General features: G+C 32.2%; 5 protein-coding genes across 6 annotated transcripts; 2 read left to right on the top strand and 3 right to left on the bottom strand.

Moving 5' to 3' along the window:
• Window positions 1-3,680: 3,680 nt before the first annotated feature.
• On the bottom strand, window positions 3,681-13,221 carry LOC143069080 (uncharacterized). Its single transcript, XM_076243569.1, has 7 exons — window positions 13,092-13,221; window positions 12,376-12,441; window positions 10,685-10,993; window positions 8,725-8,919; window positions 7,501-7,560; window positions 6,659-6,743; window positions 3,681-4,175 (listed from the first exon to the last, which is right to left on the bottom strand). Exons 1-7 carry the CDS (start codon window positions 13,150-13,152, stop codon window positions 3,758-3,760), a joined length of 1,194 nt encoding a protein of 397 aa, XP_076099684.1. The 5' UTR covers window positions 13,153-13,221; the 3' UTR covers window positions 3,681-3,757.
• Window positions 13,222-18,220: 4,999 nt separating this feature from the next.
• On the top strand, window positions 18,221-22,421 carry LOC143064704 (uncharacterized). Its single transcript, XM_076237740.1, has 5 exons — window positions 18,221-18,334; window positions 18,891-19,397; window positions 20,481-20,939; window positions 21,472-21,547; window positions 21,891-22,421. The coding sequence occupies exons 1-5, from the start codon at window positions 18,268-18,270 to the stop codon at window positions 22,393-22,395; spliced, it is 1,614 nt and encodes a 537-aa protein (XP_076093855.1). The 5' UTR covers window positions 18,221-18,267; the 3' UTR covers window positions 22,396-22,421.
• A 1,075-nt stretch (window positions 22,422-23,496) lies between these two features.
• On the bottom strand, window positions 23,497-56,399 carry LOC143064696 (phospholipase A-2-activating protein-like). The gene is made up of 12 exons (XM_076237729.1): window positions 56,242-56,399; window positions 52,235-52,428; window positions 51,587-51,688; window positions 51,175-51,294; window positions 50,254-50,557; window positions 47,422-47,582; window positions 46,952-47,112; window positions 45,646-45,865; window positions 44,336-44,476; window positions 30,657-30,770; window positions 24,614-24,754; window positions 23,497-24,137 (listed from the first exon to the last, which is right to left on the bottom strand). The coding sequence occupies exons 1-12, from the start codon at window positions 56,379-56,381 to the stop codon at window positions 23,584-23,586; spliced, it is 2,352 nt and encodes a 783-aa protein (XP_076093844.1). The 5' UTR covers window positions 56,382-56,399; the 3' UTR covers window positions 23,497-23,583.
• A 4,539-nt stretch (window positions 56,400-60,938) lies between these two features.
• LOC143064714 (uncharacterized) lies at window positions 60,939-74,964 on the top strand. Its single transcript, XM_076237750.1, has 10 exons — window positions 60,939-61,079; window positions 63,960-64,360; window positions 64,531-65,362; window positions 66,800-67,000; window positions 67,426-67,463; window positions 67,900-67,987; window positions 71,252-71,316; window positions 72,900-73,124; window positions 73,746-73,838; window positions 74,733-74,964. Exons 1-10 carry the CDS (start codon window positions 61,046-61,048, stop codon window positions 74,898-74,900), a joined length of 2,145 nt encoding a protein of 714 aa, XP_076093865.1. The 5' UTR covers window positions 60,939-61,045; the 3' UTR covers window positions 74,901-74,964.
• A 2,134-nt stretch (window positions 74,965-77,098) lies between these two features.
• LOC143064719 (receptor-type tyrosine-protein phosphatase epsilon-like) lies at window positions 77,099-224,435 on the bottom strand. Of its 2 annotated transcripts, XM_076237766.1 has the most exons (21): window positions 224,375-224,435; window positions 215,133-215,214; window positions 180,861-180,982; window positions 168,405-168,522; window positions 154,277-154,341; window positions 124,321-124,433; window positions 118,620-118,710; window positions 116,223-116,299; window positions 109,700-109,736; window positions 105,054-105,151; window positions 102,244-102,375; window positions 101,154-101,302; window positions 97,579-97,714; window positions 96,468-96,617; window positions 95,775-95,874; window positions 95,064-95,143; window positions 94,229-94,360; window positions 93,777-93,899; window positions 89,293-89,486; window positions 86,387-86,522; window positions 77,099-86,068 (listed from the first exon to the last, which is right to left on the bottom strand). In XM_076237766.1, exons 3-21 carry the CDS (start codon window positions 180,931-180,933, stop codon window positions 85,367-85,369), a joined length of 2,706 nt encoding a protein of 901 aa, XP_076093881.1. In that variant the 5' UTR covers window positions 180,934-180,982; window positions 215,133-215,214; window positions 224,375-224,435; the 3' UTR covers window positions 77,099-85,366. The 2 variants fall into 2 exon arrangements, with proteins under 2 accessions (XP_076093881.1, XP_076093890.1); XM_076237775.1 differs by lacking the exons at window positions 215,133-215,214; window positions 224,375-224,435 and adding an exon at window positions 212,839-212,989.
• Window positions 224,436-229,337: the final 4,902 nt, after the last annotated feature.

Consider the following 229,337-nt stretch of genomic DNA (forward strand, 5'->3'; position numbering starts at 1 on the left):
AGGTTAAAAAATTAAGACGTGCATATATCCCAAATTACTATATTGTTAACCCTTCAGAATATAAAATGAAAGGTTTGATGTCTTTATGTAATGTACAAGTCTTAAATAACTTGTCTATTTTTATCAAAAAACTTATGAAATATCTATAATTCTAATATATTATCACTTACATGTAATCGACTGGCGATCTCAGATCCCATTATTATAGCTTTGAATAATTATCACGTGTTATGTATGTGTATAGAATGAAATTCAAAACAGTGTGGCTGTGGCCATTGATTGACACATTAAATTCATCCATTGACTGGGACAATTTAGGTGAACGTTTGTATGTAACGACCACTGCTCACTATGTACTTTTTAAAGACACTTAAACTATGGGGTCACCAAAGGTTCTCAACACCTTAATAAAGTAATTCAAAAATTAATGAGAAATAACACGATGTTTTGATTTATATCAATTATATAAATCAAAACATAAAGGTTATTCCTGATTAATTTTTCGAATTATTTTATAATTAAAGGCGTTAAGAAACCTTTGGTGACCCCACAGTTTAAATGTCCATCGTAGGTACGTCGTGAACAGTGGTCGTTACAGACAAACGTTCACGTAAATTGTCCCAGTCAATGGATGAATTTAATGTGTCAATCAATGTCCACAGCCACACTGTTTTGAATTTCATTCTATTTGTGTACAGAGAATTAGGTATAATGAACTATGTAATATGTATATTTCTTTCTATCTTGTTCACCATTGTAAATTATTACTTGTATTATTTGTCTGCCTCTTGTTACAGTGTAAACTGTCTAGAGTGTTAATAAAAGTTGAAAGTTGAAGTTTATGCTTTAAATTTTCTTTTGATATTTGTTGGATCTCCAAACTTGTGGTCTCGAGCATATATTATGAGGGTTTTTTTTAGCAATTGCTTGCACACGCGGACACCACACATTACTTTCTTCTCTTTCAACTTTGTTTTACACCTCTTTATCTCGTTTAGCTCTATATGTCTGACAAATATTTTGTTAAAAAGGAGGAAACAATATTATATCAGATAAAAATGAAAAAAGGTATTCGGTTTTGCTTAAAAGTTTTCTTCTTTTACTAAACAGCAGCATTAACTGCTTACCCTTCCGAAGCACCTGCGATCACCCTCAGATTTTGGTGAAGTTTGTGTTGTTCAGTCTTAAGTTTTGTGTTTTGTTGTGTTTTGTGTACCATTGTTTGTCTGTATTTTTTAGCAATGGCGTTGTCAGTTAATTTTTGACTTATGAGTTTGAATGTCCCCCTGATATCGTTCGCCTCTCTTTTATCGGACAGCATAAAATCATAAGGAAACATACCGATTCAGCGCAACTTCATCTTCTTCTTTTTGTATTATTCTTTAAATCTGATTTATTGTAAAATAATGATATTTGTTATCTGTAGAATCGATGTTTAACGACTTAACTTTACTTTTATGGACAAACTAAGAATGTAAAGTAGCTTTATGCTATTTATAATAACATAGGATTTAGTATATGACGCATCTACAAATATGATATTATTTTTTTTATTTCATATTTATATTCAAATTAAATTTTGTTTACACATACAAAAACTAATTTCAAGGATAAACTTATTGTATTCAATGAGCTTCAATGGCGTCAGTTGACCTGTGAAAATATATGTGTTACTGAGAGTTTTAAAAGTTTAACCGACGAGCTGTATTAAATGCATGATAATTTGAAGTGTTAAAATGAATATATTCTAGGGAACCTCTTCTGTCAAAATTTAGATTTGATGGCAATTCCAACTAAGAAAAAACATGTCCATTATATAGTCTATAATTGTCATCCTTAAATCCACCAATCTGGTCTATCTCTTTGTTAATGCTTTAATGTTATTTTTTCTTCATAAAACAACTGTCAAAATTTTACTGTGGGAATAAATTCTCCACAAAACAACCTCGATTGTTTTTTATGTTTTAGTTCTCGTAACAAGAGATACAAAACCTATTTTCCGACTCCTTCTGGACTTTATTTATGTATTTATCATGCACGTGTATTGTTTTTCGAAATCCAAACATATTTTCTAAATGCAAGCACAATGTGTTTAAAATTACGCTTTACTCTCGCTTGCTCCGTTGTAGCCATAAAAACACAAATATAACTTTGATATGGTTTACCTGAATATTTCCACATTTATTGATCATAAATAGCGCTCTGCATCATATATATATGCCGTTGATTTATGTTGTAAAAAAAGCACGACTGCATAAAAGATTTGATATGCATCATATATATATATTACGTTGATTTATGTTGTAAAAAAAGCACGACTGCATAAAAGATTTGATAAATGACAAAGTATCATTTGTATGAAAAAGAATGGGGCATTGCGTGTTCTCCACACTGATGTCCCACGTCTGACCACAAACCAACACCGATAGTAACTGTTTGCAGTCAAGACACGTCTCATGTGATGAATTGTAATGTACCTATGTAAATTTTGTTAGATTGATGCTGTGCAAATGATAGGTCTTCACCATCTTCTTGTATCTAAAGCCTCGGTCACACCTTACCGGATAGCACGAACGGACGCCTAACGGATGAAAATAAAAGTTGTCCGTTGACAAAATTGTTATCCGTTGGGAGTCCGTTGATGTAATGACCGAATAAAACGGACGTGTAACGGATGCATAACGGACACACACCGGATATGCAACGTACGAGAAACGGACACGTACCGGACAGAACGGATGTCGAACGTACATCCAACGGACGAGTACCGCATAAAACGGACACCTAACGGAAGCGTACCGGATAAAACGGATGAACAAGATATACGAAAAAATCAAAGGCGACAATAATAATACATGTAAATCGCATATATATTCAAAATGTTTCTGTGTAACTGGTTTTGGTTTATTCTTCAAAATTCCACCAAAGGGCAGTGTCTGGCCTGAATAAGAACTGCTTGATTGTGAAGACGTGCCTATACTCTAAGATCGATTATGAATAATAAGAATTCATGAACCTGAAGAAATCTGACATACCAATAATTGGCATTTCTGAAGCGAAATTTTCAATTTGCATTTATCCGTTTCAGATCCGTTCATCATCCGTTTTATCCGTTAACTTATACGTCCGGTAGAAGTCTGTTTCTCACCCGTTCAACACCCGTTTTATCCGTTAAACGTCCGGTAGAAGTCCGTTGGTGAATTTATCTTCCAGACCTCCAACGGATGTATAACGGACACGTAACGGATACAAAACGGAAACGAAACGGACGAGTACCGTACAAAACGGACGCCTAACGGACGTTCAACGGACATTTTATCCGTTGGACGTCCGTTCAAAGTTTTGAACATGCTCAAAATTTTCCACCGGACAGAACGGACGCCGACGGATAAAACGTACGCTTAACGGACATGCAACGGATATGGACGGACGTCTAACGGACATGAACGGATTGAAAAAAAGATATCCGTTTGGCGTCCGTTCGAGCTATCCGGTAAGGTGTGACCGAGGCTTAAAACTGAAAAAGTTTATAAAAGCTGACAGTTTAGGAATAAAAAGATACAAATATACAAGGAAACCTTATAACAACAGATATATAACTAATGACAATCATTGAAAAGGTTCGCTTATTAGTAAATTATTAACAAAACTATTCTCTGTAAAACTAAACCAAAATGAGGACAGGAAAATAACTTTTTATAGCCTTGTATATATAAACACACAATATTCACATTTGTCAATATAATGATATTAGTCTTCAATGTCTTTTGTACTGGAAATAGTCTGTATCTGATTGTTGTGAGTTGTATCTCGAATTTCTATTGGAAACATAACTGCTAGCTTTGCTTGGTTGAGGCGCTGGATATTTTTTGAATCCGGACAGTCCAGCATATTTAGAGTCCTGGTTTACTCTGTTCGGACTATGTCTAGGAGTAGAACTGCTTCCAAAAGTGGACTCTCCGTAAGTCTTGTTGTTAAACCTTTGGTCTTCTACTTCCATTATTTCATCGGTAGTAGAATCCGACACCTTCCGAATCTTGATAAAATCTTGAGTAGCTATCGATGAAGGTACATCATTAATAAAACCCGTGCTAAGCATGAAATCATCGCTACAGAACACAGTAGAAATAGCATCTGAAGATAGATCAACGTTCTTCCGGCTCTTATATAGAACCCTAAACAAAAACAAAAAAAGGAAAAATATGTGAAGCGAAATATATTTTTAACGTTTTATAATTTTATAGATGACCATAAGATCTTTTCCGCTTAACTTTAATAGTTGTTTAATTTCTGAATTGAATTCGTTACTCTTGTTCCAAAAATGTCTTTACATTTATTAAAAGATATTGTTAATATGGGGACGAAGTCCCCAATTACGGTAGAAAAATCAATAAAAAAAAAAAAAAAAAAAAAAAAATCGGGAAAAATTTCCCGAATTTTTCATTCTACTAATGAACTCAAAATCGTTAACTTTTTTTTTCAGATCTAGTTCCTGTTCCGGTTTTCCCCGCATTTGCGCAGAAATCTGTCTTGTTTGCATGAGACTTTGAAAAGAAAATTATATGTATCAGTCAAGTAAAATATAAGATTGGAACTCAATACAATTTCATTTTTAATAATTGTTTGATTTGAAAAAAACGTTACCTGATGGAAGCGTTTCTTTTGTTTACATTGAATATGACGTCATAACTTAAACAACGTCACAGCTAAATCCCTAACCACAGAACCGAAATCGGGAACGTTACGGTATTTCCGTTTCCTTTATTAACATGTTTGAGGTAAGAAAATAATACATACAGACTTCGTCCCCATTCACAGGTTATGCCTGCCTCATATTATGGGGACGAAGTCCCCAATAACAGTAGAAAATTCAATAAAAAAAAAAAATTCGGGAAAATTTCCCGAATTTTTCATTGTATACTAATGAACTCAAAATCGTTCAAATTTTTTTTGTCGTGTTTTGAAATCCCGGACCTGCGCAGAAATGTACAATGTACTTCCTTTTTCCGGTCTCGTTTGTATGAAACTTTGAGTAAAATATATATTTATCAGTCTAGTATAAAATAGGAAGGAACGTGCAATACCAATTTCATTTTTAATAATTCCTTGATATGAAAAAACGTTACCTGATGATAGCGTTTCTTTGTTTACATTGCATATGACGTCATAATTTAAATAACGTCACAACTAAAATCCTTAACAACAGAACCAAAATCGGAAACGTTACGGTATTTCCGTGTCTTTTTTTTTGACAAATAATTAAGTTACAAAAAAATAATTCATACAGACTTCGTCCCCATTTACAGGTAATGCCTGCCTCATATTACTAAAACTGCAGAGTTGTGTATCTACTGTGAATTTCTCAATCATGTTATAGTGGGTTTAGATCTTATATTAATAGTATAAAAAGTTTCATAAAAAATTTTGTTATTCGAGAACAAATGCATGTTGTTGGCATGACACGGGTTATGTTCTTCTCATATATGTTATGATGGTATGATACTAAACCCCTAACGGGAGGGATTGTGCATGATGTTCATATGATGAAATCATAATCTTTCAGTCAGTTTAATTGAAGTCTGGAGCTGGAATGTCAGTTAACTGCTAGTAGTCTGTTGTTATTTATGTATTATTGTCATTTTGTTTATTTTCTTTGGCTACATCTTCTGACATCAGACTCGGACTTCTCTTGGACTGAATTTTAATGTGCGTATTGTTATGCGTTTACTTTTCTACATTGGCTAGAGGTATAGGGGGAGGGTTGAGATCTCACAAACATGTTTAACCTCGCCGCATTTTTGCGCCTGTCCCAAGTCAGGAGCCTCTGGCCTTTGTTAGTCTTGTGTTATTTTAATTTTAGTTTCTTGTGTACAATTTGGAAATTAGTATGGCGTTCATTATCACTGAACTAGTACATATTTGTTTAGGGGCCAGCTGAAGGACGCCTCCGGGTGCGGGAATTTCTCGCTACATTGAAGACCTGTTGGTGACCTTCTGCTGTTGTTTTTTTCAATGGTCGGGTTGTTGTCTCTTTGACACATTCCCCATTTCCATTCTCAATTTTATGGACAGTACTAATAGAGTAAAACATGATACCTAGATTTTGTTTTTGCCTAAAATTCATTTTACTTAAGATATTCAGTTTTTATTTCAATATATTTTTTTTTTTAATAATTTATTATTCATCAAGAAAAACTCTGTCCAATTCTATATGGAATGATTAAATACATATTAGCAGACCTACAATCAAATAAAATTGAGAATGGAAATGGGGAATGTGTCAAAGCGACAACAACCCGACCATAGAGCACAGGGGCGGATCCAGAAAATTTCATAAGTGGGGGCCCACTGACTGCCTAAGAGGGGGCCCGCTCCAGTCACGCTTCAGTGATTCTCTATATAAGCAACCAGATTTTTCCCCAAAAAGGGGGGTCCCCTGCCCCCCTAAATCCGCCTCTGGAGCAGGGGGGGGGGCCTTGACTGTGTAATTTGCATAGAAAGTATCAAGGGATTTAGAGTTGAAGATGGAATATAGTTTGGAAAGAATAATCAGAGATTGCCTGTCCTCATTTTCGTATTTTAAAATCATATTACTGTATACAATTCGTCAAATCATATTACTGTATACAATTCGTCAATACTATTGTTTTCTCATTACCTGATAATCATCAGAGCAATGATGATAACCGCCACAGCAAATAGAGAAATTGTTATTCCAAGGGCTATCGTCGAATTTGGATTATCTGAAAAAAAAATCGAAAATAAACGTCTGATTCAACCAATTTTATGAACAATAAAAAGAGTGCGAGGTTGCATAATCACATGACTCCACTGTTGTTGTACAATTTCAAAATTTCTTGCACAATTTACTAATAAAACTAAATTCAACCATAATCATCTCTGGCGGCTAATTGATTCTAGCTAATCCTGGAGAAAACGGATAATTATTCATTAGATTTGAAAATTGAAATGAAAGAGGATACTGACGTACTTCTAGGTAAATAGACACATATATTTATGTGGTTCATGAGTGTTTCTCGTTTTTTTTTTATAGATTAGACCGTTGGTTTTTCCGTTTAAATGGCTTTACACTAGTAATTTTGGGGGCCATTTATAGCTTGCTGTTCGGTGTCAGCTAGTCAGAGTTTACTCTGACGTCCAACGGCTGTTTTGCCAGACAAGCTGGGGCGACAAAACAGCCGTTGGACGTCAGAGTAATCTCGGACTAGGTGTGAGCCAAGACTCAGTGGTGAAGGCCTGACTTGACCTATAATTGTTTACTTTTACAAATTGTTACTTGGATGGAGAGTTGTCTCATTGACACTCATACCATATCTTCCTATATCTACATATGTTGCTTTTTTAATCACTTTCAGAAGTTTGCCCCGCTTTTTTAATCACTTTCAGAAGTTTTCCCCACATCCCCACTATTCAGTCTATTACAACTGCTTATTATAATAGCTAAGGCTAGCTGCAATATATAATGATAACAGAATATACCTTTGTTTGTGTTTTTAAGCTTTACCTCAACAGTTGGTGCTGTTGACAAATCTTTGCTATCTGTAAACAAAGACAATTATACAAAATGTGATAATACAAAGGATTTGTATACCATTTCGTTTTTTAAGTTTTGGAAATTGGGACTAAAAAAACTATGAACATTTTTATGAAGATTATATACATAAAATATTCATATGATGACAATAGAACTCTGGGATAACAAAAACCGTTCTAGGGTGTATCAAAGTTATAAATGATTAGTTTTATTCTTCTTTCTAATAAAAAGAAAATACCTACAACACTATATGATCATAAATATTGCTCTAATATATGATTAATAACATTAGGTATGCAAGAATTTGCTCGGATATTTGCCGGACTCTTTTTCTTAAATTTAATATCTTTGTATTTCAAATTGAAAACAAAAATATGTGTGTTTTTCTTTATGTCACGTTGACCAGAGAGTAGCCAACCATTTAAAACCCTGTCAGATTCTTTATGTGCTAATCCTTAGTCAGGAGCATGCAGTTCAGTGGTTGTCGATGGTACATGTCAGCCATATTGTTGTTTTTTCGCAAATAGTTTTTTTTTATAAATAATTTTGTTTGTCTTTTCGTATTTGTTCGTCTCGTCATGGTGTTGTCTGTCTTCTTCAAAATATTTTTTTTGTCGTCTTATTTATCAACTGAAACTACAATACTGTAGCCTCGGTGTAGATCTAGTAACTGAAACTACAATACTGTAGCCTCGATGTAGATCTAGGAACTGAAACTACAATACTGTAGCCTCGGTGTAGATCTAGGAACTGAAACTACAATACTGTAGCCTCGATGTAGATCTAGGAACTGAAACTACAATACTGTAGCCTCGATGTAAACTACAATACTGTAGCCTCGATGTAGATCTAGGTCACTTGACGACTTAAAACCGAAACTTAAAGTTTAGACAAGTATGTACCTGGAAACTCTGACGCGTTTGCTTTAAACGTTGTTAAACTGTCTGCTATGGTATAGTGAACTTTACTTGGAATTATCGAAATCACTTTTAAGATTTTAGTAGTGAAATTCGAGAAATTTAGTGGCAATGTACTTCGAAGAGCTGATGTTGAAGATGAGAACTCCATATTAGTTGTGATAAGATTTGGTTCTTGGCTGCTGAACAAAATTTGATTATTTGAAGAAACAGATCCAGGCGAGGAACCAGTTGTATAGAAATTAAGATTACCAGTTGTTTGAAGGTCAATTTTGTTCGATATAACACCTCCTGATACATTTAACAGCGTCCGGGTATAGTTGGTGAACGGTGTAGTTTCTGTTGTAGACGGTTCTAAATTTGTAAGATAGTTATTTGTCTTGGTTGAGGATTTCTGTGTTGTTGACCTTCCCAATTCGGCTGTTGTAGATGCTGTCGTAACACTATCTAAACATAAACAAAAACAAGTTGCGTGCATATATCCCGACGAAGTTTAAAAAAGGATAACTTACAAAGTATTCGTAAGTTATTCTTATTCTATACTTGTCATTTATAAGAATTAATATGACCAAGTGTAATTAACTTTAAGGTATTTCTATTTAAAAAACAATCTTACACAAGTTGACTGTTATTTGTAATTTTGTGTTTCAGATTCATTCTTTGGTCAAATATATTTAGAATAACATTTCGAAGTCCTACAAGTTTGGTAGGCACATAGTAAATTTTTCGAGAAATAAAAAAAACATGAAATTTGGAGCAGATGTGTATAGTATTGTTTAGATGCTATCGTTTTAACTATGTTCTCAAACAAACCTGTGTGTTTGTGGGTTAATCATTTGTCTTGAATATTTTGATACTTGATAATCACACCAAGTGATGGTGTACCTTGACTAACGCTTCTTATACTACATTAATTATAACATCATTATTTATTTATGGCACCCTCAACGGAGTTGTTATTGTTTGTTTCTTTTTTTCTTATATTTATTCTTCCACACTTTTTTGTCCATGCTATTTCTCAGAATTAGCTTGAACAGTATTGGTGGAACTATACGATAATGTAGACCACTATATGAAATTGTGCAATCGGGGTATGACATCACCAAGATGGCTGCCGTTGCCATGGCAACTGATAAAATGTGAAAATGCAAATTATAAATCTTTCATTATAAGACGTAGCTGGATGAAACTTTATGGTAATGTTCCTTGGTATGCCTAGATGTTATGACAATATTCGGAAATTCCAAAATGGCCGCCATTGTCATGGAAACAGAGCGAAAGTTTAACATTGGCCCTATGGGAAAACACATTGAAGCTGCATTTCCTGTAAGAATATTAGATCAAACCTTCTACAACTTAATGGAAATGTAACATGACATGTCCCAAAGTGGCACCTGTCTTTGCAATTTTAGAAATGGTACCTGTTACCATGGAAATAGCAAAATTGTCCAAAAATCTAAAAATGCTCCAAAAATAATGAAACTCATTATAAATGGTAAATGGTAAGTACAGATAAGACTTTGGACTTTGGAATTTCCGCCGTTGCCATGGAAACTTCCAAAAAAGGAAAAGTTGAAAATGCCCCAAACTTCAAGATTTACAGACGGATGCGTAGTGATGTAGAATCATATTCAAAACAGTGTAGCTGTGGCCATTGATTGACAACCTTAAATTATCCCATTGACTGGGACAGATTAGTTGAACGTGTGTCTGTAACGACAACTGCTCACTACTTACTTATTATAGAATTTAAACTGTGGGGTCACCAAAGGTTCTTAACGCCTTTAATATTAAAATAGTTCGAAAAATTAATCAGGGATAACTTTATGTTTTGATTTATATTATTAATATAAATCAAAACATCGTGTTATTCCTGATTAGTTTTTCTAATTTCTTTATTTAGGTGTTGAGAACCTTTTGTGACCCCACAGTTTAAGTGCCTTTAACAAGTACATAGTGAGCAGCGGTTGTTACAGACAAACGTTCACATAATCTGCCCCAGTCAATGGGATAATTTAAGGTTGTCAATCAATGGCCATAGCTACACTGTTTTGAATATGATTCTATTTTTATGCATCGACTGTTCAAAATTCTCAAACTGGTTGAAGTTTAGTGGCAATGTGGGATGGGTGCCATCCACTATTGCTTGCAATGGCAAATCTAGTTATCATTATTTTTGTGTTGTGGTGTCTAACATATTAAGTTGTTGTACCTTTTCTCTCCAGAACAATGAAAGTTGTGTTACTGCACGAGTCGTTCCTCGCAAAACTAAGTATATACGTGTTTCCTAGATGCATAGCTGTTTTAGTGACATTCAGACGAAACAATGCCTTTTTACGACTAGTTGTGAGATTGTAAATTAGTCCGGAATTACAGTCTTGAAGCCATAAAGAAGGGCTGCACTCTAATGGTAAAACAACTATGGTAATGGAATACAATGAAGATGCATTTTGAAATGCAATGTTTTGAGTTTCCTTGCTGCTGATCTTAAACTGTCTGTGTGTTGAATTATATATCTGATCTGTTGAAAAAATATATTTAGTATGATTCATATTGAAACTACGTTAACTTGCATATAAAATAGCTTAGTTTATATAAACATTAATTTGTCAATTCATCAGATAAAAGAACTGCCCCCTCTTATAACACAACATGTGCATGCTATTTGTATAACGATAAGGATATAGTTCTGTCCTTTATAACACCGACTACCAGTGATATTGTTGGCTTTTTTCAAAACTACATCCACCCTTTTTTAGTGGGAAAATATGTGTCATTTTTATCAAATTGGGAAATTAATAATAAACCATGAGTATGACTGGAACTTCAATTTGCAGACCCCCTCTCAAGAGGTAAACCCTCATTTGAAATAAGACCCCTTATTGTCAGTGAAGATACATAATAATAGACCATCAAATCTGCACATATAGTCATTTTATGCATAAAAAAATGTTTAAATGAGTGTTTTTCAGTTTGCATTCACGCACAATTACTCCTGAGACTGCACTGTAAGGGAAAAAAGTTGTCTTTTGGGGAATAATTTTAAGCCATTTTTTTCCAAATTTGGATTCTTCTCCAGGGGAAAAAGCCTTTATTCTCCAGTAATTTAGGGCAAACAATATCACTGACTACTAACATTTACCGTAGAAATTTAGTAGATGTGAATTCGAAAAGTATCTTCGCATATTACCAAATGAAAAAAGTAGGCCCAATATGGTATACATATACTGTATTTTGTATTATTGTTCTTCTTATCATCTTCCAGCAATGAACGGACTGGTTCCTCATGACAGAAGCATGGTAACAATGTTTATGCATATTCATTCGTGGTTCATGTTAACCTTGAATATGGTATATTATATTAAGTTTGTTGTAATAAAATTGAGAATGGAAAAGGGGAATGTGCCAAAGAGACAACAACCCGACCATAGAAAAAAACAACAGCAGAAGGTCACCAACAGGTCTTCAATGTAGCGAGAAATTCCCGTACCCGGAGGCGTCCTTCAGCTGGCCCCTAAACAAATATATACTAGTGCAGTGATAATGAACGCCATACTAATTTCCAAATTGTACACAAGAAACTAAAATTAAAATAATACAAGACTAACAAAGGCCAGAGGCTCCTGACTTGGGACAGGCGCAAAAATGCGGCGGGGTTAAACATGTAAGCTTGTTCTGAGTTTGATTCGTTCGATTGTTTTGTAAAGACATTTTATAATCTTATCACATGGTGCATCGCACATAAATTAATAAATTACTGCAAGCAAACTAAGCCTAATTCATGACATCTATTTCAACCATGTACAAATATTTTAAGTTTGGAAAAAATTACGAGAGAGAACTTTTATTTCTTTCTCTGTAAACATATTAATTTAATAGTTTATTATATTTATCTTATCTCACCACTGTGACACGAATGCTTGGTACCATCAGTTACACGTTTGGTATTAATACTATTTACTGTAGTGCCTGGAAAAAATACATCGGTATTAGAAGGTTTTATACCAAAATCGATTCAATATCACGTGTCTATGTATAGACGGACAGATATGTCGAACGATTAAACTGAGCTAAAAATTGATGCGTCTACTAGGCGAAGTAAGAAATGAACCCGGACCTTTCTCACGAGCCCTTCGGCTATAGTACAATGTATTTGTATATCTCTAAAGTCGCCATATAAAAAAACATACATTAGCATATCGCAAAAAATGTGATAAGCAAGCTCCATATAGACTTGAATGAGTTGATTTACAAACTAACAATTACAAAAATTAAACCATTATATTCCTTATTTGAGACAAAATAAAAAGACACAAACGTTGTATTCTTCTTTTTTTGTACTATCATCAATATGAGATTCTTTGAAATTACAACAGACATGTCTCGTTATTTCGCAAAATGTTGTTTTCTTCGTTCTCCTTCAAATCCCCCAAATTTATCGTGTCAATGAATATACACAAAAATGGAGATATTCCAAATAATAGAATAGTATCGTTCGTTTATTTTATTTTTTATATTGATCATTTATATAATCATGCTAATATTTTACTTATAACGTTTAGATCAAATTAGCGAAAAAATAAACGACCTTGTAGATACGATAGAAATTTAAAAAATACCTTTGAATCCTAATATCACCAATTGTAACCAGCAAGCAGGAATCAACAATTTAGACTCCATATCCGTTCCATGTAACAAGTATCTTTGACTTAGACAACAAAGGAGACAGGTGGAACGTGATCGTATCAATAGCCTTTATCTCTACTAAATTTACTTCTTTATCTTCTAGTATCAAACTTTTTGTTTAAGAAAATGAATGATACATGTGTACCCCGGCCGTTCAATTTTTTTTTTGAAATTTTTAACGAATGATAAAAGTGCCTCTATTTTTCGTTTTATTTTAATTTTGTTTGAGCTTCAGTCTCCTTCCACTTTTTATGTTTAGGATTAATTATCAGACCCCTCCCCTCCCCCTTCCCCGCAAAAAAACACACACAAATTTCACTCATATTTGCACAAAATAAACTAAAGTTGATTGAGTACCCGTAGGCCAACTTAAACTGGGGTAAAACAGATGCAGGTGCTTGGGGAAAGGTCTACAGTTCAAGCTTCACTAGTGACACCCGCCTTTTTTTCAAATCATTTGATGAGTAATATCATAATCGCTGATAGGCAACATGCAAAAACAGATTAGCATATGTCTCTCTCTTTCGTCAAAGCCATTACTTTACAGAAAACATAAGTGTTTCCTCTCAAAAAAGTGTTTCATGACACATGCAGGCACACACTCGTTTCCCGCATTTCGGTGCTACATATGCAATAGGCTACACGGATAACAATCAGCAGTGCATTATTATATCTTAATCATAGATGGCATTATTATATCTTAATCATAGATGGCATTACTATATCTGAATCATAGATGGCATTAGTATAGCTTAATCATAGATGGCATTACTATATCATAATCATAGATGGCATTATTATATCTTAATCATAGATGGCATTACTATATCTAAATCATAGATGGCATTATTATATTTAAATCATAGATGGCATTACTATATCTTAATCATAGATGGCATTACTATATCTTAATCATAGATGGCATTAGTATAGCTTAATCATAGATGGCATTACTATATCTTAATCATAGATGGCATTATTATATCTTAATCATAGATGACATTAGTATATTTAAATCATAGATGGCATTATTATATTTAAATCATAAATGGCATTACTATATCTAAATCATAGATGGCATTATTATATCTAAATCATAGATGGCATTATTATATTTAAATCATAGATGGCATTATTATATTTAAATCATAGATGGCATTATTATATCTTAATCATAGATGGCATTACTATATCTTAATCATAGATGGCATTACTATATCTTAATCATAGATGGCATTACTATATCTTAATCATAGATGGCATTATTATATCTAAATCATAGATGGCATTATTATATTTAAATCATAGATGGCATTATCATATTTAAATCATAGATGACATTACTATATCTAAATCATTGATGGCATTAGTATAGCTTAATCATAGATGGCATTATTATATCTTAATCATAGATGGCATTACTATATCTTAATCATAGATGGCATTATTATATCTAAATCATAGATGGCATTATTATATCTAAATCATAGATGGCATTATTATATCTTAATCATAGATGGCATTACTATAGCTTAATCATAGATGGCAGATGGCATTACTATATCTTAATCATAGATGGCATTATTATATCTAAATCATAGATGGCATTATTATATTTAAATCATAGATGGCATTATTATATTTAAATCATAGATGGCATTAGTATAGCTTAATCATAGATGGCATTATTATATCTTAATCATAGATGGCATTACTATATCTTAATCATAGATGGCATTATTATATCTAAATCATAGATGGCATTATTATATCTAAATCATAGATGGCATTATTATATTTAAATCATAGATGGCATTATTATATCTTAATCATAGATGGCATTAGTATAGCTTAATCATAGATGGCATTAGTATAGCTTAATCATAGATGGCATAACTATATCTAAATCATAGATGGCATTATTATATCTAAATTATAGATGGCATTATTATATCTAAATCATAAATGGCATTATTATATCTTAATCATAGATGGCATAACTATATCTAAATCATAGATGGCATTATTATATTTAAATCATAGATGGCATTATTATATCTAAATCATAGATGTCATTACTATATCTTAATCATAGATGGCATTACTATATCTAAATCATAGATGGCATTATTATATCTAAATCATAGATGGCATTATTAAATCTAAATCATAGATGGCATTATTATATTTAAATCATAGATGGCATTACTATTTCTTAATCATAGATGGCATTATTATATCTTAATCATAGATGGCATTACTATATCTTAATCATAGATGGCATTACTATATCTTAATCATAGATGGCATTACTATAGCTTAATCATAGATGGCATTACTATATCTAAATCATAGATGGCATTACTATATCTTAATCATAGATGACATTACTATATCTAAATCATAGATGGCATTACTATATCTTAATCATAGATGGCATTACTATATCTTAATCATAGATGGCATTACTATATCTAAATCATAGATGGCATAATAATAGCTTAATCATAGATGGCATTACTATATCTTAATCATAGATGGCATTATTATATCTTAATCATAGATGGCAGATGGCATTATTATATCTTAATCATAGATGGCATTAGTATATCTTAATCATAGATGGCATTACTATAGCTTAATCATAGATGGCATTACTATATCTTAATCATAGATGGCATTACTATATCTTAATCATAGATGGCATTACTATATCTAAATCACAGATGGCATTACTATATCTTAATCATAGATGGCATTACTATATCTTAATCATAGATGACATTACTATATCTTAATCATAGATGGCATTACTATATCTAAATCACAGATGGCATTACTATATCTTAATCATAGATGGCATTACTATATCTTAATCATAGATGACATTACTATATCTTAATCATAGATGGCATTACTATATCTTAATCATAGATGGCATTACTATATCTAAATCATAGATGGCATTACTATATCTTAATCATAGATTACTATAGCTTAATCATAGATGGCATTACTATATCTAAATCATAGATGGCATTACTATATCTTAATCATAGATGGCATAACTATATTTTAATCATAGATGGCATTACTATAGCTTAATCATAGATGGCATTACTATAGCTTAATCATAGATGGCATTACTGTAGCTTAATCATAGATGGCATTACTATATCTTAATCATAGATGGCATTATTATATCTAAATCATAGATGGCATTATTATATCTAAATCATAGATGGCATTATTATATTTAAATCATAGATGGCATTACTATATCTTAATCATAGATGGCATTACTATATCTAAATCATAGATGGCATAACTATATCTAAATCATAGATGGCATTATTATATCTTAATCATAGATGGCATTAGTATATCTAAATCATATATGACATTACTATATCTAAATCATTGATGGTATTAGTATAGCTTAATCATAGATGGCATTACTATATCTTAATCATAGATGGCATTAGTATATCTTAATCATAGATGGCATTAGTATAGCTTAATCATAGATGGCATTACTATATCTTAATCATAGATGGCATAACTATATCTTAATCATAGATGGCATTACTATATCTAAATCATAGATGACATTACTATATTTAAATCATAGATGGCATTATTATATCTTAATCATAGATGGCATTATTATATCTTAATCATAGATGGCATTAGTATAGCTTAATCATAGATGGCATTACTATATCTTAATCATAGATGGCATTAGTATAGCTTAATCATAGATGGCATTAGTATAGCTTAATCATAGATGGCATTACTATAGCTTAATCATAGATGGCATTACTATATCTAAATCATAGATGGCATTACTATATCTAAATCATAGATGGCATTACTATATCTTAATCATAGATGGCATTACTATATCTTAATCATAGATGGCATTATTATATCTTAATCATAGATGGCATTACACAAATATCTAAATCATAGATGGCATTACTATATCTAAATCATAGATGGCATTACTATATCTAAATCATAGATGGCATTACTATATCTTAATCATAGATGGCATTACTATATCTTAATCATAGATGGCATTTCTATAGCTTAATCATAGATGGCATTACTATAGCTTAATCATAGATGGCATTACTATATCTTAATCATAGATGGCATTATTATATCTTAATCATAGATGGCATTACACAAATATCTAAATCATAGATGGCATTACTATATCTAAATCATAGATGGCATTATTATATCTTAATCATAGATGGCAGATGGCATTATTATATCTTAATCATAGATGGCATTATTATATCTTAATCATAGATTGCATTACTATATCTTAATCATAGATGGCATTACATAGGGAACACGTATCATAATGTATCTGATATAATACCACTGTCTCGTCTCTGAAGATCTTTGATATAATACCACTGTCTCGTCTCTGAAGATCTCTAAATATACTTTTAGTTTAGTAGCTTAGCAACAGACAACTATCTTAGAAACCATGACATAAAACGCGGTATAAGCTTTTGAATTTCGTATCAACGTTGGAAATACATACTCTTCATATGTTATAAAGATTTCACATTTCCATTTTAGACGAATCGTATTTTTTATGAACAGAAATGATTCTGACAGCCTAAAAAAATATATTCCAAAAAATTTGGCCTAAACAATTGTGGTGGTTATTGTAATACTATATGTTTGAAAGAAATTTTGACCGCCTTCCCCAAGTTGTTCTTTAGACCGAAAATTCAAATTTGTAAAAAAAAATGTCAAAACTATCAATTTCAGTTTATAGTTCATTTCAATCTCAACTTGTTTATTTATATTCAGAATATAGAAGCAATTACCATGTGTGTGGTAAAGAGTTTTGTTATTTGTAAAACAACGAGAAATTTATGGAAATATTTGTGAAAATAGGGGTGACTATCAATTATTTTATAATTTTCACTACAACAAAGTATCGATCCTTTAGCTGATAATGTTTCATTTTGCATATATCTAAAATACCTTCAAGGAATAAACATATTAGATAAGATATTCAACAGGTGTAAGATAATATACAAACAGACAAATAGTAAACAAATGTGACCAGAATGACAGAAGATGATCTATGTTGACATTGTTATATCTGTGACTATTTTGCAGTTTGTCGAGGCTACACTGAAAGATGGTAAGTGCATGTATTTGACGGTGAAGGGCATACCTTTGATAGTCTCTATTTTAATAGATATGACAAATTATCACTGTATTTGCTTTGCTTGTTAAGTAAAAGTCCTAAACGATACTTGCTATTAGATGCAACATACCAATCTTTCAATTTCGGTATAATATGAGTGGCTAAGGCCTGGGCTCTTAACAAATATTACCAAAACATTGGTGTAAAATGGACATTTGAGGACAAATATGTCAATTTCAACAAGTTATTAGTTAAGTCTGAAATTGAGTGTACAGATTAATTTACCTTATTCATCAATCAGAAGAACTAATATTATTTTGATACATTTGAGAAGCCAAATAATACCTCGTTTGCCAAAGTCAATCCTAATTCAACTCGAATAGTATTTATTTGTCGTGTACAGATTGTTTCTTATTCAATGTCCATTGGCAGCCATTTAATGCATATTCAGGACGAGAATTAATAAACTATTTATGCAATAGGAAGGCTTTTAAAGATGGGACGGGCAGTATCAAAACTTAAAAACCAGTTTATTTTTTGTATGTTGTAGGTTGGTGCGAAAAATATTCCAAGAGATCTTTTAAATTACAAGAAGACATTTCTATCAGAGAATCATCACATACTCGATATCCAAACTGTCAATGGCAAATTCAATTTGAAAATGCTACGAAATTATTAATTGAAGTTAAGATTGACCAAATGCCTTTCAATAATATCATCGAATATGGTGGGTTTCAAGGACAAAAACATACAGTCAAGTATGATATGCTAACAATTGTAGAAGGCGATTGTAACCATGGGAACGCAACACTATCTTTTTCGGAAACGGTTCAAACTACAACTAGATCTATAAACGCTGGTTCCCTATGCTTCCAGTATAAATCTGAAAGTGATAGTTATACGGACAACAGGCTTCAATTACGTGTTCGTCTCACTGTTAAAGAAGTGAAATGCAGAATCGATCAAATTCATACAAATTCTACCATGTGGTGTAGAACAGTTTGCTTTCCTGGTAATAGATCAAGAGAGAACTGTCAAATGCCCACAACAAAATCTAGTAAGTATTGGTTATCAAGCTAAACAAGATGGTAAGTAAGTAAGTAAGTAAGTAATTTTTATTGGTTTGAAATCCAAAATTACAGGATTAATACCAAGACAATTCAAAACATACAAACATATATATCATACCAAATTCATAAACATTGTATATTTATATAAGGAGGTGGTACCACAAAGTTATTTAGTACTTGATAAAGCATTTCTAGAAATGTACATGTCGCTTATAAATTTAACAATTCTGATTATATCAGTCTCACCACACGTATACAAAAATTTAAATCTTGCTTCATTAGTCATATTTAAAAGAGATGGAACTATTTCACTAATTTTGGAAAACAATTGGTCTCTAATCATATTTAGTTTTGTACATTTTAAAGTGAAATAAATGGTAGTTGTTTAGAAAACACCAATCGAACTTGAGTAAAATATGGAAAAGTAGAGGTGTTTAGTGCCTGTTTTTTTTTTTTTTATTCTTGTATGTTCTTAAGTTTGTAAATATATTTTGAAATACGTCTTTAGGTAGGTGGTGCATAGTATTAAATCCAAGCAAACTTTTTTTCTAAGTTGTTGCAAGTGTTGTGCATTTGAAAAAGACCGTCATACTATTTCTGAACGAATAGAAATTTTGCACTCGCATGGAACAGCAAATAAATGGACAGTTTTGTGTCTCAAGTACTTTTTTCTATTCATTTGATTTCATGTTGAAATTTCAATGACCATTGACAACGTCCTCATCAATTTGGTGTCTATTTTTGTTCCTGTCCATTGTCAATTTTTTTTTTTATTGCAATTGAAAATACTACTTTGGTCAATAGCATATTCAAAGAAGCGTGCACATCACTTATAGGTTTGGGAGTATATAATTTACTGTAGTTTCATAACAATAAAATGTTTCTTTTTCAATATTAAGCCCTTTTCCATTGAGACTTCTAACTTCTTTAAAACAGATTGGACTACTGACGTAAAATCTGGCTAGACCAAGTTCTGTCAAAAATATTTTGTGGTAAAAAAAGGTGTGCGACCAAATTTAAGTGCAAGTTGTAAGCAACATTGTACTATTAATCATATGAATTTGCTTTAGATACAAATCAATTGTCTACAGCAAAGGAACTTCAACAAACAGGAAAGACGTCCTCTTTTAAATCAACATCTAGACCTGCAACAACAAACTCAGCAAATAAAAAGATGACCGAATTACCAGAGACTTCGACTCAAGCATCATTTACAACCAGTGTTAACAACTTAGCACCAATTACAACCAGTGTAAACAACTTAGCACCAATTACAACCAGTGTAAACAACTTCTCACAGAAACATACTACCGGTGATATCTTAACAACGCATTACAGAAACAATGTTCATTTGTCATCTAAGACAACAATAGAATCAACCACTCATACAAACATTGTTGTATTAATTAGAAGTAATACTAACATCGTATCTAACAGGAACAATAGCCCAAAGCCAACTCTACCACCAGATTTATCCAAGAATCATTCCTGTTCAAACCAGTATGATAAATCTTCTATGACAAAAGAAGGCAAGATATTTATTGTATATATATGCATCTAATGTGTTACCATGAAGATAGAACACTAATAGTTCAAACTGCAAAAAAAATACTTTTCTTATTTTGTTCAAAAAAGAATGGAAATGTGAAATATTCACATGTTAAGATAGTCGGTAAGATAAATTTGTTACATAGTGTGCTAGTGACGTAATACGGCATAAATGGGGTCAGTAAATTCCATATGGGGACTCGAGCTTCGCTCTCACCCCATATCGAATTTACTGACCCCATATATACCTTATTAGGTCACTAGCACACTATGTAACTAATAATATTACATGTTCTCAGGAAAAGTATTCTTTAATAATCCTGTATTATCGTCCATTGGCAAAGATTCACTTTTGATATGATAAACAAAAGAGTCAATTTTTTTTTTACAGTATGCCTTTTTATTTACATACATTGTAATCATTTGCACCACCAATTACTAAATTTAACAACATCAATAATGCCTTACTTTACAACCTGAATGTTTTGTATATTGATTCCCCTTTTTTAACAGACTTACAGACAGGACTATACATCTCCAGTACCATAGCTGGGGTATTTACTGTTACTATCATTTTCTTGTTAATTTGGTAAGTTGTTTATCACGTTTAATTAATATCCTTTTGACAAAATATAGTCAGCTATAAACATCAATTTGTTTGTTCTCAAATTCTTTGATTAACTGATTTCTTTAAATATGGTGCATGTCTTGTTGTTATTGCATATATCTTGAATCTTCCTCCAACACTTTGGAAATGAATTTTTTCAATTTCGATAAAACGAATCAAGAGATCATTAATTTTACATTTGTAACTCCTGAATATCTCTTTTCACAATAAGTCCACATTCTTGTTATATCTTTTGTTAAAAAGCTACCAGATACTGACTGAATGTTCAAACTCCGTTTTACAATCAATATTTTCTTTCTTTCAGTTGTGTGAAGAAAACAAAAGATGTGGAGAAACTAACAACAATTATGGTCCATCTATCTAGATCTAAAGCCAAGGTGGATCATAATAAACTTCACAGAATAGAGATGAGTGGATGGTCATCTGTAACCTCTAGCTTGCGACCTTCATTGCCTCCACGACCTCTTGACCTTCCTAGTATTGGTGATACAAAATCTCATTCTGAAATAAGTCCTTATCGCCACAGTGATGAAGTATATGATAACATAGGAAATATTCGTAGACATGAAAAGTCTAGTGGTCATGAAAGTTCAACACTTAATCTATTAAAACAGCTTTCAGGAAATACACATACACAATGTCAGGGGATAGATAATGACCAGTTATCAACTAGTAGTGGTAGAAACCACAAAGACCAGTCTGATGACCAAAGGAGTATTGGTAACCAGAGTCATAGTAGTGGTGTTTATATTGATAATACATCTATCAAATCTAATACATACAGACAAGTACACAAATTTAGAAATTAAAATAAATGTTTCATAATCCATCATAATACATGTTTCAATAGTGATGTACTTGTATGTTTGGAACTGTCAGTTATTTGCCTATAATCTCTTAGAACTCTACATGTTTAATTGATTAATGTCTGTCCACAGTCCAGTAGCAAATATCACATTCAAATGTATAAATAATATTCAGATATATTAATGCATATGGCATACATATATTTGCTACTTTGTATTACACCTGGAGGCCTAGTCAGACTTTCTAAATGGGAAGAGGCTACATTAGTTTTGATTTTATCTCTGTCCATAAAAAAATTATGAGGTACCAACAAAAAACAATTATTTCTTAAAGTATATGGTTTATCTCAGCTTGGATTTGATCCTTTCAGCTCCCACAAATGAAGCAACATACTATTTACGCAATCAAAGAGCTGATTCTGAGGTTTGGTTTCTATCATGAAGTGACATATGACATGAAAATATCATGTTACAATCAAATCAATCCTATCAACAATACAACAACATGTACAAACAAAGAAAATGCCTCAATAATTTCACAGATCAAATGAGAATTAAACCATTCAACTTCAGTATATATCCTGATGAAACAGGTCTTCATTGACTTCAAGGTATTCTAATATTACATTAACAAGAATGTGTCCATAGTACACGGATGCCCCACTCGCACTATCATTTTCTATGTTCAGTGGACCGTGAAAATTGGGGTTAAACCTTTAATTTGGAATTAAAATTAGAAAAATCATATCATAGGGAACATGTGTACTAAGTTTCAAGTTGATGTAACTTTAACTTCATCAAAAACTACCTTGACCAAAAACTTTAACCTGAACTTCGCACTATCATTTTCTATGTTCAGCGGACCACGAAATTGGGGTCAAAACTATAATTTGGCATTAAAATTAGAAAGATCATATCATGGGGAACATGTGTACTAAGTTTCAAGTTGATTGGACTTCAACTTCTTCAAAAACTACCTTGACCAAAAACTTTAACCTGAAGCGAACGGACGCACAGACAGACGGACGAACGAACGAACGGAGGCACAGACCAGAAAACATAATGCCCCTCTACTATCGTAGGTGGGGCATAAAAAGAAGAGAAGTGGATAAATTAATTTAATGAACTTAAATGACAAAAATAAATTTGTTTGGATGGAGCTCTTGTGAATATTCCTACAACTAAATGATGTCAAAGAACATTAAACACAAATGTGGCACAGTCAATGAGTTTTTGTGGCTCAGCTCTCTTCTTTAATGGAAATATTACGGTCTTGGCATTTATTGAACGAGCTAATTCTTTCATATTTGGGTCACTGTCTATTAATGTCCCAATACATACTAACAGTCTAAATCCTGCTTCAGAATCAATGTTTGTATTCTCCAACACATTTCCAGCAGCAATTAAACACTGCGATTTAGCTTCAGGATCTAACTTGTCTTGTAAATGTACAGAATAGTTCATCAGAAGTGTGGCTAAAGCTATTACTATATTTTTATTTGTTGATGCTTTGCAGTTGAGTGCAGAGGTCAAGATAAAATCTCTATGTTTAACACACATCTTTTCCCCAGTTTGACCTTTAAACATATTACACAATGTCCTCAATGCAAGCATTTGAGTTGGGGCTACATTGGAAGATATGAAGTTCACAAGTTTATCCACAAGTCCATCTTTCTCGCATACAATCTTATTGAGAGAAGTTAGAATACACATTCTCAAAACATCTAAAGCTGGAAACACCATATCTGAAATTAAATAAGTGTTTTGTTACTTAATAATTATATAATTGTTGTTAACAGATTTACAGCAAGACCCAAAAGCCCAAAACAGGCCAATTTCAGATTTTTTTCAATTTTCAGGTGATCATCTATTTGAAGCAAATTACCAGCATTCTTGTATATCTAAAAAAAACCAAAAATATTTCATGAATAGACAAATTCAACATTACTACCATCACAACAGATAAATTGATGTTTAAATAGTCAGGTAAATGATGCATGTTATGCAACAACTGTTAACCAAAGCTTAAGTGTTCATATAGATTGTTAACAGGAAGTTTAATTATATCAATTCAGCCTTCAGCTGTTTTCTGCTCTTTTGTAGAGTTGTTGTCTCTATGACGCATTCCCCACTTTCAATTCTCAATTTTAATTCTGCAAAAAGACCTAAAACCTTTTTTTGTAAAATTTAAACATGAAGGATCTACAAAAACATCTTTTACCATTTGGCCATGATAACATTTTCTCCAATGTATTCAAAGTGTCTGTACTTGTCCCATCCATCAATGACGGCAGTTTTTCTAAATCACTTTCTTCAACTTGCATAGACTGGTCAATCTTTACGTTAAATTCTTTCAGTTTACCTAAAACAATGAAGCAGTGTTTATATTTGTTGTTCTAAGCTCATTAAGTTGACCATGTGTAACAGTATATTATATACAATTTTTCAATCTTTCAAGAACCATAACTTCTGAACAGAAAAAGTGAAAATCGCCATTATGTCCTTGACCTCAATTTTGTCATCAGTATTACAACATATTGAAATTTGAAAGCTTTGGTTGAACAGTTCATGAGTAAATACACGGACACAACTGGAAACATAATTTTCAGAGGTCGAACCCTGAACAGTTGGGGCAAGTATGGACAAAACATTCAAGCGTGATACAGCTCTGAATTTGGATTGTGATCAAATTTTTGACATTACATGGGTTTTTTTTACACAAAACAAATGTCAAGATTTTACAAATCAATTAAAGATTTCTTCTTCAAACTTTTTAAATCTAAAATTAAATAGTTGATCATGACACAGCATAGGTTTCTGACACAGAACGAATGTGGTCTAATGAACTTAAAAGTTTTTTTTTGCCTTTGAGCAATTCACTATGCTGTTGAATATTAATTCTCTCAAAAAATGTTTGAAGAAATTTTCTTTTTATTTATGAAATCTGAAATGAGAAAAATTTAAACCCCCCCCCCCTTTTTTTTTCACATCCCCGTTTCCCTTTTTCCAAAACTGATATCAATTCAAATTTCTAATGGAGTTTGCAACAATAACTACTCTTTTAAATACATCATAAAATATTAAAATGTAAAATAAAGTGCTTGTTATCACTGAATGGTAAAGATTGGTTGGTAGTAAAAGTGAATATACATTGTTTATTGTATAAAACAATAAAAAAAACTTCATCAGCAACATTTTATATTGGCAAATTTCCAATGAAGTTATTTACATAAAGTTATTGGCAAATAAAAATAGAAAATGACATCATAGTCATGTCTGGCAAATGTCCAACATACATTATCTAAAAACATTTTAGATAAGATAAGGAAAAAAAGCTTCATCAGCAACATTTTATATTGGCAAATTTCCAATGAAGTTATTTACATAAAGTTATTGGCAAATAAAAATAGAAAATGACATTATAGTCATGTCTGGCAAATTTCCAACATATATTATCAACTACTATTCTATACAAAGAAAGATAACTCCAATTGAAAATTAATTGCTATTGCACAATATTGTGCAATTAGATATTTCTTGCTATTGTGCAATACTGTGCAATTGAAAATTTCTTGCTATTGCACAATACTTGATATGGAATCCTGATTTGGACCAACTTGAAAACTGGGCCCATAATCAAAAATCAAAGTACATATTTAGATAAAGCAAATCAAATAAGCCCAAGAATTTAATTTTTGTTAAAATCAAACTTAGTTTAATTTTGGACCCTTTGGACCTTAATGTAGACCAATTTGAAAACTGGACCAAAAATTAAGAATCTACATACACAGTTAGATTTGGCATATCAAAGAACCCATTTATTCAATTTTTGATGAAATCAAACAAAGTTTAATTTTGGACCCCCATTTGGACCAACTTGAAAACTAGGCCAATAATTAAAAATCTAAGTACATTTTTAAATTCAGCATATCAAAGAACCCCAAGGATTCAATTTTTGTTAAAATCAAACTAAGTTTAATTTTGAACCCTTTGGACTTTAATGTAGACCAATTTGAAAACGGGACCAAAAATTAAGAATCTACATACATAGTTAGATTCGGCATATCAAAGAACCCCAATTATTCAATTTTTGATGAAATCACACAAAGTTCAATTTTGGACCCTTTGGGCCCCTTATTCCTAAACTGTTGGGACCAAAACTCCCAAAATCAAACCCAACCTTCCTTTTATGGTCATAAACCTTGTGTTTAAATTTCATAGATTTCTATTTACTTATACTAAAGTTATGGTGCAAAAACCAAAAATAATGCTTATTTGGGCCCCTTTTTGGCCCCTAATTCATAAACTGTTGTGACCTCAACTCCAAAAATCAATCCCAACCTTCCTTTTGTGGTCATAAACCTTGTGTTAAAATTTCATTGATTTCTATTTACTTATACTAAAGTTATTGTGCGAAAACCAAGAATAATGCTTATTTTGGCCCTTTTTTGGCCCTTATTTCCTAAACTGTTGGAACCAAAACTCCCAAAATCAATCCCAACCTTCCTTTTGTGGTCATAAACCTTGTGTCAAAATTTCATAGATTTCTATTCACTTAAACTAAAGTTATAGTGCGAAAACCAAGAAAATGCTTATTTGGGCCCTTTTTGGCCCCTAATTCCTAAAATGTTGGGACCAAAACTCCCAAAATCAATCCCAACCTTTCTTTTGTGGTCATAAACCTTGTGTTAAAATTTCATTGATTTCTATTCACTTTTACTAAAGTTAGAGTGCGAAAACTAAAAGTATTCGGACGACGACGACGACGAGGACGCAGACGACGACGACGCCGCCAACGTGATAGCAATATACGACCAAAAAATTAAAATTTTTGCGGTCGTATAAAAATCTTCATGAAAATTTTGATGATGGTAGGACGAGAAGAGTAAATGGGAAATAATATGAACACTGTCTCTGTTTTGTACTAGACTGACATGCTGAGTGAGATTTTTACATACTAGTTCACAAAGTAACAGTCCACAGGAGGACATATCACCCTTACCTAGACATATCATTCTGATGTCAAAACCAAAAAGGTTTTCCTCCTACTCCTGAATACTGGGCAGAGAACCAGCAAAATGCCATTGTGAAAGTTTTTCATATTACCTGACCTTGGATCAAATCAACAACCTTGCAAACTCAAAAGTCTAGCATTAAATTTCCTCAAGACCACCAAGATGGATATAGTTTTGTTCTTTCACTTTAAAACAGTTTATCTTCATACATGTCCATGACCTAACAAGATGTTGATATCGATGATGTCGACACGATATCAAATCGATATCGACAAACTAATACACTGTGACAAAACTCACTGTCGATATCGACAATTTCAGTACAATATCGAATCGATATCAACAAATGAAGATAGCATGAAAATACTATTACATACTGTCGATATCGACAATAACAACATGATATTGAAAATTTCAGAATTAAAATGTGTATGAACAAACAAGATGTCAATATCGTCGATATCGACAACAGCTATACGATATCGTTTCGATATCAACATAGAAAATTTTAAACCTCTCCACGATGATATAGGGAGAAGTGACTTCTCTTTTTGAAACTGATAGGGAGAAGTGGTGAGATTTGAAAGAGAAGTGCTCATTCGCGCGGTGCGCTACAATGTTTGGATTTTACAATAGTATAAAGGGCAATATGTAAATAATGTTCTTTTTATATTGTTCAATTCATATCTGAGTAAAAAAATTACAATTAAAATAACATTTGAAATTAAAAGTTGTTTAAGTTGTACAAAGGTTCTTGTGAGAAACTACCAACTAAATATCTAGCACTAAAAAAAAAAAAAAATTATTTTAAAAAATGTAAAGAAATTATAATATATCAATTACAATTTAATTTAAAATTATCTTGTGTATGAAATTCCGTGTTTCTCATAAAAAAAATATAAAAGTTATTAAGCTGGGCCATAATATATTGATATTAGTATAATAGTCTCAGAGTTAAAGCAACTTTAATCAATAGTTTGAAACAATCCATAAAAAATATAGGGTATTATATACACCAATCAATTAGATGTAACCAAAAGTCTCTTAATGCGTGTGGAATGCGTAATGTTTCCCTTTGGGGTCAACATTCTTCTGTCAGCTGTTCAATCCGTGCGTCCGTAGTAATTATTGTAAAAGTACGGATTTCGGTCATAGCTGGTCCGGTTCAAATCCGTAGTTTAGAAATCGGTCAATGGCGGTCGAATGCAAGAAAATTTACAAAAATAAACGATGTTTGACAAGTTATTTGGAAAGGAACATGACGTTTTTAATGCAATAAATGGATTAAACATTTACTGGAGGCAACTTTTATCACGTTTAAATGAAGTAACAAACTTATTTTGCCGCCGAAATTTAGGTTGATGTACGTTTTCGAGTAACAAGCACCGGAACTTGCAGAAATGCACGAAGTGATAAAAAGTTGTATTTTTATCAAATAACCTGCTACACACTGCGAAGACAATGCTTCAACCTCTTTTCTAAAGATAATAAATCGTTTATGTCTGAATTTCTTTAATTATCAATAAAAAAATTGATGTTTCATCAACTTGGTAAAAATTGAAAATGTCCGATGACGGAAGCGACTGAAAGCGAGTATCGTCATGGACAGGGCGACTTGTTTTCGCTTTTGGGGGTCGGGAAGGCGACTTCTTCGCCCAAGTCACCTGGTAGCGTGAGCCCTGCCATCATGGTATATGGATATACAGAAAAGGAGAATAAACATAATCTTAAAAGAAGTGTTGACAACCCAGGACTACCTAAGAAGAAGGGCAAACAGAGGACAAAAGACATACAAGGTCAAACAACAACATTTGACATTGAAACTAACAACAAATGAAAAACGCAGACCCGAAATACTTGGGCGACTATACCATAAATTCTTATTGCGTTAACATCTATGTAAGGATGAATGTCAAGTTAAGATATTTTACATGATCTCTTAAATGCATTGCTAATATAGACAAAAATCGTATGTAAACTGGATTTAAAAAGAAAATTTACTGATTAACTTCAACCAGAGGAAAAAAAATATATAAACGCACATAGTTCCCCTTTCGAATGATACAATCAATAATCAAATTACCCTCATGCGTTGTCAAATGAAGATCTTCATAGTGTTAAATATCTTATACAATGTAGTTTTATTTAAGAGATAACTGTATTGTATTTGAAGCTTTAAGGACGTCCATCAGTAGTTTTACTGTCGTAAATTTAGTTTACCTGGCGACGCGGAGAGGAGTAGGTAAACGGGTATTTGCGACAGTAAAACTACTGATGGACGTCCGCAATTAAATTAAATTTCAATCATTTTTTTAGTGATAAATCTTCATTGAAGAAAATATGTTATCTTCTTTGGTCCCTACACTAGGTGACGTCATAGGTATGCTTCCAGAGTCAAACATAAACACCGGGCTTTTGCTGGCTTTTGTGCCACTTCAGATGTAATAAAATTTGATAAAAAGAAGATTTTTAGCTACAACAAGTGAGTTTTTTGGCTTATTATTGTAGAAATTACATGTCAATATACATTCAGCAATTCAAAATGTCGGCTTCCTTAGTTACAGACAAGGAGATAGAGAATTTTACGCTAACTGTCATCAAATCAGAACCATTGATACAAAATAATTGCATTAGAATACTTAATAATCAACATAGAAATCATAGAAATTTACATAAAACAACATCATAGACAAAATGTCAATTGTGTCAACTTGTCAATTCATTTTAAAATATTTCAAATTTATTTTGCTCGTTTAGCGTTTTTCACCATTTTATCTTCATTGTATATATCACATATTGCTATATTCACAATAATCTACAACCAAGACAGAGGTTTCAGGCCATTGTTCAAGCTATGGGATGTTTGACGATATCAATTCGTCGATATCGACAACCAAGACAGAGGTTTAAGGCCGTTGTTCCAGTTATGGAATGTTTGTCGATATCTATTCAATATCAACTTTCAAGACAGAGGATTCAGGACATGTGGACATAACAACATACATACAAAAAGTCTTGTATAGATATAGAATCAACATTGTGTCTTGGACATACCTCTTTATCTTAGGGGTAAGATGAAAAGATAAATTCTTGTGTATGATTCCCAAATTAATCTTCTGCTTTGGAATTTTATTATTTTAAAGCAGACCTTAATTCTGCTACGTAATTTTTTTAGAATAATTTTTTTTCGAAAATATATATAGAAATTTTAAAACACTAAGAATTTGAGAGATCAGTATCAAAACCTACCTATAATTTGCTGAGGGTTAGCAGTCTCAAATGTTACAAATGTCTTTAGAGGGAAGTATGAATTGTCTTTTGATGATGTCGTACCAGTCCCTTTGGTGTGGTAACTGCTGGCACCTATCAAAATAGAAACAAATAATACAGCATGTATACAGATTTTATAACATGAAAAACAAAGTAAACATGGACCTGGCAATGATAGGATTTAAATAAAATTTAATAATTCATCATTCTCTATAAGATTTTTTATTTTTTCCATTTATTCAATCAAAACATAAAAATGCTTAAATAATTTGATAAACATGAACAATAAAGGGCTGCGCTTTAGCGCATGATACGCCCGTTGCTCTTTTAACTTGTCTTTTATGCTTTAAATGAATTTATATGATCAACTAGAAATATATATACAAATCAAAAGGGATGTTACATTAATATATTCACCAAAGTTTCATAAAATCCCCCTTTTTTAAGTATAAAAATTCATTACTTAAGAAAACGTAAAATCTAAAATTGATAAAAATGGAAAGGGAGCTTATGTCAATAGATATAAATAATTTATCAAAGTTGCATAAAATTTTGTGAAAGTGTTAGTTATTGTCCCAAAATTAGAAAATCCCCCCTTTTTTAAGCATAAAAATTCATAACACAGAAATGTAAAATCTGAAATTTATAAAAATTGAAAGGGAGCTTACATCAATAGATATAAACAATTCACCAAAGTTTCATGGACATTGGTGAAAGCCTTTTTGAGTTATTGTCCGAAGTGTTGAAAATCCCCCTTTTTTTTTATGAATAAAGCCCCATAAATCCAAAACTTAAAATCTGAAATTTATAAAAATTGAAAGGGAGCTTACATCAATAGATATAAACAATTCACCAAAGTTTCATGGACATTGGTGAAAGCCTTTTTGAGTTATTGTCCGAAGTGTTGAAATTCCCTTTTTTTTATGAATAAAGCCCCATAAATCCAAAACTTAAAATCTGAAATTTATAAAAATTGAAAGGGAGCTTACATCAATAGATATATACAATTCACCAAAGTTTCATGGACATTGGTGAAAGCCTTTTTGAGTTATTGTCCGAAGTGTTGAAAATCCCCCTTTTTTTATGAATACACTAGAAAAACCAAAGAGCTATCAAGCCCGCTTACTGCCTATGATGCCTGTTAACAGCTATTATTATTGACTAGATCGATTTTATAGACGTTCTACATTCTAAATAGCTGTCGTATTTCAAAATTGCTGTCAATCAGTTATTTTTGCCGTCTGCAGTTAAAATCGTCTTTCCGCTCGGCAGATTTGACCTTTACCTTTTAATCCCTCTGATACCATCAGATAACGACGGCCCTTTAACAGACGTCCGTTTAATTAATTAGAAGAAGTTAAATCTCGCGATCGATATCGTGAACGTTAACGTTGTTAAAGTTATTACAATAACTATATAAGTAATGTTTATATGTGGTATATCTTTCAAATTAATAACATTATCATGAATGCAAATTTTAATATTTAAGATTTAAAATTAACCGCTCAAAAGAATTGAAAAAGTCACATGTTCTTTATATACTTAATTACCACAAGTAAACATCGTCCAAAGCTTATGAGTTGTTTTCAAAAGCAGACCTACCCGAGTTTAATTCACATCAAAGGAAACCACCTTAATTAGTAGGAGCGGCTATTTGTCAATTTCAATGACAGTGTAATAAAAAAAAGTTGTATAATGAAGGAATGTTGAAATAGTTAATTGATTTATATAAATTAACATTATTGAAAGGATTCATATTGCTGAAATCGTACATTTAATCATACGTTTAATATAAAGATATTCAATTGAAAGACTTAGTATCATTATTAACAATTTTTTTTTCTGTTGCTTTAGGTACACATATAGGTATGTGCGCATTTAACAGGCACGCGATTTTTTTTTTTATGAAAGTGTTTTTTAACATTTCATAATTCTTTTAAAGGGATTCAAACATCAGATTTGAGTGAGTTATATAGACCGAATAACCTAAATATTGCAATAAATCACGTGCCTGTTATTTTCTTGTTTTACAATTGTTTGATTTTTTAATTTGAAATTGTTTACGTTGACTAACAGTATCGTTTTATGATAGAACAGAGCAGACTTGTCTTTATTTGACCAAGGATTTGTATAGTTAGATCTAACTATACAAATCCTTGATTTGACTAACATTAATTTATTCTGTTTAGATTAGAATGCATGTATATGTAGCGTATATTCAAAAGTATTACCGAATATAATACGGAGATGTTCATGTGAATGAATAATTAGTTAGTGTATTTTCCTAGGAAAACATCTTCAATCAGATGTAATCAAATAAAGTTAATATATTACATGCTTTCTTTTCCCTAATTGGTTATTAGAAGCCGAGATGTTAATTTATCAAATTTTATGTCAGAGGCTCACAGTTTACAGACATAAAAAATTGAGAATGGAAATCGTGAGAAATATAAATATTTTAAACTCTATGATTTCTACAAAGAAGTCTACACGAGAAACCTATTTTATACTGAAATATTACAGAAATCTTTTCAAACTCCTTCATACACGTGGGAAATATATGCTTTCTATAGTTCTACTATCATAGTATGCACGTTGTATTACTTGCTTTAATAATTATTTACTTGAATATCTGTACATGTACTTGCCGGAAAACTCTATTGTTAAAATCTATTCATCGCCTCTTTGGTCAAGACGAATATAATATCCATGAAGAGAAGTACACGAAATAAACAGAAACTGTTTATATTACTTAATTGATTGTGAAAAAGGTTTTAAACGTAATGCGACATTCCCGGTATTTGTTTTAATATATAACCCCCCCCCCCCCCCCAAAAAAAAAAAAAAAACATGCCCCACCTACACCCACATTTGATTGGTTCGTGTAACAATATATACTATTATTGCTTATTTCTAATTGGATCGATTTGATGTGAAGGTGTGAACGATAGACTATACAATACACACTTTCAATTAACAAAACCGACAGCGTAAAAGGTGTCTAGCCGTTAAAAACTTCAGTCTTCATCACTTCCGAAAAGAAAGATAGAATTTAGTCATTCCTCAGAATGCGATTATAACATAATGCTTATCAAACACTAACTGCAAAGAATAATAGTCCAACAACTTTATGTATAAAGGAAAAGTACCAATTAATAGAGAAAATGGACTAAAAATTAAAGTTTCCAGAAAGACGGGCCTACAATAAATGTTAAATAAGTATGCAATTGTGTGTCATGTAGTCAAGCATAAATCGATGGCCTGTATTTTTTTACTATGCACATATTGTTTTATTTTTCAACCCAAACCGACTTGTGTATTGCTGTTAAATAAACTTTCGTCACCTCAGAATGTATTTTGCATTCTCACACCATTCACGTATATTCTTCAATCATGTTACAATAATCAGTGAAGTTTATGTTCAGTTACCAAGCGTAAACAAATCAAATGTGATTATGATCCAGAGTATTTGGATCGTATGCGTATAATCGTACGGTCCGACCATACGCGTACGGTCTAGTACGAGCTGATCATACATGTTGTTGGATCATATGGGTTAAATTTAAACAAACCTTATCACAATCTTTATTTTTAGTTTTACAAATTGATATTATTTGTATTATTGTTCCGAATCCTAGTTTGGTACTCTCGCCTACAGTGACACTTGCTACCACAAGTAACGTAATTTCGGAGTTTCTCACTACATTGGTGACCTTCTGCTGTTGTTTTTTCTATGGTTGTGTTGTTGTCTCTTTGACACATTCCCCATTTCCATTCTCAATTTTATTAATATTTTTTTTTAACATTTACATGTTTGCAGATCATGCATGTTCCTTTGAATTTGCATCTTTTTTGTAAAGTTGCTAAATATTAAAAAAAAATGTCCTCCTACATTGTGTTTACTTCCGAAATCTTCATAATTCAATTAATGTATTACTGATCGACATGCTAAATACAAGAGATTAACATATTTAATTAGCGTGACTTTTTTGAATAGTTAAAATGTACAGTTTTTATTTCAATTACATTATTGCACTTTTTTAGTTTAATTTGAGAGTTTAGTTATGTTATACGCATTTGTATCTAATAAACTTGACTAATTTCTTAATTTTAGTCAGACACATTCCCCATTTCCATAATACAATACAATCCTACATAAACGTACATTGAAGGAAAGAAGGAGAAAACAAACAAGATAGAGACGGCAGAAAAGAAAAAAACTTGACACGGTCTGAGCGTATGAGTATTTTCAAAAAGTATGCATACGGTCCACATTGTACGCGTACAGTCCAAAAACTCATACTGTCTGGAACAATTATACTGTGATGCCTTTTTAACGTTTAATGGATAGAGGAAATATAAGTCAAAAAAAAGTTAACATAAACTTTTGTCAGGCGGTTTATGTCGGACAATGTTTGGTTTCTACTTCTATCTAGTTGCTGTGGAAATCAGTTGTCGTGGTAAAATAAAGACTTGTAACCTTGAGCGATGAACTCAGGGAGGATTTACCGATGGGCCCAGTTCATGTCACACAAAAAAATATAATATGATTTTATTGCTTCTGTATCTTCTCATCTAGAGCAGAAATTAACCACTCTTTAACTGGCAGTTAATTAATACCAGCGTCCACATGATCTATGTAAACTCACCAGAGGGTGTGTAAATATGGACACCTGTGTGTAATGTCTCTTTGCAAAAGCTTTGGTGTAAAATACATGTACATGTTGATTTGAACAGTACGAATTTGTATTTGTTTATAATACAATACAGATAAAGATCGACTACCAAGTGAAACTTCTGATCTGTGTTTTAATGAATAGGTACAAATATATGTGTAATGTCGAACGTCGTATTTCTCTTATTTTCGAGAACAATTTTCAATTTATTTTACAACTGTCTCCCCTCTTAATTCCTCCCGGTCCAGTAAAAATAAATTGACATTTCCTCATAAATAATCATTAATAAAATGTATTTTATTTTCAGAAGATCTACTTTGTAACACAATCTTGGACTTATACATTTCTCTTAAAGCCCAAGCATACAGTTATATTTTATGTTTCTAAATTACGTATACGTAAGCGTAAGGGTCGACATCAAAAATTCTATGTAGGATAAAAAAAAATAATATTGGATTTCAATTGTGTATCCTTGGTTAATTTTTTTTTATGTCGTCCATAACAATAGACGGAAAAAAATCAAAACGTTGGGTTGGTTGATTGATTGTTGGTTGCGTCCCTAGTGGAAACTATTTCATGCATGTCGAAGACGATAGAAAACAATAGAGTCATGTCCAGTAAAAGAGGCCGTCCGAAAATAAAGATGGGTATCAATTTCGAGAGTATTTTGGATAAAAATATAAAAATATAAAAACAAAATTTAATAATGCAAGACGTAACAACAACTACTTTTTACATAGTCCAGCTTGCTGTACAAATCTTTGTTTTTACATAAACAACAAGAAAATGTGATAGTACACGGATGCCCCATCCGCACTATCATTTTCTATGTTCAGTACCAGTAGACCGTGAAGATGGGAGTAAAAAACTTTAAATTGGCATTGAAATTAAAAGATCATATCACAGGGAACATGTGTACTCAGTTTCAAGTTGATTTTGGGTTGACATTAAAACAACAAAAACAACCACGACCAAAGTTTTTAAGTTAAGCGGGGAAGACGGAGGGAAAAAGAAACGAATGAACGGACAGACCGTAACGGACCTCCAGACCAGAATACACAATGCCCATAAAATGGGCTTAAAATGAGGCATGGAAAGTGAAGATGATTGCAGCGCTTGTAATAAATATCCATAGTTGAAATAAATATTCTATCAGCAAAGGCCCAGCCCCATTTTTGGCGAGCCTACGATGAAAACGCGAAACATAGCAATCCTCCATTCAGTCTGCTTCGTCCGCAAATATTCACTCTGTGGTTAAAGTTTTTAAAATTCTGATAAAAAACTATCTTTGATTTCCACCAAACTTTAAAAAAAAAAAGATGTGGTATGATTACCAATGAGACAACTATCCACAAAAGACCAAAATGACACAAACATTAACAATTATAGGTCACCGTACGGCCTTCAACAATGAGCAAAGCCTTTAGCCACATTATTTATGTATGTGTCTGTACCAAGTCCGGCGCCTGTAATTCAGGGGTTGTCGTTTGTGTATGTGATACAATTTTTTTTTTCGTTAATTTTTCTATAAATTAGGCTGTTAGTTTTCTCGTTTGAATTGTTTTACATTGTCATATTGGGGCCTTTTATAGCCGACTATGCGGTATGGGCTTTGCTAATTGTTGAAGGCCGTACGTTGACCTATAGTTGTTAATGTCTGTGTTATTTTGGTTTTTTGTGGACAGAGGTCTCATTGGCAATCATACCACATTTTTTTTTTATATTTTACAGAAGCTTCTGACAATCAAAAGATAGTATCGAGAGGAATTTTTTTATTGATTTTTTTTTCGTCATTTTTGTTAACAGCAAAAGTAGGCGAGACACTGGGTTCCGCATCTTTGTTAGCCGTAAGGGTTACGATCCATTCCCGTTCTCTCCACGGTGCCGACGTGGCGAAAACGGGAGTGGATCGTAATCCTTGGCAAGCGAAGATGTGGGTTACGCAGAACCCTTACAAATTTTCAACCCTGAAATTCGACTTCAATTTAATTATGTTGTTTTTGTCATATACATCTGAAAACAGTTATTCCTATGTCAATATTTGTTCTTAGTTAAATAAGTTCATGCATAACTATATCATACCTAAAAAAAAAAAACATATGTAAATTATATGGTTTTAAAATGTTTAATTTATACTTGAGATAATATTTATTAGCACAAAAAAAAAATCACAAGTCTCTTGCTATACACATCATTATTTTGTGAATCCGAATAATTCGGTCCCTCCCCGAAATGGTCCTCTCCTACTTGCGAGGTTATCGTAGATCAGCGTAATATAAACGACTGAATTATTCGGATTAGTTAAAGTCATTGTAATTTGTAACACCCCAAAACCAGTCTTCCTTGACATTTCCGGCTATTTGAATTTAGTGCGAGTTTTCCTCGACATTTTCGAATTACCGACAGCTACATGTATATTACCTGTAATAGGTTAGGTGTCGCAACAAGTTTTCTATGTGCGCTAATTTGTGTTGTGTATAATGCCACATTGATAGTATCTCAAGATTTCTGCGACTTTAATTTTTCAATAAAATTGATTCCAGATCAACGTTTAAATAATAAAGTTAAACTTATTGTTTGTATAGCATACTACTTTAATGTATAATTTTAGAACGTGAACAGTTTGTCCGCAAGTGAGACTGACTAGCTGACAGCAAGGATTTGTAAAGGATTTGTATACAAATCCTTGCTGACAGTATGTAGACGAATAAGACCATGGAAGTAATATATTAAGTCAATATTGGTATCAAATAAAATATATACGAAAAACATTTAAAGGAACTTATTTTGCGTGCCGAGATGAAAATTCACTTGTTGCGGGGAATCGAGTTGAGAAAAACAAAAGTTATGATGCGAGTTACGAAAGTCGGGTTGAGAGTTACGCCAAAAGCTAGGTGTGCGTGAAAATAAGTAAAACCATTAAAACAAATGGTGTATCTCTAAAAATTTATGATGCTTGCTTATAGAATGATTTACTATATTGTTGATTCTTTTTTGTCTGGACTTCATCCTAGTTTCGTAAAAAAAGAGGTGCTTACATAACCACTACGCAAAGTATGGTTATTTTGTAAAGAAACAAATAGCCTTTTGAAATTATTACAGCTAATTTCCAAATGCATGTAAAGCAATATTTTGGTTAGCTTGCTTGCTTTGTTTTTATATTGTACAATTGTAATTAGAATATATAAAATAGTTGAATTGCCTATAAATTGTTTGAAGATGTCAATTTTAAATGTTAAGCTCGAATTTACGTTTATACAAACAAAGCAAGCAAGCCTTCCAAAGTACTCTACAAGGTTTAGGAAACTAGCTGTAATTATTATTAAATTCCATAGCTTGCAGCGTCATAGTTAACGGAAAAGGGGGTAGTAACTAAACTATTTTACATATATGTAAAATACCCCTTCTGCAGATTTCGTTAAGAGAGGCCTCTTTGGGGCAAAAATCAAATAATTTTATTGGTGAAAAATTCAAATATAGGGTTATTACGAAGACAACAATAAGAAGTATAGTGTACAACATATAAAATTCGTATTCTTTAAGACTATATTTAGATGTTTTGGATGAGGTGTTTGTTTCATTTGCAAATTTTAGACAGTTGCAGAAATAATATATTTTATGGACCCCTGAACATTTGTTATTTGACCGTGACATTCAACATTGTTGGTGTTCAAAAATGAAATGACTAAAGGTGAAAAGGTTCGGTTGAGCGCCCATAAAATCTGTTTAATCCAGTCGCATTTGCGTCCGTCCAAAGTCAAGAACGCTGAAAGGCTTTGTTGGTCTTGTATGCTTTTTTTTTTTTTGGGGGGGGGGGGGGGGGTCATCTAAATGTTTCTGAGAATTGCGTCCATATTTTCGATACGCTGTGTTTCGGGGCCTGATCGGGGCAGCCTCTGGTGTGGACTTTCTTGCTGTGTTGTGCATGTGCATTGGTGTCCTTGGGTTGACTTGTTTATATGTTTGTTGGGTTGTTGTCTCTTTGACATTTTCCCTGTTTCCATTCATTATTCTATAAATGTAGTAGACTAGTCAACTATACTTTTGTAAAAGATACAGAAGACGCCGTTATGGACTATGTATCCTCTTGTTAAAAAATAATACAAAAATATACAATACCCAGCTGATATCTGATATTTGATAACCCAAATATGCATACAATTCACAGATTTCTCCTCAATTAATTAATCTACCGTAGATTGCCAATCTTAGTTACCAGTATTTATCACTTATGTGGTCATATTTGTAGTTTCTATTTCATAATGCACAAGAATGGCGTTAACCACATTCATTCCTTGATTTGAATAGTTCTCATTAACAACTCTGAATTTTCTTTAATAGAAGAAACACAATCCCTATATCTTCGATGGGTTACTTCCTTTGATATTCAATCCTATAAGGGTATAATATTGTCACGAGATTGGGTAACGTGTTTATCGCCATTAATCAAAATACCAGGATTGACCCCGTAAAAGTACATAGCCACGGTGGATCCCGCCCCCCTTTTTTAGTGAGAAAAGTTTGTTTGATTATATAGGGAATCACTGAAGCATGACTAAAGCGACACCTTCCTTTATAAAAAGTTCTGCACCCGCAACCTATGCATATATTACGTTATGTTCTCTTTTCCGAATTATGTCCTACTAAAACTTAGCGACACCTTCCTTTATAAAAAGTTCTGCACCCGCAACTTATGCATATATTACGTTATGTTCTCTTTTCCGAATTATGTCCTACTAGAACTTATTTAAAATGTTTTGTCGTACGTCCATTTCTCATAGTCTGTCAAATCCAAGAACACCAGAAATGTCTCCCGCTCTTGTTAGCTTTTCTTATCACTTGGCGTCCGTCGTCTGTCCCACATTAGCTTTTATAAAAATCTTCTCCCCTTCAAACTATTGGGCCAAGTATAACCTCTGAAACAACTGGTTCGAGACCACAATTATTTCGTATTTCTTTTAGAACATAAATGAAAATAAAAAAAATCCCACCTGCGCTTTCTCAAAGAAACTTTTAGTGTGTTGTACTACTTTTGGGTCAAATTATATTTAATTTATAGAAAACTTCATCGGCTCTAACTCAAAATATGGACAATGCTATGTTTAGGTCGTCTTGAAATCTTTTGACAGCTTCCGAAGGGCTAATTTTAAACCTTTTTTCAGCTGGACCAAATCACTACTTTCCTTTAAACTTCTGGACCAAATTTTTTTTCAGTGTAATTTCAACCCCTACTTGCAATTTGAGGCAATAATCATGGAGAAATAAATTTAGAAGGGGTATAAAAATTAATGGCAAGTAACCCACTGTCAACACTAGGGACTATATTTGTAAAAGGGACGTCAATTGTGGTCTCGGACCAACTGTAATGTGCATAAACGAAAGAAATACACCAAACCATGAGACGTCTGGAGTGGTCCTGCTTTTTATATGCATAATATGTATGTAGACTTGTCCACAATGACATGTGCGTAAAATTTAACAAGCTCATGATCAATACCATTTACTGCAACATACGTTGATATAAGTAATTTGCAAATTATCACAAACTCTAAAAAATATAAAATATAAAAAAAAGGGTAATTGCAGTTCATTTCAACATAACTGCATTTTCAATAAACTAATCTTAATTATTTGTTCTTTGAATCGAAAAATTGAAGTAATAGGAGATTGACTAGGCGTGTTTAGTTCTGCTTATATTTATTCGATATAACGTTTGAATTCAGAGGCGGATTTACCGGGGGAACCCCCCACCCCACCCCCGCAATTCAGGCAGGAACATATATAGATATACTGTTCCCAGGTTCAGGTTTTTTCGAACAAGATTTTATTGCTATTGAATCTGCTTCTATAGAGAAAAGTTAATCACAGCTTGATTTGACTTTTTAAACTGGCCGTTTATTGATACTGGTCAGCGTCCACACACGTGATTTATGACAACTTATTGGTCGGTGTGTAAATTTATACATGTGTTGACACCTGTGTGTAATGTCTCTTCGTAATTGTAGCTTTCATGTAAAAGACATTATTTACATGTTGATTGCAATGGTACAGTTGTATTAGTTTATACAACTTAAGATTAATTGGCAGGTGAAATCTACTGAGCTGTTTTTGTAAATAGGTACAAATATATGTTTAATGTTGATAATGTTGGTATACATCTTTAATTGGGATATCTGAACGTGGAGTGGCAAATATGGAAATGTTGCATCCGTATTTTACGCATGAATGGACTTTTTTCGGCATGCTGTGGGTAAAGTATTAATAATTTTTAAGGCGCTTGCCCTGCATTACATGTAATAGTATTCGTCCATACCAATTTTAAGCAAATTAAGTCGTCTTGCAGGCCTGCAGATTTTTTTGAAAATTTAGTGTTCACCCTAAGAACCGGTTTGGCCACAACATAACAATTTCAAGTTTATTTACAATTTACACAGTGTGTATATGTAAAGTATGTGTAAATGAACATATGTTCTCATAGTTTATGACTTTATTCATTATAGGTTGAAAAATACAGGCAAAGTTTGGATGTTTATAAAGTGTCCTATATTTTGACTTTAGTGGAACCTTAATTATAAGCAATGTTTAATAGTCAGATTAAAAGTTAGCAATTTACGTGAAGAACTAGCAGTCTAAGATACTGATATATAAAGTTATGTTATATATATTTCAAATAATGATTAAATGTAAAAACAAGGAAGTTATATGACCTCCTTGGTAAAAATGAATCTTTTTCATTAAGAAAGGTGAATAATGCAGGATTCAAAGAAGTACATTTTGAAATTTATTAAAATTTTAGAACACGAACTAATACTTTAAAATAAACTAATATATGATACCAAGGAGGTTATATGAGACCAACTCATATAATCTCCTTGGTCATACTGACAACCCCGAAAAACGATACAGAACATAGCATGCGTATATGAATAGTAAAACAACAACTTTGTCCAATTACCGTACTTTTTCAAATACAATAGGTTGTTTCTTTTAAGAAAACCGCAATCAAAATTGGGGATTACTGAAGGAATACACATATTCTGTGAATTAACTTTACTCACAATGCGTATGCTTATAAACATGAGATAAACCTTACTTAATACTGGTAAATCAACTTTGTTAAAGGAAATTTCATTCACCCCGAAATTATAAAAAACATGTGTTAGATCTGGGAATATATATGTTCCTGGTTAGATAAGGAAATTTTAGCGAACATGAACAAAACTATTAACATGCAAATAGACAGGTATCACTATGTGAATAAAAATCTTGAACAAAATCAAATGCCACAAGGCATTTTATTCTTCTGTCAAAATTTGGACAGAGACATTTTATTGCAGAATAATATGTCGGATAATAATTAGATATCTGACAAAATTTCACGTGCCTGTTTATTGTTCACATACCATTCAATAGACACCTAAAATCAAGAAAAGACGATGATCAGTAAATACGGCAACGGAATTTGTATTTATATTCTAATTGATTATTACGCTATTTAAAACGAATCTATGGTAAATTTTAACAGTCGGACAACTCTCAATTATGAAATTTAAAAGTGGAAATAATTTAAAAATCCACTTTTCTGTTTGATAAAGAAAACAAATTATGCGCTATCATGGTTCCTGACTGGTAAACATTGCGTATTCCATAATTAACAATTTATAATTTGAAATTCATTTAAAACATTTCAATACTAATATCATTACGAAACTAGAACATTTAATTATTATCAAAAAAAAGGATCGCCGCTATCAAAGAACTTTTTTCACCTGGATTAAGCAATTAACTCTCCTACTTGTCGAATGACAATCTCCTTTGATGTGAACTCAATTCACAAGGTTGATTGTATATGCCTGGGGGAAACAATTTAACATAATCGTCAAGGTACTAAAATTATGAATTTAAAAATGGTGTTAAAACTTTAGGATGATTTTACCGATTTCGAATATTTTTCAAAGTCTTCCGAACCATATATATAATAACTTGTATTAATTTGAAAGATACCACATAAACATCATGAACATTATATATATATAATTGCAAAAACTTTAAATTAAAAACAACGTTCACGATACCGATCGCGAGATTTAACTTCTCAATTAAACGGACGTCTGTTAAAGGACCGTCGTTATCTGATGGTATTAGAGGGATTAAAAGGTAAAGGTCAAATCTGCCGAGCGGAAAGACGATTTTAACTGCAGACGGCAAAAATAACTGATTGACAGCAACTTTGAAATACGACAGCTATTTTGAATGTAGAATGTCTATAAAATCGATCTAGTCAATAATAATAGCTGTTGACAGGCATCATAGGCAGTAAGCGGGCTTGATAGCTCTTTGGTTTTTCTAGTGATAAAGCCCCATAAATCCAAAACTTAAAATCTGAAATTTATAAAAATTGAAAGGGAGCTTACATCAATAGATATAAACAATTCACCAAAGTTTCATGGACATTGGTGAAAGCCTTTTTGAGTTATTGTCCGAAGTGTTGAAAATCCCCCCTTTTTTATGATAAACAATTCACTTAAGTTTCATGGAAATTGGTGAAAGAGTTTTTGAGTTATTGTCCGAAGTGTGGACGACGGACGGACGGACAACGGTATACCATAATACGTCCCGTCTAAAAGACGACGGGCGTATAAAAAAGTATAAGAGACAGCACCTAATTCAACAAAACACAATTCCACTCCCCACTTTCACTAAAATTTAAAAAAAAAGGTAGGGCAATTTATTGAAATGAAAAATGATTTTGTCTTTTTTCCCTGTTTTCAAATTTTTATTCCGTTTTTATTGGCAAGTGTCCAATACCTTTTCTTCAGTATTTTTTCATACATTCAGTTAATAAACAACCAATAAAGGAAAAGTTTTTCCATCCCAGGAAAATCCACCATTCAGATAGTGATCATTACATCTTACCTATAAAAGGATCTACTCCATTGCTAGAGGGAATTCAGCATTCAGTTAGTGATCATTACATCTTACCTGTGAAAGGATCTACTCCATTGCTAGCGGGACCCTTTGTATTGGTTTGGCCTGGAACATATCGTCCTGACCCTGTCAAAGGATCTGCCCCTCCTGTTGTACCTGTGCCTGCAGCTCCTTGTGGAACATATCTCCCACCACCTGTTAAAAACAAACACTTTTAATTTTAAAATGTATATTTGTGTTGAGAAATGTCCATTTGAAGCAAAATTTCAATACAGAATTACAGTGAAACTTCTCCAAACCGGTCCCTCTTAATACCGGTTCTCCCTTCATACCGGCCAAAATAACAAGTCCCGGCCGGCGTGTATGTAAATAATCGGTCAGGTAACCTTATAAAACCGGCCACCCCTTTAAACCGGATACCGGCCGATATTTGTGTATTTGTGTAATCAAAATCAATAAAATATCACCTCATAAAACCGGCCTTGTCATTTGTAATCATTAGTCCATATATAATACATTTGTACTGTTATATAAACAAACAAGTTAATCCGGTCAATTAGACACCTTCATGGCCACTGAGTAGTGTTTACCTGTCAATGTCAAATCAATACCCGAATAAATTATCGGTTGAGAGATTATGATCTTCACCCACGCTAATCAATGATGATAATTAATTTTCATTAAATGTTTTAGCTTGGCTACTTTATTTACTCATTTTAAAAAAATAATTTTAAGGCATATTACAGATATTAATCACTTTGATCTTTGAACTTTCAAAACAAATCATACTTAGATATCGTCATTAAGTATTTATCATCATGTGAAATGCTGTGATGTTGGTGTACTGCTTATTAAGTATTATCATCGTATGGTACCGATAATGAATGTTTGTCAACTAAGTTCAATAACATAATATATTGATATTAAAACTGTTTTGTTATATAGTTGCATTTTATTTGTTATTCCTGCAAAATAAAAAATAATAAAGATACAAATGATGTTTTAATATTTATTTCATAATCAATTTAAAAAACAAAGCTAAATTTACACAACAAAACAAACTTTATGACTGAGGTACAATACATGGTAAAAAAACAAATGCACAAATATTGAAGGGAAGTAACTCTTGTTAATTTCAAATTCAACAAACCGGCCACCCCTGAAAACCGGCCGAATCCCGTGGTCCGACGGGCGGCCGGTTTTGAGAAGTTTCACTGTACTTTTAAAATCAGAATATTGTCAAGTATTAAATATGGCTTGCTTTTTTTTATTTTGCCAAATTTTCTGTTTACGTTTTTCAGCTTAAACTAATATGTTCCATACAACAGAAATAAAAATTATGCATGTGAATCAAAATTACTAACCTGTGAAAGGGTCACTGACTTGAGGTGGGCCCTGGCCCAGAGTGACACCCTTTGTATTATCAATGATAAAGTTAGCTACTTGGTCCAGGAATAGAGGACTGAGTTCATTGTTTTGTAGAAATCTTTGAGCAGCAAACCAAGGATCCTCTTTGATGTCATAAGGTAACTTGAGTGGTGGTTTCCCTTCCTCTATATCTACACTGAACACATAGTCATATTCCTGCAAATATTTAGAAAAACTTATTTTTCATACTTTTTAAACATATTTTATTGATTAACATGTGAAACATTATACATGTACCTAAGTTAATAAGGATTTACTGACTCATTTGCCAGGGAATTACAAGCATGAGAAAATAAACTTTATCCATTAATAACACAATCTTTAAACATATGCTTAGTACTTCTGATAATAATTATTTATCTTCATATTTTATTTTTCACTCCTTTATTATGCATCTGGTCAAGGTACTATACATTTGATGCAAATTTTTCAAACAATGTGTTGACCGGACTTTTAAAATACATGACATTGTGTTCAAATTTCATAGGTGTGATCAAGTGGTACTGAAATAATCACCTGAAAACAAAATAAATATGGAATGGACGATTCCCCTGCTTGCATATAACATTATAAAGGGACATAACTTAACAGAGGTAAAAGTGATGCTACCCAAATTCTTACTTGATGTCTGTTTTGTGGTAATAAGCATTGTATATAATTTTCATAACATTTGGTTAAGGCAAACTTAAATGATAGAACAAATATGAAAAATTCAGCAATTTTTCCATTTGTAAAGGGGAATAACTCTAGTGTATCTCTATATACCCCCTTCCTTGAGGCAGAGGTATAAAAATGGAAATGTATCTTTCCATAATGAAGAGCTTTGCCGGAGGTTGCCTGACTCCCCCCACTGGAGCCCAAAACATCACCTTAAACAATGTACCTTTCCATCATGAAGAGCTTTGCCAGAGGTTGCCTGACTCCTCCCCCCCCCCATCATGAAGAGCTTTGCACGATGTTGTCTTCCTCCCCCCCCCCATCATGAAGAGCTTTGCACGATGTTGTCTTACTCCCCCCACTGGAGCCTACAACATCACCTTAAACAATGTACCTTTCCATCATGAAGAGCTTTGCCCGAGGTTGCCTGACTCCCCCAACTGGAGCCTACATCACCTTAAACAAACAATGTACCTTTCCATCATGAAGAGCTTTGCCAGAGGTTGCCTGACTCCTCCCCCCCCCCCCCCCCCCCCCCCCCCCCCCACTGGAGCACAACAAATTCACCTTAAACAAACAATGTACCTTTCCATCATGAAGAGCTTTGCCCGATGTTGCCTGACTCCCCCCACTGGAGCCTACAACATCACCAATCTTTTTCCATTGTGTAGCAGAAGCTTCCCAATGATACAACTCCACTTTACCTTCATCTGTTTTCACCATTTTTGTCTGACCATCTTTCTTTCCTAACAACAGAACATGTATGTATGTATTTATTCTATTTGATGAAATTACTGAAGAAATATAATTATGATGGCATACTAATTTTTCTCATATTTTTTTAGGACATAAAATTTAAAATTATATGTTTTGCCTGTATACCAGTCTGAAAATGTTGAAATCAAAAAGGCAATACATATAAAACTGAGTAAACCATTCAAAGTCAACAAAACCATGACAGGGCAAAATAATCTCCAGGGAAATGAGATAAGCCTATTGTAATACAAATTAAATCAAATATTTTTCTATTCTGTAACCCTTTCAGAAGAACCTACCAGGGTTTAACAATGCCTCAGGGCCAGGTAAATCTGACATCTTTATATCTCCTACTTGTGTAGGGACCTCTGCAGTAGCTACTGCTGTATCAAAAGCTGTTAAATCCTCTGTATTAGCCACTCGACTCCCTTCTGTTGTAAACACTCTTATAGCACCATCACTGTTGTTATAATAAAAAAAAAAGGATTTGTTTATAGGCATTCAACTAAAAACTACACATATCTCATGTAACAAAACTTAATCAAATTATGATTCAAATAAATAAAATTTTGTCAATTTTTGTATCCAAAAGTGATCCAACAAAATACTGATTATAAGATTACAGACATGTCATTTTAGGCATTTTCTTGTTATATAGATTAGACCGTTGGTTTTCCCGTTTGAATGGTTTTACACTAGTAATTTTGGGGCCCTTTATAGCTTGCTGTTCGCTGTGAGCCAAGGCTCTATGTTGAAGGCCGTACATTGACCTATAATGGTTTACTTTTATAAATTGTGACTTAGCTGGCGAGTTGTCTCATTGGCACTCACACCACATCTTCCTATATCTATATATTAATTATCTTTCTGACCTATTTTTTCATCAACATATTAATATTAATGACTGATATGAGAACAACTGCAGATTCATTATTATTTGTGGGATACCAATTTCATGGATTTTGTGGCTATATAGAAACCACATGTCTAAATGTTTAAAGAAGTATCAATCATTTTGTATGCAGACTTTGACAAAAACACAAAATGAAATAACGTTGAAATTACAAGTTTTCCTCAATCTATGAACCAGATGCTCCGCAGGGCGTAGCTTTATACGACCGCAGAGGTTGAACCCTGAACGGTTGGGGCAAGTATGGACACAACATTCAAGCTGGATTCAGCTCTAAATTTGGATTGTGATTAAATAGTTGACACAGTATAGGTTTCTGACACAGAATGAATGTGTTCTAATGAACTTAAAATTTTTGTTTTCTCTTAGAGCAATTCACTATGCTGTTGAATATTAATCCTCTCAAAAAAATGTTTGAAGAAATTTTCTTTTTTATTTATGAAATTTCAAATGAGAAAAATTGAACCCAATTTTTTTAATCACATCCCCCTTTCCCTTATTCCAAAACTAATCTCAATTAAAATTTCTAATGGGGTTTGCAACAATAACTACTCATTTAAATACATCATAAAATATTAAGATGTAAAAAAACTGCTTGTTATCACTGAATGGTAAAGATTATTTTAATTTATCAGTTGGTAGTAAAAAGTGAATATACATTGTATATTGTATATAACAAAGATTTAAGTTGATTCTGGACAAAGAAAGATAACTCCAATTAAAAAAAAATCTTGCTATTGCACAATATTTTGCAATTAGATATTTCTTGCTTACTATTCTGGACAAAGAAAGATAACTCTAATTAAAAAAAAATTTGCTATTTCACAATATTGTGCAATTAGATATTTCTTGCCATTGCGCAATACTGTGCAATTGAAAAGACTTGCTATTGCACAATACTTAATATAATAATTTTAGATCCTGATTTGGACCAACTTGAAAACTGGGCCCATAATAAAAAATCTAAGTACATTTTTGGATTCAGCATATCAAAGAACCCCAAGATTTCAATTTTTGTTAAAATCAGACTAAGTTTAATTTTGGACCCTTTGGACTTTAGTGTAGACTAATTTGAAAACAGGACCAAAAAAGAAGAATCTACATACACAGTTAGATTTGGTATATCAAAGAACCCCATTTATTCAATTTTTGATGAAATCAAACAAAGTTTAATTTTGGACCCCGATTTGGACCAACTTGAAAACTGGGCCAATAATCAAGAATCTAAGTACATTTTTAGATTCAGCATATCAAAGAACCTAACTGATTCATTTTTTGTCAAAATCAAACTAAGTTTAATTTTGGACCCTTTGGACCTTAATGTAGACCAATTTGAAAACGGGACCAAAAGTTAAGAATCTACATACACAGTCATGACAGTTAGATTCGGCATATCAAAGAACCCCAATTATTCAATTTTGATGAAATCAAACAAAGTTTAATTTTGGACCCTTTGGGCCCCTTATTCTGTTGGGACCAAAACTCCCAAAATCAATACCAACCTTCCTTTTATGGTCATAAACCTTGTGTTTAAATTTCATAGATTTCTATTTACTTATACTAACGTTATGGTGCGAAAACCAAGAAAAATGCTTATTTGGGTCCCTTTTTGGCCCCTAATTCCTAAACTGTTGGGACCTAAACTCCCAAAATCAATACCAACCTTCCTTTTGTAGTCATTAACATTGTGTTTAAATTTCATTGATTTCTATTTACTTAAACTAAAGTTATTGTGCGAAAACCAAGAATAATGCTTATTTGGGCCCTTTTTTGGCCCCTAATTCCTAAACTGTTGAAACCAAAACTCCCAAAATCAATCCCAACCGTTCTTTTGTGGTCATAAACCTTGTGTCAAAATTTCATAGATTTCTATTAACTTAAACTAAAGTTATAGTGCGAAAACCAAGAAAATGCTTATTTGGGCCCTTTTTGGCCCCTAATTCCTAAAATGTTGGGACCAAAACTCCCAAAATCAATACCAACCTTCCTTTTGTGGTCATAAACCTTGTGTTAAAATTTCATAGATTTCCATTCACTTTTACTAAAGTTAGAGTGCGAAAACTAAAAGTATTCGGACGACGACGACGACGCAGACGACGACGCCAATGTGATAGCAATATACGACGAAAAATTTTTCAAATTTTGCGGTCGTATAAAAACTGGTACCATAGAAAATAAATAAATACACACTATTATCATGAGATTGTTGATTTGTCTATACCTTGCCCCACTAGCAATGTCTCCATTTCCTAGAACACAGACCGTCCACACAGACATTGTAGGATGGGGAATAGTCTGTACACAGGTGCCGTCCCTCCATACCCTCACTGTTCTGTCTTCACTACTACTAACGAAGTCCTGACCATTGGGTAGTATAGATATACTGTAAACAAAGTTCTCATGGCCGTAATAAATTTGTAAGCAATCACCAGTTATTGCCCATCGTCTGATTGTTGAATCATTGGAGCATGACAGAAATTCTCCAGATCCAAGAACTGCAATTCCTCTAACACAATCTTCATGTCCTAACAACAGAAACTTCTTTAAACTAGCCTATTTTTTTCATAGACCCTTTTAACATTATCTGACAAACATGCTATGTTTTACACTTTAATATTAATTCTACTTGTATTGAAATTGGTTCCCACATTTCACAACTCTATGATCATATTCAAGTTCTGACTAGCACAAATCATTAAATCACACAAGTTGTGGTTATAGAGTTCATGAAACGCTAGTTCAGTCATGACTGGAAATTACAAAATTCTAAACAGCAATCTTTCAGTCTTGAAAATTTTCTTTATTTTTTTTTTTTTTTTTTCTATTGCTTTCGTTTACTGAAAAAATAATAATTGAATTTTATTAGTCAGGGGTTCAAGCAAATTTTATTAATTGGTACCGTACAGTTACCTTTTATAAGGTGAATTATCCCCCATATTCATCCAGATTTTAAGAAAACAAGAATGGTGAGGGGAGATAATTCAAACACAGAAAAGCAAAGTTAGACAAGCTGAGACTTGTAAATACATGTATTAATTACTTTCATCTTCAAGTATACCAAAAAATTCTTGTATAAACTCTAATTACAAATTCAAGAAAAACTTAAAAGAGAAAAGGAAACAGACAGACAGACATCTAGTACCTGTGAATGTTTTTTCACATCTTCCTGCCTTCCAAAGTTTAATGGTCCTGTCTGCAGAACCTGTTAACATATATCCATGTTCTGGCATGATGCCAACACCCCACACAGCTGCTTGATGTCCTAAGTTAGAAAACAATGTACAGAATGTATGTATAGATATAAACAATGTACAGAATGTATGTATAGATATAAACAAAAGGATTTGGAAAAAAGCTGAAATCCTTAAATTTTCGTTTAAAGGTTTTAATAGTGGATTTTTTTCAATCACAATCATTGATACACTTGTATATGTTCATCTATAATTATTTAAGTTTTCCAGGTATGCTCACTATGCTGTAAAATTAAGAGAAGAGGCACATGTGTAAGTGAGAAAAACAAACCAGACATCTTTGCCTTCTCTACTGTAACATACCTTCTAATTTCATTACACATTTTTGCTTTAGCCAGACTCTAGCTGTTTTATCCCAGGATCCACTCAGTAATGTACCAAACTTGCCAGCTGTCAGTGCACAAACTGTAAAGGTAAAAAAAAAGCTTTGTAACAACAGTAAATGTAATGGTCTCATGCTTTGAGATTGTCTGTTATTATCTTTGTCTCTGTACAAGCATTACCCTGAAGTTAACTCCAGCAGGATAAAACAATGTTTCAGTCTTCTTATTAAAACATTTTTGTAAAACATAATATGCATTTGTTATATCTTAAATCCTCAAATCCAAGAACTTGTAGACTTCTAAATTTGTTTTCTAGTTCTTTATATTAAAAAAAAAGTCCATAATAAAAGTGCATTCAACCCAAGTAGATTGTGCTTCATCTATAGAATTCTCAAGAGTACTTTTAACTAGCTTGATTTCAGTACACTGTATATCATCTATATTGTAATATTATCAGTCAGACACAAACAAAGGAATTATAAGAGCATCATAGTTTAATAAATTATTATTTTCACTAATTTGAAAATAAATGCCTACAAATCAATTTATTATTATTTTCACTAATTTGTAAATAAATGCCTACAAATCAATCTACATGTAATTAAAATTAGTTAATTAAATGCTTTACCATTTTCAGTATGTCCTTCAAGTTTATAGATTGGTGCAGGAGAATTTAATGTAAAAGCTAATATGGTTGAATCATTGCTTCCTGTCAGAATGATGCCTTGTGGGTAAGTTTCATCTGGTGGCATATAACAAACAGAAGATATAAAGTTGCTGTGGCCTGACATAACATGACCTTCATGGAATCCATTATCTGACCTATTAAAATACAAATAAATTAGTATCTGTGATGTCAGTGGTAAAAGTTCACAATTGTGTCACATGTGGAGCAGCTGCAGGATAGATCTGCTTACCCTTCCATAGTACTTGAGAAAAAACCCTGTTTTTGGTGGGGTTTGAGTTGCTCACTCTTCAGTTTTCTATGTTGAGTTTTGTAAACTGCTGTTTGTCTTTAGCAGTGTAAATTTCAGTTCAATTCAACTGAATAGTGAATATGAGTTTCATTTTTAGTTATTTGAACAGTAAAACTTGGTTGAAGCGATATACCAGTCTACATTTTTGGCATTAGCTGTATAATTTTAAAACACACCCAGGGGTCAAATTTAAGTTTTTTTGTGAACTGGCCAGCCGAACCAGTGCACTGAAAAATCTACTGGTCCGGCTGAAAATCAACTGGTCCTGCAAAAATGACATTCATTTGACTAACACTAATATAAATGATAGATGTTTACTTTTATTTTCATGCTTTCTTTTACATATATATTAGAAAAGAAAGAGAGTGAGCCTTGAACTTTTACATACATTTGTATGTTAGACAAGAAAGAGAGAGAGTAAGCCTTGGTCTTTTACATATGTTAGACAAGAAAGAGAGTGAGCCTTTGTTCTTTTACATATATGTTAGACAAGAAAGAGAGAGAGTCTTGATCTTTTACATATGTTAGACAAGAAAGAGAGAGAGTCTTGATCCTGATTTTGATAAAGGCTTTGATAATCTCAATGATTTTCTCTATCAAAATCAGGATGAAGGACAGACAAAATGTCAACATTGTCCATGTTGTCCTCCACATCATCCCAATCCTCCTGATGACCATAGGGTGTCTGACTGTGTCGTCTGGAGTGCTGCCCAGAAATGTTCCACATTACAATAGCTGGGACAAATTTTTAGCATGTTATATAATTCACTACATTGCGATCAACTATATTATTTAACAATTCACGATTTTCCCCCCAGGATTTTTGATATATACGTTTCCTTTTGTCAATTTCATAAACTTTATTCCGCCCTTCCTCTCAATGACACTTATTTATTTTTTTGTCCGGCAGTCACCAGAGATATTGATTAACTTTTTCAGTTGTAGTACTAAGTACTCCCAGTACCATGTAATTGATTTCGCAGGTAAATTTGTTTGCAAACAAACTGTTATTGCGATGCAATCAGTGAGTTTTATCGACAAATTTCTACTGGTCAGCTGGACCACCAGCTGACAAAATCTACTTGTACGACGCAATCTATCAGATTGTGAACAACACCTAGGGTAACCCCTCAATGTAAGGACATTAAAACCCAATTTTTTTACGTACAAATCAGCACATATTCATACTATTTGAAGAAATCTTTCCCCAAAGAACATCCTATGATGATTATGATCTATCTGGTATTATATGGTCAACACATGTAAAAGAATTTTGAAGTGTTCTTGGACTTAAACTTATTTATTTTTCTAAATTTTCAAAAAATGGACCCCTCATTAGAAAAGTTGTTCCAAATATAAATCATAATGAATTTTTCCATTTTCAAGTTAAAAAGTCTAAAATTTTTTATTTTATTTTTTACAATAGTAAAATGACCCCTTTTCATGTATGCTATTACTTAGGGATATCCCTCATGTGGGGGGGTTGTTCCAAACCTGTTTGTTTGGTCCTTATGAAAAATAAAGAATAGTACATTGTACTTTAAATGATTTTGTAATTTAATTGAATACATAAATAACAAATGTTACAGCAAGTGTAATGTCAATACATTTAAGGAATGACTGTAATATTTTTTCTGTCTATGAAGAAATAACATACAAAAATTGGTGCACACTGAATAACACGTGTAGCGGGTTATTTAACAGTGTGCACCACATTTTTTATGTTATTTCGAATAGACAGAAAAAATATTACAGTCATTTCTTATAATTTAATTCTAAATTCCATTTGAAACCGTAGAAAACCATGAAAAAACGTTGATGACGTCACGGTCACATGACTAAATTATGTCTATGGGCTCATAACAATATAACGTCAGCCAATCAGAAGACGCGTTACATCCAAAATTAAATTATTAGTGAATAAACTACTATTTATTATCTTTATGGTAGTACTGCATCATTGAATTTTGTAAATCAGCCATGCTTTAATTTTTAATCTGTGTAAGAACCTCATTGAAGGTGAAAAATCACCTGCCATGTTCATGATTTTACAATTCTGACTAACACATAGATGTATACAACACAAGTTCAAAATCTAGCATGTTAGAATAATCTTGAGAAAACGTTTTTGATTGGCTCATTAATTTCATCACGAGAAACACAGAATTTGATTGGCTGAACATGATTGTCTTCCCTTGGACACAGTTCAAAAATCGGGAACAATCAAATTTTTCGTGTAGATTTTCACAAAATTGTTTTAGATTTTTTTTCAAGATCATGATCGTGCAATCGTGACAAAGGGTCAAAATCGTGTAGTACACACCTAAATCATGAAAGTTGGCAGGTATGCGCAATGGGCCATGCATTGGGTTTTAATTATTTCTATTGCGTGATCACGCAAATATGCAACTTATCTGGAGCTCTGAGTCAGATTGGAGTCAAGTGAACCCACACACGCGGGGTTTGAACTCACAACCTCAGTGTGCTAGTGAGAACAGTAGAGCTACATAGATCACTTGGCCACTGAGGCCACTTTTGATATGGGGAAGAAGTCCCCGATTATCATGATTATGGTAGATAAATCAAGAAAAAAAAAAAAAAAATCATTCTACTAATGAACTCAAAATCGTTAACTTTTTTTTTCAGATCTATTTCCTGTTCCGGTTTTCCTGGCATTCGCGCAGAAATCTACTTCCTTTTCCAGTCTTGTTTGCATGAGACTTTGAATAAAATATATATTTATCAGTCTAGTAAAATATAAGATTGGAACTCAATACAAATTCATGTTTAATAATTGTTTGATATGAAAAAATGTTACCTGATGAAAGCATTTCTATTGTTTACATTGAATACGACTAATATGAGGTCATAACCTAAAGGACGTCACAGCTAAATCCTTAACAACAGAACCAAAATCTGGAACGTAACGGTATTTCCGTTTCTTTTAACAACATGTTTGAATTTAAAAAAAAAAACAAATACATAAAGACTTCGTCCCCAATTTCACAGGTTATGTCTGCCTTATTATACCTTATACCTTTATACCTTTATCTTCGGGTCGTTACATAAGCCAAAGGCTTCTACTGACCCCTCATCTTGGATTGTCGTATATGATTTCTCATCTCATTATAATATATTTATATATAATATATTAAACTTATCAAAAAATACTTATTTAGGTGTGCGCAGCTGAAACACTTAACACGAACATATGAATTTGTATAGGTTCCAATTTTCGCCATTTAATGCAGACTTAAAATTATTCAGAGTCTTTGCCGTCACCGTTAAATCTGACAGGTTATTCCACTGATCCACTACTCTAATTGAAAAAGTATTTAGTCTATGTGTGGTCTTACACTGTTTTTTTAAAAAGTTTTAATGAGTGACCTCTAGATAGTATTATTAGATGGTGCTAAAGTAAATAGGCTCATCATGTATTAGATGACACGAAATTGGTCATTGAAAATCATATAAAATCTGAATTAGCTAACCATAAAGAGTACTAAAAATATCAAAGTAAGGACAATTTTAACATGTATAATCAAATAATATAGTACAAAGCAAGGTAAAAATAAACAATGGACAAAATTATACTGTCATTTATGGAAATGCATAAAACTATAAACTTAAAATACTGCTTTTTGATCGTTATACGTACTCATTTGGTACCCAAACTTTAGCTGTTACATCCCTTGATCCGGACAAAAAGGAGTCATCGGGAATCGCTAAAGCTGTAAGCGCACGAACATCTTTTTCATGTCCAGTGACACAGCAACGAAGTTTATAGTAAGTCGCCATTTTGACAAATACCGGAACTTATGTTGGTTGGTTAAAAATCGATTTTACATGATGAATATCAACAATGTCAGAAAAAATACATTATATAAGATATGTGTAAAAGCTTGAGAGAATTTTCAAACGTATAGTAATTAAATTCGTTTTCATTTCCTAAAGCTTTGATATTTTTATTTTCGATATACAACGTACTTATTTTTGCTGCTGATTAAATCGGACCTACAACAACAAACTCGGCCCATTACAAACTCGGGCTATGACAAACTCTGCATACCATTATTTATAAACGAATAAAAGCATAGTTGTTTACTTTTTCTATTTTTTTTTCAGTAGTTTGAATTTATGTTTTGTATTTTATTTAACCTTTAGTGTTCATAATTGGCATACTAATGAAAGAGAAATTTTATTGATATTGGTTTGGCAATCATATTTCATTAAGTTGTTATCCCGATTGATTATTGAATATAGATAAGAAGATGTGGTATGAGTTGCAATGAGATAACACTCCATTTAAGTCACAATGTATAAAAAGTAAATAATTACAGGTCAAAGTACGTCCTTCAACAATGAGGCTTGACTCACCGCCACCATCAGGTATCATGTACAGTGACAAAAACTATATATAAAACGAAAAACGAAAACCACGTATAAACCTCACCAATAAACGACAACCACTAAAAACAGACTTCTGACTTAGGTCAGGAGCATACAAATGCAGCGAAGTTAAACGTTTACATCAGTATATTTTTTAGCAAAATAACAATGCAAATCAACACAAAATGGTATTCATCTTCAATATTATAAAAAGTCCATTACTAAACAATGGATTTCTGATATTATTCATATCAAACATGTTAAAATAGTCATACTTTTGATCTGAACTATTTGAAGTATCATTCCAGTCAGCTTAGATGTATGTTAAAAAAAAATCTGTGTTGCCATTATGTTTGTGTATGTGTTTCTTCGTTTGAATGTAATATATTGTACCTTGTTTTTGTAGAGAGACCGCTTACATATGCTATACCTGTTGCCCAATCCAACTTCGAATACGACTGCTACAAGGACTAGATTGTCAAAGTGACCGGTTTCTAATTTTAATTTCGCTTAAAACATTTATCGATTGACAGTTTTTCATAAGCATCAATATTAGCATACCAGCTTTGATAATATTGATCCTTACGATATTTATTAGTCATATGATACATTTATGTCATCTTATAATTCAAATTTAAACTTAACAAATCGTCTCTTTCAATGGATCCCAAATTTGATTTGCCATTAAAATCATCCGAATACTTAAATTTTATATACGGCATCGTAAATAATATTCGGTTATATATTTAAATGCAACTAACATTTGACTAACGTGATGTTTTAAGCGTAAAGTGTAACTCTTGCTTTTAAAACATACCCCATAATGACGCCTAATTCGGCTTTCGCCTATGTTTTGGAACTGTAGATACAATTTTTGCCCTCATTTCTGTGTCTACTTGTGTATGCATGTGTTGATATATATATTTTTAGCGTTTCGCAGTATAGCGGAAAAATACTGTCTTAAAGTTTCTATAATATTTTGTATGGTCAATGATGTATGACCGATAGGTCAGGTGCTGAATGTTAAAACAATGTTTGTGTACTACTAAAACACCTTCTGCTATTCTGTTACATAGTTTGTGTTTATGTAAGTATTATATGTATCATTGATGTTGATGTAATTCAAATGTATACCTATAGTTTCTATAGACTTTGGTAATAAAGATATATATATGTGATGAAGTTTGGACATAACTCCGTATTTGGTTAATTGTAAAAATGAACTATCCTAACAAAGTATCCATTGGTTGTCCCAATATTTATTCATATAAAGATCATATACAGTTTTTCAGAATACAAGTTGCACGGGTTTTGCATTTATTACTATTTGCTACTTATTCCTCAGTAGCATGTACATGTATAAATGTGACAATTTTCACTACTATGAATTTTAAACCATGATTTAAGCCGGCATCTAAAAACGCCCATATAACAATGGAAATCTTCCTAATTCATAATATACCATTTATGACATCAGCAGTCGACCTCTTGACTCTAGTAATATTGTTTTACAATAGTCCAAATGAACTTTTTCTGCATTTTTTAAATGCTCTATGAACACACTTTCTTCACAACCATACATTAAAATATTTCATATATTTTTTAGAAGTAGCAGTGTTCAGATATAGGGATGACATATTTTTCATCATACTAAAAATAGCTTTCGTGCATTGTAAAGCAGTGTTTTGAGTAATATATAAAATTTACAATTATAACGAAATAACACACCAGATCAAAAACGATCTACAAAACTGACTAATATTACCATTGTAAATCCATGTCTCCTTAGGTCTGATTTCTGACCTTTACGGAAAACTGCTATCTTTTTTTTTATGTTAACTGAGAAAAAAAAAACATTTCTCAGTATAAAGTATCAAATATATTTTGCAAGCCTTGGATTGGTTCTGACGTCAATATATCTGCCTGTGGGATGTCTGGTGGTAAGGCGTTCCAGTCCCTTATAGTCTGTGGTAAGTATATGATGTCTTGTGTGCATCAATACGTGAGTGCGGTACTTGGTATGCCTAAGGGTGTATATTTCCAGTGGCGGATCCAGGGGGGGGTTCCGGGGGTGCGCACCCCCCTTTATTTTTGCCGATCAATGCATTTGTATCGGGACATATGTTTTGCACCCCCTGCACCCCCCCCCCCCTTTGCCCTGGGTTAGCACCCCCCCTTTCGAAAATTCCTGCATCCGCCCCTGATTTCTCCCTTTTCGTACTGGTGGTGTGAGTCGTCCTTCTTTCTCTATTGCTACCATACTGTTCTCTATTTTATTTTTCCATTTTAGGTAGTCTATCATTTCTGTGACACTAGCAGTTGATTTATACTTATTTGTCAAGTATCTTGCAGCTCTTCTTTGTATCTGTTCTATTTTGTAGATCGATTCTTTTGTCGCTGGGTCCCAAACAGTTGCTGCATATTCTAATTGTGGTCTTACTAGTCCAATATAAGCTTGGCTCTTTACTTTTGTTGATGATATTCTGATGTTTCTCCTCAAGAATCCGAGTGTTTTATTTGCTTTGTCAGTTATCTGTTATATGTTGATCCCATTTCAGGTTGTTTTGAATTGTGAGACCTAAATATTTGGCTGCCTAATTTTTCATTTCTGATTAAATGAAGGCACTGGCTACGGTTACATGGAAATGTAACAATAATAAAAATATTATTGTTACATTGGAGACTAAATGCCGGAATGCATGGTTGGGTAAGGACCTGTTTAATTACGAATGTAACAATAATTATTGAGGCTACGGTTACATTGCGTTATTGTTACATGAAAAAAAGCAATGTACGATGGGACAAGTAATATGTACTTAATAATAAAAGTTGAGGACATTTATTCAAAAATTCATAACATACAATTTATTTACTGTAATTTTTTATTTACAATGACAATTTCTACAAATCCAGTAAGTTGTTTTTAAAGTCCGACACATTTTTGATGAACGAAATTACGTCCTCCACGGATACGTGTACATACAGAAATTTTTTAGTATTTAAGTTACAGTTAGCAAACTTTGCTTTTGATTATCAATTTGCGTCAAGTTATAAAGCTGTATGAAATGTATGTCTTGATATTGTTTCAGTTTCGTTTAAAACGCATCCCAAGTTTTATTTTTTTCACCATAAACAAAATTGGTCCAAAGTATAATGACACTTAATAAGAGTAGGTGTGCAGTTAAATACTTTAAAAAAGTGAAACCATTGAACTATATTTTTCGCCTTTGACAGTCACACTCCTAATCTTGAGTAGTATCTTTAAGAACATCAAAACCATTAATACGTAGTAAAACTATCAAGTTGTACACCATTTGTTGAATAATAATATTTTATTATTTATCAGTATTAAATTACAAGTATTCTTTAATTAGTACATATGAAAGAATGAAGCAATACAACTATAGAAGATTTCAGTTTAATCAATCTAGCGTACGTTGCTGTTTTTCATGTAACAATAACGTAATGTAACCGTAGCCTCAGTAATTATTGTTACATTTGTAATTAATCGGTTCCTCACCCAACTTTGCATTCCGGCAATTAGTCTCCAATGTAACAATAATATTTTTATTATTGTTACATTTCCATGTAACCGTAGCCAGTGCCTTAAATGAAATTGGCCTCAGTGCCCTAACTTTTCTTTCAAAACTAATTGTTAACGTAATTGATATTTCGTGCTTGCAAAATTATTATAACTCATAAATAATCCGAAATAAAAATTGATAAGTAATTGAAAATAAAGAAAATAACTTGTAATTTCCTCTAGTAGTCCGGGTTTGTGAGGCCGAGTTTGTTATAGTCCGAGTTTGATGGGCCGAGACATCAGCCTCCCCTTTTTCTTATTTTTTTTCAATGAAACGGCTCTGACTCAATCAACGTGTTACCCTCCAATTCATGTTATTTATACAAAACTCAAAAATGTACATTTGATATATGTTATTAATCTACATTTTGAATTTCATATAAAATATTTTTACATAATCATCACGATCATATCAGTAACCGGAAGTCAAGTTGTTTACATTTGGCCGCGAAGACAGCTTGCATCTAAACAGAGATTTGTCCAGCTTAGAATGTCAGGAAAGCGTAAAAGAGAAGAAGATGACGGTAATTCCCCCTATCAATAAAATTTGTTAAAAATAGAAAAAATAAGAAAGCATCTGTTTTCTTGGTACTTTGAACACATGTACTACTGTAGTTTCATCCCTTAGTCCTTCTATCTTAAAAGTAAGAGGGAGGGGATCTTTACAATCAAGTGATTGTAAAGTGATTGTGGTAACTGCGTATTTACTCAGTACAAGACTCTGGTTCTGTACACAGACACTTGTCTTTATCAAAAGAATGGTGAAAGATACCAGAGCCAGATCTAGAGGGACAGTCCAACTCATAGATTGAAAATAAACGTACAACTCCGTGGCTAAAAAAGAAAATGACAAACAGACAAACTATAGTACACAAGACTAAGCAAGATGAAACACACCAAAAACTAGGGGTGATCTCAGGTCCTCTGAAAGGGTAAGCAGATCCTGCTCTACATGTGGCCAGTGATATTGTTTGCCTCAAATTACAGCCGAAATTCGGCCTTTTCCCCTAGAGAAAATTCCCAATTACTTAAAAAAATGGCTTAAAATTCCTCCCATAAAGTTTAACATTTTCCCCAAACAGTGATGGCATTGGAAGTAATGTTTGTAAATATTGTATTCATGTTATTATTTTGATATTAGAAAGCACTTTTGAGATCCGGTTTTCTGCTCAGAATCATCATGGTGTTTGTAACACATGTAGTTTTCAATGCATTAAGTGCCATCATTGCTTCTGTTTCTTTCCCTCTCCGAAAAGTACGTTTCAGATTGAAAATGTCTGACAACCAAAATATACATAAAAAAACAGTGCAAAAAAGACAGCAAAGCCATCAAATAATCAGTGATGGGTTTAGAATAAAATATACAAATTTCCCAATTTCAATACAATTTATGCATTTTCCCCAATAAAAAACGGTAGAGGTAGTTTTGAAAAAAAACAACAATATCACTGGTGTCACCTGTCGTGTTGCTCATGTAATTACAAACTTGGTCAATAGTCTAACTTGGTAGGTCACAGTCATGAAAAGAGAAAAGGATTCGAGTTACAAATTTTATAAGGAACATATTGTTACGGGACGGGGGTGTCCCATAAGTAAAGGTATTTATATAAGGTTAACACCCTAGTTACTGTACTCTTGGTAAATTCTAATATAGAACTGTCAACTCTGGTGTGGAGTTACAAACTAAGTTATACTGGTAGCGTAGCTGGCAAAATGGTTAATACTATGGTAGCGTAGCAGGCAAAACAGTTAAGGCACTGGTCTAAATATGGTAGCACAGAAACTCATTAACATTGACTTACTAATTACATGTACAACAGATAACAAGATTAATAAAGCTTCACAATTTATTATATACAAAACATTCAATACTATTCCAAGTATAAATCACATGAAAACCCAACAGAACACTTAATAAAATATACAGAGACCACCCTTTTCGGTACGTTAATCGTTTGTCAACATCGTAGTTAACGTAGCAAAACATCTAGGTCAATTATGGTTTGGTCCATTTATTCAATGGGGAAGCATACAATAGCAAGATACATGCATTGCATCGACTGCAGCACTTTTGATTTGCCTTGGTAAGTTCCTTGGTATCACAAGTGACTGCCCTAGTAGCGGGCCGCAGTCTAACTGAAGACTGTTGTGCCCCTATGGAGATGGTGGGCAGATTACGTTATGCTGATTAGATGCTGATCTCAGGTCATTTGGTCACTGACGTCAATAAACATAGTGATGCAAATATTATGGCGGCGATCGGAATGTTTACATCCTGTAGAGTCAGGAAATGGACAAACGGGACTTATCTAAGCTTACTCTTAGCATGTGTGGGCCCCTGTTACAATATATATGCCTAACGCTAATAAAATAACAAGGTAATAAAGCGGGAACATGTGAAATAAGGGTAAACAGAAGGTGGGAACAGTCGTTCAGTCAGGGGACCCCCCGTGGTCAAACAGTGAAGATAAACTCTATAGTACTATTCCCAGAGACTTGACTAACAATATTTATATACAATAACAATAAAAGTATATACAATGTTCATCAAATGTCTTGTATACGTGTTGGCTAACAGTAAACGACGAACGCGAAAATAGAAATGAGTGTATACTGAGTAGCCCGATAGAGTCGTATGTACAAACCTACAGCTTATCCCCTAAACTGTAACAATATCCAATATCATCTGAAATGGTTAATTCCATAATGCTCAACCAACTCTTGATGGCGTCTGTAAAATTTACGAAGGGATGATTTCAATATCATCATTTAGAACTCTTGGTTTAATAGCTTCCTTGTGAGCAGCAATCCTCATTCAAGGAAATCATGATAGGAAATACAAGCCTGGGACTTTCGTATCGATTGAGCATGTTGAGAGATAAAAACTCTGTATGCAGGCGCAAATTAACGTTCAGGATAAAATTCAAATATCACGGCCCAGGCCATGTGTAAATTTCCAACAAATCTATATGGGTTCCATGAATTATTTCTTAAATTTAATAACTGCTGTGATAATAACACAATGTTTTACTTTGAAGTTGTGAAAATAATAATGTTCTCAAAGTGGGCTACATGCACAGTCCCAAACTGAGTACAAGTTCAGTTGTTCTGAAAGTTTTTGGACCTCAGTTGTCTTTTGGTCCAGTGATTGATTAAGCATTACTGATTCATTCAGTGTTTTAGCAGTCTTTTACATTAACATGATTAAGAGTATTACAAAATTCTTATATCTTTGCTGATCATTTGGTCCAGTAATTGGTGACATTTTGCTGATTGAGGTACCTGTAACCAGTATAAGTATTTAAATCAGATTGAAATGATTAAGTTATTTTGTGCAATAGGTTTTATATGTATCTCTTACTTGTGTACAGAGTTCTAATTTTAAAGTCTACTTTTAACTTCAGTGACAAGATCCGGTAGAGCCAGGAAGAAACCAGCTCGATTTCTGGAAAAAGATGTTGACATGTCATCTGATGATTCTGATGAAGAAACACCTCAAACCACCAAGTCTGGTATCAAAACTCCACCTATCAAATCACCACCTCCCCCATCAAAACTCTTAATGCAGACCCTTCAGGCAGCACCAAAACCAATTATAATACAACCAGTTCAACAGCAAATTAAGATACAGGTACCAGCACCTCAGCTTCTACAAACAGGTCCACAGATCACACCAGTTATCACCCCTAAGATACCACTAAAGGTTATCACACAGATGGCGCCACAGCAGCAAGTTGTACAACAGTTAGTGCCCCTGTCACCAACAACACCTACAGATAATTCAGAGGCTGGCAAAAGAGGAAGGGTAAGATAAGATAACTTAATTTGTCAAGATACTACTATAAAACTATATAGTTTTAGATATATAGATATATACTGAGTAACACATGCCAAATATTACATGCAAATAAATTAGGAGTAAGAACAGATAACCAATATTGTTTATTTGAAGCAGATAAACTTTTTCAATTCTAGGTGCGTAAAAAGTCAGCTAAAGTAATAGAAATGGAAGAATTTGAAGAAGCAGAAAAAACTAAAACTAAAAAGCCTGGTGGAAAAAGTCCAGTTGTTATGTCTCCTCCCGTTCAACAGTCCCCAACAAAACAACTCCCTCCTACTGGTATTACTATCGTCAGAAATGAACAAGGTCAGAGCGTAGTGTTATCAGTAGCAGGGGGTTTGCCTGGTATGGTTAAGGCTGAACCATCGCCTCCATCAGCCAAAAAACCAAAATCCAGAGTCAAAATAAAAGAACCAACAGAAGGATCTGAACTTTCTCAAAACTTGTTAGTAAAGGAAGAACCTAGTGACTTGTCATCTGTGGCAGAACTATCGGCAAATATCATGGCACAGGCACAAGGACTTCACACCGGCACACAGAAACAAAAACCGATTAAATCAGAACCTGTTACACCTAAAAAACAAGAATCTCCACCTTCTCCTTCAAAGAAAGGTAAAAGTGTCATCAAAATGTTACTCAATACTCCAACACAGTTCTCTACACCTACCGTGTCTACTACAGCAATAAGTTCTGATAAACCTAAAGAACTAGACAAAAGTTCGGACTCTCTCAAATCGGAACCTAATGTTGTAGCAGCCGAAAGAATTGTTAAAAAAACTATTATTATGTCACCCAGTGATTTAGACGATGGCCATCAATCATACGATGATGATGAGGACGATGAAGATTTTGATGATGAATTAGATGAGGATGATGAAGGTGACGATGAGGATGATATGGAATGGCAGTTTGAATCTCAAGACGGGACTTTGCTGGAGCAGGAGGAATTGGCCAGAAAGGCTAAAGGTAAATATCTAGGTTTAAGTCTCAGGACTGGACTTTACTAGAGCAGGAGGAATTGGCCAGAAAGGCAAAAGGTAAATATATCTAGGTTTGAATCTCAGAAAGGGACTTTGCTGGAGCAGAAAGAATTGGCCAGAAAGGCAAAAAGGTAAATATCTAGGTTTAAATTTCAAGACGGGACTTTGCTGGAGCAGGAGGAATTGGCCAGAAAGGCAAAAGGTAAATATCTAGGTTTAAATCTCAGGACAGGACTTTGCTGGAGCAGGGGGAATTGGCTAGAAAGGCTAAAGGTAAATATCTAGGTTTAAATTTCAAGACGGGACTTTGCTGGAGCAGGAGGAGTTGGCTAGAAAGGCTAAAGCCTAAAGGTAAATATCTAGGTTTAAATCTCAGGACAGGACTTTGCTGGAGCAGGGAAAATTGGCCAGAAAGGCCAAAGGTAAGTATATAGGTTTAAATCTCAGGACGGGACTTTGCTGGAGCAGGAAGAATTGGCCAGAAAGGCAAAAGGTAAGTATCTAGGTTTAAATCTCAGGACAGGACTTTGCTGGAGCAGGAGGAATTGGCTAGAAAGGCGAAAGGTAATTTATCTAGGTTTAAATCTGTTCATTTGATCGTATGATATATATATAAAAAAATAAACTAAAAATAATAGGTTATAATAGGTTAAATATTTTTAAGAGTCACAATAGCCAAAAAATGGCCAGCTTAAGAGTAAATTTGAAAAAAGGAATGCAGTACCATCATGTTTGACCATACAGCAATTACTGCAGAAACATTGATTTACAAATGTATGACAGGTTTGTGTAATATTCATGGTTTTGTCCTTAAAATTAATTTCATTGGAATAACATATTTCAAGATAAGGATAGTAATGATCCTTATTGGTTCATTTTTCACTTAAGAGTTTAATTTTTGCATGATATACACGTATATCCTTGAATATAAAGGACCTTACAACCCCAACCAAATGTTTACTTTTGAAGTTAAACAAATGTAGTAAATGTTTTCAAGTGATTATCATTATATATTTACACAAGACCTTGTCTGATCTGTAGCTTGACATGAGATGTGACATGCAAGCGCTTTTCCGATTTGCCAGACATCTACAAATGTACTGTTGTTGGCAATTTAAAAAAAAATTTGTTAGGTCAGTTTAATTCGAATCGCTGTAAGCTAGTACATTTCTTTTCCTTGATTATTTTACTGAGTCCCCTTTGTTTTTGTATAGTTTACATTTTATGGTTTGTGATAAGATCAGTTTGAGAACCGTTAATGGTAAGTTATATTTGGTATGTATTTGTAATATTACCGGTAGCATAAGCATATCTCATTTCCATGGATATTATTTATATGGTTCACTGACCTTGTAAAAGTTGCATATTTTACATGTTAAACTTATTGACATTTAGATTAATTTTAATGTAAGATATTTAATAGATTTGACAGATGTGTCTCCAGTTGATCACAAAAAAGGAAAGAAGAAGACAAGTAAAAAGAAATCATCACTTGAAGAAGATGATTTTGATGACGATGATTTTGGAGATGATGATGACGATGATGAGGAAGGAAATCTAGTTATAGCAGATGAAGTTAACAAGAAGAAGAAAACTACAAAGAAGGCACCATCTAAGAAGAAAGGTTGAGTGTTCTGTAATCTGTACAAGCTGCCATTTTCTAGATGAAAAAATGCAAAAACAAAATTCACAGAGTTTTTAAGTTATAAATATAGTTGATAGCTTCTTGAATTCTGTTGACAATATTTTAATTTGTTATCATACAAGTTCATAGAGAATCTAATTCATATGGTGAAAGGGAGGTAATTTATAATTTTGGAGTAAAGTATATAGGTTTTTGATTTGGAAGAACTAATAAAATGTCTGTATCCATTAGTACCAGTATGAGTAATCATTATATTGTGTTGTGTCTTATTTATAAGAATTTGATAAAAATAAAACTTAGTAAAGATTGTTATAATTTAATGAGTGTAATGACCCTATCAAGACATTATTCCATAAAATGATATAATATTACTATCAGCTGAATATGCTACAATTTATTTGCAGGTGATACAAAGGCTGGCGGTAAACCAGAAAAACCTGCTGTAAGTTAATTTAAGTCAATTGTTCAAATCAATATTGCTGGAAAAAATGGTTCAAGAATCTTCATTTTTGATTTAAACCAAAGAAATAGATTAACGAATTTATGGTTTATACTTTAAAATCTAAAATTACTATATGAAACTGCTTGTCTTGATTTTAACAGGAACAACTCTATGCAAAATCTTCCAGTCCTTTTCCTTTTTTTATTTAAACAAAGAGAAAATTATTTTTCATTTCCCTGAAGTGTTTCCTTATGTAAAAGGGTATTCTAGGAGAATTAGTAGGATTTTTTTACTACTGTAAATTCAGAAATTATTGCGAGGTTTTTATTATTGCAAAAAATGTAACAATTGTAAACGCAATAATTTCTGAATTTACAGTATTCAATTGACCCAATTTTAATTTACAATTCAGGATTTCTCTTCATTTTTATTACAGAAAGAAAAGAAGAAGAAAAGGTTAACTGCATATACCATGTGGTGTAATTCTATGAGGAACAAAGTCTTGACAGAAAGTCCAGGAATTGGTAATTTATAAATTTTATCAATACCATCATATAATTATCATAACATTAAAGCATAATTATTATACAAAGAAAAACTAGTGCACAGAAATTGTAGAGTGGATTTACATAGGTCATTGATAATGTTAATTACTGCAAATTCAGAAATTATTGTATGCATTTATTATTGCTTATTTTAAAGAATGGACTAAAATGTTGGATAAATTATTGCGATTTCAGAATTTTAGTTCTTATTATTGCAATAATCACCAGGTCTCTGTTTTGGCATTAACAAAACGCTGCAATAATTTTGTCCTTAAAGTAGTGTGATACTTGTAGGTAAACCTCCATATTACAGACTTTCAATGTAAATTCAATCATTGAAATTGACAAAACCACAAATACATATAGCAAGAATAATACTATTTAGAGTCAATGAGTCTTGGACTCATGAAAATCTGTCTAGACTCATCATTTTTAAAACTTTGGAGTCCACATATTCATCAAGATTGTAAAATGTTGTATTAACTGAACACAAATATCATTATTTAATGATAAAAAAAATAAAATAATATGAACTTAATGTCAATTCAGTGTTCTATTTTGTCATGAGGACTGAACTAATTAACCATATAAGGCCACACCAATTTGATTCCTTGTTCGACGGACCCGCCCGCACCTATTTTTTTCAAAACAGATTTTTTTTATTTTTTATACGCCCGGGACGGGACGTATTATGGTATACCGTTGTCCGTCCGTCCGTCTGTCCGTCCGTCCGTCCGTCGTCCACACTTCGGACAATAACTCAAAAACACCTTCATCAATTTCCATGAAACTTAAGTGAATTGTTTATATCTATTGACGTAAGCTCCCTTTCGGTTTTTTTTAATTTCAGATTTTAAGTTTTGGATCTATGGGGCTTTATTCATAAAAAAGGGGGGATTTTCAACACTTCGGACAATTACTCAAAAAGGCTTTCACCAATGTCCATGAAACTTTGGTGAATTGTTTATATCTATTGATGTAAGCTCCCTTTCGTTTTTTTTAATTTCAGATTTTAAGTTTTGGATTTATGGGGCTTTATACATAAATAAAGGGGGATTTTTAACACTTCGGACAATTACTCAAAAAGGCTTTCACCAATGTCCATGAAACTTTGGTGAATTGTTTATATCTATTGATGTAAGCTCCCTTTCAATTTTTATAAATTTCAGATTTTAAGTTTTGGATTTATGGGGCTTTATTCATAAAAAAAGGGTGATTTTTAACACTTAGGACAATAACCCAAAAAGGCTTTCACCAATGTCCATGAAACTTTGGTGAATTGTTTATATCTATTGATGTAAGCTCCCTTTCAATTTTTATAAATTTCAGATTTTAAGTTTTGGATTTATGGGGCTTTATTCATAAAAAAAAAGGGTGATTTTTAACACTTCGGACAATAACTCAAAAAGGCTTTCACCAATGTCCATGAAACTTTGGTGAATTGTTTATATCTATTATTGTAAGCTCCCTTTCAATTTTTATAAATTTCAGATTTTACATTTCCGTGTTATGAATTTTTATGCTTAAAAAAGGGGATTTTTCCAATTTTGGGACTACATGTATAACTAACACTTTCACAAAATTTTATATATGGATGAAAAATTAAGAAAACAAACTCAGTTAAATTTGAGGTAGCCTTAATAGTGCCAATTTTTTTGTGCATTTTTATTTATTATTTGTATTTGACAGGGCTCACACTATTTCTAGTTGATCATATAAATTCATTTAAAGCATAAAAGACAAGTTAAAAAAGCAACGGGCGTATCATGCGCCTAAGCGCAGCCCTTTATTTTATATTCCCGCTTCCCGCATCCGGAAATGTAATCATGTCCATTTCCCGCACTGTTTTTGTTTTGTTAATATCATAAAAAGATATCAACATTTGTTTTTAAAATCACAGTCTAACCTGTATATAACGATTTTAAACATAAAAGCACCCCACCACACTGTGTAAATATCTATGAGAATATTTGTTTCAGCATGAAACCTATGTATCCAAAGTGGGGGTGTCCGATATAAATTTATAACAGCGGAAATACCTGTAAAGAACAAAAAAATGGTTTCTTTCCACCTTACTTATGTTCCCTAGCAAAAAATGTTCGTTGTTAGAATAAAGTACAAAAGATTTGCCTTCAACTGCAATTATATTGTATGCTGGCGAATCAAAACTATCCATAGCCGCTGCATGTTTATGCACCTGTCCTGATTGATCCAGGGGCCTGTCGTTCAGCAGTTAACGTTTGTTGATGATGTTCATTGGTATTTTCCCGTTTGGATATATAAATAAGATCGTTGGTTTTCCTGTTCGAATTGTATACGCTAATAATTTTTGGGTCCTTTATAGCTTGCTGTTTGGTCTGTATCAAAGCCCTGTGTAAAAGGCCGTGTTTGTTATTATCAGGTTGAGAACAACCTTCCCTCAGACAACAGGACAAGGGGTCGGCATTTTACTGATGTAGAAAAGAAAATAGAAATACCAAGGATTTGTATAGTTCTTCTATACAAAACCTTTGAAAACTTAGAATTTTGTACTCAAAGAGAGGAGAGTTACATCATATTTTAAACAAATTTTTCTAAAAGAGGGGTCCACTTACATGACTTATTTTAAATAATATTAAACTGTTAAGGTAAATGTGTTAATTTCACATTGGTAAAGTCAAGGAATATTACAAAATTCTTGGACATGTTTTGACCATTTAATACCAAATAGATATATAGTTCTTTGAGAAAATATGAGCCCTTTTGTACAAACAAATATATTATAACTTATATTTATCCCTCATAAAACATGTAAAAGGGATATTTATAACATTAAGGGGTTGCCCCCAAACTGATTATGACTTGGATGGAGAATTGTCTCATTGTCAGTCACACATACATAGACCAGATTTAATTATTTCTTGGTGAACAGGGAAAAAATACTTCAGAAATTAAAGAAATGTCAAAGTACAAGTGATAAATCAAGTTTTGATATTAACCTACTATTTTATGTTTACAAAAAAAAATTATAATCGCTCGCCATTACTTTTCAAGCTTCGCCTCAAAACTTTGCAAATAAAATATTTTTTTATTAAAATTTTCAAATCGCTCGCTCTTCCCACATTTTTTAGTCCAAAAATCCGTAGAACAAGAAATTAAATTGGTGTGGCCTAACAATAACCTTTCATCTTTTCACTTTTTGGACTCTCCTTCAACAATCCTTAGTGAGATACCTACATGTTCACAATTTTGACATGTTTTCAGATTTTGCACAACTGAGTAGAAGATTAGGAGAGATATGGCAAGGACTTCCATCAAGAGATAAAATGGTGGGTAATTTTTAATGCCCCTGCAACTAAAAGTTGGGGGGCATATATTGTTTTACCTGTGTCAGTCCATCCGTCTGTCCTATTATGGGTATATATAGGTATTACGCATAACTTCTCCTACAGTTTGAATCCTAGGAAGTTTTGCTGTCTGTTTGTACATATATTGAAGATGTGCATGTGGTCAGGGTTTTGATTTTATTAAAATTTACTCTTTTGGGAGATAGTTGAACTTAGTCGTTTAAGCTTTTGGGGTATAAACTGTTAAATTGAACCTTTGTCTACGTGCTCTCATAATAAACTTTGTGTATTTAAAAATAACACTTTTCATTTGCCGGGCCATCAATTGCGTCTCCTAGACACAATAATATCTCAAAGAAAGTCCTACATTTACTATATTATAATACAGTTACTTCAGAGTGGAGCGCAGGGGCATCACTTTGTCTATTTTTTTTTTTAATTATCTATATCAAATATTAAATGCACTCTGTAGAGTCTGTATCACTGAAATAATTTTTTACCAATTTGTCACACAGAATACATTTATGTATAAACAATATGTTGATAATGTTTTTGAATATCAGCTGTATTTGTACGAGGTTAAGATACCTTAATAGCTCTCAATGTATGTTTTTATTTTATTTTTTAGTTTGTTGAACACTACATAAAGATGAAATGTTGAAATCAAAATAGCAATACTTTAACATCTTACACAAGTTATGCAAATATTCAAAGTCAATGAACCATGACTGAGTTACATGGCTAAACAATCTCCATGTAAATGAGATGTGCCAATGCTAATACAACTGCATACCAAATACCATTGACTTATTATAAGTCATTCCCAAACCTAAATACAAACATTAACTTGTAAACTGTAAAAGTTTCAAAGTCAATGAACCATAGAGAGGGGGTGGGGCTATATAATCTCCATGGAAATGAGATGTGCCAATGCTTATACAACTGCATACCAAATATGATTGACCTACCACTTGTGGTTCACCATAAACTAGACCTAATCACAAACTAATACATTGTTGTCGTCGCCGCCGCTGCCGCCGGAAACAGCATACCTATGTCTCGCTTTTTGACACTGTCAAGGCGAGTCAAAAATCATGGCTAATATGGTCAATAGACACTAAATAGCGGATATTGCCCTTAAAGAAGATTTTGACCAATTTTAAGAGTTTTACAAATTATTTTGAATTAGATAATATATCCCCTAGAATTCCCTTAAAGAAGATTTTGACCAATTTTAAGAGTTTTACAAATTATTTTGAATGAGATAATATATCCCCTAGAATTCCCTTAAAGAAGATTTTGACCAATTTTAAGAGTTTTACAAATTATTTTGAATGAGATAATATATCCCCTAGAATTATAAACAGCAAAAAGCATCGGGAACACAAGATTCACAAATGAGTCAATATGATTGACATAGTTGACTTGCTACAGTAGTTGTTGCCCCTGATTCTCAAACTATGATATTTTTTTAGTCAGATATTTGTGTCAAGTAAATCATTGGGACAAGATTTTGGCCCACAGAAATTCCTTTCAACACAAATATTTTTTTTTTTTTAATATAGTCATGGAAAAGAAAGGCAAAGAAAGAAGCTAGAAAACTAATGGGTAAAGGACAATTAATCAGTACTGGTAAAGTTGCAACATCAACCCCTGCAGCATTGGCTACTGTCCAGCAGAAGATATCACATGCACCCAAATCTGTGCCAGCAATCCACCATCCTACAGCTTCACAACAGAAGGCACTAATTGCTGCAGCCAAACAAGATGATCATGCTATTCAATTGAGGGTAGGTTCAAATAATTATAACGTGGATTCATCTTGTTTTATGGTTTCCAATCTTTGTAGATTGGCAGGGTATTTACTTGGATCATTGACGTCAGTGTTTTGACATACCAGCCTTTAGAAAACTTGTACTTTAAACATTTGTAGTTAACAAAACAAATCCAAATTGGTATCCCAGAAATAATAATGAATTCACAGAAGTTGAAAATAAGAATTTATGGTTTAGCCAATTTAGACCAATTTTTTTAATCTTTTGTTACAATATGCTGTAAAATTAACCCAATAGTTTACAAATGTGCAACTTTACTAAATAAAAATATTTATGGATTTGGATCAAATGAATTATGAAAACAACACAAGAAAGGGAGATAACTTGCTTATGATCAGTCTGAATTATTCTTTCTGTTATTATATCATATTGTAAGGTAATTTATTTTTAGAACTAGAAACTGCCTTATATTTTACAATATATATATATATATATGTGTGTGAACTTAATTTTACTAAACATGGTTTAAGTTCCACCTACTAATTGTGAAAAGTTCCAGTTTGAATCAATGAAACGAACATTATATTTCTACCGTGTAATCTGTTTATATTTCTACCGTGTAATCTGTTTTTGTAGGGTTCTGGAATAGAGCCTATAGATGTTGCAGCATATATTAAACTGGTTGGTGAATCTCTTAGTATCATTGGTATGAGATTACAGGAACACAGGGTAAGGTGGTTAGTTGTATTGATAAGGATACTGATTCGTTTTCTGTCTCTCTTAGAGATGTCAATTAAAAAGTAAAATCACAAAAATACTGAACTTAGAGGAAAATCAATTCTGAAAGTCCATAATCACATGGCAAAATCAAATAACAAAAAGCATCAAAAACGAATGGACAAGAACTGTCATATTCCTGAGTTGGTACAGGCATTTTCAAATGTAGAAAATGGTGGATTAAACCTGGTTTTATAGTGTTAACCCTCTCACTTTGATGACAGTCTCATCAAATTCCATTATATTTACATTGATGCGTAAACTAAACAGACACAATAAATAAAATAGTCAAAATATGGGTACATCAGTCATCATCGTATAACAATTTTAAAAGGAACAATTTAACAGAACACAAAAACATCTATCAACAAACACATTCATTGATTTGTGTGTCTGACGTCAGAAAATGTTATACGTCACATAGATTCGGACATATTTCGTTGTTTAAAACTAACAATGAGTGGACTTGCTTTGAAATATTATTTTCTTCCTGTCCAATCAAACATACTGGTTTGTCACTTTCATGCACATAAAACATGTGTTAGTTTTCTGGAAAGGTCGTGCCATAAAAATAGATGGTCTAACCATGTTTTTTTTTATCTGAATCAAATGAAAAATATGACAGTCAGTAACACTTATATTCTAGACAGTAATTGTAATAAAAATAAAACTAGTCTGGATAATTTAAATGCCTTGAAAACTCTGCAAAGAATTATAATTTATGGTGCTCTTTGAAATTTTTGTCCAAAAACTTTGTATATAGTCAAGTATTGCCACCATGATAACATACTGTGAGCCAGTTCATTTCATATGCTTTTTGTAATGTATACATTTTTCTTCTTTCAGGGACTTATTGCTGTTCAAGGAAGTTTGTCTGTGTTATTAGACTCATTATTATGTGCATTAGGGCCACTTATGTGCTTAACAACACAAATTCCAGAATTGCATGGCTGTCCAGCAGAGACACATAGTAGAACATTAGACAATTTAGCCTATTTTATGCCAGGATTATAATTTTTGTGTTTTATCCATGTTGTAAAGAAAAAAATCAATAATAAAAAATCATAAAAGGTGATAACTTTTTGTTGAGCCTGCGACTTCTGTGTCAGAAAGTTCCACAAAGGGATAGTTATTCAGTGGCAGAGGTGGTGTCAGCGTCAACTCACTTCTTAAAAACTTTTTATTTTTGAAGCTGGAAGACCTGGATGCTTTATACTTTGTATATAGATGCTTAATGTTATGAAGTTTTTTGTCTGTCTGTCATGTCATTTGTCTTTGACCTCATTTTGATGGTTCAGTGACTACATGAAAAAAGTACAGATTTTTTGTTGAGTTTATTTCAAATTTGGAATAATAGAATAACTATTTTATCTGAATACCTGGCCGAGAGCTGACCTCGACCTCATTTCATGGATCAGTGAACAAGGTTAATTATTCATGGTCAAGTCCATATCGCCGATACTATAAGCAAAATGTCTACTATATTTAGTGTATGGAATGATGGTAAGGTGTACATGTCCTACTGGCAGGTTTTCATCTGACCTTGGCCTCATTTTCATGGTTTGAAGATAAGTTTTGGTATTTTGGTTCTAATACTATATGCAATGAGTCAACTATTTTTGGTGTATCATATGGAAATATTTTACAATATATATGTCAGTCTGGCAGGTTTTATTAGACCTTCACCTTATTTGCATGATTCATTAAGTTTTCCTGGTTAAGTTTGTTTATACATGTATATGTAGAAACTATTTCACTATATTTAGGGTAATGACTGATTTAAAGGTGTACATGTATTTCTAGTTTGGTTTACCTGACCTCGAGTCCTTGACCTCATTTTTTTTTTATTATTTTAAGTTTATGTGATACTTGTAGTAAAGCTTTATATTTTGGACTATCAATATAAAATCAATAGTCAGTAATGCAGGCAAGACATTTCAGCATGTGGATAAATATGAGGGATTACAAATGACATACAGAGAAACATGAAATAAATTTCCAGTGCTGGGATTATATTCTGGGTAACCTTTTTGGACCAATTTGAAAACAACATTATATCTTTTTTGTTAGTAGAGGATAAGTTTTTACAGTAAGATGAAAACAAAAGCTATGAGTGCTTGGTATAGTAGAGTAGTCCAACCCCATACATTTTCCCTAAAAGACTAGACAATTATAATAACAAAAATCCAAACATATCCATTATATACAAAACACACAAGGATCTAAAATCAAGGGTGCTCCAAAAAGGGTTTGCAAGTTTCCCTAATGGCACCTGTTATTGACTGATTCATACAGTTGTTACCAATCACCAGTTGTCTGTTGAAAAGAATGTCAACTACAAAAAGTCATGTATGTTTTTGAATAGATTTGAATCATCACAAATATGTATTTCTCCAGTATAACATCTCATGATATTATTTGCCACTGGAAATCATATACAATTTACTCGCAATACTGGAGAAAGATGACTCATATTGTGTAAGTATTATTCATAAATGCAAAGTGAGAGTGGTCTCATTGGAACTCATACCACATCTAGATCTTCTTATATCTATAGTGAGAGTTGTCTCATGGGAACTCATACCACATCTAGATCTTCTTATATCTATAGTGAGAGTTGTCGCATTGGAACTCATACCACATCAAGATCTTCTTGTATCTATAGTGAGAGTTGTCTCATTGGAACTCGTACCACATCTAGATCTTCTTGTATCTATAGTGAGAGTTGTCTCATTGGAACTCATACCACATCTAGATCTTCTTGTATCTATAGTGAGAGTTGTCTCATGGGAACTCATACCACATCTAGATCTTCTTGTATCTATAGTGAGAGTTGTCTCATGGGAACTCATACCACATCTAGATCTTCTTGTATCTATAGTGAGAGTTGTCTCATGGGAACTCGTACCACATCTAGATTTTCTTATATCTATAGTGAGAGTTGTCTCATGGGAACTCATACCACATCTAGATCTTCTTATATCTATAGTGAGTTGTCTCATGGGAACTCGTACCACATCTAGATCTTCTTATATCTATAGTGAGAGTTGTCTCATGGGAACTCATACCACATCTAGATCTTCTTATATCTATAGTGAGAGTTGTCTCATGGGAACTCATACCACATCTAGATCTACTTATATCTATATTGTGTTCCTTCAACAGGTCATCTAGTTACTACATATGTAAAATGAAAGTAATTTTCAAATCTATCATTGTAAAAATTTATTGATAAAAATGTAACAAACTGGTTATGAACTATAAATATGAATGTGAAAAAAAATATTCTTTAACAATTTCTTAATAGGAATGCAAGAATATTTATATGTACAAATATGAAAATGTTTCTTTCACTTATTTGTCATAATGGAATGCAATGTAGAAAGGAATGCAATTTGTACAAATTTAACAAGATTAAATACACAATATAATCTAATAAAAAAGAAAAACACAGCTCATTACAAGAAAATGTCAATGAAAATGCTTCCCCCTTGCCTTTGAAATCTAACATTTTCCCTTCAAACAGACTACAACTTACATACAGAGTTTTTTTGTGGTATGAAGGATCAATGTTAAATAATCATTAATCTTGTATGTCATTTATTCGGAACAAAATCTAGAAAAACCTTTCAAATTATGTACATAAAACGGGTTATTTATATTTATTAATGGATAGAAACATTGTTTTATTTTTGGCTCTAGTGAAATCTTCATTCTATAGGACAGGAATCATCAAACTCAATAATACTAGAATAATATTTGGTGGTCCAAAACATGAAAGATTTGCTTTGAAGTGAACTTTGAACAGGGTAACTAACTCTTATGCAGGTCAGGCCAATTTAAATAAGAATATATGCACATGCACATTACAATATAACTACTGGCATGAATTCTCATCAAACTATCCCTGAAATCTTCCAACTTTACAAATATATTCAGTGGAATGAAAAGAGCAATATATTTTCATCTTGCAGTAAAAAAATATAAAAAGTACAATTTTATTCTGAAATAAATGAGAAAACTTAAATTTCATTCTATATTACATCCACATTTACAAGCATTTAATAATATAGGTAAATTATACTCACCAATACAGACTTCTAAGGGTTTCAAAAATACAATACTTATGCTTTAAAAGAGATGTAGATTATAAGTCAATAAGAGAGCATCCTAACAACACACACAAAAACAAAATGTCTAGAGGTTAAAATATGGTCATAATAAATTGGTTATTCATAAAAACATAATTGATAGCACCCTGTGATCAGTTTCATCAGAAATCTTATGACTAAAGTTGATTGTAAGTCCTGAATAATTTGGTATACTTACAATCAACTTAAGTACCAAGATTTTTTTATAAGCCAATGAAACATCACAAGACGCTGTTAATCATGAGTTTTGAAAATTCTTTGTCATGGTTAATTTTGTTCTACTAAAACACATAATAAATATAGCTTCAACAAATGAAAGTTCAATTGGAGTTATCATGTCACAACACTTCTTCCCATTACTCAGCAGTCAACATATGGTTTTCAACAACAGACTAGTGTTGATGCCTTATAACAATAACTTTCTCCCAAAGCTGTATAACCAACATAAACTATGAGACTATTCAACAACTAAAGGAATAAAACATTAAGATAATACCTTAAAACCGCAATTTTTCCATTTGTAAAGGGGCAAGTGACACCACCAACATTCAAACTTGATCTGTATTATGTGGTATTAAGCATGGTGTATAAGTTTCATAACATTTGGTTGAGGGAAACTTAAGTTAGAGAATGGAAACCAACTTTGGGACGTACGTACAGACAAGGGTAAAAATTAATGGCCCCTCTGCCATGGCAGGGACATTAAAACTAATCAAATCAAAATCTTGGTATAGTATACGGCAATAACTGCACATAATGAAAAACATTTCTACCAAGTTTGTCAAACCGTCTCAGAGGAGTTACATTCACCAATTTTTTTTCTCTTTAAGTTCTGACTATGGGATTTAGCAGAGGAAGCAGATTTGAGAGTGTACTGAAGATCTATTGAATTGTGCAGATATATATAAAAACAGGACTAACTCTTCACTAGAGAATGCTCTGCATTGCCAAATGAAAGCTCTAAGAACACACATTTCCGTTTTAGTTTTAAGAAAACCACTTTATACTATTCTGTTGGTGGGAATTAATAACAGATTTTGATTCTGTGTGTTCTGCTTTGTATGAATTAGTTATTACATATAAATTGTAAATTGTGTATATATTCAACAACTATTATTATATAGTCAAAACAACTTCTTCAATTTACAGAAACATTATACAACTATATATTCAAACAATCAATTTGCATAAAAAAAATACATGTATATAAATATTATACTTATTAAATAAGATTAAATTCAAGTTTGAAAAGAGAAAATGTCATACAACTTGTCAATTGAACAAAAGCCCAAATTACCATGGATGTTGTAAGAACTCTGATAAATTTACGGTAAAATTCACTAAATCAAAGCTGTTCTTTTCTACATATTTTCTATGTATTTTTATTCCCTTTCTGTGTATCTATTTTTACAAAATTTATTCAAGAATTTTTTCCCAAACTTACTCAGGTATGCTTGATCATCATATCAATGAGTTTTTCCTATGAATATGCAAAGGGCCATAATCACATATTAGTGTGTGATCTGAATGCACAAAAGTAGGCGGACGAAATATCATCAAAGACTATTTATGACATTTCAACAGATCTTAACAATATAATAAATCAAATGTAAAGTCAGAAGTGTTTACACAAACAGTAACTACATATGACAATCAGCCTCATTATGAGCAACAAATTTATGGAATTTGTATGAAAACAAATTTCACAACCAACATGAGTTTTAACAACCTATAAACATGAATATTTTTATTTCAATAATTACAAGTCATTTAACATTCAACAGATAAAAATAAAACATCAAACTTTAACATAAAATCTTACTGGTCCCTAGTTAACAAACATCTAACAGGAACCTAGTCAGCCTAATCTATAAAATCATTGCATTTTCTTTATATATAAACATTACCATACATACACAGCATAATCTAATATTTCAAAATCCCTTGAAACAATTAAAATATGAATATCATCATAAATAACTACATTTGAAAATTATCAAAAGTCCATAACTCACTTTTATTCATTCAATCATTCTATTAATAAGATAACAATAAATCCATTAAAAAAATTAAAGGAAATTTTATCCACAAAATGGGGAAAAGACAAAATCTGTGAATCTAAAAAATAATTAGTATTTTTTTTTAGATATTTGCACTTGTGTAGTTATTAACATACACTATTTTCAAGTGACCTGTTAGCAAAAGTTCACAATAATCTTTACCTAATATTCTACAATATTTGTTGTTGTGAATATAACAGGAATGTGTCCCCAGTACATGGGTGCCCCACTCGCACTATCATTTGTTCAGTGGACAATAAAATTCGGGTAAAAACTCTAATTTGATATTAAAATTAGAAAGATCATATCATAGGGAACATGTGTACTAAGTTTCAAGTTGATTGGACTTCAACTTCATCAAAAACTACCTTGACCAAAAACCTTAACCAAAACTTTAACTTGAAGCGGGTTGGACAGATGGACAAACGAACGGACGAACACACAGACCAGATAACATAATGCCCATCTACTATTGTAGGTGGGGCATAAAAATGTATTTGAATAGCACTAATAACATTTTAAAGCTGCATGTACATGTATAACATTATTAGTGTATACACAAACATTTAACACTTAAAAAAAACCCACAGAAAGTGACAAACTCTTCACATATACATTAAAACATTTTATACATTTATGTATTACAAAATTACACATGCATAGCACCATGATTTCATAAAGAGTATTGGTTTAAAGAAAATGTTCAGACAATCAGCATTATATTCACAAAATCGAACTACACAGCAATAAATTATTCACTCACTCCGAGTGGCACAGAAGTTTAAAATTTGTTATAAACCTAAAGCTTTTATAAGCAAAATATTTTTACCTTTTCAATTGTATGGTAAATGGATCAAAATTGATGATACAGACAGTCTTGCTGTAATTAATCAATAAGTTCTTAATTAAGTTCAATACGCAATTTTATTTGGATATGTAAGAAGGAGGGTTTAACTATAATTTTAAAATGGCTTTGTTTGGTTCAACACTTACTTCCTCAATAAGAGTTGGGTTGTAATTTCATTTGGTTTTATAGACAGGGTTTGACAATTATCTAATGTGGCTTTGAAGCAGGGTTTGACAATTATCTAATGTGGCTTTGAAGCAGGGTTTGACAATTATCTAATGTGGCTTTGAAGCAGGGTTTAACAATTATCTAATGTGGCTTTGAAGCAGGGTTTGACAATTATCTAATGTGGCTTTGAAGCAGGATTTGACAATTATCTAATGTGACTTTGAAGCAGGGTTTGACAATTATCTAATGTGGCTTTGAAGCAGGGTTTGACAATTATCTAATGTGGCTTTGAAGCAGGGTTTGACAATTATCTAATGTGGCTTTGAAGCAGGGTTTGACAATTATCTAATGTGGCTTTGGAGCAGGGTTTAACAATTATCTAATGTGGCTTTGAAGCAGGGTTTAACAAATATTTAATGTGGCTTTGAAGCAGGGTTTGACAATTATCTAATGTGGCTTTGAAGCAGGGTTTAACAAATATTTTCTGCAGTTATAAGGCAGGGTTTAATAAATATTTCCAATGGTTTTCTAGTTGGGGTTTAACAGTAGTGGTTTTGTAGAAAGGGTCTGACAGTATTTTCCTGTGGTTTTGTAGAAAGGGTCTGACAGTATTTTCCTGTGGTTTTGTAGAAAGGGTCTGACAGTATTTTCCTGTGGTTTTGTAGAAAGGGTCTGAAAGTATTTTCCTGTGGTTTTGTAGAAAGGGTCTGACAGTATTTTCCTGTGGTTTTGTAGAAAGGGTCTGACAGTATTTTCCTGTGGTTTTGTAGAAAGGGTCTTACAGTACTTTCCTGTGGTTTTGTATGTGGCGTTTAACAGTAATTTCATTTTATTTCAGGTTTTGATAAGTTCTGCACATAAGTCTATAATAAATTTGTATTTTGTTCAATAACTCAATTAATGCTTAACTTTTACCCTTGAAATCCATGAATATTAGTATTACTGGTACCATCTTTTAATCAAAGCGCTGTAAGCGCTGAAGGCAGTTAACCAAAAACCAAGGCAACCCGTTTCCCTGGAAAGAAAACTGAGTTTGTGTTCTATAGTACAAAAGTTATGAAACACGAATCAGACAAATGTTCACTACAACAGGGATCAAAGGTGAGGTCTGACTGACCTGCCCATAGTAAATGTAAATGATTTGTTGTTTTGTCCCATACATATGAATTTAAGGGTGGGGATCTCAACGGTTTTCAAGTTCTCAAACAGGTAGGGGTAGGCAGAGGATTTAGGGGGCAGGGGGCCCCCTTTTCGGGAAAAAAATTGGTTGCTTATATAGGGAATCACTGAAGCGTGACTGGAGCAGGCCCCTTTTATGTCAGTCAGTGGGCCCCACTTATGAAAATTTCTGGATCCGCCACTGGGGGTAGGGTGACCCTAGGGACTTCCCCTTCATTTCATTTTATTTGTTATATTGTCCCATACATGAATATATATGGTTTAGGGGTGGGGATCTCATTGGTTTCCAAGTTCTCAAACAGGAGGGGTAGGGGTGACTCCAGGGACTCCCCCTATATTTCATTTAATTAGTTATATTGGCTCATACATGAATATATATTGTTTTGGTATGGGGATCACGACCGTTTCCAAGTTCTCAAACAGGAGGGTTGGGGTGACCACAGGGACTTCCCCTATATTTCATTTGTTATATTGTCCCGTACATGAGTTATATGGTTTAGGGGTAAGGATCTTAACCATTTCCAAGTTCTCAAACAGGAGGGTGAACAGTGACCACAGGGACTCCCCCTATCTTTCATTTGAATTGTTATATTGTCCCGTACATGAATATATATGGTTAAAGGGTGGCAATCTCAACGGGTTTCAAATTCTCAAACAGGAGGGGGTGGGGTGACCCAAGGGACTCCCCCTATATTTCATCTGATTTGTTATAATATTATTGTCCCATACATGAATATATATGGTTTAATGGTGGGGATCTCGACCATTTTTAAATTCTAAAACAGGAGGGGTGGGGTGACCCCAGCGACTCATCCTATATTTCATTTGATTTTTCATATTGTCACAAACATGAATATATATGGTTAAGGGGTGTGGATCTCGACCGCTTCCAAGTTCTCAAACAGGAGGGGGTGGGGTAACTCCAGGGACTCCCCCCTATATTTCATTTTTTATTTATTATATTGTCCTATACTTGAATATATGCAGGGGCGGATTCAGACGGGGGAGGGTTGCGGGCTTGCACCCCCTTAAATTTGCAAAGCATGGGTTATTCTCAGCTTAATAAAGAATATTCCGATAATTTTACCTCAAATTTATTTTAGCTTCATTCTGCTCGGCGAAAATTTAAGTTTGCGCCCCTCTTAACCTAAAATCCTGGATCTGCCCCTCATATGGTTTAGGGGTGGGGAACTCGACCGTTTCCAAGTTATCAAACAGGAGGGGGTAGAGTGGCCCAAAGAATGACACCTATATATCATATGATTTACTTACATTAAGGTATATATAATATAGTTGCATTATTTGTGAAAATAAAGAAAGAAACTTTCAGCTACTTTAATTGACCCTTCAAAATTGAGAAAAACAAATAACCCTTCGAAATTGTAGTAATATGTTTACACTTTAAAAGCATCTCACATGCATTATAATCATTTATCATTTATAAAGAAAATTTAGACTGTGACCATGAACATGTATATTGTTAGATATACTGTTCCCAGCTGTCACGTTGTATTGGATTTTTAAATTAAAATTTGTCAAAAAGTAATTTTGAGTTTCTGAATAAAATATTTTTCTGCTTTTTCTTTCTTTTTTACCATGCATAGATGTATTTTTTCACCTGCATGGATTTATTTTGTAAATGATCGCCAAACCCGGAATTACCCTTATCCGCTTCCGGAATCGGGTCCGATATTGTCTTCACGGCCGCCATTGTTATGTTTTACAATGTTGTTTTTGTCTATCAGATACGACTTTACTCGAATTTATACAATATTTGTCGGCGATTTTCTGTATAAAGCTAGCGGTTGGACAAAATGAACATCGCTGTCATGAATAATAATGATAAAAATAAGCTCGTTTAATTGGAGACTTTGGTGAACACAGGTGAAAAGGTTTGCAAAGTAATTTCTTATTCTCTTTCAAGTGGAAGATGACTACGTCGGATGTAGCTAAAAAACCCACTATCCTAGTCGAAATTCCGCTTGCAAAAGTGGAAGGTCGCGGACCTCGGACCACCGCTAATTTGCACACCTGCTTCCAAATTGAAAAGCTACGAAAATTTCTTTTTCTAATTTGAAATTGCCGCCAACAGCATGAACAGTTGAACTTATTATATAATAGACTACTGACGTAGTTGTACTACGTATTGATGACAAACAATATTCCTACGACTTTTGTCATTTGGGAAATCTAAACTACTTGTCTTAAGAGATTTTCGGCGATTAAATATTTCATACAGTTGTTCTTTGACATCTTAGCTAAAAGCACAAGTCATAATGAACTACACAAAGATTCTGAATAAGCACTACTTCCTATGTGTAACTTTAAAACTTTTGGATAAATCGACGATCATTTAAGGTTTTTCTGGTCATATTTTTTGTTATCCAGAATAAAAAGTATTAAAAAAGTGTTCAATTAGTTATATATAACATAGTAGCGAGCTAGATAATAACAATGGCAAGTCTTTCAGCATTTATTGGGTAGAACACAAATCTAGGGTGCTCGCATAATGCAGCTTAACTGCATAAAAATACTAATGAATCGACAGCATTTGAATAATCTGTAGCATTGCATTCCAGGAAGATGAACACATTTGGCAAAAATGACTCAATAATATCAAACATGAGATAATATCATATGTCAGATAATATCATATGTGAGATAATATCATACATGAGATAATATCTGACATGAGATAATACCGTACATGAGATAATATCATACATGAGATAATGTCATACATGAGATAATATCATATGTGAGATAACATCCTAAACACGATATTATCTTACATGAGAAAATATCCTACATGAGATAATATCATGAATGAGATAACATCCAACATGAGATAATATCCTACATGAGATAATATCATACATGAGATAATACCATACATGAGATAATATCCTACATGAGATAATATCATACATGAGATAATACCGTACATGAGATAATATCCTACATGAGATAATGTCATATCTGAGATAATATCAAACATGAGATAATATCCTACACAAGATATTATCTTACATGAGATAATATCATATCTGAGATAATATCAAACATGAGATAATATCATACATGAGATAAATTTGATGAAAGACAAACATGATTTTGATTTTCAATGTCTATACTAATCATTTCTAGTTCGTCGGTTGCATCTTGTCTTTTTAAGGCAGGTTTTGGTCGTCTAGTTTTACTACTAGATATTGACGGCACCTTGTGGGGAGTGTAGTATTCCATACTCTGAGCTGAAGGACTCCTACATACTGAAGGTTTAGTCCGTCTATCAACTTGTACTAATTTTGAGCTAACACTGCCATTACCCATACTAATGTTTGGTGAACCATTCATTTTACCATTGGTCTTTTTCCTCGAATCTTTCAACCGCACTGAATTTTGTCGAGATGAGTTATTTGACATTGCATTCTCGTAGTTACTGTCTGATGAAGAATTACTGGAAATGTCTGTGTGAGGAATTTGCAGCTGCGTTACTGGGCGTTTACACGTAGCAATGTGTCCTCTTGCTGCCAGACAAATACCGTCCATTGAAGGTGTCTGGTCGCCAGCAGTATAAAAACTTAACTGTGATGACCTACTTATTTCGTCTAATTGATCCTCTAACAACATGTGGCTATTCTGTGTTTCTAACAGTCCGTATCCACGATTAATTTGACCTTCCTTAGCAGCGGGCCCGGTTATTACAATTTTAGGTTTGTTCTCTTGCATCATTGCCAGAAAAGACACTAACAAGGAATAAGAAAAAATATATTCCATCTGAAATTAAAGACAAATTCATTATTTGTTATGAGTTAATCATTCTTATGATCAATTGTAGTCATACATAATCATATTTATGAAAAAATAAATCCTCCCATTGATGAAACCACTTTTAGTTCAAAGCTCTTATACATTTCATAAGTGTTGCTACAATGGTTTTGATGAGTATATATGCACTTAAATGCCATTATAACTCCTTTGAATGCCAATTTTGATATTTTTTTCTATAAAATGGAAGATTGCCAATAACTCTCAAGGTTATCCCAACCCCAGTTACATAAGAAATTTTAAATTATTTGAATTTTTTTTACTTACTACATTTGGTATTAATGCAGGCCTATTTTTCTTCACTACTCGTACTGCACCAAACACATCCACTTCACCCTCAGCCTTTAATTGATCACAGCAAATGTTGGCTACACAATAAACTCCACATCGACTCATTCCATCTCTTCAAATATCAAAAACTTTGTTACTAATATATATATCTAATAATTCTTACATATTAGCATCAGTTTTGTTTTCAAGTGCTTTACATAGATGTGTGTTGTTTTCCTGTAGAAATCATTTCAGCGCAAAACTACCATGTTATTGGTTTCATAGATAATCAGGTCAATTAACAACAAGAATGTGTCAACAGTACATGGATGCCCCACTCACACTTTAATTTTCTATGTTCAGTGGACAGTGAGATTGGCGTAAATACTCTAATTTGGAATAAAAATTAGAAAGATCATATTATAGGGAACATGTGTACTCAGTTTCAAGTTGATTGGACAACAATTCATCAAAAACTACTTTGACAAAAAACTTTAACCTGAAGAAGTACAATACAATCAAACAGATGAGAGACTGAAAAAAATAATGCCCTAAGTGGGGCATAAAAATGGTAACATTAACTAAATGATATACATTATATGTTGTCAGCTAAAGCTTAGTATTTTGTCATGGATCTTTATTTGTCACACACTTATAAAAGTAAAGTAACACGATTTTATTTATAATTTTACCTACTTTGACATGAGATTTAATGGCTTATTTCACTTACTTTGACATGACAAACACAGGATGATAAAATGGATTATTTCAATTACTTTGACTTGACACACAGAAGATTAGATGACTTATTCTGACATGACACACAGGATTTAAAGGCTTATTTCACTTACTCTGACATGACACACACAGGATTAAATGGCTTATTTGACTTACTTTGACATGACAAACACAAGATTTAATGGCTTATTGACTTACTTTGCCATGACAAATTAGGATTTAAAGTCATATGAAACAAGTGACTGGTGAAAAATAATGTTTATCCAATTCTTGAACCAATGCATGTATATATCATAAACTAAGTCCTCTAATATATCGTATAATTGTCAATTTTTTTTCTCTCTGTTTGTTATGATTTAACAAATATGGCTGCTCATTAAATGCTGTGTTTTGAGGCCGAAGTTTACCAATTGTCACCTTATAGTAAATAATTAACAAATAGCATGGGTATTGAGCATGTATTTAACATGTACAATCAGATAATTGTTTATTTTAATGACAAATCCATGCGTATTGCGATCACCAGATTTTTACGAGGAGGGTCACGCTGAGGTCACTATGCATACGGAAAATATGTAAACAAATTACTTCCTGGAAGTAAGCAACTAAAAATAAGTAAACTTCTTCTAAATGTGAACAAATTAAAGAATTTTCCTCAGAAAAAAGTATATGTACATAAGTTTTATAATGAAAACTTTCCATTTAGTTATAAAAAACATATGCATACTTTTTTTCATATGAGGTTTCATATGACTTTAATGACTTACTTCAACATGCCACACACAGTGTTTAATGACATGTCACACACAAAATAATGTAATGGATTGTTTCACCCACTTTGACTTGACACACACAGGATTTAATTACCTACTTTGAAATGACACACACGTGATTTAATGACTTACTTTGACATGACACACAGTATTAAATGACTTACTTTGAAATGACACACACATGATTTGATGACCTTCTTTGACATGACACACACACAGACGATTTAATGGAATATTTGACTTACTTAGAGATGACACATACAGAATTTAAACTTACCTCACTTACTCTGACATGACACACACATGATTTAATGACTGACTTTGAAATGACACACACATGAATTAATGACTTACTTTGACATGACACATGCAGGATTTAATTACTTACTTTGACATGACACACACACAGGATTTAATTACTTACTGAAATGACACACACATGATTTAATGACTTACTTTGACACGACACACACATATGATTTTATGGAATGTTTGACTTACTTTGAGATGACATATACAGAATTTAAAGGCTTACTTCACTTTCTTTGACATGACATGCACAGGATTTAATGACTTACTTTGACATGACACAGGAGTTAATGAAATATTTATCTTACTTTGAGATGACACACACACACAGAATTTAATGGATTATTTGACTTACTTTTACATGACACACAGGAGTTTATAACTTACTTTGACATGACACACAGGAGTCACACTTACTTAGAGATGACACACAGAGAATTTAATGGATTATTTGACTTACTTTGACATGACAAACACAGGATTTAAAGGCTTAAATGACTTACTCTGACATGACAAACACAAGATTTCATGGTTTATTTACTTACTTTTACATGACAAACACCAGATTTAATTACTTACTTCAAAATGACACACACAAAATTTAATGGATTATTTCACTTACTTTGAGATGAGACACACAGGATTTAATGACTTACTTTGACATGACACATACAGGATTTAAAGACTTATTTCACTTACTCTGACATGACACCCACATGATTTGATGGATTATTTGACTTACTTTGACATGACACACACAGGATTTAATGACTAACTTTGACATGACACACAGGAATTAAAGAAATATTTAACTTACTTTTGCATGACGGACACAGAGGATTTAATGGATTATTTGATTACTTTGACACGACACACACAGGACTTAATGGCTTATTTGACTTACTTTGACATGACACACAGAAGTAAATGACTTACTTGACATGACAAACATGAGTTAATGACTTACTTCAACATGAAACACCAAGGATTTAATGGCTTATTTGACTTACTTTGAAATGACACATGATTTAATGACTTATTTTGAGATGACACAAACAGGATTTAATGGATTATATGACTTACTTTGACATGACACACACAGGATTTAGTGGATTATTCCTATGCTGCCATTGTTCTACCAGCTCCATGAGGTAGATAAGAGATTTTGAATTCATTGAGTCTTTCTCTCTTCCTAACCAACATGTTAAATGAAACATTCTTACGGTCACCAATTCCTGGGAAAGTTCTGTCTGAAGCATTGGCATGCAGCTCAAATTCTAAAAAAATAATAGCATATCTATACTATACATTAAAACTATATACAATATTTTTTTTTCTGAAAATGTAAAAACAAATGACTGCCAACTGGACAACACAATTGTCATCATACTGTGCAACCTGCACCCTTAATCATGCTACCTAAAGCACTACAAGGTATGCCTGGTCAACTGATTAGGAATAAACTTTTGGTTGAAAAGTCCAAGATCAGGCCAACAGGTATCACAAAAAACTAGAGGCTCTCAAGAGCCTGTGTCGCTCACCTTGGTCTTTGTGCATATTAACAATAAACACAGATAAATTCATGACAAAATTGAGTTTTGGTGATGGTGATGTGTTTGTAGGTCTTTCTTTACTGAATATTCTTGTTGCTACAATTATCTCTATCTATAATGAACTTGGCCCAGTAATTACAGTGGAAAATATTTCCTAAAAATTTACAAAAATTAACAAAAATTTATGAAAATTGTTAACAATTGACTATAAACAGCAATAACTCCTTAAGGGTCAATTGACAATTTTGGTCTTGTTGACTTATTTGTAGATCTTATTTTGCTGAACATTATTGCTGTTTACAGTTTATCTCTATCTATAATAATATTCAAGATAATAACCAAAATCTGCAAAATTTCCTTAAAATTACTAATTCGGGGGCAGCAACCCAACGACAGGTTGTCCGATTTGTCTGAAAATTTCAGGGCAGATAGATCTTGACCTGATAATTAATTTTATCCCTTTCAGATTTGCTCTAAATGCTTTGGTTTTTGAGTTATAAGCCAAAAACTGCATTTTACCCCTATGTTCTATTTTTAGCCATGGCAGCCATCTTGGTTGGTTGGCCGGGTCACGCCACACATTTTTTAAACTATATACCCCAATGATGATTGTGGCCAAGTTTTGTTTAATTTGGCCCAGTAGTTTCAGAGGAGAAGATTTTTGTAAAAGATTACAAAAATTTACGAAAAAATGGTCAAAATTGACTATAAAGGGCAATAACTCCTTAAGGGGTCAACTGACCATTTTAGTCATATTAACTTATTTGTAGATCTTACTTTGCTGAACATTATTGCTGATTACATTTTATCTCTTTCTATAATAATATTCAAGATAATAACCAAAATCTGCAAAATTTCCTTCAAATTACTTATTTCGGGGCAGCAACCCAACAACCTGTTGTCCGATTCATTTGAAAGTTTCAGGGCAGATAGATTTTCACTTGATGAACGATTTTACTCCATGTCAGATTTGCTCTAAATGCTTTGGTTTCAGAGATATAAGTCAAAATCTACATTTCACCTCTATGTTCTATTTTTAGCCATGGCAGCCATCTTAGTTGGTTGGCCGGGTCACGCCACATATTTTTTAAACTACATACCCCAAAGATGATTGTGGCCAAGTTTGGATTAATTTGGCCCAGTAGTTTCAGAGGAGAAGATTTTTGTAATAGATTACTAAGATTTACGAAAAATGGTTAAAAATTGACTATAAAGGGCAATAACTCCTAAAGGACCATTTCGGTCATGTTGACTTATTTGTAAATCCTACTTTTTTTAACATTATTGCTGTTTACAGTTAATCTCTATCTGTAATAATATTCAAGATAATAACCAAAAACAGCAAAATTTCCTTAAAATTACCAATTCAGGGGCAGCAACCCAACAACCGGTTGTCCAATTCCTCTGAAAATTTCAGGGCAGAGAGATCTTCACCTGATAAACAATTTAACCCCTGTCAGATTTGCTCTAAATGCTTTGGTTTTTGAGTTATAAGCCAAAAACTGCATTTTACCCCTATGTTCTATTTTTAGCCATGGCAGCCATCTTGGTTAGTTGGCGGGGTCAGGCCACACATTTTTTAAACTAGATACCCCAATGATGATTGTGGCCAAGTTTGGTTAAATTTGGCCCAGTAGTTTCAGAGGAGAAGATTTTTGTAAAAGTTAACGACGACGACGACGGACGCCAAGTGACGGGAAAAGCTCACTTGGCCCTGTGGGCCAGGTGAGCTAAAAAATGATATCAACAATCCATCTTTTTTTCTCATGTTGTGCTGTAGGCTAGGTAGGTTGAGTGTTCACAGACATAACCTTATAAATGTTGTATATTTTTAATAGAAAATATTTAGTGTCTGCAAGAACAAACCAATTATCTATAAGAAGGATATAGTACATGTATAGACAGAAGTACTCCTAGTAAGTTATTTCTTTGCTTCTTATTTGCAAAAAAAAAAAAATTTGAATAAGTTTGACAATTCAAAATATGTAAAAGGTTTGCTTTCTATGACACTATACAATAATGAATACTGGAGGATATGGAGGAACCAGTTTTGTCTTCTTCTTCAAATAGCATAACAGTTATCTCAACTTTCAACTAGAGAAAAGTACAATTTTTAAACAAAATGCAGAAATTTAAGTGCAAATTAGGCCAAGTAAGACTTTTATCCCATCTTCTCACACTGTGCAACATTGAAATTAATGTCCTTATGCTACCGTTTAGAATTGTTTTTGTGCATTTATTTTCTAAATAAATGGAAACTGGAGATCTTTTATCTAATATATAAAAAATCATGCTTGTAGTTCAAATACTGTTAAATGTGAAATTCATGCAATATGCAATTAAGTAATATAAATTTATATCCTTGGTGTAAGGAGATCCATATGAAGATTTGATCCACAAAGAAAATTCTTATTTTCTGAGGGGACTGAAGGTCAATAAATCTTCCTAATCTACCTAAGTTAAGGGAAATGAATGTTGTATTCCACTGTGCAAACCTTTTTCACTTCCTGAACATTGAATAGTCATGTACATATGTTTTTCCATATCTGCTTGTTTTTAAATCTGTACATGACAATCCGAAAAATTATTCGTTGATATGTTTGTAAGAGTATTAAATTTGATTATTCAATGTCATGTAGGTTAGTCTCAACCAATCAAATGTCGACTAAGCTATCAATATTTGCATACAGTGGAATAATAAGTGGTATATCATGTAAAACTTATTAATGTGTAAGATTTCAGAAAACCATACAAATTTTCAAAATGCAAGAGTGAAAATCTGAATTAAATCCATGCAGTTTTGTAAAGTATCTGTATATCAAGATCAATCCATATCAAAAGTGGTACAATAAAGTGTTAATAAAATAACAATCATACTTAAAAAGAAATTAGGTTTTATAATATTTCATCTTAATTTTTTAAACAAACAAATTCATGCCAAAAATTAAGAATCCTAAACAAATAAAAAATTGTGATGCTGTAGAAAGTTTAAATAAACAAAGGGCCATAACCCTAACTTTTTCATACCAATGCACCACATCCAAGCTTCAGTAACGAATCATATTGAGTTTTTGGTAGCTAAAATATAAACCATGTCCCATCATATAAAATATATATGCAAAACAGAACAGACTTTAAAAATTATGGCTTATGATTTTTAGTCAATCTTTCAAATTATGATAATCTATTATGGTCATTTTAACCTAGTATTTTATTTGAAATGAAATTTTCTACAAAAAAAAGTATTTGTAATACATTGTATCTGCAAAATATAACATACATTGAAATGCAAATTCCTTGATTAAATACAGTTGCTAGTAATATACTATAAACCCTCTAATTTTAACAGTTGCCAGTAATGTAAACCCTCTAATTTTAACAGTTGCCAGTAATATACGGTAAACCCTCTAATTTTAACAGTTGCCAGTAATGTAAACCCTCTAATTTTAACAGTTGCCAGTAATGTAAACCCTCTAATTTTAACAGTTGCCAGTAATATACGGTAAACCCTCTAATTTTCACTAGGGTTTTATTGAACCTTCCTTTTATTAGTAAGGAAATAACCAGAATATAAATCAGAACAAAAATGTCAAACTATAATATGACTACATCAACAAGTTATAAAACTAGGAAAATCAAGTTCCTGCAGAGTCAACAAAAAAAAAAAAACATTGGCAAAAAAATATTCATGAAAAAAAGTTGGTTAACAGTATAGAAAATGGATGATTTAAATATAACCAAGGTTAACTTCAAGGAGAATTTTTTTTTTAAATCTAGCAAAATATGGATTGAAAATGAAAACCTTTCAACAACCCATTTTCAAATTTTTAAATGTTTAAATCATGAAGGGTTAAAATGATATGAAATATATATGCTTGAGTTATATGTGAGTATGTCAGCTATTGTTAATGAAGAAAAGTTTATTCAAATTTCAAAAGATGATTTTCAATATTCCTAACACCATTGTGTAATTCTATAATAAATGACAGCTATATGTAATATATAAACTAATACCTTTCTTATAGAGAATGCTCTGACTGTAATATTGTTGAGCTTCTGACTGGCTAGGAATCTGACAGCTATTGGACCAAACTTCTGTTCATCTTCTGTCCATGACGGCCAGAAACAGGGATACTTCTACAAAAGTATTAACAGCTTAATAATGCCCCTTCTATCAATTTCAAGTTTGCAAAAGTAATAATGCATTTAAAATGATTAAAATCATTATGCTTTTCCAGGAAAGTTTTATTAATAAAAAGCAATTGTCTTGAGAAAAATAGTTCTTAACTCAATGCCTTTAATGTTTGTAAAAATAACACAAAAACAAAAAACTTCTTGTAAAATAAAACATAACTATGTTTACCATCAGAAATCTGTTAGAGATGAAAAAAAGGTCTACAAGAGTAGCACTTACCAAACAAAAAATAAAATCTAGGCTGCCAGTAAAAAAATTCTGTCATATTTACCCTTGAAAACTTTTGTTCATTGAGCACAACAAGGGAAGTAATCTTGTAATCGTAGATCAATCTCCATACATCATTAACTGTGTGTTGCATAGGCCACTGGGTTACCAAAAAGTTGTTCTCTTGGTAATAACCCTGTAAGATTATAGACAATTATTACGATACAATTCAGGAAAAATTATGTACTTGGTACACATGAAGGCTATAATTATGTACTTGGTACACATGAAGGCTATAATTATGTACTTGGTACACATGAAGGCTATAATTATGTACTTGGTACACATGAAGGCTATAATTATGTACTTGGTACACATGAAGGCTATAATTATACAAAGTTTGGTCATTATAGTAAATCCTTCAACACAGAGTTCAATAGAATTGCATATCAATAAAAGAGGAACGAAAGATACCAAAGGGACAGTCAAACTCATAAATCTAAAACAAACTGACAACGCCATGGCTAAAAATGAAAAAGACAAACAAACAACAGCACACACGACACAACATAGAAAACTAAAGAATAAACAACACGAACCCCACCAAAAAACTAGGGGTGATCTAAGTTATCTCACAACTTTTATGTACTTGGCCAATGAAATTATTAGCATTGTTTCTCAACTTTTTAAAATAAGATTAAATAAAAGAAACCAAAGTGTCATAAGATATATATTAGAAAGTCCATAAAACAGCAGTACAGTTGACACTTATAGGAAAGTAATGATTGTTTCTATGTTTCTATTCAGTGCTGCACCAGGAACTGTCTCTCTTGTTTACCTCACAAGTCCTTATAAATTTCTTGGTAAAAAGCTAGTGGAATGACTATATGACAACTTACATCTACAAAGACTGCATTGATAAAGTCTGTACCATTGTCACCAGATTCTGCTGTTAAAAGATATGGTCTCGCCCTCTCAGCTACAAAATAAACTCATTATATAGATTCTGATGTTAAAAGATATGGTCTCTCCCTCTCCGCTACAAAATAAACACATTATAAAATGTATTTTCCTCAGACACGATGGCTGAAACCAATCACTCATTATTTCCCACCCAAACTTAATCACCAAAAAGGTTCACATTGTGGCTTGTGTTTGATATTTTGAGATATCAATGTGTAGAAATGTGAAGAAATCCCAATAATATATACATATAGTTGGGTGCAAAGTCAACAAATTTTATGGATTTGGGTTAATGAAATAACACACGGCTGTATTTGATATCATTGAAGAGAAGCCTCATTGAAATATTAATGTTGTCTACAGTGATCACATATATTCAAATACATTCAAAGGATTACAACTTTAGTTTCTATATTTAGGACTAATTTGAGGGGCAATCACTAACTTTCATATCTGCAGGTCATGTTTCTCTGATTATATAAAAATATCATAAATAATCTGGCTGACAGATGAAAATATCATGAAACTGTATTTATGTTTATTCAAAGACTGAAATTAATATAAAGCTCTTACTAATTTCAACATTGATGAAGGTCTGTGTTATTTACTTTAATGCTATAAAAATATTATGAATAATTGATATTTACGTGGAAGAAGCATGATGTCTCGACTTTTGTTTCTGTTTTCTGACCTGTGACCTCCAGCACAATCACCAATGCTTAACTTTGGCACTAATGTACGAATTGTCTAAAAAATATGAAAAAAAATGCTAGCAATAAAAATAAAGGAGGTTGGGTATGTTTGCCAATGATATAAGAAATTACTAAGATGTCAACAATTTCTGGTTACTTTATAGCCTTCAAAAAGATAATTTTCATTCTCACAGAATTATTTTTCAATGCATCTTTGAGTAAGATTTAAAAACAAATAATAACAAATCTTTTCAATATTCTGAAAAATTCCTTAACTAAGTAATGAACTACAGACTGATTAATTATTTATATTAGTTTTTGTTAAATAACATTTTTGTATTTCCAAAGTTCAGAGTGATATATAAACTGTAAGTTATTTAAACACCGGCAGTTGTCTTCTTTTCTTACATCTTTGACATTTATTGAAGGAAATTTAATAATATCATGCAATGTACTTTTCTGAAAGATTGCAATTCTTTTAAATAATTTAGTCATGTGTATATGAGTGCTATGAAAATGACAACTGCATATGTATGTTAAGGCCATCTTATTTAAATATTCTACCCCCACATTGATAATAGGTATGAACAACTCTATTCATATTTTAACTATTTCCTTTACTCCTGGATTCTTTTAATGAAAACTCACCTGAAATTCTTTCTCAAACCCGGACATTTTCGATTTAGGATTTTCTTTGGACAGATATTGAGCTATGATTGGTACCTCTGCCTCTGTCATCACAGTGGCACCACACTGTATGTGCATAGATACAGATTCATATATAAGGCGATACTGGAACTGGAATAAAATTTAAAAGAAAGGATATAGAGTATCCACCAAGAAGACAGAATGCAGTACATGCACAACAAAAAACATAAAACACAAGAAACAGTGCTTGAAATGATGTTCTTCATTTCAAAGTCACAATGAGGCTTTCAAGATGGAGCTAAAACAAGAATGTGTTCCAAGTACACAGATGCCCATCCACATTATCATTTTCTATGTTCAGTGGGCCATGCAAATGGGGTAAAACTCTAATATGACATTAAAATTAGAGAGATCATATCATAAGGAACATTTATACTAAGTTTAAAGTTGATTGGACTTCAACTTCATCAAAAACTACCTCGACCAAAAACTTTAACCTGAAGCAGGACGAATGGACGAACAGACAATCCAGCGAACGAACGGATGGACGAACAGACGCACAGACCAGAAAACATAACCAACTTTCACCTCAGTGCAAGTTTAAGATTGACCCTAGCACCAGTTTATGCAGATTTCTTAGCAGACCGCCAACGATGTTAGGGCCTTTTATAGTCAACGATACTGTATGGTTTTTTTTCATTGTTGCTACACATTCAAAATGATGTTAATTTATTGATAAATAAAAAATAGGATTAAGTCTTGAGTGCAGCTAAGTCATTTGTTATACATATATAGCATTGATGTCATACACATGTCTTAATTGTTTTATGAGACAAAGTAATAAAATATTTAACATATAACTCTAAGTTAAAAGTTTAAGTATATACAACAGCTTAAATAAAACAATGTTTCAATTATATAAAATCTTTGTGTAAGACATGTTTTGGTTAAACATATGGTGTCATGTTATTAATATATATGTATATATTAGGAAATGGGCCCAATAAAGTACTTGTATGCTCTATATAAATGACAGCTAAACTTGAAACATGTTGACTTACTGGGGTAAATAACTTTTTTTCATCATGAAAATCACCAGCATTATACTCACCAAAGAGCGCACCATATTTTTTCTAAATTTGCGTAGATGTAAAACTGTACTATATATATCAACACTGGCATCTGATTGTAGCTGTTTTAAACAATAGTCTATGGCAATAAATACAGCTGTTTTACCACCACCACACCTGAAACATAACTCTTCAAATATTACAAGGATAATAAGTATATTATCTCCTTTCATATCATATCTAATGGATACATTGATGTATTGGTAGTCAATGTACTTTTGATGTCTCTGTATCAAAAAAAATATTTAATGATTGAAAATCATGTTTCTCCATTTCTAAAACCAGATGATGCTAAATGTAGAGATATGATCTGAATCCATCATCAGATTTCTTTTCTGTCATTCCTTGCTTTAGAGGATAGTAAGTCCAAGAATGGTGAAAGCTTCCAAAGATTCATTTTGGTTTACAAAACAAAAACTGTATTTTACTTTTTTCTAATGTCCATTTTTTGGGTGTAAATTTCTTTCATTGTTACAGTTATGGATGTGCAATTTTCATTATATAATAACCTTAATGATGAAGTAAGGTCTGTAAACTTTGCCATTCTTAGTTTTAATTTTTTCTGGATATAACTCCACTTAAAATACTGTTCAAAATGAAGTTTGGAAAAAAAGTTGTGCCGATTTACAGGCCATTAAAATCATTAGCTTATATATACTCTTACGTTAATCATGGTACATATTGTCATGAACTTTATTTAACAGATTGTGTTGTATAATAACATGTTTTGATATAAAGAAAACAGTTTGTACTTATTAGATATAAGAAGATGTGGTATTGTTCATATTTACTCAACCTCTTTATCTCAAATTACACATTGGAAATGAAGAAATTAACACAGAACAAAAACAAAAGCTGTAATAAAATCACTGGCTGTCGATTCTATCATCATGACTTTCATCAATAAAATAGAAATAAAAAAGATTTTAATCAAAAGATGAATTCATCGAGTCTGGCAATACGACCCTCTAGAGAAGGTATCATCATTAATAATAGAAAACATCATTGATTATGGCTTGCTTTGTTCTACGGAAGTTATTCTTAGCTAGGCTCACCTTAATTAAGATAAAGTCTCTTTTTATTGTTGTGTTGGACTTATACGTAGAAAGAGTAAAAATAGACTCATACGTGAAGAGTTTTGAGCATAATGTACAAATTGACTCAAATGTGAAGAGTAAATATTGAATCTTATGTGAATCTTATGTGAAGAGTAATATTGAATCTTATGTGAAGAGTAAATATTGATTCTACCATTATATAAAACTTAAAATTTGACTCAAATGTGAAGGGTTAATATTGATTCTACGGTTCTGTAAAAAATAAAATTTGACTCAAATGTGATGAGTAAATATTGAATCTTATGTGAATCTTATGTGAAGAGTATTATTGAATCTTATGTGAAGAGTAAATATTGATTCTACGGTCAAATAAAGTGTAAAAATTGTCTAAAATGTGAAGAGTAAAAATTGACTCGATTGTGCAGAGTTCTTTGAAATGCTTTTTACATCTGACAGAGAGCTTGACATTCTGTGTCAGCACCTGCCTATTGGTTCTATGTTGATCTCTAGATGTTTCTGACTGTTTAGGGGTTGTTGGATTGCTGTCGCATTCAGATATACCATACATCTGTTATTTGCTGTCAAATACGTTGAATTAACCATTCCAAAGTTAGACCTATTTATACTGTAATTTTTCTTAAATAAATTACATGAACATGTAGTATGAAAACTGTTGTTGAAACAAATTGAATCGATATCACAAATTTGTGACAGGATTGAGGCAGATCTAGATAAAACTCATTAACTATACATCTTCAATTCATTATTTTACAACTATCTTCTTGTATCAGTTTGTCGACAATTTAGGTATTGATTTTTTAATTTATGCAACCATCATTCTCCGCTCAAAGTTGTCGGTACAAAGGACTGAACTTGGAAGTCAATGTCAATGTTTTGAAATCAAGGTACAAGCATGTTATTGTGAATTAGAATAAACAAAAAAAGATTATTTTTCAAGATCATAGATGTATCGAAAACAAATTTCATATGTGATGATGCAAGAAACTAAAATTATAGATATTTGCCACATATTCAAGGTGACCAGCGGAATTTTAAAGAGTCAAAATCATGCATGTCCTGTATCTTGTATGCATACAATACAATAAATACATGTACATGTATCAATAAAATTGAGTCGTAATGTACTCAACAAAAACCTTAATTTAGTTTTTTTCAATAATTCAGGAACAAAAGGGAAAAATTTTCAACTTTAATTTCAAACTGTGTCTCCCATTTTAAGGATGAAAAGAACTTGTAATTTCATTAATCTAACTCGATGGTATTAAATTTCACGCCCACCGCTCAGAATGTCAAACAATGAGTACTAGACAGGTGAAAATAGATTTGCTGTTGTAATCAAATATAAAATTTTATACTGAGTGTTTTTGATCGATTACAAAAGTAAAATCATTTGCTTTTTTGTTCCTGAACTGTACAGTGTCTAATTTATTTATAATTCTATGACAGGACTATCAATCGTGATGACAAGAGACGAAATTTTTGTTATCAAAGCTGGAAAATTAGGAAAACAATATTATCTATAGACCTTATTAGTACCATTATATGAGGTTTCAATGAATTACTTTATGTGGCCACAGATGACATTTTTTTTTTTAATTTCATAAAGAACCAAATTATCTCCCCTTGTATGCCTCAATTGAAAAATTTGAACAAAATCTTACATATGCCAATGGGCTTTACCTGCACTACTATCTTCATGTAAAAAACCCTTACACATGATATATTAGAAGATGATATTGTGCTAAGATCAATTCTATCTCCTTACTTGTAAGTGTTTAAAATATAATACAGTACATTGTAGTAGGAACCCTAATTTTTCTAAAGTAGACAACTGTTAGCTCTTGCTTAAGTTACCCGTTCTGGAAGTATTCTGTAATCAAGGAAATTGAAAAGCAATGCATTTGAAACCATGTCACACACTATAGCATGCCAACATGGATGTTGATATCAAATTTCAGGGTAAAACCATGTCACACACTATAGCATGCCAACATGGATGTTGATATCAAATTTCAGGGTAAAACAATGTCACACACTATAGCATGCCAACATTTTTCAAATTTCAGGGTGTTCTGATTTGTTCTGGAGAAAAATGCAATGAACATTTCATACATGGCCATTTTGTGTAAGAATATGCATGTCTTAGGTAAACAGGAAGTAAATGAGCGATGAATGTGAAAAAGCATCATACAATATATCATGCTCACATGAAAATCTGATACCTATAATTTCATGAAGTCCTAATTAGGAGTTCCTTAGAAAAACATGATTGAAATTAAATGGGAGAGACAGACAGGGGTAGACAGTAAATCCTCCACTGTAGGGGAACAAGTCAACATCAACATACATGTATGGTACTTATAAAAACAAATCCTTCCAAATGAATTGATATCTTATAATAAATCTTTTTTGTTTGGCTTAATTTGCCTACAAGAATGCTCAGATCTAATATCTATCCCTGTTATTTACTACTATACCTGCAATGTACAAGTATTGGTCCAGCAGTGGCCTTCACATGGTTGTTGACACGACGACAGACATCTAAAATAAAGCCAGGATCTGTAGCCTCATCATTAAAACCAACCATTTCAAAATGTTTAACTTTACGTTCTATAGAAGATCCTTCCTAGGAAAAAAATAATACAACTTGACATATTTATAACTAATATTATTGTTAAAGCAGCACATTTAAGTGGCATTAGATATGAATTTTTTAAGAATATTGACATTAAAGAAAGTGAAATAAAGAGCCAATTTGATTAATTTTGTCAAAATACAATGCAAATAAAATTTGTTGATGATTTATTCACTTCCAAGTGAATAATTCAACTTCATTGAATCAGTATTCATATGACCTTCAATTCAACCCTTTACCTAGAGATTTATTACCGGTACACACATCTATTAGTAGTGTTCACTGTTCAGATATTGAAAGGACAAGAAAGTCAACATTGAAAGTGAAACACCATTTTGTTGACTGATTCCATTCACAAAAAAAACAACATTCTTATACAGGTAGTAACGATGATTAACTTATTTTTTTAACCTATAACATGAAATCAAACAGATCTAAAAAAGTCAAATTGCATGAGGTTGTTATCTATTTATATATATGTTTATGATTATATCAGGTTATGTAGCTGTCAGCAGTCTTCAGAGGTCATCTCAATGGTTAATTAGATTGTGTCTAGAGTCAAATACACACGAAAAGCTGATATATATTTTTGATCTTTGCATTGTTAACTATTTATTTCAGAGTTATTGTAAATTTGGTATAGGTTTTAGTATGTTATTAATCAAATATGACATAAATTTGACAGCTCATGCCCCTTTAATCAATGAATAAACCTAGAAATAGGTAATAAATCCCTATTGTTACAGAGGGTCAGAATAAATAATATTCTTAAAGCTTATGATCAATTCTGCTAATATGATGAGGCCTCAATAAGTGAGACATTGAAAAATCACTCTTCTTGGTGTTGAGTGAATCTTTGCATTACAGAGTGATTGCTAGTGACTTGGAGTAATGTTTTGAAGTGTTCTATATAATATTTCAAATAGAATTACATGTTGTATTCTGAATGAGCGAACTGTGAGCTGTGCCATTTCCATTGTTGCGTCTAACCAGATGTGTATATCACCATGACGAACATATCTTTGAGCACTGAACACATCTCCCCAATATTTGTCACACTGTTGCTGTAAATAAACACAAATTATAATTTTATCTGCGACAAGATTCAAGATACTTTATTTCTTAAACAAGAGTGCACACGCTGAAATGTCTCGCCTTCTATACTAATCATTGATATTATGTTGATAGTCCTAAGTATAAAGCTAAGCTTTAATACAACTGTCACATAAACTTAACATTAACCAAGATAACTAAACAAATACCAATGAACCTTGAAAATGAGGTCAAGGTCAGATGAACCATGCCAGGCAGACATGTACAGCTAACAATGCTTCTATACAACATCTATAATTGACCTATTACTTATAGTTTAAGAAAAATAGACCAAAACACAAAAACTTAACACTGTGCAATGAACTGTGAAAATGAGGTCAAGGTCAAATAAAACCTGTGCGACTGACATAAAGATCATAAAATATTTCCATACATCAAATATAGATGACCTATGGCATATAGTATTAGATAAAAAGACCAAAACTCAAAAACTTAACTTTGACCACTGAACCATGAAAATGAGGTCAAGGTCACATGACATCTGCCCGCTAGATAGGTACACCTTACAATCATTCCATACAACAAATATAGTAGACCTATTGCATATAGTATGAGAAAAACAGACCAAAACACAAAAATTTAACTATAACTAGCATATTAATCTATTGCAATAAAAAATCATAATATCTAATAAATTTTGTAGATTTAGCTAACAAAGTCCTTATATTTGTATAAAGTAACATTCGTTTATAGTGGAAAATTGTTTTAACGTTGAATAAGCTACAATTAAAAATTGCTTGCTGGTCCCTCTCTGTGATTACCATTATATTACGCTGGTTCATTTCCCAATCAATCTGTCACCAAGGGAAGATAAATAAATCGATTTTCGTTCATAGTCTGTTTTAAAAATGATGAACGGTTCTTTATATTGGTATGTAATCATTTTAAACGTTTCAAATATAGTAGACCTATTGCATATAGTATGAGAAAAACAGACCAAAACACAAAAATTTAACTATAACTAGCATATTAATCTATTGCAATAAAAAATCATAATATCTAATAAATTTTGTAGATTTAGCTAACAAAGTCCTTATATTTGTATAAAGTAACATTCGTTTATAGTGGAAAATTGTTTTAACGTTGAATAAGCTACAATTAAAAATTGCTTGCTGGTCCCTCTCTGTGATTACCATTATATTACGCTGGTTCATTTCCCAATCAATCTGTCACCAAGGGAAGATAAATAAATCGATTTTCGTTCATAGTCTGTTTTAAAAATGATGAACGGTTCTTTATATTGGTATGTAATCATTTTAAACGTTTCAAATTTATGAAATTATATTCGTACATCAATGTTTTTGATACACCAATAACAAAAACTGAAATATATTGAATTGATACATTTTGTAATTATTCAAAATTATATCAGAAACCTAAACTTAATTATAAAATAATGAACCTGTTAAGGGGAGAGAATACTCGCATAACTTTTTCGAATTGGCACATAATACAACGAAATGTCACTCTTGCATACAAATGGCATCAATATAATTAATTATCTGCGAAATCGTCCCCCACCTTCAATGATGATTCTAAATTATAAATATAACCAAAAGTTGTTAATCTATAGATAGTTAAGACTAATGAAAGCTAACCCAATGTAAAAATATTTCTTTGCAATTTTTTAAAACTTCCTCAGAAAAATACTCGAGCCACTTGACTTTCATAGCTCAAAATTAACGTTTTTACACAATATTTGAATAACGTAGTTGAAGATTATTCGCTTCTCAAAGTGTAAGACGCAATAAAAATCGTATGCTTGCACCATCCTACCGAAATACGGATTTAATTAAGTCCTGAACATTTCGACATTTCTTCGTATATTTTGAACAAAACCGGTTTTAACCAAATCACAAGTACGTGTTAAGATCCGACTAAATACCTATTTTCCTATATGGTCAGGTAAAGTTGCTACTATAACCACTGAACCATGAAAATGAGGTCAAGGTCAGATGACACCTGCCAGTTGGACATGTTCACCTTACAGTCCTTCCATACACCGAATATACTAGCCCTATTGCTTGTAGTATCTGAGATATGGACTTGACCACCAAAACTTAACCTTGTTCACTGATCCATGAAATGAGGTCGAGGTCAAGTGAAAACTGTCTGACAGACATGAGGACCTTTCAAGGTATGCACATATCAAATATAGTTATCCTATTACTTATAATAAGAGAGAATTCAACATTACAAAAAATCTGAACTTTTTTTTTCAAGTGGTCACTGAACCATGAAAATGAGGTCAAGGACATTGGACATGTGACTGACGGAAACTTCGTAACATGAGGCATCTATATACAAAGTATGAAGCATCCAGGTCTTCCACCTTCTAAAATATAAAGCTTTTAAGAAGTTAGCTAACACCGCCGCCGTCGCCGCCGCCGGATCACTATCCCTATGTCGAGCTTTCTGCAACAAAAGTTGCAGGCTCGACAAAAACTAAGTCAATGGTACAAAGAAAACATTCAAACATTTTCTTTGGTGGATTCCAAATTTTCAGGAATATCTGTGATTTCTTATAATGACAGAAAGGCTGAAATACAATGTTTTCTAATCATAGCTTTTATTCAGAATAAATATTTTCCTTAAATCGTTTTTTATTTTTATTTTACTTTTTACTTACATTAGCATTCTCAAATAAGCCTGTTGCCATGACGATACAATGGACATTCTCCTGCCATACCATATGCCAAAAACATGGAATGGTTTTTTGTCTTGGACCTGTAATGATAAAATTTGAAGCCTCAATCAAAGGAGTGTAAAAATAAAAATTCACATCCTCCAAATTTTGTAGCTTTAACTGTAATTTTAACAATTGTAAATATCTTGTTAACTTGAATTCATTTAGATTTTCCATTTTAAATTTTCATTGGAGTTCCATATTCTTTTTTATTTTACTTTTATAATGATAATTGACTTCTACCTAAGTTTTATCAAAAAAATTAGCGATATGTTATAAAGTGACCATAACATGTAATTGATTTTCTGATGTTTGCTTACTGTAAACCAACCAACTATGTGGTATGGGCTCTGCTCATTTTGAACACCGTATGGTGACCTATACAGGTTGCACTTTGAAAATACAGCTGTTTCTTAAACCACGCCTCTTTTGGGGAGATTTTAAATATTCATAGAAAATTAATTTTGTTTACATACTGGTTCCCAGTTATGCTCTGTGTTCCATCTCACAGAGACATAACTTGGGAATGTTACAAGTAAATATACATGTGCATATTTTTTATTTTGAAATCTGTGGTAACCCTTCATTCGAGGTTGGGGTAGTTAAGAAAATTAGTGTTAGTTTAAACTCTGAGAAGTTCAGGGCATATTAACGTTAAAAATATGCCACACAGCCCTATATTTTGACCTTTGAAAAAAATTGTGCATATAAACTTTCAATTCTAGGATAAGATTTTTTTCAAAACTAATCATAGTAAGAGTGGTACAGTTTTAGCCGTAAAAGGAGTTCCGAGGGGAAATTGCATTTTCAATATTTACAGAAATGCAACCTACATGTTAATTTCTGTTTCATTTTGGGCTCTTGTGGAGAGTTGGACTAGAAAGGGATAAACGTGAAATTAGTATCTGCGAAAATATAAAATTGATTTACAGAAATGTCCAATGGCATACATGTCATGCAAATTCAGTACAAATATGAAAATGAAAACTATAATTGGTGGAATGAAATTTTAAAATATTTGAAAAATTCAGAACTGATAATCTAAGAAATAAAATATCAGATATTTAGTACCTCCTTGTCAGACCAGGAAGTAAGTTGCCACAAGCTTGTTATGTAATTTGAGCGTGATTTAGTGAGATTGGTGGCTCTTTATCATACCAGGAAGTAAGTTGCCACAAGTTTAAGCCAGATTTAGTCTGATTGGTGGCTGTGTAAAACACAAGTTAATCTACAATTAATTGATTCCAGTAATTGCTTATATGGTATATCATAAAATACATCAATGTGTAAGGCCTTAACTAGATCTTTAGGGTCTTCTCTTAAATTTTCAAATAATAAATTACAAAACAGTGCAGTGTATAAGACTTGGTTCATTAACCAGAGAAGCACTAAACTCTGAAACTGGATAATATTGGATTAATGTAAACATATCCTTTTTACACATTTATGTGCTTCTGGAAAACATTGGCCACACTTTTACCAAACCAAATATGATTTTCTATGACAAATAAAGGTAAAATCAATATTGTCATGAATTCCACTTTAATTTTGAAATTAAAGACCACAAACATTCCCAAGGCCAACCTGTACTGAATGATTATATGATTAATTAATATTGACAAGTTTTGCCGCTTGAGTAGAAATATTTTTGTTAGAGCATGCAAACGTTCTTCTTAACTCATAAGCTCTTTACAAAATAGCCAAAAACTTATTAAAAAGTCACTGGTTTGAGCTGGAGGACATATGATTATATCATTAAGTGAAAACTCTCTCTATATATATATATAATAAAAAAAAAAAAATTCGACAATAAAATCATGCAATTAGAAGACTAGCATTTTAAAAAAAAAAAAATTTATTGTTGAAGCTTATAACTTTTGGTGGTCTTTGCTATAGTGTGAGGGCTTAGCCTCAGGGCTATATTTTATTGATTGTTGAGGCTACTTTTGGTGGTCTTGGCTATAATTGTGAGGGCTTAGCCTCAGGGCTATATTTTATTGATTGTTGAGGCTACTTTTGGTGGTCTTGGCTATAATTGTGAGGGCTTAGCCTCAGGGCTATATTTTATTGATTGTTGAGGCTACTTTTGGTGGTCTTGGCTATAATTGTGAAGGCTATTTTTTTAATGATTAAGAAAACCAGAAAACCTGGTAAGAACCACCAACCTTTAAACTTTTGAAAATAATTTTCGATATAAACAAAAATTTGAGTTTAAAAAAAAAAAGGTTTTCTGACCAAAAATTTCAATAGTCCAATTTCAGACTTTAAATTTAACAACATTTTTTTTTTTAACGTATATCTATTTCCTTGAATATTTTCATGAATGCACTTCTCATTCATTAAAATCTTTTATTTAACATAATCTATTCCATAAAGAGTTCCAAAAGTTGTATTATTTGAGATGAGAGTACAGACAAAGTTAATTCCCTAGTATAACTTGTACAATACTTTTAATATAAGGTCCTCTTAGCAGACGTCATTTTTATCTCCTTAATTAAAAGAATATTTAATGACAGAAAAAAAATCTTATTTCATCATCGCAATGAAGAAAAGGGTGATTATAACGTTGGATATTACGGAAAATCATCTACTAAATAAGGCACAGAATATTACAACCATCCTGTGACATTTCTAACTACACATTATTATATCTCTCTGTCCAGACAATTTATTACAAAATTCTCACAGACAAGCATCCAAATGATAAAATCCTGCAGTTGCAACAGTATTAATTGCAAATTGTAGCATAAAATCTATTTTCGACATAACTTGATCTATTGTCAAGACAACAGAATGAAAGACAGACAGTTAATCAACAATAACCATTTTCTGGTTTTCCTTGCTATTACATTTTTCTGACAAGAAACTGCACCAGGAAGCATGATAAAATATTATAGGACATTAAAAAAAAAACGGTTTCAGATTGACTAAAAATAGTATGAACACAAACGTGCAATGTACTTGATTACTTCAACTACTTGAACGATTTCATATAAATAAGACCTAATAACAAGATATGGTATATATGAACAAATTTTTCTTCTTCATTTGATTAGGTGTAACACCTATTTCGTTCACATCAGCATTATTTCATTGGTTTTATTGATGTAGGAAAATGAGGTGCTAAAGTTAAACCATATCCACTCTAATCATAGCATAATAATTGAAGTCAGATGGCTGTCCATGTTATATCAGAAAATGAATGGAGTATGTTTTAAAATTTCCTGGCACTGGTAATAGTCATAAGGAATCTTAACAGGTCAAGTATAGCTAACAAGTTCCTGAATAAATGTGTGTGAACTGTCAAAAGAAAATAGGTTTGAATCAGAGCAGACAAGGGGATGAACAGCAACATAACAACTCACATTTCAAACCTTCTTTTTCACTTTTAGTAGAAGATTTGGATTTTTTTTTGCATTGTTTTCTATTATGGTATATCATATATGTTTATGTTTAATTTATTCATTGAAAAATTTATGAAATGTCATTATTGAATTCAGAAATGTATAATATTAAACAGTGTTTTCCTCAAGGAGCTACCAGTATACAGGGTTACAAACAAGAAATAAGTCACAATGTCGATTCCATGAATATTGTTTACATTTGTCGCCATAATTTTTCTTGATAAATTATAGGTTGCCCTAATTTCTTTTCATATCTTAGATCAATTTAACCATTTACGTAATCGATTTTATTATGCAATTTTAATTTTAAAGAAAAATTAAGTATTTGCTGATAAATATCAAAATCTTAAGCTTCAGTACAGATTTATTCTTTCATCTTGTTAACCATTTGAAAAAAATCTTTTCAGATCTTCTGAACAATGTTTAAAGTTGGAAATCTTATCAGTTATTTGTTAGGATTAAGTGTTTAGACACTTTCAGGTCTTTTATTCAAGATCAAAATCCATCAAATATTAAAGCATTTTACAAACCAGTTTGTTAATTGATTGACTGTCGGTGTTTAAGGTCACTTACATCACTATTGGCTATATCAATTTTACAGGATATTAAGGGGGTAGACCTTAGTTCATGGAGATAACTCTTTAAATCAGGTATGCATTTGTAAAAGTCAAGTTTCGTCAATGAATTTTAAGCATTTACCTGAAACAGATTGGAAATAATCTATGTATCCAAGAAGCTTAGAACATATTTATGAAAATGGCTGACACAAACGTACTGATGATTTTAGGAGTTATTTCCCTTAACCTAGGTCTACCTCCTTAAACAACTTATATTTTCAGTCCTTAAAGTCAAATAATGTAAAAGTTACATAAAGATTTTTTTCTCTGATATGAATGATTTGATCTTCTTATTCTGAGGGAGATTTTAAATAAAATTAAACATGTGTTTGTTTATTTGTGTATCAGTGGGTAGTCAAAATCAAAAGAAGTCATCATCTTTTAAAACTTACTGAAAGCCAAATAATTAACTATCATGGAAAAATTAAAACGAGCCAAAATTTGAGTAAAAACGGTAAAATTCCTCAAAATATGACATTAATAAGTTTTCAATATTTAGAAATTAGGATTAATTTATAACAAAAATACAATAAAACTTATTGAAACATAACTGCTAATCCAACCTTACCTTGAGTGGCAATGTATTCTTTCTGTTTACAGTATCCCTGCAAAAAAAATAAAAATCAAATAATCAAATTATAGTTTATTGGCTTCTTTGGGGCTAAAAATTTGCTTATTTAACCAAAAATATATCATGAAAATCTATTACACTTGAGATTATTATACCTCAGTATGTTTTTTCTATATAAAAAATAATGAAATAGTTGTGCTATTTCATTCCACAGACTATTTGCCAGTCAATAGTTTCAAAGACTATTACCCCTGTTAATAGTTTCATAATCATCTTTCCCGTACTTTTTCATGCTTATTTTTCATTGGACAATAATGATGTCATTGACTATTTTGCTTGGCAACGTCAAACTCTAATATTGTAAACGGTATAATCTGTTTGTGTCGATTGTAATTTCACTTACAAGAAGCTATTAAAAAAGAGAAAATCTTCGCACGCCAAGATCCAAAATATAGTACCTTATTCATAATATGGGTTCGGTCGTCGTTTTCTAAAAGTGAATTTGCGTTTGGTGTACTTTAGCTTAAATTTTATCATATGCATGGAACATTTAACACAAGTATTTCTAGTCTTGATTGCAATTAATGAAATATTTACAAATACAAGAAGAATTATAAAAAAACATATAGTTCATCTTGTGCATGTCAAGTTATGTGACATTTTTTTCTTTTCTTTCAGATGATATATGTTCACTTTTAGAAAATTAGTAATTTGGTATATAGAAACACTTAATGACCGTGTTGTTCAGTATAATAAAACACCTAATGACTGGTTGTGAGGGTAATAGTAAGTTCGTTGTCCCTTCGTATACAAACTATTGCTCTCGGCTTTGCATCAAGCAATAGTTGGTATCTCAGGGACAACAAACTTGCTATTACCCTCACACCCAGTCAATAGGTGAATAGTATTTCACATCCAACTTTTACCTAACAATAACACTCCATAATATGTATCTACATGAAGAGGGACAGACAGACAAATGGACATACAGACGAAGAGATAACAACATAATACTCCTAATTAGGCTATAAAAAACTATACCAGTAATTCTTTTTCAAGCAGTGCTAAACCAAGAAAATGAGGTCAAGGACAATGTACATATGACAGATGAAAACTTTGAAACATAAGGTATGATAGACATGAAGCATCCAAGTCTTCTACCTTCTAAAATATACAGTTTTATACAAATAGTTTATATCATTGACATTGACCCATCAGATGGTAATACCTATGTCTCACATACTGAGACGCAGTATGTGAGACATAGGTGAGACAGAAATCAGTCTCTGCTTGAAGGTTGAGTAATAAACAGGGTTTATATTCATGTTGCATTAATATCCTAGTCCTGAATATGTATTTAATTTGCCACTGCACTGATATCAGCCATTCAATCATCTTCATCAAAAAGTACATAAATTTATATAATGTATTGGCATTTACATGCAAATTAACAATTATCAAGTCAATGCATTTATTCAAAATGTAGGGCACTAATAGTCTGTATTTTAATGATTGGTATGTTTCAAAGGAACTGAAGTTGGTTATCATGATCAATATGCAGTGAAACAATAACTCAGTAATCGTTTGTATTATAGCCTGGAGAGGAATTAGAGGGTGACGTAGACCTCTGTCAGTAAACGTTTGTATTATAGCCTGGAGAGGAATTAGAGGGTGACGTAGACCTCTGTCTGTAAACTTTGTATTATAGCCTGGAGAGGAATTAGAGGGTGACGTAGACCTCTGTCTGTAAACGTTTGTATTATAGCCTGGAGAGGAATTAGAGGGTGACGTAGACCTCTGTCAGTAAACGTTTGTATTATAGCCTGGAGAGGAATTAGAGGGTGACGTAGACCTCTGTCAGTAAACGTTTGTATTATAGCCTGGAGAGGAATTAGAGGGTGATGTAGACTTCTGTCAATAAACGTTTGTATTATAGCCTGGAGAGGAATTAGAGGGTGATGTAGACTTCTGTCAATAAACGTTTGTATTATAGCCTGGAGAGGAATTAGAGTGTGACGTAGACCTCTGTCAGTAAACGTTTGTATTATAGCCTGGAGAGGAATTAGAGGGTGATGTAGACCTCTGTCAGTAAACGTTTGTATTATAGCCTGAAGAGGGATTAGAGGGTGACATAGACCTCTGTCAGTAAACGTTTGTATTATAGCCTGAAGAGGGATTAGAGGGTGACATAGACCTCTGTCAGTAAACGTTTGTATTATAGCCTGAAGAGGGATTAGAGGGTGACGTAGACCTCTGTCAGTAAACGTTTGTATTATAGCCTGGAGAGAAATTAGAGGTGACGTAGACCTCTGTCAGTAAACGTTTGTATTATAGCCTGGAGAGGAATTAGAGGGTGACGTAGACCTCTGTCTGTAAACGTTTGTATTATAGCCTGGAGAGGAATTAGAGGGTGACATATTGTAGACCTCTGTCTATTGTTGAAGTCTGTATGTTGTTATCTAGATCTAGTATTTAGGTTGTATGATTCTTCCATAGCTTTCCCTTTGATGTATACCAGTACCCAATATCTCTTTTCCTTCATATTCCATACACATAAAGGACTCAAACATCAAGCTGTTGCGTCTATATTGATAAGTGATGCTAATCACACGTTGCATCATTCACGAATTACAGATCAAGGACAACAACATTTATTTAAGCATTTATTTTCTACATAAAAAAGTCAGTTTCATATTACTATTTAGTTGACAGGGTTAAATTCGCCAATATCCTTCCACTTTTCAATTGGACATATCATATCTAGTAATACATTGATCTTCATTTATAATTCTATTAAAGATAACTAAGATTGTAATACATTGATCTTCATTTATAATTCTATTAAAGATAACTAAGATCTCCATTGACGTCAAACTATTTTTAAATCATTGTACAAATTCTCTACAGTATTCCCAATAAGACCATGAAATATATATATACATTGTATAACTTGGATACAAAAATTACTTAATCAAGATTAACGGTTTTTTAATTAAATTTTCCGTCTTTCTAAAGAAATCTATCATTTTGAGGCCTGTTAATAATTAACATGTTTAATTGTTAAGTCTTCTGCCATCGGAATCTCTCATTATTTGATTGTTAATTGTTATGTCTTCTGCCATCGTAATCTCTTGTTATTTGATTGTATGCTGTGACAACAAACTTATAACCAAGATTATTTGTTTCAACCAGAGGACATTTTACTGTAGACAGGAAATGCATTTCCGTTAGAGGAAAAACGTTGCGAACTAACGGAGAAACATTGAACATCAAATATCATGTGATTGTGTCCATCAAACATCTAATCATGGACGGTACATAGAAATTAAATTTAAATCCCACAGATTAAATTAACTTTCCTGATGTTAGATTATTCAAATACCTACATGAAAGTCTATGTTTTATGTTTGTAAGAGGACAACTTGTAATTAACTTGGCTTCTAGGACATTTTAATGATCATAAGAAAAACCTATTTTAGAACAAATTACTATAATGTCCATATAAAAGATTTATTGCAAAACAATACTTCACTGGTAATTTCAAATTAAGAAGACCTAATGTTTAATTACTATTCAAAATTAACTTTTAATGACTTGGGTAAAATTCTAGACCAGTTTAATGAAGCCCTTTTATAGTGGAATTAGTTCAGTGAAAAAACAAAACAAAAAAACCTATAAAACACATAAAGCAGAAAGAAATCTCAGTTGACAATATGAGCTTCAGAACAGGAAATCCAATTTCAAGCCATCAAAAACTGCAAAGACATCCCTTCCAGCTGCAATCTTTCAGAAATCATATGATAATTTCTGATTTATGTATGAGCTTCAGAACCAGGACTTCAATCTCTAACTTTCTTTTGATATTCAGAAAGGTCATCAGGTTGTGCAGGCTTCAGAAACAGGATAGAAAGCTCACCAGATTGTACAGGCCTCAGAAACAGGATAAAAAGCTCACCAGATTGTACAAGCTTCAGAAATAGGAGGAAATCTCACCAGAGTCTGTATGCTTCAGAAATAGAATACAAAGCTCATCAGATTGTGCAGGCTACAAAAACAGGATACAGAGCTAAGCAGATTGTGCAGGCTTCAGAAACAGGATACAAGCTCACCAGAGTGTACAAGCTTCAGAAACAGAATACAAAGCTCACAGAGTGTACAAGCAACATAAACAGAATACAAAACTCACCAGAGTGAACAAGCTTCAGAAACAGGATACAAAACTCACCAGATTGCACAAGATTCAGGAACAGAATGCAAAGCTCACCAGATTATGAAAGCTTCAGAAACAAGATACAAAGCTCATCAGATTGTTCAAGCTTCAGGAACAGAATATCAAGCTCACCAGATTGTGAAACCTGGGAAACAGAATATAAAGCTCACCAGATTGTGAAAGCTTCAGAAACAGGATACAAAGCTCATCAGATTGTGAAAGCTTCAGAAACAGGATACAAAGTTCACCAGATTGTGAAAGCTTCAGAAACAGGATACAAAGTTCACCAGATTGTGAAAGCTTCAGAAACAGGATACAAAGTTCACCAGATTGTGAAAGCTTCAGAAACAGGATACAAAGTTCACCAGATTGTGAAAGCTTCAGAAACAGGATACAAAGTTCACCAGATTGTGAAAGCTTCAGAAACAGGATACAAAGTTCACCAGATTGTGAAAGCTTCAGAAACAGGATACAAAGTTCACCAGATTGTGAAAGCTTCTGAAACAGGATACAAAGCTGATCAGATTGTGACTTCAGAAATAGGTTACTAAGCTGACCAGATTGTACAAGCTTCAGAAACAGGATACAAAGCTGACCAGATTGTACAGGCTTCAGAAACAGGATAGAAAGCTGACCAGATTGTGCAGACTTCAGAAACAGGATAGAAAGCTGACCAGATTGTGCAGACTTCAGAAAAAGGATAGAAAGCTGACCAGATTGTACAGGCTTCAGAAACAGAATAGAAAGCTGACCAGATTGTACAGGCTTCAGAAACAGGATAAAAAGCTCACTAGATTGTGCAAGCTTTAGAAACAGGATACAAAGCTCACGAGGTTGTGCAAGCTTTAGAAACAGGATAGGAGGCTCACCAGATTGTGCAAGCTTCAGAAACAGGATACAAAGCTCACCAGGTTGTGAAAGCTTTAGAAACAGGATAGGAAGCTCACCAGATTGTGCAAGCTTTAGAAACAGGATACAAAGCTCACGAGGTTGTGCAAGCTTTAGAAACAGGATAGGAGGCTCACCAGATTGTGCAAGCTTCAGAAACAGGATACAAAGCTCATGAGGTTGTGCAAGCTTTAGAAACAGGATATAAAGCTCACCAGATTGTGCAAGCTTCAGAAACAGAATACAAAGCTCTGCAGATTGTGCAGACTTCAGAAACAGAATACAAAGCTCACCAGATTGTGCAGACATCAGAAACAGGATACAAAGCTCACAAGGTGCTGCAAGCTTCAGAAACAGGATACAAAGCTCACCAGATTGTGCAAGCTTCAGAAACAGATTACAAGCTCAGCGTAGTGTCCAAGCTTCAGAAACAGGATACAAAGCTCACCAGATTGTGCAAGCTTCAGAAACAGATTACAAGCTCAGCGTAGTGTCCAAGCTTCAGAAACAGGATACAAAGCTCACCAGATTGTGTTGAAGCTTCAAAAATAGAACAGAAATAAGGTTCCTTTGTTTTCCTACTGCCATAAACACATTCGATACGGTTCATAAACAATAGAAACCATGACATAACCCTAACACTTATCTGTACTTGTCTATTGTTATATAACAGCCTTAGGAACATGTTTTTAAATAGAAAAACCTGTTATTCAAAGTGCATGTGTTTTCAAGGAGTCGTTAAGTGCAATTCTTGATAATTGAAATCAATAATTTGATTTTTATTCAGGAAATTATTTTTTTTTTACCACTTTACAATTTAAATATAAATATCAAATATAGTTCATATGTTCCCTAGCCTGTTGTTTTTTTCTATTTCTGATAAAAACATAAATAATCAATATCTGCCTATGTAAAATGTATTGTACATATATTGTATAAGGCAAATTATTTCAATTAGAGTAAATGTTAATTTTGACATTTCAAAATGATATTTTTTCCAACATGCATTCAGAAACACTATTAGTAAAGATTGTTTTCCTAATTTTTTGTTACAGAAACTGATGTAAAGTAAAATTTAGATTAGTTTAATGAATTAATCATGTTGTATATATCCTGTGCTTGTTTCCAAGGAATTTCTACTATAGTAATATAATCCCCATGAAGGGAATGAATGAACAATGAGCTATCCAGATGACAAATATCTATAAATTAACATTCTTATAAATCTTCAGTTTTCATCAACAGGTCCAGGACTCTTGATAAGGAGGGGGGGTTCAGATAAATGAAAGGGGGCCTAGAAACCTAAAACTAATAATATGTGCAAAAACGAGAAGATTTGTTTTATATCATCAGAGCACTGCTCAAAAAAGGAATACAGAATGCTAAAATAATAGTATTACTACAATAAGGGAGATAACTCACATCTATAAAGCTGGCATTGATATAATCACTGTCTTCTTCTGGGGGATGTTTTTTCAGTATCACTCTGGAATGGTCAACTGGAAAAGAGTAACATAAGAGTAAATTAATAAGAAATTATAAACCTCATTTGTAGAAACACTCTTTACCTCTTGTAACTTGAAGAAATGACAAGAATTTTATACTAGAAATGATCTCTGTCATTTTACACATCTGCTGATTTTGTTATTTCTATATATCTAATTATAGTTGTCAACTTATTTTCAAGAGTTCAAACCCAACAGATTAAGGAAATTACCACTTTTACAATGTATTTTTTTTTTGTATTGATTCAATCTCACTTTGTGTGTTGCATTTACTTATCTCTATGCCGAGTTCAATAAAGAAGATGCAGGTACAAGACAACGAAACAACAACTCATTAACACAAGCCCCAAAACAGAACAAATATAATTTCCTTAAAAAAACAATTATTCATTGATTAATTTGGTTTAAAAAAAAGTTCTAGTGATGAAATTACATATACCAATACTGACACACATTGTCAAAACACCAGATAATACTAACATATGATACTAAAAAAAGCCAGAAACTTCACGTTTTGTTGTAACAGTAAAGGTTACTAGATAACATTCCATAAAATCAGACTATTTTTGTAATGGATAAGAATAAAGGGAAATAGCAATACAATCCAATATCATTTTATCATTTCCTGGTTTTATGCTTCTCTCAAGTAAGATGACACGAACACAGATTTTATTTCTACATAAACTTCTAAATATTTTATCTAAATTTTCATTCCAAAATTGCAATATATTTTGGTACGCATCTAGATTTAATTGAAAGGATACCTCATAGAAAAAAAAAATTAAATCATTAAAATATATATTGGTAGATTTAAATGAAATGATACCTCATAGAAAAAAAAATCAAATCATTAAAATTTCAATTCTGAAAATAATATACGATAGGAAAAACCCAAAATACTATATCAACTTAATACTGTCGAAGTCCATCCCCATATATTTAACATGATCTGGTGTACTGAGGCGAAATAAATATAAAACATTTATATCAACATATGGATGAATTGTTGCATTTCTACACAAGGTTATTGATCGAAATCAACACGTTTTAAACAAATGTCAAATTTATAAATTTCTGTCAGCTACAAATGTAATTAGTGTTTTATAGTTGTATAATGCGCATTTTAGAACAATAAGAAAATGACATTCCATTATAGATGTTTATGTCTCTTCTGATAAGATTGAAATCTATTGTTGCTGCTGATTTATAAATACAAAACTTTTTAATATAACTGCACTTAAATTGGGATTGAGAGCCAGTAAATTATTGTAGAAAATTCTCCAAAACATCTTTTGTGAAAGTGGTCAACATGTAAAACTTTATTTGTTTTCAACGTAACTTCATACATTTTATGTCTATATAACGGCCTTTTTAACACTTTCAATCCCCTGCATGTTACAAGAATACATATTTTTACATTAAATTTATCATACATAAAAATTACGAATTCCAGCTTATACAAAAAGAAAGATTTTCCCTTGCTATCAAATGTCGTAATATTGCTGTAGCTAATGACAACGAACTTAAATTCAATATGTGTTTTAATATAAACATTATACAATAATTACATCCTTCATTAAAACCATGTAAGCTTTCATTTACAAAAAAACTTCCTCATAACTCAATGAATACTTGTCTACGATTTCAGGAGTGAATATATAATTGAATTTGGTTGATAATTTTCTCTTTTTAGCCACTCTGCCTTGAAATAAGTCAATAATAACAAAGTGATACGGACATGGTCTTTAAGCAATTATCTGTAATTGCAATTAATGAAGTATGGGGGAGGGGATAACAGATTTTCCTGGTCCTTTCCAATTTTTCAAATAAAATACTTAAAAAAAAGAAACATTAGACAATATATAGATAGTAGGAGGTGTAGGATATTTGTCAATGAGACAGCAACCAAACTGCAATAAGAAGAAGATCTGTAGGTCAACATCAGGCTTCAATAACTTTGTAAAGCAAAGCCTGGAAAAAATGGTGAATATATTTAGTAGAGTACTATAAAAAAACTACCATAAAAAAAATAGTCCTTAAAAAAAACCATGCAAACATTCAAGATATGACTAAAGACTTGATATAGGAAAAAGTTCCAGACTTAAGAGAGGTAAATGCTTATGTTGTGTTGGTTACAAAAAAACCAAGAATATGGACATTTCATGTATTCCTGCTTCATCAGTTCTGTCTTTTATATTCTATTAGTTTTCCAGTTTATCGAAAATCTTGTTGTTTTGAAATAGAGTAGCAAACATTCTTTATTCAAGTGAATAAAGAGTATACTATTTCTACATGTTTCTGACACTTTACTTACAAGAGACAACGTCTTGGTTCACGTTGAGTAGTATGTTGTCAGGCATCATGGCAATAGTACATGGAAATTCATCCTGATTACGAACAATGGCCTAAAATATATAACACAGGAAAAATGTAATTACACACATTTTCACAAGGTTTATGAATTCATTTTTTTAAACAATGTTTTACTGTAATTGCTTAAGGGAGCCAACACCTGAAGTGGGTAGAATATTTTTCATAAGTTTTCATTAACAAATATAACTTAATTGTTTACAACCATTCTGAGAATTGAATGTTTACCTTCTTTCAATTAGGATACATACATATGGAAAATAAGTTTTAAAATTGTAGTAAATTTGACCATATAAGTTACAAAAGTTGAAAACCATAGTTGACCATGGTAATCAATGGTTAGTGATGGTAACCATGGTTATCAATGGTTAGTGATGGTAACCATGGTTATCAATGGTTAGTGATGGTAACCATGGTCAATAGTTGTGTTTTGACAGGGGAAGCTCCAGCATGAATTTTGAAATGTCTAGATTGATTAAATAAAATTTTTCGATTGTCGTATGATTTGGATTACTTATGTTGTCATAACTGCTTTTTTTCTTTATGAGGGGGGCAGGACCTTTTTCAGGACTTCAGGATCGGGTGTTTTTAAGTTCAGTATTTCAGGATTGACCCTTTCGGGATCTGGGATTTCTTTTTTTTTTAATTTTGAGATGTCTGAGGATTTAATTTTTTTTTTAATTCAGGACCTCAGGATTTCATGTTTTAAAGCCCAGGATTTTTCGGGATCTGGAGCCCTCAGACCCCCCTCCTTTATCTTCCTATTTCAAACATAAATAATGTTAGGCTTTTGTTGGGGAAATCTCATAATTATATGATGTTTAGTAAATAACAAAATTTTAACACTGAACATAAATTTGTAAAGATTCAGATTGAGCCTTTATAGTTTCAGTGGTAGACAACAGAAAATTCTAAAACCAATTTGCCAGGCAAAAAATATGCTTTATAAAACAATAACCAAACAAGACTGTGTTGAGCTCTAATTTGAATTTGAACCTTGCACATAACATAAATCTTTTAAAATATGTGAATAGCAAGTTATTATTTTTCATGATTTAGAATTCTTCTTAAATTTCTCTTTTAGAATAATAAAATCTTAGTTTTTGAACCTCAGTTATTTTTTTTTAAATGATTGTGCATTTTAATTTTAAATTCTTAGATTTCCTGATGGTAAATTTCAAAGATTTGACAACAATGCATCATGCTTTGTTTAAGAATAACTCTATCACATTGGGATGTTCTTATAAATCAGTAATGTTATATGCAATGCAATCACTTCCATAAAACAGCTTGCAGCTTTCGACTAAAATGCAATTTTAATTTTTGCGATTTTGAGAAAAATCCTGTTTAATTCATACAAAAAGAGTCAAAATGCAAGTTTAAATTATTGCGATTATAAACCTGTTGCATTTTTCGCAATAAAAACATCGTAAAACTTTCTGATTTTGCAGTAAGTAAATGGCTGATGACTGCAAACAACAGTTATTTATTAATTCTACTGAGCAAACAATCAATAGTAACTGATGTTTAATGACCAAATATACTAATTCAGGACCACTCTATTCCAACAAACATGCATTTTGGATTAATTCAATTGTTTATCGGGGAAATGTAGCTTTATTTCCCTGTAGAAATTTATAAAGTGAAATCCCTCACCATATTCATTTGGATCAAAGGTTAATCAGACAACTTGGGGATTGCTACAAATACTGATAAATGTTCTCTGAAAGCAATATAGTATAATTTGACACCTTTCCATTTACTTTTTGAAATCCATTAATTCTGGATCTATACATACAAGAATGATTAAACTACTTATGAAACTCTTATCATTTAACTAAAACTTGGATCACAAAAATTATTTTACTAGGTTGCAACACTATTCCCTGAACTGGAATCGATGAATGTTTCAATATTTCAATTTACAATCTCTGAACACTGTTTAATTTAAAAAGCTATTGATAATTGTTGTGGAAGTTAAATGCTTGTAAAACTTTAGGCGTTCCTAAAATGTTGAATTTTCACACTGATTTTTAGATTTTCCATCTCTCAGAAACCCTTATATCCCATTCGCAGCTGAAAGTGAGAAAGATACAGTCATCTTCACTTTTTGTTTTTTTGTTTTATAGTGACATTTTTTTTTTAAATTACTCCAAGAAATATCTTTAGACTCCATGTGGAATGGGTTTTGCTCATTGTTGAAGATGTACAGTGACCTATAGTTGTTTAATGTGACATAATTTGGACTCTGATGAATAATTGTAACATTGTGCCATCATACAATTATTCACCAGAGTCCAAAAGCAGATCTAATATTGAAGAGACTTATATCTTGATAACTCTTTTATTTTCTATAAAAATTTAGAGTTTGGTGTTAAAAACCTATGCTATTTGTTTTATTAAAATCTGGCAAGATTTGTGCATGTGGAACACAACAAGAATGGACAGACAGATGCCTGATATTTCTATGTCCTCACCACAACACATTATACAGGGGACAATAAAGCAAACAATTTCATGGTTTTAATCAACACTTTGCTTATAAGAAGACTGAAATTTAGAGGAATAAGTAATTATTTTATTATAAATAGTAACAAATGTCAAGGTCAAAGTTGAATTAATATTAACCCTTACCATGCGTGGGCCGTAATATTACTGCCATATCCATATCACTGTGTTTTGTCTCCAATGGACCTTCATACAGTTAGAGGTCAACGTTATACCATTTACTTCCTCAATCTAACAATATTGTCATGTTTCTCATTTTTAAATTTATTTTGAGCTCAAAAACAATCTTCGAAAAATTGAATTTGACAAAACTGGGTTTTTTGGAGGTCTGACACGAAGTTCTGAGGCCTAAACTTTTATAAATAGTGTAAACATGAGGACATATAACTACTGATCGTGTTTTTTTTTTATTGAAATATGCATAGGCAACGACTATTTTCAGTTGAAATCAAAAATTGAAAAAGTTGGAAAATTTCAGATTTTTGTTACAAATGACCTTCTGGTGTACCCAGATCAGTTTCACTCCGACGTAAGAACTGTTGTGATTAGATACATCTATCAACATCCCTCTGTCTTTCAGGTAAAAAAAAAAATGAAAACGTCAAAATTGAGGCTGTTAGCACATGAGGACCAACTTTGGTTTAGAGTTACAGTCCTCCAGGAGGCACTCAGGGGGTTTTTGACTCCGTTCTAAATTAATTGCTTGTTTCCTGCTAAAGATAAGTGGTTGTTGGCTTGCTATCTAATTGGTGATATATTAAAGGTTCAGATTTCTTGTACACAGTCATTTATTCTTAAACCAAGGTGACCAGAAAAATTATTGGGAATTTTCTTCTGGTGTATCAGAACTGGTACCGTTTCATGTTTAACTTAAATTTATATCCAATTGTGAAAAAAGACTGAAATATAGGACATTTTGTAACAATGCCTTTTACATTAATCTAAGAATTCAGATACTGAATTTTTTATGAAGTGCTAAAGGAAAAAAGTAAGATACCTATGCTTAATGATGTTAAGTCAGTATCAGAACTTTGCACTGCAAATTTTAATGTTCCGACTTAATCTGTAGAAATTGAAAATTTATGAACAACGTAATTAGATCTTATAGTCTGAAATTCATTGGAAAACTAAACTAACCGATGTTAATGAAGATGATAATAATATAAAACAACATACAGTAATTCCATCTAAGTCAGTTGAAATAAAATCAATACACACAAGAAATTGATAATTTGAGATTTATTTATATACAGCTGATCAAGGGTTATTTCGGGTTATATTCTAAATTTAATCTTTTATTATTTACAAAACACGGGTGGAAGCCAGATTATAAGAATGGGCATAATTCAAATATATCAAAAGGGGCACTAGAACTACAAGACTACAAGATACAATGTATATAAAAAAAAAAAGAAATAAGTTTTGTTGTGTTCAATTATAAATAAAAGAGAAATAGGAAAATAATAATTTGCTTTCAGAAGCCAGTATGGTTCAATTTTCTCTAAATAAGTTAAGAAATATTAAAGATGAATTATTCACTTGCAAGTGAATAATGACCACATTGAATGTTTTCATTTTGCCTTCAATTGAACCCTTAGCTAGAGATAGATTAACCATGAATTATGCTTCGATCCACAAGATATCAGATAAGATGATAAATATATACTTTTAACTTATTATATGAAATCAAACAAAAAAATCCAATTGCACAAGTTCGCTTTCTATTTATATCCATATTTACGTTTATATCCCTTTTATAACCACCAGTAGTCTTCAGATGTCAACTCATTAGTTTTTCAGACGATTTTATACTAAACAGTTATATATCTTGTGAAAAATTGAGATATTCTTTTTATTTGGAGAATAAAGGGAATGTTGTAAAGGACACCGTTGCCCCCTCCTTTTCCCTGAGTCTGCCACTGCCAACCATCATTGTGATGCTGTTGTTTTTCTTCAAATGCTGGCATTTACCTATCTTGAGTTCCTATTGTTCTTTAACATCATTTCATGTCATTTACAATTTCCAAGCCCTTAAAGCAAATTCAGTTTGTTAAAGAATTGTATAAGCAACTACAATAATTTGCTGAGTCATATTTTAGTAAATCCACTTACTCTATGTAGGTATTTTATTCATACAAAATAAATTCTTTTAGAGTTTTTAACGACAGTAACTCCCAGGTCTAGGAATAAGCAGTCAATGATTGTAAAGGGCTTTAACTGTTTTTAAAGTAAAGAGGTAAAAGCTACTGATCAACATATTTTTCTTGATTTAATAAATGTGTTGTACTAAAAAAATCTATAAACATTATTCTATTTTGCAAAAAAACTAAGTTATAACATAATATTTTTTCTTGATGAAGTACTACATATACCTTAAAATATTAAATTATCATCATTTGTTCCACTGAGTGATAAAAACATTAAGACAACAGGAATTAGATGAGATCTGTTGATATATTGCCTGGAAGTCAGATGCCAGAGTGGGGTCCAATTTCCTTTCTTGGACCCCAATATCTCTTCTTCTATAAGTCCTAATATTTTAAATTTACCCCCTGTGTAATACCTTCTAGGGCTTTTTTGTTGTACATATTGAAATTTTAGCTAATGTGCATGTGTCTTTGGTAAAACCTGCTCATTTTTAAACTACATTGTTTCTTTCTTTTACATTTTACTTATTCATTGTACTGGTACATGTTTTAAATCATAAGCTGCTTTAACCTCCGTAAATTAACATCAATTCAAGCTGTGCTTTACTCAATCATATTCATATGACATTCATAATATCCTAATATGTAAGGAATGTGAAGTCACAATAGTAAGACTAATAGAGTATATGATCTGATGGGATATGGACCAAATTGCACTATTAATAGTTCAGATATTCCAGTCCAATGAACCAGTAAATAAACAGAAATTGGGCAATGACATAGTATTTCATAACATAGTTAATAGAATACAGAGATTCAAGGAGAAAAGGACGGAAGTTTCAAAATTGATAATACAGATGATTTTATATTTTGAATTGTAAACATCTGAGTTTTATAGAAAAAAGAAAAAAATAATGATGATTTTGATTCGAAAAAATTTCAAGATTAAAGTTTTGTCACAAATTCTATGTAAAAATATATATGACTTACCCTAACTTCAATTTTCAAATATTTATCCGATTTCTTTTGTTTAAATCGTTGTATGAACTGTTCTGCTGCAATAGGCTCCTTCTTCACTGCTGTCACGGCCTTTTCTTCCTTCTCTGTGGAAGAATCACCAAATCCAAATACAGACTTTAAATTTAAAATTTGCTGACTTAAAGCAGAAATTAAACGTCTTCCCATCATTTAGTTGACATTTCAATCATCAGTTTATATCTTTATACTCATGTTGAAATATAATTTCTTCTTTTGCATGAAATGAATATGAATAAAAAAATAAATCGTTTGTTTTTTATCACAATGTCACATGACAAAGAAACATTCGCCATCCATTATATAAAAACTATCAACGATCAACAATAAATGGTCATAAATGCCCGGAACACAAAAATTGCCTAATGACCATTGTCGTTGTAATAAAATCCATTTTCCAACAAATTCCACATTACAGCACTTATGTGTGGGAAAGAGACAAACATGTCACATTACATTTAAAACAATTACTTTCTTGTGCATGTCAATCAATGAACAGCATTGTTTACACTGTCTCCTTTATAGGTAAAAGCTTCCTATTAAAACACAACATCTGCTATTTTAAAATCCTTTTTTCTACTACACCATATACAGGCTAAGTAAGCCATATGTTTGTAGTATGTTATATTAACGTATTGTCAATTTAAAAGGTAATATTGAATTTTTCACGCTGTAATCGACCAATAGTTTAGCTGCTGTATCCTTTGATATGATCAATTCAATGTTTACTTTTTCAGTAGTTATTCATATAAACAAATGATCATTTTTATATTGTTTACTTGGCCTTTATTATTGATTAGAAAATTTCTAAAGTTTCACTTATCAATAATTTATCAAGGATTCTGTTTCAATTTTAATAGCCAGATACTAATATTATTTTACAAATGAAAGTGAACCAACACCTGGTAAGTCTGTAGTAAGTTAGAGTCCCTTATATTATTTTAGTACAAGTTCATAAAGGATATTTTTGGTGAGAAATTGTCAGATAAAACCCACATTTGAAAATACTATCGTTAACAATGCATTAGACATTATAATGATAGTCTTAAACTTATGTGAAGATAAAATGCCAATAAATTCCGATTGATTTAGTAGAAAATATCTAATTTATGCATATTGGATGAATTAAGTTGACTGGAAAGTCTAACAAATAAAGAACCTTGGTAAACAGGGAGTATCAGATTTCCGTCCAGTAATATTGGTCAGTTTTCTAACCTAAATACATAGGCAGACTTCCAGGAAAATTATTGGTGTTGCACAATACATATCATATGTAATAGATGCTGTCTGCTGTAGTTCGAATATTTAATCCCTCAAGAAACCATAACTTAAAAGATACTTTATCAAATAACCAAATTGCATGAATGTGGATATACCATGCCTGATTTCCTCTGTTTGTCCTAAAGTAAATATCATCAAACTAATTGTCTGGCAAAAATAATTTCTGCCATAGCACAACCAGTAAGGACAAGTAAAAAATATTTCGGGCAAAAAGTCTGCACCAAAATCTCTTCCAACTATTCCCAATATTCCAACATTCTCATGAGTCATAAACAAAATTTTGCAACTGCTTTCTACCTCCAAAAAAGTTTTACCAGTCTGGAACATTGGACCAGTGGCTAACAGTGCAGATTGGTTCCCCTGCAAGTACTTGTCCATGACAATGAAGAATTTTGATATTTCTACACCCTTATGCCAGTTGAACAACAGGATGAAAAAACTTAGTCATGATTGCTGCACCTCATATCCTGGAACTAATCATATTCTCACGAACTTTGAGATACCATAATTTAGCCACTTAAGTTATTAATCGACAAATACTGGAAATAATGCAAATTAAAAAACAAATATATCACACTTTTTGAAAAGAGCAGATTAAATGGGGCTTTAAAATCTTTTTATAAAAAATCTATATCTGTAAATTTGTATTTAATCACGACAGCACAATTATTACTATCTGTAGGAAATCGGATCTGCTAACTATAGAATACAGACATATTATATCAAAATAAATTGTCAAATATTATTGCGTACTGATTGATGCATTGAATAATAGATGATTTTTTACACTTTAACTGGAAATGTTTTATCCTGTGTGTGTTATAAATCACTTCAGAGTGGTCAATAGTACTCTTGTCTACCATTCAGTCATTTAATAACAATTAGAACAGGGTATTCTCCCATCATGAACGAGTTTAAAAAATGTGTTATTTTATTATTCGATCTTGCATGCAACCTCATCTTTTTTGTTGGAAGGATTTTAAGATGCAATATATATGGTGTTCAACTTGGGAAAAAATAATCCACCAAAGCCCTTTTTGTTTTACAAAAATACAAGGACAAAAATAAATATTGTAAACCAATAATGTCTTTCTCATAAGTCAATTAAGTAGACTTACTCTTAAAGAGGCACTAGCTACGAGATATATAAAAAATCTAAAGTTTGATTTTTTTTGTTCAATCAATAATGCATGTGAAATAGTGAAATATATATATAACAATATATATTATTGCAGCCAAAAAGGTTCAATTTTGTCAAATTACGCTAAGAAACATTGATAATTAGTTATTCACTTGCAAGTGAATGAGTCACCTCTTTAAATCCGTATTCATGTGAACTTCAATTTAACCCCTAGCTAGAGATTGACAATGCATGCATTGTACATGTACTGGTTACTTAAAGAAAAAGAATGTCAACAATGAAAGTGAAACTACGGTAAATCATTTGATTACTAATTCGATGCACATAAAATCATTCTTATACCGTTAAAAACAATGAGAAACATCTATTTTTAATCTATAAAATAAAATCAAACAGACCTATAAAAATCCAATTGCACCTGTTGGTTTAATCTATTCATATCTTTATTTATGTTTACATCGCTTATATGGTCATCTGAGGTCAAATCAATATTTAATTGGCGTCTGGACTAAAATACACACGAAACGAACCTGTATATTATCTACCCCATGCTCTGTAAACTGTTTATTTTAGACGTTTGAACGTTTGGAAAAATGTTTTACATTGTTATAAATCAACTATGAGAATTTGAGTCAAATCGGTGACCATGAATTTGACAGCTAGTGCCCCTTTAAGTCAATTACTTAAGATAACTCACAAGACAATTTTAATAATAGTAGTCAACTTCAAGATTTCTGGTGAAACATGCACAATAACAAAATGATCATGGCAGAGATCAAATAAGATAAAAGTATTTTTTCATAAATATATTTCATTTATAAAATGCTCAGTCAAAAAATGAGCAAGTAAAAAATGTGTGTTGGCATTGTATCAATTATCAGAGGGTTTATAGGATAAAACTGAACTTTTTTAAGTAGCAAATTGACAGAGCAATGTTGACTATTATTATGAATAGGTACCAATAACATGATTTACATCCAAGATCGGGTGATCAGTGAGCTAGATCATCCCTACCAGATCACCCCAGTTTGAGTTTCTTTGTTATGCATGCTTTCCTTTGTTCTGTAACATTTTGGCGGGAATGTCAAATCCACTATAAAACTTATAATTAATTATACGGAAAAGACTAACTATCAAAATTCACGTAGAAAAAATCCAGTGTATATATTAGGATTCGAACTCAAGACCTTTAGCATACCAAGCCACGACACATACCACTACACCAGGACGACTGGATACGAACTATAAGTAATTTAACATACTCAAAGGAAGCAAGATATTTTTATAAGTGGGGCGAGTTGGCAGACCTTTATTCAGTGGGGTTTAAACCCTTTTCGTTAATAAGTGAGTTGTCAGACTGATTGTTCAATTTGATTTTACATTTTTTCAAAAGTGGGGCCAGTCGGTAAACAAGAGTGGGGCCATTTATTTATAAAGTGGCGATATATTGTGGGCCGATTGGCCAGTGGGACGAGTTGACATTGTTTGATATCTACTCATCGTGTTCGGGGGTCATAAAGGGTATACATCATATAGTAATATATAAAGTATATTATAATGGTTGTGTGGCGTTCTAAACTAGATTTTATGAATTGTAAATGGTTTTTTGTCTAATCTAAAACAGCTGGGATGTAAAATAGTTATCCCATTCGGCCGTGGTGTCAGTATTAGATCACCCTCTGGCCTCCCGACATCGGGGTGATCTTACACTGACACACCGCGTCCTTGTGGGATAACTATTAAAGAATTGTACAATAGTAAAATGAGTTTTCAGTTACATAGACTTTTGTGCCCAGATGGGGTGGAATACCGCCAAATTATGTGTCTGCCTGTATAAAACCAGAAAAATGAAATGTAGTGGGTTGTTGCTGAATACCATAATAGTATTTTTTAAACCTAGATATAACAAAGCTGTGATAAATCAGGACAAGATAGCACAGGGAGCTAAAAAGGTTCTAGCAGTAAATGACAAATCTACATTCAGTCCCTACATCAAATGGCAAATTGAAAAACTCAAACATATCAAACCAGAAAGCTGTCAATACTGTTATTCATAAAAAGTAAAATCACAAAAATACTGAATTCTGAGAAAAATGGGTAGAAAAATTCAAATTGGAAAGTCCCTAATCAAATGGCAAAATCAAAGGTTAATGCATCTGTTTGGCTGCAATTTTTTCCCAAAACTATTACACTTTTTCGAAATAAAAACTACATCCCTAAGAGTAATCCATGGAAAAAGCACAAATGGTGAAACTGACATTTTGAATGATTTAACTTATTTCGATGACCAATTTAATAACTATGGCAGCACCGATAATTAGACACTGTGAATCACTTTGGAATTAAATTATACACAAACACAGATGTTTCTCATATTATCTTAAATTGTGTCCATGAAGTAAAACTTCATAAGTTTTTAAAATTGTTTCAAAATGTCATACGCATGCACCATTAAATTATATATATGCATTAATTTTCTGAAGAGATTCGCAGGCTGTCCTTTAATCTGAGTAATATTCACAAAGGTTAGACTGACATATATGCAATTAAAGTGTACATTAATTCTCATAAATACATTATAAAACAGACATTTCCATCTGCAAACTTCATTTATAGAAACATTGAAATGAAGAAATAAACAAAATAGTATTTTTTCATTCGAATGCAGTACTTTGAAAAAATCTATATCAAGAAAACACAGTTAACTAAACAACACAGAAATGTCAGTTAATGTATTCAAATGTAGTGAGTGTACACAAGCGCATGTTTTTGATAAAGAGGGATGGGCCTACACTCCTATATTGTTTGTTTTTTTCAAAATGTAGCAAAACAAAAATATTTTGACAAATGTACTTTTTTTTAAATAAACATAATTTTTTCTAAATAAAATTATATTTTTTAAAGAAGTTACTGTCAGTAACACAAACTCAATCCAAATAAAAATAAACAAATCAGTAACACAAACTCAATCCAAATAAAATATATTGAAATCAAACCTTCTATACTGAAAATAAGGTTAAAATATTACCATCAAGATTTTTCCCTGATAATAAAGAATTTAGTTTATCCGTAGGAAAAAAAGTAAACTTTTGTTATTTGGTGTTAGAAAACTAAATGAAAACGATTTTTAAGGGGGAACATAAAAGAAGTGCAAAATGTATAACTGGAAGATAAACGAACAAAATAGTGCTAAAAAAGAAAAAGATAAATCAATGGAATATATCATCAGGACATTAACTTTTGTTAAAAATATTTATATCAGTCTACTTAGACCAAATGTTCTCATCAGTACTAAGTCCTAACATTGGAATTTGAGGTTGGTCCTCATAGGTATTTTAAGCACCAGATATTGATGGGACCCTCCAAATATTTTTTTTAACACTTAGAAATCTCCTCTTAAAGACAATTCTCCTGATATGGTGGTTAAATCTTTATTACCTTCCTTTTTCTCCCCTTTTCAACATATAATCTTATCATAAGTAGTTGTTTATCATGAAAAAAGAATAGGTTGCAATAAGGACTAGGTGCAGTAAGGACTCTTGTGGAGAGTTGTCTCATTCGCAATCATACCACATCTTTTTTATATATATATATAGATATCACTTTCTTAAAATGAAGTCTTCAACTTTGTCTTTATCAACTACAACAATGCCATCATTGTCATGACCAACTAAAATTATGTCATGACCAACTAAAATTATGTCATGACCAAATAAAATGTCATGACTAAATAAAAATTATGTCATGACCAACTAAAATATGTCATGACTAACTAAAATTATGTCATGACCAACTAAAATTATGTCATGACCAACTAAAATTATGTCATTACCAACAACAATGTCATTCCCAACTACAACAATGTTATGACCAAATAAAACTATATCATTACGGGGGACATTGCCAGATGCAATCATGCCAGGGAAAACTAAAACTATGTCATGACCAGATACTATCATACTAGGGCAAACTACAACTATGACTTACAACCTAGAATTACCTGATAACTATGTCATGACTTACAACCTAGAATTACCTGACAACTATGTCATGACTTACAACCTAGAATTACTTGACAACTATGTCATGACTTACAACCTAGAATTACTTGACAACTATGTCATGACTAACAACCTAGAATTACCTGACAACTATGTCATGTTTTACAACCTAGAATTTCCTGACAACTATGTCATGACTTACAACCTAGAATTACCTGACAACTATGTCATGACTCACAAGCTAGAATTACCTGACAACTATGTCATGACTAACAACCGAGAATTACCTGACAACTATGTCATGACTTACAACCTAGAATTACCTGACAACTATGTCATGACTCACAACCTAGAATTACCTGACAACTATGTCATGACTCACAACCTAGAATTACCTGACAATTATGTCATGACTTACAACCTAGAATTACCTGACAACTATATCATGACTTACAACCTAGAATTACCTGACAACTATTTCATGACTAACAACCTAGAATTACCTGACAACTATGTCATGACTCACAACCTAGAATTACCTGATAACTATGTCATGACACACAACCTAGAATAACCTGACAACTATGTCATGACTTACAACCTAGAATTACCTGACAACTATGTCAAGACTAACAACCTAGAATTACCTGACAACTATGTCATGACTTACAACCTAGAATTACCTGACAACTATGTCATGACTTACAACCTAGAATTACCTGACAACTATGTCATGACTTACAACCTAGAATTACCTGACAACTATGTCATGACTCACAACCTAGAATTACCTGACAACTATGTCATGACTAACAACCTAGAATTACCTGACAACTATGTCATGACTTACAACCTAGAATTACCTGACAACTATGTCATGACTCACAACCTAGAATTACCTGACAACTATGTCATGACTAACAACCTAGAATTACCTGACAACTATGTCATGACTTACAACCTAGAATTACCTGATAACTGTCATGACAAGCTACCTAGATTACCAGACATGCCATGATAAGATACATAGATTACCAGACATGCCATGATAAGCTACATAGAATACCAGACATGTCATGACAAGCTTCCTAGATTACCAGACATGCCATGACAAGCTACGAAGATTACCAGACATGTCATGACAAGCTCCCTAGATTACCAGACATGCCATGACAAGCTACATAGATTACCAGACATGCCATGACAAGCTACCTAGATTACCAGACATGCCATGACAAGCTTCCTAGATTACCAGACATGCCATTACAAGCTTCCTAGATTACCAGACATGCCATTACAAGCTACCTAGATTACCAGACATGCCATGACAAGCTACATAGATTACCAGACATGCCATGACAAGCTACCTAGATTACCATAAAACTACTGTATATGTGTCATGTAAAGTTACCTAAAGTATATGACATATTTCATGGAAAAGCTATCTAGAATAACAGATATGTTATGACAAACTACCTAGAGTACTCGACAATTATATATGTCAAGACAAGCTACCTAGATAAACAGACAACAATGTTTGTAATGACAAGGTACATAGATTATCAGACAACCATATATGTCATGTTATATAACATATTTGATGAAGAGCTACCTAGAATATATGACATCTTTCATGAAAAGCTACCTAGAATAACAGACATGTCATGACATGCTACCTCAAATTTGTTGAAGAACCTACTAACAGTATTTCGACAATGTTTTACCTCATATTTAGTATATTGAGCATATTAATTTTTAATTTACATACAATATATTGGAAATGGCTGTCATCTATCTAAGTCTCTATTTTTTTTTATGAAGATTTCTAAATGTTAACCCTTACTTGTATCAAGGTTACATACTCTGTAGCAGTCATCCATCACTCTGAACTGATAAGTAAGATTTAGATATACATATATAGAACCAGCCACATAAAAAAAAACCATGAAGACTTTTAACTCATGGATAATAATAAACATGAGGATATTTTGTCAATCAATAGATAAACTGCTAAATTCCCACAGACGAAACCACAAAATAGTACTAAAATCACAAAATAAAGACTAAAAACATACTAAATATATAAATAAATCAGCATACTTAGGATGTACTTAATTTCTCAAGGGAAAAGTACACATCATATGAAGGAAATGCTTTAATGAATCAGGAAATATAACAGCAACACAGGGGTATTTGTTTGGTCCTTAAAAGTAACCTTCAAAAGATAAAAAGGTATTTGGTTGGTCCTTGGTATTTGTTTGGTCCTAGTAACCTTTAAAAGACAAAGCAGTATTTGTTTGGGTTAAGTAACTTCAATACATAGAGTAAGATATTTGTTTGGTCCTAGTGATCTTCAAAACACAGAGGGATATACATTTGATTCGAGTAACCTTCAAAAGAGAGAGAGGTATTTGTTTAGTCCTAGTAAGCCTTAATATACAGTGGGGTATTAATTTGGTCCTAGTAACCTTCAAGAGAGAGAGGTATTTGTTTAGTCCTAGTAAGCTTTAATAGACAGTGGGGTATAAGTTTGGTCCTAGTAACCTTCAAAAGAGAGAGAGGTATTTGTTTAGTCCTAGTAACTTTTAATAGACAGAGGGGTATTTGTTTGGTCCTAGTAACCTTCAAAAGTCAAAACAGTATTTCTTTGGTCCTAGTAAGCTTTAATAGACAGTGGGATATTTGTTTGGTTAAAGGCATTTTTAAAAGACACAGGCGTAATTGTTTGGTCCAAGTCATCTTCGACACATTGATATTCATTAGGTCCAAATCAACTTCAATAGACACATGGGTATTTGTATGGTCCAAGTCACCATCAGTAGACACACATGTATTTGTTTGGTCCAAGAAACCTTCAATAGACACACATGTATTTGTTTGGTCCAAGTCACCATCAATAGACACAGAGGTATTTGTTTGGTTCAAGATACCATCAATAGACACAGAGGTTTTTGTTTGGTCCAAGTCACCATCAACAGACACAGAGGTATTTGTTTGGTCCAAGTCACCATCAATAGACACCGAGGTATTTGTTTGGTCCAAGTCACCATCAACAAACACAGAGGTATTTGTTTGGTTCAAGATACCATCAATAGACACAGAGGTTTTTGTTTGGTCCAAGTCACCATCAACAAACACAGAGGTTTTTGTTTGGTCCAAGTCACCATCAATAGACACAGAGGTATTTGTTTGGTCCAAGTCACCATCAACAGACACAGAGGTTTTTGCTTGGTCCAAGTCACCATCAATAGACACAGAGGTATTTGTTTGGTCCAAGTCACCATCAATAGACACAGAGGTATTTGTTTGGTCCAAGTCACCATCAACAGACACAGAGGTTTTTGTTTGGTCCAAGTCACCATCAATAGACACAGAGGTATTTGTTTGGTCCAAGTCACCATCAATAGACACAGAGGTATTTGTTTGGTCCAAGTCACCATCAACAGACACAGAGGTATTTGTTTGGTCCAATTCACCATCAATAGACACAGAGGTTTTTGTTTGGTCCAAGTCACCATCAATAGACACAGAGGTATTTGTTTGGTCCAAGTCACCATCAATAGACACAGAGGTTTTTGTTTGGTCCAAGTCACCATCAATATACACAGAGGTTTTTGTTTGGTCCAAGTCATCATCAATAGACACAGAGGTATTTGTTTGGTCCAAGTCACCATCAACAGACACAGAGGTATTTGTTTGGTCCAAGTCACCATCAATAGACACAGAGGTTTTTTGTTTGGTCCAATTCACCATCAATAGACACAGAGGTATTTGTTTGGTCCAAGTCACCATCAATAGATACAGAGGTATTTGTTTGGTCCAAGTCACCATCAATAGACACAGAGGTTTTTGTTTGGTCCAAGTCACCATCAACAGACACAGATGTTTTTGTTTGGTCCAAGTCACCATCAATAGACACAGAGGTATTTGTTTGGTCCAAGTCACCATCAATAGACACAGAGGTATTTGTTTGGTCCAAGTCACCATCAACAGACACAGAGGTATTTGTTTGGTCCAATTCACCATCAATAGACACAGAGGTATTTGTTTGGTCCAAGTCACCATCAATAGACACACATGTATTTGTTTGGTCCAAGTCACCATCAATAGACACAGAGGTTTTTGTTTGGTCCAAGTCACCATCAATAGACACAGAGGTATTACCTGTCAATAGCTAATTCCTTAATTTATGCTCTTCTTATGACTGATAGTTTCAATTTTAAATTCTAGATTTTTCCTTACTATACTTTTAATAATTATTACATTGAGAATTAGATCCTTAGTGTTCCACGAAAACAGAATCTTGTTTAAAGTACAAATAAGCATTCAATTTTGTTATTAACAATGTCAACCTGATAATGAAGAGATGGTTGAATCTGTTCAGTCTTACATAACGCATCATTAGGTACTTAAACAAATGTTTACTTTGCCCTTTATATCTCCATTGATTTTGTACACACTGAAATTGAATTTTTGAAAAGATTTTAACGCAATTTTGTTTTTAAACAATCTGTTGACTTTAATTTTAAGCCAGCTTTTTATTCATATTTATTTAAAATTCTCAATCTGGAAAACATTTATTCTGGTTAACCAAAATACCGTATGTTTTCATTTATGTTTTGAAAAAAATAAAAATAAAAATAACTATTCATGGTTACTTAATTTGCCTTTTGTGGATAAACAACTCAATACCTTTAAATACAGATACAAACTGTAAAAAAAAAATGATAAATTTGATTGTTAAAAATGTTATCAGCATAGCTAATGAACTGATCACCACAATATTTCGAGATATTCATTAACAATGATAGAAACAATACAATTCTTGTTTAACAAATATTATGTAAATAGAGGATAATGGATTTTGTCTCAATACATTCTGATGTCATTCTGACAACTGCTATAATCACAAAACATATAAAGCATTTTAGATGTCAGACCAATGTTTGTATTAAATACAATACTGTAATTAACAATAATTTTTGTACTCAATTGGAATGAAAATAATGGCGAGATCTGACCACGTAATCGAGAGATAAGACGAGTTCCAAGACTTCCCATCTATCTTGTCCTATACTATAAACGGTACATTATTTCCCGTGTGACAGATGAAGTCTTATCGGACAATTAATGCTGTTTTATCATCATTCAGTACTCCAACTCTTTCTAAGGAAAATAAACAGTCTTGTTTAAATTTGACTCTGATACTATTATATGGTCCATTACCGATATAAGGAGCTAAATTAGCATCATATGTGAAGTATTCACCTCAGTTGTGGATGACTTTTTACCATTTATCAAATATGTCTTATACTAGAACTCCTAAAGAGTACATAGATGAGACTTCTTCTGATACAGTCTTTGATACCATCACAAGACAAATTTCATGGCTGGACCTGTGGTTTGATTCATCGATTGTTGATGTTTTAATGCACTTTTAAGCACCACTTTTGGGCAATTTTGTTGCGGTCAGTTTTTAATGGTTGAAGAAGCTGGAGTGCACGGAGAAAACCACTGACCTTAGATTGGAAAACTGACAATTAAGATTAGAGTCGACTGCAACCTCACTGGCGGGGTTCGAACTCATAACCTCAGTGTTGACTGGCTAGTGATTTCAGTAAGACCTGTGGTATGGTGTAAAGAACAGATGAAAAGATTCAATAGTGGCTGGTCCTCTTTGAAACTGTGTCAAAAGAATAAAATCTGAAAGCCATGTATTTACATTTACATGAAATGTAAAACTGTGCCTAGCTGATAAATGATGCATATAGTCTCTAAGTAACCTCTTTCATTCCATTAATGGTATGACTGATGAGAGGAAAGATGAAAAATTACAAATGACAGCTTTATAAAAATATCACACATTTCTAGATGACAGAAAAGCAATTACAACAGCATTCACAGTTTAAAGTATCAAATGTAGATATATAAACGTGTGATTTAGGATGTAAGTGTGAACTCCTTGATCATAATGGAAGTCAGACCAGCTTAATACCATGATGTTCAAACAGCAACATAGGACAAACAAACATACATCATTCTGACAATAGCTTGTACCAGTACATTTAAAATATAAATAATTAATGAAGACAAATTGATTCCATATATTTCTCCACCAATTACCACTATTAATGCTTTTACTCCCCAATCAAATTGAAATATATTGCTATACACAGCAATCATTTAAAAAGAAAACATTTCACTGGGGTCAGTACCTATACAGGATGTTACTATCAATGTCAATAGATATAGGAAGATGTGGTGTGAGTGCCAATGAGACAACTCTCCATCCAAATAACAAATTTATAAAAGTAAACCATTATAGGTCAATGTACGGTTTTCAACACAGAGCCTTGACTCACATCGAACAAAAAGCTATAAAGGGCCCAAAAATTACTAGTGTAAAACCATTAAAACGGGAAAACTAACGGTCTAATCTATATAAAAAACGAGAAACAAGAAACACATATAAATTACATAAACAAACGACAACTACAAGTGTCAAATAAGCATAATCTAAATAAATGAGAAAATGTCAAATGAGTTATCTCCCATTATTTTAAACTTTACTAGATGATTTCGAATCTTAATTGACAATCCATATTTATTAATCATTTAAAACACATTTCTTAAATGTGAATGTTTTTTTTTTTATTATTCATTAGGTCAAAATTACAAATTTTTCACTGGTTAATAAAAGGGAGATTGGTTAATACAAGGGAGATAATTAGCTTTATCTGCAATTTGTATATTTTCCCTTTGATCTTACTGCCTAATATTTTTGATACTTCACACAGATATTGTTAACAGCTGCAAAAAAAAATATTAGAGCTCTTAGGTTCTGTATTTTTGGATTATTTTAAATTTTTAATAACAACCAAATAATGTTCATATTGTGGAAAAACATGAAACAAAGGTTCCCCTATCTTGATGAAAAGAAGTTGTGGACTCCCTGATTTTTTCATCATATATTAATCCCAAAATCATGAAATACCCTATATATAATATAATTTAAAGAAAAAATCATTGGTAGAAATTAAACACACAAAAATAGATCATTGACCAAAAACATAATTATAATAAATTAAATATTAAGGGATTTATGATTGATTTTGATGACAAAAAATAATAATAACACTAATTAAATAATTACTCTGTCATGTGATCAATACATCAAGGGGTATAACAGATTAAATAACGACCACTGTTATATGATTACAACATCAGGATTATTATAAAAACACTTTAGTTAATGAAATGCAAACTTCAATTAATCTATCTTCGTCTAATTATTGCAATCAATTATCATCTGAATATTTTTATGATTATTTCTATTGACTTAATATCCTAAAGGTGCTTGCTTTACCTAATCATGCTTTACCTAATCATCAACAACTAATTGAAAAATGTATTCTGCTATGCTTAAATTGATATACGATAATTAATTGATAAAGGGCCAAAATTAAACACACCAGAATCTTAATGCTCCTTTTTTGGGTAAATAGTCAGAACTTTGAGTTGATTATAGCTTGCAGCACTTAACTGTAGGATACTGAACAATGACTTCAAAAGAATTGGTTAAAGTCAAGAGAAATTCATTCAGTGTTCATTTATTGTCTCCAACAATGAAATCATCTTCAAGGTCAAAGTTCTAAGTCATTGGAAGTTCAAGATTCAAGGTGAAATGTTTATGTAAATAAACTCATCATAGATACCAGGATTAAATATTGTACTAACACCAGACGTGCGTTTCGTCTACAAAAAACTCATCAGTGACGCTCTTATCCAAAAAAGTTTAAAAGGCCAAATAAAGTACGAAGTTGAAAAGCATTGAGGACCAAAATTCCTAAAAGTTTGCCAAATTTATACAGCTAAGGTATAGCCTATACAGTATTTCAAAAATTCAAAAGTTTTGTAAACAGGTAATTTATAAACATGACCATATCAATGATAATTCATGTCAGGACAGAAGTGCTGACTACTGGGCTGGTCGGGGAATTAAAAATCCATCGGCAGTGGCATCGACCCAGTGGTTGTAAATAAACTCATCATAGATACAAGGATTAAATTTTTCAGTATTTGTTAAATCTGTCAGTATACATGATACATGTTTGCTTTCACTTCTTTGATTTATACCAGTAGTTCTGTAAATAATTGACTATTCATTCATTTTAATTTGATAAAGACCCATTTGTTTCAGATTAACCCAATGCATCATTTCTCCATGTTAGACAGTTAAATTTTCAAATCTAAAATGTGATGTTTGCCTGAAGGTTCAAAATATTTAAAAGCTATCTGTCTAGACCAAGACATATTGTATAACTTGATATTTTAGTTGTGCAATCTGTATCTCTAATAACTAAAAGACCATTTGATGACACTCTAAATAATTCATATTTTTCTATGATCTGCAATATTCTATATGACGTCAGCAGGCATTATTGTCTTTTCTCCTGACGTAACAATAGGAAATTCATTGCAAAGCAAGAAAAATGAATTTATAATTGAATTTTTTCACCAAATAGAACATCTGAGACTATTGATTATACAAGAATAAACAACCTGTCCCAAAAACGTATAAATTGGGTAAGAATTAGAGCAATCTGAGACTATTGATTATACAAAAATAAACAACCTGTCCCAAAAACATATAAATTGGGTAAGAATTAGAGCAATCTTAATATTTATTTCCTATCAGCTATCAAGTTAAACATTTATACACCAGAGAAAGGCCAATGTCTACCAGTGTTATTGATCTATACCTGAAAATACTCTTTATTAATGACATAACATTCTTCTTAAGGAATACTGAAGGTGAATTGGTTAACCATTTACATATATATAACAAACTAGGTTAGCATATATAAAAAAAGACCTCACCAGCATTTATGTCATGTAGCGAAACTAATATCAGACTGGTCTTAAGTTATTGAGATGTACATGGCATGCTTAAAAATGTACAACTATAATTATTGATTGAATATCCAGCTTATTCCATGTCTTACAATAATTTTTCACAGTTGTAACATGACGATTATTTCATTGATTTGTAATTAATAATTATGTACTATTAAAGTCATCAAGTGCGGAATTCACATCATTTAAATAACAGGCTTGGGAAATAAAACGATATTAAACTCACAAGAACAAAGAGCTAACCATGTAAAAGACTTAATACATGTAATGTACTATCACTCCTTGTAACTTATTTTTTATCTGTAACAACTTTTACTTAACAAATGTTTAGACCTGAGTAATTCAGTCAAAGTGAGTTAATATGATTTTAACACGGCTATTAATGGTACCAAGAATGTGCATTATTGAAATATTAAAAAAACATATAATTATTCTGATTTACTAAACACTAAGTGCCTTTAGAGATTGACATTTGCAATATAATTTGGATGTTTATAAGTACAACTATTATAATGAAAAGTAATTAATTAGAAGTAAAAAGATTGGCTCTATAATTCTTTTCGAGTAATTTTGGAGAAGCAAGCTTCTTCACAACAACAATTTAGTTTGAGTTTCAATGAGACAAAACTCCACTAGAGACAATATGATATAAATGTAAGTAACTATGGGTCACTTAGTAAAGCCTTCAATAATGAGCATAACCCCTACCACATTACCATATAGCAAGTTATAAAAGCCTTCAATCATGAGCATAACCCCTACCACATTACCATATAGCAAGTTATAAAAGCCTTCAATCATGAGCATAACCCCTACCACATTACCATATAGCAAGTTATAAAAGCCTTCAATAATGAGCATAACCCCTACCACATTACCATATAGCAAGTTATAAAAGCCTTCAATAATGAGCATAACCCCTACCACATTACCATATAGCAAGTTATAAAAGCCTTCAATAATGAGCATAACCCCTACCACATTACCATATAGCAAGTTATAAAAGCCTTCAATCATGAGCATAACCCCTACCACATTACCATATAGCAAGTTATAAAAGCCTTCAATAATGAGCATAACCCCTACCACATTACCATATAGCAAGTTATAAAAGCCTTCAATAATGAGCATAACCCCTACCACATTACCATATAGCAAGTTATAAAAGCCTTCAATAATGAGCATAACCCCTACCACATTACCATATAGCAAGTTATAAAAGCCTTCAATAATGAGCATAACCCCTACCACATTACCATATAGCAAGTTATAAAAGCCTTCAATAATGAGCATAACCCCTACCACATTACCATATAGCAAGTTATAAAAGCCTTCAATCATGAGCATAACCCCTACCACATTACCATATAGCAAGTTATAAAAGCCCTGTAATGACAAAATGTCAAACAAATTAGGAAACCTTTAGTTTAATTTATGTAAAATAACAATGAACAAACAAGAATGTGTCCATAATACATGAATGCCCCACTCTCACTATCATTTTCTATGTTCAGTGGACCATGTAGTTAGGGTCAAAAAATCTAATTTGGCATTAAAATAAGAAAGATAATATCATAGGGAACATGTGTTTTAAGTTTAAAGTTGATTAGACTTCAACTTATCAAAAACGACCCTGACCAAAGACAAGGACAGACAGACAAACAGACGGACGAATGAAGGGATGCACAGACCAGAAAATATAATGCCCCTCTACTATCAAAAGTCGGGCATAATATCGTAGATGGTGCATAAAACAATTATTAAATGATATGAGCAAATAAGCCCTTATATGGATAAATCAGCATGTGCAATACTGAAAACGTTCCACTGTCGATATAAATCAAGAGTTCATATTGCTCTTCGAACAGGGCCAATACGGAAAAAACAGGGCCAAAACAGAAAAAAGCAGGGAAAAAGCTGTATTGGCCCATGGGCTAATACAGGACATTCACTTTCGGTTTTCAATTTTCTTATGCCATTACTTAACTTTGGAAGTATCGTTATGCATAAAAACAATTGTATAATATTTTTTAAATGAAACAGGTTAAATGATGTGCAATGTTTTGTAACGTGTTAAAGTTTTGAAACGGAAAAAACAAGGCCAATACAGAAAAAAGCGGGCTAATACAGGATGTTCACTTCCGATTTTCAATTTACAGGTCTCGAGGCCAATATAGCAAAGTAAACCTTGAATCTATACCAGTGCCAATACAGAAACAGCCAGTTTTAAAATAACACTATAATATGATTTCCTGCACCATAGGAAAACAATCAATTACAGGCAACTGATCTTGAACTGTGAGGCAGATTCAAAATATGGTTGGTTGAAACATGGGACCAAAGCAGGTCTGGTTTGAACAAACCAATTATAAAGTCTAGTTTGACAAAAACCAGCCATGAATTGAACGGCCATGATCACATAAATAGACATAATTATTGAAAGCAGGGGCAGATGAATGGTATGTGTAACCTTTTCTAGGTATGATAGTTTATAAAAAGAGAATGATGAAAGCAGTTCTAAAAAAAAGCTTTCGAGGCTTCATGAGTTAAAACACCACTCTTTGGAGTTTCCAATGTTGGAATCATTCTGTGTTTATCCTTTAACATGGTACATACATCTCTCATACTATTATACCACCTTAAAAATGTGTACATAAAGGAAGGCTGTTTCTCTGCATTCTTGTACAAAGATCTTGCTAAAGCTGGTACCTATAGGATATCACTTAATCATTGATGATAGATGAATATTACATGTAAATACATAAAACCTAATCTTTGTCAACAAAGTTAAAAGTGCAGTTTAATAAAATCTGTGTAAATCTTTGAACACATGTCTTTGATCCAAGACTTGTATAACAGTGTCTATGTTTGTTTCCTAATCAATTCATTTAACAAATATTTTCATATCTGCAATTCTTAGAAATCAAAAGTCAATATGTACTTCGTGAAGATTTGGTTGGCAGTTTTCGAAAATGATTTTTAGAAATTTGCAAATACAAGTTTATGTAAAACTTGACCTTATTTTGCAAGGGCATACCAAATTTTAATTGTCTATCAAAGGTATTTTTGAAAATAAAAAGTATTGAACTTTTATTATACATCCAGTACATATTTAGAATATAATCAGATAAAAGAAAAGGTAGTTGATAACATGACACTATAATGCCAGGGCATACCAAATATCAATCGTCTATAAAAAGCATTTATCAAAAATAAGAGGTATTGAATATTTTGAACTTTTATTGCACAGACGGTACCTATTTAGAATATAAACTTATAAAACAGAAAGTATTTGATAACATGACACTATAATGTAAGGTTCTAAACCAAATATCAATAATTAATGTCTTGTAACAAAAAAGCTTCAAATTTTAAACATTGGAAGATTGCCTAAATAATAGCAGGGAGACAATAAACTATTGATATATAATGCATATTCTTTCATAATGCTATTCCATATTGTTTCACCATAAGCCACAATTTGTGCCTTTTTCTCCAAAAACTTAGTTGACACTAAATGCTTATATGCACATTGTGTCAAGTTCACCCTAACAGATTGTACAAGGTATATGCCATTAACCTATAGAACACTGACACTAAAAGCCAAGGGTCCAAATGAAGAACACATGACACATGACAATGGACTGACTGACACCAACAGACTGTACCAAGACAATTCCAAGTATATAACACTGCAGATTGAAGCAATGACTACCATTGTATAACTAACAATAACTCCCCAGGTAGTTAAGTGACAATCATACTGTACTGTATAGAAACCTAATTGGTTTCAACATCACTATTTCTCTTTATTTTCTATATTGGATACATCTCTCAATTTCATTTCCACAAAGAACGCAGAAAAATACTAAAAGCTTTGTTTATCAGATGATCAAATAGAAAGTAAACAATAATTTAAAAAAATGTTTTTTCAAAGAGGAATGTAATTGTATCTGACCAAATGTACTGTCAAAAAAAAATCAATGGTCAATTAAGGTTGGTGTGGATGAAAATTTGCATGAAATTAATTTATCAAATCATTCTTATAGACTAGCTTCTAAATGTCTCCTTTTTTGTTGAGCCTTCGACTTTAGAGGAAAAAGAGAGCCATAGCAATATAACATTCTGTCAGCGTCTGCGTTGTGGGCGGCGGCGGCCTCCACAATTATTCACTCTGGTTAAAAATTTTTTTAATTTTACTAACTTTCTTAAACTATACTGGATTTCTACCAAACTTGGACAGAAGCTTGTTTATGATCATAAAATAGTATCCAGAAGTAAATTTTGTAAAAATAAAATTCCATTTTTTCCGTATTTTACTTATAAATGGACTTAATTTTTCTGCTGGGAAAGCATTACATTCACTCTGTGGTTAAAGTTTTTGAAATTTTAATAACTTTCTTATACTATTTTTGATTTGTACCAAACTTGGACAGAAGCTTGTTTATGATCAAAAGCTAGTATCTAGAGGGAAATTTTGATAAAATTTTGTACCTGTGTATCTGTATTTTTACACACAGTCTGCAGTTAAAGTTTTTAAAATATTTATTAGATTCATTAACTATCCTGAATTTTTACCAAACTTGTGACAGAAGCTTCTTACAATCAAAAGATAAGAGGAATAAATTTAATGATTTTTTTTCCTAATTTTTGTTGAGCCTGCGATTAACAGCAAAATTAGATTAGCAGCAAAATTAGGCGAGACACTTGGTTCCACTCAACCCTTATGAATTTTTCAATATAGAAGTATTTTGGTGGATATTTTTTTCTTATTTTTCATAATTTAGATGCTGCTTTTCTATGACATTGTTACTATATATATTATGACTATCTGTTGATTTTAACTTTTTTGGATTTGAGGGTCACGTCACAGATGAGTCTTTTGTAGACGAAACGCCCATCTGGAATAAATATAAAATTTAATCCTGGTATCTATGATGAGTTTATTGATAATTTTAAATTACTAGTACCACAACTCTAAAATACAAGTGAAGAAAAACTCTACTGCCCGTTAAAATAAGTAAACATTTTATTTTTAACAGCATTTGATTTCATGCTACATGAGCATTTATTTTTAATGTAATGCTTCTAGAAATTAAACTGTAGTATTGTCTTCACAGATGAACTCCACAAAAATAAAACTGTTTGTCTAAGTTCATGTTTACCTGTATACTGGACTTAATCAGACACAATACATTATATTAATGGTAGTTTCTATGCTGTTAAAGTACATCTGTACTAGGTTAGTTACAATAATATCCATTACTAACAAGGACATATCTACATTTTCAGGCATGAAGGGTGCTGCTATAACTAGATATCGTTGAGATGGGAGCCATCTCTGTGGGCCCCGCTGTGAATAATGTGCATTAAAAAATTGTATCTTTACCATAGGACATGGGTTTGTCAACTGAAATCAAAGTTTTTGACCTTGACCTTTGACCTAGGAAGTTGTAAATAAATTATGACACACCCTTTGGTGTTGGTTTATATACATGTCAAGTATAAACTTTGAAATGATAACGGTTCTCAAGATATAGAGCGGACACGATCTTTACCATAGGACATGGGGTTGTCAACTGAAACCAAAGTTTTTGACCTTTAACTTTGCCCTAGGCAGTCGTTCATAAATTATGACACACCCTCTGGTGTTGGTTCATATACATGTCAAGTATAAACTTTGAAATCATAACAGTTCTCAAGATATAGAGCGGACACGATCTTCACCACAGGACACAGGGTTGTCAACTGAAACCAAAGTTTTTGACCTTGACCTTTGACCTAGGAAGTTGTACATACATCATGACACGCCCTCTGGTGGTGGTTAAAATGGATGTCAAGTATAAACTTTGAAATCATAACGGTTCTCAAGATATAGAGCGGACACGATCTTCACCACAGGACACAGGGTTGTCAACTGAAACCAAAGTTTTTGACCTTGACCTTTGACCTAGGAAGTTTTACATACATCATGACACACCCTCTGGTGTTGGTTAAAATGGATGTCAAGTATAAACTTTGAAATCATAACGGTTCTCAAGATATAGAGCGGACACAAAGTTAAAGTGTTATGGACGGACAGACAGACAGACGGACGGACGGACGGACGGACGGACGGACAGACTGATCACTATAGGGCGACCCGCCTAAGGCGGGGCCCTAATTACCAATACCTATGCAATATAAGCATGGCAACAAAAGTTTAGAAATTTTGGTTATTATTTTTCAAACTCTCCAAATGTTTATGCTTGGTTACATTGTATGAAGAAAATAAAAGAAGAATGAATTTGAGGACATGAATGCCCCCTTTCAAGCTTCACAATTTTCCAAGTTAAAAGGGGCAACTACAGAAGCAGTAAGCAATTCACTGCCCCAATTCGAATTCTGTCAGTGTGTTTTGGTTCTTAGCATTGTATGGGTTCAATAAAATTTGCATGGGGCAAACATAAGTTAGAGTGCATACATGAATTGAAATAGACGGATGGAAAGATGGAGGGACAGTGGCCTACAGAAGGGGCATGAAAAACAACAACAGCTACAAGTGGCTAAAGATGTTCAAGTTTCTCTTGATTATCATGCTAAGGAAATTATTGATCCAATGCATGCATTAATGATGACAACTACAAAAGTGATGGCAAATAAACTCCAATTCTAAATCCTAGGTTTCAAGCAATTTTCACCAGGGCTTTATCAATTTCAGTTTGACATCTTAAACATTTTATACAGACATATCACTGTAAAAGTTTATTTTAAACCACAATTTGTTATTATAACATATTTTGTAGTTCAGTTTCTAAAATGAATTGCAGTTACTCCTGAAGTTCCCTATCATATTTTTCTTACTTTTGTAATAAGTATTAATTAAAGAGGATCTTCAAATATAAAAAGGACCATCTATAGTTACAAACAAAAGATAAGAATTTATATACAGCGTTGCCATCCTTAAATGTCAACAACCTTACTACACCATAAATAAAAGCTAAAAAAGAGTTTACAAATAGGAGTCTTAAATGGTTATTTATATTTCATATTTAAATTTAGCTTCAAGATTTTTAAGATGCTTTTTGAATCTTCATCAACATGAAAGGAAGAGCCTGACCTCAAACATTCAGAATTAAAGTGAACAGCCTCAGGGTGAATACTTCAGAGATCAAACTGACATTATGTGCTTTTTCTTTAAACATTTTCTCTATTTTTCTAAATCCATGAATGTGACATTGTCATCAAAGAAGTAAACAACAAAAAACTATATATATTTTTTTTGTTCTTGCTAGAAAACTTCCAAGGTTAATGTTCTTTTGTCATTACAATAAACAGAGGCAGAGACAGATACATTTTAATATTTTGATCATAGTACTGTCAATAATTAGTGGTAAAGCTTGGTATGTTTCTCTTTGTTCCATCTCTTCAATAAGAATTCTGCTTGCATGTTAATATGCAATCAATGTAAAGTAATAATTCATTTCAGTTTCAACATGTAATGAACAGTATTTCTTGTTTCAATTTATGTTATTTTTCTAATGTTTAATTTGAAAGCAGTGTGAATATTCTCATGTCATTGAGAGGACAGATTAGAGGTAAAATTTTAAGAGATTCCTGCAAACGATTAAAGGTTTAATCTCAAGAGTTGCCAATTACACATCAAAGGTTAAATCGCAAGAGCTGCCAGCCACAGACCAATGGTTAAATCTAAAGAGTTTCTACTTACAGATCAAAGGTTAAATTTCAAAAGCTACCAGCCAAAGATCAAAGGTTAAATCTCAAAAGCTACCAGCCACAGATCAAAAGTTTAATCTTAAGAGCTCCAAGTAACAAATGAAGTCTCAAGAGCAACCAGCCACAGTTCAAAGGTTAAATCTCTAGAGCTGCCAGCCACAGATCAAAGTTTAAATTGCAAGAACTGCCACCAATAGATCAATGGTTAAATCTCTTGAACTGCCATCCACAGATCAAAGGTTAAATCTCAAGAGCTGCCAATTACAGATCCCATGTAAGATCTCAGGAACTGCTAGCCAGAGATCAAAGGTTAAATCTCAAGAGCTGCCAGCCACAGATCAAAGGTTAAATCTCGAAAGGTAATTTGCCCTGTTGTATCATTGCCACTAGGTGACTTCTGGATATCTAGGTTTGATGTTTGCATAATGTAATGTTTAAGGTGCTGCTCAATAGCTATTTTTCACATATTTTAAGATTTATGCCTTCAATATATTATGACCCACCAAAAAAGAATGCTGATTAAATGTTAAAAAGTCACACAAAAGACACCAAGAGAGATGTGTCCAGGAAGTAAAAACTGGCAATAACTATATACATATACTTAATAATTTTTTGTCATCATAAAAAATAGAAAAGTATATAATCACAAATCCAAATGAAATTACCAAATTTATCAAGTATTCACAAACGGTTCAATAACCTCATTAAACAAACAAGGTTGATGTTGTCAAGATTTGGTCACCTGACTTCCTAAGAGACCTAGTACCAAGAGATAAGCTGATGGAGATGTATGTACATAAACTACATCTCTGTATGTCACTAACATATAATCTGACTCCTTTAGGACTTGATTAATTAAATGGATATCTATATCTGAACACCTGATCAAGATAAACCTGTCAAATTCATAAATGATATGTTCATTAGTCTGGATTTAATATGTTACACAAAGAATCTGAAGGCTGACTTAACTGTGGTATGTTAGCAATATCAGCTGTTCACTGAGACATATTTAATGAAAGAACCATTTGTGAGCATGATTACAAACCCCATGCATCCGCCATAAAAAAAGGGAAAAGACTTTAAGTGACCTACTTGTAATTATTATGTTTCCTTTTTGGTATGATTCTGTTCCATTATGATTACGGGAGTAAATAAACTCATCATAGATACCAGGACTAAATTTTGTATATACGCCAGACACGCTTTTCATCTACAAAAGACTCATCAGTGACGCTCGCATCCAAAAGAGTTTAAAAGGGCCAAATAAAATACGAAGTTGAAGAGCATTGAGGACTAAAATTGTTTAAAAAAAAAGGAATCTTATAATAACAATTTGAGATTTTTTTCGTTTTATGATCAACTTTACTTGAAACTCCCAGCAATATTTTGTGATCATTTGAAACTGTATGTATACTGAACATTGTCATGGAAACAGTGAACACCTGATATTGCTAACATACCACAGTTAAGCCAGCCTTCAGATTCTTTGTTAAAAAACAAAAACAAAAAACAATTGAAGCAGAGGTAGCAGTGTTTTAATATATTTATAATGGTCCAGTCATAACTGGTTAAAAGTTTGTTTTTTTAACAAATTCATCAAAGCTGCTGGTATACCACATTACATGTTGTTTTGATATATTTAACATGTTTTTTTTTTTTTAAATCAATAAAACTTTGTACACCTGTAAAATATTAAGTCAATTAATTCAGGGTTATATTGATATGGGGCATGTTTTCAAATGAGTTTTTATCAGACTTATAAAAATTCTTCTTCTAGATAAAAAAATTGAAAATATCAGAAAAGCCAATCAAGATTTGTACCAAAAAAGCTTTCTTTCATATTTTATAACAAGAGTGCACATGCTGAAATGTCTCGCCCCCTTTACTAACCATTGATATTATGTTGATAGTCCTAAATATAAAGCTTTACTATCACATAACTTAACATGATCCAAGAAAATGAGGTCAAGGTTATATTAACCAAACAAGAAATACATGTACACCTTACAATCATTCAATACACTAGATATGGATGACCTATTGCTTATAGTTTCTAAGAAACAGATTTAACCAAGAAAACTAAACATTGACCAATGAACCATGAAAATGAGTTCAAAGTCAGGTGAACTATGCAAGGCAGTCATGAAAGGCTTACAATCCTTCGATACAACAAATATAGTTGACCTGTTACTTTTAGTTTAAGAAAAACAGACAAAAACACAAAAACTTAACACTGAGCAATGAACCGTGATAATGAGGTCAAGACCAGATGACACCTGCCTGTTTGACATATACACCTTACAATCATTCCATACACCAAATATAGTAGTCTTAGTGCATACAGCATGAGAAAAATAGATCACAACACAGACACTAAATAAGAAAATGAGGTCAAGGTCAGATGATACCTACCAGCTGGACATGTACTCCTTACAATCCTTCCATATGCCAAATATGTTAGACCTATTACTTATAGTATCGGGATATGGACTTGACAACCAAAACTTTACCTTCTTTACTGATCCATGAAATGAGGTTAAGGTCAAGTGAAAACTGTCTGACAGACATGAAGACCTTGCAAAGTTCACACATACCAAATATAGTTATCCTTTTACTTATAATAAGAGAGAAATTAACATTACAAAAAATCTGATTATTTTTCAAGTAGTCATTGAACTATGAAACTGAGGTCAAGGACAATAGACCTTTGACAGACAGAAACTTTGTAACATAAGTCATCTATATACAAAGTAGCATACAGGTCTTCTAAAATAGATAAAGCTTTTAAGAAGTTAGTTTATATTTACTGATATAAAAATATGGAGATGTGGTTACAACTATCCACCTGAGTTCAAAAAAGTGAATGTTAACAGTTATAGGCAACTGTCCAGCCTTCAACAACGAGAAAAAAACATGTCTTATAGTAGGGTATAAAACTCTACTTTCATAAAACCAATTAAGACTGAAATTACATGTGTTAAAAAATATTAATGCATGTAACAGCTTTCAAAACTAGGTCAATCAAATGTTACACAACTAGATCAATAAATTGATTTGTTGTTACTCATTAAGTTATTATACACATTATATCTAATAACAATCTAAATAAATATTATATGCCTTTTTACAATAATCTAACCAGAAGACAGTTTAGCATGATGAATAAGAACTGTCACCTGAACAATGGGAGATAACTCAATATGTTTCAATGAAAAAAAACAACTAAATTCTGAAAAATTGCCTCTATCCTTTAAGTAGATATAGGAAGATGTGGCATGAGACCTTTTAAACGACCTTACTGTTCAAAATATGTAAAAAAGTATTAATAGTTATCAAATATTTGAATATAAGATTGACTTAAAACTTAGTAAACCCTTTTTAATGAATGTATTCAAAGAATTTGGAAAGAGTACACTATATATAGTATGCAAGCAATACATGTACATTGCATGAACAAATTCAAATTATTTTATTTCAGCTATTCTGCTTCTTTCCTTCATCTGTCTTTAATATTTCTTAGGAAATTTGAATCAGTCAACTGAAAAAAAGTATTTGTCAATCAAGCTAAAAGTTTATAGTAATGTTTTAAGCTATACTGCAAATTTTCCCTTTTTCTAAATTTTCATGACTACATACATAGTTTTAAAGAAATTTGAAATCTATTTCAAAAGATTTGAATTCTTAAATGATTTTTTCTTCTTTATGAAGAAGCTAAATTACCAGAATATATTTAACTACAACCTAAAACCAAAAAAATAAATATTCAAAGATAGTTATCTCCCATTAACCACTGAGTCAACAAAAAATCTTTTGCCATTTGATGTTGCCATGAAAGAAATGCCATTGAAGCTAATGTTATTTCATAGAACATTAAAAATGTCAAATACACTATCATCAAAGAAATTTAAATAAAAAGAATATAAAATCTATAGATACTTAACAAAGTGAATCACAGACAAAATATATTAGATAACCCCACTGAAGTTGGTGAAATTCATTTTAGATGACATATATTTACGAGAACCAAAGTAAAACCCAGCTTTGGTTAAACAATATCCTATCATCTTTAATGCAAGATAAAACTAGGAACAGTTACTGTAATCAAGAAACAAAGGGGACATTTAAAACTTAGAAGTTAGACTCATCATGGCAATAAAAAAAAAGACGAAAAAGACAAACAAATTAACATAACACTACACAGAAAACATCTCAGTCATAAAACTTTACTCAATACTCGGGGTACAAAACATATACCAGAAACGTCAAATCCAGTATTTTGATTGGTTGATTTCTGAGTCTGAGAACAATAATTGTCCTCCAAAGTTTTAGGCCACAATTAAAAATAGTTTGGTTTGCCCAAACCCTACCCAAAGGTTGAGACAGTGGGTAGGTAGGTAGGCATTTTTTTTTTTTTTTTTTTCAAAGAGAGAAATTGAAGTATCGGGTGTTTATTAGTCTTCATGCCTATCTGATTAAAAAAAAAATTCTTCAAATCAGGACAATAAAACAATTTGAGTAGGCAGCTTTTTTCTGGGTAGGTAGCGTTTGGGCAAACAAACCTATTCTTTTTTATGGCCTTATGATCACTGGTTCTCCAGAAGGATAAGCACATCCTGCTCCGAACTTATTGTTTACTAGTACCAGCATCATAAACTTTTGTATTGGTGAATATTATCTGTAGTGAATTGTATAGGTAAATATTTTCAATAATGATAATGGGAATAAACTGTATTTACAAACAAGTTTTCTCAGGATAATATTCACTAATATCATGCAATGACCCTGTAGTATCTGAGAATCAAATTCCAATCGAAAATGCACATCTTTTTAAAAAACACTTTCGTACATTATTTGCCTAAATAAAACTGAGAATGGAAATAGATGCATGCATCAAAGAGACAGAAACTAAACCAAATCGCAAAAATCAGCCTAATAATATACATTTTGTAATATAACTTGAATATAATAATAAGAAATGCCAAGTTTCATTTAAATCCATTTTCTCGCCCTGTTGTTAACTATTGCTTGGTTGCTACTGACTGAAAAAGTCCTGTCTTAGAAACAAAATAAATCATGAGGTCTGTATTGTTACTTAGTGATAAAGCTGTCTCAGAAACCATGTATGACATGGAAATATATTCGTGTGGCCTGTGTTACTATTAACTAAGACAACCCCATATCAAAAACCATCTAAGACATGGAAATCCAATCCTTAGGTTTGTGCTGGTACTAACTGAGAAATCTCGATCTCAGAAAAGACTTGGAAATAAATTACAGTGGTCTATTACTCAACTGTCTCTTTAAAAAATCTAACCCTTGTGGGTCTGATATTTCCCAAATTCGCACTCTTCTGTATTAATAGATTTATAATTTCTAAGCATTGCTTAACAAGAATGTGTCCATAGTACAAGGATGCCCACTCTCACTATCATTTTCTATGTTCAATGGACCATGAAATAGGGGTTAAAACTTTAATTCGAAAATTAGAAAGATCATATCATAGGGAACATGTGTATAAAGTTTCAAATTGATTGGACTTCAACTTCATTAAAAAAACTACCTTGACCAAAAACTTTAACCTGATGTAAGACAGATGGACCAACGGACTAACAGACCCTAAGATGAAAGGATGAATAGACATATGCACGGACAAAAAAAACTATGCCCATAAATGAGGCATAAAATAAGATGATGTATAAATGGAACAGATTTGCTTGTTCTTTAACTACAGGAATATTCCTGATCATCATGTATATTTTCCATTAACTAGATTTGCTGTCCATGACATTTAAGAAATATGCTTAAAACATCTGTGTATAGAAGATTAAGGTTTATCAAACATGTAATCCAAGCTTTTATTATTTTCAAAAAGACTTTTCTTTCTACAGTTCTACAATGCATACCATGAAAATCAATTTAGAAAATGTGACTTTCTTTTAACATCTGTCTTATTCCCATAAATACCACAGTAACTCTACAAAAGTCAAAAAGTCTGAAAAGACCAGTTTTTGTCTGAATTAGCATGAATTTTTACTCGACATTCTTAATTTGCCTGAATAATTTTTAAAAATTCTTGACATAGTATGAATTTGTCTAATAAGGTTCTTGATTTTTCTTGACAAGTGTCTTGACAGTATGAACATTGTCTTAAAATTTCTCGACACTTCCTGTATCATCTGATAAGAGTCTGGATTAGTCTCGACCAATTCTTGTCTGTCTTAAATTTGTCTCGATATGTCTTGACATATTCTTGACATTCTTAAAGGGTGTAATAAAAGTTCCTTAATTGATCTTGTTTTTTACAGCACTCTGTACTTTCAATTGTACAATTTTGTATAATCAGGTCACATAAAGCAGCCATTACCTCGTAAATAAATAATTTCTACTGGTGATGAACCAGTTACTGGCATTTTATGCTAATAATGGAAGTGTTACCTAAATATGACATACTTCTGTTATCTTGAGGCAAATACTATCATTTTTTTTATATAAAAACTGTGTTTTGTTTTCTTAATGTCACATTTAAAAGATGGCATGTCTGAGTTTTCCGGGATTTTTTAAAGCATCGTTGGATGACCTATCAAGAGCTCAAACCAAAGACTTCCTGCAGTTGAGGCAATCACACTACCATGAGTCTTCAAAAGTATACAGTTTTTGTGAAAAAATACCATTTTTTTTTATCCTTCTGAGCACTACATCTTTGTGAATGCTCATAAAATTTGAAAGATGTTACACTTAAAACTTCACATGTATCTATGAAATAACACAAGGCAAAAACAGCCCTTTGAAATACATGTATCTTAATTATTTGGCCAAATGTGGGCCCTTTCTAGGAGACAATTGGATAATTTACCTTTTTTCTCCTTCTCAGATCTTTCTTTTCTTTTTCTCTTACTCTCTGGGTTATCATATCTATCCCTAAAATATACAAAAATATTGTTAATTCCTCATCCTCTAGATACTATCTTATCCCAATCCCACTCCTAACTAGAGGCTCCAAGGAGCTTGTGTGGCTCACCTGATATTTTTATTTACAATTGATGCATGAAATAATGCAACCATATACTTTTGCTTTAGCTTTTGCACACACTGAAATATCTTGCTTTCTTTACTAATCATTATATTGATAGTACTAAACACAAAGATTTATTACTACTAGCTGTCACATAAACTTAATATTAACCAAGAAAACTAAACATTGACCAATGAACCATGAAAATGAGGTCAAGGTCATATGAACCATGCCAGGCAGACATGTACAGCTAACAATTCTTCCATACAAATATAATTGACCTATTGTTTACAGTTAAAGAAAAACAGACCAAAACACAAAAACTGATCACTGAGCAATGAACTGTGAAAATGAGGTCAAGGTCAAATAAAACCTGCACGAATGACATGTATAGATCATAAAATATTTCCATACACCAAGTATAGTTGACCTATTGCATATAGTATTAAAAAAAGACCAAAACTCAAAACTTAACTGAACCATGAAATTGAGGTGATGGTCAGATGACACCTGTCGGTTGGACATGTACACCTTACAGTCCTTCCATACACAGAATATACTAGACCTATTGCTTATAGTATCTGAGATATGGGCTTGACCACCAAAACTTAACCTTGTTCACTGATCCATCAAATGAGGTCAAGGTCAAGTGAAAACTGTCTGACAGGCATGAGAACCTTGCAAGGTACGCACATACCAAATACAGTTATCCTATTACTTTATTATAAGAGAGAATTTAACCTTAAAGTAGCCACTGAACCATGAAAATGAGGTCAAGGACATTGGACAAGTAACTGACGGAAACATCTTAACATGAGGCATCCATATACAAAGTATGAAGCATCCAGGTCTTCCACCTTCAAAAATATAAAGCTTTTAAGAAGTAAGCATACACCGCCGCCACTGAATCGCTATCACTATGTTGAGCTCTCTGTGACAACAGTCGCAGGCTCAACAAAAACTGCATTTTACCCCTATGTTCTATTTATAGCCATGTCAGCCATGTTGTCTGGCAGGCATGGTCATAGGACACATTTTCTTAACTAAATACCCTAATGATAATTGTGGACAAGTTTGGGTAATAACTCCTTAATAATTGTCAATTTTGGTCATGTTGACTTATTTGCAGATTTTTTTTGTTGAATGTTATTGCTGTTTACAATTTATCTCTATCTATTATAATATTCAAGATAACAACCAAAACCTAAAATTTCCTAAAAGTTACAGATTCAGGGGCAGCAACCCAACCATGGGTTGTCTGATTCGTCTGAAAATTTCAAGGAAGATAGATCTTAAGCTGATGAACATTTTAACTCAGTCAGATTGGCTCTAAATGCTTTAGTTTCAGAGATGTAAGCCAACAACTGCATTTTACCCCTATGTTCTACTTTAAGCCATGCCTGCCATCTTGATTGGTGGGCGGAATCATCAGACACATGTTTTAAACCAGATAACCCAATCATGATTGTGGCCAAGTTTGGATAAATTTGGTCCTGTAATTTCAGATAAAAAAAGATTTTTGTTAAAGATTGTAAAAATTTACGAATAAATTTGTAAAAAATGTCCTTAAAGGCCAATAACTCCTGAAGGGGTCAATTAACAACTTGGATCATGTTGACGTTTTGTAGATCTTACTTTGCTGTACATTATTGCTGTTTACAGTTTATCACTATCTAAAATAATACTAAAGATAATAACCAATACAGTTAATGACTAAGTAACATTTTCTATGCTATAACTTAAAAGCTCCAAAGAAAACTATCAATGGATAGTTTACTGTAACTTGCAAATGTTAAAAGCACGCATCTATTAGTACAGCATGCTATTATAAATTGCAATCATGTTTGCCTTTCGCATTGATAAAATGTGGTTTTCAAATCTTTTTGTGATGGCATACTGATAACAAAATGTTTAATGATTCATGTGATGTTTTGCATTGACTAAATTATTTATCACCTATGCAATCTTTAAGAGAATCTTCTAAAAACTGTGTTCAAAATCATATTAATTTTTCAGTTTGCTTAAAAATCATTTATAATGATCATAAATATGCACCAAAGCATGTGATTAACTCACTAATACATTTGTGTACTTCAAACCACAGCAATGATTAATGAGTTGATGACTTGCATTATAGTGAAATGTCATTAAGTAGATCAATTTATTGCTGTTTTATTAAAAGATGCAATACATAGCATATATTCCTTTATATTTTGAGATACATTTTTAAAACTAGATGTGTCGGAGTGACACAAATGGTCCTGCCCTCAAAATTTCAGGAGTAAAAATATTCAAAGTCCAAAAGCCTGAAATTTGGGCAAAAATTAGTGGATCGGATCGGTAAACTTGATCTGTAACTCATCATAGTAGACTCACATCCTAAAAATCAGCTCAATATGTGAAGGCATTTAGAAGAAGTCATTCCACAAAAGTACAAAGCCCAGAATGTTCACACAAATCAGCAGAGCAGAACCAAATTAAACTCGAGAAGGATGATGGTGATGATGAACTTTCAAACTATGGTCAAATGAAACTTGTCAGGTAAACCTGTTCCTTCCCTTCATATGTCTTTTATCTGTATATTTCATTCCAGCAAAGCCAAAGAATCTCAAGGCACCATCTAGAAAATGAAATCATGTGTGTCTGACAAACAGAAGGATGGAAGAAACCACAGAAAGACAGACAAATAGAAGATTAGATGGATGGATGGTAGGACGAAATGACAGACAGAAGGTCAAAGCAATTAATGTATGCTGTTAAAAAAATTCAAGTAGCATAATAAATAATTGCAGACGAACAGCCAAAACAATAAATTTATGGTTCTGAAATTTGTTTTGGGAAGCATAATAAAACAAAATGTTGCTTACAGACCTGTGGGAGCTAAAATATTGAAGAGGAACATTGAACAAGAAGCTATAAAGAGCCTGTTGTTTTGCTCACCTGGATCTACAGGCATCTTAAAAAAGCCCACCCTTTAACATTGTAGATATTGAAAATCAAGGCCAGTAATTCCTATAAGAAGAATATATTTAAAAACTTGACAAGAAACAACTATATTAATAAATCCAGTAGTATACAAGAGTGCACACGCTGAAATGTCTCGCCTTCTATACTAATCACTGATATTATGTTGATAGTCCTTAGTATAAAGCTAAGCTTTATAACAACTGTCACATAAACTTAACATTAACCAAGATAACTAAACATAGACCAATGAACCTTGAAAATGAGGTCAAGGTCAGATGAACCATGCCAGGCAGACATGTACAGCTAACAATGCTTCTATACAACATATATAGTTGACTTATTACTTATATAGTTTAAGAAAAATAGACCAAAACACAAAAACTTAACACTGTGCAATGAACCGTGAAAATGAGGTCACGATCAAATAAAACCTGTGCGACTGACATAAAGATCATAAAATATTTCCATACACCAAATATAGTTGACCTATGGCATATAGTATTAGATAAAAACTTTGACCACTGAACCATGAAAATGAGGTCAAGGTCACATGACATCTGCCCGCTAGACATGTACACCTTACAATAGTTCCATACAACAAATATAGTAGACCTATTGCATATAGTATGAGAAAAACAGACCAAAACACAAAAATTTAACTTTGACCACTGAACCATGAAAATGTGGTCAAGGTCACATGACATCTGCCCTCTAGACATGTACACCTTACAATCGTTCCATACAACAAATATAGTAGACCTATTGCATATAGTATGAGAAAAACAGACCAAAACACAAAAATTTAACTATGACCACTGAACCATGAAAATGAGGTCAAGGTCACATGACATCTGCCCGCTAGACATGTACACCTTACAATTGTTCCATACAACAAATATAGTAGACCTATTGCATATAGTATGAGAAAAACAGACCAAAACACAAAAATTTAACTTTGACCAGTGAACCATGAAAATGAGGTCAAGGTCACATGACATCTGCCCGCTAGACATGTACACCTTACAATCGTTCCATACAACAAATATAGTAGACCTATTGCATATAGTATGAGAAAAACAGACCAAAACACAAAAATTTAACTATAACCACTGAACCATGAAAATGAGGTCAAGGTCAGATGACACCTGCCAGTTGGACATGTACACCTTACAGTCCTTCCATACACTGAATATACTAGCCCTATTGCTTATAGTATCTGAGATATGGACTTGACCACCAAAACTTAACCTTGTTCACTGATCCATGAAATGAGGTCAAGGTCAAGTGAAAACTGTCTGACAGACATGAGAACCTTGCAAGGTACGCACATATCAAATATAGTTATCCTATTACTTATAATAAGAGAGAATTCAACATTACAAAAAATTTGAACTTTTTTTTCAAGTGGTCACTGAACCATGAAAATGAGATCAAGGACATTGGACATGTGACTGACGGAAACTTCGTAACATGAGGCATCTATGTACAAAGTATGAAGCATCCAGGTCTTCCACCTTCTAAAATATAAAGCTTTTAAGAAGTTAGCTAACGCCGCCGCCGTAGCCGCCGCCGGATCACTATCCCTATGTCGAGCTTTCTGCAACAAAAGTTGCAGGCTCGACAAAAACCAGCATATAAATAAAGTATCCATATTTTCAAATATAAAAAAGAAGATATGGTATGATTGCCAATGAGACAACTATCCACAAAAGACCAAAATGACACAGACATGAACAACTATAGGTCACCGTACGGCCTTTAACAATACCGCATAGTCAGCTATAAAGGGCCCCGATAAGACAATGTAAAACAATTCAAACCAGAAAACTAACGGCCTTATTTATGTAAACAAATGAACGAAAAACAAAAATGTAACACATAAACAAACGACAACCACTGAATTACAGGCTCTGTGTTTTAGAAGATTCTTAATCAAACCTACATACAAACAGCTGATTAATGAATTCTCTTCAAACTGTTCACAAAGGCTTGTTATTAGTGACTATAAAGAATGTTACAAAATTTTATGGAGGAGATGATTTGTTTACAGAAATGAAGCAGAAACCAACATTGACCTTTAACAAGTGGCTTAGATCTTAGATCAAAGATAGATATCAAATTATCTTTAAACTTTGTTGACTTCACCATATAATACTTTATTGTTTCTTTATTCCATTTATCCCACTGTTCTTCCTTTAATCCTTGACAACCATCAACATATCATACATATAACAAGGCCGTAGCACAGAAAAATGTTTAAGCAGAGTGAAGCAAAGTAAAGGGAGGTTCGGGTGCCTGAAACATTGTGAAAAGGAAGAAGCTTATTTCAGCATTACTATGGGAGAGGTCAATGTATTTATAATAAAAAAAAAACACCAAAAAAATATAACAGAAATGAGTTTTTTTTTATTAGCTAGCCTAGTAGGTAAAAAAATAAGTTTCAATATTAAAGTTAATCTCTGTTGGTCAACCAAAACTTTTCGATTCTTCAGTGACCTGTACTAACGAAAAGCTTCAACCCACGTTCTTTGTTAATTTTATCATTCCTCTGCACATGGAGCATGGCAAGCTAGCCCACAAAGTCTGTCACCACCCATTGTAGCCCCTTACCAAGTTTTCAAACGAAAAGGTACAGAGAAGACTAGACCAACATTGTTACTTAACCTGATTTTTGACGTGCTAATGTCACAAGTGATCACAAGTTATCTGTAAACATTCCGCTGGAAGACATGTCAACCTACATGGACACATTATTCTACCAATTTTCAAGTCTTTGGTTTGACTTACCGGGGCACTAGAATCAATGGAACACGCTAGCATACAATCAGACAATGCTGATCATAATCAGAAAAAGAAACATGAAAAAAATACTTTCAAACAATACCAAACTATATTTCATACTTTTATTAAAGATAAATAAAAATCATGAATTGCATTAAACACTTCCATAGAAAAGGCGCTTCATGATTTTGTTTAAATTAATTATAAATAATTATTATATTTTTGGTCAATGAATTATTTTATCAATTAACATTTGTTGTTCAGTGAGTTGATAGTGTAAACATTGGTAACTATAGCGTTATATATCGATTCAAAAATAAACCGAGGAAAGTAATAAGCCAGCATACTTATAGGGGGTATTTATACTCATGAGTTACCTTTTTCATCTTTTTTTCTCTTATAAGAACCCGTCTTCAACCAGTTTTGTAAAGACATTAAGATTTGTTTGCCGGTTGATAATTTGAAACTCGAAACTCGCATATTGGTAATGTAAAATACATAATTGAAAAAAAATATGACACTTCTAAAGTTTGATTGTCGTTTCAAAAGTGAGGCATTTGCCTCATTTGCCTCCATTACGCTACGGTTCCACCTTCATTCAAATTATACCAAATTAAAGAAGTAAATACATCAACTAACTTAAAAATACATTTATAGAAGAACAATTGTAAAGTGATGAGGAGAGAGGAGTAGATAATGTTCTTTAACTAAATAATTCAAAATTTGGTGACTATGTCGAACGCATCTATCCCATCGAGCTAGAGATAAAGGATATTACAGATACAGTTAAGTCCGCCTCATATCTTGACTTACATCTAGAAATTGACAATGAGGGTCGGTTGAAAACAAAACTTTACGACAAAAGAGATGATTTCAGCTTTCCAATTGTGAACTTTCCATTTCTAAGTAGCAACATTCCAGCAGCACCTGCATATGGTGTATATATCTCCTAATTGATACGATATTCCCATGCTTGCATTTCCTATCATGATTTTCTTGATAAAGGGTTGCTGCTCACAAGGAAGCTATTAAACCAAGAGTTCCAAATGGTGAAGTTGAAATCATCCCTTCGTAAATTTTATGGATGCCATCACGAGTTGGTTGACCGTTATGGAATAACCGTTTCACAAATGATATCGGATATGTTCCTTACATCGTAACTACAATCCCCTTCCCTTTCATGAATGTGACCTACCGAATTAGACTATTTACGGGATTTGTTATCACATAAGCAACACGACGGGTGCCACATGTGGAGCAGGATCTGCTTACCCTCCTGGAGCACCTGAGATCACCCCTAGTTTTTTGGTGGGGTTCGTGTTGTTTATTCTTTAGTTTTCTATGTTGTGTCATGTGTGCTGTTGTTTGTTTGTCTTTTTCAGTTTTAGCCATGGTGTTGTCAGTTTGTTTAAGATTTATGAGTTTGACTGTCCTTTTGGTATCTTTCGTCCCTCTTTTTTTTAACTGTGAGGGGCTATTGGACCAAGCATGACTGAATCTGAACTCAATTTGTCCTGAACAACAAATTGGGAACGTTTTGAGAAATATGGAAAAAAAATTCCTTAGGCAAATGCAATGAAACAGTGGCATAACCAGTACATTGATGCTATGAAGCTAGTGTGATTTCGTCAATTTTGTTTATTTTGGAACTTATAAGATATCTCTATAAATGTTAGATCCTTATATTGGATATGAGATATTTATACATTATTGATAATAAGTCTCACATTTTATGAAAAAAAGAGGTATCTTTCAGATTTGAATAAGCCTATTTAGTTGCCCCTGTATGAACTTTCCTCTGAAGGTCAGGACAAAAATATCATATTAAAATAACAGCAAAGTACGACCAAGAGGATATAATGACAAATAAACAGGAAATACTTTTGTCTAATGGTCTCTAGTTATTGTTGTAATTTGAATGTATAAATCAATAGACAGATAGTCATACAAAGAATATTACTATGGCTCTTGTGGCGCACACAACAGGGGACAATTAAATGTTGTTCAATGTTTGTTGAATTCTGTAAAATAGTTTATGTTGCATATCTAGACACTCATATATGTATTAAACAATATTTTTTGAGTTTGAAGACTCTGGCTCTGACTCAAGAACTATAAGACTATGAGGCCCACCTATTCTCATTTGCTGAGCAGTCATCCTATTTTATATATCTCCAAATTAATATAATAATTTTGAGGTTGTACTTCTTATCATGATTTCCTTGATAGAGAGTTTTTGCTTACAAGGTAGGTATTAAACCAAGATTTCCAAATGGTGAAGTTGAAATCATCCTTTTGTAAATTTTACTAAACATTCATTCACAAGCTAGTTGACTGATATGGAATATCCATTTCACAGATATTATCTGATATGTTCCTTATGTAGTAACTACAATCCTGTTTCCTTTTTGGGATACGATTGCTTTCAAGCAATCTGTAGACTTTTACCATTGACTCAGGGCCATCGCCTCACGTCAACCGTTTTAATCTAAACATTAAGGAACATCTCAGATTCTTATGATTGTCTTGCTTTAAAAGGTAAAAACAAATAAAGGGATTGAATTTAAACAACTGTCCTATAATGTTCTCATAATCTTCATGTTTCCATATTTCCCTCGACTTATATGCTTGTTTTTAACAACACGGAAAAACAGAATTAAGCAGTATTTATATTTAGAGTTTTTATAAATTTAGAAACATGTCAGAGGGAATTTCTCAGATTTGATAAAATGCGAGAGTTCTCTGAATTCCAATAAATCTATTTCTGTCATATAAGGAATGAATTGGAGTTTTTCTTATGTCACCGTTATGAAACTGATATTTGATATTGTACTTCCAATGGAGAACCATCGAGGATTAGTTATTTCTAAAGTTGAGTATTTTTATTCAGATCTTGTAAATTATATTTCATTTTGTTACATGTGCAGTTGAATATGGCTCTTCACAGTTAGTTCGGCTTTATTGGATAGGCGGCAGATTTTCATTATGGAGGTAAAAATGGTGTGAAAAATACAGGAAAACATCATTAAAACGGAGCAGTTGCTTGGAAACATGCATAGGATTTAGGCGAGTGACATTCAGACCTAAAAAATATTTTTAATGCACCTATCTAACACACAGCAATATTATATATCATTCGAAAGGAAAAAATGTGAAGATTCCATTTTTCCCGGTCGTAAAAGTGAAATATGGTGCAATTTTTTTTAAATTGGGGTCAAAGGTCATTCATAAAAAAATGAAAGAATAACACTTTTGTAGTATTATTGTCTTATTTGAAGCAGCTAGTAATATAGCTAATTCAAATTTTACTTTACACGATACTTATGATAACGTCTCTCTGATGCTTAGTTGCCTATCGTTCATGGTTTGGCGATAATTGACGTCATTTTGACGTTTTCACTCTGCTATAGGTAAAACAGTACTTTCTACAAAAACGAAAAATAATAACAAATATTTGACCTTAAATGTGTTAATATTTACTATATTTGATGGTGTGCAATGCGAAATAAAAAAAAATATGATGAAATATTTGCAAGTTGGACGAGTAAAAGGGAGAGAAAACAACGCAATAAAGAGAGTAAAAAGTAGACGTCTTTGTCACATCAACAGTGACAATAGTCTCCTGTTTGTTAACAGCCTACAAACCATGTCAAGATCGGAAATTACTATCTTACATGTTTAATACAACCACAAGCAAAGTTAAAGAGGATATATGAACCACATTTTAAGTCTGTCCGTCCATCAGTCCCCACTTGTTTACGGCCCATGTCGAATTAAATCAGGTAACTTATACATGTATACAGTTCATCCAAAAACCAATGATTTCAAATATAAAATGCATTGCCTTGAACTATAGAACTGATGTTAAACACACTTAGTTCAGAGATGTATTATGGGATGGCACGTGGTTCTTCATAAATTAAATCAGTTCATTTTGACATTGGCACTGGCATTTGAGCCGTTAAGTTTTCAGACATTGTTTGATTCGTCCTTATCTGGTGTGTGTCCGGTCCATATCTTTTGAACCGTTGAACCTGGGTTTTCCAAACTAAGTATGCATACACATCATATAATAGGGGATGGTCATCAACTAAAATCAGGTCACTATGATATGGATCCAATCGTAATGGAATCCTGTCCGCGACATATATAGCTGCAAAACTAAGGTTTACCAAACTTCAGATACAGAAGTCGGTTTCACAAAAAAACTTAAGACAAGATTAATCGTAAGTAAACTGAACTATTCATGACTTATAAGTCGAAAGATTTGTTATGAAACTGACCCCAGATGCAAAATTAGAATGTAGTAATTTATTAACTAAAGTTAGGTCCCACGATGACCTTTGTTTTGACATTTGGGATTGTATACTTTAGAAACACTTTAATTTCTTAACGTGTTTTTTTTATTAGGACTGCATTTATTTTCACTCACGTTTGTGCAGTCAAAAGGTTTGCAGTTAAAAATGCAAGCATTAATGTCTTACCAGTATTCAAAACTTAGATATATATAGATATTTATCAACTAATATGAATTTGCGGGATAAAGTTCGGCTTAACCTATATATAGTTTTTTTTTTGTCATTCTGGAGGAGTTTCTGTGAATAATCTGTTTCTTTAAAAGAAACGAAATAAATCTAATTTATAACAAATAATGCAATTTTCTGTGTGATTTTTAACAATATAAGACAGTCGAAATTTATATTTTAAAACTGCGCCTGTGAAGCTTTTGCTTAACTAGAACGATTCCTGATACTTCGCTGTAACTGACATAATTCTGTGTAACAGATGCCTACAATGATTTTAGTACATGTACAATTTCCCTAATGCATATATTTTTCCTTCACAAGAACAATTTATCAAATCCTGAAGAAAATAAGACGTATTAAACCACCTTTGTCTTCCGTATTCATACTTAGGTAAATCTACTGCCGTATTTGTTTGTTATGACGCCAGGCCATAAAAAAGAATAAGTTTGTTTGCCCAAACCCTACCTACCCAGAAAAAAGCTGCCTACTCAAATTCTTTTATTGTCCTGATTTGAAGAAGTTTTTTTTTTAATCAGATAGGCATGAAGACTAATAAACACCTGATACTTTGATTTTTTTTTTTTTGAAAAAAAAAAGAAAATGCCTACCTACCTACCCACTGTCTCAACCTTTGGGTAGGGTTTGGGCAAACCAAAATATTTTTAATTGTGGCCCCATGTCTTTGTTTGCCAGCTTTCAGAACATGTATTTGAATGATGATGCACTTGGTGGTAGGCGTGACACGATGGCAATATTTTTGGTTGGAAGTTTGATATTATGTAGCTTGCTCAAATCGTCTTGCTTAGACTTAAACATACTTATTTTTGGTTTCGGACACTTTAGAGTTTTCTTGCAGCACCGATCTACGTGTCAATATGAATTTTGTTTAATTTGTGATAAACCCGCCATATATTGATGATTTCGATAGCGTTAAAAGAGTTTTCTTTGGAACAAAGATAGATGATGAGCTGTAGAACCTGTAAGAGCATGAACTGCTGGTAAAGGTACATATATTTAATAAAAGAACTATACATGCACAATAAACATGGTCCATTGCCAACCATAATTCCCACTGGTTATAGAACTCGTAAACAGCACACAGTTGTTCAATGTCTAGAATACAACGAAGTGTCAGGTCATCGTTGATCCTCTGACATTACTCCTCTTAAATTGTTAATCCGTACTTAGAATAAGAAGCCTGATATTATATTATAAGCCCGGTACCTTTGATAAGTATGATTAAAAGGACACTATGATCTCTGTATACAAGAGACTAAATGCTTTGAGGTAAACAACTAAAGCTTATCGCATGGCTTAAAACAAGAAGCAATAGCCAACACTGTATAATAAGCTACAAAGGTTCTTAAACAATTTTAATTAGAAACCCAAAAGCTTGATTCATGTTCAAAACTACAAACAAAAGCAAAAATCATAAAAAGCAACTAACGACAACCATAATGAATAATAAATCAATTTGAAAGATATTAGGCATATGATCGATTGTTTACGTTAGACACGCGTTTCGCCAACATAAGACTCCTTGGTGACGCTCGAACCAAGTAAAACTTAAAAAAAAGAATATTTAAAAACACGTAATACTATTCAAAAAACGGCTTAGGTAATATATAGCCCCTGAGGTAGAACATTTATTGTATTTCAAATATCTATGCGAAGAATTCAAAATTGTCAACTGAATGAATAGATATCCCCATATATTAAAGTATTTATAGTATGTCAACATACAGGCTCTTGGGGTGGCCCTAGCACATACGCTATGCTTCCTCTAAAATATTGATCAAATTTGCACTATCAATAAGTCTACCGTATGCGATGGTTAAAACGGTAGGAAATTTAAAAGGTGGACATATCTCATGTTCAAGTTCATGGGGAAAATATCAGATTTGACACATTTTTGTGTACTTTTAGTTGCAAAACTAAAATGTGCATTGATCCAATTGAGAAAGAAGTGTTTTTCAATAGTTATTCATAATCTCTGCTTTTTGTAAGTGCAAATTGACTAAGAACAATAAGATATTGGTTTTCTACCAAGAAAAAACGTTGACATCTCAGCTTCTATGGTCCTTTTAATTTTTTTTATATACTGTGCATAATATTGTACCAAAAACAATGCCTTTATGGTTATTCATACTCTTTTTCGAAGCGTTTAGGTCCGTTAACTTGAGGGAAATTAACAGAGAAAGCGATTTCGGAAATTTGATTGAAAAGGGGGAGTGTGTAAAAATGTATAAAATCCAGAATAATACAGTGATAACAATATGTATTAAACAAGTAATGAACTTTTGAATAATACGAACATCATATATTTGGGTTTCAAGCCGAAAATATCTAAGAAATGAAAAAAAAATATGAAAATTGGCACCATTTTTATTAAAACATCCAAAATTGTTACAAAAAGCTTCTTTTTTTCGCAAAAATTACTTCTTTTATTTTTGAAAAATATTTTTTTATACACTGACATGTTAAACGTACATAATTTTTGCATTGTGACAACAGAAAATAAATCTACATGTTATTTTTTCACACTTCAATACTGTTGGTCATTTTTCAATTTGTAATTATTTCTCGATTTTAATTCACTTTTTACAAAAATTGCACTGTATGAATTTTTTACGACCGACCAAAAAAGGAAGTTCAGATATTATACTATAACATATAAAAAAATCAGCTGTGTGTTAGGTGGGTGCATTAAAGTCACTAACTAAGCGTCTTTTATGAAAATGTCACTCGCCTAATTTCCCATACTTTCATACTTTTCCACCTCTTCCCAAAATGATTTATATTGATTATTGCACTTAAATTTGTTATTTTTTAACAAGTGTCTGTTTGCGATGCGCCGACATATAGTCATCAATATACTGATGGATCGTCGTATGGTGTAGATGTAGATGTAGAAAAAGACTTCCCCTATCCAATATGGCCGAACTAACTGTGAAGAGCCCTATTATTTTTGAAAATAATACTAATACATGTATCAATGAAAACAATGGCAATCGTATCCCTCAGAGAAATCGTGCTCTTTGATTATAAATGTGACCTACTGAATTACACTATTTACAGGGTTTTTTTAATTACATGAGTAATATAACAGGTGCCACATGTGGAGCAGGATCTGCTTACCCTTCTGGAGCACCTGAGATCACCTCCAGTTTTTGGCGGGGTTTGTGTTGTTTATTCTTTAGTTTTCTATGTTGTGTCATGTGTACTATTGTTTATCTGTTTGTCTTTTTCTTTTTTAGCTATGATGTTGTCAGTTTATTTTTGATCTATGTGTTTAAATGTCCCTATGGTATCCCCCCTTTTTTGCATTCAATTTACACTTTGTGTAATCCAGCCAAAAAGGGATGTAATTTTTATCAAATCACATTTTTTAATATTAAGCACTCACTTTATATAAAGACTGTGATCATAATTTATCATTCTGCACTGACTACATCTTTCTTTAATTGCAAAAATATTAGAACATCTAGCTGCTGGCTTATTACTTGGCTAATCAATCAATTTGATGAATTGAATTTTAGTTGTAACTTATGAGAACCTAACATTCTCAACATTGTGAGGAAAAAATGAGATGATAACAGTAACTACTAGTAACCTACCTAAAATATGTACACGTAGCCAATCCTAATGCTACCTACCTAAAATATTTACACGTAGCCAATCCTAATGCTACCTACCTAAAATATTTACACGTGGCCAGTCCTAATGCTACCAATGTTATACAGGCACACACCAAACTCCAGATAACGATTTCTCTCGAGTTGTCATCCAGGAGTGGACGGGGTAAAACTTGTACTGTAAAAATATAACATTAACATTATAAAAAGGGAATATACCAAAATTCTGTATATGATATATTAGTTATTTATATCTTTAAACAAAACAAAAAAACTTTGAAACAATTTTTGCATTCCAACACTGATGTATATCCTGAAAAGTCATTAAGCCCCCATTTCATAAAATAATAGGTTATTGATGCACTACAAAAATCATTTTGTACTATCATAAGCAGAAATTTGACACTTCTCAAGATATCAATGCATGATAAAATGCATTTTGTAATAATCCTAGAAGCACTTTGACACTTATGAACTTAAACATGTGAAAGCATTGCATGGTTTCAGAGCTTCCTGCAACAAGTCTAATACTACATCTACTGGTAATTAATTTTCTCATAACTTTTCTGTTTGTTTTGTTCACACATCGTTGTCAACATAATGGAATGTTATGTGACTTTCATACAAGTGAGAGGTTTAGTTAGCTATAAAGTCAGAATAAATCCACAATTTTCTACATAGAAAAATGCCTGTACCAAGTCAGGAATATGACAGTTGTTTTTTACTTTTGTATTATGTGCTTTTCATTTTGCCATTAGATAACAGACTTTCTATTTTCATTTTGCCATTAGATAACAGACTTTCTATTTTCATTTTGCCATTAGATAACAGACTTTCTCTTTTGCCATTAGATAACAGACTTTCTCTTTTGTCATTAGATAACAGACTTTCTCTTTTGCCATTAGATAACAGATTTTCAATTTCTATTTTGCCATTAGATAACAGACTTTCTCTTTTGCCATTAGATAACAGACTTTCTCTTTTGCCATTCGATAACAGACTTTCTCTTTTGTCATTAGATAACAGACTTTCTCTTTTGCCATTAGATAACAGATTTTCTATTTCTATTTTGCCATTAGATAACAGACTTTCTATTTTGCCATTAGATAACAGACTTTCTCTTTTGCCATTAGATAACAGATTTTCTATTTCTATTTTGCCATTAGATAACAGACTTTCTATTTTGCCATTAGATAACAGACTTTCTCTTTTGCCATTAGATAACAGACTTTCTCTTTTGCCATTAGATAACAGATTTTCTATTTCTATTTTGCCATTAGATAACAGACTTTCTCTTTTGCCATTAGATAACAGACTTTCTATTTTGCCATTAGATAACAGACTTTCTCTTTTCATTTTTCCTTAGAGTTTGGTATTTTTGTTACTTTACATGTTTACATTGTGTATTTAAAGGGTATTCATTTCTTCGGTTTTCAACTTTTCCTAATGTGTTGTAATCCCTCTGGCCTTTCCAATGCTATATGCATTATACAAACCTCTGTTTTTCTCTGACTTTTCTAAAAAAAATTATCACAATTTCACTTATGGAAAAATATTTTTAAATACTATGCACTTTTCAAACAATACAGCATTTATGATATTTCAAGACCTATACAATGCCAAATGATAATATTTTCCTAACTGCCAAATATAATAATATACCAAAAACAATCATCTATCTATTTCTTCAGTATTGTTTAGGTTTTATATGTTATCCATTAAAAACACATCATTTAATTTTGTGTATCTTAATTTTTTTAGAAGCAGTTATTATCCTTGAACTAAGAAATAACTGATATACCAAGAATATTTGAATTATCTCCCTTGAAGACGTTTGCCATTTTTCACAAATTGATCAGCAAAACATATTTCGAAGTATATAGTAAAAAGAAATGTTAAGTGTATGTATTGTGATACCTGTTTCATAATAAATACGGCTTCTCAAGATTACTATTGATATATTTCAGTAATAACAGGGCAAACACAGATAAATTTATCTGAGTGACTGTAGTTTTTTCCAATTTCTAGTTTTACAGATGTCTCAATTTCAAAAGGTTTCAAAGTAACAAAAACAAAGCTGCTGCCAATCTGTCATTACATACATCACATCTTATTCTATTAACTATTCTACACAAAGCTGTTACTTTGTCATTAAACACTCTAATAGTATGTTTGTTTAATTTATATACTTCATTTTAAATTGATAAATCATTCAGGGGTGATAACTCTGCTTATGTAATATCAACAAACACTTAATTTAATGTTTATTATCACACACATTAGCCCAACAGATAACATCTGCAACAAATAAAATATCATAGATTTCACATAAATGCATTGAAGTTTAGTCAATTTTATGTACTAAAGAATCAATAAATATCATTTTGATCAACTTTCAGTCGCTGTAATCTTATACATGTATTTTCAATTCTGGCATTTTTGTGACAATTAGTAAAACTTGTCAAATTTTGAGTGTTTTCAGTGCTTTAATACTTGATTGATAAATATTACAGAATGACATAAAGTTACAATGTAGTGAAGAATATCTGAGATTATGTCTGTTGTCTGATAGTCATATTTTTGACTTCTGGAAAACATGTAGACCCACAGCAAAAAGAAAGTCCCATAAATGGCTTTAAGAAGTGAGAGAAACCTAAGATAGTAGCATAATGTGAACTCCTAGTAACAACAGTTATGAGAGTTCCAGAAAGGACTTTTTGTTTTGTACATAAATCAGGCTGTTGAATATTGTACATTTTGATATGTCTGTACCTTTTTATATCTTGCTATATGATACTGGTTTTGTTCATTGTTGAATGCCATGGTGACCTATAGTTGATAGCATCTACATCACTCAAGTCTCTTGTTAATAATTGTCTCATTGGCAATAATATCACACATCTTATTTTTATTTCAGTTCTATAAAGCATATGATGAAAAATAAGAAATGTGGTTTTTGAACTTTGGTGGATAGTTTCACTTGGTCTTTTATATTATTCTGAACATTTGTGGACAATCAAAATTAAGTGTTGCAATAAGATTAGTGACAACACATTTTGTCTGACCTTTAGAAGTAATATATTTAATTATTTGAAAATATTTTTTTTTCCACCCTTTATCTTATTATTGTTTGTTTAAAATATGTAATTGATGCAACTTGTCGCCTTCCTAATAATTGTTGTCAAAGTAACATCTTAAAATGAGTAAGACTGACACCTATTTCAAGGATTTAAGTCTGTTTTATCCCCCTCTATTTTATAAAGCACTGGCAGATGATACTTATACTCAAAATTATTTAACATTTGAACTTTAATATTTTTCAATTTGGCATAGATACATAAAGACTGACTGATTTATTGTTGCTTGCTCAATGTCCAGTGACAATTATTTCATGTCCAGTGACAATTATTTCATGCATTATTCAGAATGTGAACAAATTACTAATCAATCCAATAGGTAAACTCTAACAAGGTTGGCAGAGCTGGATGAAGGGATACTTGTTACAGAAGAAGTTTTGCTTAAGTACAGATCATCTAGTGATCCCTTTAGATAGATGTTGCATTTAGGGTTCTTTAACATGAAAAGAGTGTGGCACTATCCCTAAATGAGACCCATTTACAACATAATGTGGCAAGGAATTTAAAAATTCCTCACAGAAAAGGGTTTGACTGTAGTCAGAAAAAATCCAGTGATGATCCTATTTTTATACCCCAGTCAACCCTTAAGAGATCGAAGGGTTGTGTTTTGTGAACTTATTTCATAGAGGGTAGATAGAAAAAGTGTCATCCCAAAAAATAAAACATTCTTTCCTTGATCCTGAAAATTTAAGCATTTATTCCAGAGTTTAAAATACTGTAGGTGTAAATCCTGAATTCATATGAAATAAAGGCACAAACAAGAACACATGCACAAATAAATGCCAAATCCTGAAGCCCTGAAAAAGGTCCTTCCATCCCTCATTATATAAACATCATTTAAATAGCAACAACCAACCATGCTAGGGCTGTAAAGCCAGTCAAGGTCGTTAAACACTTCCATCATCATCAATAGCACCAAAGGTATATATTGTAAACATTTAACCAGCAGTAAAGGTTATTGTAGGTAGAATCACCAGATATATATGAAGAGACAGACTGATAAATAACATATCAATATAACAGGTTTTTGTTTATAGTCTCACCATATAATAAAGAAAGATGTCCCAGACTTTTAATTCTTGTTTGTCTCTCAAATATCTGTCTATGCAGCTCTTTTCCATTTCCCTGACAAAATTTACTTAGATTGTTACTTTGTCATTTATATACCATGGAGTTTTCCCTGACACAATGTACATAGATTGTTAACTTTGTCATTTATATACCATGGAGTTTTCCCTGACACAATGTACACAGATTCTAACATTGACATTTATATACCATGGACATGTTCACTTTACAATGTTTACAATTAATAACCTAAGATTCTATTAAATCACTCTTCAGACTCTGACTACTTCCCTCCTCCTGGCTGCAAATTGTGATTTGTGACCACAGAATTTTAAAAGACATATAACAATTGTATTAGTGACTGATCACCATTATATAAAGCCATTATTTCCTGGATTGTCAATAGCCGATGTACTTCATCGCTTCATCATTTACATTCTCTGACCATATGAGACAAGTTTTATTACGATTCTGTTTTTGTCCCTTTACTAATGACTAAAATATGACAAGACACATTATCTTTACAACCGTTGACAAATGAATTCTCATCTATGGTAAATTCTGGACTAATAAATTTAAATGTCAGCATTCATTACTGAAAAACTTTTTTTTAAACTAGAAAGGTTATCATTGACATGAATCGAGGCTAAAAGATGAATAATAATACCATTAAGTGTTCACTATGACCTTTCACCAACTGGAATAGACAGAATTCAAACAACAAGAGTCAGAACAAAAATAAAACAGCAAAAAGCTTTTCAAGAAACTACTTAAGCACAGTAATATGTACAAATAAGTACAATAATTTCTGAATTTACAGTATTATTTGTCATAACTGAAACTTATGACCAAAATAAGTCAAAGTTTTTGGCAACACAGCCATACCAATTAATAAATCAAAGCTCACATACTCCCCACTACTATTAACTTATGATCTTCAAAGCTCACATACTCCCCACTACTATTAACTTATGATCTTCAAAGCTCACATACTCCCCACTACTATTAACTTATGATCTTCAAAGCTCACATACTCCCCACTACTATTAACTTATGATCTTCAAAGCTCACATACTCCCCACTACTATTAACTTATGATCTTCAAAGCTCACATACTCCCCACTACTATTAACTTATGATGTGGTGGCCAGTTTTTATTGGTGGAGGAAGTTGGAGTGCCTTGAGAAAACCACCAACCTTTGATATCTGTTCAAAGTTAGGTTGTGTTTTAGTAACTTTGACTTAAGACATAGTTATATCAAAATCTCTTCCTCTCATAAGATGTGACCATATACCAAAGCAATCTCATGTGTAGTATTTGATTAAGATCACAAAACCACTTTTATGCACAAGATTCTATCTAACACTTGTCTGTCACCTTTGAGATTTTGACCTCAAAATAAATAGGAATCTTCCTTTGAGTATATGTGACAATGTATCCCAGTAAAATTGTTATATCATATGCAGTACTTGATTAAGCATCTGGAAAATAAGCATCTGGAAACTGCTTTTTGTACAAATTTCATTCTATTTTAATAAACCTTTGACCTCAAAATCAAGATTTCCCCTCATTATTTGTGACCATATATGGAATATAATTGCAATCCAATAAAACTATATCAGATAGCATCTTGAAACAAAATTGTCTGATGACAAGGTCAAACAACTATATACCCAAGCTACTTGACACACATCACCATGTTTGTATAAGGCATCTTGTGACAAAATTTGTTTTGGATAAAACTGTTTCTTCAAATTTAAAATTGTACCATTAAAAAAATCAAATAGTGCTTTTCTTGTGTGTTTGTATGTCTGTCTTTGTAATTTTTTTAGGTTTCATAAATATCAAGTTTTATATTTAAGAACTTTGACACTAAGAATGAAGATAATCAATAAAGTTCACTTTTTGTCATAATACAAGAATCTAATCCTGCAAAATTTGGTAACAAGGTGACATATCAGTATCCCACATTTCCTTGGAAGAGCTGTTGTTGAGATTATTTATTGTGCAGAACACTTTGTATTCTCTCAAGACACATGTTAACAATCAGACTGGACAATGGTCAATGGCCTTTTGTCATCAATTATTAGTGGCATTGGTGACCTTTTGAGATTTCATCCGTGAAACAAGTTACAGTACATGTACTGTAGCATTTTAAATTCCAATAACTATTGGCTCAATATAATTTTAAACCAGGATACAGTGTATATTCTGGAAATAGTGATTCATTACTACAATTTATTGTCTGGTTTATAAGCACTGTAACAAATATTATACTCATTAAATATCAACAATTATACTGCATTAAGAAAGGATGACATAAGATTATCTTATCAATAAATAATGATATTTATATAGAAAGCATGTACTTTTAGAGGTTAACAAGAATGGAATCATAATAGATTAAATCTGACAAACTCCACAATCACATAGTAAATACATGAAAATGACAGAAATTTTATATTGTAAAATAACTAGAAGTTTGCAAGAATCAGTAGATTAAATCAAGAATATAGTTCTGACAAACTCAACCAACATATAGTAATACATGGTCAATCAGAGATATAATCTTGGAATCAGGAAATGACAGAAATTTTATATTGTACAAATAATAATCAGCTTGAGTGATATTTGCACTGTTATGTTAAAGCAGTTGTTATATACTCCAGAGAATATTCTATTATAAAATTGATAAAAGATAAGATAAAATTGAGAATGAAAATGGGGAATGTGTCAAAGAGACAACAACCTGATCAAAGAGTAAACACACAGCCGAAGGGCACCAATGTGTCTGCAGACAGCAGTAATTGGGTGTTTTTAGTAAGTAAGTGCCATTACTCCTGTCAAATCAATCATGCCCTTTATTTTGTCATAAGAAACACTATCATCAAAATTCCCTTAGGTACAGACATAATCATGGAAATTTAACACTGACCAATGCACTACTAAAATGAGGTCAAGGTCAGATAAGCCCTGCCAAACAGACATGTACACCTCACAATCATTCCACTTAACAAATGCAGTGGCCTTATTTCTTGCAGTATTTAAGAAAGAGACCACATCACAATAAACTTAACACTGTCCAATGAATTATGAAAAAAGGTCAAGGTTAGATGAAACCTCCCACACAGACATGTGCATCTTACAATTATACCACACACTAAATACAGTTAATATATTGCTTATAGTATCTTAGAATCAAATCAAACTACAAAAACTAACATTGACCAATGAACCCTATTCAGAGTATGAGATCAAGGTCAGATGAAACCTGTTAGTTGGACATAAACAGCTATCAAACCATTCCATAACTCAAATATAGTTGGCCTATTGCTTATCATCTAAGACACAGACTTGACCACGAAAACTTGATACCGAAATGAGGTTGAGGTTAGGTGAACCCTGTCAGACAGACATGTGAACCTTGATGACCTGTTATGCATGGATTCTGTGACACATTATCTAAAAAAGGCATGACCTTTTTGAACTTGTTAATGTATGGATATTGAGAAAGTCACCAAATCCTTAAATGCATGACCTTGATAATGAAAACATTAATATGTCTTTGTATATTTCTTGTCATCCAAGACATTTAACTTACTAAATTTAATGATTTTTTTACCGTTTTAAATCTGAAATGTTATCCTTTTTTTATTTCAATTGAAAATCTGTGATTACTTTAAAACAAATATCACTGATTTCATTACACTTGCATATTCAACTGACAAAAGATATAAATCAGCACTTAAAAACCTAAATCTTTTGTTATCAAAATTAGTCCAGAGAGCCTGGATTCATAAGAAACTAATCAGAAAAGATATAATTTGACATATGCAAATGCAACATTTATTTCTGAAATTGCTTCCAAGGCTATTAAAAAATCACCTATAATCTTATACTTTTCTTTAATTATCAGTTGTATGAGCTATGGAATTGAAATTGTGACAAATATTATATTGTGAACGATCTCATCATTTTCCTGTTTCTTTAATGACTCTGTACTTTGATTATAATGACAGATCATCAACAAATAGGTTAATCAGCCTAACAGCCTTCTCTTATAATAAAATATGATTCCGTCTTTCAATGCAATGTCCCTATGGACAGAGGCTGTCTCTGACTGAGTTAACAAACAATGGTTACTGCAAGTGTTAAAGCCCACATGCTCTTTAGAATGCAAGGCTAAAGTGATTCATGCAAACAAATAAAAGGAGATGTGGGCTCTTTCAATGATACAGCAATTCAAAAATATCAAAAAACAAATAATGTTAAAGGTCAAGGAATATAAGACTTCAACCAATGACAACCTTTTTTACAACTATGTCAAACTCAAATTGTTTTGATTCTAAGAATTGGTCATGTCAGCTAGATGTGAGGAATGTAGTACATGACCTCTAAATGTGGATTTTTTATAAAAATAACCTCTACACAAAGTAGTAGTATAAGTATACTCTAATTTAGGAAGTAGTATACAACCTCTAAATGGGGAAGCAGAATTAATATTAATACAATTTTTAAGTGATGGAAGATATCAACCTTGAATGGGGAGATTAAAGGTAACCTCTAATTAAGGAAAATCAGTGGCGGATTTAGGGGGGGGGGGGGGGGGGGGGGCAGGGGGCCCAGGCCCCCCTTTTTGGGAAAAAAATGGTTGCTTATATAGGGAATCACTGAAGTGTGACTGGAGCGGGCCCCCCTTAGGCAGTCAGTGGGCCCCACTTAAGAAAATTTCTAGATCCGTCAGTGAAAATGTATGTAACCTCTGAATGAGAGAGCAGTATGTAACCTCTAAATGAAGAAGTGGACATTCACACATCCTATTTTTACCTGTGTAATTTATAGGATCATTGCTATCCGTGGTGGTGTTGTTCACTGTAAGGACTGTTTTTATACGCCCGTCAAAATTTTGACGGGACGTATTATGTTATACAAATGTCCGGTGTCCGTCCGTCCATCTGTCCGTCCGTCCGTCTGTCTGTCTGTCCGTCTGTCTGTCTGTCCGTCTGTCTGTCCGGCGTAAACATGTCGCACCGTAACTTGAGAACGACTTATCCAAATTTCATGAAACTTAATATAGTTGTTTCTTATGATGGTCAAATGATCTGTATACTTTTTGGTGAAAATAAGATTTAAACTTTTTTAGTTACGGCACTTTTTAACTAAAACAGGTGTGTGTTTTTTTCACATGTCGCACTGTATCTCAAAAACGATTCTTGATTATGGCTTAAAACTTTAAACACTTCTTAGTTATATTAATCTCAATATCTGTATACTTTTTGGTGATGATTCAAAATTTCATTTTTGAGTTATTGAGAATTTTGTAAAAAAGGGGGAGGGGATTTTTACATGTCGCGCCATATCTCAAAAACGATTTATGATTATTGCATAAAACTTTACACATGTCTTTGTTATATTAATCTAAAGATCTGTATACTTTTTGGTGATGATTCAAAATTTCATTTTTGAGTTATTAGTATTTTGTAAAAAAAGGGGGAGGGGTTTTTTACATGTTGTGTTGTATCTCAAAAAAAATTTATGATTATTGCTTAAAACTTTACACACTTCTTTGTTATATTAATCTAAAGATCTGTATACTTTTCGGTGATGATTCAAAATTTTTTTTTTGAGTATTTTGTAAAACAGGGGAGGTTTTTTTTTACATGTTGGGCCATATCTCAAAAATAATTTATGATTATTGCTTAAAACTTAACACACTTCTTTGTTATATTAATCAAAAGATCTGTATACTTTTTGGTTTTTATTCAAAATTTTATTTTGGTAATATTTAGTTTTTTGTAAATAAAAACAGGGTGGGGGGGTTTCACATGTCCCGCCGTGTCTCAACAAGAGGCTCTCAAGAGCCTGAATCGCTCACCTGGTAAACAATGCCTTCGGCCATGTTTTTTGACGAAATAGAAAATAAAACACAAACTTTATTTTATACACCCTACTGATCATTCAAATGAAGTTTGGTTGAATTTGGTTGAGTAGTTTTAGAGGAGAAGATTTTTTAAAGTTAGCAAATATGATGAACAAATTGTGAAAAATTGTCATTAAAGGACAATAACCCCTTAAGGGGTCAATTGACAATTTTGGTCATATTAACTTATTTGTAGATCTTACTTTGCTGATCATTTTTGCTGTTTACAGTTTATCTTTATCTATAATAATATTCAAGATAATGACCAAAAACTGCAAAATTTCCTTAAAATTACCAATTAAGTGACAGCAACCCAACAATGGGTTGTTTGATTCATCTGAAAATTTCAGGGCTGATAGATCTTGACCTAATGAACATTTTTACCCCATGTCAGATTTGCTCTAAATGCTTTCGTTTTTGAGATATAAGCCAAAAACTGCATTTGACCCCTATGTTCTATTTAAAGTAAGGGCGGCCATGTTTTTTGACGGATCAAAAATCGAAGCACACACTTTGTGCAGGATAATCTAAGGAACTATCATGCTAAGTTTCATCCAAATCCATTCAGTAGTTTCAGAGGAGAAGATTTTTTAAAGTTAGCAAATATGATGAACAAATTGTGAAAAATTGTCATTAAAGGACATTTACCCCTTAAGGGGTCAATTGACAATTTTGGTCATATTAACCTATTTGTAGATCTTACTTTGCTGATCATTTTTGCTGTTTACAGTTTATCTTCATCTATAATAATATTCAAGATAATGACCAAAAACTGCAAAATTTCCTTAAAATTACCAATTAAGTGGCAGCAACCCAACAATGGTTTGTTTAATTCATCTGAAAATTTCTGGGCTGATAGATCTTGACCTAATGAACATTTTTACCCCTGTCAGATTTGCTCTAAATGCTTCCGTTTTTGAGATATAAGCCAAAAACTGCATTTGACCCCTATGTTCTATTTTAAGTAACGGCGGCCATGTTTTTTGACGGATCAAAAATCGAAGCACATACTTTGTGCAGGATAATCTAAGGAACAATCATTTTAAGTTTCATTCAAATCCATTCAGTAGTTTCAGAGGAGAAGATGTTTGAAAAATTGTTAACGACGACAGACGACGACGACGACGACGTCGACGACAACGACGACGGACGCCAAGTGATGAGAAAAGCTCACATGGCCTTTTAGGCCAGGTGAGCTAAAAACAATATATGGTTATTGCTTTAAACTTTCTCAGAAACTATTTATGATAAAACCTCCACACAAGACGTCGGGGGTATCATGCGCTCATGGCGCAGCTGTTTATTACCTGTGTAATTTATAGGATCATTGCTACCTGTGGTGGTGTTGTTCACAGTAAGGACTGTTTTTACCTGTGTTATTTATAGGATCATTGCAACCTATGGTGGTGTTGTTCACTACTGTTTTTACCTGTGTAATTTATAGGACCATTGCTACCCGTGGTGATGTTGTTCACTGTAAGGACTGTTTTTACCTGTGTAAATTATAGGATCATTGCTACCTGTGGTGGTGTTGTTCACTGTAAGACTGTTTTTACCTGTGTAATTTACAGGAACATTGCTACCCTTGGTGGTGTTGTTCACTGTAAGGACTATTTTTACCTGTGTAATTTATAGGATCATTGCTACCCGTGGTGGTGTTGTTCACTGTAAGGACTGTTTTTACCTGTGTAATTTATAGGATCATTGCTACCCGTGGTGGTGTTGTTCACTGTAAGGACTGTTTTTACCTGTGTAATTTATAGGATCATTGCTACCCAAGGTGGTGTTGCTCACTGTAAGGACTGTTTTTACCTGTGTAATTTATAGGATCATTGCTACCCAAGGTGGTGTTGTTCACTGTAAGGACTGTTTTTACCTGTGTAATTTATAGGATCATTGCTACCCGTGGTGGTGTTGTTCACTGTAAGGACTGTTTTTACCTGTGTAATTTATAGGATCATTGCTACCCAAGGTGGTGTTGCTCACTGTAAGGACTGTTTTTACCTGTGTAATTTATAGGATCATTGCTACCCGTGGTGGTGTTGTTCACTGTAAGGACTGTTTTTACATGTGTAATTTATATAGGATCATTGTTACCCGTGGTGGTGTTGCTCACTGTAAGAACTGTTTTTACCTGTGTAATTTATAGGATCATTGCTACCCGTGGTGGTGTTGTTCACTGTAAGGACTGCTTTTACCTGTGTAATTTATAGGATCATTGCTACCCGTGGTGGTGTTGCTCACTGTAAGGACTGTTTTTACCTGTGTAATTTTTAGGATCATTGCTACCCCTGGTGGTGTTGCTCACTGTAAGGACTGTTTTTACCTGTGTAATTTATAGGATCATTGCTACCCGTGGTGGTGTTGTTCACTGTAAGGACTGTTTTTACCTGTGTAATTTATAGGATCATTGCTACCCGTGGTGGTGTTGCTCACAGTAGAGAGAACATCATCTTCTGCCATTACAAAACAAACTCTTCTGTGTTGTCATGGCAAACAAATTAACCAATTTCTGAAAAAAAGTAACTTTAGTGTTAGAATAGTCATTTCTTTCCTCTAGAGAATTATTGGTAAGATAAATGCATATCAAATTCAAATTTACTAAGATTCCATTTACCACAAACCATTAGTCAATGTTTTGACATAATTTTATTGAAAGCTAGATTAAGCAAATACAAGGCCTTGGCTAATATGCAATGGAACTGCAAAGGGATATCAATTAGTAACAGTCATATTTCAATAGATGTTAGCTTTGTTATGTGATGTCAGTTTAATTAGAGAATTGTGCTTCTTCATTCCTGAAGTAACTAAAACCATTTATGAGCATTAAAAGCATGGTAATTAATATGGAATAGTAACCGATTTGTTTGTTAGTTTGTTATTGTTTTGAAGGTAATGTTTATTTATGGAAAAGGCAAGTTATGTATTACTCTATGCTTTAATACATGAAGACAGCTGACATTCTAATCTAATTTAAGATTTTAATAAAACCAACATCTCCATGTTCAGTAAACCATGAATTCTAGTTCAAACCCTAATTTAACATCATTTCTTTTTTTTTACGTTACAATAACGGTAAATTGTCTTAAACCAAAACTGATATAGGACTTATGTACAGACAGGAAAAAGGGGACAAAACCTAAGCCCTCTAAGGGCTTAACACGTTTTCCAGATCATGAAATAATTTCCACTACATTCTATTTCCACTGCAAAGTATTAAACCATTAAACCAACAATCTAATTTTCAATATATGGCTTTCAACAATGAGCAAACCAAATACCTCATCTCATAGCAAGCTATAAATAGCTCCAAAATGAAAAATGCAAAACAATTCAAATGATAAGACTAATGGCCAATCAATTATGTACAAAACAATAAATGAAAAAAACAAAAAGGACAACCAGTACTTCTCCATCATTCTGCCGATAAGACATTACTGTTAATACAGACATTTCTGTGAACATTTACTATTATCGATGCTTGAACATTGGAAACAAATGTTTTTATTCAGGAAATGCTGCAAATATATCATGCTATCAAAATTTACAATGCAGAATGAGATTTCATTTTTACCAAACCTATACAGTAAATGTTTTACAAACATTAGGGTTATAACAGAATTAAACTTAGGACTTTATGGGCCTTTTATAGCTGAAAATGCTGTATGGACTATGCTAATTGTTTTTATATTAAACTATTTAAATTTAAAAAATTAGCACAGAAAAGTCCTGAAATATTCAAGAACAAAGTTATATTGTCTGTACCTTATGATAGCTTGCTAAATATCACTTGAACTGATTGAAACTTGATGTGTCAAAATGAAGATAATTACAACTTATCGTGAGGACATTTAGTTATACTTTATTGATAATCTCTGATATTAAGTGTAAATTATGTATATATTCTATATAACAACTTAACAAGGTCAATTATCAAACACAAGTTACAGGGGTAAATTTTCACTGATTATTTAATAATCTGTGGACACAGAGATGTGTCTCGCCTGTATGTAATTTTGATCATGAAATAGCATCACTTTTACATATCAAGTTTGCAAAACAATCAAAGTCCATGGACCATGATTAAAGCTGCAAGGTCCATATATAGTCTCCAATTTCAATATCAATATTAACCATGTAAATCAAAAATATATTTCTAAAATGGAAAATAGATTACTTCCATTAGGAAAGCAGGGATTTTCTTATTTCCTTTATTGACACATGGAAATAGAAAAACATATAGGATATGGGCTATCACTCCATGACACAAAATCAGTGTATGCACAGCTAAAAAACCAGCTTAGAAACAGTAATTGTATTGCTGTTTCTCATCTCAAAGTCTACCAGGTATTTCAGTTTATTTTATATTTCCTTTTTATGTTTCATGAGGGTTAACCATATTTACAACTTCGTGTAATGAAGGGAAGACTGTACTTAATAGGGCTAGGGTTTTTTTTCAGGTAAGGTTTTTAATGCTAGGGGCCTAGTGTAAGTGTTAGGATATCGTAATGGTTATAAGTTTGAGGGTTAAGGTTAATTTGTTATAGCCCTATATAGGTTGCCTCCCCTTGAAATAAACAAAGACTGTTGTATGTCTGATATGGATTTGAAGTATATCTCCTTTAAATCCCATGTTGGTTCTTTCCAGAACCAATGTGGTCAAGTCATGTTCTCTAAGGTTGAAGCCATGTCATTCCCCTTCCACCATTTTTAGAATATTCAAACTTATTACCTTACTCTTTCGTAGAAAGGTTTAGATCAATGTGGTACTTTGGTCTACATTTCACTGAAATAATACCCTTTTAAAAATATTAAGAATAATTTTTATCAAATTAGGTATTATATTCTATACCTTTTTATCCATTTTTAATAAAACATTAAAAAACTAAGACAAACTCTGACCCACTTATAGCATGAATAGAATTGAAATTCAAGTAAAAAAAATAATTAAATCAGTCTAGGCTTTGTTGCAAGTAAAATAAAAAGCCCACTGGATATCTATTCAAAGATAATATGCATTATGTAAATTCAAAGCCACCATATGCAGAAAACCAGATGGGATCTAAAAAATCAAATAACAATATAAACTAAACATTACGATATCAATGAAGTAAAGAGCCAAAAGTTTGTTTTATGTAACCATGCATACAATTATACCAGTCGGATACCAAGGAGACAATTTTTTCACACAGAAAATTATTGTTGTTTGGCGTCTGCTATTAACTTAAAATCCATTTCCGTAGCTATGAATTTAACAAAAAGCATCATTTGAATTAACATTACGGGATAGAAAGAGAATTAATAGGCGACTGGAAGCAAAAATAATTATTTCATTCATCAAGTCGATTGTATATTTTCTCTATGAATGTATTTGCCTCTTGTAGTTAAGCCATCTACTCCTATCCATCGTACAATATTGCTTTCTCTACATTCTATTTGCAACTTAAAATTGTTTAACGAGAATTTTTGGTGTTTTCGAAGTTTACAAATCACATTAAAGTCACAAAAAGCCAATGTAGGATGACAGCTGATTTGCTATTTTGATGATATATGGTTCAATGGATTTTTAGTTTGGAAAATGCTACCACAAATACTAGGAATATCTACTTAAAGGACCTTATATTGTACAAAATCTGGAATATAAATGGTTCCAGTCAACATGGTGCAATAAACTCATCAAACATAATTATTTTTGGGTAACAAGAATAGAGACAAACACAGTATGCATCATTTTGTAGTAGACTTTTACTGAATCTTCTAAAATAAGCAGAAATTATTCAAACTTGATACTGATGAAAGAACAACCGTCTTTATCTAAACAAATAGAAATGAAACAAATTTAATGCTTTATCAAAATGCCATGTATGATTTAAAAGAAATCCATCTTTATAGGCATAATAATAACTATTCATTTGTTTTCTCATACTTGAAACTACAAAACAAGTGAATGTGAACTTTACGTAATACAAGTTATTGTCTGGAAAATAGAAAAATGCATATTTTTGGCCCCTTTTTGCCCCTAATTTCTAAACACTTGGGGATGTTTCCCCCAAAACTAAATCCCAGCCTTCCTTTTGTGGTATGGAAGCTTGTAGTACAATTTCCACTTATTGTCTGGTTATTGTCTGGAAACTAGAAAAATACTTGTTGCCTCTTATTCCTGAATATTTGGGGCAATTACCCCCCACTCAATCCCAGCATTCTCTTTTGTGATGTGGAACCTTGTGGTACAATTTCAGAAAGGTCCATACACTTAAACACAAGTAATGGAATAGAAACTAAAAAAGTGCTTGTTTTTGGCCACTTTTTTACCCATAATTCCTAAACTGTTGGTACCATGACCCCCAAAATCAGTCCCAACCTTCCTTTTGTGGTTTACAACCTTCTTTTCACGTTTGATAGAAATCCATTTACTTAAACTAAAGATAATGTCTGGAAATCCATGTCTTCAGTTGACAATTACACTAAAACATTATACTAATGCGTATAAATTTGCGGTTGTATTAAAACAATTAAAAGACAAACAACAGCACACAGTAACTGTTGAGTTTTGAGGTACACGCCATCATGAAAAATTGGTAAATGATATAAAAAAACATATAAACAAAGAGATCTGGCTATTCTGTGTAATCTAAATACAAATCTTAATAATGATGTTGATGCCACCATCAGAGCTAGAAGCAGCACACTTTTGTCTCCATTTGGCAATTATTATTGAAGGCTAGACAACCAAATCAATGCTATCAGTATCAAGCACAAAAGCCTTCAGTTGTTTTACAAATCATATTTATATAAATAAAAATATGAGAATTAATGGCAAAATTTGTAAACATTAAACAATAAGATTAAAACTTTAATAATGTTCCTTCATCCAAGCATATCTTGGATGTGCAGGATGAAGGTCATTCTTAGAATATGAGCCTGAGGCTCGAAAGTAATAAATTAGCTTAACTTCTCTATGAGGGGTGAAGCTTACATGTAATATCTCTGTTTAAAGAAACAAACTATAACCACCAGACCATAGCTGGCCAGTGACCTTGACCCTAGTATATAAGCACCTGTTCCATAATAACTTGTCATAATTTAAAGCAAGTTTGTGTCGACCAAATATAAAACCCATTGGAAAAGGGTGGGTCTGACTCAGATAATCCCTAGGGTGGGAATTAATTACTTTCGAGCCTCAGGCTCATATTCTAAGAATGACCTTCATCCTGCACATCCAAGATATGCTTGGATGAAGGAACATTCTTATTCATATTTCGCCTTCGGTCTCAAGTAATAAATTAGCTTGTTTAAAGTGTAGACACAAACTAAAAACAATTTTTATATAAATGCCAACATTTAATAAAGCATAAAAATCACAAGATCATCCAGTAACTACAACTGAAGACAAGTGTTTTAGTACTGATATTATTCACTTTCCTGTTATAGAACTTAAACAAAGTTTTACCATATGTCCAGACTAAGCTGTTGCCATAATGTCTTTAAAAGAACATCCTGAAGCTAAAATCACTTATGAAGAAGTTCCTCTAAATGAGTAAACCTTAAAAAACCTCGGCTAAAATTAGAACTCTCTCTAACTATCTAAACTTTACGAAAAGACTTAGATGAATTCTCTCACATATTTTGTACACAAAACATGATAAATCATTGTCTTAACAACACAAAGTTTTGCTTTATCAAAACCCTTGATCACCTCATTAGGTAGACTAACTAACAGATCTAGTATTTTTCAAAAACTCATGTATATGAAAAAATAAAGTGCCATGTCTCTGAATGAAAGACATAGAATGTAAATCTACAGCTGATAAAGATTGTACTTTGGCAGCTGTAGTCAAGGCAAATAAAGACACAAGTATACAACACAGTCTTCAATGTTAAATCCTCTAATGAATATAAAGAACTTAAAAAAGATAGCACTAAATTTATCTCCACAGTGAAAGAGTATCTAACTCTTCAATTGCAGATTCAGGTTTAAGCAACCATTCACATATACATGTAGTAAACAAACAAATTTAGTAACATCTACTTCTTAAAGGATCAAGTCTGTTTCAACATAGACCAAGTAAAATTCACATTAAACATGCTGAATATGAAAAGCTGGTGTTTTACAAAAAATTTCAATAATCAATCACATCCCTTTTAGATGGTGATAAGGAATTGGTTCTCTTTGAACACACCAAATAATGAAATTTCTCAAAAAGTATTGATAATGCTTGATCATAGATGCATGGTCTCCAAGATGAAGTGTAAATATATTTTACAAATGATTCTGAAATCTCCTGTTTATATTAAAGTAATTTCTGAATATAATACACACGTTTTTACCCTACGGCACAATCAACCCTTCAGGTGTTGGTTCACTTATATTTTTTAGAATATACAGTTAAATTAAGTCTCTTCCTGACGGAAAGGCATTCTTCAGTATGCAACATTGTTACTAATTTTCATGCTTAGCAGTTTAACTGGCAAATAAATTAAAATTGGTCTTAGCAAAGAAAACCAACTATGAGCCGGCCAAAAAGGAATAATCAAAAGAGCCTTCTGAACTTTATCACTAATAATTTTCTTTATAATTATCCCCAACAATGAAAAAGATGGGAAAATATAAGGTCTTAATTCTAATCATGAAAAGTACAAACATCTCTGAAAGGAGCTTGTTGGTCAAAAGACAACGAAGCAATCATCTACAGATTTGAAAATGAAAACGTGATACATGTAACAACAAAACAAATATATCTTCTTTCAATTGCCATCCTGTTGAATCTGTAAATTTTTTAGACCTATGATAAGCATCAAAATTTTCTTACCAGGAATATAAAGAGCTGTGATAAAAATGTTCTTTCTTGAACACCAAGCCCAATTAATGAAATATTTGTAGTAAGCATGTTAAGTGACAAAGAGGTTATACCTCCTATTGCATAATAAAAGCTACTGAAAATGTATTTTCTGATTGTATAACTCTCTGTGACTAAAAATTTCTCTCCAAAAGAAAAATTTAGCCAACAATTCTATGAAATCTATATGAAATGAGCGCATGTTCTTAAAGAAACTCCATCTACCAACAGAAAATTTTTTTTTTTTTTTTTTTTTTTTTTTTTAAATTTGGATCCCAAATCCTTCTAATGAGGCATCTGGTCCAATCCAAAAACTTATTTGGATGGGTCTATAAATCAATTTTTAATTTCTGATTTTAAACTGTTAAAAATTTCACCTATTGATGATAATAAACACTGTAACAACTATACAGTGTTTCAACATTATTTCTCGCCATGTTTCTGCAATGTAACATTCCCACAGATACTGCATTAAAAGTATGTGCCACAAGACCAATATATGATGCAAATCATCTATAATACAGTTACACAATTCTATTTAAGAAGAATTTCCCAAGGGAGATAATTTTACCATTTCTCATCTGTCAGAAAAAACTTAAATAGCTCAGTATCAATAATGAGACAAAGGAAAACAATGTGCTTCCAAGGAATGAGTACCAACTTCTCAAAATTTATTCCGAAGCACAGCTTATCAAGCATTTGCACCACTTCTTCTGTATTCACAATACAACCATCTAAATTCTGATCCATAATAAAAGAATCATCAATGTATAAACTATAGCATGTATATACTTCAAGTGACATTATTTCATAAAAATACATAGACAGGTTTTAAAACCTTAGTAAAAACTCTTGATGCAGAAGCCAATCCAAAACAAAGAACATAAATATCATATCAATGTCCTTTCCACATGAATCAGGAAATTGTGATATAATCATAAATGATACTTAAATATGCATCTGTGAGATCTATAGATGTTAGCTCTCTATATATATAGAGATAATTATCCCTAAGAATTACATCTAAACAAAAGATAAATGGTCCTGCTCCAAATGCTGATTAGCCACAAGCTAAGTTTGTTTGAATTTTTTGAAATAGATAACAGGCCTTGAAGACCCATCTTTCTTAGGAACTAAGAAAATATAGGAAATAAACTGATTTTCCAATGATCGATCAACCTCTTAAATAGCTCTCTTAAAGCTATCAATTTTTGGACTTCTGAAATTATTTCATCCTTATGAAAGGTGAAATGTATTTATTTAAAAATGATGAACCTTGTGGTACATCATTCAAAATAATTTTATAACCATTTCTTATTAAATCTAATATCAATAGATCATTAGTAACATTTTCCAAATCATAATATTTAAGTTATCTACTGTATATAGCAACTGGTTGAGAAATGTGACCTCTTTGAGATTCTCTGTTCCCTTTCGGGAAACCTCTCCCTCTCAATGAAGGGAATTGCCTACTAGTATACGCCCTGTTGACCAACAGAGCCTCCGCAGTTAAAAGACTGATATTGCCTTTCCCATAACAGCTGGGAGTAAATTAATTGCTAGACCTGGAACCTCTTCCAAGGAATCTAGAATTTGCTTTAGAATCTTCGTATAATCACCAAGTTTGCTTCATGCAATCATAACTAAAAATGTGATAAATCAACTATTACATCAGAATAACAAATAAGTTTTATCATCTAGATATTTCTGAGCATCTCTTATGCGTTTAACCAGAAACCCATGGTCAAACAAACAAATAGAATTTTACAATAAAATCCTTGTATTATCAAGATCTAATGGCTCATTCTTACAACAAAAAATAGCCAACTCAACAATAGGGATGATGATCAACCCCTTAATAAAGTATCTCTGGGTTTCCTGCATCTTTGAAACCACAGAGTGGGCCTGTCTAGGCAGTGCCATTTCGATTTTTTATTTATCCTAGACACACTAGGATTCTCACAGTTCTCAGGGTGATAGTATTACTTACTCCTCTATGAACTTGATATTTTCCTGATTTGATATTTACTGACATGGTAGTATTATTAACAGTCACAAAAAGTCCAGAAGAAAACTTAGACACAGTTTTCCGCCTTTTTAAACAATTTTGGGATATTCCAAGCAAAATCATGATTAAACTGTTCAACAAACAGGATGACATAATGGACCATTAATCTCACTAAGAGAAGCCTTAAAGACTTCTGAAAACCTTAATGCAGGAATCAAAAGACGTATCAAATTCAGCTCCGGCTGGACTATCATCAGCCATGGCACAAACTCCAAAAGGAGGTACATGCACGGTATCATTACAGTAGTTCAGATCAAAATTTAGAACTAAATCTACATTAAAGTAAGCCTCTAATGGCAAAATTCGAATAAAGCAGCAGGTTTCTCTACAAACTCTGCTTGAGTTGAAGGCAGAGAAACTGTCTCAAACCTCATGATTCATACAGGTTCTTTACTACATTAATAATAATGAGTCAATGCATCAATATACATGCCTATCTTAAATCTCAACAGCACTATCTTGAGAAATATTCACAAATCAAGTAGATTTTGAAGCTATACAAGTAGCACTAGATTTTAAAACTTACTTTTGACAGGTTATGTTGCTTTGTCAATTATTTCCAATTGCAATGCCATTATGATCTTTTATAAAACTACTAGGTTTTATAACTGTTTAAGAAGAGGATTTATTCAAAATACCTCTTGTTTTCCTATTACATTTATCATCTTTAATTTCTAAAACAACCCAGAGGTGATGAAAATCATAGCCATCACCCTTGTAAGTGTAAACATCATTCTAAACATCTTGCAAAAGCAATACGTTTGCATAATCAAATTCAGCCATTGTAATAAAATAATGTGTACCTGTGCAGGTAAAACACGTGTAAATTCTGAAGAGTACTCACGACCTTCAGGTGAATAGAAATACTTTTAAATATCTACCTGTTTAACAAACAGAGTATGAATTAAGTAACAAATGTGCCGTACATCATACTAAGGCAAAAACTTAATGAATATATAAAATTGTCATACATCGTAGACAATAACATTTTTAATTAATTTCCATCGACACTTGTCATACATCGTAGACAAGAAATTTTTAAAATCATTTCCATCAACACTTGTCATACATTGTAGACAATTGAGGAATTATTATTTCTAATTAACAAAATAACATTAGAACTTGTCGTACATCGTAGACAAGTTAAATGTAATTTTAGTAACTTTCCCCTAAATCTTAGATAAAAATAACTAAAAAGAATTCAAGTGAAGTGTTCACTTCACACCCTCTAGAAAAATAATGACAAGTTATTATGGAACAGGTGCTTATATACCAGGGTCAAGGTCACTGGCCAGCTATGGTCTGGTGGTTATAGTTTGTTTCTTTAAACAGAGATATTACATGTAAGCTTCACCCCTCATAGAGAAGTTAAGCTAATTTATTACTTGAGACCGAAGGCGAAATATGAATAAGAATAGGTTTGAAAGGAGAAATCAAAGACATAAATCTTATGTTTGTGAAAGCAAACCAGTAAAAGAAGAATGCTTCTTAAAAGATGAAAGATGAAAGAACAAGAGAACAGAAGGACAAAAGGACAAAGACAAACAGAATCTTATTTGATTTTGTGAAGGGCAAAGGGCATAATAATTTCAAGGGGTAAACAATAAAAGGAGTAGGGTCGGTAAGGGCGGATTTTAGCCTCAAATTTCAGGTTCATCTATGAAAGATTTTGGACATTTTTTAAACACTTAAGTGCCTATTTCAATTGATTCAATTAGTTTATGTAAAAGATTTTAACTGATTTAGTCATTAAAAACGCTCTGATTCAAGCTTAAATATGAAAAATCTATCAAATATGCCAAAAAACGTCACTTTTCAGATGTTTTTTTGTCAAAATTGATATTGGCCGCATCCATGTTCATCTTCAACCTTTATAAATGTTATGTAATATCATCAAACACAACTTACATTTCAATATAATGAATGAACATGAATGCGGCCACTTTCATTTAAGACGGAATATTTATATATTTATGTAGCAGAAGCATTCTACTTTCCAGTAAATAGCTAAAAGATTACATTTTCACAATTTTGTAAACCTGCTATATTTTGGGGCCAAAACGGGGTCTTACTGAATACTACTTTGCTTTCTTTCTATTGACACACATCTATAATTTCACAATAGAAATGAGAATTTCTTTGAATTTGAAATCTCTAGACATACTATAAATGGAATAGATTATTTCCTCCTAGTTTAGGCAGTTAGATTTTCTTAAACAGAAAAGCAGATGTCTTAACTCAAAGATAAATTTGAATGTAATGTGAATCTTTATCTTTGATAACATTTTCCTGTTCAAACTGAAATATACCCTTGCAAAAACATAACTTTCATTTCGTTGTTTCTCTTTTTTTAATCAATGGGGAAGTAACCATTTATTTGCATTTAAATTGCTACACTGTTAAATGCTCTCTATAAATACATCTCTTCTGCCCTGATAACTTTACAAGAATGTCTCAGCTTATGGGGAGGCCAATCAAAATCTTGGCACATGCTTACTTGTGTTTTGAGTAAAACAGCGTTACCCCATGTGCGGTACCAATAAGAGATTTCTTTTAGAAGGAGATATTTTAAACTTCAAGTGTCAAAAACTAGAATTTTAGTTTGGCAAAATAAATTTCTGTGAAATAATCTCAAAAAAAATACTATCATATCCTGGAGAAAAGCTGTGAAAATTAAACAAAATTTGTCTATTTGTCAGAGCTGCAGCTCCCTATAGAACAGATCACATTCCTATCTGTGTTTATTTTCATCCCAATCATTTTTAATTAGGATACAAATGATGTTTTTTGTATTGTCCCAGTATCTAATGAATGAAATCTTGGTCATTTGAGTTTGTTATTGACCCATCACAATACAATTGTTCTCTGACAAGTGGTGATAACAAACAATCTGTTTAGATTGAGTATTGATGATATCACAAGGCCACCAAGGAATTCATAAAGGACGTTCTTACAGAAATACACTCTTTTAATCTGAGAATCATTTTTTTTTTCTTTTTTCCTAAAGCAACATTGGATGTTGTTTATTAGTTTAACAAGTATGCTTGTCGTATAGTTTATTAGTAATAAAAGTCCTTAAATGGGCTGATTCCTATTTGAGGCAGCTTAACAGGAAATCTGATTGCACTAATTCAAACTTGAAAGGAAACTAACTTGCAATATTTCTGGCAAACCAAGTTCATGTTTAGATATGTATAACAGCATATTTTCAATAACAACAAAAAGGCATGTAACAGTAACCAACAAATGAATTAAATTTTATTTTTTGAAATCACATGGATTATTACATTAAAATGAGCAAAAACTGATAGTACAAAAACTTCTATCATCAAATATAAGAATTAGAAAGCTTTCATTGGACTCTGTACAGAAAGAAGTATATAGATATACCTCAACTATAAGTTCATTAAAATAAAATGAATGTTTACTAAGATCTTATATACTCAATCTCTTACCAGTCTTGCAACAGTAGGCTTAATTTTAACTTATTTATTAAGCAAAGCATTAATATTCAGGTGAAACTCAGGTCACTTTTACTTAAATTTAATCAGTAATTGTAAATTCATCCTTACTTTTTAAACATTATGCTTATTATAAACAATAAACTTTAATCCTAAAAACAAGTTTTAATTTGTTCTTTTACTCACCTATTTCAACATTTCTTCATAAAATTGAACAAAACTGGCCGCTTGGTTTAAAATGGCCAAAAGGAGGGATAAATTTGTAAAAAGCAAGAATGTTTAGCTTTGACATGATAATACTTGATGGAAAACATTGGTTGATTGCATAGAAGTACCAATTGATTATACAAAATGTAGGTATATTGAAGGCCTTTTGTTGATTTTGGTGGGTTCTTATTTTTTTTGTCTCATTTATCTTTTTTCTTCCTTCTCCCACTTGTTTTATCTCAATGATACTATAGATGTATTACATCTAAGATTAAACTAAACCATATTTTTTTTATTGTGTGAATTTTACAAAAATTGTGCTTGATTACAAATGTTTTCAAGACTAATTACAAGATTGGATTGGATAACAAATCAATTCCAACTCAGAAATGCCAGGAAATGTCTGGAATTGAAAATGAAGACCTCTGACAAAAGAAATTTGTTGGAAAAGGTGACTTTGACAAATAAACTATCAATTAACTTTGCTTTCATTCTGCATCCTAGATACCATGCATAAAACTAAAGTGGTCCCAAAAGATTGCAATTGCTAAACATGAGTGCACACACTGAAAGTATGACGCCTGCTTTACTTATCATGAAAGTATTTCATACAAAACACTAATCGACTAATGCTTTAAGTTTTCAGAGACAGATCTACTTATAAAAATTAAACATTGACCAATGAACCATAAATTGAGGTCAAGGTCAAATGAATCTTGTTGGACAACAAGAACACCATGTAATCGTTCCCTATACTGAATTATATGGATAAACGTTTGCTTATAGACTTCTTTTCAACCTGTATGTTGAATGGGATCATGAAAGATGATTTCAAAAGAAAAGGAATTATGCCTTTTATGTTTGGATTACACTATTACTGAGGTTTAAAATAAAATATACTGATATATTGATTTTTGATTTTAGTTTCTTGTGTATAATTTCAGAGTTTAGTATGACATCCATTATCACTGTACTAGTATACATATTTTTTAAGGGGCCAGCTGAAGGACACCTATGGGTGCGGGAGTTTCTCGCCACATTGAAGACCCATTGGTGGCCTTCGGCTGTTGTCTGCTCTATGGTCGGGTTGTTGTAGCTTTGACACATTCCCCAATTTTTTCAATTTTATTCTAATGTTTAAGACCAACATGGTCATATTTGAAAGTTTTAATTGCTAAAAGTCTAAATCCATAAAAAGCAGTTGTATGATTTTTAATAAAGTATTTACAGAAACTAAATAAAAATGAGAGGAGACATTAGTTATTGACCTTTTCATTTTAAAATCTGCAAAATCAGCAATACCAAAATTTAATTATCATTGTATCTGGTAACTCCTTCTTTCATCTGTATCATTATCGTTGTTTAAACAAAACTATAGGTATCGGAAACTTGTGTCTGACTTAGAAAAATTAATGTGGCTTCATTCAACACAATTAAGATGTAATTGCTGGTTATGTAAACATATAACCATTAATGATCAATTTTAAATGAATATTGATTTTAATCGGCAGTATCACAATCTAAAAGCAATTCAAATACTTTCTTCATTTCAGAAATGATCCAGGTTAATGACTTTTGTCAGGTCAATAAGTCCTAATTACAGTACAGTACCAAATACTTGCAATTATCAACAAAGCAGTAATATTTTTTTTTCTTTTTACGTAACAGTTTGAAATCAGTCATACTTTAAGAACCTAGAGGCTCCTTAAAACTTGACTAACAATTGGTAAATTTTCACCTTGATTTTTACGAAAAGATTTTCTCTATTAAAAGATTTAAAAAGAAGGATGAACTCAATTTATATTTTTAATGAGCAAACGACACCTACCCAATGATACAGAAGCTTTTTTTTTATCTGTTGGCATAGTCTTTGCTGTTTATAGTGTGTGATAACATTTTGTGAGGGAATTCGATGTTTGCTATACCACTGTTCTTTTCAATGCACTTTATGACGATACCACTTTATCAATATGAATGAAATTTTTTGCAGTGTTTTAAGAAATACTTTTACTTTAAAATCACGTACCATTTGTGAACTATCAAATATTTTATAAGGATGAATTTTCTGTATAAAGTCAATAACTGTGTGAACTTTTGAAGCTCAAACTTTTTATAGCTTTAAATACGCCAATGAAAGGTCCGAAAACTATACCAATACAGAACGATATATTTTTGAAATTGTAGCAAAACTTTTGGTCGACAAATTTTAATTCGTTATTGCATAAATATCAACTTGAAATATCTGTCATTTTCTCCCTACCCAGTTTACCCCTATTACTTATTATAATGTGGACTGGACATTGTTATTGAATCTTATGCAATTTGATTGGATTAAGTTCTTTTTGATTACCTTCAAACTGTTCATGCTTTTGTACGAGTATATTGATTAAATCAGACCGTGCGTGAATGTGTACAGTAAATTAAATGACCTGCATACTGGACACTGGACCAGTCCATATTACGTTTTTATCAATGATACTTAAGGTATGAAAGGTAACCATTGCCACTTTTTTATATTTTCACATAATTTTCCAAATTCACATTATATAAAATATTTTTGAAATCCTATTGCGAAGAAAAAAAGGGAAAGTTTACTTTTTTATGTTCTATTCCATTAAAAACGCCATTTTTTCGAAGATAAATGCAAAAAAAACATTTTACGCACGGCTAAGCCAGGTAAAATTGTTGTTTATCCTAACAAAAAAAATACATTTTTCAGTTTCATTCGAATATTATAAAAATAATAAATCCCAAATTTATGTAGTGATTACATAATGTCCTTATATGTACGATCTGCCTATTTTTGGACATCAAAAGACAATACGATCGTTTTAAGGTCAATCTTGTCTACCTCACACAATCTTGTCAGGCACTATAGTAATAGATTTTATTCTTTTCTCTGATAATTCCCATCAGGACTATTGTATGGCCAATTTTTTTTTTTTTTTTTTTTTTTTTTTTTTTATATTTATGACCGTTCCCATAGCCATAGTGACTAAAAATGACTAAAAAATATTAGGAATATATCTCTTGTTACCTGAGTTTGGTTGCAAAACCCATATGTAGTATATGATTAAGGTAGATAAGGTAGTCTTCCTCCATCTTGGATTTTGAAATACCAGAAAACAATTGGTCTAAATCTTTTATAAAATAAGCAAATTTTGAGAGTGATAGGTAATTTATGTGTAAGAATTTTCATTTCAATATAGCAAATGACATGTTTTATCATATGTATGGTTGAATTTTTACATAAAAAAGAATACTTTTGATTGATTCAAATTTTCCAACTTTGTCACATAAGAGACACTCAAATGTAAGGGCAGATAATTAAAATAAAGTTACTTTTAGTATTATAACAGAATGTGTTAGGAATTTACCTATTTTATTATGTAGCAAGAAAACAGGTCCTGTGACCCCATTTTTTCTTTTTCTTATTGTGAAAGCATGATATTAGAGCTAATATATTAGTTCTAAGCCTTAACTAAGTCATATGGTCACAGACTATACGGAACCCATGAAAACAAGAACTGTAATTAGTGTTACCAGATTATAATGCATTTTAGGTAATATTTGCAAAAGTGTACACCAAATGTTGTGATTGGTTAAAGAATTTGTAAAACAAATGGAAAATCAATCAATGATGTAATGTAACTATCATTTTGAGTAGGAAAAATGAGATTATCCATAGTCCTTTAGATTCTGAAAAGGCGAATTAAGTATATTAATTAAACATTTGATTCTGAAATTCCATGAAAGTTTAAAATATATTTGATTTCAAGGCAAAGTTGGCCCTAAGTGGTACCTTCTCCTTTAAAAAAAAAAATAGGCTAATTAAAGACTATAAGGTTTTCCTCAAGCAGTTTTACAAAAGTATGAAAATGTAATCTTTTAGCTATTTACTGGAAAGTAGAAAGCTTCTGCTACATAAATATGGACTGTTTTTGACAATACAATGCACATATATCGGGTACTAGCATCATTAAGTCATGCTAAATTACTGAAATCTTCACAATTTGAGCATTTTAGTTAAATATTAGACGGTTTCTGTCTGAAATGAAAGTAGCCGCATTTGAGTTCATTCATAATATTGAAATGTAAGTTGTATTTGATGATAATACATAACAAATATAAAGGTTGAGGATGAACACGGATGTGGCCACTTTCATTTTTCACAAAAAAACATCTGAAAAGTGACGTTTTATGGCATATTTGATAGATTTTTCATATTCAAGCTTGAATCGGTGCGTTTTTAATGACTAAATCAGTTGAAATCTTTTACATAAACTAATTGAATCAATTTAAATAGACACTTAAGTGTTTAAAAAGTGTCCAAAATCTTTCGTTAAATGAACCTGAAATTTGAGGCCAAAATCGGCCCTTACCGGACCTACTCCTTTCACAAAGAATAATTGTATAACTACCAGTATGCTTTCATGTTCTTCATCCAATTAGAACCAAATGATTATCTTTTGAACAGAATCCCCATTCTTATTCATGAAAAGTTTTGTTGAAATTCTGAGTAGACTGACAAATCTGTAAACAAGTTTTTCAACAGTAACTAATGTGATACCATGCTGCCATGGCTGTTACCAACATTAATTAAATAAGGATTGTTCGTAAAGGATGATCAGCAATTAGTTTTGCCTTGTAATTTGAATGAAAGAATTTTGAAGATAAGTCCAATCAGAATAAATGAATACCTCTGTCTTCCCTCCAATCAGAATAAAAGAATACCTCTGTCTTCCCTCCAATCAGAATAAAAGAATACCTCTGGTTTTCCTGTTTTTCCTTCAATCAGGATAAAAGAATACCTCTCAGGTCTCCCTTGTTTTTCCCCCAATCAGAATAAAAGAATACAACAATGGCTTCCCTGTTTTTAAACAAAAATAAAAGAATTAAACCCTGACTTCCCTTTTTTTCTCCAATCAGAATAAAAGAATACCTCTTGGTCCCTGTTTTTCCTCTAACAAGAATAAAAGAATACCTCTGGGTTCCTTTTTTTCCTCCAATCAGAATAAAAGAATACTTTTGGATTCCTGTTTTCCCTCCAATCATAATAAAAGAATAACTGGCTTTTATGATTTCCCTCCAATCAGAATAAAAGAATCCATCTGGGTCCTTTTTTTCCCTCCAATCAGAATAAAAGAATACCCTCGGCTTCCCTTTTTTTCTCCAATCAGAATAAAAGAATACATCTTGGTCCCTGTTTTTCTACCAATCAGAATAACAGAATACCTCAGGCTTCTCTGTTTTTTTCTCTAATCAGAATAAAAGAATACCTGTGGGCTCCCAGTTTTTCCTCCAATCAGAATAAAAGAATACCTCTGACTTTTCTGTTTTTTCCTCAAATCAGAATAAAAGAATACCTCTGATCTCCCTTGTTTTTCCTCCAATCAGATTGTTACGGCCAGAAATCGCCTTTAAATTGTAGCCAACAAAAGACACAAATCAATAAGAAAATTTAACAATATTTATTATACAAAAGTTTACAAGAAGTATTACACAAATATTACTATCAACTTAACTGTCAAAATATGAGTCCAATCTTTTATCTTTATCTGTATCCGGATATCTTTCGGAATCCAATCTGAATATTACGGTCACAATCCAGTATGATGTTGTTTGTAGAATAAAAGTGTCAATCCAAATGCTGTGAATGCTAATGTCTATCGATGTCTAAGTCTAAGTCCAAGAGTAAGAGTGAGAGTTTAACTTTAGTGTCTGTATATATATATAGTTGTCATGGAAGATTCTAGAACAGTCTATAATGGAACATCCTGGAAAGTTACAACGGAAGTTTCTAGTAAAATGTAGAAGTTTATATAACTCATCTTTTATTAGGATTATTCTGGAAAGTTCCAATCATTCTGTAATTGTTCCAGTGATTTCTAAACTGCACAGTTCTAAGATTATTCTGTAAACAACTATCAGGCCACACAACACAAATCAGGCCAACATAAATAAATACAATAATTACAATATCATAACAAGATTAAAAGAATACCTCTGACTTCTCTGTTTTTCCTCCAATCAGAATAAAAGAATAACTCTGATCTCCCTTGTTTTTCCTCCAATCAGAATAAAAGAATACCTCTGACTTCTCTGTTTTTCCTTCAATCAGAATAAATAATACCTCTGTCTGCCCTATTTTCCTCCAATCAGAATTTAAGAAAACCTTTCTTCCAATCAGAATTAAAGAATACCTCTGACTTCCCAGTTTTTCCTCCAATCAGAATAAATAATACATCTACGGTCTTCCCTATTTTCCTCCAATCAGAATATAAGAATACCTCTGACTTCTCTGTTTTTCCTCCAATCAGAATTAAAGAATACCTCTGGCTTCTCTGTTTTTCTTCCAATCAGAATTTAAAAATACCTCTGTCTTTCCTGTTTTTCCTCAAATCAGCATAAAACAATGTACCTCTGTCTTCTCTGTTTTTCCTCCAATCAGCATAAAAGAATGTACCTCTGACTTCTCTGTTTCCCTCAAATCAGAATAAAATAATATGTCTAGTCTCCATTATTTTTCCTCCAATCAGAATAAAAGAATACCTCTGATCTCTGTTTTTCTCCAATCAGAATAAAAGAACACCTCTGGTTTCCCTGTTTTTCCTCCAATCAGGATAAAAGAATACCTCTGGTTTCCCTGTTTTTCCTCCAATCAGAATAAAAGAATACCTCTGATCTCTGTTTTTTCTCCAATCAGAATAAAACACCTCTGGTTTCCCTGTTTTTCCTCGAATCAGAATAAAAGAATATCTCTGACTTCTCAGTTTTCCACCCAATCAGAATAAAAGAATACACTGGCTTCCCTGTTTTTCCTCCAATCAAAATAAATAATACCTCTGGCTTCCCTGTTTTTCCTCCAATCAGAATAAAAGAATACCTCAATGGCTTCCCTATTTTTCCTCCAATCAGAATAAAAGTATACCTCTGGCTTCCCTGATTTTTCCTCCAATCAGAATAAAAGAACTACTCTGGTTTCCCTGTTTTTCCTCCAATCAGAATAAAATAATACCTCTGGCTTCCCTGTTTTTCCTCCAATCAGAATAAAAGAATACCTCTGGTTTCCCTGTTTTTCCTCCAATCAGAATAAAAGAATACCTCTGACTTCTCTGTTTTTCCTCCAATCAAAATCAGGGAATCCCTCTGACTTCTCTGTTTATCCTCCAATCAGAATTAAAGAATACCTCTGGCTTCTCTGTTTTTCCTCCAATCAGAATTTAAAAATACCTCTGTCTTTCTTGTTTTTCCTCCAATCAGCATAAAAGAATGTACCTCTGACTTCTCTGTTTTCCTTCAAATCAGAATAAAATTATACGTCTAGTCTCCATTATTTTTCCTCCAATCAGAATAAAAGAATACCTCTGATCTCTGTTTTTTCTCCAATCAGAATAAAAGAACACCTCTGATTTCCCTGTTTTTCCCCCAATCAGGATAAAAGAATACCTCTGGTTTCCTTGTTTTTCCTCCCATCAGAATAAATGAAAACCTCTGGCTTCCCTGATTTTTCCTCCAATCAGAATAAAAGAATACCTCTTAGCTTCCCTGTTTACCTATATTCAGTCTAGAAGACAATCATATGATATCATTCTTGCAAGAGTTGGTAGACCTGACGAAGACCTGCAGACCTAATGAAGGTAAATCCAGATAAGTGCTGCAGACCTAATGAAGGTATATCCAGATAAGTGCTGCAGACCTAATGAAGGTAAATCCAGATAAGTGCTGCAGACCTAATGAAGGTATATCCAGATAAGTGCTGCAGACCTAATGAAGGTATATCCAGATAAGTGCTGCAGACCTAATGAAGGTATATCCAGATAAGTGCTGCAGACCTAATGAAGGTATATCCAGATAAGTGCTGCAGACCTAATGAAGGTAAATCCAGGTAAGTGCTGCAGACCTAATGAAGGTAAATCCAGGTAAGTGCTGCAGACCTAATGAAGGTAAATCCAGGTAAGTGCTGCAGACCTAATGAAGGTAAATCCAGATAAGTGCTGCAGACCTAATGAAGGTAAATCCAGAAGGTAAATCCAGATAAGTGCTGCAGACCTAATGAAGGTATATCCAGATAAGTGCTGCAGACCTAATGAAGGTATATCCAGATAAGTGCTGCAGACCTAATGAAGGTAAATCCAGATAAGTGCTGCAGACCTAATGAAGGTAAATCCAGATAAGTGCTGCAGACCTAATGAAGGTATATCCAGATAAGTGCTGCAGACCTAATGAAGGTATATCCAGATAAGTGCTGCAGACCTAATGAAGGTAAATCCAGATAAGTGCTGCAGACCTAATGAAGGTAAATCCAGATAAGTGCTGCAGACCTAATGAAGGTAAATCCAGATAAGTGCTGCAGACCTAATGAAGGTAAATCCAGGTAAGTGCTGCAGACCTAATGAAGGTAAATCCAGGTAAGTGCTGCAGACCTAATGAAGGTAAATCCAGATAAGTGCTGCAGACCTAATGAAGGTAAATCCAGATAAGTGCTGCAGACCTAATGAAGGTAAATCCAGGTAAGTGCTGCAGACCTAATGAAGGTAAATCCAGAGAAGTGCTGCAGACCTAATGAAGGTAAATCCAGGTAAGTGCTGCAGACCTAATGAAGGTAAATCCAGGTAAGTGCTGCAGACCTAATGAAGGTAAATCCAGGTAAGTGCTGCAGACCTAATGAAGGTAAATCCAGAGAAGTGCTCAGCCAACCCATGAAATTTATAAAGTGTTGTTTTCATTTTTTTGGTAAAAATGTGAAATATTTAGGAAACTCTACTTTTCCTTTTCTAATGATTTCCAACATCGAATAGATGAGTGACTTCTAATAGGCTAAGATTTTTAAGAGTTAATGAGACAAAGCAATATTTTTACTTTCAATTGAATCTACACATTTCTACACAAGAAGTAAACAAGCAATGCTACTAAATTCATAATTCTTTAAAGTGCTTCCAAAATTGTTGCTTTTAAAAAATAACAAATAATAATCCAAAATTTCAAGCCGTAGTTTTTTACATGATAGATTTATAACCAAGAAAAAATCCCCTAAAAGTTCCATCATTTTCAATACAACCAAAACAATAGAAAGAATATTTGCTTCACAAACCTGATTCCTGCAGAAGCCATTTTGTACAAATCTGCAGCATCCATTCAATTAAACCAGAATTACACTAATTTAAAATCTGTGATTTTCAACCTGAATTTATCCCACAATTTCATTCTATTAAATGTAATTTACAATGGTATTCAGGGAGAAAAAAGGCAATTTAGCCTGATTATAGTAATCGTTATCATTCAATGCATGTAATCAAATTTAAATTGGATACCAGCCACAAAAAAAGCGCAAAAATTCAACAAGAGTATCTTTCAAATGGTCATTAACCTGTTCTAAAAGACAAAATATTTACAACTTTTTGTTGAATTATTTTCAATATATTGCATGTTATTAGAGTTAGATATGTCTTTCAAAGAGTAAACAATTGTCAGGAATACTTTCTAGATACGATGAATACCATTGGTGCTTAGGGCAGTCTAGATAAATCAATTTTATTTCCTAAAGAAGGAAGTTATGCACTTTCTATTTACATAAAAGCCAATTTTTGTCAATTTCTCATAATCTTGAATTTGAATTATCTCATAAAGACAAATGTTTATGAAGGCATAAACATTTACAGTGTCTGCTAGACTTTTACATCTTTTCAAAATTATATCCAAAGATTATATTAAAAATGAAAATTTCAATTTCAGATTTTATATCTAAATAAATCAAAGCCAATCAGAAAATAGAAAGCCTCTGGTGCAGTTCTATTTGTATTAATACTTCTAAAATACAGATTTTTTTGTCTATATCAGATATTGTCAAATTGGCCACTTCAATAGTATTCATTTTACTATAAAATTCAATTTTAATAAAGTTATTCGCCATCTTGGAATAAAATACTGATCATTCTTGAAGAGTGTAAGGGTGTTTGATCCTCAGTGTTTGGTGTGGTCTGTTGGTTGGTTGAATACAACTGGTGATTCCAATTATCACGTACTTGCCAACCTCTGAAACCTTCAAAGAGGGAGATCTTCCCATCAGCTATGACAGCTGAGTGGGAGATTTTGCGCAAACAACATTTGCCAGTGAAATATATGACCCTGTTGATATATTCATCTTCAAAACACATATAAGAGTTAATAGATACACTTTATGGTTATTCCTTTACAAGGTGTGTTGTTTGTTTATTTCCTGTTTGCATCATGTGCATCTTTCACAGTTGCATTCCATCAGACAGCTTTTCAAACCAATTCAAGTGTTCTGCCAAAAGATTGGCCATTAATTATTATTTTAAAGATTGTCCAATTTGAACTATGATTTTGATGTTTGTAAAGGAGTTGTGATGTGAACATGATACTGTGGCTTCAGTATTATTTATTGGATACCAATTTTCATTGGTTTTGTGGGTAAATTTAGGGAACTACATATTTTAGAGTTCAACAATTAAGCAAGTCAAAATTTCCTATAGGCTTGTACAATGGCATATAGTTTCCTACTACCCTTTCACTCGTGTGGATACCGGTAGTTGTCTCATTGGCAATCATACCTCATCTCCTCATTTCTTTATTCCACATTGGCTAGATGTAGGGAGGTGGGGTGGAGATCTCATAAAACATGTTTAACCCACAATATTTTTGTGCCTCTTCCAAGTCAGAAACCTCTAACCTTTGTTAGTACTGTGTTTTTTTGCGTTTTTTTTATGGGGGGGGGGGGGGGGTATTTGTTTGTTTCAGGGTTTATTGTGACATCCATTTTGCTGAACTAGTATACATAATTGTTTAGGGGAAAACTGTAGCCTACCTCCAGGTGCAGTATTTTCTTGTTGTGTTGAAGACCTATTGGTGACCTTTGGCTGTTTTCTGCTATTTGGTTGGGTTGTTGGGTTGTTGTCTCTTTGACACATTCTCCATTTCCATTCTCAAATCTTTTTGTAATAACCAAAAAAATGAAATATCCATGAAAATACATTATTTCTTCATTAAATGAAAAAAAGGGGTGCCCATGAAAATAAATGCATCTACAGTAATTTATTCATATTTAATATCATTGACTTTCGCCATCAGTTTTTTTTTTTATTTAGACCTACATTATAAATCACAATGTTAAAACTGTTGATTCAGCATTTACCATCATAGATACAGGAAACAGCACTTCTAAGTATTGTTTCCATGACATTCCTTGCATAAAAGACAAAATTGTCAGCAGAACGCATTCAATATAATGAAATAATACTTTATGCAACAACAAATAACTCAAGCCTTCCATTTAAATGGTAATTTTAAGCACCTTTAAATGAAATCTCAAATCAGTATTACTTAATGCTTAATAAATTTTATTTCTGGAACAATTAATTCTGTCCACATATGAAGTTATTACCATCAATATCATTAAAGGAAATTACGTTATCTCCCCTTATTAAGATTACGAAGACGTAAATTGTCATGTTCCGAGAAGTCTCAATAGCAATGATCCAAATGAAAATTGAATTATTTCTTCCTGTCAATTTGAAAAACCATTAATCCACGGAATCTGAATTGTTTCAAGGCTAACACTAATATCTTCCGTATATAATACAGATATATAGCAGAATATGAAGATAGAGTTTTGTTTAATTCAGGTTACAGGAAAGGTTTGTTTATAATTACAGAGATACGCTAAGCGATAGAAAATATCAGGACTGATTCAATTAAATTGATTGGAAAATAACTAATACATAATACTACTCCCAGTAAAAAAACAATTCTGTCATCTAAAACTGCACCAAGAATGGAAATGAATTTAGGTTACAATAATTTCTACCGTTGTTATTTACGATTCTAGTTTTTATCAATTTGATTACTTGTTTAGCTATTTTATTGAAATTGAGAAGATCAACAAGCAGAAACTGACATTTCCTTCATCATTGGATTCTCCTATAATGAATACATAAATATTCAGCTACAATAGCTTTAACCGCTAATGTTTAAATCAAGGTCAGTTTCAATTTATCATCATGTCAATTCTCATTAAATGGGGTCAAACTATCAGGATATCAGACTAACAAAGGGTATTCATACCAAATGTAACTGTCATTCTGTGTTCAGATTTTTTCTAATTTCATTACAATTGATTGATTGTTTTTTACTATCTTTCAAAATCAAAATATTTAAAGCATGTTTAAAACAAAACCAATAAAATTAAAAAAAAACTATATAAAATGAATTAGTTAAGTTCTGAAAAGTCTGTGAACTAAGAGAAAATGGGAAACTAAGACCCCGTTTACACTGGCAACGAAATTGAATCGATCTTTATTTGAATTGATCTAAAGAAGACCAGTTCACGTTTACATTGCACATACAAGATCGATCAAGATCGATCTTTTTTTATCCACTGCGTTTACACTGCTACATAAAAAGAACAGATCTGACCTTTATTTTTATATATAAATATAACATTCACCTGAAAAAAGATCGTTCGCGATTGCTCTAAGCCTTTACACCAAAAAAAAGATTGATTCAAATAAGATCGATCTTTTTTAAAACCACCTCTAGAGGTAGACTTTTCAAGTCTGATTGAAGATCGATCTTACTCATTTACACTGGACCAAAGATCGATCTTAAAAAGATTGATCTTAGTAAAGATCGATCTTTTTTGTCAGTGTAAACAGGGTCTAATTGTTCCTAAAAATAAGTGTGTTTTGTATAATAAATTTTATTTCACTTTGCAATAGGCAACCAACTGAAACCTCTTAAGTTTTTGTGGGAAAAATTTAATGGTTTTTTTCTAATATGGAGCATCATCAAATTATTCTATTCATTTCAATGAGAAATTTCATTCAATACAGCTAACATTCAAGCTGGTTGCACTTTGTAAATACAGATGTAATTACAAACCCTACCTTTTTGGGGAGATAAAGTATTCATAGATATTTAACTTCATTAACGTACTGGTTCTCAGATATGATCTCTACAGTTTCACCTCATAGAAACATAATTTTGGAATGTTACCATTATGGAAAGCAACGAAATTGAATTCTGAGAAAGATCCAAATTAAAGGGAGGGGTAGTACAGAATTTCAGTATAAGTTTAAACTCTTAAGTTTGAGGCATATAAAAGTTGAAAATATGCAGCACAACCCTGTGTTTTGCCCATGAATAAAATATAGTCAGTACATAAAAACTTTCCATTTTAGGATATCATTTTTAAGAAACTTCATAGTAAAAGTGGCCCAGTCTTAGCTGTAAAGGGAATTCCTACAGAAATTTGCATTGTCTATATATACAGAAGAGCAACCTGTAAAGCATTTGCTTGCATCAATTTTACTCATTCTCTAATGTGTTGGCAATTGGCAACTAACAAGTTTCAATTGTGAATACTGTTGAGTTTAATAATGTTAGATAGAAGCAGAACAGAGCCTGATGTTATTTCATGATAACAAAACACATTCTCAATATGCATGGAACCAAGTGCAACCAACAATTATAACAATAGTTTTGATATGACCTTCAAAAAGGGATTATACAGAAATTCTCGAAGTTAAAAAAAATCTACTACACCACAGGGTATACATGCACTTAAAAACATAGTCAACTAACTAACTACAGCAATTTAATGCTTCAGTTTCTGTCAATCCTTTTCACTTTATCCTGTTTGTAATTACTACACCAACTTCTCCCTGTTTCCGATCTCTCTCATTTGAAATTAATTACATGTATAAATATGCATTTGTGTCTAAGGATGAGAAAAAAAACTTATTATGGAAACACACCATGGTTAAATAAAAATTATTGATTTCTCTTTTTTTTTTCTTCTTTCATTAGAAAATACCAGTATACATTTTTTACTATAGAGATTCCATAGTAATGAAATAATTAATGTTGATGACTATGTATCTGTGTTTAAAATAATGCTCATATAATAGATAAACTAGATTTTTGTTGGTCTTTTTCAACATCTTTCTACTATAAGGTTACTTTCTAAATTTTATGCTTGTATAAAAAAACAAAATTCAATCACACAAAGATTTCCAAAAATTAGGTAAATATAAGCAGAAGCAACAAAAACCTTTCTGTTTAAAAAAGTATGCTACAAAAACACGTAAAATAGGTTTGTTGTTGATTGTACTTATTTGCTCCACATCCGTAACTAGATTATTGCACAAGATGCCAAGCTACAGACAAGTATTCCTTGGAGTATAATTGTATAATCATTTCAAAGTATGGGAACAGAATGAATAGATGTGCATTAACTCAATCATGACACAAGAGGCTGATAGAGGAAATTCAGACGCTTTGTATGCATCAACTTTTTGAAAGTGCTTGCTCAGCTTAAATCTTTGTTGGAATAAAATTATGGAATAATAAATACATCAATCATCATAGTGAATTAAAAGTTGTATTTAAGGGATTATATATTCTAAAGTCAATCAAAAGTCCAAAGTTTGTCCATACTGTGGATTCATTCCTTTTGTTGGTACCAAAGTTTGTCCATACTGTAGATTCATTCCTTTTGTTGTCCACAGTTTGTCCATACTGGATTCATTCCTTTTGTTGTCCAAAGTTTGTCCATACTAAGGATTCATTCCTTTTGTTGTCCAAAGTTTGTCCATACTGTGGATTCATTCCTTTTGTTGGTACCAAAGTTTGTCCATCATGTGGATTCATTCCTTTTGCTGGTACCAAAGTTTGTCCATACTGTGGATTCATTCCTTTTGCTGGTACCAAAGTTTGTCCATACTGTAGATTCATTCCTTTTGTTGGTACCAAAGTTTGTCCATACTGTGGATTCATTCCTTTTGTTGGTACCAAAGTTTGTCCATACTGTGGATTCATTCCTTTTGTTGGTACCAAAGTTTGTCCATACTGTGGGTACATTCCTTTTGTTGGTACCAAAGTTTGTCCATACTGTAGATTCATTCCTTTTGTTGGCCAAAGTTTGTCCATACTGTGGATTCATTCCTTTTGTTGTCCAAAGTTTGTCCATACTGTGGATTTATTCCTTTTGTTGGTACCAAAGTTTGTCCATACTGTGGATTCATTCCTTTTGTTGGTACCAAAGTTTGTCCATACTGTAGATTCATTCCTTTTGTTGGTACCAAAGTTTGTCCATACTGTAGATTCATTCCTTTTGTTGGTACCAAAGTTTGTCCATACTGTGGATTCATTCCTTTTGTTGGTACCAAAGTTTGTCCATACTGTGGATTCATTCCTTTTGTTGGTACCAAAGTTTGTCCATACTGTGGGTACATTCCTTTTGTTGGTACCAAAGTTTGTCCATACTGTAGATTCATTCCTTTTGTTGGCCAAAGTTTGTCCATACTGTGGATTCATTCCTTTTGTTGTCCAAAGTTTGTCCATACTGTGGATTTATTCCTTTTGTTGGTACCAAAGTTTGTCCATACTGTGGATTCATTCCTTTTGTTGGTACCAAAGTTTGTCCATACTGTGGATTCATTCCTTTTGTTGGTACCAAAGTTTGTCCATACTGTAGATTCATTCCTTTTGTTGGTACCAAAGTTTGTCCATACTGGATTCATTCCTTTTGTTGGTACCAAAGTTTGTCCATACTGTAGATTCATTCCTTTTGTTGGTACCAAAGTTTGTCTATACTGTAGCTTCATTCCTTTTGTTGGTACCAAAGTTTGTCCACACTGTGGATTCATTCCTTTTGTTGTCCAAAGTTTGTCCATACTGGATTCATTCCTTTTGTTGGTACCAAAGTTTGTCCATACTGTGGATTCATTCCTTTTGTTGGTACCAAAGTTTGTCCATACTGTAGATTCATTCCTTTTGTTGGTACCAAAGTTTGTCTATACTGTAGATTCATTCCTTTTATTGTCCAAAGTTTGTCCATACTGTGGATTCATTCCTTTTGTTGGTACCAAAGTTTGTCCATACTGTGGATTCATTCCTTTTGTTGGTACCAAAGTTTGTCCATACTGTAGATTCATTCCTTTTGTTGGTACCAAAGTTTGTCCATACTGGATTCATTCCTTTTGTTGGTACCAAAGTTTGTCCATACTGTGGATTCATTCCTTTTGTTGGTACCAAAGTTTGTCCATACTGTGGATTCATTCCTTTTGTTGGTACCAAAGTTTGTCCATACTGTAGATTCATTCCTTTTGTTGGTACCAAAGTTTGTCCATACTGGATTCATTCCTTTTGTTGGTACCAAAGTTTGTCCATACTGTAGATTCATTCCTTTTGTTGGTACCAAAGTTTGTCTATACTGTAGATTCATTCCTTTTGTTGGTACCAAAGTTTGTCCATACTGTGGATTCATTCCTTTTGTTGGTACCAAAGTTTGTCCATACTGTGGATTCATTCCTTTTGTTGGTACCAAAGTTTGTCAACACTGTAGATTCATTCCTTTTGTTGGTACCAAAGTTTGTCCATACTGTGGATTCATTCCTTTTGTTGGTACCAAAGTTTGTCTATACTGTAGATTCATTCCTTTTATTGTCCAAAGTTTGTCCATACTGGATTCATTCCTTTTGTTGGTACCAAAGTTTGTCAACACTGTAGATTCATTCCTTTTGTTGTCCAAAGTTTGTCCATACTGTGGATTCATTCCTTTTGTTGGTACCAAAGTTTGTCCATACTGTGGATTCATTCCTTTTGTTGGTACCAAAGTTTGTCCATACTGTGGATTCATTTCTTTTGTTGGTATCAGTGGATTGAGAAAACACTTCTATTTTTTGTAAATATTTGATTTCTTGGTTTTTCCAAAGTCTGCATATATTCCTGCAGAGCATTTGTTATTATAGATTGTCGTTGGTCATCTCAATGAGGTTGGTCTTGCTATGAGCTAGTTTGGCAAAAGTGAGAAATGCAATCGAGTTGAGATGACCAATGATAATCTGTTTATCACTATACAACCTATGACGACGTTGTTAATTTCATTAACTTCATTTTAAAACAACAGCACATGCTACCTTAGTTTCTAGCGATAATTTTTCATATCACTCTACTGTGCTGAGAAAGAAATTTATCAGTCTGTAAGATCAAAGGAAAATTTTGTAAAGTAGCAATATTTTTTTTAAATTTAAATTTGTTTTCCCTTGAAATCTACAAAATTTGATATCTCACATATAATAAATAACCCACAGTAAATAAAAATGTCCAAATGTATTTTCAAGATACATCAAAGATACATATATTTTATTTCGTTTGAAATTGTTTTTTTCCTGTTTGCTATTTGTAGTAATTATTTATAGATGGGAACTAGTATAACTAGTTCTGATACTGGTTTTGCAAAAGTATGTACTATTTATAGAGTTTTATGTTAGAAGCATAAGGCACGAGGAAAGTTTTGGCGGTTTCTACGGGTGGGGTTTAATGGTACTATAATAAGTTTGGCATTTAGATGTAATAGTATCGAAGGTGCTTGCAGTTGCGTCGAATCGAAGTTTGTAACATTGGTATATTGACAGTTGCTGCTATGTTTATTGTACGTACTGGCATTGGAGGTATTAACTGAGGAAAAAGAAACAATGCGAAAGAGGAACAATGTTATATGTCATGTATATATATGTGGTTTGAATCGAAGAAATCTGTACAATAAAGTAAAATAAAATATTTGTATCACAAGAGAAATAATATGTTACTGCGAGCAACTAATCCTATATATGTGTTTGCCTTGTTTATAGCATATTGAATTTAAAGATTAAATACTTTAAATTCGGATAAGCAGGGCCAGGGAGAATTTAAACCAATTTTCACTGGTTTAATTTTTACGGAATGCAAACCAAGCCCGAAAAATTTAAGTAAGATCCCAATAAACTTATAAATCCTTTAAATAAACTTTTTCTAAAAGATTACCTATTTAACACTGTAACCAAATCTTTGAATATTGTTTTTATTGGTATAAATATTGATTTTGTATCAGAAAATTAAAACCATACTTAATATTACACTTATGTACTTTCATGGTACCGGTACCACAATCTGTCAATACCTATAGTTTGGCATTGCGAGAGGTCATTATTTTCTCTGACTGTTTCTGATCTCTTTACAACATCCACTGGATGTGTACTTGATATATTGGTCTTAGATATATGATTTTTTTCATTAGTAGATTTTTGCTTTGAACTAGCTGTCAGTAACTGCAAGTACTCTCAGATCTGTACTAAGTGTCTTTTTGTTTTTGGGATGTACATAAGTACCCGTTCACATCCACTCTGTATTATGGTAGATGTAGATTTATTGTAATATTTATCCTAAAAAAATATATTCTATAATATTTTCCTTTTGGAACTCATGGAACAAAGATGTATTTCTATTTGTATCCATTCTTTTTTCCAGTTAGATAACTGTTATTAGGTTAAAGGTTAATTGGGTGAACTAAATCAAATGTAAGTCATCTGAAATGATGACACACATAAGATCCATCACTGTAAGTGACAATATACAGTTGTGTATAGATCAACTCAGCATCAATCAAGACTTATGGAAGCATTTGAGATATCAGTCACTTCTGTTTAATTGCACCAAACACATTAACACAGACAGGTTGGCTGACCAGTCACTATTTGCAACACTATATACCAAATAAAGCTAAATATAAACAAGGAAATAAGACAGAACAAATTAGTATTTTGTAGATTTTTACTCTAGCAAAACAGGTCATCACTGTCCTTAACTTGATCAATTAGTACCTTGATTTTTTGCCTTTGTCTAATAGCATACAAGGTAACTCGGAAGGATGAAAAGTATCAATAGATCATTGAGAAATTTGGCATTTTATTTTTCTACTTTGCATTGCTCTGATATTTAGTTTAGCCCTTTTAAATTGATTTTTTATTTTTTCTTATGATGTTACACCACAGTCCCTCAGGTATGGGCTAAGGATGAGTGCTAATAATATGTTTTAACCCTGCCATATTCTTTATGAACCTGTCCCAAGTCAGAAGCCTGTAGTTCAGATGCATAGCATTGTTTACATCCATTTCGTCCTAACTTTGGTGGATAGTTGTCTCATTGGCAATCTTACCATGTTCCTTATTTTTACAATTACTTTTAATTGATATTGGTAATGCTTAGATTTGAAATCATTTTTGAAGTCTTTAACTTTTGTTATGACTGCTATGATGCAAGTGTACGTTCAGCATTTTCAACTCAATTACAAAAAAGATTCTGAAAACATCAACCTGGGTACACTTTTAAATTCAGGGTTAAAATGGATATCCTTTAATGCTTTTATTTCAACATGGTTATATATTTACTTTTCCAAAAATAAAATGTGCCCACATTCCATTCTTATTGTAACTAGGAAAACAGTGACCTGTATAGCAATATTCTATTTATAGAATAGCAGGCAGGAAGCCAACAATCCTTTTTTAAGAGGGAAGAAAATTGAAAAAAATGAAATAGGACATCTGCAATTAGGATTCCTAGAGTAATATTTGATGTCACAGCGTATCCCGATTTAGTGTTTATAATTTTTGTAATATAAGATCACAAGCAACAAGAATAGTTTACATAACCTTTTGGGAGTAATAAGCTCATAAAACAAAAAGTTCTGACTATAAAATGTAATGGCAAAACTATAACTAATCCTATCTTGCCTTTTGGTGATCATCTATTATAAAGTCAGGTAAATGTCTTATCTATAAAAGCTCTCTGACATTATCTATAGTATACACCTTTAGAGTATTATGACAAGATAACATTTTGTCTTTTCTCTTTCTCAAATACCAAAGTGTCTTGAAAAATCTAATTACAATATATACAATATATCTATACGAGCATCAAAAGTATATGACCAATAGTCCACATCACATTTACTTACCTTCCGTACTCTATGCCTGCATTTTAGAACTTAAATCCGTCATTAATAAATATTTACAAAATTATGTCCATTTACTGACAATGTACCTCAAAGGTATATGTTACAAGTTACATTGATATTGTGTTTGAAAAAATAAACCAATACAAGAGATATTTCGATAGTTGCAATGATTAGAGCAAAATCTGTGATCAGCATGATCTGTCTCAGCGTTTATCAAATCATTATTCTAGCCACGGGGGAACACACAAAAGAAATAATACCACAGGCTTTTGTCAATGTTATTAATTGCAGTAAAATTCCAGTTAATGGTAAGAGTCCAAATCGTTTTGTCTGTTTTAACAGTATCTTTTAAATTGGAACTTGAAATCAATATATGACACCCACTTTTCCACATGTGACAATAATTCACATTAAACTCGTCAATTTTTACCAAACATTTACAAAGAGCCATTGATATAGCAGCTTAATTAATTAAGGCTACAACAGTAACCCATAAAAATTAAAATGTCTAAGGTTAAGTGATCTTCGTAACAGATGAACAAATAGGAAAGAGAGACAGAATAATTACTCTATTAGTTTTATTTCTTGACTTCCTGCTTTTATTTAAGGACAAAAGCCATCAGTAACTATTCATATTTTTTATTCTTTAAACGTTATACAATTTCATTTCTTGATAAAGTGTATTTTGTTATATTTTTTACTTTTACTACTGATGTTAACATGTTTTTCTGAAGGATCAATTATATATATATAATTTAACTTTTTCACTCTTTTGGCCTTTTTGAAAAATGTTGTTTGTGCTGCATTTAGACCCCTCTACAACGAAATTATTTCTTTTACATGCACATGTATAAAAATTGCAGTTTTTATCCAAAGCAATCATAGGTTTGAAGGTAGTTTTCAATTTAGACTTGTTTATATATATATATATATATATATATATATCAATATATATAAAGTGCATTTTTTATTACATATTTTATATGATTTAAGTATAAGGGGATTACTGAGTGCTGACAAAACTAATTTAACTTTGCCACCTATATTACAAATGTGGTAATAACAAGTCATGATCCTCATAAGCCTTGTTTCAAAATAGTTTGTTTATTTTTCCTGTTGGAAATTTGAGTCTCGATTGAATAAATTCACAACAAATGATTTGACACATGACAACTTAAAACTTAACATGAAATTATTTTTCATTAAAGATTATACTCAGATTTCAATATGGCATATCATTTTATGATGGGTATGTTTGAGAATTTATTCAGCAAAATAGAAACTTTGAAAATTAAATGTAAATCTACAAAAGACCCAAGTCCAATAAACTGTTTAAACAGATACATGTATGTGTCTCATCCCTTATTTCTTTTGTAAAATGTAAATGTTGGAATTTAATTTATGGCAACACTGTGTGACTATCCATACACAATGTGATACTCACGATGGACATTCTGAATTTTAAACACAATATACTTTGAAGGAATTATAGGTTCTACATCCTGCAGTAGAATGTTATCACTGTTTCAGAAAAATAATTTTATAACAATTTAAAAAAATGAGATTCTTTCTCAATTTAAAAGCTTTGAAACAGTTTTTAGTGTTTATTTAAATACCAAGTCTGTAAAGTATGAAACTGAAAGACAGATATTTTTATCTGGGTGGGGTCTCACAGCTACTAGCCATTCCAGCTTCCATGAAAGTTAATATTTTAAAATATAAAAAAAAGATAAGCTCATGTAAAATTAAGTTATTCCTCATTAAATAATCATGTTTGGAGTTCTATCAAAAAATTGTCAATGGTTGGGGGTATTGCACTTTTTTTTTCTATACTAAAGGGTTTAAGGTGGAACCAAACACTTTGTCTAAAAAAAATTGGTTCGTTTAATATTCATAAATTTTTTACAAAATGTTCACTCTGACCCATTCGACAAAAGTATACAAATTCAAAAAAAAAAATTAACCAGACACTTCATTGGAAAAGTTAATTGGATATGTAGCACTTTGACAAACACTTATTTTGGTCATCGAGAAGCTGGATATTTCCTTACCAAAAGAAGTGATTAAAACGTTCAGCTCATTTTTACAGGGTTATCTCCCTGTAGTGCTATTTACCATCTTAAGTTAGGTTATTATAACACCATTTTACTGTGATGTCATTTTCAATCAGATTTTCAGACTTTTCCACACTAAATGAGGCTTATTTTAAAATCTTATGGCTTAATTAAAATAGAGCACAAGCCTCCAACAAGATATTTTTTTCTTTGATTAGAAAACCCCAAAAATACACTTACCTTATTATAGGTTTCTATTGATTTTCTCCTAAGGCACCACAGTTTACATTTAAAAAATACTCAATGCAGCAACCCACTTGATCTATAAAAAAAATAAAGCTATAATATTGTTGCACAAAAACCCACACAATTCTATAAGGTAACTTATCTTAGTTTGTGAAACTGAGTCCTTGTATATCAGCATTAAAATGGACTTATAATTCATACACAATTCACCAAAAGGTTTTTCTGGAAAAATCATCTAAACGAACAAAGAATTTCTTTCAAAGCATTGCTATAAAGGCCATCTTGTACTTGTCATAAGCTGTACCTTAGTCTCTAAGTTGTGAAATTGTGATGAAAAATAAAAGTGTTTTTTACCATTTGATCATACTGATTTAGTGTTTATATACTATATCCCTCTTTTTCATCAATGTTGATCATTAAATTTAAAGCAAAAACTGCTCAATTTGTACCATAACCTACAAATCATCGCAAAGCATTAACCGTCTTTTACACGTTGGTTATTTGATTTCTGTATTTACCTCCGTCAAATAACCCCAGAACATGCAATATATATTAGAACTTTTAATTTTAATTTTACTCAACACAACAAATCTGCCTGAGCTTTAAAGTGATTGATAGTATATTTGTAGAAGTGTCAGATTCGTCTTTTTAATATCAAATCTACATGTTGTTTTTCTCCAACTGTGAAATCAATCTCCGATGTATTGGATGCCGGCAGAAACAATGCAATTGACCTTTGCACTGTGAAAATAAATGAATCTTTTCTCCTATGCTTATACAACTTGCAATGAGGGTTTGGTATTGTGTGAAAGTTAATGCCTTGTAAGAAATATCTAGGAATAATTTTTGTTGTTCTATAGTTTTATACTTTGGAAATCATTACTTTTTACATATAAACAAAAAGTATCAAGCTTAATTGTATAAAATAAAATTTCGGAAGATATAATGTTGATAAAAAAAAAAATAATATGAAAATTCGATAAAACAGCCCCTTATTAAAAAAAATTTGGGAGATTCAAATTTTCTTAAGTGAGGGATTTTTCGAAGGGGTGGATTTAACAACAAATATTTGTTTTAAAATAAAATCAAGACTTTAATACATAAAAAGTTAAAAGGTTTTCAAATTGATTTGCAAAAATAAGTTCTTAATATTAAGAAAAAGAGCTACAGGAAAAATGTGGGAAAATCCTTCCATGGAAATCAAAAGAGCTATCTCAAATTCAACAAAATTTTAAATATATATCTGAATAACAACACATTTTTAAATATGGAATGATAATGCAAATTTCACTTGATAACAGACGGGAATTTTGCCACCAATTTCATTCTCTATCTAGGGAAAAGAATGTTGCTATGTAATAGAGGAAACAGACAGTCATTTATGATATTAGCTACATAGCTGCAAGCTCTTTGACACTGTGCTGATTTCTAATGACCATAATTTAAATGGTTCACATATAACAAACAAATATCCTACAGACCATTAGTGTTCTGGTTCCACAGCTACTTTGACACATTTTGTTGCTGAATCTTATGCTAACAATAAAGGATGAAATATGTAAGAACCAGTAAATTATCCCCAATTTGTTTTATAAATTTGATGCATATAACATGGATCACATTGGGGTCTAAGCATGATGCAGGATTGACCTTTTTTTAAGCGCAACATGTGAAAGTCAAATAATTAAGCGTGAAAACAGGAAACAAAACCTGGCAGGAAACAAAACCTGGTGGGACACAGGAAATTATGTACGATATTATTGCAATGAGGATACAGATAAACTCATCATAGATACCAGGACTCTGGCAAAACAATTAGTGGGATATAGAATCAGACCACCAAATTAGATGCCCTATAAGTAATTACTGGCCATTTATTTTTATCAAAATGTCCATTTAGAGAAACATACAACTTTATCCTGTTCCATTATAAGTCTTTTTTGTAAACATATATGAGAAGGCAAAATAGAAAAGTAATTTGGATAGCAGACATAATTCCTTTTTTTTTTCAAATTATGTCTAGTTAATTAAAAAACAATGAGGGTTAGAAAGATCAATCAGCTACTAAGGCATCAGATTATCTGTTTTTTATGTCGGATAAATTATGGTTAATATCCTCTGAAAATTACTTCCTCCTAAATCCAATTAATGATTAGCTTTACATTCTAAAGCATGCAAACATGTCGACTATAAGCCAGCACAATGGTATTGGAATATGTGATGTGAATATTTATATATCAGCAAACACAACATTTTGCCATGATTTTAGTTCAATAGTTTTTGGTGACTTATTACTGCAAAATTTAATTTTACTATCTCTCATAGAGATACCGCTTTCAATGAAGTCCAGAGTCCATTCAAATTGTTTGAGAGAAAGTTCAAAAACAGAAGATCCTGCATGTCGTTTTACTATATATACTGTAGAAATAATCAAATTACAAAACAACAAGAAGTAATTGTAACAGGATGCTGTTACGAAGTCTCCCAAACAAAGCTCCCATAACTCGCCATTCATATGGTCCCATATTCATTTGATTTGATTTTTTGTCCCATACAAGAATATATATGGCTTAGGGGTGGGGATCTCCACCATTTACAAGTATTTAAACAGGAAGGGGTGGTGGTGACCCCCAGGTACTTTACGTACATTTCATTTGATTTGTTTTATTGTCCCATACAAGAATATATATGGTTTAGGGTTGATGATGTTAACCGTTTACAAGTTTTCAAACAAGAGGGGGTGGGGTGACCCCCTCAGGACTTCCCTTTTATTTCATTTCATTTGTTTTATTGTCCCCTACAAAAAAATATATGGTTTAGGGGTGGGGATGTTGATCGTTTACAAGTTTTCAAACAAGAGGGGTGGGGTGACCCCCTCAGGACTTCCCTTTTATTTCATTTTATTTGTTTTATTGTCCCCTACAAGAATATATATGGTTAAGGGGTGGGGATCTGGACTGTTTACAAGATAATAGCACATTCTCAAATTGAACGGTCAAGGGTGACCCCCAGGAACTCCCCTTTAATTTCATTTGATTAGTTTTATTGTCCCATACAAGAATATATGGTTTAGGGGTGGGGATGTTGACCGTTTACAAGTTTTCAAACAAGAGGGGGTGGGCTGACCCCCTAGGAACTTCCCTTTTATATCATTTCATTTTTTTTATTGTCCCCTACAGGAATATATATGGTTTAGGGGTGGGGATCTGGACCGTTTACAAGATAACAGCACATTCTCAAATTGAACGGGGTGGGGATGACCCCCGGGGACTTCCCTTTAATTTCATTTGATTTGTTTTATCGTCCCATTCAAGAATATATATGGTTTAGGGGTGGGGATGTTGACCGTTTACAAGTTTTCAAACAAGAGGGGGTGGGGTGACCCCCTAGGAACTTCCCTTTTATATCATTTCATTTGTTTTATTGTCCCCTACAAAAATATATATGGTTTAGGGGTGGGGATCTGGACCGTTTACAAGATAATAGCACATTCTCAAATTGAACGGGGTGGGGATGACCCCCGGCGACTTCCCTTTAATTTCATTTGATTTGTTTTATCCTCCCATTCAAGAATATATATGGTTGAGGGGTGGGGATCTGGACTGTTTACAAGATAAAAGCATATTCTCAAATTTAAGGGGGTGGGGATGACCCCCTAGGGACTCCCCCTATATTTCATGTGATTTGTTTTATTGTCCTATAATCATTTCTGAAGACTGCATGTGTCTATCACTTACAGTTTTCAAGTTATATTCATTCAGGGCTGTAACTACATTGAGGCAAATGCCTCATGTTAGAAATTTCAAAAAAAAAAAAAAAAAAATGAAACAAAAGATTGTCTTATTAATATCAAATTGTTTTCACGGAAAGTGTCTAACAAGAAGCAAGTTCTCTTCACTCTCTGGTGTCGCCCCTGCATGTTTTTCGTGATCCATGTTTCTTTTTTACTTTTAGTTTTCAGAGTTGATGGTCTATTGTTTGAACTTCTGTGTCCCGGGTTTGTCTTTTGCTCATTTATTGTCCTACTTTATGACAATAGTCTGAGTGTTGATTTTCATTTGTAAACGTTTAGTTTTGCAATGTTGCATGCCCACCGATGTCCAGATATTGTGCGAGAAAATATTTTAAGAATATACAAGACACAGAAAAAATGGTCGTTTCTGCATGGAGAATTGAATTTGATATCAAAGAATTCACAACTGGCTTCTTTTGGTTGATAAAACTAAATAGCTGACATGGTTTAATTTAAAGTAAGGTCACCAATTTTCCGGTATCAAATAATTTGAAAAAAAGCAATAATGTATTGCCATATGACCATTTTCAACTTGCATTTAGTCATGTTCAAACCCTTTTACAGGAAATAAAGGAATATGGAGTAAATGTGCACGAAAGCTAAACGCACAGAAAGTCAATGCATAAAAAAATACTAATGATCAATCATTTGGTCAAAGTTGCTGGAGGGTCTCAACAATAAAAGAATCATTAATAATGGTCCCTAGTGTCGACTTAAGTAGTACGTTTAGTATTTAAAGCATAATACTGCACTGTCAATATATTTCAGTCTAGTCATAAAAATATCACCAAAGTCTATGCACAATACAAGACTAAAACAGACAGACAGATCCGGTATTAATGATTACGAGAATTACGAATTTTGCTTTGTCCTACATATCGGTCTTTTAATGTTGTCCATAAAACCTTAAAGTCTTAAATTACAATGAATCTATGGTTTTGCTTTTAGACCAGAATATTGTTGAAAAAAGCTAAAAAATAATTGCGTTTCAATGTCAGAAAGAGTCCGGGAAACGTTCAGAATGCACGATTTTGCGTTATTTTTCTCAGAGCTTCTGGAGGCCTTGAGCGGCCCCCAATCCCCTCGCCAAAAATTTGATATATTTTGCCTCACTATTTGAAGAGGCTAGTTACGGCCCTGTCATTTGAAAATTTTAGAAAATAAAATCCCATAGGGTTCTATAGTAAACCCCTCCCTCCTTTCTACCTCCCAAAATACCCCTTAATAGACCCCAATGCACAAACGAAAGATTGATGGCTCACCTAGACATATTAGTCTACCATTCTATGAAACCCTAAGTGAATCTGACAAGCGGTTTTAGAGAAACGCTGCGGACAAGTTCATTTTTAAAAGTGGCGGAAGAAGAAGAAGAAGAAGAAGAAGAAGAAGAAGAAGAAGAAGAAGAAGAAGAAGAATAAAAATAATAAGAACTGAGCAAAAACAATAAGTCTCCAAACTTTGTTTGGGAGACTTAAATGTAAAAACAAGAATGTGTCCATTATAGTACACAGATGCCCCACTCGCACTATCATTTTCTATATTTAGTGGACCGTAAAATTGGGGTAAAAACTGTAATTTGGCATTAAAATTAGAAAGATCATATCATAGGGAACATGCATACTAAGTTTCCAGGGTCGTAACTACATTGAGACAAATGAGACAAATGAGGCAAATGCCTCATTCTAGAAATTTCAAAAAAACAAAAGATTGTCTTAATATCAAATTGTTTTCACAGAAAGTGTCTAGCAAGAAGCAAGTTCTCTTCACTCTCTGGTATCGCCCCTGCATGTTTTTCGTGATCCATCTTTCTATTTTACTTTTAGTTTTCGTAAACGTGTGGTTTTGCAATGTTGCATGTCCAGGTATTGTGCGAGAAAATATTTTAAGAATTTACGATGCTACAAGACACAGAAAAAAATGGTTGTTTTTGTTTTGAGAATTGAACTTATATCAAACAATACAAAACTGGCTTTTTTTGGTAGAAAAAACTAGATAGCTGACATGGTTTAAATTAAAGTAAGGTCACCAATTTCCTGGTATCAAATAATTTGAAAAAAAAAAACAATAATGTATTGTCATATGACCTTTTACATTGAAGGGTTAAACTTGCATTAAATCATGTTCAGACCCTTTAACAGAAAATAAAGGAATATGGAGTAAATGTGCACGAAACCCAATCGCACACAAAGACAATGCATAGAATAAATAATAAATTAAATGATCAATGGTCAAAGTTGCTGGACGGTCTTCAACTATAAAAGAATCATTAATACCATAAAACATGGTCAAGATGGTCCCTAGTGACGACTTAAGCAGTACTAGTACTTAAAATATAATACTGCACTGTCACTATATTCAAATATAGTCATTAAAAAAAAGGTCTAATTATGATTTTTGCTTTATCCTACTTATGGGTCCATTAAACCTAAATGTCTTAAATTACAATGAATTTATGTTTTTGCTTTGAGAAACCAATATTGTCGAAAAAATAGCTAAAAATTCATTGTGTTTCAATGTCAGAAAGAGTCTGGGAAACGCTCAGAATGCACAATTTTGCGTTATTTTTCTCAGAGCTTCTGGGGGCCTTGAGCTTCCCCCAGACCCCTCGCCAAAAATATATTTTGCCTCACTATTAGAAGAGGCTACTTACGGCCCTGGTTTCAAGTTGATTGAACTTCAACTTCATCAAAAACTACTTGGACCAAAAACTTTAACCTGAAACTTGCACTATCATTTTCTGTGTTCAATTGACTGTGAAATTGGGGTCAAAACTATAATTTGGCATTAAATTTAGAAAGATCATATCATAGGGAACATGTGTACTAAGTTTCAAATTGATTGGACTTCAACTTCATCAAAAACTACCTTGACCAAAAACTTTAACCTGAAGCGGGACAGACAGACGAACAGCACGACGAACGAACGAACTGACGGAAGGACAAACGGACGCACAGACCAGAAAACATAATGCCCCTCTACCATTGCAGGTGGGGCATAACAACAGTGGGAACTAATATCTGACATTTCATTTTTAAATTCTTTCAATTGGAACATTATCTTCCAACAATAGCACAAGACTTTCCCCTTTCAGTTTCACCTATCTATGTTCAGTGAACCCAAAAATCTAGTTTAAACTTTAATTTGGTATATATTTTCAAAAAGTTCACATCAAAATGAACATGTGTACTTAGTTTCAAGTTAATGTAACCACAATTTCATGTTAAACTACCTCCATTGCAGCTTTTTGGGGTGCATGGTGCACCCTTCATTACGGAGCTACATATATGGTTAATACAAAGACTTTTTACTTGTTCTACTCCTAAGTTTGCTTAGATAAGGAGCTATACACACCCTTTTTCAAAATACTGGTTCCCCATCTGCACCTTTCAAAACTTATCTCTTGTATGGGAAATACTTACCAAGAAACAAACGTAAACAAAATATTGAATGCCCCCAACATAATAAATGTAACTACTGTAAAGTAAGATATTACAAGTGTCAGGATGTCATGATCACCATATCTAAAAACATGTAACTACTGTAAAGTAAGATATTACAAGTGTCAGGATGTCATGATCACCATATCTAAAAACATGTAACTACTGTAAAGTAAGATATTACAAGTGTCAGGATGTCATGATCACCATATCTAAAAACATGCATCAATATTTGTATCATTCATATTGTATAAAGTCATGTACACAGAAACTGCATTAATTTTATCTCACATTATTGTCGTTTTTCTAAAATTCACAATAATAATGTTCATATAAACATGATAAAACTCTGAATAATCAGTGTATAACATGTTTTTTTCCAACCAGCCCAAAACTAATGTAGACTTGCTAAATTCTAAAACTTATTTATGACTTTCTGTTTATACTGATTTTTTATATTTGATCATTTGTTAACTGAGGCTATCCATCTTATATTTGAAAAAATTTCACCAGTAAAATAATATACTAAGGATATATATATATTTTATTCCCATGCATCTGCCTGTACATTTTCCATCCAAGCCATTTGTTTTCCTTTCACAATATAATTATTTATTGTCAACCTGACATTGGTTGCAGTGTCTGTCTGACAGTAATACTTGTTTTTCTTTTATGGCTTTAGCATAAATCACTTAAATGTTTAAAAAAGGACATCTATAGCACCAAAAAAAATGTATGTTTCTGCTTGAGAACATAATGAAAAAGTTATTTCCCGTATGAGCAATGGAGATCTGTTTCATATAATTGTTGATAAACAATCACCAGAAAATGATCAAAAATCTTTGATTATAATTAATTCCTTTTATTCAAATGTACTTTTATTTTCAATTTTTTCAATTTGTTATAGATCAGAAACTATCAAAAATACATGTAATTTTGCAATTTAGTCACATTTATAGTGTTTACAAGGCAATTTTTCAAAATAATTCATACTTCAAAGGGGAACAACTCCTACAAAACTTATCATTCAGTAGTAATTATTTACTTAAATTAAAATTCTTACATTGAGAAAACAAAGGCAAGACTAACATCTTATTTATGTATAAAGCTTTTTGTTCAGCCAAATAACTCCATTGTCATATGAAATGGCAATGCTTATAAAATCATGAAAATGAAAATTGGCAATGCTAATACATATACTGTATACCAATTATAGAATAGCTTCCCTGAAACTGACTTAATCACAAACTAGTATATATATGTAAACTAAGCAAAAATTTCAAAGTCATAGACTAAGACTGAGGTCCAGAGCAAAACTCTCCATGGAAAATGGAAATAAGATGGGCCAATGCAATCCAATACTGGTAACTACATACCAAATATCATTGACCTACCACAAGTGGTATAACTGCAGACACTGCCAATGCTGTTGTTGGAAAAATCATGTGTAAGTCATTTTAGGTCACTTTTCTATGTTCTTGGTCTTTTTGGTCTATTATTCCCTATTCTTTATTATTTAGACTGATTGTTTTGTTTAGATCCATTTGAACTTTATCCTGTAACCTCAGTCCAAACACTCATGATACATAGATAATCATAGATAAGCCAATGTAGATATATTTATAACTTAGACATATAAAAATGCCACTTGTTGCACCTATATTAGATAGGTCTTCAATTCAAGTTCTTCTAGAATAGCCTGTAGGGATTGGATTCCAGCAATTTATAAAAGGTGGGGTTTCTAACCCAGGATACAGGGGGAAGGGTTGTTCCAACTATATGTCCACATACAAATGCGTTTGTCCAAAACAAAGGGGGTTCCAATACCCAGAACACCCCCCTCCTGGATCCGACACTGTCCTGGACCCCTTGTCTAATACACAGATGACAATTCAATGATAAAGGATCTCAGTATTTAACAGATGGATCTACTGGTTCAACAGAAAATCATTTAGCCTTTAATCTTTAATCCCTTCATTATCTTACATCAAACAAAATCTTCTTACCTGTCTATGAAAGAATCCTCTATCAATAAGATCTAATTGAGGTATTGTCTCAGTACCTGAAAGTAATAGTTAACACACATGAAACTAGACTCTATCTAAAGCTAATGTCTAATACCAAATTACAGGTATTTTACAAATTGTATAATCTTCTTTTTCAAAGTCTTCAATGACTTCTCATTAAAAAATCAATGACAATTTGGAAGTATTGTCTCAGAGTTTAATAAATAATAGATCTATCATCATCAGTAATGACAATATTTCTCTAAACGATATTAATGTTTTCATTTGTTTACAAATTTTAAAGCCTTTTAATAATTAAGGCAGTGGAAATTACATGCTTGCAATCAATTAGGGTTTAAAACAAAACAGAAGGGATCCTTAATATTCTTGTCGAGATGGTTTTAATTGAAAACTTATGCAATATATACCTGGCGTGGCCAACAGTGGAAGCATGCAAAATATAATTTTACAGTTGATATCAAATTGATTTTAAATCAATGCAGATCAGATCATATTTTTTAGAATTAATCCACTTGTTTAAACAAAAATAAAAAAAATTGTAGGCTACCTCTTATATTTACCCGATGGAATAAAGTAAAATAGATCAAAGCATATTAAACCAAAGGACCATTAAATTTTTTTGGCATCATGAAGGAACAGGTTACCTATGAAAGAGGGACAAAAGATACCACAGGGAAAGTGAAACTCATAGATAGAAAATAAACTGACAATGTCATGGCTAAAAATAACAAGACAGACAGACAAATAATAGTACGCAAGACACAGCATAGAAAACTAAATACCATTAGCAACACGAACCCCACCAAAAACTGGGGCTCAGATCTCAGGTGCTCCAGAAGGGTAAGCAGATCCTGCTCCACATGTGACACGCATCATGTTGCTTATGTTATTATAAATCCGGTAAATGTACTGAAAAAATATTTAAGAATTGAATGCTTCTTTTTGTAACTTCATTGGGGTGTAAAAGCGTTGACCGAAGTACATTTTGTATGAAGCGCTTCCACTAAAAATGTGCGCACAGTCAACACTTTTACAACCCTATGAAGTTACAAAAAGAAGCATTCAATACTTATAATTACATTTTTTAGCTATGATCATGAAAACACAAATTTTATTATTGTTTTATTTAATTCACCTGTGTACTTTATTGTGGGACCACATGTTATCATGAATGAAAAGTTTTATTGAGCAATGCAATTGTGCAGTTAGCCAATCAGAATAAAGTATCATAATGAAACATACATCTAATGTAATTATTGGTTGTTGGTTGCTTAATGTCCAGTAGCAAATAGTTCATGCATGGTCAGGATTAGAAAAAAAAAAAAAAATGCAATGAATGGGTAGGTCCTGTAATAGAGGCTGTCCTGTGTGAAGGTCTGGGAAATATGAACTGACAGTGGCAAATGAGGGTAAATTGATAAGATACAAGTTTTGCCTTGATTCAGACCACATAATTAAAGGACCCCTCAAAGAGTTGTTGCCAGGGTTCATAACCTGTAAAGAGTGTGGCACTCTCTTAACACATGGCATAAGAATTAACATCCCCATTATAACCAGATGTGGAAGTTTTTATATTTTGTAAAATAAAAATAAAAGATTTTTGGATAAGAAAATTCATAATTTGATTATTTCTTATTATAGAATTGAAAGCGTTTTTTTGAAAAATTAATGTGAAATTCAAATGAAAGCAAGTGACCAGCATGTTTTGAATGATTCTATAATCTTGATTTCTTTTCATACAAATTGGAAACTGTAAAAGGTATGAATCATATTTTAAAAGTATCGTTTAACTCTCAAAGATAGATAACTGAATTTCAGAGATAATCCTAATACAATGTGTAAAAAGAACACAATTATATTTCATTAACTATATATTAATATCTATACAATTTCATTGATATGTGATTTGTTTAATCTATATATTCACAACATATAAATACATACCTCAATCCCTGCAGGTTTATAACTAAGTGTTATAAAAAACATAAACATAATTTCTTTTAACTAACCTGTTTCACTCAACAGGTTAAACTGGTTTGGTTTTATAGTGTTACAATAGTTTAAGTGCTGATAATGATAATAGACTGTTTAATGTTCAACTTTAAATGATTTCATTCAAATACAACAAACTGTACTGAACTTCTCAATTTTTTGGTTTTTTTTTCTCCATTCTCATTTTTTATTTTATTTTACTTATTAATTTTTTGTGTAGAGCAGTTCCTAGAAAATCATTTTAAATGGATAAAGATTTCAGTTTTAAGAGGTAACAAAAAATAAAAATACAGAGGAAAATCTTGTTAGTGATTTTTCATTTCTCTAGTGTACATTGTGTAGGAACGTGGCTAGTTCAGATTTTGCTTGTATTAGTCCAAGGTAATGGAAGACATCAATTTCACTGGTTCTTACGTATACTGTCAACCTGAGTTATTCGTCTGATAGAAAAGGTTGAATTTACAGTACTAAGTTATGCCGGTGAGTATATTATATTCCGCGTATATTTCACTGGGAAAGTGTTTTCTCTGAGTAATTATACTGTTGTTTTTTAAGAAAGAATGTTATGAATGTATGTATTTTTAAAGTTATTTACAAGCAGAACACCTTTGCCTTCAAAGTCTTTGGCAATCCATGTGATTTGTTCCCAAATTATCGCCCCTGTTACAAGAGGGTGGTAAAGGGTTATTTTCGTGCAACGTGTTTTGCCATTTTTATTTCACGTGCAGCCGTGAAAAAGGTTCGTTATTCACCGTGTTTCGTGAAATCGGTAAAAAGATCAACGTGCAAGAAATTTTTAATTGTTCGTTCATCGTGAAATGGCAATTTTATTTCGCGTTCTTCCGTGCAGATACCCCCCCCCCTTTACGCCCCTCTTACAAGGTGTGTTTGATTTATTTTTTTTGATTTCCCAGGAGGATTTGTTTTTGATCGGTTATTTATTTTTGTAAACTAAGAGGACAGATTATTCATTTTCTGCACTATTGAAGCAATATTTTTCATTTTCATTAAAGCAAGGGACTGATTATTCATTTTCACAACTATATTTTTGATATTCGAAAACATACAATTTTTAAATGATTTGTTTATTATAAATAGTACATATAGTATAGTCAAGTCATTATGTACCATTTAATTAGATTAACAACCCCCCCTCTGCAGAAATGAATCTTTTAAATTCCCAACTGCATATTATACATGTATTGCATACATACATAGTATTAAAGTTTTGTTTAAAATAACTAGGCACTTTTAAATGTATTGGCAAACATACTACGCCGAGCAGGGCGAGGCAAGAATTTTTTTGAAGGGTTTTGGAGCCACTGAAGGCCCAAGAAGCTATATAGAACAAATAATGCAAAATCATGCTTTCTGGGTGTTCCGAAGACCCTTTCATAATCTGAAAATGAAGTTTTGTTTTAATAATTTTTTGACAATATTTATTTTGGTCTCAAAGCAAAATGTATAAATTCAGTGTAAGACTGAAGTTTCTAAGGGACAACATCAAAAGACCAATGTGCATGATAAAGCAAAAATGGAATTCACATTCTTAAGTCTGTGGCTGCTGTTTTTTTTTTTTTTAAACTCATGATCATGTTCATAACAACAATACTAGATTACTAGACTAGAACCACACTATTATTTTATATATTATTATTACTTTAACTGTTAAGCCAGTTTTTGTTATATCTATTTTGCGTGACTGTATTTATGCATCCCGTCATACTTTGAACGACAAAATTATTTCATGTCTACCTGTGCGAATTTCAAACGCGCAATTTTCACCAGTACTCAAAACCCTCCTTCCTTGATGGGTGCATTTTACATAGACAAAAATAAAATCGTATAATATAATCAAAATGAGGATGTTAATTTGATGTATGCCTTTTTGTGCTTCTTCGTTACATTTGTTGTTTTTATAGTGATTAAGATGATAACACAATGTTGACTGCTGTACCCCTATTTTGACATTTTTACCTATTGTGTCTGTTTGTTTTGTTCACGCATCGGTGACAATATAATGGAATTTGATGCGACTGTCATACAAGTGAGAGGTTTAGCTAGCTATAAAACCAGGTTCAATCCCCAATTTTCTACATTTGAAAATGCCTGTACCAAGTCAGGAATATGACAGTTCTTGTCCATTCATTTTTGATGCGTTTTGTTATTTGATTTTGCCATGTGATTATGGACTTTCCGAATTGATTTTCCTCTGAGTTCAGTATTTTTGTGATTTTACTTTTTACAACACTAACAGAATACAGAAGGGCAATCAATGAACAAAAGACAAATAAATAAGAAACAATGATCCCGAAAAATCAGGACTATAAGTCTGAGGGAAAACAGGACTTTCTTCTTGCAAGGCCTTGAACACAATTTGATATGGAGACAAGCGTTTGGTTTTGAAATTTCCTACATGTAGTTACCGCCCTGTTAAAATAAAAGTGAGGTAAGGTTTCCTGAGACAATATACCTCAAGTTAAATGAAACCAATTTTCAGACATTACAAGTATATTTAAATAATATCTATACTTTTGTTATTAAAAATTTGGGAAGTGTTTCCCGAATTTTTTTTGGGAAAAAGATGAATTTATGAAGAATCTGGTGCCATCTCATACTTAAGATTAGACCTGCTGAGTTATTTATTTTCAATACATTGCAAGTCAGGTAATTTATTTTCAAACTACCACAGAACAAACCATTTATTTTTGTGATTATCAAGGCTGAGTTATTTATTTTCAAAATCCTCCTCCCCCCCCCCCCCCAAATATCAAATGGTCGTCCCCTAAGGATTCCGAATATATATTTTTGTGATCTGCTTAACCACAAATATTTTTTTCATCAAATTGGGTTCAGAATTGAGTGAGTGAGAATCACCACCCCTTTTTAAAAGTTAAAACGGACATACCCTTACAGTGTTTAAAAGTTGGAAAACTGAGTGAAAGAAATG

Source organism: Mytilus galloprovincialis, chromosome 1, assembly GCF_965363235.1.
Source record: "Mytilus galloprovincialis chromosome 1, xbMytGall1.hap1.1, whole genome shotgun sequence".
NCBI classification, from domain to species: domain Eukaryota; kingdom Metazoa; phylum Mollusca; class Bivalvia; order Mytilida; family Mytilidae; genus Mytilus; species Mytilus galloprovincialis.

Bases quoted from the DNA above. Each gene is read 5' to 3' on its own strand.
- LOC143069080 (XM_076243569.1), bottom strand. From the start codon at position 13,152: ATGGAGTCTAAATTGTTGATTCCTGCTTGCTGGTTACAATTGGTGATA. The intron at 8,920-10,684 runs GTACAACAACTT...GTTTATGTTTAG, and splicing joins CATTGTTCTGGAGAGAAAAG to ATAGTGTTACGACAGCATCT. The intron at 7,561-8,724 runs GTAATCTTAATT...CTTTGTTTACAG, and splicing joins AATTGACCTTCAAACAACTG to ATAGCAAAGATTTGTCAACA.
- LOC143064719 (XM_076237766.1), bottom strand. From the start codon at position 180,933: ATGGCAGAAGATGATGTTCTCTCTACTGTGAGCAACACCACCACGGGT. The intron at 105,152-109,699 runs GTAAGGTTGGAT...TTATCATTACAG, and splicing joins AGAATACATTGCCACTCAAG to GTCCAAGACAAAAAACCATT. The intron at 86,523-89,292 runs GTAAGTCATATA...TGATATTTGAAG, and splicing joins CCTGTGTGTGTCATGTCAAA to AGATGGAATGAGTCGATGTG.
- LOC143064714 (XM_076237750.1), top strand. From the start codon at position 61,046: ATGTCAGGAAAGCGTAAAAGAGAAGAAGATGACG. The intron at 67,988-71,251 runs GTAATTTATAAA...ACATGTTTTCAG, and splicing joins GACAGAAAGTCCAGGAATTG to ATTTTGCACAACTGAGTAGA. The intron at 71,317-72,899 runs GTGGGTAATTTT...TTTTTAATATAG, and splicing joins TTCCATCAAGAGATAAAATG to TCATGGAAAAGAAAGGCAAA.
- LOC143064696 (XM_076237729.1), bottom strand. From the start codon at position 56,381: ATGGCGACTTACTATAAACTTCGTTGCTGTGTCACTGGACATGAAAAA. The intron at 47,113-47,421 runs GTAGGTTCTTCT...TTCTGTTGTTAG, and splicing joins TGAGGCATTGTTAAACCCTG to GAAAGAAAGATGGTCAGACA. The intron at 45,866-46,951 runs GTACATTGTTTG...AAATATTTGCAG, and splicing joins AAGCTCTTCATGATGGAAAG to GAATATGACTATGTGTTCAG.
- LOC143064704 (XM_076237740.1), top strand. From the start codon at position 18,268: ATGATCTATGTTGACATTGTTATATCTGTGACTATTTTGCAGTTTGTC. The intron at 19,398-20,480 runs GTAAGTATTGGT...AATTTGCTTTAG, and splicing joins AATGCCCACAACAAAATCTA to ATACAAATCAATTGTCTACA. The intron at 20,940-21,471 runs GCAAGATATTTA...CTTTTTTAACAG, and splicing joins ATCTTCTATGACAAAAGAAG to ACTTACAGACAGGACTATAC.